This window comes from Perissodus microlepis, chromosome 4, assembly GCF_051167445.1.
Source record: "Perissodus microlepis isolate ML-2025 ecotype Zambia chromosome 4, ASM5116744v1, whole genome shotgun sequence".
NCBI classification, from domain to species: Eukaryota; Metazoa; Chordata; class Actinopteri; order Cichliformes; family Cichlidae; genus Perissodus; species Perissodus microlepis.
The window spans coordinates 20,610,571-20,898,928 of record NC_140464.1 but is presented as its reverse complement, the minus strand read 5'-3'; the positions used below and the strand labels follow the sequence as shown (position 1 = coordinate 20,898,928).

Below are 288,358 nucleotides of genomic sequence, written 5' to 3'. Positions count from 1 at the left end.
CTTAAGAAATAGGAAAATGTCCAGCAAAGACCTGGCACAGGACCTGAGACATGCATCTGGCCAAAACCATATTACAAATGGTCTCAGTGGAAGGTGGCTGTCAAGAAGCCATTAGTAAAGAAAGGAAACAGGAAGAAAGGATGAGATATGCCAGTTAACACAAGAAATGGATTGCAAATCCGTGGCACAGATTGGATATGCAGCGTTAAATTCAAATTTGAAATTTTTGATTCAAACTGTCGTCACTTGGTATGGAGGAGGTCTGGAGAGAGGTATAACAACGAATGTCTAACGTTGTCTATAGCATGGGGGATTCTCTGTTATGGTATTAGCTATTGATGCTGGGATCTTGTCACAATTGATGATGCAGAAAAGTTCCAGATTTCAGATTTTGGTCCATCGTCCAGTACCATCTGGAAAAGCGTCTGATTGCCAACAGCTTCATTTTTTAGTATGACAATGATCCCAAACACAATGTAGTAAAATATTACCTGAATTTAAAAATGCACACACACACACACACACACACGCACACACACAATGGAAGATCTTAATAGAGAGCAAAACAAAAGGCAGACAGAGCTTTGAATCTCCTTCAAGAAGAGTTCAGGCTGTGTTGAAGAATGAAGGTGGTCATACCAAATATCTGTATTTACTGTATTTCGTTACCCTGTATTTATACATGTGTAATGACAATTAAGTTGAATCCTAATCCTAATATCAACATTCAAGCTCAGTAGAATTGTACAAATTACGGGTGGTTCAAGACCTCTCCATAATAAAGTACCTAAACAAAATTGATCAAAATTCTAGTCACTCACAACAATGAAACAACAGAAAGGTGACATGAAAAACTTACAAAAAGGTAGTTTTTGATTACATTAAACATCAGGAGAATCACATCAGCATTGGAAAACTGAAATTAATTCAAATCTGACTTAATCTTTTGTTTGGAAAGCACACATCCATCTGTTTAAACACACAATCATGCATATTTTATCATACACACACATACATACACAAATGATACATTGGTGTATATGTTAATGGTGTTGCCAGGACTCGGACTACCTGGTTGTTTGTTGGTAGTCGCCGATATTTTTTGAGCTACAGCAACCGCTGTCACACACCATCTTATCTGCCTAACTTCTTTCATTTTAAAAATTAACTAAATACATTTCTCTTTTAAAAAGTTGGACTGACATTTTTGCTTCAGATGCCATCTTTTGATGTCAAACACACCAGTTTACCTGACCAAGTGTGGACAAAATTCAAAAAGCAAAGAAAGACAAAGCTTACAGTGGACACACATGCATAGTCAAATCCATTTGACCAACAATGTGAGGGTATGAGAGGAAGCAGCACAGTGGGGATGTTGTACAAAGCCAACATGACTAAGCCTCACCTCTTAGGTTGAGTCTCTCTTTCTCTGTTTTTGGTGACATTTACTTTGCTTCTGCTTTGAATCTCCCATTTTCTCTTTTTTCCTCTACCTATTCTACTGAAATTTTTATCTTTTCTCCTTTTTTCACTCTCTCTCATCCTTTCTTTAAAACATCTGTGTTATTTTCTTTTCTTTCTTTCCCTCAACTCCTTTTACAAGCATCTTGCTTTCCTTTTGTGTTTTCATCTCTGCATCTGTTCTTCCTTCTTATTTTCAGCTCTCATTTTGTTGTTCCTTTCTTCCTTTCTTTGTGTGTCTGCTGCTGCCAGTCTACTGCTGTCTGCCTCGGTCCCTGGGGGGGATACAGTACAAGTGTTTTTGATTTTGAGCCAGGATAAAGATGCATCAGACAGTGACTGGTGTGTTATACCAGCACAGACACACACACCTAGATGTGCAACATGCAAAGGCATGCACGCATGCATTCAGTAGACAGGTACAGTGAAAATGTTCACAGTGGGAGTGAATGGCATGCAGGAAATGAAACCAGAGAAAAGAGATCATTTTATCAGGGACAATTTAGAAGGGTAGTGAGTTACTTTACGCTCTGCTTAAATAAAGTGCAGAGATGGCTAGAAGTGGGTCTCGGAAGTAATATAGAAGTTGCTTTGTAAAAGGGAAAGGGAGTGTCCATCAACTGTGGTGTAATACTGTGCAACATCTTGCAAAGTGATGCTGAAAAACTAGTCCCTGCATTTATTCCTGCTAGGCTTGAAATCTATATTTATTTTTGTTTTAAATTGTTGTAATAGATCCCTCAAAAGCAGAAACACAATCAACAACTTTTTTCCTGATAATATCTCTCACCATTATGTGTGAAAGAAAAGTCAAATAAAGTTTTAAATACCCCTTTTTATGTGAGCATAAACAGAAGCATACGGTTTGTTAAGTGATCTCTCCGCTCCGTTAAATATTTCATATGTATCGGCATGATCCCCTGCTAGTCAGGGTGTGTGGATACTTTCACTTGCTTGGCCATGCCACACGACTTACCTATAAAGCAGATGTGGTGGTATTAATTTAATCAGAACATATCTCTAGGTGTTTTTAATCTTGAGACATCATTTTTCACTCAGAGAACCAAAGTTACCAAGTAACCATACGTTCGCTATTATGTCAGGAGGGGGTAACTCTTTAGCATACCCCAAGAGGAGACAGTACGCCCTAATATCCCAGTACACCACAGTGCAAACAAACAACCCAGACAGCTGCTTTTGCTGAAGTAGAAGCTCACACGGTTTTCCATTGAAGAGCTGGTGATCCTTGGGATTGGCTCACAGAAGAGAGGAGAAGCTAGCCCAACCCTGCTTGATTGTAAACTGCTGTAACTGTGTTGTCTGTCCTCTTTCTGAGAGTGAGGAGAACACTTCTCCTCTCCAGCACATTTATGTGCTGAGCTGTCCAGCGGGCAACCCAATAGCCACTGGGTTCTCCCTCATTTTGCGAGGTTTTTTACTGTATAACCTAAAGTGCCTTTTCCAAAACTGAATCGAAGTGAACTTTTATTGACTAGTAAAGACATCACATTGACAGAGATGTCATTTTACTGATACCCTGCTGAAAGGCAAATAAATACAGCTTCAAGGACTTTATAAAATAAAGTCCATTACATGTATCTGTCTCGGCTATCTCTTAGAACAGCTGCCTAGCAACATCTTTTCACCTGGTATGTGTCCTTTATTAGGATTCAGAGTTTATATTTCCTGCCCAAAGAAGATTTATTAGTTGTTTGAATGACTAGAATATTTTCTCTGTTAAATACACTAAAATATTGATCATGTTAATATTTATTAGTGGGATGTTCTGTTGGCCAGTGAAGTGTGCAGATATATGTAAGATCATGTAGAATTTGCATTTAATGTTAGAATGCAATATTTACAAGCTATTTTTTTTTTCATTGGGGGGAATCTTTATGTCTTAAGAATACTGATTAACACATCTTTTGAAAAGCTGTATTAAAACTAAAGCTGTAGGTTAAAAAAAAAAAGCAATCATGGCCTTGAGGTAGAGAAACACAGAGGATGTGATTCAGTAAAGCTTATTGAACACTCTGTTCTGAGAAGCCATTATGAGTTGCAAGGATTTAGGTGCCGTCATGCACACTGGTTGTTGAATCTCTACTGACAGATGATTTTTCTCTCTGACCCTGTTCAGCCCCTAGTCTTTATTCTAACATTAAAGTTGCAAATTGGTTTAAAGATTTTTTTGTTTTGTTTTTTTAATAAAGAGGAGTTGTTGGTCATTATGGATTTCCCTTAAACAACTAAAAAGGCAATCCTTCATGAGGATTTTGGACATTCAAAAGGCATCACATGGCTAATATACATAAAACTCAGTGTATCCCATGCTTATTGTCTCTAGTATCGGTAGCTTTACCACCAGAAACTATTTTTGTGACTATCTTGTTCCACCTAAACAGTGCATACTGGGGGATTATTCTTGAGGTTCAAGGAACTGAAAGTTTTCAAAGCACTTTATATACTCACTGAGCAACCAGTGTCAGCCAGGCGCAAGAGACACTGCTGCACAGAAGAGAAAAAACTAGTGAGGGGGAGGATTTGATGAAGAGTTAAATGCCCAGTGGGATCAGTGAGGGGACTGAAAAGATTAATGAATGGGAATCCAAATGCAGTTACAGACACTGTCAGTCAACAATGACAATCTGCAACATTTAAACAGAATTCTATTACACTATGTGGTTTGGATATCAGAACACTAAAAACTGAAAAAATAAATAAATAAATAAATTTTTTAAAAAACCTGGGGAATCGATTAAAAAAACAGAACTAGCAACGAGCACAAGCAAAATAAAATACAACTTACCTGCTTCCTAACTCTCCACCACCCCAGATCTCTGGATTTACCTTGGTTTCCTTCCTCACTTGCAAATTAAGGAAAGACTCAAAATAATAAGGAAATAATTCTTTAAATAAGAATAATTCCAGTATTTTCACCATCAGCACCACCGCTTTGCTTTAAACACCTTTTAAATCCAGGTTGGCTCGGGCAGGTGCGAACCTGCCTCAGGGTGGAGTCCTCCACTCTTTGTCCAGACGATCAGTTTCTCATTAGCCTCATCAGCTGCCTGTACTTTGCCAACCAGTGTCCACCAGATTGTCTGCAGTATTTGAACGATAATCAGGGGCTCTTATCGCTCTTCTACATTCCTTTAGAACTTTGATGTTAATGTCCTTGTCTCCCTGTTTACAGTGTTGTCCTATGTGGCAAAAGAGTGGATCCATTACCAGCCCTAACTACTGTCGAGCAGGTAGGTTTCTGTCTCGATATTCAACTTGCAACCACTTCTGCGTGTCAACCCTCCTTCAGTCTCAGCCAGTAAAGCAAATTAGTGACTCCTCTCAGAAAGTTCTACGCAGTGCTTTAAAATAACTAGCTAGCTCATATAAACCTGGTTCTGCTAGAGTTTTCTTTATGTTTAAAGGGAGTTTTTCCTCCCCACTGTTACCAAGCGCTTCCTCAAAGGGCAATGGGTGGTTGTTAGGGCATCTTTTGAATAGCGCAGGGTCTTTACCTTATGCTACGTAAGGCCCAAAATGGCCTCCGTACAAGAAAGTAGTAGCTCTAATATTGACCAGTAACGAACCACCACACGCACACTGTAATGGGTTACACAAGATTTATTTGTTCTTTCTCCGGGTAAAACTACTGGCTGAAGACACAACTCTGGCCAGGAATCCAAGGCCCAAAGCCACTGCGGTCAGGGTTGTTAGCCTTTTCAGGCCTTACTTCGTTCGAGGCTGGGTCTCCATATCACATCCTGGGAGCTGGAACTTCCCCAAAACTGGTCCAGTTTCCTTGTCAGGGGCACAGAGAGTCTCCAGTCCAGTGTTTGTTTTCCTGCCTCCCAGCACATCCACTCACATCCCAATAAAAATGAGTCCTCCCTCCAACATCCTCAGATTATTTTAAAAGCAAAACCAGGCCAGGTTAAAAACCTACTAAAAAAAACAACGACAACACCTACTTCCTGTTTCCTCTCCCCTTTATAGAGAAGGGCTCCAATCCTCCCCAATCAGCTGCTCCCTGTATTCAACTCCAAATAGCTGGCAGCTGGACTAGAGTAGAATCTCCACTCCCACATGGGTGTGGCCCACACCTCACATCAAACACAAAGAAACACCAAAGCATGCAATTAATACAAAACAAAATCTAAAGTAATGCCAACCCAAAAGCTTAGTGGGGGATTCTCTCCATCCTTTTCCACCATGCTATACTCTAACACCTTACAATATAAAGTGCCTTGAAATGACTATTTTTGTAAACTGGAATCACCAATTAACCTATCTCCACTAACTGCAAGTATTTGGACTGTGGGAGGAAGCCGGAGTAATAATGCTTCCTGTAATTCAAAATGCCAAAACTGGCAAAAGAAAGAATAGAGTGGAGGAAAAAGGATGAAGCAAAAGAAAAAAAGGAAAATGTGAATTAAGTAATAATAAGTAGAAAGAAGTAATAATATTAACACAGATTAACATACTTCGATTCAGAATTTAAGAGGTCTATTACCAGTTAATTTCACTAAACACATTTAAATTCAGACAGAATAGCAGAGTTGATAACTTAATTAAAGACTCCAGGGTGGGGGTGAAAAAAAAGAGGAAACCAATTGAGTCAATGAAAAGAGAAAGGAAGGAAAGTAAGCAAGAGGGGTATATTCTACTGACAGAGAAATCATGTTTTCAGTGCAGGTCTATGGAGCTTGTTCATTCAAACTTGCATGAAGTCTCTGATGTTCTTTAGAGACTTGAGGTTCTTTTCCTGTATTCACAAAGGCAGGAGTGAGCGATTTCAGTTTTCCTCATGCACAAATCTGTCTTTATGTGTCTGCTTGTGTTTGGTAATGTCCTGGCACCAAACCAGCATATTTGTGCCAAGATTTGAGGGAAGTTATATCTGAGTCGCTGTTTATTCTGAGTGGTTCTTAATTAAGTGTTTGGACTTAATCCTGCCCAGACCACCCTTTGTAAGGATTGCTCAAGAGGAACTTTATGAATTTTTTTAACCCTTGTATGGTGTTCGGGTCTGTGAGACCTGTTTTCAGTTTTTTACAAAAGAAAAATTAAACAATTAATTATTTTTTCAACCTGAAATTCATTGGCTTTGGCTTATTTTCTGTGAAGAACATAAATCCGAACTAATTTTCAATGACCTCATACTGTACCTCCCCCCACGCATTTACATTACATACAAGGTGTTCGGGTCCACTGGACCCAGGTCTAATAAAAGTGTTGAAAGTGTAGGTCCTGTGTTCCCATACTCTGTCTTCCTCCTTTCTGGTGCTGCTGATAGTGTTTTCTTCCCCTCCTGCTCCTGCACAAAGTTGCAACATTGTTGAAAATTCAACTATTAACACCGTCTGCTCTTACATTCCCACACATTTTACCCTCTTTCTTGAGGGATCCAAATTTTATTTTCTCATACCCTGTCCCACCTGCAAATTAGGGGCATAATACTATAAATAAGACTTTGCCAGTGTGGTTCTTTATCACAACTGATCAAGATGGCAAAAGATTATCTGCTGCGAGGGCCTTCCAATTGATTTTGGAAGAGAGAGGGGCTTCGGATGATGTTGACAAAGAGGTTTCAGAATATTTCACATTTCTGAAAATTCAGAGTCTGACAGTGACTTTGAAGAAGAGGGTGAGGTTGAGCACCATTTAGTAACAAAACGAAGACGAGTACCCCATCTGCAGCCAGCTCCAGGACCAGAAAAAGCCCACCAGACAGCAAGTGAAGAAATATGGATGTCAATAACTGGTGAAATTGAATGGTCTTCTTGCCCAAGAAATGAGCCACCCTGCAGAGCTGTTACTGTGATAAGCCAGGGCCAACACGGCTGACAGGTACTCATGTGCAGGACATCAAGTCTTCATTTGAGCTTTTCATCCCAGATTCCATCCAGAAAATTATTCTGGATTGCAGTAATCTAGAAGGAAGGTGTGTTTTTGGAGAGAGGTGTAAGGAGATGGACCAAATTCATCTAAGAACTCCAAAGGCCTACTTTGGGGTTCTTATCCTTGCAGGAGTTTTCAGGTCCAAAGGGGAATCCACAGAATCCCTGTGGGATGCAGAAACCGGCAGGAACCTTTCCGTGCATCAATGTCTCTGGAAAACTTCTACAAAATTTCCAGGATTATCCGTTTTGATAACCGAGACGACAGACCAGCTCGACGGCAGAGAGACAAGCAAGCTGCCATCAGGACAGTGTGGGATAAGTGTGTGCACCACCTCCCCCTGTTTTACAACCCTGGGCCTAATGTCACCATTGATGAGCAGCTGATCCCATTTAGTTGTGAAACATATTGCTTCACGTGTAAATGTGTTGTGTCTTTCCACTCACTCCACTTGATTATAACTGATTTATTTTTTTTATAACATTTTATAAAAAATAAAATAAAAAAAACGAGAAGCACATTAATTCATAAATGTGATCTAACAAAGGTAAAGGGAAAAAATTAACCATGTTTGCTGTTCATATGGCTTGTAATTGGGATGAAGTAAACATCTGTTGAGTAATTTAACATAAAATTGTTTGATAGTGTTAATTTGGAAAGCCAAAACTCTAGCGGGTCCACCAGACCCATGAACACTGGCTGAGTAACAAAAATATGAACACCACACAAGGGTTAAATCAGCTGACATGGCAACAAGACATGTTGGAAACTAACAAGAAACAATGCTCTGTTTTTTTCTTAATTCTACACTAGAAAGCTATTTCCATCCATCCATTTTCTTCTGCTCAACTTGCTTTCGCTTGAATAGAAAGCAATCTCAAATCACAAAATAATAAAATCATTTGGGTGTCTTAACTGTCATCAAGATTATGCCTGAGGTCAGGCATCTTTCTAACAGATCTTTCTAATATTTATTCTAAATACAAAAAGGCCCAAATTAGACTTTAAATACAGTGTTATATTTTGATGGATCATATCTGAAACTTTCATCAGCTCAGGCTCCTGATTTTAACATTTTATTACTTATCTCATCCAGCAGCACCGTAGTCCAGTGTACCAAACAGCACTGTGGTGTCCAAGAATACCTGAAGTCTACATGTGCTTGTCGAGCTTATGGAGGCTTGAGAAGAAAGCAAGTTGCGGGAGTGATGGTTTAAAAGACAAAACGATAGAACAGCAATGAGCTTCAAAGAATGTGAAACATACACTGATTGGTTCAGATAAAGCAGGCAAGAAGATTCTTGGATCACAATGATGACAAAACTGAGTTTGACGGGGTGGAAAAGCAGATATGACAAACAGGATAAAAGTGGAGGACTCGGCCAAATTTCATAAATGAAAGCAGATGTGAGAGGACAGATTTTCCTTACATAAAGACTTAAACAACTGAAAGATTAAAGTATACAAATGCAGGGCAGGAACCTCTAAAATCTATAGCCAGGATTGACACATTTGCATGAATACTGCATTTGTTTTCACCTTTTCTTTACTGCTTGTGCAAGTCAGTTCTTTAAAAATGAAATTACTGTGATGGAGGACCTTAGTTGGTGCTGATGTAGCTGCACAAGATGTAACAATGTGAACGGTCTGGACTGCAGACAGACCATTTCCCCACCTGGACTCTTCTACTATGAGGCTATGTTGTTGTAATAGCTGTAATATGCAGTTTAGGATTACAAGGCCGTCCTTGAAAATTATATCTGGATGGGAACATATGTTGCTCTACAAAGTGTACATTCTGTTCAGCACTGGTGGTGGTTTTCCAGATGTGCAGCGCCAATTCTATACGCACTAATGAACCCCACACTATCAGAGATGTAGCCTTTTAAACTTAGCTCTGATAGAAAGCCAGATAGTCCTTATTTTTAGCACAAGGAATGCGGTGTCCATGTTTTCCAAAAATAACTTAAAATTTAAATTTTTTAACTTTACCGCTGCCCATTTTAACCCTTTCACGCATAGTGGTCACTACAGTGGACAGCTATTCAAAGGCTGTTTTCTTGTATTTGTGTCAGTGTTGATGGTATACTTGCACATAAACCACTACATTGGACACTGATGTGTCACCCCATACACTGCCACCCAGTCAAAACATTTTCCACCTAAGTGGACATGTAAAAAAACTCTTTGAAAAGTACATGTTTAAAAAAATGAAGTTCAATTTTTTTTTTCATGCCAAAAGATGTTAAGAAAAAAATCCAGATTGAGGTTGTCATAATTCATGCATGAAAGGGTTAAATGCTTAGGATCAGAGGTAACAGCAGAGTTTCTTCTTCTTCTTGGCACGATAGAACATTAATCTGTATTTGTGTATGAGGTATCCCATATTGATTTTCAACCTTGTCACTTGCGCACAGAGATTTCTCCAGATGTTCTGAATCTTCTGATGGTATCATGTCCTGTAGATGATGATACATTCACAAATGTACATTGAGGAACATTAATCTGAAATTGTTCCACAATTTGTTGACAGTTTTTTCCAGATTGGTGAACCTTTTGAGAAAATCTGCCTTTCTAAGATGTTTTTTTTTGTATCATGCTAGTGAACTGTTGCCAAATGTTCCTCTCGCTGTTTCATTTTAGTACCACTTACTTCTCCTGTTGTTGCCACCGTCAACATTCAAAATAAGCAAACATTTTTCAAGAAAGACTAAAATGTCTCAGTTTAAACATTTAATATGTTTACTTTATTCTATTCTGAATACAATTGGTGTTTATAAATCTATATAAATTCGTGTTTATGCTAATCATTTCATTCTGTTTTTAGTTTACATTTTACACAGCTTCACATCTTGTTTGGAGTTGGGGTTGCACTAACATGGGTAATTCATTTCTCTCACTCTCTATTATGTTTTTTTTTTCCTCCGTTGAAGAGATTAGGAAGTATTCTAAATGTCAAAAGAAAAATCTACCAGACATGTCGGTGTGCACAAGAAAGACACGTACACACCTTAACAATTCAGAAATTGCTTGAAAAACAATAAAGAACAGTGAGCACTTGCCACCAAATTGCTACACTAAATGTAGAAGAAGCACATTAAATGGTGCAGATCTCTTATAAATTGCCTTTTTACTTGACTGAGATACAGGAGACCAATGCCCTAATATGAATGAGAAGATCCTTTTACTGCTGAAATGACTGTGATGTGTTACCTGCATTTTCCTCTAGTTATGCATGGGTAGGAAAGAAAATGTGTGTCACCATGTGCCTATTGCTAGCTAGCTGTGAAATTTGTTATACCAGAACTAAAGAGAACTCCACTGCCTTTCCTTTTTTTATTTTAACCATACACATTCATGCACATTCTTATTCTTTCTCTAAGGTTCTGTATATAGCAAGCTCCACATTGTTTTTTTTTTATATATCTCCCTGATTTTCTCCTTCTAGTTGCTGATTCCCGATTTTTGCTCCTTTTTTGTGGAGGCATGCTTTCAAGTTGCTATTTAGGGTACACTTCATAGACAGAAACTGAGAGCTGAGAGAGAGAGGGGGGGGATAGTTCATTGCCTCTGATTTAGGACAGTGAGGAGAATGAATTGCTACTATCTATCCTTCAAAGATGCAGTCTGACTGGGCATTATGCCGACCCGTACTGCCCATGTAGACACACACACACACACACACACACACACACACACACACTAGCTAGATAGATTTAGAGGGTAGTAAAATGACCAGTGCTACTCTGCAATCTGGTAAATGACCTGGCTGTTAAAGTTTCCCTCGTTCACCACCACTGAGCTCAGGGAGGGAGCAGATGAAGACAAAACTATAACTTTAAAATCCTGCCATCATGGATTTAAGATAGAGTTTTATAAACTAGAAATGTGTTATGTGCGCACTCTTCAATTCTATGTTCAAACTGTAAATACTGGAAACAAAGTTCTGTTTCAGTGCCTTCAACATATGTATGTAACTGGAGCTGGTGCTGAAATGGATCTCCAGATGTATAAAATTATGTTAAAAATAAAATGAAAGTCACAAATTGTGATGTAACAAAATCGTGTTCATACCGTTGAAAATGGCTTTATTTTGTATATAATGTATATAATACAATACAAGAGCCATAACAGAACCATATTTTGACAGACAGCAAATTATCCATCCAAACTACACTCACTGGCCACTTCATTAGATCCACATGATCTCATATAGTACCAGGCTGGACCTCCTTTTGCCTTCAGAACTGATTTAGTTCTTTATGGCAGGTGCTGGAAACATTCAGCAGCTATTTTGGTCCATATTGTCATGTTCAATAAAGACACTTTAGCACATCTGCACATTTGCACATCCAGAATGTGATTATCTTGAAATCTGTGACTGTGTAGACCTTTTAAATACAGGGAGCTCATTGTCATGCCAAGATGTTCAGGTTTGGGACACGGTGCATTTTCCTGCCGTCAGAAAATGGTTACACTGTTGTTATAATGGGATTCTTACTTAAATAAGAAGTAGTAAGAAGTACCTCTGCACTGAGAGTCTTGTGATTACACTGCATATCCCAACAAACTGTAAAACTGCTGCTTAGTTCAAAATGTTGGACCAGCATATGTGACAAAACTCACTCATGCCAGAAAGCATTAATATGATCGTGTTTTACTGTTGTATGAGAATATTTAAGCGTGTGCATGTCTCCACAGTTGCAGTAGAGCGCAGCATGTGAGAGTGTTCTGCACTGTCTGTGCCTTTAGACGCATCAATAAAACATTCAAATTCTCTTCATATAAAACACAGGTCAATGCACTGCCAAAATAAAGCACTTTAAAAAATTATTTTCTCAGTTCATACAAGGGCTGCACAGTGGTTGCCTCTCAGCAAGAAGACACTCGGTTGAAATCCACCAGTCGGCCAGGGTCTTCCTGTTCCTTTCTGTGGAGGTTGCATGTTCTCTCTGTGCCTGTATAAGTTCTCTCTGGGTACTCCTGTTTACTCCCACAGTCCAAAAACATGTATGTTAGGTCAACCTGTGATTCTAAACTGGCTGCCGGTGTGAATGTGAGTGAAAATGCTTGCCTGTCGCTCTGTACAGTTGAAGGAGGACCTCGAAGCGGCTCATCCCTCTTAAAAGACATGTTTAGGAGTGATGACCTTTATTTCATTTGAGATCTTGAGTTGTTCCCTTAATTCATAAAAAAAATAACCGAGTCATGCAAAATTAACTGTATGTGTGTATCCGTGCGATTTTTTGATTTATGCTTTAAATGTGCGTGAACATCTATACCCTTCTCTGTTTTTATTATATGTAGAGTGTGTGATGTAATTGCCAGTGACACATTAGGCTGTGGGGAACTGGCAGAGTCATGATGTGCAACCTCATTTAATATGGAGGTGATGTGACAGATCTCAGTGCATAAACACCATGCCACACGCACACACACACAAAAGACACACACATATAGATGCCCACACTACAATGTGTCAGAGGATTGTCATAATATCCTGCTTAGATGTGCATCTCCAGCACTGCTTCGCCATTGAGTGAATCTCTATATTTAGATCCTGTTGATTGTTTTCCACAAAGTCTTTAGACTGTGGAGAATGTGAGAGGTGACGTCTGCAGGTAGACTCAGTTAGGTAATTCTACAAAAATTTATAAATTCCTTTGTTTTGCATATAATTAAATGCTGTATGTAAATAATGTTAAAAAAAATAATAATAATCTCAGTTCAACCAAGAGCATCTTGTATGTGCTTGCATGTGTTACCCAACTATCAAGGTTACATTCTGCATCATTATTGCTTTCAAGTCCTTTCGTCTTTCCTCCATGAACGCTTATACTAACACTTTAAACTTGCTTGTCCGTGAGCTGGACTCCAATCAGTCTGCTGGATGCCGTTACAGTCTTTTTAATCTGTGCAAGTGAAGAAGAAAGATAATTGGAAACAATTGAGAAGAAAGTAAAAGGCACTGAGGCGAATACAGTTAGGCGATGTCGGTGTAGGAAAATGTTGGCTTTTTATCGCTGGGAGACAAAAGAGTGATATCAAACATAATGATGTGCACAACTGCTGTCACACACCCTCGCAAGCACATACACACAAAAACACACACCAATACCGGTGATGATTATGCAGCCTATCAGTTTGCTGGGTTTTTTTGTTTTGTTTTTTCAGAGAAGGCAATAACAAAGCCCAAACAATAATTAAGCCATTAGAAATCAAACTGTCAGGTTCTGGCACATTCACTTTATCCCACCTTCTTTTTTTTCTATCCCTCACACTTTATCAATTATACACACCCTTGTTTTCTTTGTTAGCAGCTTCTGTGATGTAATGCAATTCACCTTCACCGACTTATCTAAATGTCAAACCCAGTTAAATTTAAGTTTTAACTCTTAAACAACCTTTCAAATAGTCTGCATCAGGGAATTCCCCAGGATTGTTTAATTGTTCAGAAATGTCCTTATGGCTGTGACTCAGGAGGTAGACTGCCAAATTTGAGCATTGGAGGGGTTTGATCCCTGCAAGTGACTCTGGGCAATAAACTGAGCTGCGTATCACACAGAACAGGATGAGCCTAGAGTGCATAGAATAAGGTCAGTAACATTAGAAAAATGCATTGCATTATTCATCTGCAAAACTAACACCAGAATATCTCCTGTTGTCTTATCATTGATTGTTCTGTTCTCAGTTCACTTGCTAATGTATGCAATGCCATGTTTTTAGTGACATTTTTGGGTCTTTTGTTGTGTTTTTGTGCTGCATTTCTAATAGATCACTTGTCAATAAGCTTTTTAAAAATGGCAAACCAAAAGCTGGCATAGCAGGGGCAATAGAACAATCCATTTCCAGAGTGGGAGAGCACATGATATAATAAATGTTTTGGGTATTAGAAGTCATTTAGCTGAGCCTAGGAAAAAAATATGAATTTCAGTGATCATGTTATTGATTAAAAGTATTGTGTGTTAAAATTACTTTGTCATTCTGCTTATGTGATAGTAAAACTCCTCTCACTGCTTGTTTGAGCAAGATAACCTTGTGCATACCTGCCTGTCTTCTCCTTCAAAAGAAACCTGTTGGAAGGCTTCACTCATACGATCCTGCATCTGCCTTGTGAAATCCCAGCTTGAATTACTTACCTGTGAACATTGTTTGACATTCATCCTGACTTGAGCCATTTCACCCAATGAAATCTTGTTACTCACAACCTATTTTAATTAACTTTTTCTAATTTTGTGGAGACAAAATCTGGATAACACATATGTGCACTAAATGCATCGTTTTTTTCAACAGCATGAGTGAATGTTGATCCTAATACCTACCATTTACCTCTGAAATGATAATAACTCTAAAAGCCTTCAGTTTATCCCGACTGCTGCTGTGAAAGTGCTCACAGGGACTAGAAAGAGAGAATACATTTGGCTTCTCTTCATTGGCTCTGTTTAAATCCAGAATCGAATTTAAATTCCTTGTCATCACACACACAGTCTTGAATAATTGGGTCCCATCTTACCTTAAAGACCTCATAGTACCCTATCACCAATAAGGCACTTCACTCCCAGTCTGCAGGCTTACTTTTGGTTCTTATGTATGTGAAGTACAGCCTTCAGTTTTCAGGCCCCTCTTCTGTGGAACCAGCTCCCAGTTTGGATTCAGGAGACAGACACCCTCTCTACTTTCAATATTAGGCTTAAAACTTTCCTTTTTGATAAAGCACAGAGTTAGGGTTGCATTAGGTGATCCTAAATCCTCTCTTAGTTACACTCCACCAACTGCTGGGCCTTCTCACAACACACTGAGTATCACCTCTTTGCACTTACTGTGTTTATATACCACTCTGCATTTTATCATTGCTTATTATTCATGTCTGGCTTTCTTCCACACTGTGTTTTTGGACCCGTATCCCTCTCTTCACGCCCTTGAACTGTTAGGATGCCTGGGTCGTTGACCCAGGGTTTTTGAGTTTATTATATTATTTATAATTTCTAGTCTTTGGGTTTTTGTTAGAGTCATGTCTTATGGTTTGTCTCTGTGTAATCCTTAGTTGCTGTCTCCCCTGTCCGCTATATCCCCGTGTCCAGTCAGTGTCTGTGTCTGCCCTGGTCCCACGTCTCTGTTCCCTCTATTGTAGTGCCTGCATGTGAGTCTGTGTCTTTGTTCAGTCTGTGTTATGTGTTTCCTGTTTTACTTTGAAGGTCTGTCTTATCTCAGTGTGTTCAATTTACGCTTCCTTGTCTCGTCAGTTCTGATTTGCCCCAGCTGTGTTTCCCTCCTGTTGTCCATTCCCTGATTGCTCCCTCTATGTATTTAAGCCCTGTGTTTCAGTTTGTCATTGTCGTGATCTACCCTTATCTAGCTGTGTGTTTTGTCTGCCCGTGTAAGTTATTTGGATTCTTACTTTTGTTCTGTTTGAGTTCAGCATTAAAGCTGTTTGAGTTTACGTTTGTCTCTGGAGTCTGCACTTTGGGTCCTTTTCCTGCCTGCACACAGCCGTCACATAACATGAACCTGGTTCTGCCGGTGGTTCCTCCTGTTAAATGGGAGTTTTTCTTTCCCACTTTTCTCAGGTGCTTGCTCATAGGGAGTGATCTAATTATCAGTCTTTTTCCTCTATTATGTCTCCACCTCACATTAAAAAATACCTTCAGGTGACTGTTGTTGTGATTTGGCATTATATAAATAAAACTGAAGTGAATAAAAAAAAAAAAAAAAAAAAAAAAATACAGTTAACAAAACATTAATTCTTACACCAGCTGGTAGCAAATCTAAATTACGAATCCTTGAGGCCAAGTCCATAACATGCAACTGTTTCGATTAGATTGTCATTTTAACTGATTTTATTTATTTATTTTTTAATTTTATTGAATTTTATTTTATTTGTATTCTGTTACGTCCCCACATAAAAGCTAGGCGATGAGGGTGGGGGGGCAGTAACAAATGGATCCGGGTGAAATGAAAAGAATGCCAGGCAGAGGTATTTAGCACAAAATAAATCTTTATTATAATCAAATACCTCAATAATCATATAAATAGTAACAACAAAAAGAGACAGCACCGCTGCTTTAATGATAAATCAGACAGGTCAACCCAAAGAGATAGTGACCACTTCAACAAAGAAAACAACTATAAGGCTTCAACAGAAAAAGACAGCAACGCTGCTAGTAACAATACCCAGGCAGGCCAAACAAACTAATGGAGGCCGCCGTCACTTAAGGGAAACCACCGCTCAGTTAAGCACTACTCACAAAGAGCCACGCACGGTGGGGCTGGTCACACACAGCAGGCCGTTTCCATACCTAAACCAGTATCACACACTGACCAGCACAGAGGAAATCCACCAGAAGCCTCTCCCACATCCACCCTGCTCTTCTCCAGCTTATATCACCTCTGAGGGTAATTGGTGGTAAACGAGGGCAGATGAGCAGCAGGTGTGTCCTAAAGGAGAAGGCAGGGGCAGAGAGAGACAAGGGGAGGGGCAGGAAAGAAGGAGGAGGAGAGGGAGAAGACAACACCACGCCCACACACTCCCACAGCCTCACAGGATGTAACATTCCCCCCACCCTATATTCACACTATACAAAACACAGAATAAACTCATCACTATGCACTGCGTGAGAGTGCATCAGCCACCAGATTGTCAGTCCCTTTCTTGTGCTGGATAACCAGATCATAATCCTGCACCAGCAATGCCCACATACACAGTGAAGTGCTGCAAGGCCATCAGCATTGCTAGAGCTTCTTTCTCTATGGTGGAATAGTTTAGCTGATGGCGCTTGAACTTTACAGAGTAGTAGCAGACTGGGTGACACACACCCTCTGCATCGTCCTGCAACAGCACCGCACCAGCTCCGGTGGCACTGGCGTCGACTTCCAGTTTGCAAGGCTGAGAGAAGTTGGGGGCGGCCAGAACTGGGGCGCTGCAAAGGAGGGATTTTGCAGACTCGAATGCATGCTGGCATTCCCCTGACCAACCAAAAGGGATTTTGGGGCTACATAGCTTTGTCAAAGGGGCCACGACTACTGCAAAGTTCTTGCAAAAACAGCAATAGTAACAAGTCATGCCCAGGAACCGCTTTAACTCCCGCCTAGTGGCTGGGGCCGGGTAGCTGAGGATAGCCTCGACTTTTGCCTCTACCGGGCGAACCTGCCCGAAACCCACCTGTTTTCCCAGGTACGTGACTGTCGCTTTGGCAAACTCGCACTTAGTGAGATTTAGAGTTAACGAGGCGTCAGCCAATCGCTGAAACACTGATTGTAGGATGGCCACATGCTCTTCCCATGTGGCCGTGTATATCACTACATCATCCAAGTACACATTACACCGAGGCACATCCCCCAACACCAGCTGCATTAAACGCTGAAATGTGGCCGGAGCGTTTTTCATGCCAAACGCCATCACGGTGTACTGCATGAAATGGTCGGGTGTGACAAATGCAGAAATGTCAGAGGCTCTGGGGGTCAAAGGCACCTGCCAATACCCTTTAAGAAGGTCCAGTTTGGAAATGAATGTGGCAGGACCTATATTATCAATGCAATCCTCCATACGAGGAAGTGGAAAAGAATCGGAGACAGTCACTGCATTTACCTTTCGGTAGTCGGTGCAGAAACGTGGGGTGCCATCAGACTTGGGCGTAAGCAAACATGGGGAGCTCCAAGGGCTGTGGCTCGGTTTTGCCAAACCATTCTCTACTGAATAACTGACTTCCTTCTTCATCACCTCGCGCTTTCCCATGGGGCAGCGGTACGCGTGCTGTTTGATTGGGGTTGCGTCACCAACATTGATATCATGTTCACAAACACTAGTATGCGAGGGCACATCACCAAAGAGAGAAGGGTAAGAGTGCAGTAGGCTAAGCAAATCTTCGCATTGTGAAGGGGACAGATGAGACAAGTGGGCCGTTACCTCGGCTAAGTAAGCTGAATTCGCCAACCGCTCACACTGTTGTCCCTCAGAAAGCATATGCAGATCGTCGTCAGCACTGGCCTCTACACTCAGCACGGTGGCAGAGACAGAGCTGGAGGTTGCTGTGCTGGCAACAGTCTCATGGGTTTCCCTATCATGGTAGGGTTTTAACATGTTAATGTGGCAGAGGCGTGTTTTCCTCCTGCGTTCTGGGGTACTGAGGACATAATCTGTCTCAGACACCTTCCTCACTATAACATACGGTCCCGCAAAACGGGCCGAAAGAGTAGAACCAGGCACCGGTAGCAACACTAAAACTTTGTTTCCAGCCTGAAAATGTCTTTTTACAGCCTTTCTGTCGTACCACTTCTTCATGCATGCCTGGGAAGTACACAGGGCCTCCTTTCCTAATGAGGTAGCACGTTGCCAGCGATCCCTACACGTCTTCACAAAATCTGCCACGTTAGTTTTTGGAACACCCCCACTAAGGAACCTCTCTTTCAACATCTTTAGCGGGCCCCGCACCTCGCGGCCAAACACAAGGGTAGCTGGGCTGAACCCTAAGGACTCCTGCTTAACATTGCGTATCGCAAACAGTACAAAGGGGACACCCTCATCCCAACTTCTGCCCGTGTCATGGCAGTACTTTTTTAGCATGGCCTTAAGTGTTTGGTGCCAACGCTCAAGTGCACCCTGCGACTCCGGGTGATAAGCACTGGACACAGAATGAGAAATGCCAAGGGAGATTAAAGTCTGTTTAAATGCTCGGGATAAGAAGTTAGTTCCCTGGTCTGTTTGCACTGTTTTTGGGAGACCAAAGGTGGTAAAAAATTTGATTAGCGCCTTAGTAATGTTTGCAGTGGTGATCCTCCGCAGAGGAATTGCTTCGGGGAACCGCGTGGACAAGCACATTATGGTCAATAAAAACTGATTACCTGCCCGTGTTCTTGGCAACGGACCAACACAATCGACCAAAACATGCTCAAATGGCTCACCAACAGCAGGTATTGGACATAGTGGGGCGGGGGGCACAGTTTGGTTTGGTTTGCCCACCAGTTGACACGTATGACAAGTATTACAATACTTCGCAACATCTGCCTTCATTGCCGGCCAGAAGAAGTGCTGCAGAATACGGTCATATGTTTTAGTTATCCCCAAATGTCCTGACCATGAATGGTCATGGGCTAATTGTAGCACGTGCTGACGTAAACAAGCCGGGACCACTATCTGTTGGACTACACTCCAGTCCTCCCCTGGCTTTGAGGTCCACCTGCGCATTAACAATCCATCACAAACAACAAATGTCTGCTTCCTGTCTCCTGTCAGACAATCACTCTCATCTACGCCGGCAAAACATTTGGCTAACGACGGGGCCTCTTTCTGAGCGATAATAAGGGCCTCCCGTGTAAGGAGAGGGGGGGGTTGCGGGTTCAGGAGCAGGCTCAGCTACTTCTTGAGCCAGTTCCTTGGCGTCAGGACCCACCTCCTACTCGGAGGGCATCACATCCTTTTCCAAAATAGAGCCGACCACTGACTCTGACAAGTCAACCACTTCTCCCTGCCGATGGGCGTGTGACCGGGTGAGAACACCTACAGGAAGTACATCCGGGTGCTGCCGGCTTAAAACATCTGACAAAGGACTTGGGTCAGGAGTCTTTGTGACCTCTGGGGTAGGATAAACCTTCCCGCCTGCAATGTCATTGCCCATTATGAAATCCACACCATCAATTGGGAAGCAAGGACACACAGCTACAGGAAAAATACCACTTACTAGGTCACTCTGCACCCAAATTCGATGGAGGAGGGCGGGCACATAAGTCATTCCAATGCCTCTAACAATAACATCAGTGCCGCTGGCAGTCTTTTCATCAAAGGCAAGTGCACTGGCCAGTATGAGGGACTGTGAGCCACCTGTGTCACGTAAGATGGTCACAGTACGCTCATCTTCAGGCTCACCAGAGAGTGACACCGCTCCTTTGAAAATGAAGGGTTTAAAACATTCATCAGGAGTTTCCGTACTAAGGGGTCTGTTAACAGGAGAAGCGATTTTAATCAGCCCTATCCATTTTGGCTTACGTGGTGTTGAAGCTGGCTGTCTTCGCCTGTAGGCCTCGCAGTCCGCTATTAAATGGCCAGATTTAGAACAGTAGAAACATTTCCGGTCTGACCTGGGACGAGGCACAGGTACCTCTCCCCTTGTGTCTTGCTCACCACTAGCACCGCCAGCCTTCGCTAGCGTGTCGCGTCGTTCATGCTTAACGACACTGGCTTTATGGACGAGTGTGAACTCGTCAGCCAGTGTCGCGGCCTGCTGCAACGAGGAGACCTTCTGTTCGTTCAGACATACTGCCATCCGCTCGGAGATGCAGTTTTTAAATTCCTCAATGAGAATTAACTCCCGTACCGAAACTAGGTCTGCATCTTTACAGGCCATACACCATCGATCAAAGAGGACACTCTTTTCCCTCGCGAAATCCAGGAAGGATTGACCCAGCACCTTTTTCAACCCCCGAAATCGCTGCCTGTAGGCTTCGGGGACTAGTTCGTAGGCTAACAGGATTGCACTTTTCAGTTTGTCGTAGTCCAAGCTGCATTCAGCGGACAACGAGGAACAAACTTCCTGTGCCTTGCCCACCAGCTTGCACTGCAGCAGGATGGCCCACGCATCCCACGGCCAACGCAAGGCTGTCGCTATCCGCTCAAATGATTCAAAATAAATCTCCACCTCAGTGTCACGAAATACAGGGACCAGATGACTATTCCTTCCTACATCAAACTGTATGTCTGTCTGTGACAGCGAAGCCGCCACAGGAGGGGAGGAGGCCTGCTGGAGTTCCAGCTGTTGCAGCTTGACCTTAGTCTCCGCCTCCACCTTCATCAGCTCAACCTCCCTAGCCCTAGCCAGTTCCGCGTCCAAACGCCTAAGCTCTATCTCCCTTTTCAGCTGGAACTCTCTCTCACGTTGCTCCTTTTCCAGCTGGAGACGAGCCAGACGGACTTTGAGCCTAGCATCCTGCTTAGAACCCTCTGATGACTGGGTGGAGAGTGGATCAAAACGGGGCAGCGTCATTGGCCCTCCCTTGGGCAGCCCCTGGCCCACAGGTGTAGACACTGATGGTTCTACGACCTGGCCTGGAACATGAGGCGCTGCACTTGGTCCGCCGGACCGGGTGTGCTCGGGGGTTCTTGCATTACAACCACCCTCTTCTCCAACAACCCGGACACCAGAGTGGCCTTCAGCTCGGCTTTGCGTAGACCAGTGGAGACACTGATCCCGTAATGTGTTGCCACCTCATGCAGATCCCTCTTCCTACAAACATCCAGCAGGGCAAGCGACGGCTGTGCCGTAAACCCAGAAATATCAAAAGTGGCCATAAAAACTCAAAACGGCCTGCAAAACACAAGGTAACCACTAAAGGGCCACACAATACCTTCACTACAGAACCAAAAACAGGCGAAATAAAATGTGTTGTGTCAAGTCAACCATTAACTAAAATTCTGCCCACACTCCCCCCAGTCCTGCCTACTCAGAATCTAGCCTGATCTAGCTTCTGGAGCGTACCAGGCTCGAGGCCACTTTAAAGGCAAATCATCAAGTGCCAAAGGCACCGAAAAGCCTACCCCCAACAGAGAATTAATCCCCACCCGGGTTTGCTCCGAAAATAACAAAGACAAAACAAAAAACGAGTGTCCGAAGGAAGAGCAAATGCTCAGCTAGACCCTCCCCTGTGCTAGCCGGGGAGAGCAGCAGCTAGTCAAATGACCCTCACACAACACACAAACACCTGTTCACACTCGTAATCAACTCAATTCCTTTCATTCCAATCCCGGATGAGCCCCCACTTTGTTACGTCCCCACATAAAAGCTAGGCGATGAGGGTGGGGGGGGCAGTAACAGTTGGATCCGGGTGAAATGAAAAGAACGCCAGGCAGAGGTATTTAGCACAAAATAAATCTTTACTATAATCAAATACCTCAATAATCATATAAATAGTAACAACAAAAAGAGACAGCACCGCTGCTTTAATGATAAATCAGACAGGTCAACCCAAAGAGATAGTGACCACTTCAACAAAGAAAACAACTATAAGGCTTCAACAGAAAAAGACAGCAACGCTGCTAGTAACAATACCCAGGCAGGCCAAACAAACTAATGGAGGCCGCCATCACTTAAGGGAAACCACCGCTCAGTTAAGCACTACTCACAAAGAGCCACGCACGGTGGGGCTGGTCACACACAGCAGGCCGTTTCCATACCTAAACCAGTATCATACACTGACCAGCACAGAGGAAAACCACCAGAAGCCTCTCCCACATCCACACTGCTCTTCTCCAGCTTATATCACCTCTGAGGGTAATTGGTGGTAAATGAGGGCAGATGAGCAGCAGGTGTGTCCTAAAGGAGAAGGCAGGGGCAGAGAGAGACAAGGGGAGGGGCAGGAAAGAAGGAGGAGGAGAGGGAGAAGACAACACCACGCCCACACACTCCCACAGCCTCACAGGATGTAACATATTCTTTCACTTATTGTTGCATGTGTGTTGTTGCTGCCTGTGTTTGAGTAATTTCTGTAACTGTGAGACACCTGCTGCTGCCTATCTTGGCCAGGTCTCCCTTGAAAAAGAGGTTTTTAATCTCAATGGGATTTTCCTGGTTAAATAAAGGTTAATAAATAAATAAATCTTATTCAGACTGATATAAATGGTTTATTTGTTTTAAATTATTTTCCTCTGCTGATTAATGCTCTTTCTGCACACTGGTGAGCTTCTACAGCAGAGGCACAGTGTGTGTGGAATTGACTTAGAATAAACAAAAGGACCCATGCTCATTGTAATTAAGGAACATGTCTCCCACTGCAACACTGCAGCACACTAATGTTTTTTTAGACAGCAATTGAACACCATCAGAAAATATCCGTTGTTTTCATTCTTGGTTTTAACTTTGGCAGCTTTTACAGTTAAAATAAAATAAAATAAACACAGCATCATTAGCTTCATTGTTTAAACCTTACAGGATTTTGTGGAGTTCAAAATCCCAGTGAAAGAATAAAAAATACATCATTAGTCACATTTCAAATTTCAAATAGGCAAAACCTTTAGGGCATGGCTGACCTCTTGTCAATGCTCTCTGTCACTTTCTCAATTTCTCCACTTCCTTTGCTCTCTTACTTCCCTCCTTTCGCCCACCTCTCATCTCCACTCTATATATCCCTTGTGTAGTCCAGTAATTGCACTGATTATTGCTGCTGTTACAAGTAAAGGATCTTAGTGTCTGTGGATTAAAAAGCGAGGGCTCTGCTCTGTTCCTCTGCCTTCCCACAGAGGATTTACTATATATGTGTGTTTGCAGATTTATTCATGAACACACCACAAAGGCATCTCATGCAAAAGGGCATGTTGTTGTTTGTTTGTTTGTTTTAAACATCTGACTTTTGCCCTGTCTGTAACTTACATTAATTTGTTTTCACAGGATAAAACATGGACAAAATGTTTGATCTTGTGGCAGCAGAGGATTACTCAGGCTATGCATGAGCGTCCTTGCCAAGGTCTCAGCGGACTTGGTATTGAAAGGGAGCTAAGCACAGCTTGAAAGGAAACAAGAGACAATAAGTAAGTGATAGAAAAGAAAAGAGATGTAGAAGGAGAGGACTGTGAAAGAGTCTGAAAGCTGTTTGATGCATTTGCAAAGGTCACTCAGGTCTAACCAATTATTATTCAGTATGGTTTGCCTGCAGAAGAGATGTAAATGATGTCAAAAGCATAGGGGAAGAAGGGAATGTACATCCATCCATCTGTCCATGCATCTATTTTCTTCCAATTATCCAGGTCATGGGGCAGCAGCCTAAACAGTGAAACCTCCTCCAACTTGTCCGGGGAACACCAATGCGTTCCCAGGCCAGCCGAGAGATATAATCTTCTCCAGCATGTCTTGGGTCTGCCCCGGGGCCTCCTCCCAGTGTGACATGCCCAGAACACCTCACCAAGAAGTTGCCCAGGAGGCATCCATTTTTAGATGCCCAAACCACCTCAGTAGGCTCCTTTTGGTTCAAGGTTCAAGGTTCTTTATTTGTCACATGCATAGTTATACAAGTATAACACACAGTGAAATGTAGCCTGACACGCTCCTCGACATGTGCAAAAATGGGGGGGGGGTAGAGGAAGAACATATATATATATATATATATATATATATATATATATATATATATATATATACAGTGGGGCAAAAAAGTATTTAGTCAGCCACCGATTGTGCAAGTTCCCCCACTTAAAATGATGACAGAGGTCAGTAATTTGCACCAGAGGTACACTTCAACTGTGAGAGACAGAATGTGAAAAAAAAATCCATGAATCCGCATGGTAGGATTTGTAAAGAATTTATTCGTAAATCAGGGTGGAAAATAAGTATTTGGTCAATAACAAAAATACAACTCAATACTTTGTAACATAACCTTTGTTGGCAATAACAGAGGTCAAACGTTTACTATAGGTCTTTACCAGGTTTGCACACACAGTAGCTGGTATTTTGGCCCATTCCTCCATGCAGATCTTCTCGAGAGCAGTGATGTTTTGGGGCTGTCGCCGAGCAACATGGACTTTCAACTCCCGCCACAGATTTTCTATGGGGTTGAGGTCTGGAGACTGGCTAGGCCACTCCAGGACTTTCAAATGCTTCTTACGGAGCCACTCCTTTGTTGCCCGGGCGGTGTGTTTTGGATCATTGTCATGTTGGAAGACCCAGCCTCGTTTCATCTTCACAGTTCTCACTGATGGAAGGAGGTTTTGGCTCAAAATCTCACGATACATGGCCCCATTCATTCTGTCCTTAACACGGATCAGTCGTCCTGTCCCCTTGGCAGAAAAACAGCCCCATAGCATGATGTTTCCACCCCCATGCTTCACAATAGGTATGGTGTTCTTGGGATGCAACTCAGTATTCTTCTTCCTCCAAACACGACGAGTTGAGTTTATACCAAAAAGTTCTACTTTGGTTTCATCTCACCACATGACATTCTCCCAATCCTCTGCTGTATCATCCATGTGCTCTCTGGCAAACTTCAGACGGGCCTGGACATGCACTGGCTTCAGCAGCGGAACACGTCTGGCACTGCGGGATTTGATTCCCTGCCGTTGTAGTGTGTTACTGATGGTGGCCTTTGTTACTGTGGTCCCAGCTCTCTGCAGGTCATTCACCAGGTCCCCCCGTGTGGTTCTGGGATCTTTGCTCACCGTTCTCATGATCATTTTGACCCCACGGGATGAGATCTTGCGTGGGGCCCCAGATCGAGGGAGATTATCAGTGGTCTTGTATGTCTTCCATTTTCTGATGATTGCTCCCACAGTTGATTTTTTCACACCAAGCTGCTTGCCTATTGTAGATTCACTCTTCCCAGTCTGGTGCAGGTCTACAATACTTTTCCTGGTGTCCTTCGAAAGCTCTTTGGTCTTGGCCATGGCGGAGTTTGGAGTCTGACTGTTTGAGGCTGTGGACAGGTGTCTTTTATACAGATGATGAGTTCAAACAGGTGCCATTCATACAGGTAACGAGTGGGGGACAGAAAAGCTTCTTACAGAAGACGTTACAGGTCTGTGAGAGCCAGAGATTTTCCTTGTTTGAGGTGACCAAATACTTATTTTCCACCCTGATTTACGAATAAATTCTTTACAAATCCTACCATGTGGATTCATGGATTTTTTTTTCACATTCTGTCTCTCACAGTTAGAGTGTACCTCTGGTGCAAATTACTGACCTCTGTCATCATTTTAAGTGGGGGAACTTGCACAATCGGTGGCTGACTAAATACTTTTTTGCCCCACTGTATATAGTATATACATTGGGTGAATGTGCAGTAGTAGCAGCAAGCAGGTGAATTCTGTACATTAATATGAATAGACATCTGACTATTTTACAGAATAGACAATATAAACATATTTAAAATTAAAGGAATTTGGAATGTACATTGTGCCTGGGTTTAGAGTGTCTGGAAGAGAGTCCTGTCTCAGTCAATTATAGATGATGTGAGAGGGCGGGTGTGTGTGTGTTTAGGGCCCGGATGGCTTGGGGATAGAAGCTCCTCTTGAGTCTCTCTGTCCTTGCCCGGATGATGCGGAACCTTCTACCAGATTGCAGAAGTTGGAACAGTTTGTTGCCAGGATGGGACGAGTCCTTCAGTATCTGCGCTGCTCTAGTCCGGCATCTCCTGGTGTAGGTGTCCTGAAGCGGGGGAGAGCAATCCTGCAGCAGCGTTCTGCTGTACGGATCACTCTCTGAAGAGCTTTTTGGTCCTTCACACAGCTGTTCCCAAACCACGATGTCATGTTCTGTATGAGGATGCTCTCCACAGCGCCTGTATAGAAAATCCTGAGGATCTTTGGAGAGACCCTGAACTTCCTCAGTTGTCGTAGGTGATACAGGCGCTGCCTAGCCTTTTTGGTCTGGACCTGAATGTGGGCAGCCCATGTCAGGTCTGAGGAGATGTGGACTCCAAGATACTTGAAGGACTGCACCCTCTCCACTGGAGCTCCATTGATGATAATGGGCTCGTAGTCTCTGTGCTGACCCCTTCTGAAGTCCACCACCAGCTCCTTGGTCTTGTCGACGTTCAGCTGGAGGTGGTTGTCCTGGCACCATGATGCCAGATTCTTCACCTCATCCATGTAGGCCGCCTCATCGTTGTTGGAGATGGCACCCAACACCACTGTGTCGTCAGCAAACTTCACAATGGTGTTGGAGCCATGGGTGGCCACACAGTCTGAAGTGTAGAGGGAGTAGAGCAGTGGCGAGAGGACACATCCCTGAGGTGCTCCTGTGTTGATGGTGATGCTGTTAGAGACGCATCTACCCACCCTCACCACCTGAGTTCTGCCAGTGAGGAAGTCCAACACCCATGCACATAGACGGCTGGATCCCTGAGCTTTGTGAACAGTCTGCAGGGCACTATTGTGTTAAACGCTGAACTGTAATCAACAAACAGCATTCGCACATAGTTACCCTGTTTCTTGTCCACGTGGCTGAGGGTGGTGTGCAGGACGTGGGCGATGGCATCCTCTGTGGATCTGTTGGATCGGTAGGCAAACTGCAGCGGATCTGTGGTGTCTGGGATGGAGGAGGAGATGATGTTCTTCAGCAGCCTCTCAAACACCTTCGTTACTACCAAGGTCAGTGCAACTGGCCGGTAATCGTTCAGGGATGAGGGTTTGCTGTTCTTGGGCACAGGGATGATGGTGGATCTTTTGAAGCATGTGGGGACCACAGACTTCGCCAGGGACTCGTTGAAGATGTAAGTGAACACACCTGCTAGCTGGTCAGCACAGCAGCGCAGCAGACGGCCGGTGATGCCGTCTGGCCCCGCCACTTTCCTTGTGTTCACTCTCCTCAATGCCGCTCGGACGTCATGCTCCGCAATGCTGGTCACCGGTCTCTCGCTGATGACGTCACTGTCCTCGGTATTCAGGCGGTAGATAGCATTATCCGCCTGGCTAACCTCGAAACGGGCGTAGAACTGATTCAGCTCGTTGGTGAATGCAGAGTCGGCATTGATCGGCGCAGTGTCCCTGGTGCGTAGTCCGTGCCACATACTCCGTGTGTCGCCCTGGTGGAAGCGGGACTCCACACACTCCCGGTACCGGCGTTTGGCATCTCTCACCGTGCGCCGCACGCCGTATGAGGCCGCTTTGTAGGCGCTCATATCGCCAGTGGCGAGACCCGCGTTGTAGGAGGCGGTCCTGGCGTTTACTGCAGTGCGGATCGATCTGTCCATCCACGGTTTCTGGTTTGGGAATGTGGTGACTCTCGCAGTGGGGATAATCTCCTCCACTAGCATATTGACGAAGCATACTGCTACTTCCGTAAACTCGTTGATGTCGACTGCGCATGCTCTGAACATGTCCCAGTCGACGTCGTTGAGTGCGTCCTGTAGCGTAGCTTCTGATTGGGCAGTCCACCGTTTTACCTCCCTCGTGGTTACGTCTTCCCTCCGTATGTTTTGTTTATACTGGGGAATGAGGAAGATGGCGTTGTGGTCAGACTTCCCAAAAGCCGGGTGTGAGACAGCTTTGTAGCCCTGCTTGTATGGCGTGTAGCAGTGATCCAAAATTCGATCCCCTCTCGTTGGACACGAGACATGCTGGTAAAAGTTTGGCATGACTTGTCTGAGGTTCGCTTTATTAAAGTCTCCTGCTACAATGAGGGCTGCGCCCGGGTCCTTGTTTTGAAGCGAGCTCAGCACATCATGTAATTCGGACAAAGCCATACCTGTGTCCGCTTGGGGTGGGATGTAGACCACCGTGGCGATGACCGAGGTGAACTCACGGGGCAGATAGAAAGGGCGGCACTTAATGCTCAGGAACTCCAGATGTGGCGAGCAGCCGCTGGAGAGAGTAGAAATGCTCCTGGCATCACACCAATTTCTGTTTACCATGAAACACACTCCTCCACCTTTGGTTTTGTTCGACTCTGCCGTTCTGTCCGTGCGGAGCACAAAGAATGAATCTGACGGAGTTACGGCACGGTCCGGCACGGTGGGGGTCAGCCATGTCTCCGTGAAGCACAGAATGTTGCAGTCCCTCATGTCACGTTGGAAGGTGACCCTTGCTCTTAGGTCATCGAGCTTGTTCTCCATGGATTGTACGTTGGCCAGTAGGATACTGGGCAGTGGTGCGCGATGCGCCTGCTGTCTCAGTCTGTTCCTAATGCCAGCGCGGTTCCCCCGGCGCTTCTTTGTTCTGCGCCTCGGATGAGTGGCCCGTCCTTTGTTGTTCTCCGCGCCGCGTAGAATCTCTGGCGGCCAGGAAGGGTCGGGTTTAAAAGTGTCCAAGATTAGATGTGCAACCTTGTCACCGATGTTTACAAGTGATCCGCTGTCGTATACTATAAGACTAGAGGATTTTGGGATGTAAACCAGAGCAAAAAATAAGTAAAAAACAAGAAAAGTGGATAGTCGGAGCGGAGCGGTCAGGAAGGCGTCTGGACGTGGCCGCGCCATCTTGTATATATATTTTGATGTGGAGGAGTAGCCCCTTCCAGATTGCCCAACTCCTCACCCTATCTCTGCGAGGCCAGCCACCCTTTAGAGAAAGCTCATTTTCAGCGCTTGTATCTGCAATCTTTCTTTCAGTCACTACCCACAGCTAATGACCATAGGTGAGGGTAGGGACGTAGACTGACCAGTAAATCGAGAGCTTCGCTTTTATGCTCAGATCTATCTTCACCATAACAGGCCTGTACAGCATCTGCATCACTGCAACCCCCTGCAGTGATCAACCTGCAGCCTAAGCTGTCCTCGTGCCATGTGCACTTATGGACATAGTGTTTGTTATGGACAATCTGTGGTTTGCACACAAGTAACAGAACACTGCTCGGGTTCAGATCTGGCAGGCCATCCTCCCAATCACACCCCTCCAGGGATTACTGTCGCTGCCTACATGAGCGTTGAAGTCTCTCAGTAAGATGACAGAGTCCCCAGGTGGAGCACCCTCATGCACCCCACCCAGGGACTCCAAGAAGGCTGGACACTCGAAACTGATATCATAGCGTGGCTCAAGCATGCTCATCATAGTTTAAACCCCTTGTTTTGCACAACGGAATACGGCCTCCCGTCTGCAGCTAAACACCCCAATAGCTTTTTTAATAGCTTTAGGCCGGTCGGACTGGGCAGCAAAGGGCTGCTTAAATACCACAAACTCCTCTGCTCCTCCACTTGGACCGCTAGCCATAACTATCGCATGACAGACCCACCATGCGCACCATACACATACTTTTTTTTCTTCTTTTTCGAATCTTCGGATCACGTGCGTGCCAAACCGTGGAGTGGGATCGGTTTGGATTACTGATCAACCGTGATCCGTTGCACCACTACTTGTGAGCCCAAAATTTAAAACATGGGTCAAAATAGACAAAAAAGTGTTCAAACATAAAAAGTGCAGGGTAACAAACTAGGACATAGTTGCAAATGTTGACTGCAGAATGGATTATTGGTTACAAGTGAGGCGGAGAAATGTGAGAGAAACACAATAAAAGTGATCTACAATAAAACTAAATTATTGTAAGCAGTCAGATAAATCAAACTTTATTCAACTCATACTTCTTGCTTCTTCCACTTCTGTACCATTGATTCATTAATGCTGTATTCTATCACAGCTGCTCTATTCCCTTGTTGTTGCAGTATATTATTGACTAACCTCGTGTCTCAGTTGTTCTCCTGACTGAAGTTTGGTCCGTTTACAGCATCCTGCCATGCGATTGCATTTGTCTCTAACCATCAGGAATCCTCACGTTAACTTTTATCGAGTGGAAAAGTGTTAGCGTTGATTCCTCCAGATTCACTGTTTATGTTATGCTAACATAGCTGTGTCGCTAGCGATCATGTAGCACATCATTATAAACCAGCTAGCCCAACTTCAGTAACCTTACAAATGTCAATGCTGTTTAGTTTCCTGTCTTCATTTATGTTGGAAGTGATAGCAGAGCTGTACGTTTGAATTTTTTCAGAAATCTCTCAGTCAGAACATGCTATATCATGCTTAGGTAACTAGCGAAACTAGCGAGCTAACTTCTGCTAACTTCCTGCTAGCTTCTAACTCCGTTAAGTGTAATAAATTCTGTTTTCATGGGTGCCTGGATGTTAAACTTCATAGTTACACCTGGTAAAGCAGCAATGCTGATCGTTTTATTAAAGATGAAAGAATTTAGACAGTTTTCTAACTCTCACTGATGCTGCAGTGTTTGTTTGACTTTGGGACCTGAAGAAGATGGAGTTTAGGACCCAGATTACTCCCAGATTTACGAGCGCCTTAATCCGACAAATACGGCAATAACAACGGCCCGCTTGCATGTTCTACAAAAAAATGTGCTTTGTTCTGTATCTGACGGACAAACACCAAACCAGTTCCACATCACTGAAGTGGCACCATTTTTACAAACTAATTCTGGTTCATCTGCTTCACTCAACGATCCGCTTTCTCCCTTCTCATTCTCCATTGCCGCCATGCTTTTTGGCTATGTGCGTATGAAAACAAAGGCACTGCGCATGCGCGTTTTACCCATATTCTATCGCGATATTTCATTTTCTTATCGTTGCCTAACATTGTACCGCTATTACCGTGAACGGTATAATATGGCCCAGCCCTAGTATGGATTAATCCTACCAGTTTTTTCAGCGAAAGAGCTCAACATCCAGCAGGGGGCGTTTTTCCCCTTTTCCTGCTCTGTACAGTTCAATGGGTCCGTGGGTGGCTCGCCTTCTTGTTTCTCGCTCAGCGAATCAAACTCCGATTGTAGCTCGGCATTTCCCAATCCAAACCTTAATGGCCTACCATAACAACAAAATGATGTGCATAAACATTTGAAAATAACACATGGGTACCCCTTAAATAACAGTAAAAGTCTGTTTTTTTCAGCTTATTTAGTCCTAAATGAGGTGACGCCAATATGGCGCGCTGAAAACACTGTCAAAGGCCTTTGAACTACAGCCTGTGTGCCGGTTAAGCACCAATCCAACGTTTTTAACATAAAACAACATAAATCTGCTACCTAGACTTTCCATTTGCATGAAATTAACAATATAATACAACAAAACATTTCTTGCATGAAATAAAATACAATTTCTGAACTCACCAAGTCCCGTTCAGTTATGTTCACAACGTCACCAAGGCAAGGACAGGTCGGAAAAAGAAAAATATATTCTCCAGAGTACAAAAATGGCTTTATGTAGACTTCTGGCTTGTTCTTTAATATTTTTTTTTTCACTTGTTTAGGCAGCAGCTCTGCAAGGACTGTATGCATTTCTCCCTCTCCAGCATCAAAAAGAAGGAACAATCCGATTAGGTGTGGCTGGTCACAGGAGTCACGCTGCAGTGTGCCCTTTCACAATAAGAGTCTGAACACATATATTAGCCATTTTACCTGAATTAATATAAAAACACCATGAAGCAAGTTTTTTAACCTTTTAATATTGTAACGTTCGCAAGAACCAGACGGTTGGATCTCAGTTTATTCGGTAACACAGGCAAACGGGCCGTTAACTCCGGGGAGAGTGCCCTTGTACAACACCTCACTTCAGCCCCGCACAGTCACACAACAACATGGACCCCCCTCCCTTTCCTGCACACATTAACTCCCTTTTTTCTGCAGCACAACCAAACATGTATCTTAAAGAAATAACAACAGTGTGCAGAGATAACCAACATGTCACTGTAAAATAACATTTAACCATCGTTACACTGCCCCCCCAGCAATAAGTTCCTCGTCCCCGAGGGAACAACACAGTCTCTGAGGCGGGGTGGTAGCCTACGTTCCCTCCTTGACCTCCTGAGCCCCTGTGGTGTACACGGAGCTTCGGGGCTTTGAGGTGAAGAGTCCGAGGGAGGGGAACGCAGCTCCGGCCGGGGGTCCCTCTGTGAAGGGTCATGGGAGCTCTGTACACGTCCCTCAGGGAAGGAGGGGAGGGACTGCCCTCTGTAGGGGGCCATCCGGTCTCTGTGCAGCGCCACTTTCCTCCCTCTTGGAGGCAACTGCACCCTGTAAACAACTTCCCCCACTCGCTCCAGGACGCTGCAGGGCCCCACCCAGCTGCTATCCAGTTTAGGACACCGTCCTTTCTTTCTCTTTGGGCTGTAGACCCACACCAGCTCCCCAGCACGGAAGTGCCTCCCCTTAGTGGTGATGTCATAATTCCTCTTTTGGCGCAGGCCTGCCTTCGCCAGCTGCTCCCGGGCATAGGAATGTGCAGAATCCAGCCGGTCCTGCAGCTTCCTTGCGTAGTCCCGGCCTGGTGGTGCCTCTGGCGCGTCCGGGGGCTTCCCAAAAGCCAACTCTGCAGGAGTTCTCAGCTCTCTCCCTAATGTGAGCAGGGCAGGCGTACATTGGGTGGAGTCTTGCACTGCCGACCTGTAGGCCATGAGGATAAGGGGAAGATGGTAGTCCCAGTCCCGTTGGTGTTCTGAGGTAAGGATGGCTAACTGCTGGGCCAGCGTCCTGTTAAACCTTTCCACCAGTCCATCGCTTTGGGGGTGAAGTGGGGTGGTGCAGGTCTTCTTAATCCCAAGGCGTTCACACATGGCAGCAAATACCTTGGACTCAAAGTTACGCCCCTGGTCACTGTGGAGGGTCTCTGCTGCTCCAAAGCGGCTGAACATCCCCTCCACTAATACATCAGCGACAGTCTCAGCCTCCTGATCTGGGATGGCATATGCTTCCGGCCACTTGGTAAAATAGTCCATGGCCACAAGGACATAGCGGTTTCCTCTGTCTGTACGAGGAAATGGGCCCATGACGTCCACAGCTACTCGCTCCATTGGAGCCCCTGCTGGTTGTTGCTGAAGCTGAGCCCGGGACTGGTCCTGTGGCCCTTTGTGCGAGGAACATGCATCACAGCTGCGGCAAAAGTCCTCCATATCCCTCCGCTGCTGACCCCAGTAGTAGCCCTGGCGGAGGCGGCAGAGGGTCTTGGAGACCCCAAAGTGGCTGGAACCAGTGCTCCCATGGCAGGCTTCCAGCACAGCTGACCTCAGCGACCTTGGCACCACAACCTGCCACCTCTCCTCCCCTGTGGCAGGATCCTTCCAGGCACGCTCCAACACCCCCTCCTTCAGCCTGAGAACTGCAAACTTGGCCCACAGCCCCCTGGTACAGATGGAAAACCCAGTGACCTCATCCCAAAGGGGTTGCTCCTCCCTCTCCAGCCACTGCAGGACTGGCAGCAGGTCAGTGTCTTGTTCCTGCCGTGCCCTCCACTCCGCTGCATCCACCACCAGAAGAGCCCTGCAGGCGAGCTGTGTTGCTCTGTCTATTGTTGTGAGTTCCCGCTCTATCTCCTCTCGCTTCTCACAGTAACGGCAGCCAGCTGCAGCACATGGGCGGCGAGAGAGGGCGTCTGTATTAGAATGGTGCGTCCCTGCTCTGTGCTCCACAGTGAAATTGAAGGCTTGGAGCTCCTCCAGCCAGCGAGCCACCTGTCCCTCTGGCTCCCTGAAAGACATCAGCCACTGGAGGGTGGCATGATCAGTTCTGATAACAAATGATGTGCCACACAGGTAGTACTTAAAGCGTCTCACCCCTGCCACCACGGCCAGTGGCTCTCGTCGTGTGACACAGTAGCGCCGCTCACTCCTGTTCAGGACCCGGCTGAAGTACGCCACCACCTTCTCACCTTCTGGCCCAACCTGCGACAACACAGCTCCCAGCCCCACATTACTTGCATCAGTGTCCAGGACAAAAGGCAGGGTGGGGTCAGGGGGGGCGAGGACTGGGGACTCTGTCAGCGATCTGCGGAGGGTGTTGAATGCCTGCTGACAGTCCTGGGTCCAGATGAAGTAACGGTCCTTCTGCAGCAGGCGGAAGAGTGGTGCAGCTATAGAGGAAAAGCCCTTCACAAACCTCCTGTAATAAGACGCCAGTCCTAGGAAGCTTTTGAGCTGTTTCTGGTCCGCTGGTGTGGGCCACTCAGTAATGGTGTGAATTTTTTCCTCCAAAGTGCTGATGCCGTCATGACCCAGCTTGTGGCCCAGAAACTCTACCTCCCTCCTCATGAAGTGGCACTTGTCGGGGTGCAGCTTCAGGCCTGCAGCCGCCACCCTCCCCAACACTTGTCTCAGGGCATCCAGGGCAGCATCAAAGGAGCTCCCGTGTACTAGAAGATCATCCAGGTAGACCAGACACCGTTGCCATGGGACGCCAGCCAGCACACTGTCCATAAGCCTCTCGAGGTAGCAGGAGCGTTGCAAAGACCAAAGCTCGGGACTTTGAACTGCCATAGTCCCCTGTTAGTGCAGAAGGCTGTCTTCGGTCTGGATTCAGGGGACAGTGGCACCTGCCAGTAGCCACTCCGTGTTAGGAAAACTTACACGGATGGATTTAGTGGCAGAAACACACACGGGCACAAGATAGTTGTGATGCAAGTTTATATACAATGATAGGGAATATTTACAAGGGAGGGGGCTATATACAGTGACAGGTAAAAATGTGCAAGGAGAGCAGAGCCGAAGAGATGAGACGGAGCCGAGGTATGCGGGTGGGCAGATGACGCACCGGAGCTACCTGAAAACGAGGGACAAACAGAGTTTACGGAGTAACGTCGATAGCCGAGAGTTAAACTAAAGTGGACAGGGAGAGTTGGAGAGCTTACTTGAAACACAGAACTACAGCTGTAGCAGTGATCACAGACTGGTATGACGTAACTCCCCGTCACGGATCCACAGTAGCCAACACAAAGAAAACTAGGCAGGCGAGCAGGCAGCGGGACAGGCTTAAAACAAAGGAGAAGCAGGCAGAAGATGGATCCTAAAAACATGCAGCTCAATAGCGTGGAATCAACAGATTCAGCTTGCACTAACACGTTACCACTTGTGACAGCGACAATACTCCGACACCAGACGTCCGTGACTCAGCTCCATAAAAGCGCTCACTGATGACGTCCGATGCGCCGCAGGTGTGCCGGAATGCCATCAAGCCCCGCCTCGCCTACCTATGCCAAAAAGGAAAACAAAACCCAAACAACAACAATACACCTACCCACCACCTCCTAACACTCCGGAGGTCCAGGGTGGAGAACCAGGAGGATCCGGCTACTAAATCGAGAGACTCATCAATCCTGGGAAGGGGGTAAGAGTCCTTTTTCGTCACTTTGTTGAGTGGTCTGTAGTCCACACAGAAACGCATCCTTGGGCTTTTTTTCTTAGGCACCATTACCACAGCGGAGGCCCACGGGCTATCAGATGGCTCTATGATGCCCGCCTTCATCATTTCACACAACTCTCTGTCAGCAGCCTCCTGATGAGCCAGGGGCAGGCGACGGGGGCGCACTTTAATAGGCTGGGCATCCCCGGTCTCAATGACGTGCTCTACCAAGTGTGTCAAGCCAACATCACTTTCTTTCAGGGCAAAAATGTCACTAAACTCTCTTAGTACCTGCCATAGACTCTCTTGCTGCTGTGGAGTCAGCCCCTCACAGTTCTTTGACCAGATACTCCTCACTGCTGAGAGCCTCTCCTCCTCCCCCGCTTGCTGTTCTGCTGGCGGGTCTGCGGGGGTCTCCGAGGTGGAGGTGGATGCCGCGGCAGATGCTGGGCAGACCGGGGGAGGAATAAGCTGCACCTTCTTCCCATCAGGGAGCATGAGGAAGCCTTTGCCTAAGTCCAGTACACCACCAATGGCTCGCAAAAAATCCAGCCCAAGGATGCAGGCGTCCTGCACGTCAGCCACCCAGGCAGCATAAGGCACATCGAGGTCCCCCACCTTAAACTGGAACACTCCCCTCCCTTTTATTGGGGCCAGATCACTGGTCACAGTCTTAAGTCGCACATTAGTTGGTTGCACAGCAGCTCCGGTTGGGACAACATCAGGTCGGACCAGCGTTGCATTGGACCCCGTGTCCAGAAGGGCCGTACAGGACACCCCCGCAATCATCACTGGAACATGGCAAAAGTCGCCAATCTGGGTCCAGCCCACAGCGATGACCGCACCGGGTGGAAATGGCGGTGGTGTGGGGATGTCGTTCTCCCTGGCCCATGTACTCCCACCTACACGGGCCCGTGGGCGTTTCCCTGAACCGCTGCAAGCTTGGGGCACTGTCTGATGAGGTGTCCGACTTGTCCACATCCCCAGCAGCTCTGTGGTCGGCGGTGTGGGCCAGCCCGAGGGGAAGGCGACTGCAGAGAAGCTGTCTGAACCAAACGGCACAGGCCCGCTGGCATCTCCATCTGCTCCACAGGTGCTGACATAGCCCTCACCACATTTGTGTCATCAGTCAAGTCAAGTCAAGTCAAGTTGGCTTTATTGTCACTTCAACCATATACAGTTTAACAGTTTAACAAGAGCAGCAAAGTGACAGAATGATAGAAAAACACAACATAACATAATAATAAGGTTTTGTGATGATGAGTTGAGGTAGTGGAGGAACAGTAAACATTCCTTAGTGTAGCAGCAAAAATTAGGAAGTGCAGAAGTCCAGTAATAATATTGTTCAAAAGAGCATTTACAGGTTGGTGTGTACGATGGTTTGGTGGTGTAGGTCAGTGTGTTTGCGCTTGTGTTGATTAGTCAGTCCAGTCTCAATGTTTTGAGGTAGTTGAGTTAAGCTGAGTGATAATGTTTGTGTGTGTGTGTGTGTGTGCGTGTGCGTGTTTATCAGTCAGTCCCTTTTTGCTGAGGAGACGGATGGCTTGTGGAAAAAAGCTGTTGCACAGTCTGGATGTGTGTGCCCGAATGCTTCGGTACCTTTTTCCAGATGGCAGGAGTGTGAAGAGTGTGTGAGAGGGGTGTGTCCGATCAGCCACAATGCCGGTGGCTTTGCGAATGCATTGTGTGGTGTAGATGTCCTCAATAGAGGGGAGAGAGACCCCGATGATCTTCTCTGCTGTTCCCACTATCCGCTGTAGGGTCTTGCGGTCCGATATGGCACAGTTCCCAAACCAGACAGTGATGCAGCCGCTCAGGATGCTCTCGATAGTTCCTCTGTAGAAGGTGGTCAGGATCGGTGGTGGAAGCCGGGCCTTTCTCAGTCTTCTCAGAAAGAAGAGACGCTGTTGGGCTTTCTTGTGCAGGGAGCTGGTGTTGAGGGACCAGCCGAGGTCCTTCTCCAGGTGGACGCCCAGGAATTTGGTGCTGTCGACGATCTCCACAGAGGAGCCGTTGATGCTCAGCGGTGAGTGGTCGCCTCGTGTCTTCCTAAAGTCAACAACCATCTCTTTTGTCTTGTCAACATTCAGAGACAGGTTGTTGTCTTTACACCAGTCCGTTAGTCTCTGCACTTCCTCTCTGTACGCTGACTCGTCGTTCTTGCTAATGAGACCCACCACGGTCGTGTCATCAGCGAACTTAATGATGTGATTTGAACTGTGTGTTGCTACACAGTCATGAGTCAGCAGTGTGAACAGCAGAGGACTGAGCACACAGCCTTGTGGGGCCCCAGTGCTCAGTGTGGTGGTGCTGGAGGTGCAGTTCCCGATCCGTACTGACTGAGGCCTTCCGGTCAGAAAGTCCAGGTTCCAGTTGCAGAGGGAGGTGTTCAGGCCCAACAGGCTCAGCTTTCCGATCAGTTGTTGGGGGATGATCGTGTTGAATGCTGAGCTGAAATCTATGTACAGCATTCGAACGTGTGAGTCCTTCTTGTCCAAGTGTGTCAGGGCAAGATGGAGTGCAGTGGAGATGGCGTCGTCCGTTGAGCGGTTATGGCGGTATGCAAATTGCAGTGGGTCCAGTGAGGGGGGGCAGCAGGGTCTTGATGTGTCTCATGACGAGCCGTTCGAAGCACTTCATGATGGTGGGTGTAAGTGCAACAGGACGGTAGTCGTTGAGACAGGACACAGAAGACTTCTTGGGCACGGGGACGATGGTGGTGGCCTTGTGGCACGTGGGAACGACGGCACTGCTCAGAGAGATGTTGAAGATGTCGGTGAGAACATCTGCCAGCTGATCAGCACATTCTCTGAGCACTCTGTCTGGGATGTTGTCTGGTCCAGCAGCTTTACGTGGGTTGACTCTGCGTAGAGTTTTCCTCACCTCAGCTGTAGTGAGACACAGGACCTGGTCGTTCGGAGGAGGGGTGGTCTTCCTCGCCGCCACGTCGTTCTGCCTGTCGAACCGAGCGTAGAAGTTGTTCAGCGCATCTGGGAGGGAGCCGTCACTGTCACAGGCAGGTGATGTCGTCCTGTAGTTAGTGATGGCTTGTAAGCCCTGCCACATGCGCCGTGTGTCGCCGCTGTCCTTGAAGTGGTTGTGGATTCTCTGGGCGTATGCGCGCTTCGCCTCTCTGATGGCCCGAGAAAGTTCGGCCCTAGCTCTTATAAGCGCCACCTTATCTCCCGCTTTGAAGGCAGAGTCTCGGGTCCTCAGAAGTGCACGCACTTCCGCAGTAATCCACGGTTTCTCAGCGCCCCCAGAGGATCCTGCAAGCATCTCCCTCTCCAACGCTAGCTCCAGGGCTGCACTGAGTGTGGCTGGTCGAGCAAGCTGAGTTTGCATACGGAGCTCTTTAGGGCTCAGGGCCTGCAGGAACTGGTCCCGAGCTAACTCCGCCTGCACTGATGGTGGCATGCTGTCATACGCCCTCCGGCAAAGACACTCAACTTCATGGGCCAAAATGCGAAGGGGCTCTCCTGGCAATCTGCGTCTGTTGTGGAACTCCGACCTCAGCAGCACTGGTTGGTTATACTGCCCAAAACGTCTCTGAAGTGCCCCAACCAGAGCATTATAATCTCCCCTTTGCTCCTCGGTCAGCAGCAGCAGGCATGCAGCTGCATCCTCACACAGGCACAAAGCCAATTGGAGAGCTTTATGTTCCTCAGACCAGCCAGCTGCAACAGCTAACAGCTCAAACTGTGCAATAAACACTTCCCATGGCATCTTGCCGCTGAACTTAGGCGTTTTTATATTCGCCGCAGCTTGCTGTGCGCCGCCATGTTTGTTTACATCACGTGACGGCGCGCCAAGCGAGGTCGACTCCCTCCCACCGGAATCGCAGCCACTGTGCCAAAAGTTCCCGAGCCTAGTCAAACCTGGAGAAAATCCAGCCTCAGCAGACAGCCGCAGCGCCGTTTCCCTCACTCTATGGGCAGGCGAGCGCGGGCGAACCTCCCTCTCCTCCGTCTCCTTCTTCATCTTGTCCGGCAACATCCTCATGTCTCGTGACGGTCAGCGTCGCCAGCAACAGGGTGTCGGGCGTTTTCGGTGTTTTTTGTTTTTTTTTCTTTCTTCACTTCTGACACCAGTGTAACGTTCGCAAGAACCAGACGGTTGGATCTCAGTTTGTCCGTTTATTTGGTAACACAGGCAAATGGGCCGTTAACTCCGGGGAGAGTGCCCTCGTACAACACCTCACTTCAGCCCCGCACAGTCACACAACAACAAGGACCCCCCTCCCCTTCCTGCACACATTAACTCCCTTTTTCCTGCAGGACAACCAAACATGTATCTTAAAGAAATAACAACAGTGTGCAGAGATAACCAACATGTCACTGTAAAATAACATTTAACCATCGTTACAATATGTTTTTAAACAAATGAAATCCTATACCATGAATTATATCATTGCTGATGTTTTTTTAATGAATGTTTTAACCATTATGTCAAAGGAGCTTGCAAAGAAAAGTGTCTGGACTTCTTTAAGTTACTTGAAGACGTTTCACCTCTCATCCGAGAAGCTTCTTCAGTTCTAAGGTCAAATGGTGGAGAGTCCCAGATATAAACCTAGTGGGAGTATCCCCCCACAGAGGGACAAAAGGACCCCCTGATGATCTTCTAATCGCCTGAGCCAAGGTGTGAAACTGGGTGTGGGTCCCAATCAGCCAGAGTTTCGGGTGTGTTCATTGTGAAACCTGGCCCCACCTTATCATGCGAATTCCTGAGGTCAGATGGCCCAGGATGTGAGTGGGCGTTAAGGCGTCTGGGAAGGGATCTCAAAACTGGATTATAGATGGCAGAGAGTTGATGTCGTAAACCCCCGCCTCTGTTCAAAGATGGTCGCTCACAGTGGACATAGATGGCTTCTTTCACTCCTCTTTCAAACCATCTGTCCTCTCTGTCCAAAATGTGAACATTGGCATCCTCGAAAGAGTGTCCTTTATCCTTAAGATGCAGATGGACTGCTGAGTCTTGTCCTGTGGAGGTGGCTCTTCTGTGTTGTGCCATGCGCTTGTGAAGTGGCTGTTTGGTCTCTCCAATGTAGAGGTCTGGGCATTCCTCGCTGCACTGTACAGCATACACCACATTGTTAAGTCTGTGTTTTGGCGTTTTGTCTTTCGGGTGAACCAGTTTTTGTCTGAGCGTGTTGCTGGGTCTGAAATGCACCGGGATGTCATGCTTGGAGAAAACTCTCCTAAGTTTTTCTGATACACAGGCTACATAGGGGATGACAATGTTGTTGTGTCTGTCCTTCTTATCCTCCCTCGCTGGTGTCTGGTCTTCTTTTCTGTGCCTCTTTGCTGACTTTAAGAACGCCCATTTAGGATAGCCGCACGTTTTGAGTGCTTCCTTTACATGTGTGTGTTCCTTCTTTTTTCCTTCAGGCTTAGAGGGAACATGTTCTGCCCGGTGGTGTAGGGTCCTAATTACTCCAAGTTTGTGTTCCAAAGGGTGATGGGAGTCAAAGAGGAGGTACTGGTCCGTGTGTGTGGGCTTCCGGTAAACTTCGATGTTGAGTTTGCCGTTCTCTTCAATGTGCACAGCGCAGTCCAGGAAAGGCAAACAGTTGTCCTTTGTGTCTTCCCTGGTGAACTTGATGTTTTTATCCACAGCGTTAATGTGCGCAGTGAAGGATTCCACTTCTTGTGTCTTGATTTTGACCCAGGTGTCGTCCACATATCTGTACCAGTGGCTGGGTACTCTTCCTTTGAAAGAGCCAAGAGCCTTCCTTTCCACTTCCTCCATGTAAAGGTTGGCTACAATAGGTGACACGGGGGAGCCCATGGCACAGCCATGTTTTTGTCTGTAAAAGCCTTCGTTGTATTTGAAATATGTAGTGGTGAGGCAGAGGTCTAACAGTGTGCAAATCTGATCGGGTGTGAAGTTGGTCCTGTCCTCCAAGGAGCTGTCTTCTTGTAGTCGTTTTCTGACAGTCTCCACGGCCTCCGTGGTGGGTATGCAAGTGAAGAGAGAGACTACATCAAAGGACACCATGGTTTCATCTGGATCCAGGGTAAGTTTCTGGACCTTGTCAGTGAAGTCGGTGGAGTTCTTGATGTGGTGTGGGGTGTTCCCCACAAGAGGAGCAAGGATGGTAGCAAGGTGTTTAGCAATGTTATAAGTGGCTGAGTTTATGCTACTGACTATGGGTCTGAGTGGGACAGCTTCCTTGTGGATTTTAGGAAGTCCGTAGATGCAGGGTATGGCATCCCCTGGGTAAAGGCGGTGATAAGTAAGGCGGTCAATAATTTTGTCCTTTTCAAAGTCTTGAAGGCAAGCTATAACTTTCTTTTTGTAGCTGCTTGTGGGGTCTCGCTTTAAGGCTTCGTAGGTATTGTTGTCACTGAGGAGAGTAGTGATCTTTGTATGGTAATCTGTAGTGTTTAGGACCACGGTGCATCTTCCCTTATCAGCTGGTAAAACAGTGATGTTGTGGTCTTTGCTCAGGGAAGCGACGGCCTTCTTTTCCTGTATTGTGAGGTTGGATGGAGGGACTTTGGCACTGGAGAGCGTGGCTGAGACTTTCATCCTGATTTGCTTTGCTTCTGTCTGTGATAATTTATTAATCCGTATGGCAGATTCTGTGGCTGTGATGAGGTCCACTATGGGCAACTGTTGTGGAGAAATGGCAAAATTGAGTCCTTTGGCTAATACTCTCTTTTCAGGTTCAGTGAGAATCCTGTCTGAAAAGTTCTTAACCCATTTCTCCTGACTGACTTCAGGTGTGTTTTCTTCTCTGGGTTGTGTAGGTTCAGGATGAGGAGTGTGTGTTTTTGAAAGCAAGGTGTGAAATTTCCTGCGTTGTCTTTCTTTGAGAACGGCAAACTCAACATCGAAGTTTACCGGAAGCCCACACACACGGACCAGTACCTCCTCTTTGACTCCCATCACCCTTTGGAACACAAACTTGGAGTAATTAGGACCCTACACCACCGGGCAGAACATGTTCCCTCTAAGCCTGAAGGAAAAAAGAAGGAACACACACATGTAAAGGAAGCACTCAAAACGTGCGGCTATCCTAAATGGGCGTTCTTAAAGTCAGCAAAGAGGCACAGAAAAGAAGACCAGACACCAGCGAGGGAGGATAAGAAGGACAGACGCAACAACATTGTCATCCCCTATGTAGCCTGTGTATCAGAAAAACTTAGGAGAGTTTTCTCCAAGCATGACATCCCGGTGCATTTCAGACCCAGCAACACGCTCAGACAAAAACTGGTTCACCCGAAAGACAAAACGCCAAAACACAGACTTAACAATGTGGTGTATGCTGTACAGTGCAGCGAGGAATGCCCAGACCTCTACATTGGAGAGACCAAACAGCCGCTTCACAAGCGCATGGCACAACACAGAAGAGCCACCTCCACAGGACAAGACTCAGCAGTCCATCTGCATCTTAAGGATAAAGGACACTCTTTCGAGGATGCCAATGTTCACATTTTGGACAGAGAGGACAGATGGTTTGAAAGAGGAGTGAAAGAAGCCATCTATGTCCACTGTGAGCGACCATCTTTGAACAGAGGCGGGGGTTTACGACACCAACTCTCTGCCATCTATAATCCAGTTTTGAGATCCCTTCCCAGACGCCTTAACGCCCACTCACATCCTGGGCCATCTGACCTCAGGAATTCGCATGATAAGGTGGGGCCAGGTTTCACAATGAACACACCCGAAACTCTGGCTGATTGGGACCCACACCCAGTTTCACACCTTGGCTCAGGCGATTAGAAGATCATCAGGGGGTCCTTTTGTCCCTCTGTGGGGGGATACTCCCACTAGGTTTATATCTGGGACTCTCCACCATTTGACCTTAGAACTGAAGAAGCTTCTCGGATGAGAGGTGAAACGTCTTCAAGTAACTTAAAGAAGTCCAGACGCTTTTCTTTGCAAGCTCCTTTGACTACGATGACCTGGATGACTGAGAACCTTCACAGACATTTAACCATTATGATCTATTTATTGACTATTTATCACCTGTAATATATTTCTTATGACTGTTTTTACTAACAGGCTTTTATTTATTGACAGCTATGTTAACCGGGGTTTCATAAGCAAATGCATTGATGGGGGTTAGTGAGTTTTTCTAATGAGCTGTCTTTTAAACTGGCTGTATTATATCACCCATAGCATTTGCTGGGGAATTAGAAAGAGCCAATCCCCAAGGAATCTTGCAAGAAGGGAACTGAAGGAAAGAAGGAAGAGAAATGGATGCTCTCGTGACAAATGCACCCATCAAGAGGAAAATGGAGAGGTGAAAGCCCTAGAAGTACCAGCAGTGCTTGGAGGAGAGCTACACCATGCTCAAGGTTCAGGTGAGGACCTGGTGTCAGTTATGACTTTCTTTTCCCTTCCACTCAGCATGTACCATAAGATGAGAATTACACTAACATTTCCATTTTCAGCTCTGTCTTCTTGCAAGAGCAAATCTGTCTCTCAGGAACATTTTTTTTCTCTCGTCGCCACTCTAGTGCAGATACAGGAAAAAACTCTATCATGAAAACATTAAACAACTGCCAGTGACATGTGCACATCTGTAGTTCCTAACTTTAATTAGCATAAAGAAAAATGACGACCACCAGTAAAAGCACGGTGATACAGGATATCATGAATACAAATAAATTCACAGTGACAACCTTATGGTGACAAAATAGTTTGACTGGTTTCGTTCCAGTCTGTTTTCTTATAATGTTTAAAATGTTTCAAAGCCAGAAGTTTATTTGCTGTTGGTTCTTCAAGGTGTTGTTTCACATGAGTGCTTTGGGAACACTTTAGGTGATGAGAGCTTATTGCTTTGTTATCACAGTCTGGTACTCACCAAACACACTGACTAGACGAAGCTCTGTGAGACAGAGATAGTTAAAAAGTTCGCTAGATAAAAAGTTGTGGCACAAAGCCTAATTTTACCAGTGGCGGTGGTCTCAGCATGCAGCATGCATATTAAACTACTTTAATACATTATAAGCACAAAAGAAATAGATGCTCCACATTGATTTTACTGTTTTTCAAAATCAGGTCAGTATTCCACAACATTGTTTAGATTCTGTGAAGTCGTATAGAGCACTGGCTGAGGGAAGATGCAAAATCATTAGTTCTAACACCAATACAACAGTGACTAATAGGACTGCAACTGTATTAGCAGGTAGAGTTAACTGGCCAGGTGATAAATAAAAGTAGTTAAAACATGAATGTCTGTGCTATTTTTTTTTTTTTATCTCGATCGATACTGTAGTCGGGAAGATATTCAATGTTTCGGCTCCTCATGCAGAGCAAGCATGATGAGCGTTTACCACACGATCTTACATTTAATGTAATCACTCCTTTAAATGTCCATCCACCCATTTTCTTGGCCACTACACAGGTAGTACTAAATGGGTTATTGTTGAATGACCTGATATCACCTGTTGTTCCTACATCATCATAATAATGTTGATCCAGGATTAACCTTGTAACTGGTAAATGGCGTTGTCTGAGCATTCATTTAGCATTAGCCAAGAAGTTAGCTAATGCTTTAAAAAACTATCACTAGAAAGCTAACATGAGCTACCAAAATTTAGCTAACAGCAAGCCTAGCTTGATCGTATATGTATTATATTGTACAAATTAATGAAGAAAACAGTTAAAATGCTTGCAGTTTGTTTCAGAAGAGGTTTTTCGATATTAAAAAGTTTTTTTTCTTTTTCTTCCCTATTGCAGGGACACAACAGCAAAGTGACAGGTCGGTTGCAATGTTGATTACTAAACATTACTGTGATGATACAGGAACAATACTGGGATACGGATATAATAGAAATTCTATTCATTTGATAAAGGTATGGGAAGTGGGTAAGGATGACTGAAGTTCAAGAGCACACATCTATAGTTTAAGCTGCAGTGGATTCAATTAAGGCTCTGCTCTTCATTTACCATTGCCCGTTGAGTTGACTGCATTATCTCTGAGTTTTCTCTTTCAGGGTTCATCCACTCATCGTTAAGTGGATGGAGTTTGTTAAAACTGGTTTCTGAAACAAACCCAAGAAGATCACGAACTAGTGCCTGCCATAGCAAGCATTAGAACCCATGTTGACCTCATAAATACTTTGGAGGGGGGATTTTGATGGTGCATCTCTAATGCGGGTTTGTTGTCGCTGCATAGCTTCAAAGCACAAGGGAGCATTTCGGAAACAGGGGGCTTACTTTGTACAAAGGCTTTGTGGTATAACAGCCATTGGGTTGAGTGAGCACAGTCACTTCCACCATCTATGTGGCATCCAAAACATAGCGGAGATTCGGCCATGAGAGCTGACAGGAATTTAGTGTGTGAGTCAGGTGACTGAAAGAAATGAACATAAGGCCAAATTCAGGGATTAAAAAACTGTGCAATGAGTTCATAAGATTTTAAAGGCTGTGACACTGTCAAATAGCCAAGGGCACGAGGACTCTCTCACCAACAATTGGAGGTCTTAAACATGCTTTCCCTACATTTGCATTTCATCAGAGTTTGACTAAGCTAAGTATAATAGTATTGTGACATTGTCAATGATTTACCCCAGAAGTACCCTTTAAGGCAGGGGTGGGCAACTCCAGGCCTCGAGGGCCGGTGTCCCTGCAGGTTTTAGATGTGTCCTTGATCCATCACAGCTGAATTAAATGGCTAAATTAGCTCCTCAACATGTCCTGAAGTTCTCCAGAGGCCTGTTAACGAACTAATCATGTGATTCAGGTGTGTTGACCCAAGGTGAGATCTAAAACCTGCAGGACACCGGCCCTCGGGGCCTGGAATTTCCCACCCCTGCTTTAAGGTATCTACCCATCCACTGCTTCCACTCTTTCTCTTATAAACACAACATTTGACAACATTCCCTCTACCCTTAATGATGAGTTTTGAGACCTCTGTATCAGTGAAGACAGTTTAGTTTCACAACCATTACAATAGCTTCTGGGTTTAAGCTAATCACCCACACTAACTTGTAATATAACATCAGTCGTTTTGTTCTGGAAACAGGCCTGAAATGTGACAGAAAGAGAAGCAAGGGTTAGCCTTTGTAGGAGTCTAAGTGTAAGAGGGAAAGAGTTAAGGCAAGTTTGGAAGATCTTCAGATGAGCCATTTGTCCTGAATTATTGAGAAAAGATTAGGATATAACAAATATAAAACAAAAAGGATTGAAATCAGCAAAAGTTTTTTAGAAAAAATCAATAAATAACAATGTTGTACTCTAAACACTCTAAGCATTACATCTCCAGGACAGCAAGTAAGACATAAGGACAATTATTCTGACTTGACCCAAAAACAGAAAGGAACACATTCAAATGCATGTGTACATGTATGCAAACATGGGGACAATTTACATCTATTTCTGCACACATGCTTACAATATACACACACACTAGCTGGCTTTTGTTCTCTGAAAGATGCCTTCCTTAATTTAAGCAGCCTTATCATGCCATCACTGACTTTGATATGGTAAGCAGGCCACCACTACAAAAGCCCAGCTTTGTCAGATGAAACGCACACCACCATTACAGGCAAAACACAGGAGAAAGCCAAGCAGGGAAGGGCAGGAAGTATGGTGAAGAGGAAAATAAAACTTGACAGGGTAAGAGAGAGTAGCAAAGAGAGCCGGGAAGTACAGAAGGCAGGGAGGCCTGGAGGTATGCAAGGAAGGAAGGTGATGACAGAGAGACATAAGAGTGAGGGCGGAAAAATGGAAAGCAAGAGAGGGGAGCAGAAGTATCACTTAAAATACCTGGTTAGGGTTAGAGAGGAAGAAGGCAAAAGAGAGAGTGTATGGTTCAAGGACTGAAGCCTGATTTGTATTCAATAAAATTATTGCATTAATTTAAAAAATAGCTAAGTTGCTAAATTGATTTGACATTATACATAATATTTAAAAGGTGATATAAAAAAGTACAGGAAACTCTTTCGAATAATCACTTTAAGTAATACTGAACCCCCGATTAAGCCTATTGTTTGCTTGTCTGTAAAATTGGTTGTTATATGAAGCATATTATCTATGTGTATATGTATTGTAATTAAAATATTGTTTTAAAGCTGTTTAACGTGATATTTAGAAAAATGTAAAACTTTGTTTCAGTTCACTTCATTTTTTAGTGGTTACATCTAAAAAAAAAGATGTCTGTGAGAAAAGGTCCCTTGTTTGTTATGGAAAAAAACGTTCACATGCTACTTTGTCTACGATTTTGAAAATTAACAAGGTGATGCTGCAAAATTTTCTGCAATGTTGTTTCAACCAGTTGGAGGGACCCTTGCACTGTTTCCAAAAGTGAGGTACACCATGATAATGCAATTTCCCAGGTGGGAAATATGGAAAGATAAAGAATAATGAAAAGAGGGAACAAGCAAGCGGAGCAGGCGGAAGTGGCAATATCTGTAGCCAAAGAGATTAACAGAGGAGCAGTATGGAGAGAGCAATGAAGGGATGAAAGAGAGAGGGTTCAGTAGGTATGTGACCATGAGATACAACATGGCCTGGCTATCTTCTAAACCACCTGGTAAAGAGGCATAAATATTGTAAAGCTGACAGCACGGAATATAAATTGGACTTTTTTGGACAAGTATGTGTGTGTGAGGGGGTGTGAGTCTCAGAAGATTTTTAAAAAGTTTGGAACCATTCGGATAATCTGTAAAATCACTATTGATTCAGTAGTTACATTAAATTGCCCCATTTCAGTTCTGTTTAAAGACAACCTGGCATTTACACAGTTGATGTGAGAATCTTATACGCTGCTCGTCTTTTGAGTCATATCCTCACAATTCACAGAAGCCATATGAAAAACAATTCTTTATTTACCTTTTTGGTACAGGTGTGTTTTGCAGAATCCCTTCTTAATTGGCCTCTCAAGAGCGCTATAAAGATAATTTAGACCATTTTTAAACTGCATACGTTATATAAGCATCAAGGTAATAAAAACAATTTAAAAAAAATTAAAAGGAAGGAAAATCCAGCATTGTTTGTGTGTATGTGTGTGTAACAATGATAATTTAATTTCAATAAACATAAACGCCCTTATATTTACAAATCAAAAATGGAAAATCTGCATTTTAGTCATCTCTCTGCCTAGCACACAAAAAATAAATAAATAAAAATCTTTTAGAAAAAAGGTAAATCTCTTAAGAAGGGTCATTATCCAAAACATAGTACTCTTTGAAAAATGTAATGTTCACTAGTTGTCAGCCACTGGGAAGACAGAACTTCATTGGAAAATAACTGCCGGAGTGAAGTGGACATCACAAATTTATGCTGCTAAAACATTAACTAGGTAGTTAGTTTTGCACTTCTGTGAAGTTAAGGGACCCGACAAGACACAGATTTACAAAAATAAATGACGGTGATGCAGAGCAAAACCATCCATCTGTCAAAGTTTAGTCCCATTTGACTACTTAATTGCATGAGTTCATAAAAAATACAGTCCTGTGACTCCTAAAATAAAACTTGCTAGCACCATTATTTCCTCATTGTGCGTCTTTGCCTTTCAAATGCATGACAATGATTTGTCTTTGTTTCTTTGTTTTTTAATCTCAATGACAAGATTAAGTTTTGAGCTGAGCTTGTGTCTGTTCTCCATAAGTTGATCAAAGATCAGCTCGTTGACTCAGGATCAGTTGGTCCCAATTACGCTCATGCGGTTTGGTTTATTCTTGATGAGGCAATCTAGATACAGTCATCCAAGATGACAAATGGCACATTCTCATAGAAATACACTCACCATCCAATTTATTATTTATAGTTTCCCAGCACTGTGTTGGACCCATGTTTGCCTGCAGAACTGCCTTAATTCTTCATGACTTAGATTAAACAAGGTGCAGGAGTTTGATCTGTTTTCACATGATAGTATCACGCAGTTGCTGCAGATTCATCAGCTGCACATTCATGATTTGAATCTCTTGTTCTACCACATCCCAAAGGTGCTCTATCTGGAGACCGTGGAGGCCATTTGAGTACAGTGTGTAGTAGAGTACTCACTGTCATGTTCAAGAAACCAGTTAGAGATGATTTGAGCTTTGTGAAACTGAGCATTATTCCAGATGGGCACACTGTGGTCATAAAGGGATGGACAGAGTCAGCAAATCTACTTAGGTAGGCTGTGGTATATAATAATAAGGGACCAGAAAGATGCCAAGAAAACATACCCCACATCACCACAACGCTTTGGAATGTAAGTGTTACAGCATAAATTGAAGATCTTCAAACAAGGGAACATGAACTGTGAATTGTAGCCTCAGTTTCCTGTTCTTAGCTGATAGTAGGAGTACCTGGTGCGGTCTTATGCTGCTCTATCCCATCTTTTTCAGACGGGATAGAGCAATATCTCTGACAGAGCAACATCTCTGTCAGAGATATTATATGTTCAAAGATGCTCTTCTGCATACTGTGGTTGTTATGATCGGTTATTTGAGTTATCGTTGGCTTCCTATCTGCTCAAAGCAATTTGGAAATGTTTCTCTGATATCTGCTTTTCAACAAGACATTTTTGTTCCCACTGCTCCTGAGTGGATATTTTTTCTTCTCATATGCTGTAAAGTTATGAAGTTTGAGTAGATCCACAGTTTGTAAAATACGCAGACAAGTGCCTCTGGCACCAACAACCAGGCCAAGTTCAAAGTCATTTACAGTAAGTTAGCTCAGTTTGAACTTTAGTAAGCTGTCTTAATCATGTCTCCATGCCTAAATGCTTTGGGCCGTGGCCATGTGATTGGCTCATTAGATATTTGTTTTAACAAGTGGTTGGACAGCTGCTCAACTTCTGTTGGGGCTTTGAGGGCTATAAGGTAAAAGATTAGGTAATTTGCATTAAAGTTAACAAGCAGCGGAACCAAGAAAGGAGAGGTGCCAAACAGTGGACACCAAGGACATGAGAACAAGAACAGAAAGCTGTTTTCAGTCCATTATGGAGGATTTACTTCAATCCTATTATAAACCAGACCTTAATGTTCTTTTTCTGTTCTTTTAAACCAAAGAGAAAAAGGGCAGAATACAAAACAGACAAAAGAAACACCCTGACACCCAAATCCATTGAAAATATTAATCGTGACATTTTAGAGAGTGATAAAGGGGGGATCTCCTGGGGGGAGGACAGGCAAGGTGCAACCATTGTGACTTCATTTTAGGTAAAGTAAATTCATTGGACATTCCAGTTGTGTGCGTTCTGTCACAGACCCTAATGTCACTCCATTATTTATGTGGGTATGTGTGAAGCAAATGCATTATGTGAATTAGGATTTTAGCTAAAGAGGTGCCTGTTTAAGTAATAGGCTATAGTAATTATTTCCATTTGAAAGGATCTTATCAATCAAACAGTTAAAACTCACACGACCTCAAGTCAAGAGCAGCTGAGGCTGGACTTATGTCCTGAAACTATGTTGTTAAAGTCAGTCATCTAACCTTGTTTGCATTACAAAAACATGCACACAAGTAAATTTAAGGATATGTTGCCAAGACAACCATGGCCATGAAGAAACAATAAATACGTGCACATTAATCCAAGTAAGGTGAATGTGTGACTGAACCAAAGAGGATGTAATAAAAACACAGGCTGCTTTAACTTCTAGGCCTTAGCAAGCACACCCTGAGCGACGCTGTCATCTTTGTTACATTATATGTAATTCTGATATTGTTTTCAGATATTATTGCCCTTTCATTCTGAACCCAAACAGTAGGTTAACACTGCAAAATGTGATTCAGCATTCTGTGTGATGAAGGGTGAAATATGTGAAACACTAAGTGCACAGAAATCCATAATGAATCATCAGAGAGCAAACCATCAGAAAGGAAAGAGGCTGCAAGAGAGAAGGCAGCGCAGGGCGAAGCGGAGAGGGAGGCGGCAGGGGGCACGTGCGAAGACGGGGCAGTGAGACAGAGTAAGAAACTAAAGAAGAGTGTGGGAGTGTAAATTAAAGAAGGGAAAAAGAAGACTGAAAGAGAACATTGGGTAGAAAGAAAGGGGGATATGCATAAAACAGGTGGTGCAGAGCAGGGCTGCAGCTAGCACAATCTCAGATACCAGTAGTCAGGTCATCTGTCTGTTCTTGTTCTTGTTACAGACACAAACAAACAGAACGTGTACTAGTCTTTTTTTTTTTAAAGAGAGACAGTTTAAAATGATGACATAAATCTGTAACACCTAATATATGCTAATTAACACCCATCCTTTCCTCAGGTTTATCTAGCTCTCTTGCTGAGCAGACAGATAGAGGCTGTGGTGGTTCAGTTGTTCCCAGGCAGACATGGCTAATTGAATTCAGAATCAACACTTCTCCGCACTGCTTACACGCTACACATGCTAAGTACCTCCATTAGAGAGAGCAAGCGAATTGAAGGCATAGACACAGCAAAAGGAGAGGGAAACAAAAACGGTCGTCACTGCATTTCACCGTGCACACTTTTGAGCACGTGCGCGAGTTCATTATTTCCTCCAAAAACAAGAAAAAAAAGAGAAGAAAAATAAAACATCAAACCTTTTAGGCTGTCACTTTTAGGGAACCTTTCTCAAATACTCAAATAATACTTAATCAGTTGGTTGTGACTCAGTACTCGCAGTGCTCGCAATATCATCGCACTAATTTAATCATTACGCACTGATGTACTGAGTGTTGACGTACATCATTTTTTATTACATTTTCTCTGTAGATTTGCACTTCCAGGCTACCTTAACAGCTTGCTGTTTCTGAATTTGATGCACAGCCTATGTTTTGCTTATAAAATGATACATGCTAAATAAAATGATTAAATTTGAGATACTTCGCAGCTACATACACTGAAGAGAAGGGGTTGGTCATCTCTTGGATTTATGTAAGGATCTTGTGTGTATTCAACACAATTGCCTCATGCTTTAAAGTTAAGTGTAACTATATAGTGTAGAACCTACATGATATGCAGAGAGGGTATATTAAATTGTTCATGTTCGAGTGAAGTAAGTCAATGATATAGCAATCTTAAATCTCGTGACACTGCATGTGATTTTATTTTGCGCGCTTTGGATCGCGGTTTGAGGAATGCTTCCATCTCAGTCAAGTCGAGCAGCCACCTCTACGTTTTTCGGTATACCGAAAAAGGACATTGGGTGGTTGTTACATTTACAAAAGTCTAACTTGTAATTTGAAAAAAATAATTGCATGTTTCTATGGTGAACTTAATTAAATCATGTAGGATCTGTAAGAAATTTAACAACTTAATTTGTTCTTGTTGAGATAACGTGATACAATCTAGTAAGAGTGGTTAGTTGCTGGACTCATGAAATTCAAAAGATCACATGAGATTTTAAACTGTAAGAAAATCACTGGAGTCAAGACGCAGACAACTACACACACACACCAAATGCATGCAATTGGTATTTATTGTGGTTTAACCTGTCAAGGACAAAAACGTACAGAAATCATAGCTTTCCTACTTTCATTCAGCCTGGATTGGTGGCGTGGTGGTTAGTGCTGTTGCCTCATAGCAAGAAGGTCCTAGATTCATATCCACAACCTGGCTAGTTTGCAGTGGGTTCTCGCTGGGTATTCTGGTTTCCTCCCACAGTTAAAAGTCATGCAATTAGAGTTGGGCTAATTGGTGATTCTGAATTACCCATGAATGTGTGTGCAAATGGTTGTTTGTCTCCATGTGATAGACTGGTGAGCTGTCCAGGGTGTACCCTGCCTCTTAACCTCATTTTGGGGTTATGCCCCAGCCCCCTGCAACCTGGATAAAGATAGGAGGATGGAAGTCGTAAATCCATTCAATTTTTATGTTAACCAGACTCTAGACTGTAATATGAAGACAACATGTAGTATTTAAGTTACCAAGTAGTATTGGGCTAAAAGTGATTGAATAGTCTTGGAATAAAATGACAAAATTGTGAAGGATTAAAATATTCCAAGAGCTCAACTTACTTGACATGTTTCAATCACGTTTTATCAACACAAAATGCACAGGTTTATTGAATATGAATAAGTTGTGTTGATTTAACTCAGTTGTTTAAGTTTCTGCCAAAGCAAAACAATTGTCTGCAACCAATGTCCACTATTGAATTAAGTAAATCCAACATGCTGTTTTTTTCAGTGTAGGTTGAGTTTCTTATCGTAAACCTCAAGATACTGTAATCGGTAAACAAGTACAGGCTGCAAAATTTTTACCTTCTCTAAGTTTGAGCTGTGATTTAAAAGAAATATCTCAAATTGAGTGCAGTCTAAGTGGGTTTCATTTGAAACGAGGGTGAGTAATCAGAAGCTAGAGTATGTGGCAACATGGGAACATACAGGGTGCATCAAAAGAAAACATCAAATTTCTAAAGGCTATATAAAAGAAATGGACAAGCCCGAAAATACACAGCTGAATACAAAGTTTTAAGTACAAAACTTAAAATCTTTGCAAATGCCCAAAGTGTCCCTCTCTGCCAAACTTGTCCAATACTTTTGCAACCATGTATGGAGTCACTGCAGCCACTGCTGATGTGGCTGCAGAGCGGACACGTGAAACTCACGAGTCCGCTCTTTCTAACACTACATGTTTTAAACATTACCTGTGAATGGCTGTGGAATTAAAGCACTTTGAAATCAGATGATTCCTTTTGTTACAGCCTGTATATCAAATGCTAAAAAAGCTGAGTATTTACTAGTGTTAAGTTCTGTGTGCCAGCTCGTAAGAAAAACAGCTTGGCCTATTTGGATGGCAAGATGCACAGTTCTCCTCTCCAGCCTCATTGTTCATTTTCCTTCTCTGCCACTCTGTACTGTGCAGGTAGTGTGTAGTCGAGTTCTGCTAGGCCTTTTTGAGCTGCTGTAATTTAAAATGAGCTGGCACTGTCATGGTTTGTTTGGCAAAACAATAAGCTAAAAACTTTATCGAGCTGTGGGGCATGGTGTTGATTTTCAGCGGGACTGTCAGTTCTCACATTTCTTTGTTTTGGTTTTTTTGGGTTTTTTTATATTTCACATTACCGTGAGTCTTTGATCCAGTAATTTATCGCCTTATTATAGAGTAGCAATTCAGGACGCATCATGCGTGGGATTGTGGACTCCTGAAATAGCAATAAAGTTAATGCCTTGCGATGCCATTTTTAAAAGAGTTAACAATGTTTAGGATCTCAAGAATGAACCATAGAGGCAGGATCTCTGCATATAGTGTTTATTGTAATTTAGTGAGTACTCTTTCAGGGACTTAAATGCAGAATTAAAAACACACGCTGAAGTGTGCATATTAGTTGCTGGATCTTCTGACTCTACTAGTGTATGCATGCTCATTTGTCCTTGAGCATGATGACACATTTATACAGGACGGGTCATGAATATGCACATTATGTATGTATCACGTAATCAATAACATGTTTATTGATCTCACGAACATAAATTAAGTCTCTTTTTTGGCCTCAATTTTCTTATTAAACGTACTATACAGTGTCTCCTGCAATTTCCATGGCTGTTTTTTTAATGTGGTTTCTTCTCCTTTATCTTTTCTGCAATTTTCTGATTTTAACCTATTCAGTTGTTGCTTTGTTCTCTCTGTCTTGCTACAATTTCAGCCCACTACTTTATTTTTCCTTTTCATCTTAGCGAATAATTTCAGCAATTTGAGGATATGCTATTAGAGGGCAACTTAAACAGCTTTCTTTCATATTTCTCTTAGAAACTCAATGTTTTCCAGCTCTTTTCTATGACTATTCAAAAAAAAGTGAAAATGTCATACATTTGCACAATGCTTTCGAATTGCTTCCATTTTGCAAACATCAACAAAAACAAAAAGACAGTTACTGCAGAACAGAAAGACTTTTCCAAAACTTATAAACACGAAAAATGCATTTAGGTGCTTATGTTGTTTTTTACTGTCAGTTACACCCTAAAATAATCCCTGAATTCATGTGCCCCAACTCATTGAATATTCACAATCCTCTGTGCGCATATAAAAACCATTTAGGATGTGTTCAATTATCATCACAGGAAGAAGAGAAAGTGAAATGCAGGTAATCCCTCTCCTTCCCTCTTGAAAACTGTTTTTTTTCCCCTGCCAAACAGAGCCATAGACCACCCCTGTAGGATTAGAGGAATGTAGGCAAGGGCAAAATGAGAAAATTATGTGTGAAAATCTGGCAGTCACACCATTTCAACCATCTTGTGAAGCTTGAATGTCATTGAGGAAAAAAAACCACAAGAAAATGTGAACGCTAACACACACGCATGAAGATGACTGCGTCCCTCTGTCGCCGCTGCTTTCCCATACAGACGGCACACAAGGAGGTGAACTGGTTCAAAGCACGCTCAAGCTACGGCAACTGGAGCATGCTGATAAGAGCGTGCAGCTCAATGAGAGAGAGGCTGAAGAAGGCATACTTCTACAAAGGTGAACCAAGTCAGTTCTGAGATGGGTCACTTGACTATGTCTGGGATCATCAATGACATGGGGTTACAAAGAGCTGTCGAGATGTCGGGAAGAAGAGAATAGCCCTTAAAGACATTACTTTTGCTTTTAATTTGTCTTTAACAACTTATCTGAGCTAACATGATTAAATAAAACAACAACATGAACATGAATAGAATAGAATTCAACTTTATTGTCATTGCACATGTCACAAGTACAAGGCAACGAAATGCAGTTTGTATCCATTCAGAAGTGCTTTAGCCATGATATAGATATATTACAATATATATTAGCAATAATATAGGTATATAGCTATATTACAGAAATGGGTTATAGGTATGAGGGTACAAAAATGGGTTTATTATGGGTATGTCAAAATGTACACGGTATGAAGGTATGTTATGAATATGCTATAACTATAAGTATGTACAGGCTGTAGTGGGTATACAAGCTATGTACAGGCTATGAACAGGATATAAATATAAAGCTATACAGAAATGTAAAAGTTATAAACAGTTGTATAATTATAATTATCATATTGTACAGAATGATTGTTTATACAGAATCATACAGTAGTGCAGTTAAGATAAGTGAAATATGTGGCTACTTTCTACAGAGGCTATATAAAGTGCTAGTGGTTGTGGGTGTGTGTATGTTCAGTCCATTATTTTAACGTGGGTCAGATGTCAGGAGGCAGAGTTCAGGAGTCTGACAGCTGTAGGGAAGAAGCTGTTCCGGTAGCTGGTGGTCTTAGTCCAGAGGCTCCCGTAGCGCCTCCCAGAGGGCAGGAGGGTGAAGAGTCCATGTGATGGATGACTGGGGTCTTTGATGATTTTCCCAGCCCTTTTCAGACACCGCTTCCTGTAGATGTCATTTATGGCAGGAAGTGTTGCTCCGGCGATGCGTTGGGCAGTTTTCACGACAACGCCTTCCGGTCCAAGGCAGAGCAGTTCCCGTACCAGACTGTTATACAGTTGGTCAGGATGCTCTCGATGGCGCAGCGATAGAAGTTCACCAGGATGTCTGAGGACAGGTGGTTCTTCCTCAGAGTCCTCAAGAAGAAGAGGCGCTGGTGAGCCTTCTTGACCAGCTTGGAGCAGTTGGTCGTCCAGATGAGATCCTTGGAGATGTGGACACCCAGGAACTTGAAGCTGCTCACACGCTCCACAGCCGTCCCCTTAATGTAGATGGGTGGATGTGGGTCAGCATTCCTCCTGTAGTCCACGATGAGCTCCTTGGTCTTCTCAGTGTTGAGCAGTAGGTTGTTTGTGTCGCACCACTCAGCCAGACGATCCACCTCCTCCCTGTAGGCGGCCTCATCATTGTCACTGATGAGGCCAATCACCGTGGTGTCATCTGCAAACTTAATGATGGTGTTAGAACCATCAGCAGGTCTGCAGTCGTGGGTGAAGAGGGAGTAGAGGAAAGGGCCCATCACACAGCCTCGTGGTACACCGGTGTTCATTGTGATTGTAGATGAGCAGCAGTTATCCAGCCGGACATGTTGGGGCCGGTTGGTCAGGAAGTCCAGTAACCATTTACACATGAGGGAACTGATGCCTATGTCTGTCAGTTTCCTGATGAGTTGTGAGGGGAGGATTGTATTGAACGCTGAACTGAAGTCTATAAACAGCATTCTGGTGTAGGTGTTGTTATTGTCCAGGTGTGAAAGGACAGAGTGCAGTGCGATGGAGACTGCATCCTCTGTGCTCCTGTTCTGACGGTATGCGAATTGGTGGGGGTCCAGGGTGGGGGGGAGACAGGATTTGAAGTGTGCTAGGACCAGCTGCTCTAAGTACTTTGTGATGATGGGGGTGAGGGCTACTGGGCGGTAGTCGCTGAGGCTTGATGGGTTGGAATTTTTGGGTATCGGGACGATGGAGGTGGATTTGAAGCAGGCCGGTACCACAGCGTGGGCCAAGGACAGGTTGAATATGTCTGTCAGCACTCCTGTCAGCACTCCTGCAATGAACACATGATCTGGATTATAACCCGAAGATGCATGTAGGTATATATACTTTGAAAGCTTTCATCCTGACAGCAGTGAAAGTAGAGTGATTCTCTACATGATACACACAGATGTCACTGAGCTGGGGCTCTGGGAGAGATGTCACCACATTCAGGGATTTAAATAAAGCTGCCGGAGCAGAATATGGATCACAAGCAACCAAAATTCATAGTTTCTCTGAGACAGGTGAAAAAACACACACAAAACCAACAACAGCTTTATACATGCTGCCCTTAAATAACCATACCAACTTTTATTTTTGCTTCTGCCTCTCTTACTGGCACTGCAACGTGAACACGAAACAGCCTGTGAAATAGAATTGCTGCAACTGGTTTTTAAAAAAAGCCCCTCTTCCAAATGATAATGCCCATCGTCCAGAGCATTTGGGCACTTTCTGTAAGCAAAAAAAAAAAAATGTAACAAGCGTAAGACAGCAGCTGAGTGCAGATGTGAGATTTGATGAGAGAGAGGCAATGACAATCAGCAATGTGCAGGCTACAAGAGTCTAGAGTGAAAACTGTGGAGAGAGGATGGAGAGCTTAAGGGGAAAAAACAAAGAAGAAAAAAGGGTGAAGGGTTAAGAAGCGGGAAGGATGAAGGTTAGAGAACAGAATGGGAAAACAGAGAGAAGAGGAAAAGGGAATCTGGGAGAACGGGATTACCAAACCCTGCTTGCAATTTACAAGCTCACGAGAGAGCTCAACTAAAGAAACATAAGCACACAAACAGAAAACATGCTGACATTCACTCTTACTAAACATACACTCACCCACAACAAATGGTACAAAAAATATTAAATATCCTCTCGAGACAATATACTTCATATTTATCTGCACCAAACCAAGTTGCTCTCAAATAACTATTCCCTAAAAAAAGACTTACTATAATGTAATTTTTTCTTCTCTTCTCTGAGAGTAATTAACATGCTATACTATAATATCTAATAAGGCAATCTAATAATGGCTGCAAATTAATGCAAATAATGATACTTGATGCACTGCACAGTATTCCTTAACCGTTTGCAAATGTTTGTAATTGTAATTCCAGTTTTACCATAACCATCCAGATTTTTACACATGGTTTACACCAATTATGTCACGGCTGGGGCAGCAGTCATGTGGTGTTTGGAGAGGAAGGACCCAAGTTGCAGACAATGGCGGTGATGCGAGTGATGTTTATTGATGACGGGTGACAGTGACACAAAGCGGCGATGAAAACTACAAAGTAAACTGCACTGGGAAAGCTAGTAAGCTGACCTGAAACATAACACAAAGGGAGGACACGAGGCGAGGAGCAGAGAGACACGGAAAAACACAAAATAACACAGACAAACCAACGAGGAACACAGGCAGGCACACACTATAGATACACACATGGTAACGAGGGAATGACACACCTGAGGGGAACACAGCTGAAACTAATGGGCATAATGACACACAGACCTTCAAAGTAAAACAGGAAATTCACAGACTGTTTTACAAACACAAACTCAGAGACACGAACAGAACACCGGGAGAGGACACAGGTAGGGTTAACAGAAACAGTAAACTCAAAACACAAACCTTAAGAACTAATACAAAAACAGAAGAAACTAGAAAATAATAACAATAAACTCAAAACACTTGGACAGCGACCCAGGGCCATGATAAATTATCACCAACTGGTTAACATATTATTATCATTTCATTGCTTGGCAACTGTACAAGAAATTCTCTCAACCAAAAAAAAAATGAATAGTCAAATAACCATTTATTATGAATGGCTGCTTTAGTGCCACAGTGTTACTGGGTGTCAGTAAATTGCTGATTGCATTCAATTGAGTTCTGTTTTCCTCCCAATTCAAGTGCATAATTCTAGTTACGGTGGCCACTTTGGGACAAAGAACTCTGGCCGCCAAACATCTCTAATGAATGTAGACTTCCACAAACATGCATATTTTTTGCAGATTACTTCTGTTTTTAGAATGTGTCTTTTTGTAGGAAGATGTAAGTACACACCAATTAATATTTATAATAATTATGAGTACAATATCACATTTTTTATAATAAATTACCTGAAAAAATTTAAATTACTGACAGAAAAACAAAATATGTTAGTTTTGCTACAAAAAAGGAAAAGAAAACTTACAATTTTACTACAACATTTATCCACCACATTTATAAAAAAGAAGCCTAACGTTTTTAAAAGGTTGGCAAAGGTACAGGTGACATCATATTAATAAAACGGGCACACGCCCAAAACCTGCTCATACACATGCACCTTCAGGCCTCACTCTGTGATGTTTTACATGCTCAATAAAAGGATTTGACTTGATTTGATTATTAAGTCAATAACGCGTGTGTTTATGAGAGCGAGTTTGTGAGCTGTCAGTGCCTAAAGCAGTCAGTCATCAGGCATGCTAAGCTTGATAAAAGATGTATGTGTGGTTGTGTCAGTGATTATTTACATCACTGAAAATGTAGTGGGTATGAGTCATGCTGTTTGTAGATGTACGTGTACCTGCACATGCTGTAATGATTTATTAATGACTTTGTTTGTCTTTTATGAGTGCATTAGGTTGTGGAGGTTGATAAGGCGGACTAATGGCCAGGCATTTTATTCTTATAGGTGCGCAACCACAGTCATTTTCCCAGAATGTTTAAAACCTTGTCATTTAAATTTTAGGATGCTTTGTAAAACAAGAGTAGAATGAAAATATTTACTTGTTACCGGTGGAGTTTTTGTGCTGATGTTAATGCCAGAGGAGAATTGGAATTGTGTAGTTACAGATTCAGCAGAGCGTTGGCGACTTTCACTCACTCAGTGACTCAATGAGCAAGCACTTTGGCCACAGTGGGAAGGAAAAACTCCCTTTTATTAACAGGAAAAAACCTCAGGTAGAATCAGGCTCAGGGAGGGGCGGCCATGTGGGCATACTTTTGTCCACTTAGTGTTTCACAAACTCATCTTATCAAATGTTGAAATGAAAAACAAATGCTCTATTTTTAAAAAGAAATCTATATAAAAAAAAAAATACAATTTAAGTCAGTAAAAAAAGACCTAAGACTTGTCGTTGTTAGGGGTTTTTTCAAAAGTTTTTTTCAGAATTCACGCCATCTTAACCTGCGCTAAAGAAGAGAGGGACCACCCGATTAATATTTTTAGATGAGAAGGGCACAGAAATCAAACCCCAGCATCATTGATGGTATTGAGCAGTTAGTCCACACGGGTTGGTGCCCACCTGTGCAGGGACAGTTAATACTATGAGGTGCCGTAAGGGACATTATTACTGAAACGCTCTCACACACACTACTGAAACGCTCTCACACACACTACTGAAATTTTAGCTCTCACACACACAACTGAAACGCTCTCACGCACACTACTGAAACGCTCTCACACACACTACTGAAATTTTAGCTCTCACACACACAACTGAAACGCTCTCACACACACTACTGAAACGCTCTCACACACACTACTGAAACGCTCTCACGCACACTACTGAAACGCTCTCACACACACTACTGAAACGCTCTCACACACACTACTGAAATTTTAGCTCTCACACACACAACTGAAACGCTCTCACGCACACTACTGAAACGCTCTCACACACACTACTGAAACGCTCTCACACACACTACTGAAATTTTAGCTCTCACACACACAACTGAAACGCTCTCACACACACTACTGAAACGCTCTCACACACACAACTGAAACGCTCTCACGCACACTACTGAAACGCTCTCACACACACAACTGAAACGCTCTCACACACACTACTGAAACGCTCTCACACACACAACTGAAACGCTCTCACACACACTACTGAAATTTTAGCTCTCACGCACACAACTGAAACGCTCTCACGCACACTACTGAAACGCTCTCACGCACACTACTGAAACGCTCTCACACACACTACTGAAATTTTAGCTCTCACACACACAACTGAAACGCTGTCACACACACTACTGAAATGCTCTCACACACACTACTGAAATGCTCTCACACACACTACTGAAATTTTAGCTCTCACACACACTACTGAAATGCTCTCACACACACTACTGAAACGCTCTCACACACACAACTGAAACGCTCTCACGCACACTACTGAAACGCTCTCACACACACTACTGAAAAACCAAGGCATTTCAGTTAAACAGGAAGGCGTTTCAGTTGAACAGGAAGGCATTTCAGTTGAACAGGAAGGCATTTCAGTTAAACAGGAAGGCGTTTCAGTTGAACAGGAAGGCGTTTCAGTTGAACAGGAAGGCGTTTCAGTTAAACAGGAAGGCATTTCAGTTGAACAGGAAGTTAATTCTTGACAAGGAAACTGAAGGAAAAAGTGGTAGATTTCAAACAAACCACTACACAGATGTCTACTCAGCAACCTGCTAGTTAGGGGTGGGTTTTTATAATCGATTAAAATCGATTCTAGCTTGGATAACGTGAAATCGATTCATTCAAATCCTGAATCGATTTTTTTAATATAAATTTATTTTGCCCGAAATGCCAGAATCTCAGGTGAAACCTCACAAAATTTCAACAACCACCAAACAGCTAAGACAGTAAATGAGAGCAGGTACACGGATTCTGCACAAAGACGTAAACACACAGCGCGGACCCGCGGATCAGAATCAGTGAGATGTCGCCTTTCTCCCCCGACGGCACGGAAACGGTCGGGGCTGAAAGCCGACAGCTAGCTGATTCTGATCTGTCGAGGGTCCGGCTTTGTTTTCACGCCGTTTTTGCGCAGATTCTAAAGCTGTTAGTTTTATCTCTCTCCAAACAATATTGACCGAACCAGCAGCAAAAGAAGATCCAAACTGAGCTTCACATAAACATCGTCATGAATTCCCTCTGACGTTTACTGTTTTGCTTCCACCACAATAAAATCACACTTCATGTACAGCTCTCTCTCTCTCTTTCTCTCTTTCTCCGTACTTCAAGAACAGTTTCCCGTCTAAAAATCTGTTTTCTGCATTATTCGCTTGCTTGTTACGCACAAGTCTACCGTTGTTTACAGCGCTGTCGGCCGATGTTTTTTTTTTTTTCATTTTACATACTTCCGAAAAGAAAACCTAATTTCTGCCGTTCAATACTGAACAAATTTAAACTTTTTAAAATTATGCAAAATGCAAAACGCTTAGCCGTGTCTCTAATAAAACCGCTGGAACGTCAGAGGTAACGTTCATATGTTGATTAATGGTTTTGTTTCGTTTTTGATGTACTGCAGAATATTTTTTATAAAATCCCAGGCCAGGAAAAATCACCTTCATGTTTTTCTGTGTTTTATCTTCAGCTACTTTTACACAAAGGCATCTGCTGTGACGCTTATACCTTTGATAAAGTCTTGCGTGTGTCAGCTTCCTTTTTTTAGATACAAAAATATGTAAATGTACTGATCTGAATTATAATATTTCTGACTGTCAAAATTTCCCAGAATCAAATCGAATTGAATTGAATCAAATCGAATTCAATCGAATCGTGGAACAAATCGATTCTGGACCTTAGTGAGACAGCTGCATTACTTAACAATATATTAGCCTCAGCATAAGTCAAAATTTAGAATAGCAGGAGACTGGCATTATCCTGGTTATTTTTTTGGCATATGTGCTTTTTGTCTTTTTTAGCAAAGAAAAAAATATCTTAAAATCATCAATAAAACCAGGGAGAGAAGGCTTAGCGTTCCTCCATTTAGCACAATGGTTATGATATTTACTCAAAAGTATGATGATGTTAATAATGTCTGGGACACCCAATGCTAGATGATCCATATAAAAAAAATTATGATGTAATTCAAATACTGGCACATCATTAATATTTAGGGAAATCCAATTTTTTAAGTTGCACCAAATACATTGTGTGATAGGGCATAGGAAAAAAAAGATGTTCTAGGGTTTCATTTTCATCAGTACAAAAAGAACACTGATCCACCTCAAAGCCAAATCTCTTTTTTTTTTAGAAATTCTGCCACAGGATTAATTTTGTTTAAAGTGTGTTTCTTTAACTTTAGGTAGAATAGGCTATTTCATAAATTTTTAGTATGCTTTATCCAGTGTATATGAAATAACTAAATTAGAACCATGCAATGTAACCATTCTGTTGTAACTATGAAATATTTTGTCTTTGAAGAAACTACTAACAAATTTCTTATTGCATTTTTATCAAAAAGCTGACATTGCCCTAGCAATAAATTTGGGAGCACTGATGAGAAATTATTGTATATCATAAAAATTTTAATCAAATGAAGCAGAGGCAGTGGGACCAGTTCACAAAAATTTGTTATATTCACTTTGAGAACAGTTTAGACAATATTTTTCTGAAAAGTCTGTGTAACTTAGAATGACACCATTATCATCCAACAAATCTGTTATGAATATAATCTTTTTGTTCAAACCAGTCACTCTCGAAAATTGATTTTTGATTAAGTGTTATTACCCTATTATTCCATAAGGTTGAATTATGGGGAGAGGTTGTGGGTAAATCTCATTTTCCCAAAAATGCAAAGTCTGTTTTGGAAAGTTTGATATCTTTATGGGGATTTTATTTACCGCAAAATCACATTTCAAAATAAAGTCTAATCCTGTATACTATTTTATTAAACAAGGATCAGCCGTCCCCAACCCCCAGGTCCTGGACCAGTACCGGTCTGTGAGTCGTTTGGTACCGGGTCGCAAGAGTTGAGGCTTGAGTTTGAAATTTATGGTTTTCATGGTATTTATCGTTTTTTTATTTTTATATCGTTTACGTGGCGCAAAAAAGGTTGGGGACTGCTATACTAGCAGGTTGCTGAGTAGACATCCTTGTAGTGTTTTGAAATATACCACTTTTTCCATCAGTTTCCTTGTCAGGAAACAACTTCCTGTTCAGCGGAAATGCCTCTGGTTTCAGTGGAGTGTGTGAGAGCGTTTCAGTTGTGTGTGTGAGAGCGTTTCAGTAGTGTGCGTGAGAGCGTTTCAGTAGTGTGCGTGAGAGCGTTTCAGTAGTGTGCGTGAGAGCGTTTCAGTAGTGTGCGTGAGAGCGTTTCAGTTGTGTGCGTGAGAGCTAAAATTTCAGTAGTGTGTGTGAGAGCGTTTCAGTTGTGTGTGAGAGCGTTTCAGTAGTGTGTGTGAGAGCGTTTCAGTTGTGTGTGTGAGAGCGTTTCAGTAGTGTGTGTGAGAGCGTTTCAGTAGTGTGCGTGAGAGCGTTTCAGTTGTGTGTGTGAGAGCTAAAATTTCAGTAGTGTGTGTGAGAGCGTTTCAGTTGTGTGTGTGAGAGCGTTTCAGTTGTGTGTGTGAGAGCGTTTCAGTAGTGTGCGTGAGAGCGTTTCAGTTGTGTGTGTGAGAGCTAAAATTTCAGTAGTGTGTGTGAGAGCGTTTCAGTAGTGTGCGTGAGAGCGTTTCAGTAGTGTGCGTGAGAGCGTTTCAGTTGTGTGTGTGAGAGCGTTTCAGTTGTGTGTGTGAGAGCTAAAATTTCAGTAGTGTGTGTGAGAGCGTTTCAGTAGTGTGTGTGAGAGCGTTTCAGTTGTGTGTATGTGAGAGCTAAAATTTCAGTAGTGTGTGTGAGAGCGTTTCAGTTGTGTGTGTGTGAGAGCTAAAATTTCAGTAGTGTGTGTGAGAGCGTTTCAGTAGTGTGTGTGAGAGCGTTTCAGTTGTGTGTGTGAGAGCTAAAATTTCAGTGGTGTGTGTGAGAGCATTTCAGTAGTGTACGTGAGAGCATTTCAGTAGTGTGCGTGAGAGTGTTTCAGTTGTGTGTGTGAGAGCTAAAATTTCAGTAGTGTATGTGAGAGCATTTCAGTAGCGTGCGTGAGAGCGTTTCAGTAATAATGTCCCTTACGGCACCTCATATAATACTGAGGGATGCATACAGGTTTTGGAGCAACATAAGCTGCCATTCAGACATCTATTTTCATGCCAACCCACAATCTGCACATATTACAGTAGTTCCAAACTGACCTACCTGCAGTCTGGACTGAAAGCATCTGGCACATTATGAAACTAAAAAATACAACTGCAGCCCTTAATTGTTTAAACACTCTATAAAGAAAGAACGGGGAAAATATTTAGGTTTCAAAATGAAAAATAATCTCAATTTTAAGGTTCTTCTTAAGAACTGTGTTCTCAAGTTTGCAAGTTTCTGCATAACTGATATCATTATTAGTACAGCAGTATTTCTTTAATGCTAGATGAATTTTATGCAAACATCTCTATGTGACTGATAAAGTCCAGATCTATTGATGACTGATAAGGATCAAGATGGACAACTCATTCATTGACAGTGCGATACTTACATGGTGTCCTATCAATTCAAAGCAGCCTGTGCACACACAAACGCACACACATAATATAATGCTCAGATGTGTATATGATGTGTATGTGACTACATACCCTTTAAATAGACGGGTGGGGATAGGTCCAGTAAATTAATTTTTCTGTAAAAGGTATTCATTTATTTTTACTCCAACTGTATGCGAGTGTGTGGCCAGCCATGGAGCCATAACTAATGCCAGTCATGGAGACTTATAATCCAGGCCCACATCCTATATGAGCCTTAACACACATCAGTTTCAGTCTTTAAATCTGACCCTTTGTCCCACAGCACAGCAAATAGCCCATGGAGAGAACCAATAAAAATAGAGGAGAAGCAGACTTGTTCTCGTCTCGCTGAAATCGCAGTGAAAGAAAGAAAAAATCAGGGTCAGTTAAAAAAGATAAACAACACAAAAGAAAAGAAAAAATAAACTGTGGCACTGTGTATGCATGAGAGTGTGTCTCCTGTAGGCACGGTTTATCCAATCACTTGTCATCATGGTTTCTGTCAGTCTGCCAAGAAGAGCTCTCAGTGGTGTAATTGTCTTTATAGCCATCCAAATACAGACAGACAGACAGGCAGACATACACACATAAAACTTCAGCCAATTTATGAAAACAAAGGACAGTTGCTGCAAATGCATGATCAAACACAGAGATGTTAACACACAATCACAGCTTATCTGACAATGTAGAGGTAGTTGTGATTGTGCATTTACACCCTGTGCTCAAGTGTCCTACATTTCAGGGACAGCGTCGGAGAAGTGTTTTCATACAAAACGTGTATAAAACAGAGCTGGAAGCAGCCATGAGGGTGCCAAACAGCACATAGTTGCCATGCCAACTTAATTTCATCTTTTTTTTTTAAACCTGGCTATAAGAAGTGATTGGACAAAGTATTTTTGTTTATTGTGTCCCCCAATTTCCAGCTTTTCTACCACCACAGAGGGCCGGGTGCTGCCGTCACTGATTTTGATTCCCAGTCTTGGACAAAAAGCTTTAAAAGACTAAAATGTTTCTGATAACTTTCAGGAGGATTGGCGTAAGCATCACCTGTGCCAGTTTTGGTGAGTGTAGAATGGCAGAAGTGTACATCACAGGGTAATCTTATCACAAGCTCTATTGATGAATGTAAGCTGTAGGTTTCTTTGTACTTGTCATGTGTAAAACATGCTCACGGAGGTAAGAATTTGGCTTCTTTTTCTCAATTTGCCAGTGCATGTCTCTCTCTCCTCACTGTAATAGTCCCCTAGAGGCATGTTGTTCTGTATGTGGGAAACATGTAGTGAATATTTTGTCTCAGTCCTGCTATTTGCATACTTAGAGGCTGAACATACTGAAACCATCTTGCCACATGCAGACAACAATGTATTACAAGAAACAACACAGAAATGGGGTAAATCACAGGACCAGATCCACATAAAGTCCACAAAATGTTACACCAGATGCCAGAAAAATAGAGCATTGTGCCAAGTGCTAGCTGGCACAGCTTATGTCAATCCAAACAAATTAGAAACTAGGAAGTAGGAGGGACTACTGCACCTCCAGACCTGTTAGTGACATTTAATTACAGCCCACACTTGTACAACAGCACCTGTATATTGACTTTATGAGCACAAATTCCCTCCTTTGTTTAATTAGCTGTCCATGTGCATTAGACAGGATAAACATTATAACACAGTAAAAAAAATTTCCTTACTCTCACTTTAGGGTAGTTTATTGTTAGACCTTCCTTTGAAGGTCTAACAATATCACTTCCTCTTTATAAAAGGAATTACACTTAACTCACCACAGCTAATCTAAAAACTGTATGAAATAGTTTAGCTCTTGGAATAACCTGGAGTTCTGTTGTGATTATTCATAAAATGTGGTCTTGTCTTTATTTAATGCAAGACATAGGGCCACCTAAATATTGCACATGTAGAAGCCATGCCATTAATCTCCCAGTGCAGTTTTTGTGCTGATGTTGAGGCAACAAGATGTTTGGATCTCTGCAGTTACTGAGCATGCACCAGCCTTTCTTTCTCTGTGACTTTCTGATGTCCATCGGATTGTGTCTCAGTTTTTGTTTTCCTAAATGCTTCCACTTTGCAATAATACAAAGATGTTTCACAGACTGGTTAGTTGCAACAGTGGCATGCTGTTACAGTACCACAGTTGAATTCAGTGAGCCCTTTCACAAACGTTTGTAAAGGGAGAATGCATGGCTAGGTGCTTGATTTTATACACTCGGGGCAATGGTACGGTAGCCCTGAGTGGTCAAACACAATGCATCTTACAAAAACACCTGCACATAGAAAAATGCTGCAAAAAGGATACAAAACAGTGGAATAAAACACAATGGAAAAAGGAAAAACAGCACAAACTCAGAACTTAAAAAAACTTCTGGGGAGATAATAATATCACAGGACAGCTGCCAAAGTCACAATTCAATTCAGATCAATTCAGTGAATTCAGTACGATTTATATACCACCAAATAATAGTTGTTTTAAATAGAGATGGACCGATCTGATATTACGTATCGGTATCGGTCCGATACTGACGTAAATTACTGGATCGGATATCAGAGGGAAATAAAAAATGTAATCCGATCCATTAAATATCAGAAAAGAACCTCACAAAACTTGCTACATGGTGTAACTCGGCTCATAACCGTAGCACGTTGCAGCAGTATGTGTCACATGATAGAGCGGCTGTGTGTATTTGTAGCCTTGCTAGCAATCCCGCATTTCATCTCCGAGGAAGTGATCCCAGAGAGAAGTAAAGCAAGTGTGTAAGTTCATCTCTGAATGTTTGTAAAGCATTCCCGCGTTAAGCTTAACAACCGATATATGGAGCGACTGCCTCTCTCTCTCTCTCCTGCTGCTACTTAAATCGTGAAACTGATCAATGATCAGCTGATCGGCTTTTCTGTCGCGAGTCCATCTCTCTTCTTTGTTTTTGGCCCACTTCATGCCAGAAAGAGGAAACCAGCGGCTGAACAACAGCAGCACGTTTAAGCTTGATAAGCTGTTGTTAGAATTTATTTAATATTACTTTCTACACCAGGATCTTTTTCTACGCAGCTGACGGCTGGTAACTGTGCAGGGGCGGATCTAGCAAAGTTTAGCCAGGGGGGCCGATAGGGCATTAACAGGGAAAAGGGGGCACAAAGACATACTTTTCTTTCTTATTCTCATTTAAAATGTCTAGCTTTTAATAAATAATTATCTGAATCTTACACCCAAAGTTTTAATCTGATGTAAAATGTATCGAAGTCCATTACTGTATATAGTAACTGTTAAGTCTAATATACCCTAGTAAGCTATACTACTTTTTCCTTTGGGAAGGGACGATCTGTGCAGTCTGCAGTTCTGTTGAAGAAAGATGTTGAATCTATTTAATTATTCTTCAAAATTAATTGATTTCTGTGCATTTTTTTCACACTGCATCAAATTAAAGTTGATTACGTCGATTAAGCATCATGAGGTGGAGGGTGGGGGGTGGTTCCCTATTTTTTGTTTTTTTTTTGCTGGGAGTTTTAGAGCCCTATTAGTTAGGTTGCTTACTCTTTAAAATACCAGCATAGGGAGGATGGTGCAGGTTTAAGTTTATTAGATTGATCAGTTTTGCTGAACTATGAAATATTTTGGGTGCAGTGTATTTTTTGCATACAGGTATAACAGAATAGCTTTAGTGTTTTGTTTTGTTTTTTAACTTGAGTATGAACTTATACAAAAAGCAGCAAGATATTAAAAAATAAGTTTTATTGATTAAAAACACACTATATCGGATTCATATCGGTATCGGCAGATATCCAAATTTATGATATCGGTATCGGTATCGGACATAAAAAAGTGGTATCGTGCCATCTCTAGTTTTAAAGCACTTTATATTGTAAGTTAAGACGATAATATACAATAATACAGATATGAATATAAATACATGAGTCAAAATACATATTAGCTTGCATCTTTTTTGACCTCTAATATCTTTCTCTTCTTTATGTGCAGTCCTTTGCATGTTTTGGTTTCTGGTGCTTCTGCAGCTCTTCCATCACATTAACGTCTCCCCACAAACACTTCCATGGACTCACTGTATTTTTTTGCTGCATCTGTTTCAGCACATCAAATGTTGAGAAATATTATACTTTTTCAATATAATTTTTAAAACAAAGCCAAAAATATTAACGATTGAGAGGTGTGGCTGAATACTTCTGTAGTGTAATGTATATATAAACACAACCTGACTAAAATGATGAAATTTGCTGAAGATGAATGAAGTTTCATGTCTTTATTATATACAGAAATTGTCACCGACAGTAAAGACTGAAAAAACAAAATGAGCTCTTCAATTTACTAACTTGTGGGACTTCTGTCTGCAGCAGTAACATCCTCCACAAGGAAGAATCTGGGATCATTCGTTGCTGTAAGAGTGTGTCAGTGAATCAGCATTTCAAGGGTGTCCCTCAGATCTTTCTTTAAAGTTAGGACACTCAGTCATTAGAGACTTTAAATTTCCATCTACCCTGTGCTTGATTTGGCTCTTGTCTTTGTGTGATGTCATGTCTGTTATTGTCTTTATCTTTTCAAGGTCTGGCTGCAGACAATTTGTCACCCAGATAAGTAATCTCTTTGACCCTGAATCAATACTTCAGTTTGTTCAGCCTCAGCTTAGATTTTTCTGCTTTTGTCACCCTCGGTCTTTCATCATGCTCTGTCTATCACTCAGACGAAGATCTTTTCATACTTTAGAACAGTTACTGTACTGTCCTATGAAAAAGTGAAGGCGTTGCAAAGGGCATATATAGAATGGCTCAGTTCTGAGCTTTTCTCATCCAGCTCAATTTGGTGAAGCCCTAAGTATGCATCCAGTTTGAAAAAAAAAAAGGATCTGGCTGCCATTGAGCTTGTAATGTCTGAGTTTGTTTGCAGTTTGAAGTTCTCTCTTTTGATCTGTTTGTTTGAATGTGTCAGATTGATGCGCAGTCTCAGCTCTCCGTTCTTTTTCTGCATTTATGACTCTGCTCCTGAATTCATAGACACTTATGCTTCATTTTTCCTTGTTATAGTCATCAAGTTTGCCTAGTACTACACGAAACATGTCATTTTCATCCTGCAAAAAAATTAAGATGCAGCCAGCCATAGTTAGAGGCTCAGCCATCTTCTGAAAATTATCTCTTTCATCTTGTCCCTCTAGCCGACTGCTCTTCACTTCTTGTAGACATCGGCTACTAACTTTGATGAATATTATTCAACATGAAATAGTTTTTCCTAGATATCCTTCTTGTAGTGTGTATTATCACCATTCTGTAGAGAGACATGTTTATTGCGTCACATCCACATACATTGCGGTGTGTTTAATAAAATTGATCATCTGTTTATACATTTTTAAATTTGGGTGAGGATCTGTGTTTGTTTAGCTTCCCTGTTATTTAGTCACAGGTGGGGAGAGGAGGTTAGCATCAGGTGTCTGATCAGCCTGTGGGCGGAGTTCCCCGGGCTGGTTCACCTTTTCCACACCTGTACAAGATCACCTCATAGTGTGGAGGGTATTTAAAGTCCTTGACGTTTCCTCAGTTCTAGATCAAGTTGTCCTGTTCACAGTGGTGATGTTAGGGGTAACCCTGATGCCTGTGATTAGGACTTCTGCTCACCAGCTCAAGAAATTAGCTAGACAACTGTTGCCATTGTTTAAGCGGTTTAAAATCACATGATTAATTAGTGCCTAATGAACTGAAGTTTTACTATAATGTTTACCATATGTACTGCATTTAACTCATTCTAAATATTTTGACTTTACACTGTAAATATTTGCAATAAATACTCCACAAAGTGTTTGATTTTAGCAGATATCAGCTATTTGTCAACTTTTTCTGTATCGGCATTTATAACAGCAGATAATTAAAATGTATTCAAATGTAAAAAGTAAACAAGAAGGAGGAGAAACACACTTCAACCATGTTGTTAATGCTGATATTGATAGTGTGACTGCCAGAGGACCCTGTGATATTTACCTGTTGGCAACACATGTTCAGAACACCACAAACGCAACGACCAGCTGATCTGAGCAGATCATAAACAAGTAAATAAATGACAACATACAACAAATACAAGAGAAATCTGTTTATTTTTCATGGGTGTGGAAGGAAAACAAATTGGCAAATATATTGCAGTATTGGATTTTCTAATGTTCCTGTATCAGAATGGGTGAACTGTACTCCAATGAATTTGGATGGACGACTTCTCAAACTACTGCAAAACTGTAGCAAGAGCTTGACTCCCATCCGTCGTGCCTGGTTGGCGCTGGTCTTCACCAGGCATGCCCTCTGCTACTAATTCTGTTCAGATTTATGAAGTATGGGTATCTCACACACACACACACACACATACATACATACACACATATATATATATATATATATATATATATATATATATATATATGCTTTATTTAGTGTTCTTGACATTTGACATTCATTTAGATTGTGCACACATTGCAAGTTCTTAGTTGATGCTGCTCTCATTCACTCCCTTTCTTCCTTTGTTTCCTTATTGTGATTTATCGGCTCCATTTTTCTTTCTTCTCTCTTTCTTCTTCCTTTATGAATTATTACTCTGATTCTCTTCTCCTTCTGTCTCTGCTGATGGATCATTATTTACTTTTTCAAATCTTTCTTCCCTTTCTCTCAGTCTTTATTAATCACTCAGTCACTTCCTCGTATGTACATTTCAGTGTCTCCTTCTCTTTTGTGATGTCTTAATCCCTCGTTTTGCCTTTTTGCAACACTTTTCACCTTAAATGTAATTTGTAAATGATGAAATACCAGTTGTGCAACCTACAATTTACCCCCCCCCCCCCCCCCCCCCCCGTTTTTCCTCCAGATACGGACATTTTATGATTAATTCACCTTTTTTATCTTACCCTTTCATGTGAAGTGTATTTTATCAGGAGCGTAGATTGATGGATCTGTGTCAAAGATTGTGATTTTGCAATGCTGGGTTTGTACGCAAACATTGTAGTGCAAGCATAACAAGTGAAAACAGATGAGAACATGATGAAAGAGGATAGATTAAAAAGAGGTGAAAAGAGAGGTTGGAGGGAAGAAAATAGAGGAAAAATAATAAGGAGGGGGAACAGATAAAGGAAATGGGAAGGATGTGTAAAGCATGGAAGAATGATTGAGAAGAGTAATAAAGAATAGGAAAATAGACAGATAGCATGATTGATGGAGGAGGAAGGAAGAAGCTAAGGAGAAACAAAAACAGTGACTGGCAACTTGTAACTATATTGTTGCCGACTATGGTGACTATTCTGCTGCTGCATTAATTGTAAGTCACTCTGGATTAGCTAAAAGGCTGTGAATGTAAATTATGAAGCGTGAAACAGGAAGACAGAGAAGCATGGCAGTGACTGCGAAGAAACTGCGAAGCATGGCAGTAAATGAAAATAGCCATGCGAGATGGGGAGAAAGCTGAAGGGAGACTTAATGCAGCACAAACCAGTTGAGAAACCAGTTGAGTGTTAATATGTATTAAAAAACACATTTTACATCATTTGAATGATCATTGTAAATCAAGTTTCTAACTACACTTCTATGCATCTGTCCCTGATGTACCTGATTTCTATTATTTTGCATGCTAAATGATCACCCTATGCCTTAAAACACAATCTGAGAGCAAGAGATTTAATCATTTACTTACTACTATTTGTCTTGTTTCTAAATGGGGGCGATCGTGGCTCAAGAGTTGGGAGTTCGCCTTGTAATCGGAAGGTTGCCGGTTCGAGCCCCGGCTTGGACAGTCTCGGTCGTTGTGTCCTTGGGCAAGACACTTCACCTGTTGCCTACTGGTGGTGGTCAGAGGGCCCGGTGGCGCCAGTGTCCGGCAGCCTCGCCTCTGTCAGTGCGCCCCAGGGTGGCTGTGGCTACAATGTAGCTTACCATCGCCAGTGTGTGAATGTGTGTGTGAATGGGTGGATGACTGGATATGTAAAGCGCTTTGGGGTCCTTAGGGACTAGTAAAGCGCTATATAAATACAGGCCATTTACCATTTAAATTCCAAACCTCCTCTGGCACTAACATCACCACAAAAGAAATGCACCAGGAGCTTCATGGCATGGGCTTCCATGACTGAGCTCCTGTAGGTGCAATGTCATTCTTCATTCTGAGCTGACTGCAGGTTCACCAACCTGATAAATAGTTCATTTTCATAATGACAGCTGGGATAGGCTCCAGCGCCCCCCGCGACCCTGAAAAGGATAAGCGGAAGCGAATGGATGGATGGATGGATGGATTTTCATAATGACTGAAACTAGCACCACTGACTAACAATGGGAAGTGAGCTCAGTTTCAAGATCAATATGCATTCGAGCAGGGGACTTAGGGGTACATCTTTCACCATCTCACAATGCTGTGATTGCAGCCATTCTCTAACTCTCTGTGGTTGGTACTCATGGCCAATGATCAATGGTCATGACAATAACTATATAATAAATAAGCTGTTAATATTCCATCTGCACTAAAGAACCTGCAGCATTATTTGATAACCACATTGTTGCAGATGAGCTCAGGAAAATAAGAAAAGAATTTGCCTGCATCACCCCGCAAACACAAACCATGTGTTTGATAGCCATGATGTCAAAGTAGAAAAAGAAGACCACCTAGCATGTACCTGTGTGTATTTGTGGGTTTATCTGCATGTAAAAATTGGAAAACATTGTTGATCTGAAGTTGCTCTTTAAAGTCAGCGCAGCTCTGAATAATGCCTAAGGATGCATCTAGACGTCCTTGGTGAGAAAACCCTGTTGGCTGTTTAAATGTGTGCAGTGCAGATTTCTTTCTTTGTATACGAGCAACAGAGTGGTGGCTGCTGGAAGCATGTGACTTATTGTCAGTCAACAGCATTGTACATTGTTGTGAAAGTGCAGGTTAACTACTTTTCACAGGAATTTGGAGGAAGCACAGTGAACCCTCACTTCATTGTGCCACACTATTTGTTTTAATGTTCACAACTGCAGGGAGTGAGGCAGATTATAGCAGAAGATGAAATGGTCTTGGTCATTGTGACTGATGTTTGATGATTGTGATGCCCCATCTTAGAGTGTGAGAAGTAGGTGCCAGGAGGCAACAAATTTGTTAGTTGTTTTTTAAAAGGGCTTGGTGCTAACCCTTTTCTCTCTTCTCTGAGCTGATATGTGCTTGAGTTTGGTTTAGTTTGCTTTTTGTTTGTTTCTTGCACAGACCACCAACTAACTGTATACCCACATTTACCACCCTACTGATATAAATGTTCCACTTTTGGGGAAATCTAATTAAATTAAATAACCTTTAGTGTGGTATCCCTGTTCTTGCAGAATCCAAAGGTGCATTTTTGTAATTTCTCATGTTTTTTGTTTGATTTAAAAAAAGAGAGAAAAGAAAAGCCTCATTGTTTTCTCTTTCTACTTTGACTATTTCTATTTAAAAAAATACAAATCTCCTCTAAGGAGTTTTGTTAAGTGGAACTATTTATTCAGTCAGTTTTTTTCATGGTTCCTGAATTATCGTATCACATTGTACTAAGTTGGGTAGGAACGCCAATGCTGTTGCTGCTTTAATCATCTGGATGGACAACTTCCCAAACTACATGTTATCAGAATGTTGGATATGTTGTCAGATGTACCTCAGACAGCTTAGGGCATTAGCATTTTTATGGAGTGAATTTGTGGGTGCAGGTTTAGCAGATATCTGGTTTGAAGGTCTCAGGGTCACCTCTCTGGTTTTTACACATGATGTAGTTTTTTCGGTTTTATTAGTGGTGACCTCCAGCTTGCACTAGGTTGGTTTTCAACTAAAATTAACACCTCCAATTACCACCTCAGCTGGAAAAGGGTCGAGTGCCCACTGTGGGTTGGGAATGAGTTGCAGCTTGTAATGGAAGAGTTTAAATTATGGGGGTTGATTTACGGTCGATCTACATTCCCATCCTCACCTATGGTCAAGAGCTGTAGGTAGTGACCACTGAAAGACTAAAAGGCTAAGACAGCAACCAGAAGAAATGAGACTCTCTAGAAGAGTGAGGAGTTCAGTCATTCGGGATGGTCTGAAAGTAGAGCCATTACTCCTTCACATAGAGAATGGCCAGTCGAGGTGATATGAACAGCTGACCAGGATGTCTCCTCGACACCTCATAGCTGAGGTGTGTATTGGGGTCAAAAGCCACTTTTCCATTAGTACCTACTCAGATTGACATGCCACAGTCAATCCTGGTACCAGGTACTAAAATAGTACCTGCTTGGGGTTCCAACGCGTTCTGAGCAGGTACTAAAATGTAACGTCATCAGGCTGTATGCCACCAATTGTCTGGTCATTCACGAAAATCAACACAACCCTTTTTGAAGCCCAGCAAGGAGGGAAATGGCTACAAAAACCTGGTGCTGGTCCTGGTGTCTTAAGAAAAGCCACAGACCGAGCAGCAGGTATATCGTCACCTCGTCACCTTTGTCGTAGCGTTCATGTTTCATACAAATTATGTCCCAGGATGTTCAGCCACATTGCTATAATGACAAGCATGCACATTAGGTGGTACTCAATTGTAAAGGAAAATCAGTCAATTTGAGTCAAGTCGTGGTGAGCCATGGCAAGTGGATCTGAAAAGGTACTAATGGGAAAGGGGCTAAAATGACCACTGGCAGTGTGTTTAGGATCACGTCATTCTTAAACAATAAAAAAAATTACCAATCAAATAGTATTTTATGTTGCTTGAGAGAGTCACGGGTCAGTACTAAGTAAAGAAAAAAAAAACATTCATCTGAAAATGATACAAGGACTGAAACGAAGCAAAACTCCAAAGAAAAACAGAAAGCCTGGAGAAATGTTGTTCAAGGCAACTGTAAAAATGACGAGAAACACAGTACCGTACTGTGTTTCTCGTCATTCTTACAGTATTCAAGTATCACAGTATCCAAGCCTGTTTTTCTTGGTGGTTTCTTCCAGTGTCTCCATTTCAACTGTATTAGCTATGCACACCTCTGCCAGACCACTGTTGTAGCAGTCACTGGAGATTTGTTTCCTACAAATTCTGTTAACTGCCAAAAAATCAGTGAGCTTTGGGGTCATTCGCTAAGCTAAAAATCCATGCCATTTATTCAGTCATGTGTGTGCAGACGCCTGTGTGCTTGTAAATGTATAACGCAGTCAATACTCACAGTCTTCTGGGGCTAATATCAGAGTGAAGTCTGACTCATGTGAGGACAAACATAATTGCTGATTTAGCAATGGGAGCCCAGAACAGAAGCTTTCACAATAGTGCAAAGATTAAATTATAAAATAAGTTTAAAATAAAGATTAGAATTTGCTGGGCCACTGAGCTTTGACTTAACACTGAAAGGATTAAAAAGCACCGATCATCTCATTCTGCCTTGAATTCAGGCAGATCCAACTTTAACACGTATCACTCACCTAAACATTGCTATATATGCTGTTTAGACTGTGCTGTTTCTGTATGTAAACTATACACATACTGTATTTATGGACACTTTAGCTAAGAAAAATAGCTGTCTTATATAAAATATATATCTTCCTGATTTTAGCATCTCCATCTTTATCTTGGTCACTCTCAACATTTCTTTTCTTAGTAACGGTGGAATCGTCTCCTGTGTCCCCCTACTTACCATCTGCTCCACCTCTTGAGTGCTTTCAATCGTTTCTTCCATTTTCCTCTTACACCTCTCCTTTCCTATCCTTTTTACCCTATGCTATTTTTTCCTCTCTTTCCTTTTACTGTCCTTCCCTCTTGCCTCCTACTCTCTCTCTTTCTCTCTCCGTCTCAATTTGACCTAATTTCTATAGCCGCAGCCAGTACAGACATCTGGGCTTTGGCTCACATGCCAGAGAAGGCATGACACCCCTTCTGGGGGGGAAATAAGATGGGAGCAATGCAGAGAAAATGAAAAGAGAGATGTAAATAAGGGGTAAAGCGAGATATGATTATAGGAGGGGGGAAAGTAGATACAGGAAACAAGATAGGAGGGATGGAAGAAAACATGTGGTGGGAAGATTTAAGGTGGCAAGAAGTGCTTTCTAGGGAGTGAAGACACATAAATTCAGACTTGCACAGTTTGAGGCAGGCAGGAAGCTACTGTGTATTAGCTATTAGAGTTAGCATGGCTTAGCAGGGTCACAGTGGCAAAGCAGGCTAAGTCGCTGTGTAATCTCTGTGTTAACCAGAGATCATGTCATGTGCATGCAGATCATCCGTCCGCACACTGCATCCTAGACAGTGAAGCACACCGCCGCACACACAGACACGCACACATACACGCCTCACACACTCATCTGTCCCTTTGTCCATTTGTTTTATAGTTGCTGCTGTCACTGAGACATAATCTGAACCAGTTTATGTAAAAGTGTTTCTCTTGCAGTAAGTTTGTGGGTTTTTTTCTTTAAATCTCATTTGTCAAACGTCTTGTGGGGACTTATCTGCGATGAGCCAGTGCTAGAAACTGCAAATGTAAACATGTACTGGCAGACTGTTTATTATTTGGTTGGAGATAGATTAGAGGTGGTGAAATGGAATCCTTTGACATAATTCATTTGACACGAAGACAAATTATCACTGCTGCTGGAAGACCTTGATTTAATGTTCAACATTGCTGCCTTGATTGGATTTCTTTCTCTTCATCTCTCTGCTTATCCTCCACTTGAGAATGACCCTTAAGTTTCTTCTATCCTTCTTTGCAGTTGGTCAGTCTCAAACAGGCAGGCTTGATGGAAAAAAAAAGCAAACATACAAGTGTATGTTCAAATATACACACAGCCACATGCAGGTTTCTCAGAAGTATTCTTTTATTTGGTTCAGGTTTGAGCTCTTGATGGGCCATTCCAGGACTTCGGGGAATCATATCTTATGTTTTAAGAACTGCTGGAGTGTTTTTTGCCTTTCTCTCCCCCCCCATCAGTAAATAGAAGACAATTCCCACTATACCAATGCTGTCTACAATCTATAGCAATCTCTGGTGTTACTCAGCCATGCCTGTGTGTTAATGAGTAGTTAATTGTAAGATGGTTTGATAATCAGCGCCTTCTGGTGACAGGGGCCTGTTGCTCCCGGAGCATAAATCTAGGCTCTGTTGCTCATTCTCTCTGGCTTTCTCCCTGCATGTACCTCCTTAGCCCCCGATCTCTCAGGCAATGTGTCTAGTGTTTCCTCGTGATGTCAATAATTTAAAAAATTTTAATTTAAAAAAGATATTAACCCTCTCAAGGCAGGCGTTGCCGATTTGCAACAGTTAAAAACTAACAACTTGATTACCCCACATACATATTTTATGATTTTTTTTTACTCAGAAGTACCACTGAAGGACTTGGTTGTGCATTAGCAACAAAAAGTTTAATTTGAGCCTGAGAGGGTTGAAATAATTTTGAAATGATAATTATTTTTATACAATATAAACGTAATTTCTAAGAGGGTAAAAGAAGGGGGGAGGAAAGGTGTTAGCTAAATATCGATTGAAATAAAAAATTAACTTGCTGGACCGATTCGAAAACCTTATTGTAATGGAAGTAATGAAGCACCCACATGACCCCAGGAACTGTGTGTTTGGGGCTATGCTGCCCTTGGTAGGGTTTCCCAAGGCATATTGGTCCTGAGTGAGGGGCCAGATTTATAGTAAATTAGAAAAAACATACCCTGTGATGATGGAGAAATCAAGGCACATGGTTACCTGGAGCACATAAACAGGAACCAGTCTACTGCCTTGAGAGGCTGGGCCTTAGCCCATGAGGCAAAGCACAACCCAAAAACATACATGTGGGCCACAGAGGAGAGTACGAGAGAGATTCCCTGTGCTTATGTGTCAAATGATAGCTCAGTGTACCCAACCTTCTTGGAGTCCTCAGCCAGCATGGTTGAAGGTGCCCATGTTAGAGAATCCACCGTTCCACTCATGTGGAAACACTGACCGAAAGGATTCAGAACCTCCCTGATCTGAGTGATTTTTTTGTCGTTGGACTTCTGTGATAACCACAGTTTGTCCAGAACAAACACCCTGTTCGAGGACAAGGGTGCACTTATGGACACTTATGGCGATTTGGATCATGTGGTGCTGAGGATGCTGAACATAAAAATATAAGAAATGAAATGGCTCAAGACCTTTGCGCAGTAGTGTATGTGCTTCTTACACTGAGGTCAGACAGCGGTACGGAAAATATGGACGGACACATGACGAGGGCTTGTTAATGCATTCATATCTGTGTTTGTTCGTGGTAGTCAGAGAGCATGAGGTAGAGCGTATAATTGGAAGAGAAAAATACAGGCGGGCAGATTCCCATCTGGTCCTGTTGAAATTGGTTAAAACTAAATGCAGATGGTTGTTTGTTAAAGGAGCGTAATCTGCTCATGGGAATTTGTATGTGGAATTTACGGACTCTGCTGATGCAAGTCAGTTCTTTAAGCTGTAATCAGGGCTGCTGTTTAAACCATTTTCCTTGAGAGGCCAAGTTGCTCAGTCACATTTAAAAGGTGTAATACTGAACATTCATAAGTACTGGATGCTGCACTGTAACATCAACCTCTCCAACCAAAACAAACAGGACTGTCAGCCAAATCTCCTCTCTTATCCACTCCTCATGTTCAGATTTGTTATATAACCAAAAACACTATCTCCTGAAGTGCCAAAAAAGAATAAATGCCACAACTATTCACCTGCACTTGTACAATATAAATTTATAGAGAATTATTGTTTGCGACATTGAAACCTCCTTGAAAATTAAGATTTCTCTGGATACAATACATTTCTCAGGCTGCTTTTCCTTTGCTCACTGTGAATCAGAGAGCAGGTAACATAACAGAGTGATGCTGAAGAACTATTCACCGTCTCTTTGTGGCTTTCTGCTGCAGTGATCACTTCTTCTCTGCTCCCCCTTGTTTTCCTTTTCCCATCAGCTACCCATATATGTTGCAGCAGGTGGCGGCCTCACCTGAGTCTAGCTCTACCTGAGGTTTCTTCCTGTTTCTTCCTACTGTGGGAATTTCTGACGGTCGGGCTTTCTCTCTAATATGTTTTTATGTTACAATATAAAGCACCAGGAGCTGACTGTTGTTGTGAATCAGTGCATATGAAAAAACTGAACTAAATTGATGCCGATAAATATAATTAGCTGAGATGTTTTACAAGGTGTTGTATTTATTTTTGTTATTATTGATTTTCAGATTACATCAGTCTGTTTTTTTTCTCACATTTTACACAGCATCATTTCTTTAAATGGAGTTTTATAAAATGTCTTTGCTACCTCTAAAACTTTTAACCCAGCCTTTTTTATTTCTGCTCTTGTTTCCACAGGACACTATTGTAAGAGTAAGAGAAGATGAAATGACACCACAGGTGGGCAAAGAAGAACAGCAGTCTCTACAATGAAGCCTGAAGCACTGCACCAAAACACACCAGTACCTAAATTTCAAACAAAATGTAATATGAATCACAATTGTGATGACAGGAAGATGGCAGAATATGAAGAGAATGCACTGCAGAGGCCAGACAAGTAAAAAGATTTGTAGAACAGACACAAGTTATGAGATTTATCCTTCACACGCAGGGGCCGACAAACATTGGTTTATAGCCTAAGGGTGTTTTCACTCCTGCGGTGTTCAGTCCATTGAAATAAAATTCTGGTTCGTTTTCCCACTTGGTGCGGTTCATTTGTACAGTTGTGAACAGAGTAATCACACTTGGGTCTGGACCGAAACAACCCCACCGAGACCCTTTGTAGGAGGTGGTCTCTAAACAAACTCCAGAACAGTTTGTTTATGGTGTGAACAGGATCTGACCTGATTCAAACCAACTACCAGGTGTATGTTACAAGTTTGAGCTAAAAAAAAAAAAAAAAGCCACACATGCTTTGTATTCTCAGTGGAAGAAGGTACTATACTATAGATGTGCAAAGGTCTGTACAGGTTAGCAACTAGCTGTGAAATAATAGTAAATTCTCCATGTCCTCCTATAGTCTAGATCACACCACCATCTTCATGTATTTACTTTTGTTGCTCCCGCCCCAAATATCTGGCCAATGAGTGAGCTGAATATTCTCACGTGGTTTTTAGTGATGCATTTTGGTTCACTTGGAGTTCACTTGGATTTGGATTTCTCTACATAAAAACAAACTAAACCAAAGAAAAAGCTACACGTTCACAAACTCATCAGCTGATTCTGACCAGAGTTAAAACAATTACAGGTGTAAAAATGCCCAAAATGTTATAATCCATGATCCTGGGATTTTGACTAAGCACTTTGGGTTTTGGAGTTTTTTTAGTTTGGAACTTTTTGATCTTTATTATTTAATCCTCCTTTTTGTTCTTACTTTATTTTTTCCTAACCTTTGTTTTTAGTCTGGGTTTTTGGTTTCAACAAATGGGTTTCAGTTAGCGTTTTGCTAAGGTATTCATTTGTTTATGGGTTTGTTATTTCTTTTCTTAGCCTCCCTTCTGTGTCGAGGTCTTATGTTAGTGACATTGTGTTTGTTACTTCCTGTTTTATTTCACTAGTCTCTTGTCTCGCGTGTGTTGTGTTTACTTTTGCTTCTCCTTGTCTCATTATTCAGATTCTGTTCACCTGTGTCTTGTTTCCCCTCGCTGTCCCCCCTCTCATTAATGACCTCAAGTGTTTCTTTAACCCCTCAGTTCCTTGTCATGTTGTACTGTTTGCTGTGTTTGTCTTCCTGTGTGTTTTGCCACATGTGGATCAGATTTTGCTGTTAGTTTTTTTGTTAAGTTTGCATGTGGGCCTGCAATTTGGGTCCACATTTTCCACTAACTATGACACAAAATTAGTTACAGTACATAGAAATTTAGTCACCTGCTTGACTGACAATTCCTGAGTCAACATCAGGTGTGTGTGTGCGTGTATGCACACACATTTTCATATTTTTCAGTTACACAAGGTGCCCTTGATAGAGTGATCATTTTTGTATCATCGTTGTGTGTGTGTGTGTGTGTGTGTGTGTGTGTGTGTGTGTGTGTGTGTGTGTGTGTGTGTGTGTACTTTTCCCCTGCTATTACCATCTGTCTCTACTGGCTGATGATTATCTATTCCCTATTAACTGCCAGTCATTCTGTTCCCTGTTGACATCTCACTATCTGAGCTGCAAAGCTACATCACTGCACCGTCTGGGTGAGTGTAGATGTGGGTGGTTAAAATATTGAATACCTGTAGCATGACTCACATATATAATGTCTGCATGTGTGTGTGTTTTATTATACAAAAGTATAATAAAATACACATTTCGCAAATGGCAAAAAATTAGAAGATTTCATGACTTGAGGAGCAGCATGGAAACCGATGTACGTGCAACAAGGAAACACGTCACACCTTGAGCATTTCAAATGACTGCAGAGGCATTTATAAGAGCGCCATGTCAGTCAGCAATAAAGCTCCCTTGCGGCATCTTTGCTTAAAAGCTGTTCTCTTACAGTTCACTCTGAACCCTGAAGAAAATCAGCTTTACGGGAAATACAAACAACACACTGATGTTTCCAAGAGATTGGCGGCACAGTTATTTTAGATTGTCACCTTTGAGTGCAATTTTGGACAAAACAATAACAGCCTACAGTTGTTCATAACTGTATTATTCATAACTTATTGTCCATCTTCACAGCTCCATAAATCTGTTAGATTTACAAGCTAAGCTATGTGGCAGCACATACAATTCTGCAATAACAACAAGATGTGATTGTGTTTAATTATCACTCAGTTTTACTCTCACGCTTTTATTTTGAATCCTCATATCCCTATTTTATTTGCTGCCTTGGTTTATTTCCCCACAGTTTTTTGTTTTTTTTTCTTCAGAAAAATTACATTTGGGTCTTCTGAAAAATGTATGTCTCTGTTATAACGCTACAACCATGAATCATACATCTGAAAGGAAAAAAAAAAACAACACTGGGAGAAAGAAATAAGGCAAACGGGAGTGTAAACAATGGAAAGGAAAGGAACGAAATGGATCTAAATACAACAATGCAATGTGGAGCAAGGGTATGTCAGGGGTTCAGGAGGAGGAGGTGGTGTACGCAGAAACCACAGAGTCTTTGTGAGGAGCCCGAGGTCCAAAGAGCAGAGTGAGAACAAGAGAAAAGAAAGTGGTAGAGGGATATGAAGATAAAAACAAAAGCAGATGAAGCAGGAGAAGTGAGGAAAATGTCATACAAAGCTTTGAGTGTACAGTTTAAGAGTAAAGGTTACTTTATCAAAAAGCCAATTTATCAAGAGGTGAAATTAGTGTATATTGTAACAATGCACTCAAACTTGTATTCTTTTGAACCACCACTGTTAAAAATCTCATTCATGTGACTCCCATCTGATTTCATGCTGCAACAGCACACTAAAGCTGATTATCCTGCTGCGAAGTGAGAGGTGTGCAGCCTGTCGCTCTTCATCTAACAGCTCACTGTGGCTGCTCCCTTGTGGTCTCTTTACACCCCACACACACCGCCATCTAAATGCCACGAAGCAGCAGCAGCAGGAAATTTTCTGTTCTCAACCTAAAATGTCCTGCAGCTCAGAAGTCCACTTCTGCTGCTGCATGACATGCTTCCCTCACTGTAACAAATATGAAGCATACCCTTTTAATCATGCCGGTGTACTTAAGCTGTCAGCTTTCCTCATTCTTTTGCAGCGTTACCCACTTACCCACTCGATGGTTATGATGCTGCTGGCTGCCACTGCCGCTGACAGAATTTCATGGGGTGAGGGGTTTTTCTTGGGCATTTCCTTGATTTTTCCACCATACTCCTCATTCCAGTTACCCTACCTCTAACTCTAACCCACCAGTGTGGAAGCGTAAACCCCACTTAACCTTAAGGTTAGGGTTCATTTTTATGTGAAAAAGTCTAATGTTAAGTGGTAGCTTCAAGTAAAACTACATACATACAGAATATATTTGGAGCACATAAAATCACGTTTCTTTCATGTGAATAAGCAGCTCATGTAGTCAAGTATGGTGTTAGCAATAGCTTTAAGCTCTGGGTGCTGGTTTAGCTTGCAAGCCACGAGGCTAATGCAGAGGCCCTGGGGTCGAATCTACCCTGAAGTCCCTGCTTTCCTGTCTTCTCCCCACTGTCCAACTAAAATGAAGGCTTAACAAATTTCAGAAAGGCATGGCAGTGCCCCATATCATCCTCTAAGTTCGGCTTTGACTTTGCTAAGTAAGAAGTGCTACTGTTGTTTTTAGCATACAATAATAAAGCAATCCCTTTAGCGCTGACATCATGAGATTTTCTTATACAGACACAGAATGTCAAGAATTAAAGATAATACACACTCATACTTGACAAGCATGCATGTGAGCACATATTGCTTTGGCTTATGTTAAGTGTATATCCAGCATGCCAAACATTAGCAGAAAGTGTGAGCCAGCATTTTCTGTTTCCAGAGAAAATTTGTTGCTGATAAAAAATTCAGCACAGGAGCAAAGTGTTGGCTAAGTGACAGGGAAACGAGATTCAGTTGGCGCAAGTATCCCTCAAGTGTTACAAAAGACCTTCGTAAGCTCTTCCGAGACAGAGAGAGGAGGGAGGAAGCGCAGGAGAGAAGAGAGAAGGCCAGGTAAAATAGGGTCAGTGCTCATCTTCCACTGAAACTTATGAGAGATGATTATCTGCAGCCCTCACCCACACACATGGGTCGTGCCTGCAGAGTCTTCCTCCGTGTATGTATGTATGTTTCCCTCTCTGTCTTCCCGTATGGTGTTATTAGTGCTGACATGCTGTAGCTCCTGGCTATGTGCTTACCCTGTCCTCTTTCCAACTCTTAAGGCAGATCACAGACACTACTAACAAACACACGTACACACACACATGCATAACCAATATTAAACATATCTGTCCCAAGAGCAAGGTTAACGGCAAAATATCTTTGAATAGAGATTGTTTCACATGCAAATGGTATTTACTGTGAATGCACTGGAGCAAGTCTGCTTCAGCTAAGCTTTTGGTTTCTGGGGCATGAGTATGTGCAGCTTGCTTGTTCTTTAGGGTAAATAGTTTGTAACAAAGTCTGTCTGCATCAACTTAGTATTTTGAGCTGTAAAATTAAAGAAGATTTATGAGGTTTACTTGTTTAGCATCTAACAAGTTAAAGGTGTTTTTCCCAGATTACATCTCAAACTTTCTTTTACAGCAATTTATTTAAAAACACTCAAATGAGAGTGCACATATTAAAAAAGTAGCTCTACATTTTAGAGAACGCCTTTCACTGAAGTAAGTCCTGCACACGGCTCCAGTCAAACCCAATGACTGTGCTTGATTAATGCATTTTCCTTCTTTCATCTTCTTTATTTTATTTTATTTTTTTACATCTCCTGCCTTTTTTACTGGACTCCATTTCTGAATACAATATGATCAACTGCATCTAATATATAAAATATTGCCAAGTGCATGGTAACAGTTTGAGTGCATTACAGTCTAATAAAAAAGTAATATCACTGAAGGTTTTATTGATGGTCTCCATGCTGCTTACGCTGCTCAAAACTTTTGTTACTCGGTTGCAATGACAGAAGTAAAAGTTGGCAGGACTGTCCCAGCAGAGAGCCCAATCCACTTCTAATTACCCTGTTTTTTCCTTCAACAAATTGCTCTCACGCGGAGGAGCAGAGGGGCCTTTTTTCTGTATGTCTGAAAGTCACTTATGAGAAGAGAGGGACAGAGAGAAGGATGTGCTAAAGTGGAACAGATTCCAGCTGAGAAAGCTAAGACTTCATGAAAGATAGTCCCATGTGGTTCCAGTTATTCAGTCAGTCGAAAAGTCTTTCAGCAGACCCTGAAAATCACACTTTTTTAGAACTAAAATGAGACAAACCATCCTTCCATTTTATATATTTTTACCAAGGACTATTTTGGGAGTTTTGAGGTGATTTCTTTTACTTTTTTCCCTATCAGATTTTAAATACTCACTTGAAAAGTATTTGTAAGTTTATCTGACCATACTTGACAGTAGTGAGATACACACTGTTCAACATTAGCAAGTGGTTAATTCATCATTTATATATTATTACTCCTCCTTAGCATTCCATTTATAAATACAGATACATTACTGTGACTATGATTATTATTATTAGTAGTAGTGATGTAGTAGCAGTAATAGCTGTACATGGTGTAACAGTAATAATTCAATTCAATTCAATTCAATTTTATTCATATAGCGCCAAATCACAACAAAAGTCGCCTCAAGGCGCTTCATAGGTACAGAGAAAAACCCAACAATCATATGACCCCCTATGAGCAAGCACTTTGGCGACAGTGGGAAGGAAAAACTCCCTTTTAACAGGAAGAAACCTCCGGCAGAACCAGGCTCAGGGAGGGGCGGGGCCATCTGCTGCGACCGGTTGGGGTGAGAGAAGGAAGACAGGATGAAAGACATGCTGTGGAAGAGAGACAGAGGTTAATAACAGACATGATTCAATGCAGAGAGGTCTATTAATACATAGTGAGTGAGAAAGGTGACTGGAAAGGAAAAACTCAATGCATCATGGGAATCCCCCGGCAGTCTACGTCTATTGCAGCATAACTAAGGGAGGATTCAGGGTCACCTGGTCCAGTCCTAACTATATGCTTTAGCAAAAAGGAAAGTTTTAAGCCTAATCTTGAAAGTAGAGATAGTGTCTGTCTCCCGTTTTTCAGCGTCACTCTGAGACAGGATATTTCTAACTTTAGAGATGTTGCGCAAATGGAAGAAAGCAGTCTTACATATTTGTTTAATATGTGCGTTGAAGGACGTATCCTGGTCAAAAATGACTCCAGGGTTCCTCACAGTATTACTGGAGGCCAAGGTAATGCCATCCAGAGTAAGAATCTGGTTAGATACCATATTTCTAAGATTTTCAGGACCAAGTACAATAATCTCAGTTTTATCTGAATTAAGAAGCAGAAAGTTAGCGGCCATCCAGGTCTTTATGTCTTTAAGACATTCCTGCAGTTTAACTAATTGGTGTGTGTTATCTGGCTTCATAGATAGATAGAGCTGGGTGTCATCTGCATAGCAGTGAAAATTTATGTTATGTCTTCTAATGATGCTGCCTAGGGGAAGCATGTATAATGTAAACAGGTCCTAGCACCGAACCCTGTGGAACACCATGATTGACCTTAGTGTGTGAAGAGGACTCTCCATTTACATGTACAAATTGGAGTCTATTAGATAGATATGATACAAACCACTGCACCGCAGTACCTGTAATACCTACAGCATGTTCTAATCGCTCTAATAGGATATTATGGTCAACAGTATCGAACGCTGCACTAAGGTCTAGCAGGACAAGCACAGAGATGAGTCCACTGTCAGAGGCCATAAGAAGATCATTTGTAACCTTCACTAAAGCTGTTTCTGAGCTGAAACCTGACTGAAACTGTTCAAATAAGCCATTCCTCTGAATTGATGAATTACTGTATTATCTGTATTAATAAATGACATACTAAGGAGCAGAGATGGGCAGTAATGCGTTACTTGTAACGCGTTACTGTAATCCGATTACTTTTTCAAGTAACGAGTAAAGTAAGGGATTACTATTGCAAAAACGGTAATTAGATTACTGTTACTTTCCCGTAGGAACACTGCATAACTGCTTTACTAAAACCGTGATTTTTTGCGAGAATGTCTCATGACAGTGACGTGTGACGTTTGTGACAACAGCTGTGTGCAGATCAACAATGGATAATATATCGAGTGCGGGAGAGAGTATGAGCGTGCAGCATTTAAAGCGTGGAAGTACTGACCTTACTTTGAGTTTGATTCCATAAAAAGTGACAAAAACATTAGCGTCCGTTGTGCGTGGGAAGAAAACTTCTTTTTACAGCGAAAAAACCCCCTAAACTTCCAAGCAAGCACCGAGTGCGCTATGATGTAATGGGAAATTCACAGAGAAACTCGCGGATTCTTCCACTGACCGCTGCGGCACACCTGCACCAGGGTAAACCTCCGCCTACCCTACTCCTGCTTTACAGGTGAAAATAGAGCAACAGGACCGCTAGTCTTTGACTTTATTTATTTTCTGCTGTGTTTTACTTGCATCTATTTGAAAGAGTGAGTGTAAACACACACAAAAAAAATTATTTTATGAGCTGGAATGTGCAGAAAATAGGTTTAAATATTAAACAAATTTCTTCCAGTCAGAGAATGTTGCATATAATTAAATTTTTGCTTGATGCATAAAGTTAAAAGATTAAAACTAATAAAACAAGTTTTAAAAAGAGACTTTTCCATTTGATTACATTTTGTATGATGGATTATGTAAAAAAGTAGAATTGGGCTGAAAGATCTATCGCTTTATCACCTATTCAGGTTGTAAATCGTGTTTTGAAAAAGTAACTAAGTAACTAAGTAATTAATTACTTTTGAAAATAAGTAATCAGTAAAGTAACGGGATTACTTTTTTGGGGAAGTAATCAGTAATTAGTTACTGATTACTTTTTTCAAGTAACTTGACCAACACTGCTAAGGAGCAATGATACAATGTCAGCAATGTCACACTATTAAGCATCAATAAAGTGGTATATTCACTGAATTCCTGAATAAAAAATATAAAATGTGCATAGTCTGTACAAGTTGCCAATTCTCTGCTGATTCAATGACTCCAAACCTCCTCTGTCATTAACATCAGAACAAAAGCTGTATGCAACTTCCGGGCATGGGTTTCCATGGTGGGTCTAAGAGGACAGCTCCTAGCCCCTTGGAACAATTTATTGCACTGAAACCAAGACTGTTCCCTCTCGTTTACATCGCTGAGACCAGACCTGGAGTCTGTGTGTTACCTCTTTTTTAGTGGAAGCATCTGCTACACTTGTTTCATGTATTCTTTAGATGGTTTATTGTTTTAAAAAAATGCGGATGAACACACATTTTGCTCAATTTACGTAATGTAATGAAGGAATAGTCTGTCAGTATGAATGACCCATGTGACATTTGGAAGGATATCAATGATAACTTTGATTCAAGGGTTTTATTATGTTTTGTTTATTATGATGCTGTTGCCTGGATTTTGCATGGAAGATTAGACGAAGTTAGAAACTTCGTCACAGCTTCATTACTATTTGATCCGCTGTTAGATTGTGTTTGCAGAGAAGTCACAGACTTCCATTTAAACTACAGGTGAGCGATGCAGTCTGCAAGCAACCAAACCAAAAGGATTTTCAGTGGAGCATGGTATACCTCTTTGTGACCTCTAGCAACCACCTGCCACACAGCTGGGGAAGACATATTGCATGAGTTCACTGACCAGTCTCTGGGCCTGACTAGGGCTGTAGCAATCGAATATAGTCATGGCAGTTTCTAGGAATCAATCACCAACTGGTTGGATACCAGGCATTCATCAACTGGTCAGACTAGGTCTGTGTGATGGGGGCCTAAAATTTGGCATCTCCTCAAACATTCCTACTGGCCAATGAATATGTCCCAATATATCCATCCATCCATCCATTCATCCAACCATCCAACCATCCAACCATCCATCCATTCATCCAACCATCCATCCATCCATCCACCCATCCATCCATCCAATTTAGAATTTAGAAATGTATTACTAATGACATTTTTAAAAACTGCTTTTTAAATCATTCCAGATGAGAGGCTGACAAACACTGTAAACAGAAACAGTGAAAAAAGGTTGGAAGATGTGTGATGATACATATGTAACATCAATCTGTGGAGACACAATGAGAGAAAATGATTATTAAGATCCACCACTCACACAATGACATAAACAACTTTACTGAGCACACAAAAGGCTTCTTGAAAAGCAAACACATGGAGAGCAAAATTAAGGGCGATGCCTTCCTTTGCACACAACATAATAGATGATTCGATTTCTCCCCACCAGAGTCCCGTTCTTTCCCTCGTGCTTCTGCATTGAAAAAAAAATAGAGGGGGAAGTATGGGACGGTCAAAAAATAGATATGTCATCCATGGTAAAAACACCGAAGGGAATCTGTAATGAAACTCATTTCACTGGCAGGATTTGCAGTGACTGCTCAAATCAGATTTTTCCACTTGCATGACACAGACCTTATCTCTTCGTTGCTATTTAAACAGTGAGAAATCAGATTGGGTTCCTTTTAAATCCCCCTGTACAGACGATGAGGCAACAAATTAGATTTTTAACAGGTAGTGAAGATTCATCCCTGCCTACCTTCGTAGTCATTACAGAGGATTCCCATTTATTCTGTATTAACTCCTTATATACTTATAACAGCTGCCGATGTCCCTCCATCACTCTTGTGGTGCTCTTTAATGATTTTCCAAAGCTCCACTGAGACGAAGAGACATAAAAGAAGACAAAGGTGGCTACATGAAACTCATTTCACTTTCACAACTTGTTTTGCTCTCTCATTCTCTCCCTCTGTGTCCCTTTCTTACTCTGTGTCAGATGGAATTCATGTACCTGATCTATTTATGAGAGTGGGCGACGGTGGAGACTAAGGCACTTAGACACATCCTGCAGGCGGGGACCCTGTTTAAAAAACAGATAGACCTACACACATGTAGCGTGCAAGCACACGCACATACTCACATTGTCATGCAAGTTCATGCTTTTGTGCATTTTTAAGAGTTTTGCAGATATTGTGTGTGGCATAACTGGTTCATCCTCCTCACTCAAATCCACTTTCTCTAAAAACAGGCTTTTAGGAATTAAGTGAGAAAATGTTTTTGTGTTGTGAAACATGCATATTTTACGCAGTGCAGTAGTTCTGAAAAGCATATGTACAACTTGGCAATTTGCTTGATGATGGGGACTCTCTGTTGACGCTCAGAGGGAATTTGTATGTTTACTTTCTCGTTCGACATGGAAGTGAGAGGTCAGCATTAGTTACAGAACACTGCCTCGAGCTGTAATAAAGAAGAGTATAAAGGGTCAAGGGATAAGGGTCACTTCAGCTGGATGGATGTTGTTTCCACTATAGCTTTCTTTAAGTAATATTCAATTTCACGAGATGCTTGGTCTTTGGATGTGTAGCCCAGCTTCACATAAAGTGTTTGCAAAATGGAAAATGTAGTTTTTGCTAACAGATATGTATATAGTGTATACAAGAAGGACAATAGCAAAACACACGAGAAACAAATGCAGCAAGAGTAGTCACACAAAAACTGGCTGTTGCACACAGGGAGCAAAGTTACACAGTTGGCAATATCACTGCGTGGACACACACAAACCTACAAACACACAGACACAGAGGCATGTTTGTACATACACAGACAAATCCACATCTAGGGGTGCCATCACTGTGAGGCAAGCCAGAGTTAGGGCAATGCACTGGTGTTATATAACAGGCTGACCAGGCACGGCTAAGCATTTTTCTATGTTGGCTAACAACAACTCTATTTGGAGTGCAATATGTGTATGTGTGTGTGGAAAAGAAGAAGAGAAAGGGGTGTTATGAAATTAGCTACATGGGGGGAAAAAACTGAAATTTTTGTTAAGCGAAACATGAGCACGAAGGAAGATGACACAGGCTGAGAGAAAACCAAAAACAGTGCACCAGAACATTTAGCGTGTGCATGTAAAATACTCTGCTGCTATAAGGGCTGGATGGCAAAGGTTCATGTCTGTCTGCACTCGAATCAATTGCGTTTTAAAATAGTTTGTTAGGCATGTATGTGGTATGTTGTTTTTAGTATAAAACAGTACTGAGTAAAACTTTTAACATAATGAGTAAATAAATTCACATCCATCTGAACTGGATTACACAGCAAAGTGATTCTGGGTTTGTTCAGCATGCAGGCAAATCAGATTTGCTGTTCAATTCAGATCATTAGGAGAGATCGCGTGCATTAGCATCTGCAAGTGATTAGATCAGATTTGTGTGTCTAGACATCCTCAATTTCCTCAACTGCAAAATTCTGTGAGCAGCAGGTTTTATGCGCTACATGTGGTTCCAATACAGGGTGCTCCTAAACTGAATTCTGACTTGAAAATTTATTTTAATTCATTTTGGAATAATGCTGTAACATAACAAAATGTGGAACAAGTGCACCGCTGTACATGACTTACTGCCTTTCCATGCTTTCAGCGTCTGTCCATGGAGTGTTGTCCTCCAAAGCAGTTTAGTTTTTGCAGCATGGGTTCCTCTGCAGGATGCAACACCTCTGTTTGTCTGGATTTGTAGTTGTTACTGTCTGTTACTTTGTGAGCAATGCAAAAGACACTTTGAAATCAAATTTCAATATGCTGAACTGTGACTGAATGAAAAGAAATGAAAGCAAAGGCTTAGATAAGGGATGAAATGCATCAACCTTCTCATTTCAAACTACAGCATACATATCCATCTTTCTTCTGAATGGGGCAGGGATGGCGCCTATCCCAGCTGTCTTAGGGCGAGAGGCGGGGTACACGCTGGACAGGTCACCAGTGTCTCGTAAGGCTAACAGCCTTTACATGTCAAACAAATTTGAATTTTAGCTCATTGGAAAATCTGTGACATTTGGGTATTTGACTGTCTCTTCTGTCAGAAAGCTGCAAAATGGTTGGAGCTGATTAATTATTTATACAGAAAACAGGCAGGAGAAATGTCTGGTAGTACCACTGGAGATTTGACTCTACCCAGATGGTCCTTGTTTATCATGTAACATTGCAGAGATATTGGAGAACAGTAAGAAAGACAGATGAGAAGATAAGAGGAGAAAGGATGGAGTAGAGATGATAAGAAAGAAGAGTTTTGAGGTGGAGTGGTCAATATGGAGCCCAACTCGCAGTACTGTGGGATGATGATACTGGCTGTATAATGTATAAATGTATAATTTATTGAGGGATATTATAAAAATCAAGTCTAGATATTGACAGTGTAGTTTTCCCGTGCTCCATAATACATAATTGATTTACAATAATTTTCACAGAGCCATAATGTTCAAAAGGAAGTCAAGCTTATGGCCTGTTGGTGATGCAATATCATTCATTCTGTCATGAAGGATAAGCCACGCTTTGTTGGAAAATTATACTGAAGACTGAAATGGTATGGGGATGTGGGGTCATTTCAGGGGCAGCATGTCACACCAGTGGATTTCACAGTACTAGTCATTTACATACACATAAAAATAAATCAATACGTCAAATATGTCAGGAACAGTTTCCTGATAGCAAAAAAACAGCCTTAAGCTACAGTTTACAAAAATCCAATACAGTTATGTTTGGTTCGTATGTTAACAGACATCAGAAATTGGCTGAAGTGCTCCAAATGGCTTTCAAAGGAATACTGCTTGTATCAAATCAAAATTGTACAGTACCATTTTGGACAGACTCCAAAGAGTTGACTGGTACTGTAAAATTCTGCAAGGGTTATACAAGCTGACATACTGTGTTATTGGACACTGGGTCTCTTTACTGTTTTTAGAGGTAGCAAGCTACAACATCACTTTATTGTGATAATGCTACTTTTTCAAATGTGTGTAGTCATGCTGTGTTTGAACGCTTAGCATAATTCAATGATTCTTCTAATTAAATGTACATATGTGTCCTCAAAATACTGAGCGGTTTTGGGGGCGCTGGTTTAGCTCAGTGCATTGAGTGGGCAACCACATGCCATACGGCTGAGAGTGGCCGGTTCGAGTCTGGCCCGCAGCCCTTTGCCGCATGTCGGCCCCTTCTCTCTCTGCCGCTGTTCTCCTGTCTTTTCGTCACTGTGCCAGTCAAATAAGGCTGAAAAAGCCCAAAAATAAAAAGAGTTTTCACTACCTACTAAACATTGGACATAGGATAGACGTGCATATCATGCCTATATTGGGTCAATGACCAATTCTGGAGATCTAAACAATGTCCAAACTCTGGGTAGCTCTTTGGGACATCATGTGGACATAACAAAGGTAATATTTTTTACTTTACACATATTAATATTGTTTTTATCAACATGATACATATGAATATGGACTATGTATAAACAAACATGATTTAGCACAAGAGCCCGCGTCATCTTAAAGATGTCCGCTGATCACACTGCATTCTTTTTTCTTTTTTGCACAGCTATGGCACCACTGGAAAGGGTGGACCCCACAACAGTACAAAAATAAATTGGGCCCCACAATAGTTAAAAAATTAGTATGTGCGTTTGTGTGCAAAGTTAGACATCTGAATTGCTGTCCCACATACCCAAATAAGTCCCATCACATAATTCTACATTACAATCGCTTTAGGGAGCAGGGATGAGGTGCACATACACGGGCCTGATCATCTCAGCTTCCTCATCTGCCACTTTCATATTGACACACACACACACGCTACCAAAGAAAGGTAACTATTTGAATCCATGCACACATTAGGAAGTTAAAGATCACAGTATTTAATAAGATTTCCAGATCATTTTTGTTTTATGTTTGTGCTACTTGTGTGTGCTGGCATCGCTTATGCTGTCAGGGTAAATTGAGTCACAACAGGCGTTCTTTTATTGTATTATTTAACTGCTGCAATTCTTGATGTACAAACATTTCAAACACACACACATTACACACGTAAACATGCACACATGTAGACAGCCAATTAACACCTCAGTCTCCCTCTGGTATTCTACAATCAAGCTTCATATTTTTAATCAAACACGAGTGCTCACATAGCTGCACACCTGTACCCATTTAGAACTGAAGGACGCACGCACGCACACACACACACACACACACAGAGAGAGAGAGCGAGAGAGAGTTTCGGGGTTCCTAAGTCATATGAGCTAGTTTAGCAACAAGTAATTAGCCTGTGTTAGTGATTAGCCTGATACACAATTAGCCTCCAGCAATAGCATGCTTGTTTATCACCATTTGAAAGGGCAGTGTGATGCGATAGGAGCACTAAGTTAGGTATAATTATGGGTGAATTTAGACAAGGACACCTGCTCTCTGTTAATTGCAATTTAGAGTCTAACTGAGTCGCTTAAAGATACAGATGAAACTTATGCTTGGCAGTCAAATGCACAGTAACAACTTGTGCATTTTGATGCCGACAGAGAGATAAAGTCTCCAGCTGTTCCATTATGGCTTCTGTAACTCACTGCAGCCTCTCATTTAGCATTTCATTCCCCAGGAAAAAAGTCAATTTGATTAGCTTACTTTCAGTATAGTCTAGGACTGCACTTGTACAGTGTAACTATGACTCCTGTGAAAACATGAGACTGCAGCGAGTGTCTCAGTTGGGAGATGTGTGTTTATTGCTTGATTGATCACTGATTTAGTTGGTTATTAATAACATTTTACCTTCATTTTCATTAATTACAAAGTAAGAAAATGAAACTATTACTAAAGAAAAGTTTGATTTTGATTTTAGTCCTGTACAAGAGTAACAACGTTAACCCTGCGCCCTGAAAATATTCCCAATTACCCAGAGAGGAATAGGAATTTTGCAGGAGAGAATGGAGAGCTTTTTCCTACTCTATATTTTATGTCCTGTGGGGATGATAACGTATCCCCTCCTCTGACATTACATTCCAACTTTTCTTCATGCCAATGTTACATAACTACTGTTTCAAAGTGAAAACTACTCCTTACTAAATAAAAGAGAAATAAAAAGGATTCAGAACTTCAGATTTTCCAGGAGGCTCACAAAAAGCAAATCATATGCATTTTCGTACTGAATGCCAACCATTTGTCTGATCATCTACATCAGAATCCCTACAAAAGTCAGCAAAGTTATGGAACTTCTTATTTTAACTTATGGAACTGAAGTTATGACGCAGAGCTGCTTTCTGCAACAACTTGCAGTTGCAAACTCTTGCTGCGAAGGCCATCTCTGAAGAAATGTTGCACACACGGTATTTTGGGTTTTCACCTGACAGAGCAGCAGCTGTAGCTTCACTCTTGTGTGGAAAAATCAACTCTTCTCTGATCAGCATTCACTACTTCATTCACAGATAGAATCTGTGGTCCATGATTCAGTAAAACACATTACAGAGCCAAGTTATTTTCATATGATCATTGACTCTCAAAATGCGATCGTCTGCTGTCGATCTTAGTAAAGAAACAGGGTTTCCCTCTTTCCTGTACAGAGATTTATTGATGTGGGGAAAAGAGGGTGTCACCCTGCATATGACACACAGCAGGAAAGCAGAAAAAGGCTCTCATCAAAGCAAACTGTTTCTTAGGAATACTGTCAATTGGTAGATTTTTTAACTCTTACTGCAGAGCATCTTGAACTGAAAGCATTTTGACATTTCATATCAAATATTGCAGTTATGTGGCACAGCTGGCCAAACAGGGCTAAGTGGAAGGAAAAGTTAATTCTGTCATCTTAAAGCACTATATTGTAATGAGAACGGGGTGCTCTTTATTACTGTGATTTCAGACAAGTTTGAACCTCATCCTGCTTTTTTTTATTTGTGATATTTGACCAGAATCCTTAAAGATGAATTATGAATGTAAGATTTTTTAACTGCTTTCAGGAACAAACTAATTAAAGAGATACCAGATAAAAGAGAAAAAAACAGCAATAGAATAGAAAGACAAAATAAAAACCAACGCAAGTTTTTACTCTCTCATCCCTGGCCACTCAGCTCAAGCCTGGCTGACAAACCACAGCAATTAATTACCTGCAGGCCTACTACAGACCCCTGATTTATGAAGTCTATCATGGTGATGCACAGCACTGATAAGTCACATTAGGAATATAAAGGAGGAACAGGGCGAAATCATGCATCAACACTAAAGACAGCTGACTTAAAAGAAATAAGGACATTTTTACTTAGCGTTAGACACAGCTGCAGTTCATCTCCCACAAAATCTGCATTAAAAGTACTCACACACACACAGATGCTAGCCTACATTGGGCTGTATTTGCATGTTTTGTTGCTTGTGCCCATGGGCTCTTTTCTCCCTCTGTTCTTTTCATCAGAGAGAGAGAGAGAGGAAAAAACTCATCTTCATTATTTTCATGTTGCACAGAATGTCACTTTATCTATTATGCCTGCGTGAGAGATTTCGTCTGTCAAACAGTGTAAGTGCAAAAAAAAAAAAAAAAAAGTTCAAATACATGTATTCATTTGGCTTGTACAAGAAAACTGGAGCAAGTACCGTTGCTTCTGTGTGCTGCTGAAGGACACATAGAGCGGGACACATGGCTGCTTGTGAAAACAGAGGATCCTGGAGTACAAGCTTTCTTCTGTCAGCCACTACATGCTTCCTTGGGCTGATATCATCCTGCCAGCCATGATATTAGGGAGTATTTCTCATGTAGTCCATATAAAATTTATTCACTTGAGAAAAAAATTGTGGTCCATATAACAACATTTCAGCTTTTAGGTTTTAGTTGATGTAAGTTTAATAAAAATAAAAAAGTAGAAATCGGAGCACAAGGCAAACTGTTCCAGGCTTATGTAACTAAGAGAATTATATAAGCTTACAATCTTGAAAATTAAGGATTTGTACCAATGTGTTCCATTTTTTTATCTAAGGAAAGTACTTGAATTACAGAAATTCAATATGATATAAATATACACTGTGTTTTTCCAGCTTTAAAAAGAAAATTGCACAAAATAAAACAAAATAAATCTTTTGGTTTCAGGTTTTTATAAGGCTAAACTGTTTCAATTATATATATACATATATATATCATTCCTAATTCTAAACTGCATAAATTTAAAGCTACTCTAACCCTTCTAAGGTTCCAAGGCAGTCATAACAAACAAATCTCATCATATCATGTTCTCAAATTGCACGAGACGTTGCTTTACAACATTTTTTTCTAGACACAAAGTTAACATCAAATTAACGTTACATAAAGTGGGGTTGTGTTGGTTTTTATCGCTTTTTTAATGATATATTGGTACAAAAGCTCAGAGATGAACAAAGTCAAATGTTGCAACAGTTTTAAAAATTCAACTTTTTGAAAAAAACTTTGACAAAACAATTTCTTTCTTTGATTTTGGTTTTGACTTCTTTTCGTCCTATACTAGCGCTGATGTGGAGGTTTTGTCTGAGTGGCGACACCTATTGTTCCGGAGAATACTGCAGCACCAACCTGCACCTTAATGGTAAGCATAAAGTGGCCATGTAATGACCTTACTGGAGGCACACGATGCAACCATTACAGCAGTTATGCTGAGGTAGTGCAACACACTTTGCAACTGATTTCACCCAGAAACATCCAGCGAATTGTGGCCTTTGCAATCAACACAAAGAAAATGGCATCATTTAGTGATAAATGTTTTTTAAGGAATACGCCTCTACTACCCACTACCCACCCTAAAAATCTGTCTCCATCATCCATATTATCAGCTAAGTTAGTCTAATATTTAAGAAAAGTTCAAAACTCTTAGATGTTGGTGCTTCATAAATCCAACATCTTGGCTAGAAAGATATGAAGATATCAAATTGATTGATTGAATTTGCACATAAACATTCACCGTCCCAATAAAGATAAATCACAAACTAAGCTTTTTCTTTCCTTCTCAATCAAGATTCCCCCTGAGATGAATACAAGTCTCAGCATTAACAAACCAGCCGACATCACACAAAAGTACAAGTCAAACTGTTATGTGCAGTGGAGACCAAAGGTCCAATTAACTTTATTACTAAATTTAAAGCCCGAGACAGCGTGAAGACATATTACACAACACACACAACACACACACACACGCACATTTTCAGAGGTCATTACAAATATGAAACATTAGCTCATACGTGCTCACACAAAAACATTTCTTCATCAGTTGCAGTACCCAAGCCGCGCATTAAGTACATGCTGATATTCATTTTATAATCAGACTTGCTTCTAATTGTCTGTGTTGCTCTTAATCAGATTCGGACTGACAAAGTCCAAGCAATCAGTGGTCATCATAACCACCCACCCTACTCAATGACCCCATACCATCTACGTACTACAGCAGTACCTCAAACTGTGGTAGTACCTTAAAAATGGCTTTATAGTTAGTGATACTCTGACACTTTAGAAAAGAGCTTTTTTGTATAATCATTTCAATAACATTTTTATGATATGTGCAAATATTTCCCAGGGCTGTCATGTTAGTTATTAAAAAGTATGCGAAGCTTTACATGCCAGAAATTATAATTGAAATTGGAGAAAATCCCCTCATGAAAACAGCATGTTGGGGCGTTTCTCTTTTTTTTTTGTCCAAACATATGTTCTAAAGCATTTTTCTGGAGTAAAGTGCATGTGAGAAAAATCACATTAAAAAAAACCTGATGATACAATATGCAGTACCAAATCATTCTTGTGGGTTTTACTTCAATGATATTTGCCATAAAAGGTTAAGATAACCCTAAAACTGAGCTATGAAAGAACTTAATCTTACTGCACAGACACCAGGTGCACCTAAAGGAGGGCAGCATTGGCTTAATAAGTATGTTACAACATTATTATATGCTTAACTGGAATTCTTTTGCCCCATTTTTTTTCCATTTCAACCACAGACAGCAGTTGCTACCAGCTGAGAAACACAGTTACACTCCAGTACGTACCAGATTTAATTTGCCTTTCTTTCCTTCTATCTTTGAAGCTATGAGAACCATGCACGTTATCGAGTAAAATATAGTGCTAGTAAAATGTAGCACTAGTAAAATGTAAAAGTAATACAACAGTAAAACAATAAATGATCGCATCTGACAGTTAAAATGTAAACATTAGCGAGATAACAATTTTATTTTTCCTGAAAAATGAAAAAGAGAACCATAAAAAAACAAACTGCACATAGTTTTGCTTCTTGTTAGAGGTACCTACTTCATTTTGGTAGCTGTTAACTATCCACATAGTGGATAATGATCTCTGCGTGTATGCAGAGATCATTATAGATAGATGTATAGAAGGCCTAAAAATATCTACAGCAAATGAAATGAATCTAAAAGTCATGTCCTTAAGAATAGGAGAAAATTCAGGAAAAACCTGACACAGGTCTCAGTGGAAGGGTGGCTGTCAGGCAGCCATGCTTAAGGAAGAGAAACACTGCGAAAAGGCTGAGGTATGCCAAATCATACAAGAGCTGGACTGAAAATCTGTCCATCATAAAGGAAAGGCATATCGTAACATTATCTCGACAGAGAGGCAAACAAAGTGCAGCCAGCATCTAAAGAAGAGATTTGAATATCCTTCATCAAGCCTGGAGAACTATTCCTGAAGCCTATTTAAAGAAATCACAAGACGGCTTGAATAAGAGAGCTCAGGCTGTGTGGGAGAACCAAATATTGACTTTTTGAGTTGTGGTCTGTTTTCCGTGTATGTTTGCACATATTTCAATAAAACGCTGCACCTATTTGACTATCCTCTGAGTACTGCAAAATTTAGCATCTTTCAAAGTATGCATTTCTCACATGCTGAAGCAATATGCCATTAAAAAAATCTAAAGAATCATTCATTCTTCAAAGGCTGCCCTTAACATGAATCCCTTTGTGTGAATGGCTGAGTGATGGGAAGGTATAGTTACTTAAACCATAGTACTCTGATCCCTTTTACCTCTGAGCTATTTCACCCTTTTGTTGCTGCGAGGGAACTTAAATGGGAGAGTATGTATATATTTGTAGAGGTAATAATACAGATTCCTACTGGATGTACAGTATATGGCACAGAGGAGCTTTGAAAAAAACAGTGGACACACACACGGTGAGGATGAGAGTTCCACGTGTTTGTCTCCCTAAATCAAAAGGGAAGTGATTTTCTGAGCACCAAGGGGGAGAATAGAAAATGACAAAATAAACGAGTGCACTTTTCTCTCTCTTCTCTTTCTTTCATCTGCCCTTCCGCCAAAGAAGAATGATGCGCCACGGTCTTTTTGTTGTGCCGGCTGACACAACCACTCACACACACATATACTCCCTCTCAGACATCCTCTGCAGCACTCTGTTTGGACCACACTGTGGCTGCCTCTGTGCGATCTGATGAATGACACCCCCATTTCAATTACTGCCCCTCCTCTGTGCTTCTGGCTGTCTTTGAGGCTGCCTCTCACATGTTCCTCATCTTCAAACCAGCCTCTTGAACCAAATCTAGTGAAGTGTCCATGCTTGTGACAGGCAGGCAACGTCGCTGCACTAAAACCTCAGTGAAAATGCCAAAGACTGAGCTCTACTTTTTAGTCTTACAAGAGAGAACGTATGGACGAGGTCAGATGAGGACTGCAAAGAGAAACGTGAGTTCTAGGTCTTCACTAATCACTTAATATAACACACTCTGTCACTCATTCTGAAAAATGCCTCAGAGCAGACGCAATGTTAGATTTCCTCTCGGGTCAATATCAGACTTGTGTAATTGAATGTTTAAGCAGCTGTCTTTAAAAAAAACAACTTTGGGATCATCTTTGACACAAATTCAAAAATCATCCAATTTTGAAAGGGCTATGCATGCTTTTAGAGCATCTGGTCTGGACTACTGTAGTACCATGTATACTGAATGACTGAGATCATTTTTATGATCTTGTGACTCACCATGCAATAGAGATTCTAGTATAGAGTGGCACCAGTTCCAATGACAGCCTGAAATTGTGGTAGACATGCTGTGTCCATACACTCCCTCAGATTATTAAGATCTGCTTCATAAGAAGTCCATCCAGCAGTTGAAGCCTATTTAGGAACTTTTAGGAATCCTTTTATTTTTTTTTATTTATCTTTTCTCTTAAGCACTGTGGTTCTAAATCTCCTATACAAATAAAATGTAAGTATTTTTGTTGAATTTTTTTAATAAGTCTTTGTATGTCTGCTCTTTTTAATGTAATCATTTTAAAACTTAATACAAAGTGAGCTGTTAAAGGGTTATACTCTAAGTATAAGTGTATTAGACACACACACACTCCAGTTCAACAAAAATGCTGTACGCTGTAAAGATGGTTCTCAGCATGAATTTCCCTAGTGGTAAGAACACAACTGAATTATCTTGCTTTGAGTTTCCAACTTTGGAGATTTGCTTCAAAATAAACTGATGTTATTTACTTTACATTTTTTATTTTAGGGCTACAGTATCTGCTGAAGCTCTTTGGGATATCTAAAAGCATTATGCAATTTGTATGTGATGCATGTTGCTAGCAGTCGAAATCAGGCAATGAAAATGTTACAACTGTATAAATTGTGGTGAATGCCTGCAACAGGTGCAGTGCCTATTAACAGATGATGAAATGTTTATTTTGAAACCAGTAGATCATTTCCTATGACTCAAAGCCAAAGCTCTTTAACATTACAAATGTTTAAATTAAGCTGTAATAGCTATATGTTGATTTAAAAAAAACAACTATTGGATACACAATGGAAGATGTGCACATTAAACTAATCAAATTTGAAACCTATTTCAGTCTTTAAGGCTTTAAACTAGTCACGGTGAAATAAAATGCAATTTGTGAATACACAAGGATTTATTAAGATGTGAGCAATGATTGTGTTCTGGACATAGATGATATGATCTGTGTAGTTTTGTGTATTATTTATCATCTGCATGTCAGTGATGGGAATAACGGCGTTACAAGTAACAGTGTTACTAACGGCGTTACTTTTTCAGTAACAAGTAATCTAACTAATTACTATTTCTATCGTTACAACACCGTTACCGTTACTAACGACAATTGCCTGTTCATTAAATTTACACAATAGACGAAATAGTAGAAATGTTTAAAGACTGCTAGTCTGGTTTAACTAGTAAAGCAGCAATTCAGATAAGATCATCTTTTTATGGAAAACAAATAACTAGTATAACTATTTTATTGAAATCAATCTGGGTGAGTCTGCAGACTTTCAGTGACTTTGTGGTTACAGTTTTAAGGTATTTACTCACACTTGTGAAAAAAAAACACACAAAAACTTTTTGGATGCAAACTTTTAGCGTAGCATATCAATTTCATCCTAAAAAAAATCAAGTCAACATCAAGCATTGATGAGCTTATCCTGATCTTTCTAAACAGGAAAAGGAAGAAACTGAGATTCTGGGTTCATCCAAAGAAGGCAGCAGCGGGGAGAGTTTCATGGTTTGATCCAGGAGCTGAAGCTGTATCACGTCTGCTTTCGTGCATATTTCAGGATGTCAGTGAGGCAGTTTGAGCTTTTATTGGCAGAGCTGGGGCATCATCTGAGGAGGCAGAGAAATCATTTCAGATTGACCCGAAGCAGCATCTAGCTACGTGTCTGAGGTAAATAGTATTATTATTTTCATATCATTGTGTATTTAATACCTGTGCAGCTTCTCAGCTATGAGCTCATCTGTTGCCAACAGACATCTAAATGGTCAGATCTATTTATTCCCGTAAAAATCTGAAAAGCTTGGTTTTGGGGAGTCCAAAGAATATTTTTTACGCACATAACATTTGCATTGATAGCTGGGCAAAAACTTCCTCTTCTGTCCACTGGTCATTGATAATGAATGCAGATATTATAAAACTATGCTGTTGTCAGACAGTAGCCAGTGCTTCTGACACTGGATTTTGGAAAATACAATGGTTTTATTCACCCTAAGAACAGTTTATATGTTTATATGGATGCAATGAATGTCTGCTTAACCATGACTGGTCAGTAGTAACTGGAAGCTGTACTAAACTCGTATCTCATGTTTGCACATTTGTTTGCAAACACCATCTTACAGAGATTGCATAGAAATTAGCATGCTGTCATTTGTATACTCAAATTTTAGGCATTTTAGTATTAGCGCAAATTGCTATTCTTTATTAACCGATAAGTGAAACTACTGCTAAAAATCGGAAATCAAGAATTACGAAATGAATACGAGACTTTCTAAAGATGTAAAAACACAGGTGGCAGGTGCACAGAAGAAGTAATTAATGATGGACATTGTAGGCAGCAACCCTTATTCCTGACATTCTTGATAAAAAAAAAAAAAAAATCATATATTTGTAACCCAGCATGCACCGCCTTTGTTTATCTAACAGAAGTAGAGGTAATACCATTAGCTGTGAAAGGAATGGCTTTAGTGTAGAATCAGCTGTTATCTTCAACTGACAAAAGAGGTTACTTCCATATAAGGTGAGGAAGATGCAAAGCCTGTTGTGCTTACCGGGAATTTTGACAGGACAACAAACCTTGTGAATGGTGAAATTTTATTCTAGTCGCTCTACAGAGAGAGAGAGAGAGAGAGAGAGAGAGAGAGAGAAAGAGAGAGATAAACAGTGCCACTGTACAGAAGAGCTCTTGTGAAATTCACACAAAAAATATTGTTTTTACTCTTTATCATTTATAATTCTCCATGATGATGTATTTCAGTATGAATTTACAAGCGATGTATACAGGTGTCATTTCTAAATATATTCAAAATAGTTCCCTAAAAGTCTTTGAGGAAGTATGTTTTTTTTTCTTTAAAAAAAATGAAAGAAAAGAAAGAAAAGCTATATTCTTACAGCAAACCATAAAGAAAGAGGTCTTGTATCTTTGGAGGGATAGCAGACTCAAAGTTGAGGGTTGCTTTTTTTTTCTTCTTCTTCTTCTATCTTCATTACAGTTGAAGTCCTGACTACACATGAAGGAGAGGGAAGAGAGAAGCAGAGCTGGTGATACAGTAATTCTCACCTGCCATTGGAGGAAGAGCACAGATGTCCCACCAAAATAAGCCAAGCCCTGACCCGTGACCAACCACTCTACTAGCCAAAAACATGGCCTGATAATGACCAGCCAGCCAATGAGAAAGTTGCACTGGGGTCAGGTCTTTAACCTCTCCCCCGAAACAGCAGCAGCATCTTCATTGTGTTAAACACAGATAATTTTTTTTCCTCTCAAATATGTATATACTCATCACACCTGGTTACAACGCATTAGTGATCATAACATCATAACAAAAATATCAAACGAATAAAAGAAACAAAACATTAAAGTTGTTACATCTGGGGTTGCATGCCATCACCTCATTAGTTATCATTAAATGTAATTAAAATACATTTTTGCCATTAAAAAATAGCAGGGTTGTCATCACAAGGGTGTGTCTGAGAGTGTGTGTGTGTGTGTGCGTGTGTTTCTTTGTGTATGTTTGAACAGAAAACATCATCAGTTTACATGACAGTTCTGTAAAAGTAGAACAAACAAACAAATTGCGATGAGTTCATAAAACGCAAGGGTGCCATTTGATATTTTTCTTTTTTTTTTACATGTGCATATTGTTCACTTGTCAGCTCACACAAGCAGCATGTGGAGATAAATATGATAGTAATAAATATGTAGATAAGATGCAAAAAAAAAAAAGAGAGAGAGAGAAAAGGACAAATCTTGCTCTTCAGTCAACACTGGGTAAGCTGATTGGGAAGCTAGGGGGAGATTCACTGCAGTATTCCAAGAGTACAAAAAGGGCGATATGACAGTGGTTAAAAATGGAGCTTCAATCGAAACACAGTGGCTAATGCAGTCAACTGCCATTCAAAGTCATGGAGAGGAGGAACTATAAGGGTAGCGTTTCAGATTTTGGATGTTTAAGAAACATCCTTCGTTCTGTGAAGGGTGCTCAGCTTAGTGTGAAGTGGAGCTGCATACAGCACATCCCACACACTGGGAAAACAATCTAAGCCCCCCTCTCACCCCACCCCTACCGCTGTCCCTTCACTCCCTCCTTCGTTTCCTCTTCTATCTTTGCTTGGGTTGCATGAGCTCAGGCAGAGAGCTGAACTGGAAGACCTTGGACTGGTAAACATCAAAAAGAGAAAAGTTTGATTCTGCCTTATGGCCGCTTCTTCTTCGTCTTTTTTTTCCCCTTCTTTTTTTTTTCCTACAAAAAAAACAAAACAAAAAGAAATTCTGCGGCACATCCTACAGCTCTTGCTACCGTTATTAACGCCCCCCTAAAACGTACAGAATCATCCTGAGGTATATTATTTGAAGCAATTTTGGCTTTTGTAAATCTAATCAATCAAGCAAATCAGTCAGTTAAGATCGTTACATGACTTTTTTCTTTAGACAGTACATTTTATAAAGCATGATGCTACCAAGGGAAAAAAAATCTATGTGTGTGCAAGTCTTTTTCAGTTTAGTGTTGTCAAAGGAAAAAAAAGGAATAAATGAAAAAAATACACAATCAGATTAGGAACCAAATGTTCTGGTTAAAAACTTCAAGCTTACCCAAGTTCTGCCATGTGCGCACACACGACTTATTCCATGCCAATGGATGGATACGTAATTGATGACCACATAACACCCATCCAATCCCGCATCCCTCCCAAACAACGCTTCGAAGGTAAACAAGGGATCCGTCCCAAGCAGTCTTCACATCCTCAAAAGCCCTGGTTTGTTGTAGATCAACAGTTCCACACAAAGTTAAATCATTGAAAATTCTGAACGTAATCCCAAGCTAAACTGTAGAGGCTGGACGAACCAACCAAAGTTCAATTTTTAGTACAGGAAATGATTCAGATTAGCTCTATAGACATCAAACACTCCAGCGATGTCATATTGATGGAGAAAGGGAAGAAGGAAAGATGAAAGAAGGAAGGAATCATTGGTGTTTTTCATAGCTAATACCCTGTTTCTCAGTGGCGTGGATAATAAAATAATAATTAATAAAAAAAACTCACACATTATTGCCCACCAAAAACAAGATGATGGTGGTGGAAACAGCTGCGCTTAACCTTTTTTATTTTGTTTATCTCCTCTTTGCTCTCTTCCCTTCCACCTTTACCTCAATCATGACAGATTTACTAAGTAAGAGGGTCGAGGATCACCACGTGATGGTGCACACAGCCATCCACCGCATCCGGCAAGACGCAGCTACTTTCAGAAAAATGTAAAATATGTCTTAGAGTGTATATGTGTATTTTCTCTTCTCCGACACAGAATGAAATCAACACATGCAAAATAATCTGCTACTCATGAAGGTATTTTTCAGTAAGCTTTGTTGTTTTTTCTTTTAGGTTTTTTCTTTTTTTCAAAAGCAAATGTGGGAGGTTTAAACTAATGGCTATTGTGCTACCAAATAAGCAAACACTAAAATCCTACATAGGGGGATCCGGATGCCAGAATCCCTAAGAAATCTTATAGTTCAAGAGAATAAAAGCAATACTTCGCAATTATTGTTTGTTTTTTTGTGCAGAGCCACAAATGAAATGCCCATCAAGTGCCTTAGGTTTCCCTGCTCGTCTGTCCTTTTCTATCAGTCATTTTGTCAGCATGCCTTTTATCTGTCAGTCTGTAAACAATATTCATTAAAAGCACCTGCATCGCTCTCAGCTTCTCATCACTGTCGCGTCCCTCAGCGTGGGCTGAACATACAAAGTCGTATTCTGAACAAGAACACGCTATCAAACAGCCACAAACTATTTGATGCTCCACTATGTGCCACTTAGCCAATCACTTCCTTACTCACTCTCTCTCTCCTCTTCCACTGCCAGGTGTCTTAGTGCCCATATTTGTCAGCATAACAAGCAGCAGACCGTTGGACTAGCTCTCTGTGACGCCCCTGCCCTCCTGGGATGCCTCCATGTCTGGCCTGCCCATCTGGTCTTTCTGTCAAGCCTTTTCTCTTCAGCTGGTGAGCTCTAAGGTTGTCAGTGAAGGTGGAAAGGAACACGGCGAGAAGGAAGGTGGACAGTGGCTAAAGAGCTTCCTCTCGCTTCCTTTAATTCCACTGTCATATAATTCCTCTCATCCTCCTCACCACCTCCTCGCAAATTTGAATGCCAAATCAACTGATTCCTTTCTGAAAGCTATTGCAGGGAGCCCTGTGTTACTCTAACGTATACGGTACCATATTGGTTCCACTTATGGGGCTATGTCGTTTTCTACTCCTAAAAACCTAGGGATTAATGATTACCCTCCTCTTTACACAAGGATACCTTATGGCAGAGTGCTGGCCCTATAGCTGTCTCACTGGTACATGGGAGAGAATGGATAGAAATGGTGATATCAAGAGAGTAGTAGTAATACCGTCATACCCAAGTGGGCACAAGTTCGTTTGGATTACAATGTTGAAGAGAAGAAATCGTAGTGTGGCTATGGCATCCCTTATTGGATAACATAGTTGATAAATTATAATACAAACCCAGAGAGGAGTAAGAAGGAGAGAACACATTATTTCTTATATCAACTAAACATCTGACTCCAGACTGGGAATTTTTTTATACACCCGTCTATTGCTGAACTGGGCTGAGTTTAGGACGCCACGTGGGGCTGGGTATGCACTAGTCTTATTGGCTGAGTAAGGCATCGCATGCTCTTTATTGTACATGTCATTAGCTATCCGCCCGTCCCGTGAGCAAAATGAAGTGGTGGATTTAACAGAAGAGCGGAGATTGTTCGCATCGTTGCGTGTATTGATGGGAGCCACTGAAAGCTGTTGGTAAATATCAGAGGAGCTACGCCCATGGACCAGTCTGCTGCTGGTGTCATCCCTCAGCGAATGACTTAGAAAAGGGTTTTCCGAGCCATGGGCCGGGTACAGGGACTTGCTCCTCTTGCTCTCCTCTAGGTTGTGGTTAAACAGCATGGACTTGGACCCAGTGCCAAAGAGTCTGCCAGAGTAGGGACGCATACCAAAGAGGTTCGCATAGTGCGAGTCAGACGTGGAGTCCAAGAAGCGATCCTTCTCCTTGAGGCTGACACTGCGTGCCGGTCGGCCCAGATCTACATCTTTGGGCTTTTCAAGCATGATGTTGTCAAAGGAGTGCTGACGACTCAGCCTCAAGCGATTTCTTTTTTGGACATGCGGCCCATCTGTCTGTGGCCAGTACAGACCAAACATTTCATCCGGTTGCTGCTGCTGTTGGTGATGCATGGTAGGGCTGACCAAAGGGTCTGCAAGGAGCTGGTCCTCACTAATGTCATACAGGTTGGCCGTGTGGAGGCACGCTTCACACCGATTATAAGGTGAACGTGTGCCCGAAGCTGAGGCAGAACCAGTAGAGGAGTACGGCCCTGCAGGTGGGTAGCTAGCAGTCACTTTGGATAAGCAGGAACGGCAGTGTGTCTGTTTGTAGCGATCAATGGATTCATGCGGGGACAGGTTTTTCTCTTTTAGGTTGTAGTGTTTTGAGTAGGTTGGATCTGGTAGAAGATCTGAGTCTGTATGATGCAAAGGCGAGGAGTTCAGATGAATAATGGGCTGCTCACACTTCCTATAGTTGTCACTGTGGTCGGAGTAGATTTCGGGGTATTCCAAATCGTCCGCAGCAAGACCGCGGCTCTCGCGGTAGTGAATGGGGTCTGAGTGGAGGCTCAGCTCCCGGTCTGAGTCGATAGTGTAGATTTTCTCTCCTCCTCCTCCTCTCCCAGTTTGGTTGGTTCCGCCGCTGACCTGCTTAGTCTTTAAGTAGGACAGCTCCACCTCACTGCAATCCCTTGGGTATTTTGGCGTCACCGATCTTTTTTTTAAGTTGTCCTTGGGCTTCAGGTGCTTGTTGTTTTCTGGGTCCTTGTAGGAGGCTGCTCTACTAGAACAGTCTGAAATGTCAGAATGGGCTGCATCTTCAGGGAGGTACCGCTGCGTCTTCATTGACATTCGTGGGTCTGGCATCAGCATGTCAGGCATCGGCGAGGGCCCGGGTGGTACTGAGCGAACCGTGTCCACCGACTTCTTCCACAGCGTGCGTTGCGGTTTTGCGTTAGTCTGGACTGCGTCAGCACTTACTGCTACCTCCACTGTGTTGGGATTGGCATCATTCAGGGTCAAAGGATGCTGACCTCCCTGGAAGATATAGTTGTTAAGATGATCTTTGTGGCGGTTAGCGAGATAGGACTGCAGGTCGCCAGCATCCCCGTAGATCATATCTTTGGGGGCATAGCTTCGGTTGTCAGCGTAGATGAAGTTCCCCTTCTCTGCCATCATGTCCATGATCATAGGACCAGCTGAGTGCATGAACTCTCGTTTGGGCGAGTTCATGCGGGAGCCACCCAGGTTAGACATGTTGGTCATCTGTTTGGCCGACTTAATGAGCTTCAGCATTTTGTCCTGGGGGCTAAAGTCCAGGTCTGTCTTTTTCTTCATGTCAATGTGAACTCCATGGATGCAACTCCAGATTCCCTGCATAGACATACATGGATGAAGAAGAAGGAAGGGAGAGGTGAAAAAGGAAGGAGAAATGAAAAGGGCGGGAGAGATTCAATGGAATGAGATGCACAGAATCCAATGCAAAATTAGTCACCCACTGTAACCATGTAATTGTAATGCAAGTACAGTTTGAAAGCATATTCAGTTTATCTTTCTTTCATTATAAAACACATTTGGGTTTTTTTTTTTCTAAACAAAATAAAAAATTAGAACTAAAACATTAAATATTACATTAAAAATTCTCTAATAGCATCTGTCAACAATAAGGGGACACACACATTCACAAATTCTTTAACTCTCAGCAGTCCAAATCAGTAAGATGCTGAAAATTCATTAATGAGGTTAGATGTCTAATATCTCCAAAATCTCTCTTAGAAGGATTCAGAATGTGACATAAGCCTCATGTAAGCAAAGCAGTAAACAACAAAAACTACCATCAGTTTGACTTTTGAACCTTAAGACAAACTATTGAATGAGCAAGTATTGAGTAAACAACAGTTAAATGTCTAAAACAGCCAAAGAGCTGTTTATAAAAGAACAAAAAATCCTTTCACCACTGTGACAACTTACTAGTTCACAAATTCATTCTCAGAAAACATTTATCATGTCCCGAAATCAAACAACCTTTTGGTTCAATACACACTTTGCAAAGCTTATCGTGACAAAACGGGCAATTAAGGTTGTATTTTGTTTTAAATTACTATTGAGAATGGCTTTGAAGTAACAAGTGCACGAACATCACTCTTAACTTTCACATACACAGCTTTAAAATGAGAGCAAAGAAACGTGCCGCTTTTAGAGATACACGTCTCCATTGTATGTTCATATACACAATAAGGGACAATGCTGACCTTTTAGCAAAATGAGAGAAAATAAATTGATTTGGCATGAGCTGCCATCATTTTACCCCCCAAAAAACATGTTGCAATTAGGATCTATTAGGATCTATCTTGTCGATATTCAGGTCCGCCTCGTGATCCCTCCCCCCCGCGCTCCTGCCTCTCATCCTCCTTTGTATTGTTGTCCCTCCTTTCCCTTGTTTAACTCAGTTTCTTAGCTTATCAGCAGCTTTCTTTCCCTGCCCGTATGTGTGCATGTTTGCTCTTTTCTTTTATTCCGCTGACAGAAAATAGAACTAAGAGAGAGCTGTCTAACCCCAATAATACATTATTAGCCCACGAGTCTAGCTGCAGTCTTCACTGCAGCTCATCGCCTTGGACACATCCGCTGTTAACCCTCTAAGCTGCTACTTTTTCACCAAAAGCACCTCTTTTGTCTGTTTGTTTTTCAAGCAACTTAAACTAAAGATCACATGAAACAGCAAAAGCTGTTTTTAACCCTATGGTGCGCAGCTATAGAACAAACCACCATGCTAGTAGATGGCTGTAATGCAGAAGTATGTAAAGTGAGAGATGGACGACACAGTAACAGTAGTGATCATGAAGTTCATTCAAGTTGTGCTTCGGCTGAAAGTGGATGGCTGTTTTGCAATTAGGGTTAGTGAATCAGCAGCAGTAATATATCAGAGTCGAAATCATCGCTTCAATAGAGCGACTTTTTGGGGGATAAAATGATTTAACCAAAAATTTACTTTCCAGCTGACTCCTGCAGCAGAAATGCAAAAAGCTCCTCAACGATTCATAGATAATTTCATTTTTATGCAACCTAGCTACTTACAAAAATGGGTGCTTACCCGACTGATGCTGAAAAGAAGACCCGGTTTGCCGGAGCAGACCCCAGTGAAGCAGTATCTAAGCCTCCAGTAGAAGAGATGCTCAGAGACAAAGGTAATGAGGGAAAGCCCCATGGCTGTGGCCAGCATGTAGAAGACCCCTGCCATGTTGTCAATATCCAGCTGACTGGACATCACCTCATTCTTCTCATTGTGGCAAATTCCTGTGAGCCACTGGGCTTCTAGTTCCTCCATTTCACCTGAAAGGAAAACAACAAATCCTTAACCAAATAGCTCAAAAACATAATGGCATACATGATTTCCATGTTTAGACAAGTCAGAAATTTACTGTTAACTTAAAAGCTGCTGCAAATTTATTTTAGGCCAATGGTGAGATCCTTGATATAGACAGAAACTGAGGATTGTACGGCGTGCAGTATTGCCATGCTCTGCAAACCGCTTTGCAACCCACTACTTCAACAACTGTACTTTCCTATTCTGTGTTGCACATAATCAATGTCATACTTGGTGTTCTGCGCTGGGACCTCACTGTAGCCCACCCTCCTAATTTGCCTACAACAGAGTCACAGAGTACAGCCAAATATAAATTCTTGCAGTTAAAAATAATCATTTTGTTTTGACTAGTGGTCCTGAATGAACTCTAATTGAGTATAAAGAATGTAGATACTGCATTTCTACCCTAGAAAGGCAATCTATAAATTCAATGGCTGGTAGCACCTTTATATTCTGTCACTTGTCACTGGGCTTACCGTCTCCTCTATGTTGGCCAACAGGGCAAAGATATGTTTCTTAAGTGTGGATAAAAAAAGGTACAAAGGAATAAAGACCTTATCTTTCCTCATTTCTTACTCTATGTTCCTTTCCCTCTGTTCCCCCTCTTTTTCCGGCTTCCTCTGTGACATTTGGCGCGTTGCTAATCCAATCGGTGTCATTCAGGACCGGATAACTAAGGCTGCTAGTGGGAAAGACAAATATCATGGTGGTGTTCAGCTAGATATCTTTGGGGTGCAGACTCAATAAGACATCATTAGCCTGTTGGTACAATTGAAGAACATTTATCTCATGTCAGACTTGCAAATACATGACTAGACGTAGCCATGCTACCTTTTAAATGAAATTATGGCATGCTGAGAACTGGCTTCAAAAGCAAATTAAGGTGAATGACATCTCTGGGTATCAACAGGTGACTTTGTCTCCTCTTTTTGTTTAATCTATTCAAGGGAAAGGCTGCTGCTCATGCCGTTGCTTTTTCTCCAGAGGGGAAACTATTGCTGAAATTCAGATTTTGTTCTCGTTTCAGTAGTCACACGGCTCAAGCTATAGTCTGGTGTTCAGTCGATTGGAACACAGGAACACAAGTCCCTACAAGTCGGGTTTAAAAAACATGTAGCATGGAGCAGCTCAGACTTTATGTGTCAGTCCAGTTCAGCAGATTCCTTCAAAATTTGTATCTATGTTTTACAATAAGCCTACCTCATAAATCAAGATTAAACCATTCCCGAACGTGACTTGATGATATGAAATGCAATGAAAAATGCATATGTTCAGCACTGTGCTTTATGTAGAATGGGAAAAAATGGTAAGAGCACAAGTGTGGAGAACTTGCATACCACTGCCAAACAGGTGCTGCTAAGACACCAGGACGTTACAGTTTTCTAATTATATGTATTTTTTGTGAACATTTGTTGTTGTTTTTAAAAACCACTACACGAAGTGTGGCACTGGTTTCCAGACCACCTCCTTTTTTGTCTCTTTTCCTTCTTCACCTCCCTTCCCTCTCTACTTTTCTCCAGATTAATCTTCTCTTTGTCTCTTCCTTGCCCATGAAATGCCATATGCTTTCCGCCCACATTCTGTCTATCTGATCATGTAGCATCTGCCGAGACAACAAGTCACTGTCATCTATCAAGTACCTGCCCTTCTGTCACTTCCCATCTCTACCAGACACACTTGCTTTCCTTGTCTTGCTCTTGTCCCATGCCCTGTGCCTCATCCTCTTTTCTTTTTTTACCTCTCTCTGACCTCCGTGCACGCTGCCTCTTTTCTGACGCTGTCATCACTATTTCATTCATTTCTCCTTCCTCTTGTTACATAAACTTTCTTTTTAGGTCTTTGTCTCGTGCCATTTCCTTTTATCCCTCTCACTTGCTCTGTTCACCTTTATCTTTATCTTTTTGGCATTTGTCTTTCTCTTTGTGTGTGTGTTTGTGGGTGGGTGGGGGTGCACAACAACTAGTTTAAACCAGAAGCTATTAACATGGTGCAAAGAAGTATGAACAAATTGGACTGCAAAGAAGTATTAATTATCAGGAGAAGATAAGGCAAAACAAAAACACAGAGCCTGATTTCTATCAAAATTATCCAGCTATGGAAACATGATGGAGTGTGGCCTGCATGCTCAGAAGCCCTGATAAGATTCAGTTAGAGGGGATTATTGTGACACCAATGTTCATTTAATCAACTTCAGTGCACTTACTGTGAGTGGCTGTGAACGCTCGCATCAGCAAAACGCTTTCGATGTAAAATGTAAATGAATCTTGTCACTAAGAGCTCTGGCTGTCTCGCGTTCGCGCTGTTTTGCAGTAAGAAATTTGTTTAAGTAAAAACTTTTGAGGCAACTGTAATAAAGGAATCTGGTAATTCAGATAGAGTACATACACGCACACACATCTGGTGCTGCAGAGAGGAATACATTAGAATAACTTACACACTCTGCCCTCTGTTTAGAGCAGCCTTTGTCTCCAGAATAACATCAAAGGACTATTTATACTTCACTGCCTTCCCTTTGTGTTGTCAGGCACAGACAAGGCAGCAGAGATGTTTGCATGTGAGTGTGTGGTGGCTGAATTACAGGACTGGCAGTGTAACCTTTTGCCTTTGTGGGTAGTGTCATGCACTTTGAATTTGTATGAGAGTGCTGTGTATGTGTTTCTCACCATCGCCGATAATTGCTAGGATAGCCAGGTCCACCTGTCGTTTCCAGTAGGAACCTTTTTGTAGAGCAATCCCATACCCGGTGGTAGCAAAGATGTACCTGAAATACACATGCACACATACACAAATATAGCGTATAGCGTAACTCTAATTACAAATGTCTTCAATAACATACAGTGCTGTGCAACCCCTCATTTTGCTAGTAAAATGGGAAATGGGTGCAGCAATTATTGAAACAGGGCAAAAAAGAATTTGTACAATTCTAATAATCTTCAAAGTCAACATTTGGTACGACCACCTTTATTCTTCAACACAGCCTGACCTCTCTTAGGCAACTTTCTTGCTATTTCTTTAAGTAGTCTTCAGGAATAGTTCTTCAGGCTTCTTGAAGGTCAAAGTTCCTCTTTGGATGTTGACTTCCTTTTCTTCTGTTCTCTGTCAGCATGATCCCACATTATGTTCCACTGTTTTCTCCTCCCCGTCTGCTTTACTGCATTGGTAGTGTCTTTGGGATCATTATCACGTTGCATAACATGGAAAGTGAGGTCATACTTTCCAACAAGATCAACAAAATTTTGCACTCCCCTCTAAAGACAATTATTTGTGTACATGTTTAATTGTGACATCACTCTATTAAGCTACAAAGAAAGTTTTCTAAATTAAGAGACAGAGGATAGAGTCAGCCACTACCGCTAATGTTTAGCTTAAGCTAATATGAGGCTTCAGTTTAGTAAGTAACATGCTTTTAATGAGTAATCATGATTACTCATTGAAGGATTACTCTACAAATAACTGAATTATAGCGATAGTTACCCGCTACCAATGGTCACCAGCTTACATCCCTCATCTCTACCGGCCATGTAGTTCAGCACTGCAGCATCATAGATGAAGGCATCCAGCTTGCTGTGGGGCGAGAGAGAGAAAACAAAACAAAACAAAAACAAAAAAACAGGCAAAAAACAGACAAATAAAGGGAAATGGTAAGACGTTTAGCCTTTTTTTAAAGCGAGTCAGTGAGAAGTGAAGAGATGAAAAAGAAAACAGAAGATGGGCTTTTTTGGGGTTTTTTTTAAGAACGTGTTGCTTGCAGATCAATTTTAAAGTGTTAAATCATCTCCAATAGGACTGCAACCCAAGCATAACCAAACACACAGAGGACACAGTGGGGAGTGGTGGCGGTTCAATACACCACGCTTCACTGATGATAGGACCTTGGAGGCGCCTGGACGACCTAAACAAACTTTAGACAGACTCAAACATTTACACTGTCTCGCTTTTCACACTCGCACACACAAGGACTCATAAATAAGTGGGCTGCAAAGTGGAAAGTTGAAGCTCCCGCACTTCAACTGACATTTTCAATGTAACGGATGCCGTTAGTATCCACTGCTCTGTTACCATCTCATTGCCTGTAAATGCTCTCACACACACACACACACACACACGCACACACACACACACACACACACACACATACACACACACATATAGAGCCCCGCTAATAGTGCAGTGACTGGTTGGCATTTACTGAATGTCACATGCAGTCCTCTAACGGAGACTCACAGCCGATAGTTTAGCTGTGTAATTAGCTTAACCCAGCACTGGCTCCATCCACAGGCAAGCTGTGTATCCAAACGTGGGGGAACCACACACTTGTGTCAGCAAGTGTGTGCGATTGAACAGATGAAAGTGTGCACTGGTGCATTTCTGTAAGCAGGGATTTGTTTGTGCATGTTTGCAGATGCTAGCCAGACACGCTGTAGCTCACGTGAATTGGACGGGAATTCAGCCACCACTTATCTGCCACACGTTCATGACGGTGAAACATTGTAAAACTTTAAAAACTGTAAAAAATTTTCTTGCCAGATTACATCTACACCTTTAAATGAACACTGAGTGTCACTCTGAGTTTTCTTTTACTATTGCAGGACATCTCTCTGCAGTGTAGCCTACATAACATAAGGTGTTTAAACTATCATAAAACAACAAAGACAAGTATCATTAGCTGAATCCACAACATAAATGCTAAGAATCTGGCAAACCGTGAAATGTTAATGATTAACAACATCACTGTGAAACCGAAGTGGTTGTGTTATTGTGGCCCAAAGGGGGGTTTTAACCTTTGAATAATCAGCTGTAACAATTTGCCAAAAAATTCCATTTGTCAAAAGTCTAAAGAGTATTTGAGTCACATAAAATATTGTTATTGGCATTCTCTCCTGGTTTTCATAGAGTTCTTTATATTATTTCTTGTTGTCTTCATTTGTTTTTGTCCACTATGGCAGTTTCCCAACCAGGTGTGCTGTGGAAGACTATCTGGTTCCACCTGATTAGTACTCTAAGCCAGCGGTCCCCAACCTTTTTTGCGCCACGGACCGGTTTATGCCCGACAATATTTTCACGGACCGGCCTTTAAGGTGTCGCGGTTAAATACAACAAAATAAAACTAGTACCGGTACCGGTACTAGTTTTATTTAGAAGATATATTCATAACACACGTGAAAAGACCCAGAAAACCGAGTTAGCGATAAAAACGATAACAAAATAACACTGAAAACCGATAAAAACCCTGAAAACCATACATTTCACACCTGAGCCTCAACTCTTGCGGCCCGGTACCAAACAACTCACGGACCTGTACCGGTCCGAGGCCCGGGGGTTGGGGACCACTGCTCTAAGCGATCGGCGTGAGTAACGGGCAGAACAATTACATTCTCTTCCACTAGAGGGCAGTACAACTAACTGCTCCAATTAAATGGGTTGTCAACTGCCAGTAAAACAGAAGAAAACGAATAGTCATGTAATTGAGATGATGCAGCGCGTAATAGCAATAGATAAATATTGTAAAGAAAAAGTAGTCAATCTGACCTGGGTCCTGGAGAAAATTCCAACCCAGATGAAGGCCCTAGCATGAGTACAGGTCAGAAGAAAGCAAAAAAGGTATACTGGGGACAAACCAAGCTAATTCCACTAGGCCTGCTGCGAGGGGAAAAATTATCAATATGCTGTTTGTGACAGTTTTACAGAAGAGGATTAGGGCCACTGAAAAAAAAAAGTGGGCACATCTTTTTTTTCGAATTCTGAGAAAAAAGTCAGAATTCTGAAAAAAAAAAAGGCAATTCTGACTTTTTTCTCAGAATTCGAAAAAAAAAAAGATGTTCCCACTTTTTTTTTCCCCCAGTGGCCCTAATCCTCTTCTGTATATTTTTGTTTGGTGGTGTGCCGTGTAATTTTTCTAATGTGAAATATGTGCCGTGGCTCCAAAAGGTTGGGAAACACTGCACTATGGAATGCTTTGCAATCAAAATATCTTTGCATTAATTTTTTAATATTTAAAAACTCCCAAAATAGTTGATTTTCATAATTCTATTATATTCAAATTATTTTAAAAATATATTCTCTAAAAACTTGTGTCTGAAAACCAATCAATATATAAATTGCTTGAATTGCTCCCACAACTATGTAAGCTACAAAAAAGGATGTCACATACAGTTACTGACAAAATCTTAAGCACATGGAGATATGTTTGCTGGGTTTTTTGCGTTTAATGCCAAACTTGTCACTATAATAGCATAATACCATGATGAAAACACCAATAATTATTGATCAGATAGGGATTTTAACCATGATTTGATTTGTACCATGTGCTTTTAGCATTTATTCTAGCAATTAATTGTCCACTCTGTTACTGTCAGACGTTGTTACCAATGTAGAGAAACTGTATGATTCATCATAATAGATGGGTGTTTTTTTCTGAAAAAAGTGGGGAAAAAGTTGCTAACTTGAATTTGGCAATCATCAACTTGTTAAGACTGAAGATGTTTTCAATACTGGAGAATCGAGTGTGTTACAGTGCGACGCTGATGCGGTGGTTCAAGCATTATAAACTTCCAAACTCCTCTGAAACACATATATTAACACAACATTTTAATACCCTTTAAATTAACCATAACCATTAAAACAGTTGAACTTTGCTTATTTTTAAAGAGTAACAATAAAATAAATCAAATCAATTTCGCTCCCCTGTGAATATTCTTGGTTCCTGTGGCTGTAACAGATTTTGTGTGTGTCTTTGTGTGTAAAGACTCTCAGCATTATGTGTGATCACAGCTAATCCAGCAATCGAGCCCCAAATAGCTGAATGGTGCAGTGCTGCTCAACTGCTTATGCCACAGAGCCAAAATATCAATGACTGCATTACTGACTGCAGACACCTTCAGCAGGTGGAGTCCACAGATACACAGATAAGCTTGTATTTTTGTGTACTTATAAGCTGTTGTGCACAAAGCATTAGTTTACTTCAACACATGTATATATGTTGCATGTGGATAAAACAACAGAAGCCAGAGTGCCTAACAGTACCATAGATGCTGTGTTTACATCCAGCTTTCTTATACTGTAACTTGTGGATGGAAGATAAGGAGCTGAGAGGATCTACTGTTTCTCTATTTAATTTCTCCCCAGGGGCAGCCTGTTGTCTGAGCTATAGAACCTCTAATTGGATCCCACCCCATTGCCAGTGACCAATTAAAAATATCCTCTTGTCATCTCAACGACCGATTGTCATTTAACGTTCACATTTTCCCTCCCGTCTCTCTTATCCTTGATGCTCCATACTTCCTTTCCTGTCCCTTTTCTCTGCCCTTCTTTATCCTCCCCTTCCCTCACTTTTCTTTTCCAGTGCACTCTCTATGTTCTTATTCTCCAGTCTCTTGGCCCATTTGTGCTTCATTTTCTGCAATTAAACATTTGGCACTTGGGTTTCAACTCTTACCCCCTTCCTCTTGACTCTGGTCCTCACTTTTCTTTCCCCCCATCTTTACCTTTATTTTTTCATCCACACACTATTTAGATCTCTCCTTGGTTAGACTGATAACCGCCCCACTCCCCACCCTCTTTACACACTATCAGTCCCACTATAGAGTCCAGTGCTAAAAATAACCCTTGCTGTTCCCAATGAGGAAGCCCATTCATCCACAGTCTCACAGGACCTGTCACCACAGACACACACACAAGCGTGGATACATTCAGGCATGAAAGAGGTACACTTCACAGGCCTAGGGTTTCACAAAAAACTACACACATATGAATGATGTAAAAGTGCACTTACCAACAAACTCACAAAAACCCATGCACACAAAGTGTCTCTTTACCCCGTTTTGAGGCTGACGAGTGCATCCTGGACTCCAGTTTGGTGATACTTCACCATATACTGGTGCATGGCGGGATAGTTCTTCCTGATGTTCCTTTCAGTGGAACCATTTGGAACAGTCCCGAAGCGGAACGGAGGTGAGTAAGCATATGGGTTCTGAAACTGTGATGAGAAGAACAATGGAGAAGGAAAAGGAAAAGCTGAGGTTACACATCTTCATTTGAATTTATAAAAAAAAACCCACAACACTTCAAGAGCAATCCTTACTGAAGGAACCACTGGTACCGTAGTTTCCCATCCACTCGCTGATTTTCTTTTCTTTTTAAATTCTCCCATCATTTCTCTCTGCCTCCTCCACAAACCCCCTCTCAGGTATAATCAGTGTATCAGAGTACAGGTCAAGAGTTTTGTCCAAGCGTGCTTGTAGCTGAGGTAAAAACCAACCCTCCAGCACTGTGGTAACAATCTGCCCTCGGTGCCAGAAGCAGACAAACCCTATCAATTACAAGTGTGTATTTATGAGCCTCACTCTAACCACATGCTGTGCTAATTTGTGCGCCGACGGTTTCAGTCCATATTATTAAAGCGGTTCTCAAAAACATAACACTGCATGTCATCTCAAACGCTTACAGGCTTACTTTACTTTGCTTTAACGTATTCATACAACACATGATTGACTCCACTTGTAGGCCGCTACTGGAGGATTTCATTAGCAGATTATTAGCATTCCTGTTGTTTTCTCTGTCTGTTCAACATACACAAAACTCATCTGCTTGATTGTTTGCAAAAACGATGTACTGTTTGCTTGCATCAAAAACTAATCTGCATAATATATTTGAGCATATTTCTAAGCGTTTATACATGCTGCATCTGACGGCACATATATGTGTCTCCGCTGTGTAATCAGGTCAGGGTGAGCGTGAGCGCGTGTCGACAAGTCAAACTGCGCTGTGCATACGAGTGCGCATTCATATGTTAGTGGAGATGTCACACAGTGTGTTTGTCAGCATGACAAGCAACAGCCCTTAGGAGACATTCTCTCCTCCCACAGTCCTTGCTATTGTTTACTTCTCCTTCTTCATCTTTTCTTCATTTGTGCCTTTCTTAAGGTTAAATAGAAGCTTTTAGGTCAGGAGAGGGTAAATGTCCCAGGAGGAGTGAGAGGGGGGTGACAGGGGCTGGTTGGGGTGTGGTGGAGTGGCGGGTTGGGATTCAGACTGGAAAAGCACTCTTCTCTTGCTTGATAATTACCAGTGAAGGGCTTTTAAGAACTGCACCAGCTGCTGCTAACGAAAGCTTAATGCAGAGCTGACGACAAAATGAAGGAGCGGAGGCAGGAGAGGATTTGAGGCTAAGATAGGTGTAGATAAAAGAACTCACCGTCCTGCAACATAGCCACAACCAGATCGTGGGGATTGTTGTCCGTCAAGGCTTTCTGGCAAGATTTCCGGACGATTTTCTGATGCAGGGTTTCCAAAGACTATTTTAAAAAAGCACGTATTCTCAACTTTCAAATACTGCCATGCTGTCAGAAACCTCCAGGTCTTACCAAATTATCCATAAGATGTACTTTAGCGTCTTTTCCTTGATACAGCAGTATACTTTTACTTGCAGGTTAGGTGCCAAAATCTGTTTGATTAGCTTTAGAAAGAGATCACAGTTTTGCTTCAAATATATGCAGGGTTGCGCAAACCCTGCACATTAAACTGCATTTCAATACAATGCCATGGGGAAAGGAGAGCATCAGTAAGAGGTGAGCTTTGAGTGAGGTGAGTCATCTGGCCTAAATCTGGTAATGTGTGTAATGACTGTAATAATCACTAATCTAATTAAAATATGAAGGTTTCTCACAGGACAAAATCCAGTTACCTGGGTAAAAGACTCAAAACCCAGAGGAGAAATTTCTCTCAGCAGCCTGAGTACACTTTTCTCCTTATGTACTGTAAGTGCATGTAGAGTGTATAGGTGCTAATAATAGGTATTAAAAAAAGAGTGATATGTAAAGATATCACACAAATTATTCTTATTAACTAAGCTCAATGTCAAACGCCAACATCAAAAGCCTTAAATAATCTGTAATAAAACTGTGAACATATACAGTCAGGTCCATAAATATTTGGACAGAGACAATTTTTTTCTAATATTTGTTTTCTGTTCCACAATGAATTTTAAAAGAAACAACTCTGGTGCAGTTGAAGTGCAAACTTTAAGCTTTAATTCAGTGGGTTGAACAAAAAGACTGTATAAAAATGTGAGGAAGTAAAGCATTTTTTTTAACACAATCTCTTCATTTCAGATGTTTTTTTTCTGTTTTCGCAGCCTAGGGATGGCTTGTTTCACCTGCATGGAGACCTCCTTTAACCACATAGTGTCTGTTCACAGCAAAATCTTCCTTTTATCTGTTGAATTGGTAATGACATAATGAAAGAATTGCCCACACCTGCCCATGAAACAGCCTTTGAGTCAATTGTCCAATTACTTTTGCTCATTTAAAAAAAAAGGATGGCACATGTTAAGGAGCTAAAACTCCTAAATCCTTCATCCAATTTGAATGTGGATACTCTCAACTGAAACTGAGAGTCTACACATTATGTCCATGTACGTTACATAACTATAATTGGAATATGTTTTATTAAATAGGTAAAAACTTTCACCTTAAACAAAGCACAGGTTACATGTTTACAGACACTGGATGGCGATGTGAGTATCAGTTGACTCCACAAACCACAGAAATGAGCAAACCTACAAACCTACACAAGCTAAATGGAATAAAAAAAATAAAAATAAAACACAATAAAATTATAGTAACTCTGTGCAACATATAAATATATTGCTTGCAAATGTCTGTGGTTATCATGAAACCTTGATTGATCTCATTGCTTTTGTCATGTTTATTAACTCACCCTACTCCTTCATTTTCTTCTATTTTGTCCTGCAGCTCTTCTTTGGTCTGTTCTGCTTCTGCTTTCCCCTCCATCTCCTAATCACTATAAACTGACTGGTTCTTGTATAACGGTTTGTTACTTTACCTGAGCACTCAAAGGAGTTTATGCAACATGCTTCCTTCACTCATTCACAATTTTCTGTGCTTGAGTGGTTCCTGCCGAACAGTCGGAGACATTCACACTCTGATGGATGTATTGGAGAGCAACTTGGGGTTAGTATCTTGCCCGAGGATATTTGGCAGGCAGACGGATACATGTCTTACTATGTTTTTTTTATTCTCTGTGTGTGTAAATATTATGCTATAAAACAGCGGAGATCACGGCATGAACAAAATTATTCAGACTATTTGCAATGAACTTGCAACCTCGCTGCCTTTAAAATGGTTGAAGAGCAGATCTGCGATCACACCAGTCTTCAAAGCGACTTTGGTGCATCAAAATGCCAATAAACGGAATGACTTCAATTAACTGAGATAAACTGGCAAAAATCACAAATCTGTTGCAGAAATTCATATTAAACAGAAATTTACATTAACAACTTACATTTGTTGTCTACTCAGAACCTCGTAGATTTGAAACAAAATGTTTGAATTATAGCAGGCACTGTGCAACCTTGCTTTTACGTAGCGCGAGGCACATTGCAGAAGAGTTGCACTCATTTATGAACTAGACTGCAATTATTTGCAAACTTTCACTAGTCTGTCTGAGAGTGATTGCAGTCAGACAGTCAATGTTTGGAGGAAGGCTGCCTCCCACCAGGTGACCTCTGTAATTGCCCTGTGCCGTCCTATTTTTAGTGACTGAGTCATTAGGGGTCTCCACGCTACATTTTCATGTCCCATCGCTTCCCAGCGTTTGTCTACATGTCTACATGTTTTGCTCGTATGTGACTGTTTTTTAACATTAGTGAGATGTTTTAAATCTCTTCTAAGTAGATGCATGTGGAAAGTGCCAGAACCTAGTTATTTCTTTCATCATAATGCCGCTGAAAGCTACTACAGCTCCAACAACAGCAGCAAGTTGTTTACATTTGAACTTTGAAGTCTGTAGGCTTCACAAAAAGCAATTTTATAATGCTGAGAAACCGAAACAAAACCGAAAAGCAGAGAAAGAGCAGCCAGATTTGCAAAGACAAATCCCCACGCACCATATAACACCAAAGACCTGTTAAGTGACTGCTCTCCACTTGTGCATGAAGCAGGCTGCTTAGAGGACAAGTTCAACAGCTCAGTAAACATCCATTGCTTTCTCTTCATCAATTATTAAAACAAATAAAAACAGCTCTTTCTGTCACCATTGACTGAAATGGACACAATGCCCAAATACTGCAGCTTTAAGAAAGTGATGTGTAAAATACACTTTTTTTTAAAACAAAAACAAAAGTTTTTTTGAAGGCTTCAGTTAGTAGGAATTTAAAATCAAAACAATGTGACACAGCGATCGACCAGTCGTGCAGTTAATGTGTAATTTTAGGAGAAACACTTCTTTACCAGTAATTTGTTCTATTGTACTTCCCCACAGGTGTCTCACAGACCATTCTAAGAATTCTGTTAGTAGGTCACTAATGTAATCAACTTAAATTTATACTTGCATACAATTCTTAAAGCTCTCTATTCCTAGATTTGGCACAAACATCCACCAAATGTAATCTACAATCTACAAAGTCTGTAAAATAATGCCTGTCTAACTTATTATGATCTTTGAGCAATGCTAACAGTGATGCTAAAACGATCACTAGTTAAACTAGCTTCTACACTAGGGGTGGGTTTTGATTATCGATTTATCGATTAAAATCGATTCTAGCTTGGATAACGTGATATCGACTCAATAAAATCCTGAATCGATTTTTAAATATGAATGTATTTTGCACGAAACGCCAGAATCTCAGGTTAAACCTCACAAACTTTCAACAACCACCAAACAGCTAAAACAGTAAATGAGAGCAGGTACACGGATTCTGCACAAAGACGTAAAAACAAAGCGTGGACCCGCCGACGGATCAGAATCAGTGAGATGTTGCTTTTCTCACCCGACGGCACGGACACGGTCGGGGCTGAAAGCCGACAGCTCGCTGATTCGGATGTTTCGGCGGGTCCGCGCTTTGTGTTTACGCCCTTTTTGCGCTGATTCTGAAGCTGCAGTTTTATTTCTCTCCAAACAATATTGACTGAACCAGCAGCAAAAGAAGATCCAAACTTCGCTTCACGTAAACATCGTCATGAATTCCCTCTGACCTTTCCTGTTTTGCTTCCACCACGATAAAATCACACTTCATGCAGAGCTCTCTCTCTCTCTCTCAGTGCACTTCAAGAACAGTTTCCAATCTAAAGATCTCTGTTTTCTGCATTATTCACTTGCTTTTTACGCACAAGTCTACCGTTGTTTACAGTGCTGTCGGCCGCTGTTTTTTTCCTTTTACTTACTTCCGAAAAGAAAGCCTCATTTCTGCTGTTCAATACTGAACAAATTGAAACTTTTCACTTTTTAAAATTATGCAGAAATTGCAAAACGTTTAGCTGTGTCTCTAATAAAACCTCTGTAACTTTGCTCTGCTTCACTTCAGCAGCATCAGGTAATGTTCATATGTTGATTAATGGTTTTCTTTCGTTTTTGATCTACTGCAGAATATTTTTAAGGTCATCTGCTATAAAATCCCAGGCCAGGAAAATCTTCTTTCTTTTTATAGATAGAAAAATCAAAACGATTCTAGAAATCAGTGACGATACCCAGCCTATTCTACACTGCTGCCACTTTTCATTAGAAAGTGCAAAATCTTGTCCACTGCACATAGTTTGTGAGCACCATAAGTATATGGTAGAGATGAGCCTGTACATATATCACTGCTATCAGTACTAACATTTCAGACTGAGTGGTAGTAAACTATTTGCTGCCTTTAAAGATCTGTCATCATCATTAGCTTAAATACATATTAGCTGTAACCACACCTACACGCACTGATATAACGAGACAGCGAAGGGGAGCTATCTGATTCACACCGCTGTCCATTACTAATATTCAACAGGAATGTATGCTATCACAGCTATAGCAAGCTAGCCAGAAAGCTAAAGGTAAAGCACCAAACTTAGGGATGGTAACTAACAACGGCAAAAGCCTGCTTTGGAAACTATGCCTATATTTCCCAAATGCATTGAGGGGAGTGATGCAATCTTAAACTTCATCTCGTTGAGCACTGTTGCAACAGAGTGTTGTGTGTATGTGTGTGCGCTTTTGTGAAGCATTTTGGTCCTGCAACTTTTGGAAGAAAAAAATGTCACTTTTAGAAAAAAAATGTGTTTGCCTCATCATATAAAATGATTATAATTGCATTTTAAAGGAAATGGTTGTGCCAAAGTATAAAAATTTACACTAGTGGTGTTACATCCTTCCCTCAGGTTGAAAGGTACAGTAGAGTGCATCTGTTTGTGCCTGCTAATGGTCTAAACCCACTTTAAGTAAACTACACAAAACATGGCCGCGCACGAGGAATGCTTTTCATCATTTTGTCGGTCGCATTTGGCTCGATGGCCAGCCTCTCTCAGCATAACTGTCTAAACGGCCATTTGCCCTTCTTGTCTGTTTCCTTTCGTTCCCGACCCTCCCTGTCTTTCCACATATTCTATTTTCTCCCTCCTAATGCCTTTCTTCCCTTACCTCAGCCTTCAACCTGGCCCATATCTGTCTGCCTGTTGTCTTGTACCATCTTGTGTGTCTTGGCCTTTTGCTAGTCCTCAGTCTCTCTCCTGCCAATTGATGTACCTCTTACACCATCCCTCCCTCCCTCTCTCCGTCTGTTTGTTGTCAAAACCCTCTATGTCAGCCTTCTCTTGATAGTATCGCCCCTAATACATCTGTATTTCTGTCCTTGGAAGCACTCTGCTCTTTTGTCTAGCCTTCTCCAACCCTCCAATCTGTTTCACTACATTTGGCTTGACCTTTTCTTTTAATATCCCAGTCTTTCTGTTTGTTGCTGCATTTTTCTATATGCATGTCATTTTGATTCTGAGTGTATAAAACAGAGCCCATGTTAATTCATTCTGGAGCAACAGAAACGGTAAAACTTGTACATTTGAATTCAGGTGACTGGAACTTTGTGAGAGGAACGGTAGTGCCACACGCAACAAAAACAGGTGCTATGCTTCATTTCCCCCTTCATCCTATGATGATTTTCTAATCCTGTTGTATGATATAAAACTGAAGGCCTGCAAAAAACATATCATAAAACTACCTCATTCGTTCTTCGTTACCTTGTTGTCTGAAAGCCCGGTGACTTGGTCGACAAACTCCTCCTGAATCATGAAGGCGGCCAAGTTGGCAGTGTAGGAGGCCAAGAAGATGACAGCGAAGAAGGCCCAAACTGACACTATGAACTTGCTGGTGGTTCCTTTTGGATTTTGCACCGGCACAGAGTTGTTGAAAACCAGACCCCACAGCAACCACACTGCCTTGCCCATGGTGAAGGAAGGGCCGTGAGGGTCTGAAAACGAGGAAAGAGAGTGTGTGTGGGAAAGAGAGATGGATGGTATAAAATTAGAAAGAAAGAAAACAAATATTTCAAAATCTATTTGTAGAACAAGTGACATGCAATTTAAACTACACAATATTAGAGCAGTGGACTTGTGCTTCTGTGTTAAATTTATGTCGTAGGTATATTGTAACCCTCCTGAAACCCTACGGCATAACTTGACGTGTACCTCCTTAGAAATGTGACTACACGCAGCAGCGCCACAGCAACACAGGCATAAATGTTGGCATAGGCTAGAATCAGTGCAGAAGTCTAAATTAAGCTTTAGTGTCCGTACTCACCTTTTCCCTGTGCCAAGTTTCTGTTGAAGCCAAGAGGACTGATGTATTCGAACATGAAGACAGCCATTGCAGTCACCAGCAGGAGCATCACAAACATCATCACCCACACTGATGCACTGAATGGCTCTGTGAAAGAAAGAGAGAAAGTCAAGAGAACAGAGGTCGTGCTCATGCTTAGCTAATACTGCACTTTTTATAGCTTATCCATCACTTTTTCTTATCATTTGCACACTCCTCGTCTTTCCACAAACTGAAGGAATAAACAGGTCAGAAATACCGTATGCACACACACACACATACTGAGGAAAGAACTCCATGTCCAAGCAGACCGTTCTAAGTTCAGAAGCCCTACAGATCTCACCCCACCCACCCACCCCAAACCACTTGCATATATACTGGCGTTCCTCCTATTTGGCTGTGGAATAAGGGGTACAGTATAGAAAGCCCTGGTGTCAGCACTCCTGTCCTCCCTCTGAGCCCTTAACATTACTGCAGAGATTAAACTCTGCTCTAATGTATGGGAGAGCACTGCTGGCATAGGGCCGCACACCGGGATGTGTGCATTTGAGTGTGCATGTGCAGAGTGGCAAGCAGCCATTATGAGGTTTTCCTGCTAAGCCCTTATAATTTCCATTTTCACACCACTAACTGCATGCTTCCATGCATGTCAGCATGTGTACTTGCGTGTGCGTCCTTGCTGTGTGTGTTAGAGTTTCTCTTTTTCGTGGAAATTCCTGCAGCCAATTTGCATGTAAGCTTGTGTGTGCATTGGGTCAGTGGCATCGCGAACTGTAGTGGATGTCAATGTTAAAGCACTCTGCATCAAATGAGCGTGACTGAGGAACCATAACGGGGATATCCGTGGTCTCTTAGGTTAAAATCCTGCGGTTAAGTGCCTCTCAGGTAAGTGAGAGTCGCTGTGGCAGGAAGCGGGCATTCAGCTAAATCCCTCAGATGAAAGAGCAAGTATTGACAGCTGTGTAACAGAAGTGAATTATGTTGTCAGTGCTGTATCTGAGGGAACACACACACACACACACACACACTCAAAACAAACACCGTTCTATACTAACACAAACCAGAGAAGCAAACAAGACAGGTTTTCTTCTTGTTCTCTCCTCAGTCTAACAAGAGAGGAGCAGCTATTTGGTGACAATTACCAAGGAAGGCTGATGGGGACACAGTTCCATTGCTACGGGACACCATGACACTGATCCCAGTTTCCACGAACGGGACGGAGAAATCGATGACCTCAGAACGCTCCTCATTGATCGTCAGAGATCCGACGGCCATGACGGCTTTCTTATAGACCACCTTTTCAGGGTAGGGGGAGGAGGAGGGAGGAGAGCAGGGACATAAGAGGAATGATTGGGGAGAAAGGAAGAGAAAGTTACAATCTACTCATCCATTCATCCATCTGGATCCATTTCCAGCTTTGTTGCCTAAAGTCCACCCCAGCTGTCACAGGGTCAAAAGGTGGAGTACACCCTCGATAGCTATCACAGAGTAGAACAAATGTCTTCATTAGGCTAACTACATGTTGTCTCTTCCACCCAAAGTAAATGTTGACAAATCTGTGCACAAGAATGTAAAGATTACTGATTGCACATAAATAAAGTTTTTAATCTCATACTGAAATATAATCAATGTAGCCAATATGCAAGCAGTAGTGCAAAATACGATTAAAACAAATACAAATAACATTCAACCCAGCAAATGAATGAATTAAGCATTAAAAAATGCAAAGTTTATAGTCTTAAAATTAACTCTGGAACTTGGGTCTTCAGGTCTGAGTTGCTATAGTAACAGTTGTTTTTTGTTTTTGTTTTTGTTTTTTACACTCTGTGAACATTTGCTCTGGCGATATTTAAATTTATTTTGAAACATAAAAAAATTGGAAAAAATAAATGATCATTCTAACAGTCTGCTTTTAAAAAAAGCACATTTAAAATTGTTGGTCACCTTTTTTAGTTAAATCTGCCTTTGATTACAGATTACTTAAGATCAAACTTTACAGTGGGCATCAGTTCTGAGGTTTGGTTGCTCACACATTTGTTGCCCTGCAATATTTACCTCCTGATCACATATAGGGGTCATTGTTGGCGAATCGCTAGTTCAGGGGCTTGCATGTTTAAATGTTGTGTTAGATTTAACGGGACTCAAACTCAAAAAAGTTCATCTGATCAGCAAGATATTTTTTGCAAATGTGAGATTCAAGAACTTTATTTACACCAGTTACACGCCAACGGATGCATCAGGGCAACTCATGGCTCAGTATCTTGCCCAAGAATACGTTGACACGCCAACTGGAGATCGATCCAATTACTTTTTCACACAGGGCCAGGTAGGTTTGGATAGCTGTGTTCACTTCATTTAAATCATCATTAATCATCAATCTGCCTTTTGGATTTACTCGGGTTATCTTTGTCTAATTGAAATTTGTTTGATGATCTGCAACATGCAACTTTGACAAATATGCAAAAAACTAAGAAATCTAGCAGAAGGCAGATACTTTTTCACAGCACTGTATACAGTTGTACGACTTCAGAGAACACAGGTTAGACTTTTATTTGTTTCCTTCGAATTTACTTGAACACTACCTTACCCTAAGCAAAACCAAAAACATATCAACATATTCACCCAGGTTTTTAACAGTAGAAGTACTGACTGGGGATCTTGGTAGCCTTAAAATTAAGTGTTTTATAAAACAATCATAACAGCAAAACATTAAGTTATTCCTCTAAAAACATTAAATATGACCTAAAATAGTCACACGATATGGTCAAAGAATCTGTCTCCTTTATCATCCTCAATACCCTGAACATAGGACAGATGGCAAACATGACATCAGTACATAGTTCCATATATTAAAGCTAGCTAATAGGTAAACTGTGTAATATGTTGGTAATTCTAAATAGCACTAATTAAAACAAGTAACTGAAAGGAAATTTGGAATAAAAGAATGAAACACCTGTATGATATCATAAAAGGTATACCTGTGGGGTCAGCAGGTACCCCACTTAGAAGAACGAGGATGAACTTTAACCTTAATACATGTCTTCATCTGAAATGTATCACTTTGTATTAGCAAGTGCTGCTCCATCAAAGCACATCTCCACAATGTGTGATGATGTTAGTTTCCAACAAGATGAGTAATACGGTAGTTGAATAACACAGGCACACTTGTACATACACACACAAAAAGGCTCTTTTTACCTCTCCCACCATCCCATTCCAGACATTGTTGATCTTCTTGCCATGCTTGCCATTGGTAACCAGGTACAGGTCATAGGTGAACTTCACATACTTGGCTATCTTTTTCAGAATGTCGATGCAGAAACCTTTGCAGCACTTCTTGATATACGTCCCACCAGCCTCGGTCGTGTTGCTGCAGAAGCACAAAACACAAAGACCATCAGCAGATGATTAGTCTTTCGCTCGGTGTCGGCGGTGGGAAAAAAACAAACGGCATCAACGCTATGATTGAACACTGAAGTAAACATTGACAGAACAAATACCAGCTCTTTGCATAGCCTGCAAATCCATTTTTACATCCACATTTAGGTAGGGAACCCTCATTCATTCATTCATTAAAAAAAAAAAAGGAACATTGTTTGCTTCATTTTTTCCATCGTGTTTGTTAAATTTGTGATTGCACCAGTGAACAAATATCACCCTGGGTCTTTTTCACCTTTAAGTTCAGGTCAATCTATTCAGGAATGACTGAAGATTAGAAAAATATGCTCCCTTTTCTCCCTACGCCTCTCTGGAGAAGGAAATTTTGACGGCGCTGCATCTGCAAGCCTTGTACCATCTGTGTATATGAATTTGAGAGCAGAAGAGTTCACACACAAGAGCACATCAACTTTGAGCCACCTGGGAGTCTCATTTAACTTTTAGATGTGTGCTAATTAGAAGACAATAACCTCGTCCTTTAGCGTAACAACAACCTGGGCAAAAACTTGACGGAAAGTAAGGAGGGGACCCCCGCGCATCAGGCTGTGACTCTGCAGTACCCTTCAGAGATGAAACTTTGTCACTTTTAAGTTATTCTGCAGCACCAGGAAAAAAGAGATAACATTTGCCAGTTTTTTGCAAACTCCCTCACTAGTCGCCATCGATCTGTCAAACAAATGTCTCCCCAAGTGGAATTCTTTCCTGTCTTTGAACTGGAAAGGCATTTACTTTCACAGTCTAACAGTTTCACACAAGAAAGGGAAAAAAAGAGCCAAGTGCCGATATGTCAGCAGTTATGAATGTCATTTGATGAAACCTGCAACTTTTGAACACCACACTGAAACACTAACCAACCTTTAATCCATCACAGAAGAAATAAAATAATGGGCTTGACTCCTTTTTAGTGTAAAATAATGTCTTTTCCTAATTGCATTTGCAGCTCTGTCGAATGCAATGTAACTTTTTTTTTTCCTTTCCTGATCCACACATTTCAACAGTAGCTCAACAGTTTGGACACCAGTGGCAATGGAATAAAATCACAGAGTGGATGGACGGAGAAAAAGGGATACTGGCTTGAGGTTCTGTGGGTAATGTGGTATGAGCTTAGAAGCGCTAATTAACTTAGTCTTCTCCACAGAAGAGGTCACACTAGGCAGCGGCTGCACTGTACTCTTTGATATGTAAATTTCTTGTCTTTATTCCAAGCATGGCCGCTTTAAGCACAATATGCAATATATTCTTGTGATGTTGAAGTAAGAATGAAATTGTGGTCAATGTAATGCAACTACAAGGAACAGGTTGATGTTAGCCGAAACAAGGACAAATAACCCAAGTTTCTGGCAGATTCAGCTGGTGGGGAATGGTGGGAGCTGACAGAGTAAGCATATAGGCCAGAACTTAGCTGCATTCACGAACACGGCGTTCCCATTTAGGCAGGCCACTGTACAGATCAGGCAGTAAGAGCATGTGATGTTATGGAGGCTGTTTGTGAACTTGGCAGGCCAACTTGATATAGAAACACTACAGGGCCTGAGGGGTCTCCAGGGAGGAAAGTGTGGGTCTGTGTATGACTATGAGAGCGTTAGTGTAAGTATGGCTTGCTCTTAAGCCAGGCCTGGATGAGTGAATTTCTGGTTCTGCATGCATGGGTACTCCTTCAACCCCAATCCAACCCCCCGTTCGCCACTCCTGGTCTGCCTCTCTCCTTCCCTCCATCTATCCCACTTTCTCCAAATGGGCGCTTCGGATGCTTGAGTGGGAATTGCGCTGTGGGAGGCTGAAAAGCAGCATTGGCCTGTGAGTGAGTGGACATGTGGCCACAGAGAGCGTACGAGCTCGTAAATGTGTGTTTGTGTTCCTCCTTGGAGACGCTTTGCTCTCCGCCCCACTTCACAGTGTTTTCTGGATGTAAATCACTGTCAGCCACTTCCCTAAAACTATCGCCGCTTAATCAACTCCGTTTGTGTGACGCAAAAAGAGCTGCAGACAGACGCGTTACGCATTGAACGAGTGACACAAAGTGTGTAGACCTTGTTTTTCACACATACATTAAAGCCCTGAACTGTTCTAGACTCTGCCCTGTGTGACATCGCAGATCTGTTTCCCTTTGCCCAAATCGATTTCCAGTATTTAGCAAAAAAGAACATTGCTGATTGCTACATGTGAGAAAGGACAACTCTGAAAAATGCCCAGACTTGATCGCCTAACATTTTCTGGTATTGCCATGTGGAAAAAATGAATATCTATAATAAATATCCATGAAAATGTACGTGATCCAGACGTCATTTATTATTACACTGATTCAGCACCACTCAAGTCACTCTGTGACATACAGCCACAGTGTGTGTTTGCGCTCCAGGAATATAATATAACAAGGGGCTAGAGGTATTTTGGCGTTAGTGGAAAAAAAAGAAGAAGGAAGAAATGGTATAGAAGGAAGTAAAATGCTGAGTTCAGCAGCCACCTCCATTTTCAGGAGGAAAGAAGCTGCTGCAAAGCCTGCACACTGCATCGCTTTCCGTGTTCGTGAGAGAAAGGGGAGAGCGAGACAGCATGCACTGACAGAGGAGCGCAGAGACGGCGCTGTGGAAAATGAAATACGGATGATGTAAATTTATTACCTTCTGATTATCCAATACAGTCTTATGAAACTTTCTTTTATGCGGTCCTTAGTTCTTCTTCTCATACAACAACATTACGTGTAAATCAGTTAGACTGTGAGTAGAGTGTATTTCAGACCATTTCACTGTGTTGTGCTTTTCCACAAGACAAGGTAAGGAGGAAGAGAGTGGGTGAGATGGCTTAAGTGCAGCTTATTGTGTTGCAAACACGTGTGCCATTACAGGACCGCGTTGTTAGATTAAGACAAGCTGTAACACACACTTACATTTTTGTGCCTTAGGTTTAGATGATTTTAATGGATGCATTTTCTTTTAACTTACTTATATACTTGAATATATATCATTGACATAGGCGGTAATACTGTATCTCGTTCTCATTTCCTTGTTTTGCTTATTACGGCTGAATTTACACTTGCATGATGGGTTCTGCATGCAAGTGTAAATTCAGCCGGTATCGAGGAGCAGGTATCGAGTTTTTTGAGGTGTGATATATACTGTAGGTATATACCTCAAAAACTAGATGTTCAGAGTGGCCACTTGTTGATGAGACCCAAATGTTTTGTGTTTTGTAAGTTTGGACCATAAATTTGAAGACAATGACTAATTTCTTTGGTGTCGTTTTGCTTCTGTGGACCAAAATAGTGGATTTTAAATCAAAAGATCAAGACGTGACTGAAGTGCAGACTTTCTGCTTTCATTCAAGGGATTTAAGGGATTTAATAAAAGCAGTACATTAACTGTTTGGGATATTTTTTATACATAATGCCCTATTTCCAGAGGCTCAAAAATAATTGGACAATTGACTGACAGGCAGTTCCATTGCCAAGTGAGGCCTGTTCCCTCATTATTCCATGACAGCTAAGGTAGATATTCCAAGTGTTTAACTTGCGTTTTGGTTAGCTGATTGTTGGAATGCTTAATATGAGTTCTTAAAATGAAACAACACCAATACTCCTGGGCGACTATGGAGGACAACTAAGGTGAATGACTGCAGAATGCTTTTCTTTAGTTAAAACATCACAACTTTAACAAATGGAAAAAAAAACACAATCAAACTAAGTCAATCAGACTAGACGACTGTCGTAGTCTAGTCTGATTGAAGTACAGTAGCAGACTGAATGCGAGAATGAATATTCTCTACTCAGATTTAGCTAAATGCTGGTCAAGTCAGTCACCTGATATCAAACCAGTATAGACTTTGAAAAAATCAAAGGCAGAGACAACCACAAACACTCGGCAAAAGGTGACTCCATTAAAGGCCTAGCAGAGTATCTCACGGGAGGAAACACAGCATTTGGTCCTGCCCATGGGTGATGTCCATAACGGCAAAAGATTGTTCACCAATTACATAAAATATATATGAAACTAGATATTACAAAACCCCTCATATTTAAAATCATGTTGACTATAATTCCTTATTAAACCTCTTGAAATCAAGCTGAGAGTGTGCACTTCAATCACATCTTAACTTTTCGATTTGAAATGCACGTGGTGGTGCACAGATCCAAAAAACTACACAGCTTTACTGCATTTGCTTACTTAGCTATCTAGCTAACACTGCAGCGTGATAGATGGACAGATATGCCACTTACTCTTTGATATGCTTCCTACACGGCACAGAGTTCCTCATGCAGGTACCAGTGAGTCTTTCCACGTCCTCCACAATGACAAAGGGTTTCTCCTCTAAGGTGACGATGGACAGGTGGTTGTCATCAAGCTCAGCGTCACCAAAGGAGTTGAAACGTGGCCACACGGGGTACTTCAGTGTCAGACTACGATTGTCCAGTTTCCCCATCTGGTGAGAGAAGAGGAAAGTAGGAAACAAGATATAATAACTGGTGGCTAAAAATAGAACACTTGGCACATTTCCAATGGGCTACAATGTATTGCTTTTCAATTACTGAGTAGGCTGGAAGTCAATAGACTGATTGTTGTTTGGGTCACACTCATGGCCTCACATTTACCTCCCGGGAGTCTAAACTATCACGCTGTTCTGTTGGAGATGGTTATAAGTACAAATGAAGTGAAAGCAGTGAAGAAATCACAGTTGCGATTTAGTGATCATCACACACTTAACTTTCCTAAAAACATACAGCAGAAATGAGAATAAAAAAAATAAAACAAAGCATTTTTTGGAAAAGCTGCAGCCAGCATATACTGTATGTTGCTCTTTGGCAACAGTAAATGCCTGTTTGAATGTAAGGTAAAGCACGGCATATTAAATGCATGGCCTGCAGGGTTGGATCACAAAATGCACACAGTGATATTGCTATGCATGCAAACCCATACAGAAACAGAGATTTAGTGTGACAGTATGACAGTTGGGACTCTGTTGATAATTCAAGAAGTTTTCAGAGCTGTGATGTCACAGTTTCCCCTATGGGTTATTTTTATCTTTACCTACTGACATCTATGTGTGTGTGTGTGTTCGTATATAAAGTATACATACATATATATATGCATGTTTATGTCAGGGAAGGCAGAGTGGAATATAATAAACAGCAACAGGCATCGGGGCAGAAAATGGCAAAACACTGCTCTAACTCTTTTCCTCCATCTAAGAAATCTTTCTGACGTCTCGTGTGTTTCCATCTCTCCTAGTACTGCACACATGCAGACAGAGGCATTGATATGTTTTCATTCATAGACGGTAGTGACAAGATTGCGAGCAGGGTTGCAAAAGGTTAAGCTAAACATAGTTTCTTTGTTTTAGGTGTGTGGGGAAAAAAAACCCTAATATCTTAACGCAGTTGCACCTGACACACATATCATAGCAATGCTAATATGTCAGCCACTTGACCTCGAAGTCATGAGACAGTGTTTGTTATCCGCACACAACCACACGCACACACACACACATGTTGTTGCTTCGCCTGCACGCCTGGCTAAGTCATTAACAGCCGAGCAGAGAGGAGGAAGTGAAATTAGCATTTTAATTGTTTTGCTTTGAGTGGTTTTCTATCCTCTGACAGGGATTAGAGTCTCTTCTCCACTCTTAGTCGGCACCGCTGTCAACAGCTCACTCTGCTGTCGGCAACATTCCTCAAACTGTGCGTGTGTGTGTGCATGTGTGTGTGTGTTTGTGTTTGCGTAGGCATATGTGTTGAGGAAAGCAAAGCCGGACGGTACGCTGAGGTGGCACCCATGCTTCTTGCGTGTAATCGTTAGTCTCGAGGGATCGGCCACATTTTCCTGTCTGTCTTAGCCCAGCTGTTTTGCATTTCTCAATTGAGTGAGTGCATGTGTATGTGCCCATCCACATATGTGCGTTTGTGTCTGTGTGAGTGTTTATGCATTAAAGGGGTGGAGATAATAGAACATTTTAATGGCAACGTAAAAATGTAATTTGTGTATCATAATTATGATCAGACAATAAAGATTGGTTGTGGACCTCAGTCATTCGGTTGGATTTTAGAGTAGAGCCACTGCTCCTCATCATCAAATGAGTCAGTTGAGGTAGTTTAAGCATTTGACCAGGATGCCTCCTGGACACCTCCTAGGTGGGGTGTTCTGTGCATGTCCCACCAAGACGTGGCCCTGGGGCCGACCAAGGACACCCTGGATGGATTAAATCTCTTGGTGGGTTTGGGAGCACCTTCATGTCCTGCCAGAAGAGTTGAAGTAGGTGGTCCTGATTTGAAAGAGGAGGTTTAGGCATTTCTGCTTCGACTACTGCCTACTGCTAACGTCATGAGGCAACTGTTGTTGTGATTTGGCACTACAAAAATAAAATTGAAATGCATTGAATTACTAGAACATGGGCCCAGATGGATAGATGGTTGGATGGATGGATGGATGGATGGAGATCCCTCCTACCGAGTTAATTTTCTTATCCTCTCTCCTGTTTGTACAACTAAATCCTGTTTGACCTGTACAGCCATTAATATCATCTTTGAAGAGTAGTCCTGATTTGGTTGGATGAGTCAATAAACTAAGAAGCGTGATAAATGCACTGCTCAGAAAATGAGAGGGAAAAGAAGAGGAGGAGGGAAAGAAGAAGCTGACTTCAGCAACTCCTCTGATTTCCTGTCCTGCTGTTCTCCTCTTCCCTCTTCCCTCTTCCTCCCAATCGCTCTTTCTTTCCAATTAAAGAAAGAGGGGCTATAAATTAATTCCCATAGAGGTAGGAAGATACTCTCTATCGACTGGTCAGAGAGCAAAATGCTGAATCTACCCACATCTAATACCAAATATTGTGCAGATGCTGTTCATGGAAAGCAGTGCACATGTTTGTGTATGTGTGTGTTACAATCTTAAAGCCTGTGGGATTACAGCATTATAACAATCCACGCCGGCAATCCTATCGCATCATCACTATGAAATAGATTTAGAGCCACTTGGTGGCGGGATGACACTCTGTCCCTGAAGTGTTGTGTATACTTCTTTGTATACTTTTTTCTTAAAGCCCTTGTTTCATCTACCAGTCCTTCTTTTGTCATTTCACACTTGTTCCGCTTTGTTGTTCTTTCTATTCCATCATCATCTTTCTTTATCTTTGTTTCTTTAAAGGTCTTGCTCTTTGTACCAACATGTCTTTTTCTTCATTTCATTCGTTTCATATTTGTCTCTTTGTGTTACACTTTTTCTGCCCACACAAACCTACACACACACACACACACACATATTCAAGGGCTATAATAAACCAGTACCTGGATGAATAACAGATAGAGTATGATAAAAGAATAAAGTAAAACCGGGGTCATGGCTTTTACACCAAGCACATTCTCTGTGCCAGTCTCATGGGGAGAGTTATCGTTGTGGCAAGTTGCATTATGGGAGAATGAGTTCCTAATAGCATGGAGAAACCCATTCAGTCATAAAATAGTATCTGTCACTCCTGTCAGACAAAATTATGTCAGGAAAATGGATTCTGCTCTCCCTCTCCTACACCCTACGCTTGCTCCGAATGTGTGCATGCGTGCGGGTGCACGAGCACGCCGCCGTTTGTGCGCGAAAAATGAGGGCATAGAGAAAGAGGATGAAAGAGTGGAAAATCGAAAAGAAATGGAATCCATTAATTTAGACATATTTCTTTAAAGTGAAGCTCTTTCACAAAGGCTCAGAGAATAGCGACGCCTGAATAAGACGCATGTGCGTGTTTGTGTGTCGACTTGCAAGTGTGGGTGCATGCACGTGGGCTTTTCTGTGCGTCTGCTCTCCATATTGTGATTCTCCAAGCACAAATCCCATGCTGTCTGTAATAATTATTTTGTGAACTGGCTGCTAACGCCACAGCAGTTCCTGAAGCAGTTTACGCACTCCATCGACTCAGCAGGAATAAAATATAACATCCTGGTTCTGATCGGTAAATACACTTTTCTCGTGCTGTTGATGAAGTCATGCTTTAATACAGCAAACAATTACAATGCTGTAGACTTTCATAAATAAGAAAAGGGCAATATACAAACAGAAAATGTAATATATTTTGATCAAATAAGAGGTGCATGGATCTAGATTTGGATAAGTAGTAAGTAAGGATTATGTTTTCCATTTGTTGCATCTGTTGAATGAACAGTAGTTTGAAGCAGTTAATATTTTTAGACTTTGAATGTTTCAAAATTAAACAATTAGGAAAAAATGTAACTAGTAAATGGTAACTTTAATTATTTAAATGTTCTATTTACTGTGATTTTAGCTAATTTGTGATGAATGCCTAGTTTTATTTGATCAAATCGCATCAGGCAGAACATGAAAAAGTTAAAGTCATTCACAAAGAACCTGCTTAGCAAGAGTAATAAGGTTATAAATTCAGATTCATATTTGTAGAATGAAATGTAAAATATCTCTTTATAGATGTTGTGTTTTAGACATTTTTTCAAATTCATATTAAGTGACATAAATATTTTAACACCCTGTGATGAATCGCGTTACTTATATGTAGGGATGGGTACCGGTATCTGGTGCCATAATGACACCGGTTCTGACATAAACGGTAGTAAGCAGACCGAAAAACAGCGCACATTTCGGTGCTTTATTTCGGTGCTTTTTTTTCCTGAGCTGTGATACACTTTGAATTCTAGCCAATCATTTTACGTTTCCGAGGATAGTAGGCGGGTCCAGGTACGTACGTTCTTTTAGAGCAGAGCTACAGATTAAAAATGCCCAAAGCGAAGTGGTCTAAAGTCTGGCTGTACTTCACAGCAAAATATGCAAAGTCAGCAGCCTGCAACAAGTGCTTTAAGGTGATACTGTGATACTGTCAAAGGAGGTAAAACCTCAAATCCGATGAAACACCCGGCGACGCATAGCGTTTTTTTTAAAAGCCGAGAAATGCGCCGTATTCGATAGATTGCTGCGAGACCTCACACCGAGCACATCTACTGCGGGTGTGGTGCCTGTTATCGGACCCGGAGTTAGCAACATCCCCCAAGAACCCAAAGAGGAGAGTCCTGGCCCCTAGCCCTGCCAGTGTAGCAGAAATGATGAGGATGATGATGGCAGCAGCAGCCGTTCTTCTCTGCGTGAGTAGCTTAATGTTGTTCATGTATAATTTACGTTGAGTAGGCTAAAAACGTTATTACATTAATGCATGTAAGGTGAACTAGCAAACACAGTCGTAGCTACATGCGGCTGTCTTCTTGTTTGATGGCAGATACTCCCTTCACCCTGGCTAAAAAGGCTAAAATGACCAAAGAAAAAGTGGAAAACAGTTAAACATGAGAGGTTTTTGGACAAAGTTGGTGTTTTTTCCATTGTTTAAGCACTGCTTCCAGCCAAGAGTGATACCATATATGCCCTATAGCTGCAGAAAAGGCTAACATTGTTATCTTTTTACAAAAAAAACAGCTGAACATGAGAGGTTTTAGGATCAATTTTGTGTTCTCCATTCTTTAAGCACCAGTTTGAGCACCGTTTAAGCACCGGCACCGTTTCAAAAGTACCAGTTTGGCACCGGTATCGGATAAAACCTAAACGATACCCATCCCTACTTATATGTGTTAAACTAGTTATGAAGCAATTATAAAGTTATACACTAGTATTCAAGAGGCCAGACATTTTTAAAGTGCTCTAGACCAACAGTTCTCAGTCCAGACTTTTTACTTGACCATTTTCAGAACAAAGTGCTTTTGTTTTTGCCCTATGAATTATTCAGGTAAAGGCACCTAACTCCAGGCATGAACCAATTTTGTGTCTACATAAATAATTTTACATTTTAGCTTTAAGCACTTTGTTACTTGTAGCCTGTCACAAAAGCAAATAATTTGTCATTTATTTAGTTGAGTCCATGAATGTCAAAGATAACACAGGTTGACAGGCATTAAGTAGTATTTTTACACCAACAAGGTGATTCTTAAAGAACAATTAGTGTACCTTGTTCTTAAAAATAAAAATTAAAAAATTCAATAAATAAATAAAATTGGAGGAAACTGGAGAAGTGGAGAACAACAGTGACAGGCACAAAACACTGAGTATCTACGGCCATCTATAAAGCATAGTGGAGGTCGTGTCATCATTTGGGGCTTCATTTCAGCCAGTGGTGTTCGGGATATGCAGAAGAATATGCAGAAAATACCTCCTCAGAGACCGGACATCAACATTATTGAAGCAGTGTGGGATCATCTAAAGAAGAGCTTTGAGTGTCCTTTAATAAGCCTGGAGGACCATTCCTGAAGGCTACTTAAAGAAATTACAAGACAGTTGCCTAAGAGTTCAAACTATGAGGAAGAATAAATGTGCTGATACCAAATAATGACATATAAGCTCTTTAGACACAGCTCTCATTCATCCCTTGAATTAGGTGGCTTTTCATGCTTGAATTATTCATAAATCAACAAAAACACAAACACACAACTCCTCTCAAATTGATCAGGTACAAGGACTGGACTGAAAATGAGAGAAGAAACAGCAAATATCCAAAGAATGTCCATGTACCCATTCAAATCTTTTTTTAGCCTCAGAGTGATTCTTTTCTGTCCCGTTCAAATATTTGTTGCCTGGCAAACTGTTCGCTGATGGGCTGTAGTTACATCGTAGGGTTTTAAAAACCTTAAAGAGCTTTGAATAGTCGTAATAAAAACCCAGAGAGGCCGACAGTGATCACTGACTATTTTTAGGGGCTCGTTTAGATTAAATAGAAAAAGATACAAAGCATTAAAACATGCCAAAACGACAACAGCATTAATTAACGCAGCGTAGTTTGGACCTGGAAGCAGGGTTAATACATCATCACTTAACAACCGGATTGCTCCAGATCACATGATCCGAGTCTGGCTCCTTGGAAGCAAAATGAGGGGTGACACAAGACAGTACTACACAAACTGTACTACTGTATATGAATATGGCAAGTCCTTTCTGGTTGGTTCCAAATTTGCTGATATCATTTCAGACTAAAAGAACCAGTTTAAGATTACTTAATATGCAGAAAACACTAGCTTTTAAGTTTTACTTGTAATTAATTTAGCCTAATATTGCTAGTGGGTAAACAGCATCGAGTACACTTTTTAAATTATTTTTTTTCCCCTTAGGACAAACTGATTAGTTGAAAAACTGGAACCATTTTAGTCAACCAAGACTTTGTTTTTTCTTTGTCTAAAGCTCTGACGCAAATCCCCCCAAAAAACTCCATATAAGCTCCATCCTCATTATCTAGGCAAATATACCCCCATGACTTCCTGCAAAATGTGCTTCATTTGAATTAAATAGTTATTCACAGATAGTTACATAACCCTTAGTAAATAAATAAACCCAAACACCACACGCACATCTAACCACACAGGTGCAATGACTTTAAAGGTAGCTCTTCTCGAAACTTAAAGAAAAAAAAAGGAAAAGACACATCATCTAACCAATGTGGGTGTGCGCTGCAGCGAGGAGCAGGTGTGCTCAAAAAAAGGGAACTCATACACATGCTGGTGGCTCATTTATACCTTTCCTCTCCTCCTTTTGCTTCTTTCCTTTACTCTTTCTCTCTCTTTTGGTCTCCATTTCTTGCGATCATTTGCTCTCAATATTCCCTCCCATCTGTCTCTGTCTCTTGTTCGTCTTGATACCGTTCCATACAGCACTCCTCTCCCTGTCTCTCCTGTGCCTCAGGGGGACACATTTTATATTTTTAGTGCATATCCATATTTTAGTGCAGTTACTGAATTTTTACCTCTTGATCATCGCAGGTCTCTCTCTGTGTGCCGCTGCTTTCTGGCGCATGGGTGGGACAGCAGCACCAGAGAGAGAAAATGTGTGTGTGTGTGTGAGAGAAAGAGAGGGAGACAGAAAGAGAAAGAAAGAGAGAAGCTCCCAATTATGTTTCCACTTTGGGTCTCGGTGTGTCTCTTGCTTTCTGTTGCTTTCTCTGAACCACAGTACCATGTGGTGCTGATCAATTTCCCAGGCTCTGTATTAAAAACACCACACTCTGCCTCTCCTCTGCACATCAACAAAAGGTCTTTTGCATGCATGCGTCTGTGTTTGTGTGTGTGTAGATATGAAATATGAAACAGCTAGTCTCAAAGATCGGGTGGAGACTCTGCAGATTGCGGCAAACTGAACTGCAAACTGTAAGTCACAGACACACACATATACGCATGGGTCTGACTTGAATGACAATTGCATTCGTTGCTGCACGAGTCTCCCGAAAAGTGTTTCTGTCAGTAGCCAGTGTTGACGAGTCAAAATACACACGTGCATGCACGTGAACCCGCGCCACCCTCCGGTATCAGAGGTCTCAGCTGTGTTTTGAGGCCCTATCAGAGGGGAGAAAAACAACACCAGAGTCTACAAATGATCTGAACTGGTGATGAAAGGAAAGGAGGGGAGGTGAGAGAAGATGGAAGAGGACAGATGAGGTAAAGAAGAAGGGAAAGAAGATCAAAGGTGGCAAACAGCCGTAAAGAGGAGAATGAAGAGTGTGAGGAGACACATGCACAGGGAGTGACAAAATCAAATCAATGCAAAGAAAAGAAAATGACCATAAAACACAAAATTATCCATCTTCCCTTTACAATTCCCTCCAATTCCTCTCTTGTTTCCCCGTCCTTCTCCCAAACTTGTCCTCTCAGTCTCACCCATTCTAACGTATGAGCTATGGGGGCATTAAATATGAGGTATTTAAGTAAGTACCAGGGAGTCAGATGTAGGTATAAAGATACATGACTGCCATTTAAAGTCCATTAAAATGGCACGAATGCTCACCCTTTCATAGTGGCCATTCTTTATAGAAGCCACCTAACATTAACCAGTTACAGTAATCCATAACCTCCTCAGTAAATGAGCTCATTGATCAACTGAGTGCTGTATGATGACACATAGGTGGCATTTTCAATACTGTGCTCGTGGCTGGTTTTGTTTTCGTGTTGCATGTCTCAGCGGCGACCTCTAAGTCAAAGATGGTGGCTGAATGTCATTTTCTTTCATTTTGATTTAAGTCCTACTGAGTGACTTTAGTCAAGCAATTAACACGTTTGCCAAAGATCCCGAGTTTGAGACCCAAAACAGGTACAAATTCCTAGAAGGACTCTGATATAAAAATCTGCCAACTCCAATATTTAGATCCATCCACTGTTGTGACCCTCCCACAAACAGGGGAGCAACAAAAACAAGCTTCTTCTTCTTTTAATAATGACCTTTTAAGCTTTTAGTCAAGGAAAAAATAAGGACAATTGGAAATGCCCTTATTTTATTTAAGATTTAAGAAATGCGTATTTATTGAACATGTGGAACAAATCATTATAAATCAAGACTACCTGTTTTCAGCAACCATGACAATCTGATGGCACACTGTGTTACCTAATGCAAGTTTATCATATTAAAATGCTCAGCAAAGCTGAAAACTATGGTGGTTATTAAATAAGGAATCGGGCTGGCTGTCTGGCTTCTGGAGCACCGCTAAAATGTCCCTAGAGACATTTTTTTCCCCCCAAACTCATATTCTTTTTCAAAGAAGTGAAAGCTTTTCAGTGCAGGATTCTTTAGATATAGATCCTACCTTCTCCCACTCTCTCTCCTTGTTAAGAACAATGACCACCAGCTTTGGGTTTTCCTGGTAGCCGTCTTCTGTGAAGGACAAGTCTCTGCCATCCCACGTCACATTCATCATGTATCTGAGAATGAAAGGAGCAGAGGATGAGATATAGTGGGGCAAAGGGTGGTCAAAGAGATGGGGGGGGTTATGGGAAAAACCAGTTATTAACAAAAGAAATGAAATGAGTGATTTTGTGAGAAAAAGAGAAAAGGAAATTGAATTACATTAGCATGTGAAATATTCCATTTGCAATCTACTATTATTATTATTACCTTTCTGCAATATTCAGGCTCTTGTAGTGAAAGTTATAAAGTCACATTTGATCATTATGGACTGGATTATGATTGTATTTTAGAACTAAAGAAACTGAACAGTCGAAGCATAAATGAAAACCATATGTCATACACACACACACACACACACACACACATATATATATATATATATATATATATATATATATATATATATATATGGCGGGACGGTATGTGTGCGTGTTCCTCAAACTTGGTGTCCCGGGAATTTGAGGGTTGTGTGCAGTATCTTAGCTTTTCCCAGGACTGCACTCTTTTAAATAGAGATCCCTGATGTTGTGCCTGGAATCTGCTGAAGCCACTCTCTGGTTTACAGCTCCTAAAGCTCCAATTTTGACCTCCACTTTTGCTCCAGTTGTTCCCTCAGCCCCTGGCCTTTCTCTATTTCCTTGTGCTCCTTCTTTGTGATGTTGCTGTCTGCCGGGGCTGCTACATCTTCTGCTCCTTTTCAACCACCACTATGTCTGGTTGGTTGGCCAGCAGCTGCTTGTCTTTCTGGAACTCAAAATCCCACGGGACCTTAGCCTTGTTGTTCTCAACTACCTTCAGTGGTGTCTCCCATCGGGAATTGGGGACTTCTAATCCATATGTGGCACAGATGTTCCTGTACGCTATCCCAGCCACTTGGTAGTGTCTCTCGGTTTATGTTGTTCCAGCTTCCATCTTCCATCTTGGTACTATATACTGGACTGTCTCCAAGGCATCTTTGCAAAGCCTCCAATAAAGTCTCTTTCTCCACATTGGGATGTTATTCCAGTTCATTTAACAGCCTGATGTCCTCACTGTAGAGCCTGGTGAGGTGCATCAATGAAGTCTCGCTCTCTCCCAGTATATACCTTAATATCATCCATGTAAGAGAGGGGGTTGTGTCTGGGAGATTGCTGTGGTCTGCTCTTAGGTACACCATCCACTTGGTGTTGGTGCTCTGTGCCATCTCATTGTCTAAGATTGTCTTCCAGGATAGCTCAGTGTCTGCCATCATAGTATGGTTCCTTTGTAGCTAAGAGTACACCCTAGAGAGCTCTTGTCTGTCTCTCACAAAACCTTCTGGACTTTTGTTAGTGCACAAACATCATTCCAGATCTCCCTGATTTCCGTTACAGCCTTCTTTTCCACACGGGGGGGGGGGGGCTTTCTCTATATGTATTTGTCATTTTTGGACCCAAGTATTTCTGTGGCAGTAGCATATAAGAGATCATTGCTTTTATTGATACTGGTAGTGGGGATGTTGAGTACAGGTGTGTTCACATTTGCAAGCATTTCCTGTGGTGAGAAAGGAGAAGTCGTGCCCTCGGTTGTGTGGCTGCCTTGAGTTTGGCCACAATTTTCTTCCTCAGCTAAGTAGATGCATCTATTAGTGCAGATGGCTGGGCATTATTTAGTTCAGCTACAAACAGTTTAGTTACTCTCTTCTACCAGGGTTGGCTCAGTTAATATATATATATGTATAAATAGAGATATATGAGTAGGGAGATAGCAAAGAAAAAGTGAGAAATTACAGCACCTAAAGCCTTAGTCGGTCCATTCTAACACACCACACACGTACGCATACACTGTAATGAGTGACCTATATGGCAGGTCACATTAGCTAAGATGGAGGGCAGTGGGAAGATATTCTTGGGTCCACACAGCCTCTACATTAATCATGGCTGTCCTTCCTCACTCTGTCTCCCTCACTCCTTCTGTCAGCGCTCTGGTACAACACGACAGAGATGGCTGCTCTTTTCTTTCACCTTTATTCCATTCTGGGGGGCCAGGCGGGTGAAAGAACTCCTAAATGGAGCACGGACCCACTTGATGTGTCGTTGAAAACTCACAGTGGATTGCTGCAGGTGAGCTCTTTCAAGCTGTGTAGGGCATTGTGCAGTGACGTGCTGAAGGGTAAAAATGGCCAGAAAACTATTAAAACAAGTATTTGTGTGAGTTGGACCAAAAAATAAATAAATGAAGAAATCTTTTTAACAACCTGCATGTGTAAAACTGTTTATTTTACAATCTTTTATTGGAAAGTGATTGTTTATTTATTTAGGTTCAACTGAATTGTTGGATTAGCTACAGATTTGCAATAGTATCGACACCAGCGGTGACGTATTTGCTCCGTCCGGTTAACACACAACTCCACACAACACCTTTGCAGATAGGGAGTGTAAAACACAGATGCAGCTTCTGGATCAGAAAAATGAAGCCAATCCAGAAGTGCCTAAAAACCTGCATTAAAACCTCTGAAGGCCCCAAGATGATATGAGGTGTCATTGCAAAAAGACTTCCTACGGGCTCGGTCACTAATTTTGGGTTGTAGTACCAACATTTGTAACAAATATTAAATTGTCTGAGGGGCACGTTAACATTAGCCACTGAAATATAGGCAGCATGGCGGCGCAATGGTTAGCATTGTTGTGTTGACTGTTGTCAATCTCAGATCTGTTCGGATAAATGGAAGATAGGTTAATGGATGGGTGTTAACAATTATCTGACAGCTAAATTACCTGTCTATTATGTTACCAATAATGTAGGAGGTATGTTAATAATAAAATAATTTAAGTTAATGTTGTTGCTAGGCAACAAACATGATCAGTCCTATTCATCTGTAACATTAGTAGACGGCTAGAATAGAATAGAATAGAATAGAATTCAACTTTATTGTCATTGCACATGTCACAGGTACAGGGCAACGAAATGCACAGTTTATCAAATTTTAATCTCATCCATCCAGTTCACTAAGACACACCTGAACCCACCAAAACAATCACCAAAGATTGTTTCCAGTACACACGGTGAGTAATCGAGGTTTCTGGAAAATGGTTAACTCACTAGACAAAAGATATATTATCGCTTTTATTCACATCTGTCACTAAGCTACAATGAGCAAAGTTAAAGACTTTATGTTTAGCTTCTAGGACACACCAAGTCCATCCACACCTCATTTAAACACCTTATTTAATTAAAGAAGTTTTAATTAACAGAAATGCATCGAAATGTAAAAGTGAAGCAGTGCCCTGCTGATTTAAAGTTTTCATTTTTTCAAAGAACTGCAATTAATTTAGTTAAACAACATGGATGGAGGTTAAAAGAGTTAATTTAACAGGATAACATAATTATTTGTGCCTGTATGTTTGCCTTAAAGTCCCAGGATGAAGTGGAAATCTATCTTACCAACTCCTGTAAAAATATAGGGTAAAGTATTGTCCTTTTTTTTGTCTTTATAAAAAATAAAAAAGAATAATACATTTCAATTTTTTCCATTAGCTCAAAAATGGCACTTATTTTCTGAGTTTAAAATTCTAGTATTAAACAATGTCTTTTTTTATTTACATAAAATCTTGTGCAATACCTATTTTATGTAAAAAAAACAACAACAAAAAAACAAAAAACAAACAAAAAAAGACACAAGAAAAAAGAAAAGCATTTATTACTTTATGGACTATTAGACATCAGCTATCAGGGGAGTGACAGAAAATATGGGGAAGAAGCAAGAAGACGGTTCAGCAAGCCAGTAATTGAACCAGGGACTTTCTGCTCAAGACATCTAAGCTCATGTAGTATCAGGAGGCCTCCACCATGCAGCTTTCATGCTGCAGATAACAGCAACCACCACATAATCTGCCAGATATGACTGTGACTGCCAATTTACAGCTTAGCTTTTAGTTAATTAAATAGATTTTTTATTATTTATGTACTCACTACTACACTAATCTATTTCAAAGGCTAGCAACTAAGAAAAAAAATCAATACGTCACAAGGATGACAAAAGTAATTGTGAAGAGGTAGTTTAATATCTGTGCTTTGGTGGTGACATTTCCTGATACCAACATGCCCCCTTAAATTGCTGCTGATGACACACACACATACACGCATGCACACATGCACACAAACACAACTCAATGCCCAGATGAAATCAGCCAGAGATAAGGGGATTGAGTGGGCTTTGTGATTAAAATTATCTGATTGGCCTGCAAGCAACCAGGTGAGTAGTATTAAGCCATTTGATTGGACACGCAGTGCTGCGCTCGACCCAATTATGCGCGACTACCAGGAGAGAATGAGGTGCTGGGAGCAGTACCAGAGCCCAGGCTGCTTTTTTTAGATACCAGTCCATTCTACACTTTGAAACCATCTGTGTGAAAAAAAGGAAGCACTCTCACGTGTTTAAAGAATGGCTCCTCTACCCCGGCTAAACTTTCTCTTAAGGGTGAAGCTAAAATGAAGCTCGTTTTTGTGATTCTCACAAAAGCTTTTTACTGGGAATATTGTAGGCTGTTTTCAACGTGATGTGTCAGCACTTCATCATAACTCTGAACCTCTAATGATAGCAATTAAAAAAAGCAAGACACAATAGCTGTGTGTGTGGATCTGCTGTAAGAGTCATATGTAAAATTAGCCAAGCTGTTATGTTATATATAGACAAATATGAACATGCTAAACAGGATGAAAAGAAGGAAGGACTGGATTGTGTGTGTATGTTTGCAAGTATATTTGGGCTGACGGCCATCGAACAGGTGGACCTGATAGTGCGTTGCTAGGATACGGACACAGACTGAAGTGTGTATGCTGCAAAATGACCCTCAACAACCCCCCCTCCCCCAGAGTAAACATCCCTGCAGACACTCAGGAACACAGGCAATTACCTGGCCAAAGGGGGCAGAATAGGGCGAGGAAGTAGAGAAACAGCAGGGATGATGCAATCCCCCCCAACTCCCACTCCTCAAAAAAAAAAAAAGACTTTAAATATGAGACTGAGGGAAATCATTATCAGAGAACTAAGAGAGAGGAAGAGGAGTAACCCTTGATAGACTCTCATGAAAAATGTATAGAGTTACTTTTAAGCTTCTTTTGGAATGGAGGGGTGTTGTCATGAGTGGAGGTGAGGGTGTTTTTTTCTGCTGTTACTGCAGCAGAGTTAACAAGACTACAAGTACTCTGCAAGAGAAAAATAAGAGCACACACTGCATTAAAGCTGCAAGTGTTTAATATTCTCAACACTCCTACTGCTGTTTTTCTTAACCGTTTGGTTAATCAGGGAGAAAAAGAACATTAACTGTGTCACCATTAACAACAACAACAACGACGTTCTAAGTAAAATGGTAACATTGTTCCAAGCCCACCGTCCAGGTCGTCTGGATTTTCTGATGACAGCACTGTGCCCTGAACTGCCAAAGTTCTCTTGACAAAGACTAAAACACTCAAAAACAAATGTATTTTGAGTGGTTCTGGATTGTCTCCCGTGTGGTAAGACATTAACTTTTATCTATTTTAGCTTTAATTAAGTAGACTATACTATACGATGAACTATAAAACACTGAACGTGTTCAAGATAGAGACAGGGACCAGTCAGAGCAAGGATGTATACTGTCAGGGTACTTGTGACCTGTGAAGTACACACACAAGAGATATGCCCTGTGAGAGACAGCGGAGGAAATCTGAAAAAAAGATAAGGGCTGATGATTGAGGGCCTTTAAAAGGACCCAAGGGTGGGTAGTCATTTGAAAACACACACTCAGCCTCAGGTGGCAGGTGTTAAGTCTGACAAGAAGAATAGCTACAGGAGGGGAAGTACATGCTATTTAGCATCCACTTCCTTGTGCCAAGATGGGTTTGTATGTGTGTGAATTTCGGCTGCATGAGTTTAGGTGGCATAAAATAATATTATAATGTAAACAATAATACCTGCATCATGAAATGGTTTCTTTTGCTCCACAAAACAAAATATACGTGTTCATATACTAGCAACATCCGGTGTAGCTGCTGCTACAGCCCAGCTGCTTCAAAGTTTCGTGTGCTGTGCATTTAGAGATGCTCTTCTGCATCCTTGGTTGTGACACGTGATTGTTTAAGTTACTTTTTTGTTATGTCAGTTGCTCTTTGTCAGCTCAAGGAAGTCTGGCTCCTCACCTCTGACCTCTGAATACAGTAACAAAGTATTTGTACTTGGTTTCTTCCCACCGCTGTCAACAACCAAGCCACATTCAGATCCTTAAATTACCTTTCTTCCCCATTCTGATGCTCGGGTTAAACTTCAGCAGGTCATCTTGACAATGTCTACGTGCTTAAATGCAACAAGCTGCCACGTGATTGGCTGAGAGTTGTGTGAATGAGCAACGGAAAAACGTGGGTAGTAAGTAAAACTGATTTTGTTCCTTGTGTCAAACAACTGTTCTGCTCTACAAAGAAGAAGCCAGATGTCCTGTTAAAATATGTGAAAACATCTAAAACATTTTAAAAATTCAGTGCCAAGGAAACATTTATATTTCTTAGAGCAACAAACGACAGGGCAGTCGTTTAGCTGAAGCTAAGTCGATTAGCCTTTCAGTTAAAAGTTAAACTTAAAACCTCTTTTATGTCCTCAGCTTTAAGTACTTCTTTAATGTTGAAAGTTGGGACGACTATACTGTTCGCTTTAATTCTCCAAAACAAAAACAGAAAAAGATGATAACTATCTGAGCTCCACGATCAGCCTGTTGGAAAACTGATTTTCTCACAGCTCGTTTAAAGTGCACACCCACTGCTGCCTAATGAACACTTCATTTGAAGTATCAGGCACTCGACCTACAATCAGTCTGTTGTTTTAGATTCGAAATGGAGAGACGCTTCATAGTCACCTCACACCATCAATGTTTAAGCCATAACCACTGTACTCACATACAGACACACATCTTCTACCTTTGTGTGAAGTTTTATTTGCCTATTTGAAAGCTGATAACAGTGGTGCGAGGCCTAAAACAGCCGTTTTTGTGAATGTGAAAATGCTTAATTATACCCATAAATCATCCACATGTAAATGTAGTAACAACAGCTTTTTTGAGGAACAAATTCAACTACATTCATTTTTTTTACATAGTGTGAATTCACTAGAATAGCTGACTAAATAAAAGATTTCTTTTTTTTAATGTTTTGCCTGCTTATACAGTAATAGTATAAGAGCAGTTTCATTATAGAATCAAATCCACTGTAGTGTTTTACTCATTGTTTAGGAATCTTACCCCTAAATACACGATTAGTTCTGAGATCACTTGGTGCATTTCACATCCCACAAGGGACCTGCAAACATTTACATTTACATTTATTAATACACAAACGCCCATAGGTGTCGTTAGCAAGTGATTATGCGGTAATGTATTATGTATGAGCCGTGGATTGACGGGCATGTTGAGACTCTGGGGCATGACGGTCTCCATTCTCTAAAAAGACAAAAAAACATGTTAGATCTCTAACGTTCTAAAATGATAAATACACTAAACGGTTTGGTACAGCACACATGAAGAAGAACTACAGGCAAAACCATTTTTTCTGTTGCCATTTTTTCCATGCACACTGACGTTATTTTAAAATAGTTCTCCTAGTGGACATTTATGCAAATTAGTGCAAATATGAAGCTAAATCCTAAAAAATCTAAATAAATAGATAAAATGTCCATGTTAGTCAGTCAGTGATGTTGCATTTTTTGCATGTAAAAAAAAAAAAAACCCAAGGATATCTGAAGGACATAAATTTATTTGTTTGTTCCTGAATTTAAATATCTGGAAAATGTTTTTTAAAAATGTTGTTTGGTTTTTTTTTGGGGGTTTTTTGGAATATGTATAGAATGATTAAGAAATCTTCAATATTCAAAACCTTTTAAACACTTTAAACTTTTAAACCAGTTTTTATCCAGTTCTCAGATTTATAATTATGAAAATGTACATATTTTAAGAAAAAATGCCTCATTTTATGTGTCTGTGTCGTACAGAAAAATGCCAGAAAGGACAGGTTACAAAAAATCGCATTGTGTAGCGCTGTTGAGCAAGCGTTTGTCTTTGCACCGCTGAAATGACAGCTGCCCCAGGACTAAGTTTGTGTGTGTAATGTGCATCTGCGAAAAAAAATGTGTTTTCTGAATTTTGACCCCCATATATCACGGCTAGAGCCCGAAATTACCTGTCAGAACAAACTACCGGCACCACGCCTTTTCCACACACACACACACTAACACACTGATAAATAAGTGCTAAAGTCTTTTAAGGCACACTGTTCTCCACAGGAAGGTGAGCAGCACACTGTAAATCTGTCATGACAGAACATTCTCTTAAGGGGGGATATTTCTCTTGTTTCTAACATGCGCTTGCACGCGCACGAGCACATGTGCACGCGCCGTATTTTATACGGAGTACAGGTTGTCACTCGGTCTGATTGCTGCGTTGGCCAGCGCTCTTAGTTGGTCATTTGTCTCCTGTTTTTATTTAATTTTATTTTTTATTACTTGGCACACCATATTCATCTTGGATATGTCACAGTGGATTTATCATCACGGCTGACACGAGCAAAGTGACTGAGGTAAAACTTCACTAAAGGCCCGAAGCTATAGTAGTATAGTATAGTAGCTATAGTAGTAGCCACTGAGTGAAGGATTTATTTATTTATTTATTTTTTGTAAATTCAGCAATAACTATTAATAATATTCCCATCAAAACAAGTTACTTTCAATTATGAAATGGTTTCTGGCACACTTAGGACTGGAAGGAGCATCTGCTTTAAATCTAATTGTTGTGACAAACCACAGTGGAGTCTGAGAGGTGCTCAAGCAAACAAACAATAAATCTCAAGATGAACACTAGCCAGATGCTCATAAGATAATAATACCATTATTGACATCTTGCTTACAAAAACACACCTCCTGAAAGACTGGGATAAATACTGTGCCTAAAGGAAAATACTGCAATATGTCCCACATACTGTATATTTGCACTTACATCCCATCTGCTCACCTCTCTGTGCGTGCATCTGTGTACTTGCATGTCTGTGAGCTGACCGTGTCTTCATGTCTTCCCTGACAGCTGATGATGGTCCAACAACCCACACTTGCCATCGCCCTGACCTACCTTTAACCAATCGTGTTTTCTCTTGTTCTGGCCTCAGAGCCCTATTGGCTGAGTTCTCTCACCCACTACAGTGCCATCTGTGGACACTGATCACCTGGGTAACAACCTTAGGCAGCAGAGCACGCTGGGAACAACGTCAGCTGGCTCTTGATGTTTGGTGATTCTGTTTGATGCGTCTGTGTTTCCAGACAAAATGAGACATAGATCAGGTTGTAAGTTAAGATGCAATCCGTCCTACTTTAATGACTCCTTCTGCAAATGACCGCTGTTTTGAGTGGAAGCTCGTTAATTGGTGCCAGTCAGCACCAGTAACTACCCTGATACCTCTGCGACTTTGGGGTTGTTATGGCTCCAGATGAAATTCGGGGTGGCATTTGGAAGGTGTGGGAAGATTCAGACAGAAACATCATCAATAATGATGAAAAACTGGTAGAGATGTAGGTGCGCAGAGAAGAAAGCTCTGCTGTGACCTAGCCACAAAGAGCCAATTAAAATGCATCATATGGCAGAGTGAACTGACCAAAGGGAATAAAAAAAATCTCAGACTTCAAACTCAAAGCACTAAACCAGTATTATCCCAGCAGAGAAAGAAAATTGGAACTTTAATTCTAAAAGCTGATGTTACACGAAGGGAAAAAACCCATCACCGTGTTACAGCTGAGCAGCTGCTGGGCTCTTTTCCTCATTCTGTTTTTGCACTAAGCCATGCAACCTTCTCTGAGATTCTGTCAAAGCCAAATATTCAAACTTTTGCTCCAATGCCATCATCAGCACATAAGGACATGATGGTTAAATCAGCTGTTTCTAAAAAATCTTATTCTTGTTGGGTTTTAAGAATTCATCCAAGATAAAGAGCAGCGGCGTGATTTCTGTGTCGACTCAAACGCTGGATCACTTACATCAGATGAAATATTATATTGATTTACTGTGTTTGGTAAAATGTTCTGCACACTGCTAAATATCAAACATCCATATGGCTTCATGTGTAGCTAAATTGTTTCTAAATCGCTCCCCAGACTAACCGTTTTAGTTGCAAGATAAGTAACAGTAGACACAGACAGGCGAGATTTTTCCTCCCTGGAAATACGTCGTAGAATCAAGTTTTACCCTTTAGACATGCAAATTTTAATTTCACACATCATTATCTTAAAAAAATAAATTACAATATTGGGATGTAAACACGGGTTGCGCGACTGTGTGTGTCCCTCCTTCCTCTGCCAGATGGAAAGCCAGACAGAGCTGGCAAGACCTGCACCATCTCCCACTGGCTGCTGCGGGGTTGAGCTCATGAGAAGGGGAGTAGAAGAGAGTGAATGAGAGATGGTGGAATAAATGAGAAAAGAACAGAAGGACTCATCAAGGAGCTCTTCAATTTTGGAGAGCACTCATTTGTAACGGCCTCCCGCTGTTCCCCCCAGTCTCGATTTCTTGCCTGCCCCTGTTTTTTCACTGCCTACATCACAAGCTCCCCTCTCGACTTCCATTCACCTCTTTTTCCTCTCTGTTTTTAACTCCTACACTTCCTCCGTGCTTCTTCCTCTATCTCTCCATCCCTTGCTCTCGTATCCAATAATTGCATCTTTTCTCGAATGGCAATCTTCAGCAGCAACTCGGTGAAAGCTTCTCTCTAATTAGCGAGGATAAGGGTGAAAACAGAAGTTGGAGGGAAAGAGTCATCCATAAAAAATCGCGCATGCTAACTCGGGGACTTTTCAGATGCTTTTAAATTACACAAATCAAAAAAACACCAATATTATTATGCTCCTCTTTCTGTTCTATTAGTGCTCCTCAGACTCACACGTACTTTATTTGTTAATAATCATTACAGACAAAAGAACAACAACAAAGAAATAAACTCTTTGCTTACTTATGAAGTGCACTGGGAGGCAGCTTGGTTGTCTTCTCCATCTGGCCGTAACAGGACGTCTTGGCTTCAGGGATGTCGCCGTACTCGTCCAACATGGCTGCCGCTGCTGACGTTATGATGCCTATACCATCGCGAACACGGGCCTCCAGCGGGTAGTCCCAGTCATCGTACGACACCGAGATCATTCCCGACGGGAACGCGTCTGGCGTTATTTCTGGGTTGCCGGTGGTGAGTGATGGCACAATCCAGATGTATCCGAATCCGGTGAGGCCCAGAGAGCGAGCCTCCTCCAGGATGTACACCGCCTCATCTTTGGAGCAGTACAGCAGGACCACTGGAGACTGGACCTTCTTCAGCATGATCTGAGAACGGCTGTCTTCCTCCACGGCATCCAGAGTGATGATATTCTGCAGGTCCCAACCCACAAAACTAAAGCAAGGATAACAAGAAGAGGAGTGAAATGTTAATATTTAACTAATAGACTATTAACTTTGCTCAGGTGCTGGCAAGGGCAGTTACAATTATCCATTATAATTAATATCACTGTTAAGTGCGACGTGAATTCTAATAGATGTAAAGTGCTCATTGTCAGAGGAAGAGCACATTAAGCACAATAAATTGAATGAAGCTGGTCCAGTAATGATTCTCAGCTGGTTCCAGCCTACACACAGTTAAAGGACAAGGTGAAAAAACACCGCCCTGATAATAAACATCCAAAGCAACGCCTGTGGCCATTGGGCTAATTGGTGACACTGGCGATAACATAACAGTGAAGTGATCAAGACATAATGCAGCTTCTGTCACCTTTTGCACAAAAAAGGGTAATACATATTGATTTGCCACAGCGCAATCATGAGGCTGATACTTTATAGAGTGTCGAAACTGCAGCAAAGGAAAGCAATCATGTAAAATTTCCAAAGATTTTTTTTCTTGTAATTCAGTAGCCAGTTAGCTAAAGTGGTCAGAGTGAGAAATAGCAAGTGCTCATTAAAAAAGATTATGAATTTATAGAGCATCTCTCTCATCCAGTGGGACTGGCTGCTCTTTTTCATAATGTCACGAGTAATAAGAATCAGAAGGTCCCAGTACATGCGGCTAAAAACCAGCAGAAACAGAGGGAAACGGCACTTATGATCGCAATTAAAGAACATAATGTGCGATAAACTGGCGATTTTCTGCGGTATCACAAGTTGACAGCAGTTACGAACAGGCAGAGTGAGGATTAGGGAGTGATGCTCGCATTCACACACACACACACACACACACACGCACAAAAACACACACATACACAAGAGAGAGTGAGGAATACAAAGTGTGACACACGATAGGGCAAAGATGGCAGTTAACCATTGTGTAGGACCCTTCGGTGGACAGGTGGTGTAACATGAGAGTGATTTGGGACTTCCTGGCCTCTTCTTGCTTTTCAAAGTGATGACAGGTTACTTGTCCCAGATGACAAAGCTAATAGAGAGAAAATGATCCACATGCAGACAAGTACACACATACACACCCAAGGAAAAAGACACAGTACATGCTGCTGAATGCTGTATTATAAGTAAACAGTAAATAGAAGTTGATAGTCACATCTAATTTTGGGGGGGTTTCATCAGGATGCTCTTTAGTTATGCATTGGTCTCCTTAATTGAAATAGATAACACCATATTCTGTGTTTGAGACGATGGAGAACACACCGGTCTCTATTGGTCCAGCTCATTTACATTCCCAACCAAAAACTCAATGCAAACTCCTTTAATCTGCAGATTACACAGAGAGACCACCTACCCACCTGCACTCAGCTGAGATGAGAAAATACACGCCCTGGTCCTCTAGAACTATATTTCACATAGGCTAATGCACACACTAAGATGTGTTCACACACAGGTCAGGCTTGTCCCACTGAATTGTTTGATTTCTTGCCTACAAATTATGGACGTTTGGTAGTATTGAGATTCTGACCTATAACTTAGTCACTTTAAAATAATAAACTGGTAGCATGTACCAGCAGGTAACTGGATTAACATTTCTTAGGTTAATATATCCGGGCATCCTTTTAAGTTAGACATGCCCATGTTATAGTATTGTTTGGTCTATCCATGCTGTTGGAAAACTGATTTGTTTAACACTTTGAAAAAAGTAAAAAGAGGCAAAAGAGGTTGTTTTAAAGATAAACATGGGGTTTGTTTAAATTAAAATGTGTTTATATCTTCTGTGTGTATGATTAAGGGACCACGTCTACCATCCATGGTCAAAATAACTGTGATACACCACTCATCAGCCAGGCACTGTTCACCTCCATTAAACATATAATGAAAAAATGGTATATACATGTTTTTAAAACTGAATATAGATCTACGTAGTAAAAGATCACCTAATAACTGAACTTCCATTCTGATTACACCTTCATATGTCTCATTGTTTAATCTACATGTCAATAAAATGGACCTGATAAAAGTGCATAAAATGAATTTTATAGCCTGGACTAAATCAAATGGCTTCAAAGCCCCTTGCCTTTAAGCATGCTTATCCAGTCATTTATCCAACATTAAACTGGTAATATAGACCCTAAATACATTAAACCTGATGTCATAAGTTAAGGTGTCAAATGATGTAATGTAATATTGATAGTATAAACATTTGGTGATCTCAGCAGTCAATATTTGCTAAATTAGATGTTGTTATCATGAAGTTAAAATGATACAATGCTCTTGTAATATGTTACGTGTCCTCATTTAACCTGTTGGTAGGTTGCTGCTAAGCAGCACGATGACATCATAATCTCTGTTGAAGATAAAAACCTTCTGAGCTCTGAAATGTACCTGTATGCCAAGTTAGCTTGCCTAACTCCTGATCATGTAGGAGGAATTTGGAGACAACCAAACAGACAGGTTTTGTGTAATATAGCTGTAGACATGGGATGGTGTCAAAAAAGGGCATTTGGCATAAAACTCTGCCAAATCAAACGTGTAGAGCTGCTTGCTGTGGTGACCCCTTGTGACAAGGGGGCAGCTAAAAGTAGCACTGAAGTCAAGATCACTTCTCAAAGGTACAAATACAGACACTGGGATTTTAAGTTTCCTTTCTCTCCATATGAATGTATTAAACATGTCTGTCACCTGCTGCCTGTAATTAAACTGCTTTAGTTATCATCAACAAAGCATAGAGTAGGAGAAGCTGTTGAATCCCTGCTGCGTCTGACATTAAGAGTAACTGCTGATGAGAAAGACCTCAGGTGAGCTTTAATATATCACAGGTACAGGCACCAGTCCTTGCCTACATCTCCACAGTGCTGAACATGTATCATTAATATGACCATTTTTGCCCAAAATTATGGCGTGCTGTACTTTCCTCTTTCTCTCCGCTGAAACAAGCACCATCAGTCAGAATGACCTAAAGGTGTGGCAAACAGCCAACCTGCACGAGCAGTAAACCTACTTGTCATCCCCATTCACTGAAAGGATGCTTACGAAATTCTTTTAGGCTGGACATTTTTGAAGAGCACAATGGATGTACTTCAATTCATCTAGTCTTCTACTGGTGTAATGTAATTTTGATGTTGTTAATTTTAATACATTGAACGTGTTTCTAGTTGAAAGACTGAGTTGGCAGGGTTGGTTAATGCTTTGATAATCCTGTAACATGCCGTGTGAGGATTGGGGACACTTAAATGATTAGCAGTGGAAACCCACCTGCTCACTCTTTTAGAGAGAAACGTTGAAAAAACGGTCAGATATTTTTTTTTTTATGCCCTGCATTCTGGTAGCACTGCAGTGTGTTGTGTTCTGAGGGAATGCACACTGAGTGGTTGGTTAAAGTCTAGGCTACTTTATTGCAAATGAGGGGCTTCTGGGTCAACTCAACACCTCCAGAAACTCCCCCGAAAAACATTTAATCTAGTTACTGATCTAAAATGCAATCAAAATCAGAAACTGCATCACTTCTTTTAACAAATGTTTTTAGAAAAACATTGTGTATGCATGAGAGAAAGTTTTCATCCACTATTATCATAAAATTAGAAATCATAATTATCGCTATGATTATCATCATGAGTTCCACTTCTGAAACTTTAATTTAATTAATACCTGCAAACCTTAATGTGTTATGTAACACACTTAACAGTGTTACAAAAAATAAATGGTTGGATAATTGCCACATAGCAAAACAAACAGCATAACTGATTTAATGAGCCATTTGATGTTTCAGTGCACTGCCTGCATTCTTTAATCTTTGAGACAAGCAAATTGTCCTGTTATGATAAACCAGGTAGCCCAATAGGCAGCTGACTAGCCAGAAAATACCCAGGTCGGATGTGTGCACTGTGGGCTACTAATCCTGTGAGCCTTCAATAACCATAAATACAGAGTGGCAGTGGCAGACTGGTCCCACAGCCAGTTGTAGGGGGATGACTAACCCTGAGGGTGGGAGGCATTTCCTGTACTATACCCAGCAGCAGGAGTGGAGTTAACAGCCCCAGTTCATGGTGAAAGGATTAAAAACATATAGGGAAAAACAATGCAAGCACGAAGAACAGGCCACTCATCTATGGAACCAGCTTCCAGTTGTGATTTAGGAGATTGACACGCTCTCTACTTTTAAGATCAGGCTTAAAACTTTCATTTTTGCTAGAGCATATAGGGCTGGATCACGTGACCCTGAATCCTCCCTTAGTTACACTGCAATAGGTGTAGGCTACTCCAACCTGAGCCTGGTTTGCTGGAGGTTTCTTTCTGTTAAAAGAGAGTTTTTCCTTCCTACTATCGCCAAAGCGCTTGCTCATAGGGGGTACAACATGCCCAGGACCCACTACAGTTCGCCTACAAGGCGGGTGTCGGAGTGGAGGATGCCATCCTGTACCTCCTGCATAGAGCCCACTCACACCTGGATGGGGGAAAAGGCACGGTCAGGATCCTGTTTCTTGACTTTTCCAGTGCCTTTAATACCATCCGGCCCTGTCTGCTTCAGGAAAAACTGAACAGGATGGAGGTGGACCCCTGCCTGGTCGCTTGGATCTCCGACTACCTCACCGACAGGCCACAGTACGTCAGGCTGAAGGACATCACGTCTGACACTGTGGTCAGCAGCACAGGAGCACCACAGGGAACTGTGCTGTCCCCACTTCTCTTCACCCTGTACACCTCTGACTTCTGCTACAACTCTGAATTATGCCACATTCAGAAGTTTGCAGACGACACAGCCATCATGGGGTGTATCTGGGATGATCAGGAAGAGGAGTACAGAAGTCTGGTGAGGAACTTTGTCGCATGGAGTCACACAAACCACCTGCAACTCAACACCTCAAAGACTAAGGAACTGGTTGTGGACTTTGGGAGGTCCAGAGCAGGTCCACTGCCGGTTCAGATAGAGGGGGAGGAGGTGGAGGTGGTCAACAAGTACAAGTACCTCGGGCTGTGGGTGGACAACAAACTGGACTGGTCATGCAACACAGAGCACCTGTATAAAAAAGCCCAAAGCCGACTGTACTTCCTCAGGAGGCTGAAGTCTTTTAACATCTGCAGGAAGCTCCTGAGGATGTTTTACCAGTCGGTGGTTGCTGGAGTACTTTTCTATGCTGTGGTGTGCTGGGGGAGCAGCACAGCAAAGAAGGACTCATCCAGGCTGGAAAAACTGATCAGGAAGGCTGGCTCTGTGGTCGGCATGAAGCTGGACACTCTGGTGACAGTGGCAGAGAAAAGGACACTAAAGAAACTGCTGGACATTATGGACAATGCTGGGCATCCTCTGCACACGGCCATAAACAACCAGAAGAGCCTGTTCAGTGACAGGTTGCTTCTCCCCAAGACAAGAACCAACAGACTTAAAAACTCCTTTGTCCCACACGCCATCAGACTGTTTAACTCCTCTCTGGAGGGGAGAGGGAGGGGAAACAGGAGGACAAAGGAGGGGGGAACAACTAAGCTGTAGTGCCTCTTCACCTCACTGTGCAATTACCTTTGTGCAATACTTTTTGTTAATAGTCAACGGTGCAATAGACTCCATACTTGAAATGTGCAATCCACTTGTATTTTTATTTTTATTTTATTCCTATTTATTCTATTTATCCCCTTTGTATATTTTTATCTATATATGTCTTTGTATTTATATATGTGTGTGTATATATATATATATAATATTCTGTAACTCTATAACTTCTGTCGGTGCTGTGCTTATTTGGAACCGAATTTCCCAGAGGAACCCACCCGAGGGATTAATAAAGTTTTATCTTATCTTATCTTATCTTATATGATTGCTGATGTTTTCTCTGTTGATTAATTGTAGGGTCTACCTTACAATATGTGATTTGGCACTGTATAAATAAAATTGAATCGAATTGAACTGAGAACACACCACAGTATTGTTCTAACCTGTTGTCCACAGTAGTTTTCAAGATGTTGATGAATTCCTGGTAGCCTGGGAACTTTGATGTGACAATGGAAAAGATGTGCCAGTCATACTCCTCCATGATGTTCAGCATGAGCAGAGCCTCCTGTTGGATGGAGGCACCAAACTGGAAGAACGTTGACTTCACATCCTAGGAACAAAGAGAAACACAGAGACACAAGATTAGCTGAATATTCATTAGACTATCTGTACTGGGGTTTTTTGTTTTGTTATTTTTGGGGGGCGGTTGCACTTTTCAGATTAGTCCACCACCTATTCGAACTTGGAATAGGTGATGCATCTCGGAAACATCAATCAGCAACAAGGCATTTAAATCTTGGCACAATATGAGTAGACAGACTCTCTCAGTTGCTCACCCACACACATACACACTCAAACATGCATACAGAGATTGAAAGTAATAAGTTTCTTGCAGAGGAAATATATGGATGAGGGCCTCAGAACAATTCAATTAAGACCAGATTGGATTGGTGCGGTACAGACCAAGCTGCAGAACTCTGTGGGCATGGTTCTGAGGAACAAGGGTTGCATTCACTCCAAGTCGCTCATATTCACTCCATTAAACCTGACTGAGAATCATTTGCCATTTAATTCAGCCAAACTCAGACATTAGCTTGGACAGCGCAGACAAGCACAATTATAGATGGACAAATTACCTCTATTCATTTATGCTGTATTTAAAATGACTCATTATAGTGGACTATTAAATGATGTGAAATTAGAGAAAGCAGCGAAGAATTAAAAAGAGTGTAGCATTGCAAAAAGTGTGGACGAGCAAATGTGTTACCTTGTCTTTGGCTGAGTATTGCACGATCTTCGAGCTTTTCTGTTACCTTGAAATGTCAGAGAGTTCACACATACCTTATCTTGACACCACTTGTTCTGTGTCACTTGGTTCTCTTATTATGATTGAGGCAGGGTTGTGTGGAGGTCTCCTCTGTGTGTGTGTGTGTGTGTGTGTGTGTGTGTGTGTGTGTGTGTGTGTGTAAAGCTGCAACCTGACAGCTTGGGGAAAAAAAACAACCCAAAAACCATAAAGGCTAAGAAACAGAACAAAACACTGGGCTCACACCTCAAAATTAATAAATGCGCTGCACACGGTTACACAAACTGACACATAAAGGCACACTTTGCTAGTACACACTGCCTGTGGCCTGCTTCTACCGTAATTTATCCACAGTGTGGCTAAAGTTGAAAAAAAAAAGTGAAACAGCAACCATAATGCTCTGAGTCACTGCATATTGTAATAGGGCCGAACATTAGCCTCAATCCCATATGCTGCAACAGTCAAGTCTAATCAGTTTTGAAGAGACCTTTAGAGAGACCTATAAAAGGTCAAAAATCATTCCAAACCCTGCACCCATAAAAAACTATATAAAAATACGGATGGGCAATTTGCTGTGCCCAAAGAGGTGACTATCATTACAACATGTAATTATCATTTTAACTAAACAAACTGCCATTATTGTTATTATTACTGGGTTTATGGTGGCCTTCGGTAGTGATGATGGCTTCTCAATTGGGTTCTACCATACTCAAGCAGAAGCTGTTGAGTAACTTCTTCAGACCCTGTACTGTTATTCCATTTCATTACTCCCAAATGCATTGTGAATGGAAAACTTACGGTGGCCCTGAGAAGTCAAACTGAACCGCAACATAAGAAAACACCAGCAAAAGAAAAATGCTGCAAAAGCACATGAAAAAAAAAGTTAATTAAAACACAAAGGAAGTGGAAAAAAAATCTGAAAAAACGTGTTTTCGGGGGAGACAATATTGTGACGGACAAGATGTGGAAGTGACAGAAAACCAAACTATTAATATAAGTACTGCACTGAGACAGGCTTAATAGAAGCAGAGGATTCATCTGTGTTGTTAGGGAGAAAAAAATGCAGGTAATGTGTGTTTTAATTGCATAATTCACATAACACTGTAAACATATGTTTGCTATTAGCCACTTGCTGTTAGCTTGTCACTTTAGCAACTCTTCCAACATGTTGTTGTCCCCCAAAAATACTTCTGTTGCGTTTTGTACGTTTTGGGGTTTTTTTTTTACCTTAATTTGGAGTGAGTTTGACCCCTCAGGGCCACCGTAAAACTCACTTAGATGGTTATGCTACTCACTAGCTTACCATAAAATTTCTCTATATTCTCAGGTTGGGACACTGATTACTGTGGCACTGCACCACTTATGTTACTGTGTATTTCAGCCATGACATGTATGAAAGGGTAATGTAAAGGTCCAAATTTCATTTTGTGCTGTTACTAGAAATCCATCACAGTCAGATCTACACTTTGTTCAACCTGATCTCGACTCACTTTGTGTTTTGCTACAATGAGTGAAAATACACAGCTGTTTAAAGTACTCACACACTACTGTACACTTTTCTGGCTCAGATATACACTACACAGCCATATTCATATTGATATATTCACCATTTTAATATTTATTTTAACAAATAGCATCCACCTGTAGGCTCTGATCACACTTTCCCAAGAATAAGTATACTACATTTGGCTTCATTTAATAATATTTAAAAGGGTCAACTAGTCAGACACTTTAACTACAATGACTGATAAGCTGCGGCAGGTTTAGATGTAATTAGTACTCACGTTTTTTTCCCCCTTACAGGAACACGGATTTATTATGTGAGATTTTAATAACTAAATGTATGGAACTAGTCAGCTGCATCAATTAAACATATCAAGTACTTTCTATTCCTTTAAGCCTCTCTTCTATTAGGTTACAGGGTATTGGCGTATCACCCGTTTCCTGCAGGTAAAGTTGCATTTCTCTACAGGGTAGGTTTTGTACAATATATTGAAAACGCATTGTGGGAATAAAAAGAGACACCAGCAGAAAGCACTGGATGGCTTTTGTAACCATATCGAGCACTGCATGTAATTTCATCGCCTCTGCACAATCTATCGTTTTCTTTTCTACTGTCTTGATAGCCTCCGAATAATGCGGGAATTCACTGTTTGCATTATTTGGGTCAGTGTTGGAGAATGAGAAAACGAGTGAGACTCTTCTCCCTATATCGAGACGCTTGAGTGCTTTTTAATGGTATTGTATCTGTATGTGAGGCTGGCTCACTATACTCAGATTTGAGTGTTCGTCAGAGGCTCTCTGTGCAGCTCTGCGCTCTATTGTATGTTCTAATGGGGTAGAAACTGAAGCGATGCTTGAGCATGGTGGGACACGAGGGAGATCATGCTATAAGACTTGTCACTCCCTGTCTTCATCACGGCAGCAGCCGATGCTCCCACGCTTTCCTGCAATATACAAAAGGATGTAAACATACAAAGGCCTGGTACTGGTAGTTATGTGTTGGTGAAAATGGATAAATTAGATATGGAACAGTGTTTTTGCTTTTTTGACTTGTTTTGGCTTAGACATACAACTAGTGGAAACCATCTGTCAACATATTTGCCGGCAGTGTGTTTTTGAGCTACTGTGCCATACACTGCTAATGGTAATCATGCTGCTCTCATACTTTTTGTTCCACAGTAACTTTTGTTGAGGACAATGCATTTTTCCGCATAATAGATTTCCAGGAACTTTCTCACCCATAAAGGAGCAATTTACCTCCTTGGAAAAACACCAAATTTTAAAATGCATTTTTTTTCTAGACAGGAAAAGTATAATGATGCCAAAGGCGAAATTTATGCAAAATTAATTTGGCAAAAGCTAACACTGGTTATGAATAATCTCCGAACACCTCTGATCCACTGATATGTTGTGTATACATGCGTGTCTGCACTTTAAGAGTGTGCTTTTTTTTTTTTGCTTGTTTCTGCCCATCTGAAGGAATTCAAGCTTTAAGGCTTCCCAGGAGAGGAAAGTACCAAAAAATCTCCCTTTTCCCTAAAATAATTACTCCTTGCTGGTGTCAGGTGAGGCTTGTGCCTGTAGTCATTCATGTAAGCCAAATCGTGTCTCTTTAATTTCCCTGAATCTCATAATAGCAGATTCAGGGAAATGATATTTTACAATCCCAGCAGAAGCCAACTGCACATAGGAACTGACTGGGTTTAGGCTGGGCTTAATATCATTTTACGAGCATAAACAGAAACAAGTGCAATGAGAACATTGCGAACCAGACTTTGGTAGTCTTAAAAATTGGTATTTTAATAAAAGAGATCTTAAAGAAAAAGAAAGTTTATGTTTAAAGCACCACTGGAGACTGCAGGCAGAAAAACTCCCACATACATGAAATCAGTCAGACACAAACAGAAAGGAAAGCTAGAGGGCAGAGAGAAGAATACACTACAGAGGGAATGGACAGAGCAGTGGAGAGGAGGCTGTTGAAGTGAATAAGCAGTGTATGACTGTTTCTAATTAGGACAGCTCACAATCCGTGACATCAGAAAACAGCCAATCATTTCCTCTCATTTCACCCTTGTCAAGTGTGACATGTCTTTGCTTTCCACTCAAACCTTGAGCTAGTGGTGTCCGCACACACAAAAACACCCGTGCGTGCACGCAAATTAACGCACAGGCTGTCACTCACAGCTCGTTCCCTTTCGCCCCTGTCTGCCACATTCCCGGTCTCCATCCACTCTTAAATTTCGCACTCTGTTGCATGCACTCAAACACGACAACAACGATGCACACAACAAACATGCACCTACCCCACGGGGCAGGACAGTGTGTCTATTGAGACTGAGAGGGGAGTTATAAATAGTAGTCCTCATATCCTCTACTGCTGATAGCATCTTGCACTGTCTAGTCTTATGACATACACACATACACACATACAGATACATATAACGCTCAGAAATGCACACAGAGATAAGTGTGTATTGTGAGTTGAGATTGTGAGGCAAACGCTCACCTAGACAAAAGGCCTGATAACGTAGAAAACAAGCACACCAAAATCTGCATTTATCATAAAGGGGGTGTCATACCTATCTTTATATCAATATTAACCATAGATAGCCAGCTATCTGCTGGGTTCATGGGAGGAGAAGCACACTGATATGACAAAAATTCCTCAGTGGCCACTTGCTAAATATAAACAGGCACAAAAATAGCTGTCGAAAAACAAAGGAGGAAAAACTGAGCAGGCAGCGCTGACCACTGACCGCTTGAACATTCACAAACAGTATATACCATCACTTTATTAAGAACAGAGTATATCTGATTATTGCATAAATGTAAGTCTTTTACCAGCCTGTCTGTAAACAACAGCAATAACACCACAGAGCTATAGTAATGTCTAACTGTATGCTTTAAAAGTAAAAAGGAGTCCAATGTTATGGAATTTAAGCCATTTAGGAGACTGTAGTACCTGCTTAATACATCTCACCCAATTACAGATGCTTTTCCCCAACAAGATCATCAATGTTTGTCTGTCCACCTGCTAATGGTTTTTAAATTGTCTTCTTTGTCGACTCCCTACCCCAATTATCTGGTATCACTATTTACTTTTTTTTAAACTTTATAAAAAAATGAATTTATTTTTTCAGCAATATAAAATCAAATATTTCTTTTCAAGTTGCTAAGGTAACTTTTCTTTATATCCCACGCCCAACGTCTTTGAGTCACTGGCAAAATGAGCATACCAGACAAAAAAACCACCGAGCTCTTCATTTTCTGCTGCATTGCTTCAAAAACTATAGTTTTACTGGCTTATGTAAACTGTTTTTGTCTTCTAATAGGAAAAAAAATTAGCATAACAAACACTGTATTGTTTTTTCAGTAAAGAATAGAGAGCTAACCATTTGAATGGTTGCTACTGTTGTGCCTTTGATGAACTGTGAACAATGTTGCCATTGCTAATATATATATAGGAGAAGATGTGAGAGGAAGGCAGCGAGGTTAAACATGGCTTAATCCTAACAAATGTGGGCAAAATGTTATGCTGCCTTTCCATATAGATATTGGTTACATTTGTAACAGTCAAATATTCACAGACTGGTGCATTATACAAGCTGACACTTCATTCCTTTGTGACGAAACCTCATAAATGGATAATTATGTTTTAGCTCCAACTAAAGCCTCTGTGTGGTTTAAAAAAGCCTCCTGTATTATGTAGATTATGATGCCCTTTAACAACATGTGGATAGCATGATCAAGCCAAAACAATGTCACATAGACATATGGGAACCATATCATAATCATATGCCCATTTGTGTCAGCTAAAGCTAACGATAAAGCTAACGATATTAAGGCATTGCCAAAGGTTAAACTTACACCCACTAGTCACTTTGTTAGTTACACCTGTTCAACTGCTTGTTAATTCAAATCTAATCAGAGAATGACAGCAACTCAAAGCATGTAGGTAGACACTGATAAGACAAAGTAATAAAGTTCAAATTGAGCATCTAAATGGGGATGAAAGGGGATTTAAGTGACCGTGAACCTCGTGTGGTTGTTGGTGCCAGATGGCCTGCTTTGATCTGCTGGGATTTTTACACACATCCATCTCTAGGGTTTACAGAGAACGGTCTGAAAAAGAGAAAATATCCATTGAGCAGCAAGTCTCTGGGTGAAAATGCTTTGTTGATGTCAGAGACGAATGTCTAGACTGCTTCAAGTTTGTTAGAAAGCAACAGTAAATCAAATAACCACTTATTGCAACCAAGGCATGGAGAAAAATGTCGCTGAATGCACAACAAGTCGAACCTTGAAACAGACCAGGTGCAACTCCTGTCAGTTGAAACAGAAAACCGAGGGTTTAATGCACATGAGTTCACAAAAATTGGACAATAAATAAATTGGAAAAACATTGCCCGGTCTGATGAGCCTCAATTTCTGCTGCAAGATTTAGATGGTAGGTTCCCAGTTTGGTAAAAACAACATGAAAGCATGGATCCATCCCACCTTGTATCAGCAGTTCAGACTGGTGGTGGTATAATGTTGCTTTCTTGGCACACTTTGGGCCCTTAGTACCAGCTGAGAACAATTTAAATGCCACTGCCTCCCTGAGTAGTGTTGTTGACCATGAGCATCCCTTTACCTCCACACTGTACCCACTAGTGATTACTGGTTTCAGCTGGGTAATCCTCCCTGTCAGAAAGCTCAGCTCGCTTCGAACTGATTTCTTGAACAGTTTGAAGTCCTCTCAAATGTCCTCTCCAGTCACCAGATCTCTCCAACGGATCACTCTTGGGATCTGGTTATGTCATGTCAATATAAACCAAACTCTCTGAGAAATATTTCCACCACTTTGTTGAATCTGTGCCAAAAAGAATTAAATAAGTTCTGAAGGCAAAAGGGGTTCAACCTGTTACTAGCAATGTGTAACTAACAAAGTGGCTGCTGAATGTACGTCCATTACAGATGATATTTTAAAAAAGTTCTTTAGTAGTCACAAGACTGAATCAAAGCTGCACATAAACCTATATGAGATTCTACAAAGTAAGGCTCTTCAGGGTTTCCTTATAGTCTCAAATTGAACATTGAACTTTAGAAATGTCTTTCTACTCACGGCACATTGTTCTACCGAAACTGGCTAACAAATATGCAAACGTTTCTTTGGGATTTACACGATGACAGTGTTTTAAAACAATAAGCAGATCTCTGAGAGGCACTCTGAATAAGAAAGTGCGCTTTTAAAGGCTGTTGATGTGCTGTGGTGTGAACAAGTGGGGGGAGGCATACATCCTTTGTTTGTGTTAGATAATAATTGTAGGGAAACAGTAGCCTTCAACTGCAATAGCGGCTACACACACAGACAGAGAGCGAGGCTGTATTTGACGTCACAGAGGAATATTTTTGGCGTGAATGCAGTCCGGTTTAGCAGATAACACACACACACACACACACACATGCACACAGAGGGGGAACAGAGACCTAGTGGAAGTTTAGCACACAGGAACACTGCCCGTGTGCACGCGTGTATGTTTGTGTACGTGTGTATTATTGCTGTGGTTCCTCTGTCAGGACTTTTTAACAAGCAATCGAGTCCCCACGGGGAAACACTGACAAAATAACATCATCCCTCCCTCCCTCCCATCCTCTCTCTCCCTTCCTCTTTCTCTTTCCATTTGTCTCCCTGTGCTTGCCCTCTTCTCCCACTCACTCTCTTCTCTAATAAGTCCAATATCTTCCTCTCTATGTCTTCCTTTCTTTTTCGTTAGCGCTCCATCCAGAGGCCCTGTCTGTTCTCACCTCCCTCTATCCATCTTGCCCTCTCCCACTCACTCCCTATCTCTTCTAATAAAGCCAATATGCTGCTACCCTCCTCTGGGAACCAAATCTTACACCTAAGCAGAAACAGCCATCCTCAATTCTTGGAGGGTAATTTAACATTTTACCTTAAAAATCCTCTTATTAAAAATGAACAGCCACATAAGATGTCACTGAAAAAGAAAAGCCTTGTTATTTCTGTAAACTTTTTTTGGACCTTGCTGAGTGTCCTTAAAATAAGGAATAAAAGAAAAAGTCTGATGTGACAGATGTTTGCAAGTGGGGAGAGGAATCGCGCAAAAATGTAGTAATCTGATTACAGTGGCATCTTCCCCCACCACAGCCCGGCTTGTTATTTATCTCAGCACTATTATCTCTGCTCTCACTCTGCTTTGACATACTGTGCATTTTCACACCTGCCACACAGACAGAAAATGTGGAGATCATTATGAAAATTATCATCACTATCGAAAATTGCCAAAATCAGCAGCCATAACCATCATAATTAGTCCCGGTATTTTTGCTGTGTACCTAGTTGCCTAATTTCCGTCTTTCCCTCCACCTCCCCCCATTATTTTCTTACTATTTTAGGTTTTCGTTTTCTTCTTCTCCTTCCTAGTTTTGTACCCTTCAGTTATCTTTTTCTTTTTTTAAATAAATCTTTAGTTTCTTGGCTTACGTCTTACCTCGTTCTTTTAAATGAAAACAAACATAACACCAAAAAATTCCCACCACATGAGCTGTGGTGCTAATCACAATAAAATAGGAATTTTGAATTAGGAAGTCGCTGCACGCCCTTATTGAATACATAAGTAATATTTTCACAAGAAACCTCTTTGTAAGGATTACTTGTTGAAACATGTTTTCTTTCCAAGTACTGAATAAAGTAATCCTGTGTGGAAGCACTTAGTGTGCAGTCGCCTTAAAGAGTTTTAAAGAACGGGAAGCGTTTAACACGAGAGTTTGGTACAATGCAAAGAAAATAAAAAAGAGGGAGATATAAAACTGTAAAGTTTAAGAGCTGTTTATTAGGAAATTATAATGCACAAGAAAGCTGCACGCAAACACATAACTCACAAATGGCACACATTGTGTGGTCGCATTACGATGTTTGTGCACACAAGCATGCGCGTCTTGCACACCGTCTACTCAAGGTAAGGAGATAAGTCTTGTTTGTGTGTGTGTGTGTATCTGTGTCAGAGGGCTGTGTATCATGCTGAGTTTATTCCAAAGACACAAACAACATAATATAAACCTCAGCTCAAACAGAATGGAAGAACACCCACTACCCAGGAAAAACAAGGAAATCAAAGGCCTCAAAGGCCAGATTTACACGGGAACAAAACACCCTAGACCTACATTTATGGAGTCGTAAAACAGCCCAGAAGAAAGGCTGAGATGACTTGGGGGAGCATGAATACGTAACTGGTGTGAAATCACTTTTAGTTTAATGGCATGTTTTCAGGAACAGCATTAGGATACCTCAGATTTACCTTTAGGTACATAACAGAAAGTTTGATCTTTCAGCTGGACTTGAAGAAATGCAAGCTCGGATAAATAGGGACAAATCAGATTAGATTAGAACGGTCCAAAAAGTAATATTTATGACAACATAATTTTAGGTTCTCTAATGTAGTGCAAAAAAGCTAAAAACCAAAAAAGCCAATAATATTTTTATGCTGGCTGGGGTCATTCTGTGCTTCTCCATCTGATTTTCATTGTTAATCAGATGGAATTGTTTTTTCAGTCTGCCACTGTTTCTGTTTAGTTAATGCTAGCATTTTCTCTGCTTAAATCTGGGATTTTAAGAGAATCATAACACATTTTAGACACAAATATTTGCGTTATTCTGTTAAAGTGATAATGTAGTGACAATATTTGCCGCCTAGCAACATTAACGTTATCGTTTCATCATTAGCCTTAGCCACTAGCCACTATCCAAATAACTTAAAAGATGGCTAATGAGTCTATTGGGTACTTGCTAATAATTAAATGACTATTTATATGGGATTGTTACTTGTGTTGTTAGAAAAAAACACACACACACACACATTCTGAAAGCATCTGCTGTAATCTGATGTGCATCTTGCTAGATATTGTGACTACGCACTAGAGACACAGTGTGTAGTTACAACAGCGACACAGGTATAAATGGTGCTTAAAAGAAAAGTAATGTGTGAAAAATTGATCTACACAAAATCACCATCATCACCATCATCATTTATAAAAGATTTTCTCACACTTTAATCACAAAACCTATATGCTAAAACATAACATAGTGAAAAAGAGCATGCCTCATTCCCCATCACATAACCTCCTCCTACTCTGACATACAACTATATGGAGGCAAATCAATACCGCATAATGTGCTGATAGTTTCCCCCACAGAGATGCATCAGTCAGCTGCCATGGTCACTGCTAACTATGCTGGCAGTATCAGTGATTCATCACCGCTGCCACCGACAGCTACTGACACCAAGAGACCTACTTTGAAGAGGATGACACAGAGCAGGGAGGGCAGGAGGAATGGATGGAGTGAGTGGCAGAAAGACAGATGAGGGGAAGGCAGCAACAATGGCAGAGAGCAAGAGGGGGAAAAAGAGAAAACAAGCAGAAAAATTAAAAGGTGATGATGAAGTAAGAAAGATAATGGGATGAAGCAGGGAGACATATATATAGACATAGTTCTATATACAGTGTTGAAGGTGGTACAGTGACAGTTAAGCATTGAATGTTTTTTTCTGTTATTTCTTCCGAGTGAGATGAAATATCTACATCAGTCACTTGTATGTGTTCTAATGACACAGCGGTGTTTGATCTAATGAAAGGAAGCAGCAGGAACAGCTACTATCAGATCTAAAATATAGTAATCAACAAGTTTTCTAGACCATATACCAAAAGAAATAGAGATGATAATTTGTTATGACAGCCATTAAAGTTATATTGCTCCCCTCATCCCAATACAAAAAAAAGAGCTTTTTCAGAAATGTTGATCATCGTCCTTAATCACATCCTGACATTGACCAGCAAGGAAAAACATGGTTTGCAATGAAGGAAATGTTTCTCTGTGCATCTTTCACAGGAGCACTGTTCAACTCCTCTTCCACCCACACATTTGTCTTTAAAGTAAAAATATGTTTTTTCTTATTTTCTCTCACATATACATATGGATCCATATCGTGTATGTGACCGAAGTTTTGAATAATGAGCTCGTGGCTATGTTTGATGTCACAGAGAGAAGAGCACCTTAATATGGTTTCCATCAATATGATCTCAGGTAGGGCCCAACGCTACTCTGAGCAGCACAAGACACAGTAAATGCAGCTTCCTGTCCCACAAATAACACCAAATGGATTTTAACTAGTTTTGGTGAAGAAAACGGGCAACGTAGCTAAGATGTTCTTTATCATTCTATCTACTTTGGCAAGCCATTTTACAAACAGGGGAAACAGTCCAGAAAACTTGGCAGTCGTAAAATCTTCAACATTATTTTTTTTTAACATGGCCAACATGGGAGTGTATGGAAGCCCATTTCCGCCACAAAATATCTATAACTTGAAATTTCGAGTTATCTTTCACAATATTTTGAGTTATGTTCTTAACACACATGCACACATGCACACATGCACACACACACACAGTTATTCTTATTAACTCAAAATTTTGACAAAAACAACTCGGAATTTTGACTTATTAACTCAAAATTTTGAGAAAAGTAACTCTTAGCATTGCCAGTCTGTAATCTACGTGAATAACTTGATTTTCTTGTTACCCGGAAGGATTTGGCACAGAGGAATGCACACTCAAAACCGTATCATAAGCTACCAATGTATAGCAACAAATTGGCCCTTTCGAAAGTGCGTTTGCTGATAGTAACGCCATGATTCAGCTAATAACACAAGGATTTCATCATTTGTGAAGCCACGCTGAAAATACTCAGCAATTTGTGCATTCACAACTGTAGCTTAGCTGTAGCATTTGTAGCTGAGGACTTCAGCTTCCTGGTAACAAGGAAATGATGTCATTCACGTAGATTACTGATTGGCAGTGCTAACTCAAAATTTTAAGTTACTTTTCTCAAAATTTTGAGTTAATACATCAAAATTTCAAGAAATATAACTCGAAATTTCGAGTTATGGATATCGTTTTTTGTGGTGGAAATGGGCTTCCATAGAAGTGCCTTAAATGTGCACTTTTTAATGTATTTTTTATGCGACATAGCTGGCTGCAAAAAGACTTCTACTTATATTAAACACTGTCAGACACTGGCCCGTTTTGAATAAAGACAGATCTAAGTAAAAGCCTTCCTGATAAATTTATGGGCTCATTCACACTTTTTAGGCCACATTAACTAAGACATGCAGTCTATTTTGTAAATGATGGCAGTTATTGTAGTCACAAAGGACAACTGTCCTGAGTATGTTCCAATTGTGATTGACAAGACCTGCTGTAAGTCAATAAGCATGTGGTGTCCTCAAGTTACATAGCTCTACCTCATGCTCTTCATACCTGGTTTCAGAACACCAAAAGCCTTTCCTTCACTTCCTGTAGCTTTGTTAACAAGGCGTGTTTCACACAGCTTGTATTAGTAAGGCTAAATCCCTGATTACATGTACGTCCCACAATAAGCAGGCAGTTTACCAAATAAACCTTGTGCTCCAGCATGTGTGGTGTTTGTTCTTATACTGTGTGGACTGGATTTCAGAAGATGCCATTTCCAATTAAGAATGAGAAATGATAGGTTTATGGTTTGTTTTTAGAAGCTCCACAATGACAAGTGAAGGAGGCAGTGCTTCTGTTTGGGAGAAAATAGACGGATCTTGGAAGGTCTTAAAGCAACAGTGTCACGGTACTGGGTCGTGTGACCCAGTGTTTGAGTTTTATGTATTTTTATATTCATTTTCAATCTAGTTAATTTCTAGGTTGCTGTTTAGTCCTTATTTCTTAGTTGTTTCTGTCATCTCCCCCTGTACTCAGTCTCCCTGGTTCCTGCGTCTACGTTTCATGTCTATGTTAAGTTCATGTCATGTTTTATCTCCATGTCTATGTCTCCGTGTTTCCTGTTTTATTTTGGAAGAGTCTGCTGTTCTTTGTTCATTGTAGTTAGTGTTACTCTCCCCTGTATTGTCATTATGTTTCATTCTAGTCAGCTGTGTTCTCATGTGTCTCCACTTCCCCTGATCACCTCATGTGTGTATTTAAGTCCTCAGTCTTCCTTTGTTCGTCGTCGTGTTGTCTGTGTACCTCCCCTCTGGTCAAGTTAAGTGTTTTTCAGGATTCTGTGCAGTTCATGTTTGCCATTTGGTTTATGTTGTTTTTCATGCAGCCGCACGATGAGGTTCCATGCAGTTCATGTCTGTTTCGTCACGCCATTTGGTTCACAGCTTCCATGCATCTGCACAGCATTCTGTTCACAGTGATCATAGTTATTCCTTTCAGTCAGGTTAGTGTTTTTCCAGTTTAGGTTTTTGGTTAGTTGCAGTCTCTGTCCCTGTTATGTTTTGTCCACTCCCCTCTGCATCAGCCCAAATAAAGGCTCGCTTTCAGTTTAAGTTCACTCCCGTCTCCTCGCCTGTGTTCGTGCCTGGGTCCACCACACACACTCTCCACACGGTCTGCCCCCACTGGCCGTGACAAACAGTAGCCAAAACCCTGTTTCAGACAGGGGAAAACTGATAAGCTTTAAATCCAACAATAATAACATGGAGCCATATATGAGTACAATGCGTCCACCATCAAAGAAGCAGGAAAGAGAATAGTGAGAGACTGTAGGGTATGTTATCTCAAATAAATACATGCATTTTCATTCAGACACTTCCTTTTATGTTAGCAAAGTACTATATAAGCGCTATGCCCCGAACCCTATTGTCATCACTAAGCTGTCCTATTTCTGTTTGATTGGCTGCCAGCGAGGCCTGCAGCGTAATTGGCTTCATTTCATTGGCCAAGCAGACGGACAGCACTCCTGGGAGGACTCCATCAGGCGATATCTGTTAACAACATGCACAGAGTTTCACACAAACACACACACAGACATACACATGAACAGGGCTAGAGGGGAACTCCCTAATGCCTAATGTACCTTTTATCATCACAGATGGGTCACTTACATTTCTGGGCACAAGAGAAATGAGACTGGACAAAAAAAAGTGGAGTGTGAAAGATTGGAGTAGAGAGGTCAGCTGAAAAGGCACAGAGTATATCAATTTTGTGATTTTCTTTTAACTTCAGTTTTTTGCAACAAGCAGAAGAGAAAAATATTACAGCGTTAAACAGTTTTCACTTTTGTACAAAGTTAAACTTACAATGGTGTGAAAATGTCTGGCTAATTACGTTTGTCTTTCTGATAATCGTTAGTTTTGCAACAATTAGTCAGTTAGTCATTTATACATCTTTAATCAACATGAAAACATCAACAAAAGTTCAGATTGGAATTTTGGGCAAAAAACACCAAATATTTGCTTTAATGTTCTCAAAATTGAGGATCCACTGCCTCAAAAGTGTCTCATATAAAAGCAAATCAAATATTTGGAGGTTGCGAAGCATCTAAGGAGCTAAGGTTGCATTGTGATGATCTTTTTTTTTCTTGGTCAACCCAATCTAGGGGTGTCAAACATAAAGCCTGGGGGCCAGAATAGGAATTGGACTTTTAACAGTAGTTTTTTATACAGTTTTACAGCTTTTCATAATGATCAGACCTTACCCAAACCCATTTATACTACACCAAAGAAGTTGAAGATACGGAGAAGTCTGGGCAGTGAGCTACCAGAACTTTTTCTGTAATTTTACACATTTATCATGTAGAAAAACTGAGCTGCGCTGTTGAAATTGCACTTCTTTGTCTTTTACTGTGAACCCTCGGGGATTAAATGTGGGGTTAAACATCTTTACACTGACAGAAAGAGAAGTTTCTCTCATAAGGCCCATTTAAAATCAAAGTGGGCTGCATGTGGCTCTCAATGAAAAATTAATTTGACATCTCTGGTCTCATCTTTCAGAGGCTTTTGTTAGGTTTTAGTTTGTGCATATGGTTTCATACCTCTAACTTTACATACTTTCAGTACATATAGCTGTTGCAAAATTTGTGTGAGCAATTTAAACCACGTTGATTGACACATTGATGTGGTATCAAACTAACATAAAGAAGATGTTATAGATCTGTTTCCACATAGTTTTCTCCAGATCAAGAAATAATGAAACGAAAACATATGAAGCATTCACTTATTTGTAGAGAACATACGGGAAGTGCCAAAGACTGTGTGCGCTAGTTAAAAGCCGCGTGTGATAGAAAACAAAAATGAGTCATCTGTGATGCTGTTTAGGGGCTGAACATCTTGAAGAACATCAGGGTCGTCCTCACGCGGCCTCGCTGTTGATCTCTCGTATGAGGACTGAGGACAGTAATGCTATCCGACTCGAGTCGTGAGTGGAGGGGAGCATCTGTGGATCAGTGCTCGCACAACAGAGGGGGAAAGACTCAACTGGGTCACAAACACGTTTGTACAGCAAGGTTTGAGCAACACGCGTTTTCAAAGGCAGCAGACATCGAAGTCTTCCCGTAACCACTCCCCAAACACACACACACCCCAAAAAACACAAGGACTCGGTATTTCTCTCGATTTTTCTTTTCTTCTGGTTGGTGTGGTGTTTAAAACAGGACTCTGACCGACGCAGATGCTCCTGAATTTACCCCTGAAAGTCATGTTCGTTTTATGTGAAGTTGCAGTGGGAGAGAAGAGTGGAAGGTAGAGGAGACGAGGGGGGAGGGGAGGAGAAGAGAGGAGAGGAGAGGAGAGGAGAGGAGAGGAGAGGGGGAGGAGATTAGATGAGAGGAGAGGAGAGGAGACAAAGTTGCTGACCCACTTTGTAGCTCTCAAAGTTTCAAATCCTCTTTAAAGAGAGACTGAGTTGTGGCCAAGAATTTGGCAAGACACACACACATGCACGCATCATACATCATGCATTAATTCACACACACAAACGTGAAAAGACACAAACATAATTGTCAGGCCCTTGACCTTAGACACCATGAATAATGAAGGAAGTGCTGCTTTTATTTGACAGCGCATTAGCTCTTTACATCACCTAATAATGGCAGCACTGAACCACACTAACACACACTTGCACACAGTTCTGGTAGTGCTCGATACGGTTTGTTAGTTTTCTCATTTGACTTGGTCTATTTTAGTCTTGCAAAACCCTCTTTCTCGTTCCTCCTCTCTCTGATCCTCCTTCCATTGTCTCTCTCTTTTATCTTCGCTTTGCTTTTTCTTCTTCTTCGGTGCTTTTTCGTGTCCCTCCTCTCCCTCTCCTCACGCCTCTGTTGGTACATCTCCTCCGTTCACCTCTCTCTCTCTCTCTCTCTCAGAGCATTTTGTTGATGTCACTGATAAGATCTGCATGTGATTGGCTGGGCCAGATAACAGATAAGAGTGTGATTTGTTTAGGGAGCTTTTTCCTCTTCCCATCACACCCCTGCCGACTGCAGTCAAATTAATGAACATTCACACATCTACATGCACACAGGCGCACACTTTACATGTGGGAATACAGTGGGAGAGATTGAGGAATAGAGATCTAGAGTAAGAGAGATCAGAGAAAGAAACAGAAAGCTAAGAAAAAAAAGAGGGAGATAGATGGGGTACAGTGGTAGGGGGGAAAAACAGTTGCCCTAATTTGCAAATCATTATGAGTCACATATTTATAGCCAAATCAGCCAAAGGGGGAAATATTTCTCTCCTCTTCCTCCTCCTTTTTTTGCTTCACTTTCATTCCCCCCTTTTCACGCCTGACTTGCTTGTTTGTAAAAGATTCTTCTAAAGATGAAGAAGTGTTATCTCTTGCTAAGCTCACCAATTATTTTCATCCCATCTTTCAATGCTCACTGATGCATCTACTATAGCAGTTTTTATTCAAAAAATAAACAAAAAACTCCGTCTTTATTCTGAGAGTCCATCTATTTAAAATTTAGAGAGGAATTGAGAAAAGAAACAAAAAAAACTTCAATGGTTTGGAAAATTTGAAATCAGTAAAAGGAAAGCAAATTTAAACCTTAACTTCTGACATATCAGGTTTCCTTTCTTTTGATTGCCATATTAATTTCAAAGAAGACCAGCATGATCTGGAACCCGACCAGTTTTGAAGACTGATATCGGTACCGGTATATGTGATTTAAAAACTGATATATTGATATGTCTATTTGTTTATGATTGCTTACTAAGACGAGCTAAAAAACTGTATTGATTTAATGTCAAAGTCACAGATTACTCTTTGCGCTCTGCCAGACTCTGCTCGGATCAGCTGGTTGTCCAAACACACCACAAGCACAACAACTAATAGGGAAGTTGCAGAGTGCCAACACTCATAACATGGTTGACAGATGTTTCTCCTGCCTCTTCTTTAGTTTTAAAATGTTCACTTATTGACTGTTATCAAATAGCTAATAATGGTTTGCCTAATTTTAGCTAATAGTGTCCCCGACAATATATCTCTGACCTGTACTATTAAAAGCCAAAAAGTGTGTGTGTGTGTGTGTGTGTGTGTGTGTGTGTGTGTGTGTGTGTGTGTGTGCGTGTGTGTGTTCACACGCATACATCACCGAGGATTTTCCTTTATTTTGGAGGCAAAGATCAAGTCTCCATGAGGTAAATCATACATTTGTTAGGAAAAACATATATAATCGTGCAGTATTAGTTATGTTCAGTGTATAAATGCTTGTATGTTAATGTTAGACCATCTGAGGTGTTTGCATGTGGGTGCGTGTGATCTCTCACATGTAAAAAAGAAAAAGAAAAAAAAGGCAGAGGGAAAAGACAGGTGAAATGGAAACAACAGACCCTTTGCATCCTCCCTAAGGCCATCACCCAGATACACATACAGTGCATTCATCCCATTGTGCCTATTCTAGCCAATTACACAAGGCTTCAATTTTAGCATTACTGCATCCAGATCTCTGTTTGTATGGATGCACAGCATCCACTCAGCCTCTTGTCTGGAGGCTGCGCATGCAATCGTAATGAGGAATGAGGCTCACATGCTAGAGAAAGACTATTTACAGGATAAATGACACTGTGTAAACAATAGTGTATTTCTTGTTTTGTAAAATCTTCCAATTCAAATGTGGAAGTGTTGAAGCTTTGCAAAGAAAGGAAGTACTTTTTGCGCACAGTGAGTTATCATCTGTGGGCAAACGGAGCCAAAGAAAAAGCGTGCTGTTTCAGCTCTATCCACACTATCTACTGTGGAGAGTTCAGACTATAATGGCGTCCTAGAGTCAGCCAGTAATTCTGAAAAACCGACGCTTGGAAGGGACATTTGAGCTCTTGAGAGGCTGATATTTCAGAACCCTGCAAGTGACTGACAGTTGCAGGAACTTCTAAAGTGCCCCAGAGGAAGAGCGGTTAACCTCGGCGTACACAATATCTAGCTGCTCAGATGGACGAGCACTGGAAGTTGAAAACCTAATCTGGTGGAGCTTGCGCTGAATTGCTATAAGGATTGGCAGGTAACACAGAGAAACTGTCCAATCTGCAGCGAGAAAATTCAGATGTGTGCCAAAACTGAGGTTTGTGTACAGCGTGTTGTGCTGTGGAATCCAGCGCATCGAACAAAAGTGTCACTCAACATCCCGCCACAAATATTTGGGGACAATCTGGTTTTCGCTCATGTCACAGTACCGAAACTGCTCTACTTAAAGTCACTAACGATCTTCTAATCGGAGCTGACTCTGGTCTTCTCACCATTCTCGTCCTTTTAGATCTGAGCTCAGCCTTTGACACCATTTCTCACTCTGTCCTTCTAAGCAGACTTTCCTCTCTCGGCATCTCTGACACACCCCTCGCCTGGTTTCAATCATATCTCCTCGACCGTTCCCAGTTTATTCAACTAAGATCATTCCGCTCTCGTCTACTCCCCGTCACCTCTGGTGTACCCCAAGGCTCAGTTTTAGGCCCTCTTCTCTTTATAATATACATCCTCCCTCTAGGTACCATCTTCCGCAAATTTGATCTTCAGTTTCACTGTTTTGCTGATGACACCCAGTTATATCTCTCTTGCAAACCTGATTCCTCCCTCCCACCTTCTTCCCTTACAGAATGTCTATCCGAGTTAAAATCCTGGTTTGCCTCTAATTTTCTAAAGCTCAATGAGGATAAAACTGAGATCCTCCTTATTGGCACCAAATCCAACCTTTTGAAGGCAAACCATTTCTCACTCACCATCGATAACTCCACAGTTTTCCCTTCTCCTCAGGTTAAGAGCCTTGGTGTCATCCTAGACAGTTCACTTTCCTATAAATCTCACATCAATAATCTCACCCGTTCTGCCTACTTCCATCTACGTAACATTAACAGATTACTTCCTTCTCTCTCCACCCAGTCTCCGTCCATTCTTGTACATAGTCTTGTTACCTCCCGTATTGACTACTGCAATTCTCTTCTGCATGGTCTCCCCCAAAAATCCCTCCATAAGCTTCAACTGGTTCAGAACTCTGCTGCTCGCATTATCACCAGAACCCCCTCCTACCAGCACATCACCCCTGTTCTTCAGGAACTTCACTGGCTCCCTGTGAAATTCCGGATAATTTTCAAACTTCTTCTGCTCACCTTCAAGGCCATTTATAACCTCGCTCCCTCTTACCTTTCTGACCTGTTAACCACCACTTGTTCTGCCCGTTCACTTCGTTCTTCTTCTTCTATCCAGCTTACTGTACCTTCCTTCCGCCTCACCACCATGGGAAGCAGAGCTTTCAGCTGCTCTGCTCCCAGGCTGTGGAACTCTCTGCCCCCTGAAATAAGAAATATTGGTTCTCTCCCCCAGTTTAAATCCCAACTCAAAACTCATCTGTTCAAATCTGCATATTCACTGTGAATCCACTGTTTGTTCATTTTATCTTGTGCTTTTATTTTATTGTTCTTATTCTGCCATTGTTTTACTAAGTGTTTTATCCTATTGTAAAGTGTCCTTGGGTGACTTGAAAGGCGCTCATAAATAAAATTTATTATTATTATTATTATTATAGTGTTACACACTCACCGAGCAGTGCTTCATTTTTCTCCATTTAAAAAAAAAAATACTGCACTCTCCACTGCACACACTGACTCTCTACCTTGACAATCCAGTGAAATCTTACAGCATCTTCTCTACAGGGAAAACTCAGAGCATCCTCAAGTTACAAACTACCGAGGTGGCAAATTCACTGATCATTGAAGTGTTAAAATCTGGTTACACAACCAATAATTGAATCTTGACTGATTTTGTTTATACTGTCTCATTCTCCCTTTTCCTCTTTTTTTAAATTTCTCTTTCTCCCTCCCCTTCGGTGTTCCTACAGTGGCCCCTCCTCTCGTCCTCCCTCTGCAGTACAGTCTTTATCCTATTACAGCCTCCTGCTTCTGTGTAGCAGTTTCACTTGTAGACACAATGAAAACTGGCAGGATACATTACTTAGCACCATACTCCTCCCACCCTTTGTGGTTCTCTCTTCCTACCCATCACCACCACCCCCAGCACCCCTCACCTCCTTTTCATCACTCTAGCTTTCAACAATGAATACATTTTTTCATCATGCTGTTATTTTCCCCCCTCCTTTGGATTTCTCTCATTTTATCTTGCTCCAATTTTTTTTAGTTTTCTGTGTGCAGCTTCACTTCCTTTTTGCACTACAGCGTGCACCTCCCTGCTAATGAATGAGCTGTTGCTGTCATGCTTTTCTCTCGCTACCAAAACCGAAGATTACAAACCATTTTTGACATTATTCTGTCTTCGACACGTAGAAAAATGCTTTTGCAGAGGAAAACACAGTCGGATTGTGACTGATGAGCTCAAGTTAAGAAAAATGGAAACAAAGAAGAGGCACTGTAAAGGTGGGATTGCTGGAGATAAGATTTTCAAGCACAGCAAAACTCCATCTGAATGAGTAAAAGTGGCTCTTTAGCCTCTCTTAACATCTGAGAGAGATGAAAGGGTCACAGGTGGATGCACTGTGCTTACAGTAATATAAGCTTATAGTCAACAACTGCAAAAGCTGAGTATTGAAGTTGCTCTAATAGCAGGTAGGTATGCTCATGGGCGGCCTGAAACAATAATTCATCCAGTCTGATGTCACCCCAGGCCGCTGTAGTCACATAAATCAGCAGACCACTCATTTTGTAGGCTAACTCTGTGTGTTGATGTAACTGACAGCCTGATCATTATACACTTGAACCTTTATGTATTATATATACATTTATAACTCTGCAAAAAGCATGTTTCTTTTTTTTTAATTTCATCATTTACGAACAACAATTTATATCACATAATGTTCAACTGTGTGGTTTTTTACTTTTTCCAGTGAAACAAACAAAAGTTTCCTGACTGTCAGCAAAACATATCAGTTTCTTTCAAATAAACTAACAGTGGTTTTGGCAATTAGAATTTCCAGACTTATAAAACAAATATTTGATGTCTTTTTTTTACTGATCACGCCTTCTTTTATGCTTCAGATGATAAACTAAAATGGAGCTGATAGATGTATCCTGCTTCTACATTTATATCATCAATGCATTCCAACCCGCTAGCTTGGCAGGATGGGATCCCTGCTGATGGGAAGGGCTTTGAATGAAGCAGCGGTTTTATTTGACAAGCCCTGCATGGAGACCTGATGGCCGACTGGAATGCTCCCAGGGAGACGGAGCTGATCTCTTTATCTGTCCGTCCTGTATCCTATTAGAGTATCACCTCCCATCACACCCTCTATTCAAAGGATGAGAACAGCTTTTACTAAGCTGCACACTCCGTCTAGCCCTCTCTTTACCTTACTAACTGTCTCTGTCCCCTCTTCACCCCCCGTTGCTGCCCCCCTCCCCACATTGCCACACATTTTCACTCACCATGTCCACTTGTCAGTGTCTCTCACACAACTGATTTTCCTTATGTGAACAACAAAATGAGGCGTGGGTGATTTTTTTTCCAAAATGACTCATGTGACAATTTTGTAGCATGGTCACGTATGACTGTTAAAATAGGTTTTACAAAACTGATGCCAAGCTACTTGGATTAGATTGCGTAATTGTTGCTTACATGACTAAAAGATGCCAGCACCGACTTGCACCCTTTGTACATCAAACTGACGCCTATTACCTCCTCTAACAGAAACTTTTGCAGTGCTTTGGCAGCAGCACTTTCCCACTTTTGCTTCTGGAAGACAACTGTATAATTCAGAAGGTCACAAAAAAACCAATTTCTCTGGTACAAGGAAACAAATTGTATTTCATTTAAGATATCTGATACTGTAATTTTGCCAGAAAGTGCAGTTTTGTTTTTGCTTTCTCTCTCAGCTCTATTCTTCTGTCATTCCCATTTAATCCCTTTCGTTCTGTCTTTCTTTTCTCTTTTTTTTTTGTCCACTTGTTTTCAAAGCACCAACTGCTGGCCAAAAAACTGCTGAGGCAGCACCGGGTTCAATTTCTGAAGCACCACACAGACCCCATCAAACAAGCGATACACAAAACACAGTGGCAGCAGAGCGAGCAAGCGAGCGAGGCAGAGAGAGAGAAACGAGGCGGGTGGGGGCGAGGGCAGTTGCTGTTGCCTGGGACTGCCTGCCAAGAATCGATGAGGGATAGACCGATGACTGTTGAACAACCCCGCTGGTACAACCAACTGCAAACCGCATACACACAACACGAGCCACCCCAGAGACAGTCCTGACTTGCTAAAGAAAAAGCAATAGATTTTTGTTTTTCTGTTATATATATATAGTAAAAACATAAATTTCTTTGATGTGTGCTATGCTATAGTCTCTCCACCCCAACTGATAAGCAATCATAAGACACATTTTGTTGCCAAATTGTTCTTTGATTCAACCTATTTATGTATAACAGAGTTAAACGGCATATCTATCAGTGTTCCTTTATATGTGCGTGTGCAGTAGCCAGATTGACACCATTATGTCTTTTCTCCCTCCCTCCACTCTATAAGCCAATTCGCCCTCGTCACTATGCTATTAAGCAGCTTTGCAGGAGTACGGCTACAGCTACGGCTGTAACTGTGGGAATTTGTGTTCCGATGGTTTTGTGTGTGCATTCGTATGTGGAAAAGACAGCGGGATGACTGCAGAATAACCCCCAAAGAGTGCTTCGCCACCAAACGCGTCCTCTCCTCTCTCCAATATCTCCAGTACATTACCCTTGTTTCACCCTATTGCACTTCCTCACACACTCCCTCTGCTTTTGTCACAGTAATCTGTTCCGGCGACCCAGCCTTGAACTTTTAATAATGTTAAAACAATAAAGTAAAGCAACAGAAGTGTGAATCCCATTCTAGACAATTGTTCAGTAAGGTTTTTTTGTTTTTTGTACTTTAAATGAATTTCTAAATGTTATTTATTCACTGGTGGGGCAGTAGGTTTGATATTCCAATTATTCCAATTACAATACAGTTATAGTGTTGCTTCTCTCTTAGCTGATTCTTTTCAGTACAAGATAGCCACGAGAACAGTTGTTACAAGTTTTTTCCTGTAATTCGAAATACATTAAATTGATGAGAAATGATTACTGTCTTCTTTGCATCAAAGTTTTTAATAAACCTCTCATTGATCATTATTATAAACCTCCTTTACTAATTTCTACATTGTCCTCCTTTCTTTTTTATTTTCTTGCCCCCTTCGTTATATCTATTCCAAAGTCCTTCCCACCCACTGCAGTGATGTCTGCACACAGGACTGTGTGTGTGTGTGTGTGCATTTTGTGTGTGTGTGCATGGGCTGTCAGGTTCACTAGACGCTCAGTGGCAATCAATAAGTATTTGGGCAACAGCTCAACATCATTATAGAGGGATACTGAGAAATCACCCTGGGTGGACAATGTGTGAGTGTGTGTGGATAACAGCTACCTGAAAATGGCCAGTCTGTAGTAACTAGAACACAAAACTGTTCTCCTTATGGATAACTTGTCCTGCTTGTGGCAAGTTTAGTCTGTAACTTAAACTATTCTGACACAATTTGTTACACAACGTGCAAACACACTTTCCTCCTTATTCACCTGATTGTTTTAGTGTGATTTTATTTAACTGGCGCACTGTCTTTAAGACACTGTGAGTGTTTTGTTTCCAATGTAAATGTATTTTTAGAGAATAACGGTTGTAGGAGTATTTTTTCAGCTACTCGTTCTTAACAGATATAAGATGCTAAAAATGATAACACCTTCAAATACCTGCTGTATTAACTTAACAAAGGTACAGTGCAGCATTATGGACAAAAAACGATACTACTGAGAAGTCTGAGGAGACTTTGACCAATGAGAAGCACTGGTAACTGATGGGCTAGGAAGCCGGAGCTGACAAACTATTGACTTCACTCATCATTAGCATGAAGAGGCTAAATTGAATTAGCTAAAAAGTGACTGTTTCTGTTCTTTGTTTGCATTCCACTGGCACATTAAAGCCAAAGACAGCATATTACTGCCGGCAGCTATCACTTGTGTTTCCAGAACAAATAAATATCTCTGAATTTTTAATTGTACCCTCACAATCTTAGCAGATAAGCCAAAGAGTCAGGGAAGGAAAGAAATTATGCTAGCTGAAACAGAGAAGAAAGAGAGAAACAGAAGAATTATGTTTTTAAGTTAAACTCTCTGTTATGGGGTCCTTACATTACAATATAAAGCACCTTGAGGTGACTGTTGTTGGGATGTTGTAAACTGAATTGACCTTTTTTAGGTAGTGTAATTAGCCTTTTCATGCTATTGACAAGCCAAGAATAGCCAGCTCTGTAGACAGTATAAAGATGGACACAGCTACCATGACATCCGCTATTGGGTTGTTTTGAAGTCTCACGTTGAGCATTTCACCATCTCGGTTGCAAAAAAACAAAACAAAACAGATTTGCTGAGGAGAAGAGGCTCTGATTGTGAAACCACACAGTCAATGGCTAACGACGTATGACTTTTTTCTACTGGGAAACTACCTCCATATTTTACACAGTGTGGAGCCAAGTTGCTAGCTTATGCATACAAATCACTAGCTTCGACATGCTAACGTCCATCTACCTCAATCCAGCTGTCTCCTCATTTCCCACCACCAGTCTGCCAGTAGCTGGCTTCAACAAAGATACAGTCACCTCTCACTTCTCAGTAGGGCTGCCACGATTAGTCGACTAGTCACGATTACGTCGACTATCAAAATCGTCGACGACTAATTTAATAGTCGACGCATCGTTTGAAGCTTTGTAAGATCACAAAAGACGCAGGAATAAGTAGTAGGATTTAAGAGTGTAATAACGGACTGAAACAGAAGATGGCAGCACTGCATGTACAAGGATGCCAGCTGCCGTTAAACCCCGAAGAAGAAGAAGTAGCTCTGTCCCAGAATTCATAGCGCAGCCCAGCTCAGTTTCCAACAATGGCGGCAGCTAGTTAGTTTTAATGTTACTCTTATTATTCTTTCTGGGTCACAAAATAAACGTTTAACATATTTTCAGGCGAGAATGTATCTGTGTAAACCTCAAATATCTGCTCAGTTTATCAAGACACCACATATTTTCAAAAGCACTCCTACGTTTTCAGAGACGTCTGTTACCCACTAGCTCGATAGCTAGCCGGGGCAAGGCTCACTAGAGCCGTGAGAACACCGGACTCCCGGCTTCAAACCCACCTCCGTCTTTCGCTACTCAGGTTAAACATATATAAGTCACTTAGATAACTTAAAAATGTTATTGTTTGGCTTTTTTTTAGTATTTTATTTGTTCCTGAGTAAATCGGTTTGGCTGAGATCAAAGTTATAGTTTTTACACAGCTGAATACACGTCAGGCAGACAGCTGATTATCAGAAGTGTGAGATGCTCCAGAATTTACTCCGGTGTCCTGTTATATTTTAGATAGCAAGGAGTTTATTAAACTTCACCGAAACAATCTGCAAATTTCATTAAAATTTAATAAACTATCATCTTGTCTTTATTTTTAGTTAGCACCTTAAACACTTAAAGCTGTAAGCTAATGATAGTTATATAAGAGCAGATGCTGCTGGTGCAATAAGCTGTAGTTGTACGTCCAATGGATGATGATCTGATTAGTCGACTAATCGCAAAATTAATCGGTGACTAGTCGACTATCAAAATAATCGTTTGTGGCAGCCCTACTTCTCAGTAGTATACTTTTATTTCCACAATGCTAAGCCATAGAAGCAATTTTGACCAAATGTAGACCTATTTTCCAAGCTTTTCTCTCAAAGGTCATTCAGAATACACTATATACACAGCAATATTGGGTTATACTTGGGCTATATCTCTGAATTCAGATCGTTTCAGCCGCATTCAGTCACAGGTGATAAAATCCAGGATGCCACTATCTTGAGTTAGTCAATAAATTTCTTCCCTCCTAGATATTCCACTGTATGTGGTGTCATTACAAACTGGAAATGTTTAGGAGCCACAGCAACTCAGCCAGTAAGTTTCAGACCACGTAATATTACAAAGCCGAGTCGAGAGCCATGGCGCACAGTGCGTAAAAGTCACCAACGCTCTGCTGACTCAATAACTGCAGAGTTCAAAACCTCCTCTGGCATGAGTTACTATGGCCTAGCAGTTCATGTAGGACTAAGGAATGATTGGAAAAAAGCTGAGGAATGAAATAAAAATAGAAAAAAGTCAAAGACATTAAGAATTACAGGCCAAGTAAGCTGAAGTGGGTTATTGGGCTACTGATAAAGCTTACAGGTAATGAAATATCTAGAAACAGTATAAGTGATAATCATTCTTATTATTACTAACCTGCCCTTTCACTGCTATGATGAATATCAATTTTGGGTGTCAAAATTATGGTAATGTGTAGCCTATCACACAATAAAAAGGAATATGTGTAGAGGAGTAATTACTGCATGAAAGCCCCGCATAAATGCAACAAACACACAGCAGCAGCATGTGGCACGCATGTTAGGAAGTGGGATTTTGATGACAGTTACATCTGTGTTTGACAAGGCCCTCAGGCACAGAGTAGCAGTGATATGACTGCAGTACATCACAGGCATGATGATGTTTTCTGAGGACGTAGGAGTGTTTTAGATGGAGCATTAAAGTCAAGTGGCTGGCTTAAGGCAGATGCGTAAGAAGGGGGTTTTATGAAAGAAAACTGGTAGCGCGCGCTCTCTGTGAATTCGCATTAGGTGACTAGTGAGATAAGTGAGAGGGACAAATACACTCATATGTAGAATGTGGCCAATCTAACCACACACAAACAAAACCGGACACGCACATTCACACAGTCAAACTGCCCTGTAACGTACTTACATTGAAAGACTGCTGACTGATTCCCATAGTACAGGGAAGGCCTGCAGATCTGAGTCTCGATGCACAGAACGCATATGCACGCTCGCAGACAGACGCACACACTTGTTCAACTGCAAAAGACATTCTGAAGCTGCTTCCATCCTGATTGTCCATCCTTGTGTTTGCTTGTGTATGTGAGAATCTATGTGCATGTGTTAAAGAGACAAAAAAAGGGAAGCTGAGAAAATCAGATCATTCTGCTGCAAAGTCCCATGGGATAACAATCACAGGGTATTTCAGGAAGTCTTTTACAAGCGTACTCACCGGGGACCCAGGTGTGTGTGTGTGTTGATATGCATGTGTATGACAGAGAGATGGAAAAAGAACAAAAAGGTGTGCAGGCTCAGGAAATCTTTGAACTCCAACACATTCCCAGTTTTATTTGCACCCAGAGTATGACATTCAAAACTTTACTAGAAAGTCAAGAGGCCGGGAAGATAAGAAAATGGCTAACTATTCACTGATAAATAAGAGTCCTTCTACCAATATAAAGCAGCTTTTGTAGCTTAATAAAACATTTAGTGTTGTTTGGTTGGCAACTAAGGCATTGCTTCAAAGACGATATAACAGCCCCAAGTAATAAAAGTCACAATTTAACAGCTGTAGAAACAGGGACAAGAGCTTATGTCTACAGTAATGACAAAAGAACACAAAGAGCATACATCAAGTGGCATGTGTCCCATGATGCAGCAGCGTGCAAAACTCTTGAGCCAACAGTCATGTCTTTTATGTTGTTTCCAGGGAGCCAGACTTTCCTGTAATTCTTTTCACTATTGATCTTGAGCAATAGTTCTCTTTCAGAGTGTTTCTTTGTTCATTGGTTGCTTTTTCACTCATTTTTGTCAGTCCAGTCCTTGAACCTGAACATTTTCAGAGGAATACTTTTTGTTTGCTTACTGACTTATGAATCATATCGCATAAAAATGTACAAAAGTCAAGGGATGACCAGTGTTGTGTGTGCAGGCGACTGTTAAATTGTGTAAGTAGCGGCCTCTCAAAAGTATTAAAATATCGCTTATTGATTAATATTTTATTGGTGGCTCCAGACTTCAAAGTGACTTCTGCCCAATGTTACAATTCCTACTCATAAAAGGGATGCCTCTAAAGTCAAACTCTGGATTTCCATTAACTCTAGAAGTTAAGCACCATATAGTGATTAAGAGTACATTATTTTAAACCTGCACTGAGCAGAATTTTCATCTTTGTATATCTTAGATTCTAAATATAAACCGGGATTAAGGCTTGGATGATACCCCCAACCCTCCCTGTGAAGAATGTTAAAAGTGACACTTCCCTCCCAAATCCTTCCCCCTCTCCCCTCCTTTTTCTCTCTTTCTCTTGCTCTCTCTCCCACTTTAAATCCTTTCTTATCTCATCCTGTCCTTCCCTCCAGCTTCTTCTCATCATTCCACTTAAACTCTTTCACTAATGAGTTCCTCCTCTTCCTCCTCACCGTCTTCACCCCTCCCTTCCCGGCACCCACTTCCTTTGCCTTTTGTTTCAGTATTATATTCTTCTGGGGGGTAAAAAGTCACAGACACAGACTGCAGCAGATATGTATGTTACTAATTCTATCTGTGTCGTGAACAATTATTTCCTGCTCATGACTAAATGTTTGACTTTTGGTGGGAGGTGAGCAGAAGGGCTGAACTGAATAATCAGTCTAGACTTGCAGACACTAATGAGGTGGGTTCTTTCAAAGGGGGACATCATGGTCAGCATCTAAAAATGAAATGTGTCTTTCCCAGAAAAAAAAAAACATATATAAGAACACAAACACCAAATAAGAACAAGTCTAATGCCTGTGTGCACGAGATGATGTCAAACACACTCATTATTCAAAAAAAAAGAAGGAAAATAAAATAAAAATATGTTACATATACTACTATTTTTTGAATGATACAGTATGCTAGTTTTAAACTCCATGGAGAAATTTACACTACTACTTTTGCAATAATGTAGCATAGACTTAAATCTATTGTTTGTGTCTATGTCACAAAACTACCAATAGTAAAACTTGAGTTGCAGGCTGCACACAAATGCCTATCCTAATGAGGACACACACAAGGTCTTTCTGTTAGTGTTTAAGTTTGAACACAAAGTCAAACAGATTAAATCCAACCCAAAGAGTCTTCAAGGCGATCTCCATTGCAATTCTACTGTTTTTAAGAGGTGCAAGTAGAAACTAAAGCTACACTGTTACAAGCCTGACTGCTCATCATTGCCTAAACAGCTGCTGCAGATCAGGCTCTGGCTGCTGAGCTGGGGTCAGCATACACTCCACATCAGTATCAGAGCAAAGCGTATAACAGACCACCGGTCCACTGTGTCCATTTCAAGGTTTGGAGAGCTAAAGTGTGAAATGGACACACATGCATAAGCTGCGGTACCAACAGAGGGAGAGATTTTATTTGAAGCCATGAAAATAATCATAGGAAAGCTGTTGAACAGACTTTCACATTAAATACATATTAGCCACCTAGCTTAATCGTTTTTGGCATCGAAAGACCTTCGAATGTACTTCATACCTTCCTTGCTCACTAGCGACTTCTTGGCTTTAAATATGTGATCTCACCCTGCTGGTACTGCAACTTCTGCATGTGTATCCATTTTACGCTTTGCCTCTCCAAAGTGTGAAATGGACACAGTGGACCGGCATGTCTATTACACGCTTTGTCTTGAGATTGGGTTGCACACTGAGCTGCATCATCACTCTGGGATCTTGGCTAGCTTTGTGTTAGCATGCTGTATGTGCAGATGCTTTCAAAGAGGTGATGTCGTGTTAGCAGTACAATGCAGTTTTTGATTCCGTGATGCAGTTTGCACGCTGTTTGCACCTTCATGCTCTTGACTTTCCATACAATGAAAATAAAAGTAATTTTTTATATCCCCTCAAAATTTGTAGACCGCTGTACTGTTTCTTTCTTCTCACACTTGACTCTTATTCAGACGTGTTTGTGTTGTTTAATTTGTTTCAGATGTGCTCATTCTTCAAAACCTTTGGTGACTGTTCCTTGTCTATATAAATAAACTTTACTCACTTACCTACTTTTCCTGAACTGAAGAGGAAACTGCAGAAATGCTGTCTGCCCTGATTTATGATGACAGAGTTATAGTGGCCTCAAGAGGAGAGAGCCACTTTCTTTTCAAAATTCACCATAAGCTGAATGCAATTTTGAAGTCCAATATCTTTATATGGTCATGTCACTTTTTGGTGTCTTGTATATTTGATCCTCTGGCTACATTTTTCTTTTTTCGCAAAATCAAGTTACAGATGCCTTTAAATAGTTTTAGAAATTCAAAGGAAAATTTACAGTGACTTAGCAAAAGAAGAATTTGTTATGCTGAACTTCAGTTGCTGTGTGATAAAATCATCAGGGGAGACGAGTTTCACATCCACTCGCACGGAGCTGAGCCAGAAAGGACCAGATTCATGTTTGAGTCATATTGAATGCAGTGGAGCACATCCTGTCCTTCCATTCCTTCTTCACTCGCCTTTTCTGCATCCTTATCTCTAGTTCCCATCTCATCGCTTTGCCATTCCAGCCAAGAGAAGGCCAATGACCCTGCAGTCCCTCCATGTGTGTGTCTCTATGTTAAGTGTAATAGTTGCACAACAACCTTCCTTACTGACACCAATAACACTCACGCAACACGCAACTACAAGAAGTACAGAGCAGTACCTTGTTTTATACATCTTCTTATAGAAGTCTTGGTATATTTTATATTTATACTTTCATTAAAATTACATTTCTGTGAAATAGTATTTGCTCCCTTCCCGATTTCCTAGTTTTTTGCATTTTTGTCACACTTGAATCTTTGGAATAGTCAAACAGGTTATGCTGGAAGACCATACAATATGCTTTTGTGAAGTGATGACTTCTTTTATTAAGGCGGGAAAAAAAATCCCACTAACATGAATTAACTGTGATTAACCACATTTTTTGGAAATCTGAGTGCAATTTCATCTCGTGCACTCAGGCTTGATTACTGCCAGAACTGTTGGATCAAGAAATCACTTAAATAGAAACGTCTGACTAAGTGAAGTAGGCGTAAAGACGTCAAAATGCAACACATTATGATACAATCTAAAGTAATAGCTGAGAAAAAAACTGATTATCAGTCTGAAAAGGCTTACAAAGCCATTTTTAATGCTTTGAGAATCCAGTGAACCATGGTGAGAGCCACTATCCACAAATGGAGAAAACAGGGGTGAACTTTCCCAGGAGTGGCCGGCCTACCAAAATTCCTCTAAGAGCACATCAACGACTCAACCAGGAAGTCACAAAAGAACCCAGAACAGCATTTAAAGAACTGCAGGTCTCAATTGTCTCAGTTTTTTATGATTCAATAAAAAGAGACTGGGCAAAAATGGCATCCGTGGAAGAGCTTCAAGGAGGAAGCCACCGTTGACCAAAAAAACCCCAAAGGGTCATCTCACAACCGCCAAAAAACATCCCGATGATCCCCAAGGATTCTGGGAAAATATTCTTTGGACTGACAAGACCAAAGCTGAACTTTCTGGAAGGTATGAGTCCAGTTACATCTGGCATAAAACTAAGACAGCATTTCATTTTATTCATGTACAACTTGCTGTAATTTCAAAGGCTTTGCAAAAACAACTCCAAAAGTTATCATGGTCTTATCAAAGGATGAAATTAAATCAGATTGAGATGCTTTGGAATAACCTTAAACAGGTTGTTCATGCTCAAATACCCTCCACCATGTCTGAATAACAACAATCCTACAAAGAAGCCTCAAGACATCACTTGCAATAAGAAATGACTTGCACAACAACACAACTAATTAAAGCCAAATCACCAACTTATCTCACCTTCACATTTAAAAGAGGAGTAGTACATTAATTTCAGGTTAGTATCTTAAATTAGATTTAAAGTTGTAAGAATTAAAAGGTTTTTTTATTATTTACATCAACTGTGGCTAAATGCAATGCTTACTTTTTACTTTTAATATTCATATGAAGTGCTCTCCATACTTGTCACAGCAGTCCGCTGAACCCATTCAGCAGCCTGTCTATCCATCTCTTCCTCAGTGTTAAAGCTTTGTGTATCTATATCCCCTGTTTTTTGAGGCAAAGGCACAACTGGGACTGATCGGATGAATGGCCAAATCTTATTTCATGCTTGTTACACACATATACACATACACACACACAAACACTATCATCCGTTCATTAGCTGCAACAGGCTAATTGGGCTCGGGGAGCCTGGAGCACGAGGACGAGAATAGGAAGAGAGTAAGGATGCGAGGAGGAAGAGGAGGCCATCAATATGCACATGGCGGACGTAAAGGTTAGTGTTACCGAATCTTGATGCCCCGCTTCGTCCCTCCCTGAGTGATGTAAAAGATGAAGATGGTATATGGAGGGAAAGAATGAGGCGTTGGAGAAAAAGGGGGAAAAAAAGATGAGCGTCAGACCCAGAAACCACTTAACGGAGAGGGAGAGATGTGATACTGCAGATTTCTGTATGTGTGTGAAATTTGTGCATATGTGTGTGCCATAGGTTAAATCTTTGTGTGTGCCTCATCACCGAGGTCAGGGTGCCCATAGGCAGTTCATTCTAGTTGGCACTGCTGAACACAGCTGCAGAAAAATCCTCCTTTTTCTCTGCTTTGCTATCATGCCGCACTCCCCTATTACCTTTTTTCTTTGCTTCTCCTAATGTTCTTTTTCTCCCTTTGTTTCATTCCCCTTTTCTCCATTTACAGATTTCAATCTAATTTTCCGTTGTTAGAGTCCCTTCCCTTCTCTTTGTCCCATCACACTTTCTTTTCTTTTTCTCACTGCAGGCACTCAAAAGGGGCTCTATGAAGACAGTAATCTCCCAATACCAACAATCTGCTTTGATTCATTCCTTTCTTTCCTATCTCGCCAAGCACTTTTGTACTTAAGGTTTCTTATTCTGTCTCCACCTGCTTCTCTATCAGCCTCAGTCATCTATCTCTCAAGTGCATCCACAGCCAAGCCAAAGAGATGCCCATAATTTCCTCATGCTTTCATGTTTAAGCAAACATATATACATGGCGGTTACAATTCACACCGGCTCACCAAAAAATATAGAAGAATGCAAATTTCTGTGGTGATATTGGGTCAGAATTTGATGTCAGATCTCTGAGAAATGTTTCCTAAAAAATACCTTTCTGAAGCCGATGTAAGCATGATTCGATTAAACATCTTTTTCAAATGAAATAAAATATGTGTGCACATGAGAGCAGTATTTTGAATTTTTTGTCCTGTTCTTCAACCCTTCAGTTTGCAAAGGGGCTAAAAACTATTTGGTTCAGTCAGTGAATAAATTGAAAGGCTACACTCAGTGTAAGATGAAAAATGACAAGTCTGAATTGCAAAACACATACATTTACTTTAGTAGAAGAACTAAAATATGGAGCTGGAAATAGGTCATAGGTATACTGTATTTATCCCAAGTGATCCAAACAGTGATACTACAAAACAAAAAAAACTGTTGTGTTAACTCCAGAGAATCTAAATGTTTCATTAATGACATTAACGAGGACTTTGTTCAATCAAATTTACTAATTCATTTTGTAATTTTTCGAGACAGACTGCTTTAAAATATCCCCATAAAAAAAAAGTCAACAGGCTGTAAAACTATGAGTAAAACTGTCCTCACGGGAGAATTTAATTAAATCATGTCTCATTTTGACACCTTAATAGGTGCAGAACTTTCACATCAGCCCATTACTTTTACCTCAAAGGTCTCCATTTTCCCAGAAGATAGTGCGTCATTGTTAGGTATGTTAGGTGGGATACAGCGGGCATGTAAAGCAGCTAAGCTTACGCTTGACATGAAAATGCAAAAATTTGAGAGAAAAAAAGGAAAGAGAGGTGAGAGAGATATCAGTGTGTATATTTAGTATTGATTTTTTTCTCGCTCCTCAAGATCAATAGTTCACAAAAAGATGCAGGTATTGTAATATCAATATTTACATTAGCGCGCACCCATCATTAGCGCGCGAATATCAGTCAGAGTGAAAAGTGCGCTGCCAAACAACACACGTAAACACAAGCACACACACACACACATAGCCTCTGCTGTGTGTGAGAAACAAAAGAGGCAGGCTTTATTGTCTGAATAATTACTTTACACGCCACGCTCACTCTGAAAGTAACCACAAGACACACAGCAAAATACAACACACTCTGGAACCGTCTAAACAAACACCCGTAGAGTGGATTACACATCCTTCTCTGGTCGATACCGAACACCGTCATGCTGCTTTTGCCACCAGGATAAAAACCTGCCTCTGTGTGTGTGTGCGTGTGCAAAGGTTCTTTTCTTTTTACGGCTTCAACTGAGGTGTTCCTCCATTCACCCCATGTTCAAGTACGACTTTGGCACACATGCAGCACATGTACGCTCGCAGGCGGCTCTAACACACAGACTGTGATCCTGCCTTGCGGGATGCAGGCGACTGTCACTGGCGGTGTGTTGCTATGACGCTGTCTCATCTGCTGGACAATTTCCTTTTGTTTTGTGATAAGCATCTCGTGTACACAAATGCAGAAACACACACACATATACTGCTTAATATGCAAAAGAGAAAAAAAGCCTGCTTGAGTAAGTCCCATAGGTGTAAACTGATTTAATTAATAATCCAATAAAGACTCAGAGGGCTCCTTCTTTTTTCCCGCAAGTGACACAGTTGATGCATCCCACACGCACAGAAGCCCATCAGACACATATGAACTAAAAGGAACGGTTGGGAAAATTATTGTCTGGATCACATGCCGCCTTCCCCGCCGAGGTCCCTCAGGTGGATGACGAGGTGATGTGAAGAAAAGGTAATTCTACTGCGGCGAAGGTGGTGAATCTCTGTGTGAGCACCATGAAATAGAGTAGGGGCAGAATCTGATCGAGACACTTCCCTGTGAAGGTATTACAGGCACATACAACTGGAAGGAGACCCCGGGGCAGACCCGGAATTCACTGAGGGGATTATGTGTCCCTTGTAATCTGGAAGCACCTTCAGGTGAGCTAAGAGGAGCTGGAAAACAGGGTTTAGGGGATAGGAGAAGGGTGATGAGGCTACGAGCCCTGAGTATTTACTAGAAAACAAATTAATAAATGAGTGCATCGTTACTTGTTATTCTTTATAATTTGTCTGATACACATTCTAGATGTGTTTGTCCTTAAAGTAAGAAAACAAGCAGGCAGAGGCTTGATAGAGGGTCATTGATCTTATCTTCCTGGGGAGTCCGTAGAAGGCTGCTAACCCGACCCATCTATCACTTTACCAGGTATATGCTGAATACTGAAGAGCTCCCGGTGCTGTCTCTGCCATCTGAGCAGTCCTAAACACAGTGAATCCCAAGTGTTGCACGGCTCCAGCACAGTATACTTATTATGAAATGGAAATGCATTGGAGTGCGTCTTAAAGAAGTTCTTATTTAATCAAATTCACTGAGCAGTGAAATAAGTAGTATTAGAATCACTACTTTGGGTTTTGGTTTTCCACACAGATGCCACAAATTTTAGTTCATCCACCTGTTTGACAAAAAAAAAAGAAAAATAGATCAAATGGAACTCTCTTTGGTTCAGGATTGTGCTGATCTATGGAAATCCTCTTGAAAAGCTGAATTCTAGCAACCTTGTGTGAAATACCTACTAAAGTAGTCTCTGATCTTGATCTTCGGTGCGTGCATGTTATGCATGGTTCTCCATGTTACAGTCTTATTCATCTCTGATCCTTTTATACCCTCACCAGTCAAAATGTCATATTCCTGACAATTCCGCCCAGAACACCTTATCTTCTGTTCAATCAGGGCTCATTATCCCATCTAATAAAATCATCACCACATACCCATGGCTCCGTGTGACCACAGCCAGATGTTCACTGACAATACTTCAGCACAGCTATCATAGGGCAAAAATCTTCATTAGTGCGTTATTTTCGGTGTTTACATCACCAAATAATGTGGTCAGATTTCATTATCAGGGACCCGGCTCTGCTCAGCAGAGGGACAGATGCTGCCAACACAGAGACAGCTTTGCAGCGCTAGACTTCGCTTTCTGGCATGGACATATGTGGGTTGCCGGGGGCTGCGGCTGTCACAGGCTGTAGCTCTTCTCCGAGCTAGCTGATGCGAGTGGATGGGGTCGATGTGATTGGCTGATAAGAACAGAGCGATTTTGTATGTATGTGTGTGTGTGTGTGTGTGTGTGTGTGTGTGAGAGAGAGAGAGACAGACAGACAGACAGACAGACAGAGATGATGGGTTGGGTGGCTGGTTGCAGGCCGGCGTGCCTTTATTGCTGAATTATAAACATCTGTAAACAGACAGTGGAAACCAATATATTTGAGGTGAACTCTCAACTCACGCAGGCACTGGCAGCACAGACTGTGAAAAAGCTTTCAAAAACAGTGACAAGGCAGACAACAGGCGAAAAAAAGGTGATTTCATCACACGGCCACAGAGAATGGACAGCAGAATAAAGGCAAAAGAGAGGTGTGAAGGAAAAATTTAAGAAGAGATGAAAAGACTTAAAAGAAAAAAAAATAACGGGATAACGGGGCAAACAAGAAAGGAACGCAGGAACGGAGGCATGAGAAGAAGAAGAGGAAGAAGAAGAAGGAAGGGAAAGAGGGAGGGAGGGAGGGAGGGAAGAGAGGTTAGCTGGATAAGTGGGACAGTGCTGCAGCGTGACACATCAGCATTCTGAGCACAGCGGCAGAGAGCAGCGCAACAAACGCAGTCGCACCCAGTCCTTCTCTCTCTCTCTCTCACACACACACACACACACACTGCAGACATGTATAAAACACACCCGCACAAGCATCAAACATGTACAGCACTGAAAGGCAGAGCGTGCATCAAACACACGCACAGACGTGCACTGAAACAAGCTTCTGAATGCTCCGATAAAAGCGCAAACTGCCAGGTCGCATAATTTCCTCTTAAAACACATACAGTAAGTCGAACGCAACTATAAACATGCGCGCTACAACAGATGACAGCTGATTTGAGACTGCCTTAGCCACTGCAGAGCTACAGATCCTGGGTGTTCCCTGAAGTGGCAGACTACACCGAGAGGATGATGCTGTGACTAAAGCATGCTCAGTGTTGAATCCACTCACTCCACTCTACAAAACGAGCTGTTCAGGATTCATTAAGTGGATGCTTGATTAATATTGAATGCAGGAGTGACTGAAGTTTGCCTGATTGATTGAAAACAAATTGTAAAGAGCGTTTTTCTTTCATTTTTTTAAAGTATAAGTAGGTCCTGATTGAAACTGGTGGAAATAACTGCTGTCTGGTAAAGTATGTATAATTAAAATAAAAAAATTAATAAAGGTTTAAAAAGCACAGAAAATTAGAAGTGGCAGGAATGGATGCACATTACGGGCACAGAAATGTATAACAGCACACCCCTCTCCTCGCCCAGATCTAACCCAGAGGCACAGAGATAAACATGGCAAAAGCAACAGACGAGCCTGGAAGGTCATACAATTCTACAAGTCCATTCTTCTTCACCCGGGCAGCAAATATCTATACCTTAAAAAAAGAAAACATTTTTTAAAAAGAGGCTTTCACGTCTGAGCTTGTGTACGGAAAATGTGACAACATCCGTGACCCAGGGGTTTAATGGTTCTGCAAGGCAAAAATGAAACTTGTAATTCAGGTGAGTGGATTCAGGTCAGCGCTGGTAGTATTCACATCTTGAGAGCAAGACAGGTGGGGTAAAGGTCGCCCCACATTCACTTGAGATCTCTGTTCACTGACAAAATTTCAAACGCGCAATGAAAGAGCCAAGTTTCAAAGACATGGATTAAGTTAAACCCGAGGAATCAAAGAGGGGCTGCGTATGATTTGACTCCAGAGACTGAAGGATCACTGAGAGCTACTGTGCGTGCTGCATTCGAGTACTTAGGGAAAAAGTTTGGCAGACAACAGAGATCTTCCTTTAATTCCATTTCAGTCTCTTAAGGGAGGTAATATAAACCTCAAATGTGAACTTTTTGCAGGAGAGAGGCTTTTTTTCTATATAGCCATTACAATAATTGGGAACTTCAATCATTAGTGAATGAATGCCATTGATTTCTATCGGAGTCTGATTTAACTCAACGTGACTTCTTTCTGGCCTTGCAACACAGAAAAACTCACGATAAGGTCGAAACCACAGTGAAGTTAGGACTTTTACTCCATCACTATAAGTGTCAATGTTGGATTTTATACTTTAACAAAAACTCATGTCACAGTAATCTATAGAAAATATATTTAAAAAACATGTATGTATGAGGTGTGAGGAATTATATTGGAAAAACTGTTTTAATCTCTGAAAAAAAAGATTACTTGTGAAGTTTTTTCTTAAAGATGGATGAAAAGATCAGTGTTTTTTTCATCTCCTACCTCATCATATGTCTGCACACCTTTTATATCCAGTTATAAAGTAAATTTGTGTACAGTTCAGCTGAACTTCTGCATCATGAGTCAATGTGAAGCTAAACATTGAGAAGCTCAGAGGAGCTTCCTATACTGAGTTACTCTTCAGCAGTGTGCAACACACGCCAGAGTGAAATGGCCCCAACAGTGGTTTATATGTGAGTAATAGGGAGCCTCTAGTGGTCAAAAGTGGTGCCTACACCCATTATTGTACACCTGTATCTATAATAACTTTCTTATAAACAAAATAGTACTTTTAAAGTTTAATGTGATGGGTTATCACAGCTGTATCCTTCCATACAAAGCATACTTTCACCATTCACTGTTTTGCTTTCAGCAAAAATGTGCACACACTGATGTGTATGCATGTGTAAACACACTCGCAAACACACACATGCATGCATGGAATCATTCCATCCATAATGTATGCATCATCTTATTATTGTCCAGGAAAAATTCAGACCGCACGCTGGTAAGTGTATGTTTGTGTGGAAAGTCTAGCATCTGTCCTGCTGAAGTGTCCTGCTGTGAATCTCCACCACCTGCAGGCTGCTCCATTGTACCTGACCTTATGATGCAAGGCAGAGGTGAAGTCAACTCTCTTTTCAGGATGAGTGGGAGTGTTACTTTAGCACTTTAACCAAACAATCCCAAACTGTAAAGAGAGAAGAAATAGGGCGGTGCCACAGCAGCAGACATCTGTGCCACCTTACATCTTACTCTATTATAATCTCATGTAGTTCACAGCTGTAGTTCATCATAGTACCTGTACAATGATGGACTACTTAGATGCCTGATTACCACTTCACACTCACCACTTTGTTAAGTACACCTGTTCAGCTGCTCGTTAATGCAAATGTCTAATTGTTCAATCGCGTGGCAGCAACTTAATGTCATTTATGCATTTAGTTAGGGTGAAGATGACCTGCTGAAGTTCAAGCCCAGCATCAGAATGTTGAAGAAATGTGATTTAGGTGACTCTGAACTTCTTATGGTTGTGGGTGCTAAATGGTCTGGTCTGACTTTTTCAGAAGCTGTTGATCTAATGGGATTTTCCCACACAACCACCTCTTGGTCTGAAAAAGAGAAAATATCCAGTAAACTGCAGTTTTGTGTTATTAAAGGAGAATATCCAGACTGCTTCAGGAAGACAACAGCAACTCAAATAACCACTTGTTAAAACTGAGGTATGCAAAAGAGCATCTTTGAATGCACACGATGGCAAACCTTGAAGCAGTGGGGCTACCATGGCAGAAGACCATCCTGCCTGGTGTCAATGGTTCAGGGTGTTGGTGATGGTGTAATGATGTGGGGATGTATTCTTGGTACATTCTGAGCCAATTGAGCACCGTCACAGCCTACCTGAGTATTGGTTCTGAACATGTCCACCCCGTTATGATCATGGTATGTACATCTTCTGATGGATGCTTTCAGCAGGATAACACACTGTCAAAAAGCTCAAATCATCCTCAACTGGCCTCCACAGTCCCGAATAAATCCAACAGAACACCAATAGACAACCTTTGGGATGTGGTCAAACTAGAGATTCCTATAATGGATGCGCTGCCAGCAAATGTGCAGGAACTATGTGATGCTATTGTGTTAACGTGGACCGATATTTCAAAAAGAATATAGGAAGTATTTAAGGAAAAGAGGAATCAAACTATGTACTAAAAAGATGTAGTTAATCTTACAGCCAACCCTTTACATAAGACCAGAGAAAACCTGGCCTTGTCTACAGTAATGCCCTCTACCAATGGGCTGGTTTGTTTTGATTTGGGATACTTGTGCTTGTATTTAAATTTTTTAACATTCAGTGGTTCTGAATTTTAATTATTGGACCTTTAAAATACCAATACATAATAATTTTATGTCATAGCTTATTAAAATTCCTTGTGGCAGCATCAAATTCTCAGATAAACACATTCAGCAGAGCCAAATATCAGCTTAATAAATAAAGTTCCTGGTATGACTGCATATGTTATACTGTTCCAGACATTCGAAGGGGTTGGTACTCTAAGAAATTATTTTAAGATTATGACAAGTTTGTAAGAACATTATGGCCTTGTTCACTGAGTAGCCTTCACGATGCACAAGAGCTTGGACATTTATTCATGTACAATGACACAACCTTTTCAATCTATTTCTATCTGGCACACAAAACAGTCATATCTTCAAAACTCAACTATAACATTTAACCTCCTAGGACCTGGCGTCTACATATGTGGACATCACATTTTGGGTTATTTAGACCAAAATACTCAATTTTGCTCTACAAGGGCCTGATATCCACTTATGAGGACATTATACTGCTACTGTTCTATCAAAATTTTAAACAAATATCCTCATATGTGGCTCTGATTTTTCATAAAAACAAAAATAAGGTAAAAAAAAAAAATCTGGTAATTCTTTGTTTTTACATTCATATGCCCCAATCAGCCCAAATATCAAAGAGAAATTAAAAATGCATGCCGTGGAAGAGTTCGGGTCTTAGGAGGTTACAGGACAGCTCTTGGTTATGCATGAGTGACTATTTTCCTCCACTTGCCAAACAGTTTCACACGTTCGCATATGGCAGATCTTTCAGCAGAAACTCAACAGTCATCACAGAGGCAAGGGGACAGTGACAGACGCTAACATTCCTTGTGCAGATTTTCCCAGTCAGTCCATGGTGTCCAACTGGCGACCTTCCCAGCACAAGACCATTTTGCCTACTTTTTTGTCACTGCCACTCATGAAAAGGGGGGGTTTTCAATAACAATGTTCTAGAGGAGATGAGGCTTCACTATAGTTGATCCTTCATCTGCAAAACTGAGAAGAGGAGCGCCCAAAGAAGGATGTGGGAGGAGAAGGCTGAGGCAGTCTAAATCTACTTTATCCGACAGTATTAAAGGTACTTTGTGTGTATTTGTGGAAGGAGAAAGATGATGACCTACTTAGTTGTGTTCTCATCTTTAGAACCGCACCCACTATAGCTCTTTTTAGACTTAATTAGCAATAACACAGATGCACACATAATGTATACACTGCCATATGTAAGCAGATAATTGCCTAACAAAAAACATTAGGAATATGGAAAGCATGAAGCCTGAGTCTCTCCGTATGTGTACAAATGCCAAATCGAGCATAAATACTTGGCTGTGCATACTCATAATTCATAATAAACACCTGAATCTTGAAGGGGAATTATAGTAGAAAAATGTCTCTACCTCCGTGAAAGTTCTGCAGAACCAGAAGTGAACAAATATGGAATTTTAGCTAATCGAGTATGTTAAAGAAAAAAGTAATCTAACATGTAGCTTCTGTACATTTATGTATATCTTGGTTTTCTGTGTAAGTAGTTAGTTTTATTTTCAACCAGAAGAACCATTGCCCTTATAAGAGCTTTATAAGGGACAGTGGGAGACCACAAGATTTCAAATTTTCATTTTATTTCTCTTCCTACGTGTGATAAAAATGGATAACGTTTGCCACAGGGGACCATGTCAAATGATATGTCATATAGTGTGAGTGGAACTCTAAGTAAAATTCAAAATATACCACTTTTGCATTGACATTAACATGTTTCAGGAAGAAAAAAAAAAACAAACCATCAGCACAATTATTCTGGTTCACTCCCCTGGCATGTTGTATGATAGGCGCATAATAATGAAGACATGTGCTGAGACCTACATTTTCCCTTCTTTTATGGCAATTCTCACTAGTACCGACCTCCTTCTCCTTGGTTACTTCTTCTCATTTCCCTGCTGTCATCCCTCCCACTCTCCCCCAATTTGTAGCCCCCCAAGAGGGCGAGACAGATGGCCATCAGGTAAATAAGGTGAAGAGAAGTGGAAGAAAGACATGTGGTGGGGGGTGTAAGGAAAGAGGTTATGACATGCTAGGGGAAGCTGCTTGATGGAAAAGAGGTGAGACAGCTTTTGAGTGCAGAGATGATCCAATGATGTGGGGAAGATGCTAGAAAGGAGGGGAAAGGAAGAGCAGGGAGTGGGGAGGGAAATTCATTGCAAGTGTGGGACTATGCACGGAGCTATGTACTAATAAGTGTACCATAGATCCACTGTGTTGTATCTTCGATTATATGCCCTGTGTAAGCATAAAGGTGCTAACAATCTCAAAGCAGACATTTTAGCAGTTGCACATCTTTGCTGTGAGTATGACTTCTTTGCAAATATTTTCTGTATATAACAATGCACACACTAACACAAACACACTTTGACACAACGTGCTGTAAAGGTATAGGCTGGACCTACTGATGCATGTGAAATAGGTTGTCAGCCTACTTACTCATTCACGGGTATGTAAATGTCATGCCTTCCCGTGCAAATGCCCACACTTAAACCATCGGACTCTAACATAATAATATGAAGCATGAACCCCCCCCCCCTAGATGCACGTGTGAAATGAATGGCAGATTTATCACAAGTTGCTCTCTGCTTTTTGTCTTTCTTTGTATAACACATGACATGTAAAAAACAGATTTAATAATATCTTTTTGCACTTGTTGTTTTTTAACATGCTTTGGTGAAGGTGAAGGCATTTTTCCAAATACTGATGCATTAGAAAGATAAGGTTTCTACATATCTTTTGGAAGGGTCTCAAAAAGATTTACAGCCACCAATAAAATCCACTCATGATGTTGCAGAGTTGAGTCCCTAGAAGTCTTTTGGGATCTTTACAATTAAAACAGACAAGCCTCCTGTAAAATGCCTTTAAGGCACAAAGAACAACTGCTGTTTTTAATTGTTGTGAACTATATTATTGACCTGATTAGATAGCATTCGATTCCAGATGATTACACCAAAGTTGGAACAATATTAAACTGAGAGAAATTGTGGAAGAACATGGTACTTTTCATAAAATATCCTGCTTATCTTTCATTATACATTCTTTCTCTTACTTTCTACTACTACTCCACTTCTTATATCTCTTCCCAAGTACCGTACTCCCGACATGCGATAACAGCCTCGCCTTACTGTATACTAGTATGCGTCAGAGGATCAGGCCGGGACTGACAGCGTTGCTGGTTTGTCAATGCAAACACCTATCGATTACACTCTCACTGATTTCTGCTTCACTGGGAATGGCTCAGTCAGGTTGCTCAGTGATGGGCCTGACAATACAACAACACTTGTACATCTGTCATTCGCTGATCTTTTACTCATTGTGTCCCGCGTGACGTGCCACAATTACCCACCAGCAAAATCATCAGAGGCTCTAAATATTAGGACAAGATAATCATACTACAATTTAATGATCGTAGCATATATATCTATGTCTGTTCTCTAAATTCTCCTGGACACATTAAACAATTTGGACTTCATAAGCTGTCAAGGATTATCAACATCTTTGTAGGTTTTGACAATTACTTTTAATACACTCAAATCCTTACAAAGGACACATATTACGTGTAGAAGCTAAGCTCAAAAGAAAGGCAACACTGCATCTGCAATATGCTTATGTTACGTTTAAATTGCTCACTTTACACTTACATATACATTATACTTTGTGAATAAGTATAGCTAAACAACAATGGCACTTTGTGGTCACTGAGATGTGTTTTATGCATTTCTTTAAATAAGGGTTCATTAAACAGTGTTGCTAGTAGCATCTGTAAGGGATTACTTTCTATTAAATGAAGAATATCAGTAAGTGTGTGTTCGTATGCGTATGTGTGTTATAGGTTTATGAAGGCACTGAACATGATTTTTGCTATAAGAGAACAGCGCTAGTAAATAGTAAAAGTCTGTTCAGACAAATGTATGTGTTAGCATACATATAAATGCAGATGTCTCACACACACGAGGATACGAGGTTGGAGACCAAATGGATAAACACACCCTTCGAAACCACCCTGCTCAGCATATAAACTGTACTTAATCCTCAAAACCTTATTTCACCCTGATATGAACATTGCACCATCCATAATCCACTCAACTATCACACCATGAGTGACACTCTGACCCCTAGAGGCAGCTTCAGTGTAGGCCTGTATCACCACTAAGAAACTGCTATTAGATTGGTTCTCCCCTCTGGGGTTGTGAAGACTCTGGTGTTAATTATGCTAAAATAATTAAATTCATTTCAACTTTAATAACTGCAGTTTTTAACAGACAGTCAAAGTGGAAGTATTTGAGCCAGAATTACTCCAAAAATACATGAATGAAACACCCGGGTGGTACTTGGACTTTTCCGCTTTACTGTAGTGTACCATTGCTGTCCCTTTACAGTATTACACTGAGTAATGCCGTGGCCAGGCAGGAGTTAAAAGCTCATTTGGTGAAAGAGACAAAAAGTCAAGCGAGCCAGCGCAAAAATCGATGGAGCTAATGTGATTTAATAAGAAGCGCTCTTTACTCCTGTGATGCTGGTGAGCCTTGATAGATATCTTATGCTGCTGCTTTGGCAATTTCATTTGGATCTTGTTCAGGTTCTTGCAGTGGTTTTAACAACCATTAAGGTGGGAGGGTGTGAGGAAGAGCGTGAGGAACTCAGAGAAATTCAGTGAGTCAGAAAAGTTACTAAAAAGAAGGTTTAAGTTACAATACCAGTTCTTTCAAAGGGGATTTTATTGCTTCACATTGAATGCATACACGTGCCCTAATTAGATGCACATGTTCAACTGCAAATATGTGGTCAGCCAATCATATGGCAGAAACTCGATGCATTCAAGAAGAGCATCAGAATTGGGAAGAAAGGTGATTTAAGTAACTTTGAATATGGCATCATCCCAGACAGACTGTCCTGAGTATTTCAGAAACTGTTAATCTGCTGAGATTATCCCACACAAACATGTAGGGTTTACAGAGAATGGTGCAAAAGAGAGAAGCATATCATTTGCAATTCTACCTTAAAGATTGCAGTACACGATGCACGATGTTTGTCAGTATTACATATGGTTATTGACATAGCACAAAGGATTTTAGTATCACTTGTAAACTATACACCAATAAGTATTTAGCTCCTCACAAAGTTACTGGGCCTGATGAAATTCTCCATAACACCATCAGCTATTACTATTTAAGTTTAAATTTTGCCTTCTTTTTGTGAATTAAAGAAACAAGACACAGTATAAAATGTTAATCAGTGAGCTTCAGACGTGCTGATTGGCTGGTTTCTTTTTGTTTTGTTTTGGTTTGGTTTTCAACATGACTTGCTGATTTCGCTATTTTTTTATGCTAAGTTACGCTAACAAAACTCTGGATGCATATGATAATTAGTGTGGAGATATGATGAATACTAATGCAAAAAAAAAACAAGTCAAAATTGGAGTATGCATGGAAACGAAACAATCTACAAATTGTGTCTCTGAACTGAATTTCACATACACGAGAGTTTCATGCATAGAAATGACTCCATGGGGTAATTAACTCGCAATGAAGATAAACAAGGAATGAAGGAGGCGGGGTGGGGATGGGACGATTGATGTACTGAGAAACTAGTAAACTGTCATGCATTGTATGCCGGGTAATGAAAACTCCCCATTGTCCCATTTTCCAAAGGGAAATGGAAAGGAGGGTAGCTCAGCGTTCATGTGTGCATGTATTTAAGCACATGTATCGTCCCCCTGTTTTTGCTGTGGGAGTGTGCATGTCTGTTTGTGTCAGACAGTAAGGCTATGTGTGGGCATGTGGAACACATGCAAGTGAATGATAATGCACTGTGCGTGTGTGTGTGTGTGTGTGTGTGTGTGTGTGTGTGTGTGTGTGTGTGTGTGTGTGTGTGTGTGTGTGAGAGAGAGAGAGAGAGAGAGAAAGAGAGAGAGAGTGATCAGATCACGATGTCTGTGGTGAATTATTCAACAGTAGAGATATGGTAATAATGGCAGAGTCAGCAGAAAACTACAGAGCCTCTGTCTGCCAGCTTTGTGTGTGCATGTGTGTATAAGTGTGTACGACAGATAATGTGGAGATTGCTGAAGGAAGAATTGATAGTGTAAAAAAGAAGGTTAGAGTTATACAAAAAATGAGAACATGTAGAATGAAAACAACTTTGATTTTGCACATTCATTAACAAAAACTGCTTTTTTCTATATCTTAACTACGCAATTTGTTCATATTTATTAGAGTAGTGTTATTATTTTAACTCATATTATAGGCCAATAAGAAGAGAACAGAGAGGGTTCCCTCAGTTCCCTGAGCCTGGTTACGCTGGAGGTTTCTTCCTGTTAAAAGGGATTCTGTCCTTCTCACAATCAAAAAAGCGTTTGCTCCGAGGGGGTCGCCTGATTGTTGGGGATTTCTCTGTATTTTTGAAGGGTCTTTACCTTACACCATAAAGTGCCTTGAAGTGACAGTTGTTGTGATTGTAGCCTCTTAAACTCTCACTCCAACAGGTAGATTTTCAAGGTTAACAGAAAATATCCTGGAGAATGTGCAACAGTGATCCTGCTACATTTAGACTCTCACGTGTTTCTGTCCCTCAATGTATTCCCAGTCCTGCCAGTTCTACTGAAGAATACAAGACTAGTGAGAGATCAAACAATAAGCCTGTTAAAAAGTCTTTACACAAATCTTCTAGGATTTGCATTGATTTTAAAAGTATTTTATTAGTCTGATGCCTGTGGTTTTACACTACACTAACTATTTGAAATGCTTTGAATTTATGAACCACAGAGTCTTGTGCTCTGATTATTTTAGTTTAGGACTTCATGTTTTTATTGCTTAGTTCTGTTTATACTGTGATCTGCCAATTTGTGCAATGTCTTATGTATTTTTTTATTTGTTAAATGTCTTTTCCTTTAATTTTGTTTAGCCATTTTCTGTCAATTTTCTTATTTATATTGCGCTATTTTCAAATTAACTTTTCTTAACTGGTTCTTTATTTTAAAATGTACAAGTCAGCTTATCAGACTGGATGCAATGACTCATAACATCTGTTGCATAATCACCCTGCTGGTGTTACTTAATGGATGGGAATCTAAAGAGATGAAGTAAAGTGCAAAATATTTTCACAATGCTCCATCAGTATGTACTGTATACTATATAAAAATACAAGAAAAGTACTCCTCTTTCAGAATCTGTAATTCTGTTTATACAAGAAAAAACTAAAAATCTCAAAACCTTCTTCAACTGAAATTTGAAGCATTTAAAAAACAAAGAAATCACCAACCACCTTCCACTAACACTGGCAAAAAGAGGAAAGAACAAAACACTGTGAACACTACTGATTAGATATATTGCTACATAAAATGTGAAGTAAAGTAACAATATGTACCAGCAATATCTTAGTCATTCAAACAGGATCCTGGGCATATTTTTTTCCTTTCCAGATTCTAAACAGAGCTGCAGAAACACTGCTTCAAGCAGGTAGGGCAATAAGGAAATTCTGCAATGGCTGCATTTAGATGGAAGTGCAGAGAGAAACTGAGAAATTAGGCCAGAGAATGAGAGAGAGGGTGGGGGCTTATAAAATGGGAAGCAGGGGAAAAACGTAAACAGAGACACAAACCTACTGACAAAGAGGAGGAGAACAAGACTGATAATGCAAGTGAAACAGAAAAAAAAATAGATGCAGAGACAGCTGGAGAATGATAGTGAGAGCCAAATGAAGCTGAAAATATGTAACAAGCTGTTCCAGCACCAGGCAGAAGGGACATTAACAATTAAAACCAAGAGATGCATAACAGGTACTGTGTAAATTGGTAATCAGTTAAAAATTAGTATTGAACATCCATTATTATCAACTGTTTGTTGTGCTTCCGTCTTTCATGCCAATGAAGCAATTTCAGGTTTCGATGCGAAGACGACAGCGCGAAAAGCAGACAAGCAGAGGTGTGTCTCCAGCTGTGGTTTTAATGGTGTGTGTGAGCGCAGCAGATGGAGTCGTTAGCTCCCTGGGCATTAGCCCAGTCACTTTCTCAACCATACACTGACAAACCCCCAAACTTACCTTAGCATTTACCTCTACCTTTCTTAACAGTACATTCAAAACACTGTTAAATCATAACTCAGTGTTTCTTAACCTCCACCAATTACATCTTCTAGGAATTGTTGTGAACCTTTAGTCAATATGCTTTTCCTAGTATTATATTAATGATAATGAAAATCATCCTTATTATAACAATGCAGCATTATGCGTTTTTAAACAAAATTATGAGTTTGTCCAGTAAATTAATCCGATCTCACTTCTACACCTCGTGTGTCGATATTCACGTTACATGTTACACTGTAGGCATTCAAAATTCCTCATTATCTTGTGGTATTATTAAATTAATAATTGTAAATCCATTGCAGATTGGACTACTAAAGCTATCTGTGGAAGGGAAATACCTCAGGCCGAGGGACTAGTCGGTGATGCCCAGCCGACCTTCAGTCAAAACAAAAAAATGTGTAATGCCCAACCAGTTGGAGAATGATTGCAGGAGGCTGCTGGCCATTGCAAATGAAAATCAGTTACACCAAAGAATCTTAAACCAAAAACTTTCTTGTGATATCTTCTTGATAGCACATTGCCGTGGTCACCTGTAGTTGCCTGGAAAACACGGACTTGTCTGCAAACACTTGTCAACTACTTGCCAAGCGGTAATGAAATTGGAAAAAGGTGAGACTCAAATGTGACGTGACGTTTTGACGTGTTTGTTGCAGCAGTTTGCCACTACTGGGTGAACGATTTCTGTTGGTGCTATGAGTCACTTTGTTTTGCCACTAGTAAGATGCGTCCACTCCCCACCACCATCAGAAATGTACTATAAGCATTTTTAACATGCAAGAATAATATTGTGAGGTGTGAAAGCAAAAGTTGAAAGGGTGTGAAAAGTGACTAACACAAAGCTTCAAAACATGACTCAATCCGATGTCTCCTGGATGACATAATGAGTCTTCCACAGCCACCCCTCCAATCTGCCAGTATGGACTTTTGAATCACCTTTTTTAAACATTATCTCTTGGCATCCAATGTGTCCTTTGGCATCAGTGCTGACACGAAACGCCAGCAGCATCTGACAGAGCTGCAGTATTTGATTCCCTGTGATAGGATCATGTTGTACGTTCACACTCAAAGCAACATTTGGCGACAGCTGGTTGAGCTGGAACTAGTTTCATAAAATATTTTGGCCACACTTAAAATAGTTTATGTTTAATAACAACGCATGGAAAATCAGACTCTACCAAGTGTAGCTGGCAGATAAATAAATGTGGGGTAATAAGAAGTAGAAGATTTTGATTATATATAAATAGCGTAATAGATACATAAAGTGAAACTATGCCAAAATTGGTAACACTACAAGCTGAGATATACTTATCAGATTTTATTTACCAAAAGTAGTTTAGCCTAAACTACTTTTGGTAAATTTAGGTTTCTCAAAATCTATCTTCGATTCCTGGCTGTCTTTCAAGAGGCCTTTTTGGGAGCAAAGTTCATAAAAAGTTCATAAAAAGGGCAATACCCACAATACTCAGATTGGCTGGTGGTTATAACAATGAAAAATATTTATACTACTTCTGTATTCTAAATTCTGTCTGTCAAAGTATGAGTGCGAATGGTAAGGGACAAACACGTTTCTCCTCAGGATGTTTCCAAATGGATGATACTTACATTTCCCAACAACTCCAAAACTGGATTTCAGCTAATCTTAACATAAAATTGCAATCTTAAGGACTGCTATTTTGATTACTTTTCAGCATCTAAAAAAATAGCTTTAGCTCATTTTCCAATATTCTGATTTCAAACTACAATAAAAATCCTGTCTACACGCGCCGCTACCCACCCAGTGCAGCACTGGGAGCGTATCTGCACGTGCAGGGGCGTAATTTCCAGGGGGGTTAGGGGGCTTATGAACCCCACCCCCAATAAAATTATGAATTATCTTGCATAAATAGGCTGTTGATTTTCTTTACTCATTTCAGGTATTACCAACAAAATAGTTGCATGTTTAATCATCTGGGAATTTACCCAGATTTATTTATTTATTTAGACAGAGATCTTGACCCTTCCAATGCTCAGCACAAATTTACACTAATGTGCACGTGCTAAAGTTTCCGAAGCGCTCCCAGAGTTTCAAACAGCTCGGTAGGGCAGAGGACAAAGAATTTAGTTTTATGAGTTTGGTTCAGGAGGGACCCCACTATCATCAGATAATTGATTTTCTGTCTTTTAGATCAAAAGTTAGTTCAGGCAGCTTCCATTTGCCTCACTGGTTGGAATGTTTCCACCCACCAGGAAGTAGGTCAGTGATGTCGCAAGTATTTTCACACTGTACTCATCGTATGGCCAAATTCTATAGGGGTTACCACAAGTTGCATCATAGCCTGAGAAGGATTTCTGGCACTGGCCGACGGCAATGGTAGTCACCAAATGCACCACGACAGCAGTACAGTAGCACTGCTTTGTTCACAGGTGCCACGTGAAATAAATAAATACATTTTTTTAAAAAAGGGAAATCAAATGAGCTTATTGGCAAGGCCATTCAGAGCAGTCTAATGGTTCCAAAGACACTGATGGAGGACCCATTTAGCTATAGAGCAAAACAGCCAGGGAGGCAGAGAAGAGATGGAGAGTAAAAGAATAGAAAATGACAGAAATGTAGCCAGGGAAAAGAAGGAAGACGAGGGGGGGGGGGAAGACAAGGGAGGATGGAGGATGGAGGAGAAAGCAAGCAGGGGAGAGAGGTAAGTAAAACTCCTTTGTTTCCCTCAGAAACCCAAGAGGGAGGCATTTGAAAAAGAGAGAGGGAGACAGAAAAAGAGAGAGAGAGAGCCTGCGCTTTACACTGCACTGCGCCATGCTCTTTCCCACATTAGGAGTCTTTCTCCAACCTCTTTCAAGTCTCCTTTTCGCCAGCATACACACCCAAACGCTCGCAAGCACAGACTTATACACAGGCGCGTGCTCAGTAGTGAGTCAAAGAGATAGATAGCCCCCTAACCATCTCTACAGTGGGACTGGCAGAATCAATTATGGATAGATTTCAAAGGGAAGAGTGCATATGTCTATGAATTATAGACTCATAGCCACACACTGCACACATCACACCAGAGCGGCAGAGCAAAGCACTGCACATGTAAGAGAAGGCCAGCAACATACTGCAAGTCTGCACAGCAAGCATGTTGCTCATATGTAAAACGGTACACTTATAAAGCTATAGTCACTCTATATGCAAGCTGCCTGTTCCATGGCAATGCTTCCCCAAGTAATAATTAGACTATTGCATATTTGTTGTTAGCTCCCAGCCTCGTTCATTGTAATGGGAGGTTTCTGAAACCGTTCCAACTGTATCGGTATCATAATGAGTAAATGGTGCAGTTTAAATAGACAGACTCCTATCAAAGTGCCTGTTATCCGCTGTTGTTGTCTTTGCATCTCCTTGTGTTAATAGGTCTACACCAACAACAGTTCCTGCACAGTGCCTTCCTCCCGCACAGCTTCTCCAGTGCAAACCACGATCTTCGTTCACAGCTAAAGATGGCATTTTATTGCTGGCAGGCAAACTCTCTCACACTGACAAAATGGATGCAGCCAACTTATCCTGCTCAACATTAAAGCTGAATAAATAAAAAGGAGGGCTCATTCCCCCCCTCCTTTCCTTCAAATTGGCTGCAGTTGTAATGTAACACACCATCTCATCCCAACTCAGCCTCAGCCAAGTAAACCAGACACCGGCACAGCTGTACAAGAGTAAAAGATATCATAGTAAATTATAAATTGGGTAGGCAATCCAAGTGGTCAAAGAAGCAATCCAAGTTTGCTGACAACTCCCAAAACACTAGCTGCATTTCACTAGTTGCTATGACAACTTCTAAGTGCCGCTAGTTAGTGACCTTTTTCTCTGAAATGTCTCTTGATTGTCAGCTTTCTATACACTGATTGCTTTGCAACAAAGAGAGCACAAGCTTTAGCAACCACAGCACAAACCCTTATGTTCTTTTCTTAATACTCGTTACAATCATCATGCCTCTGTGAACTGCTTTCTTTATTATTTCAGCACAGTGCTTTGCCTGGTTTGACACCTCACATTAAACCTATATAAGCTGCTTCTCAGAGGTTTTTGCATTGCAGCTGTAAATGGCCCCAACAGGAGCACAGTTCAACTCATAAAGTCTACTATATATATAAAAGATGGTCATAGCCACCATGAAGTGAATCACTGGGTTGTGTAGTCGTTTGAAAGCCTCAACTTGAGTGTTTGGCCATTGACAACTTGTTTTATTGAAACCGCACATGGCAAGAAAAGGCTGGTTCTGACTATGAAACTGAGGCGACGCTGTGAGCCCACATGGTAGTGACTTATCATTCAGAAGGCAGGGCTGCCCTAAGGCATGCTATTTTATCTAAAAGACAATCATTTATAAAATAACTGAGACCATAAATTCACCTGGAAATAGTTTACTGAGGTCACAGAGAACATGGAAAGCAATGTTGTTTTACCATAAACTTCTACACAGTCTGCGCTGTAAAATCAGAGCCATTTGAAAGAATGTAACTTCAATGCGCCTAAGAAAGGGAAAAATAGTTTTTCGGAAAGCAACTCATACTAAAAATTACCATCAGTTTAGATACAGCAAAGAGTATTAATACCAACATTACCGTCTTTGCCTCCTACCGCTGACACAGAACTTCAAACAGCATCACTGCAGACAGGTAGGCACATAGCCCCTCCCCTCACTAGCAGCTCACCACATGAACAGTAGAGCATCTTAAAGACCATCACCCCAGTCTTTATCAAGACTTTCCTGAGGTCAGTAAAGCTCCTGTTTCAACACCATTGAAGAACAGTTATCATGAATTAAACTTTAGCCCTTTAGTTATTAGCAATTAACCATACTAACCATCTGTTAGGTTATCATTAAGAACACAGCTAGCGGCTATGGCTAATTATAAAGTGATAACGTCAATGTGGGAAATAGGCAGCAAATGCAATCAGTCCTGTGCGTCTGTAACATTAATAGACAGTGTTAATTTCACACAATAATACAGTTATTTGTATATAAAAAGTGTTATGGTTCTGTTAAAGTCCAAGATTGAAGCTGAGGAAAGTCCATCAGCGAACAGACAGAACCATTTTTTCTGATACCATATTTTCATTTGATCAGCAATGGAAATATGGTATGAGATAAACAGATAATTAGAGGGGCTGTAGCTTAATACATTGCACTGACCAGTATTGTTGTTATCTTTACAACAATACTGGTCTAAAGAAAAAGTTCCAGCTGAAAGAGTGTCTGCTAATTTACCAAAATCAACATTGAATACTAAAGCTTTAACTTGGTGGTTTATCTAATTGATAGCCGTGAGCGTGGACATGTCGACGCCATAAACTTGAAGAATGGAGAGGGGAGACGGAGGAGGAAGAAGAGAAGGGTGACTGAGGGGTGAGGGGGTTGACCTTTGTTTGATAAATCACTCCAAACTCACTCTCACATTTTGATTCAATTTGTAGATATTATTTTGGAAAATTGGAAAAATCCCCATCCGCTCCCACAGCTGCTGACCTCATACAATCATTCGGTGTATTCCGAGAAATGCTATTAAACTGACAAATTTAACCTCAAACCTCTGTGATTTTTCGGCGAAACACCAGTCTGTATGTCGTATCCACATAAAGCACATATTTTGGTAAAAGTAGGCCCATTTTTTTCCGTCATGCTTGTGTATGGTGTAAGGCCAAATTCATTGCAACTGTAAGAGCTATTCTGTTACACTGCCTTCTGTAGTTTTCTGTATCATTTTATTCAGAACTCATATAAGCGCCTTCATGGGAATTGTCGATCAGGCTGATTACATTTGGGAAAGCCCGTGTAACTGCACCCAGTGAGTCATAGCTTTCACTACAGCACTATACCCTGTTTATGTTTTCCAGCTCAGCGTGCCAGCCCAATGTGATCGAAACCCAGTAACAAGAAATACTCCAGTCAGGCAAATTTTGTTAGGGAAAGCAAATTGGAAGAACATCTAATTTCAAGTTAATCTGATCGTTCTGTGTGAAATAGAAAACAAATTAATACACTGACTATAAAAGCTATTAGTGTTACAAAAGTGTTGCATTAATAGCTCTCAGTGAATTACCAGAGTATTGTACTGTAATGCGTGATGTCAACATATTGTATCACCAGCTGGTCATGTGTCACGAGCATATGCATCGGGGACAGTACATTCACTTTAAGTTCAGTTTATTTTTATAGATGTGATCTAAGTAATAATATATCTCACTTATTTATTCAGTGTGGCATCAAAGTCATTAAATATATACAGTTTTCCAGCTAATTTATTAAGCACATATCTGCACACAGATTACATCAAAATGACAAACGGGTTGCAGGCAAGTAATGTTGCACAAAAATATCTTAGAGTTGAAAATGCTGTGAATGTCGTTTATGGTGGTTCGGAAAGGGTTTAACTGCGTTGCTGTGTTTGTTCGAAGCAGTCTGCATGCCTAGGTGCTTGATTTTACACACCTGTGTCCACAGAAGCGATTGGAGCACCTGAATTCAATGATTTAAATGGCAATATAGTGTGTGCATGTGCTATGTTGTCACTGTCTGTTTCTTTTTCGTGGTTTGAGCTCGAGCAGTGGGTTATATTTCACCCGGCCAGCCCATGAAGGGATTTAAATTGGTTAGTGTGCTAAATCAGCAATGTGCCAAAGTGTTTAAAGTCAAGCCAATCATATATTATGACTGTTCTTGTCAAGTCCAGTGAAGTCAAGTCTGTTTTAATGTAGAATTTCATGCACCTCATATCTGATGTGATCTAATTTCGGTCCCGGCTGCGATGTTCCCTCGTTGACTCCTTCCTCTCATTGCAAATTAACATCACATCTCCTCGTCCTCCCCACTTAAGGGTGCTGTTGAACAGGTTAAGCAGCAGAAAATTCGCTGTTCCCGTTTATAATTTGCTCATAATTCTTAGCCTTCATTTTGCTGGCTCTTTACGACATTGTTTTGTCTCCTTTTAATAATCCTCTCTTATCCCATTCCTCCATCGCTGCCATCGCCTCTCTCTTCTGCTCTCATTTCATTCTGTCTGACACCATTATTTTCGATTTAATCACCCTGCATCTCTGCCTACCTCTCTCTCTCTCTCTCTCTGACAGAGACGGCTGCATCTCCCGTTCTCTTGCCTCTTATCCATTTCTTTCCCCCCTCTCCCTCATTTCTTGTCTCGATCACACCCCCCACCCTCTCCTTTTAATTGTGCCCTTGTCTCTTTCTCACTCCCGCTGATCTAAATTGACGAAAGTGTTCACATTGTTATTCCCCAGCCTCAACGGCATTCATACCCTAACACGCAGGCACACACAAACACACACATCATCCTACCGTTGCCTTCACACCCCTGCTGACATCATGGCCAGCAGTGTTTTTCTCAGTGAATCCATTAGCACCAACAGCAGCACTGCCATCACACACACACACATGCACGAACAGACATTTACAGTGAACACAGAACAAAACCAGACGCTTAAACACATCCAACAACAACAAACATAGAAGCCCAGACAGCACCCACATTTCACAGTGTCCAAATACTCCCCTACAGCTATGGTGAACCTTTGAGAATCACACATATAGGAGCAAGGTAAAACTAACACGCAACATGGTACTGCTGAAAAAAAGTGACAGAGACCCGAGCTAAACACAGGCAGAAACACTGGTGTTTTTAATTTTTTTTCCATTAATGTACATCATTTTTTGTTTTAAGCCTGGATTTGTTTGTTGACTGTTTTCTGTCCTTACACACTGAATTCCAATCATGTGTAGAGATTACATATCTATATTTCTCCCTCATAGATCATTGTGCTATGGAGAAAACTCCAAAACATATTTTGACCTTTAAAAGATGCAAAATAATAGTTTCTTAAATTACGCCATAAGAGATAATAAGTGTTCAGTGTTCATTAAACTGCTCTGTGATTTTGATACAATGCAAACTGTCTCTGGTTGGTTTCTTTCCTCCAGATGTCAATCACAATTACAAACTACATTTTAACTTTGATGTGGAAAATGTGATTTAGTTGGTTCATAACTATTACAGGCAACTTCAACTGTGGGCCTCTTCTTTTTCTTTTAGCTCTTATCTTACATCACCTTGCGATGGCAGTAACTCAGTGCATTTATGCATGTAGACATGATCAAGATCAATTTTTGAAGTTCAAACCGAGAGTCAGAATGAGTACGTAAAGTGATTTAAGTGACTTTGAACATGGAGTGGTTGTTGGTGTAAGACACGCTGCTGATCAACTGGGATTTTCCCACAGAACCATCTACTGTAGAAAAATAGAAACTATCCACTGAGCAGCAGTTCTCTCGCTGATAAATGAGGTCAGAGGAGAATAGCCAAACTGTTTCAGGCTGATAGGAATGGATGCAACAGAAAACCAACGAAGCACTAAATGCAACCAGCGTATGCAGAGGAGCATTTATGAATGCAATAAGTTGAAACCGTGCCTTCTGGTCTCATGATTCTTGATTTTTGCTGTGACATTTGAATAGCAGGATCAGATACAAACAACATGAAGGCATGGATCCTGCTTTGTGTCAACAGTTTCGGTTGGTGCTAGTGTTATGGTGTGGCACACCTTGGGCCCCTTAGTACCAGCTGAACATTATTCAAACACCACAGCCTACCTGCGTATTTTTGCTGATCATACCCATCCCTTTATGACCCCAGTGTACCCACCTTCTGACGGCCAGGATAACACACCATGCCACAAAGATCAAACATCTTGAACATGACAATGAGCTTGCTGTATTTAAATGGCCTCCTCAGTCAACAGATCTCAATGCAACAGAGCACTGGGATGTGGTGGAACTGGAGATTCAGACCATGGATGTCCAACTGACAAATATGCAGCAACTGTGTGATGCTATCATGTCATGTTTCCAACACCTTGTTGAATCTATTTCAAGAAGAATGAATGCACTACTGAAGGCAAAAAGCATCCAACCCACTGCTAGAAGGATCTGGTCAAATATATTTTTAGACCACCTGTATCAGACCAGTAGACTAATAATACCACATTCATGACAAGTGTTTCTACATAGACAGTTAGATGGCATGCTAACTTTTAACAAGACTCACAGCCTAGCTCTTTAACTGCAAGGCCAAGCTAATTTTAGGTATGAAGAATGAAGGTACACTGCATATCGTTGCCTGTTTCTTAGGCAGAACGGCCTGTCCTTGTTGCCTGAAAAGATTCCCCAAGCTCCAGAGCCTTTAGAACCGATTGCTGAGTTTGGTCCCCAGACAGTCTTTGGCCATCATTGTTCCAGCCTATAATGATTAGCCATTAGGCCCCTGTGCCATGACATGCCGTTGAGGCCCTGTTTCCACTGCACTAATTTTAACAGGGGATAAAAACGAAGAAAAAGATGAGAAGAAGAGCATGAACAAAGAGGGATTAGCAAGGAGAGGAAGCACTTTCCCTCCCTGTCTCTCTCAGGTCCCCAACCAACACTTGTTCAAACATAAAGAGTTTTATTCTCTACTGTGCCCTTCCTTAATATCTCACACTTCAAAATGTTCAAGTCCTCTGTGTGTGTGTGTGTGTGTGTGTGTGTGTGTGTGTGTGTATATACATACCCCATGCCAGTTTCTCTTACTTTCTCTCTTTCTTCCCTCCCTCTATCTCTACGGGGTTAGAAGACTTAGCTGGCTCTCAGAGAGCTGTTGATTTAGCATTAAGTGTTTTAATGCAGGAGGCCAGGAGGGGAGCGGTGCTGACTCCAATACACTTTCAATCCGCCATATGCCAATAGATAGGATGGCACCTGGACCTCTAGCTGGGACAATCTGATGAATAAATTAAGTGGCTCTCATCTCTATATCGATCTAAACAAACCTGCAGCATGTTTGTGCGATAATGTGTGTAGTGAAGAGCGATGGACAAGGTGGACTGTAAGTGTGGGAAGCTGGAAAGACTTGTCCTGGAGAAAGGTGAGGGATTTAGGCTAGTGTTTAGTGTGAGTTTAAGTGTGTGTGTGTGTCCTCTCCGTCCAGGCCAATTTTTCCATCCATTGATCGTCAGTTCAATACTGGTATGGAAGCTGTGATAGCATCTTTAAGGCTATTAGCCTTTCACGCAGAAGGTCATACAGTATACATACACCTACACACAGGGCAATTTTTTTGTCCAACTAACTTTAGATTAGTGGGGCTTTCAGACACAATGCAGCATGCACTGCGTGTCCCGGGCGCTGCATAGAGAAGTGTTGAAGGATAAAGGAAATTACGCAGTTTTTAAAGCTTCCCGCAGGACTGCATCATTATGTCAGTAAAACATATAGGATGGCTCTTTATACCTTTTGTTGAATGGAAAACAAATAAGCCTGTAGAGCTTTTAACAGAAAACACATCACAAGCTTAAGCTGTGTTTAAAAATGACTGGGAAAAAAATCTGAAACCCGTACTTGGATGTAAACCTGTTTTTGGGAATCGCCTTAGTACTGAGGTGAAAGTGAAGGCCAAATGATGATAAGGTAAACTTCAACTACTGCACAAGTTCTGTAATCACTCATCTGCTTGCCTTCCTGGGTGTTCGGCTACTTTCTGTTCTTTACATGACTACTGCTTTCGCATGCTGTCAGTGTGAATGCTGACATCATTACTCTCGTCCAATCATCTTCTTGCCCGCTTTCTTTGAGTTCCGCACGGTTTAAATCTGCGATCTCGGTCATTCTCCCTTTCAGACTCTCTTTTGTGTAACCCACCTCCTCCCCATCTCCACCTCAGACACCTCAGTCAGAGATCTCTTCAAGCCTCAGTCTTCATCTTCACCTCCACCAGCGTCTAGACTCCAAGGGGTCCTGTACTAAATCCTGTCACCTGTGATTCCATTCTGCCGTGATGGGTCATCGGCATCTAATTGCCAAATACATCAATTTTTCTATCTCAATAAATCATGTTCATTTGTTCCAAGCAATCGTTTATCATTACAATGTTTAATTTGCCAACAAAGCATTCTCCAAAATGACTTAAGGCCATTACACAGCGAATGCTTTTACAAAAAAAGCATTGAAAACATGAAATCCAGAAAATTTCAGATTTGAGCTTGCTGTATAACATATACACACTGAACGTGTTGTGTTTGCAGAAAAAAATTCACTGCAAAAAAATTAGGTCTACATCAAACTATACTGAGTTTGTCCTCATGTTAACAAATAGATGTCACAAATTTGTCCAGCAAAATCACTCGGAGCAGCAGCAGAACAGCTGCTATGTTCATGAGGGCAGCTCATAAACACAAAACAATAATTTTGAGTGAAATTCAGCTGAATTATATAAAATAAATTTTTTATGTATTAAAATAATTATTAGTTAATGAAAATATTTTTGGCATAAACCGTATGCCTACCAATCACCCAAATTTAACATTCTATATGTCCTTATGTAACAAAATCACATTACTTAAATTTAGCATTATGGGCATACAATTTTTTTTCAGTGTACACGACCGGCTTTTCAAAATGGTCAAACCAGCCAACGGTCCTAAAACTCATACAAAAGAACCTCCCTAAGTATCTAATGCTGCACTGCTGTATAATTGGGGAACTTGCAAGAGACAGACTTCAAAAGCAGAAAAAAAAATCATAATTAAATCAAAAGAATCCAAAAAGCTAAAATCAATACAGCAAATGCTGCACTTTCCTCACTTTCTGTCTCTAGTAATGGATGAGGTAAGCCCCAAAAATGCTGCATCCCACATTTCCCATAATGTAACTTAGCAGCATTTTGTACACCCTCCCTCTCTTGTAAATGTTCACATTTATCAAACTCCGCTGCTCCAGTTTGCAATGCTGGCTTTCCATTATGATAAATGGACACATAAGGGAATTGAGCCCCCCCCCCTAATAATTAAATGGTTAAGTAATGGTTAGACATGCTATGCACTTGCTAGAAGTTTCTGCTGGCGTAAAGCACTGCAGAGAGGATGGACAGAGCAGCTTCTGAGTAGACACAAAACAAACTGTTTCTGTCATTCCCATGCGCAAAACGCTCTGCATCCCACAGGATCAGGGTATTTAATATGATCATATGTATATCATCAAGATTAAAATACATACATAAGAAGGAACTGTTCCATATCTGTTATCTGCGCTGTTCATGCTACAGCCACCGTGAGATTCAGCTTCTGATACTCTCATGGAGTAGAAGCTAGCCAGAGGTGCAAATAAGTCTGTTAATGAAATCAAAACATTGAATTGTTAAAGTTCTGTTAAAAAATGTGATAATTGATTCAAAAGTGAACAAAGCTGCAGTTCTTCTTTCAGATTGGATTGTGCTCGCCTTAACTCTTGAACTCTTGCAGCCCTTTTCTGAGCAGTTTCTGCCATATTTCAGACAAATGGTCTCTGCCTATGCAGCTACCCCTGGAAAAACCCAAAAACTATTCTAATGGTTGTCAAATCACATATTAAGGATATATACTAAAGTGTCAAAACTCACTGTTAAGGTGAGGTTGTCAAATGGCATCTTTATGGGGGAAAGAGTTAATTATGTAGTAGATGTGAATTTGTCACCCAGCAATTGGCTGTTTCTTGCCAAAGATATTGCAGCTGTCATATTTAAATATACATTAAACTAATTGTTCCCAGACCCTTCCCACCTTGTTTGGAATATAGAAACAGAAGGACAAGATTTTACTTTACTGACCACATACATGAAGAAAAAAACACACACATATACGAAAAAAGAGTGTACTGTACTTGTACACAATCCATTTTAAAAATGCTCGCGAATTGTTGCAGAACTGCCTGGCAGATGTTAAAGCCGTGACCTCTGAACTGAACGTGAAAGGAAAGCTTTGGAAGCTAACACATTTGAAAATATCATCTGTCACCTCTGCTCCCCTGGGGCTTTCTGACAGAGCAGTGGTTTGTTGGTCTGAAAAAAAAAAAAAGCAGTGGTCCAACACTTCAGATGGACAGCTCCACTTTTTCGTGCAGTCGTTGCAATTTGCGCGACAGAGATCGGACTCATGTGAATCATCCTATTCAGTGCATTTAGCTCACTTTTCATCTCAGCACAATGAGCCTTAATACAGCCCTAAAAATAGAAACCGCCTCCAAAATGGCACAGAAACTGTCTGAGCTTCACAATCACTGTCTCAATGCAAGAGGGGGAAAAAAAGAAGAAGAACGAAAAAAGAAAACAAGCAGACACATAAAAGAGAGAAAGCAAGAGTGGTGTAACACGCAATTCATCATCCTCTGTCAATGTCCCGCAAGATCTCTTTACCTCTCTGCTGTATTTTCTCATTGGATCTCTCTGGTTTTCCTCAACCTTCCCTCATTTTTCCTCAGCTAGTCAGGCTCTGACTCCATGCTGTTCTGTTTGCATGAATTACACATCAGTGTGCACAAACACGCACACACACACAGAGATGCGTACCGTGCGCGTGCGCGTGCGCTTGTCTGGGGAAAACGAACCATGTGATTTGCTTCTGTGACGGTGAAAACAACCCAATAATCACGCAGTAACTATTGATGCATTGTGTATGATGTTAATAAAAGAGAAGATTAAAACTGCTTGTGTGTACGTGTAGGTGTGAGTGTGACAATAAACCCAATTCCTCGTCTTCCCCTTGATTGGATTTGTTGTTGTAAAACTCACCCATTCTCTGGAAAGTCCTGTGTGTCTCTGTGTGTGTTTTGGTGTTTGTGTGTGTGTGTGTCTGATGACGTAATACAGCCTACATTTTCCTTCCTTTCCCTGCGACTGCATTTGTGCGTATGTGTGTTTTACAGCCTCCGAGAGCTTATGCAGTGTGTCATCGGGATGACTCAAGCGGATGTACAGTAGTTGTGTGTGTAGGTACGTGTGTGTATTTTCTCTCTGGAAGTGAGGAAAAACAACACTGTGGTAAATGTGCGCATTTTGCTCTTGTGTTTCGAAGTAGGCGCTTGTGTGTCTTTGTGTGTGTTTCCTGAGGTAAGGCCACAGGCTGGCGATGACCTGCTTTGCTAGCTGACTGCATGTTACACACGCGCTTGCTCGCGTTCTTTATGTTAAACTGGAATTTACATAAGTTCTCTTTGTGCATATTTCACTGTTCTTTTATTACTATGTTAACAGATAAGAATCACAGCCCGTATCTGCAGCTCTAAGCAGCTTTCTGCTAATTGTTTTGGTTTGCTGGTGTGCACCGGTTGAGTGATACACAAGCTTATTAAACGCACCCTGTCAGGATTTGGTCTCGCCAGGAATCGCTGAGAATTAGACAAGAATACACGGAGTTGTTATCAAAGTGCTGTTATGCTTACATAAAGTCTGAGGATTATTAAAACAAGAGCGGTTCAAGTCAAAGCAGCAGAGGCTGAGATATTCCACATTTTTGTTGTTGTTTTTTTTCTACTTTTCGTCCCCAGAATGTCTCCATTTTCAGTTTGGGGGCCTAATCTTAGATAACAATTTAGTTCAAGCTGTCTTCACAGTAAGGGTGATTGATTTAGTCTTATATGTTATATATGATACTTTGAGAACATTTGCGATAATGATACTTGTGTCTCTTTGTCCTTTCTCTCTCTCCTGACCCCCAACGACAGATGGCCGCCCTTCCCTGAGCCTAGCTTTACCTGGTTTCTTCCTGTTAAAAGGGAGTTTTTCCTTCCCACTGTCACCAAGTCCTTCCTCACAGGGTTTATTTTCCTAATTAGTAGGGTCTTATCTTACTATTACAAAGCACCTTGAGGTGACTGTTGTTGTGATTTAGCGCTATATAAATAGAGCTGAATTGAATTTAACTTTATTCACTAATGACAAAACAAAACACTGAACATGTTATCAATGATTGCAGATTACAGACAGCAGCATTTTTAAGTGTGAGGAAAATTTTCCATCCTTCTTTTACAATAAGCTACTGTCATTGATGACACACTTCCTAATTTGAAGTGTCAATCTATTGCTGCAACGTACCAGCCGCATCACAGTGCCACAACACAAGTCAGATATCAGCAAAACAACCTAGCCTAGTTTGTGTTTTCTTTGGAAACTTTAAGGGTATAACGTGACTGTTTAACAATAAATAAAGTGTTAACCCTTAACTCTCCAGGAGCTCCACAGTTCTGTCTTAAAACAAAACTGAGTAATATTCTCACTACCTGGGACGTTCTATCTTGGGTACAGCTTTTTTAACCAGTTAAAACCATGCTTTTCAACCATGTGACCACATCAGTAATTTCCACCCACCGTTTACTCTTCCTGTCATTTGGACTGCAGCTGGCGAGCACTGCAGCGATGCTCAGTTGAGTCATTTCTTTACTTTCGGACTGCACATCGCAAGCCGCTGGTATCTCTTCCTTGCAGGTCTCCATAGTCTGGTTGTTCTCGATGGTGTGTTTTTACCTAATTAGTGAAGCAAGTTTGTTGCCTCCACTTTTAGCAGTTTTCTTGTGCTTTGTTAGAGGTTGGTGAAGTAGCTTCTTTTTCAGGTATGTAATTGTCTTCGGAGGCTGACTGTGCTCTTGCTCTCTGACGTGCGTGGGTTTGTCTCGGTGTCATGCACCCTATGGATCGAGAACTCATGGATTTGCAACATGACACTTTTGTATTACGCAAAAATTTACACTGCAGGTATTATAACGGACAGTATTTAAAGGTATAGATATAAAGGGAGTTAAGGTGTATTGCACATGTTGCCTCAGTGTGATATATCAGCTAGTTGTCACACTTTTTCTACTGGAGCTTCAAAGCTATCACCACGCTGCAGTGAGCATTTCGTTAATAATAATCTGAAAAATGTATTTAAGAGACGTCCTGCTGATAAACTCTGACTGCTTTACTCTTCAAACCTATGCCTGATTTTTGCTTTCATGTCTGCTTCCTTTTGTGTGTGTTACTTGTTTTACCAACTTCCTCTTTTTGTTTTATTTTTTTTTACTTCTCTGAGCAGACTCATCGCTGTCCCTCTCTCTCCCTTAGCGACAAAATGAGCCCGAGTCACCAGTTGAAATGCAGTGTGACATAACACTCCTGGTCACACAGGCTTAGTCAGAGAAAGCAGCCACCTAAATCCTGTCTCACAAACAACCAAACACATTCAAATAGGTACACACTGACACACACACACGAAGTGGAGAGGAGTGAGAGAGATTAGGAATCCCAAGTATTTATGAGATTTTTTTTATTCATTTACCTATCCACACACACACACACACACACACACACACACAGACTAACATTTTGCACCCCTTTAAGCAACTGTATTTACAATGACGAGTCAGCAGTTAGTAATAAGCTGGCATGCAGGGTTATGTACAGGCTGACGCACACATGCATACACACTTACAGGCCAGCACTGCGGCTTCTTTTGTCATCTTATTCACTTTCTCTGACTAACTCGTGCCTCAGACAGAGGTGTGGTCATCCCCCAGTTCTTTAGTTTGGGCTTGAGGAAAGAGCTCATTGTATGAAAACATTGTAGTGAGAGAAGGTGACCCAGTTCTACTTAAGAAATGTATTCATTTCTGAGGTGTGAAGCCCTTATAGCTAATTCATTCATAGACAATGTATTTACAATGGGAGAAATAATTATGTGATCCCCTGCTGAGATTATAAGTTTGCTCACATCCAAAGAAATGAATGGTGGTTTCATTTTAAACTAAATATTTACCCAAGATCCAGAAAAATACACTACATAAAAATGATTTGCATGTCAGTGAGTGAATAATATTTGATTCCAAGGCAAATCATGACCTAGGGGGAAACCCTTGTTGGCAAGCAGCAGTTGGTCAGCGGGTTTGTGTAAATCTCAGGAGGGATTTGGGAACACTCCTCTTTACAGAAACTCTCTAAATTATTTTGGTTGTTTGGCTGCTGCTTGACAACTTGAAGCTTCAGGAAGAAAGTTGTATTGGTGAACAGAATCATAAAACATAATGTTTCAACCTCCGTGCTTGACTGTGGGGTGCTGTTCTTTGGCTCATTTCTCTTCCTCCAAACACAGCAGCTCAAGTTGGTGGTGCTACCTTTCAGTGCCTGGGCTGATCCACCACCTTTCTTGTGCTTATCATCACCCATGAAGAAAGATCTTCTATGGAGCTCCAGATTGAGGGTGAGTGCACCAACAATGTCACCTTCTTACAAAGCTTCTTGCTGATGGTCTTGTAGCCCATTCCAGTCTTATGCAAGTCCATAGTCTTGTCCCTGATGTCCTCTTACAGCTGTTTGATCTTGCTCATGGTGGTGGAGAGGTTGGAATGGAAGAAACTTAATCTGTGTACAGATGTGCTTTATACACATAATGAGCTGAGTTCAAGAGTGTCTCTAATAGACTGATATATAGTGACCTTATGGGAGCCAGAGTTCTGGCTGGGTTCTAGGGGATCAAACACTTATTTCACTCAGTTACATGCAATCCATTTTCTGGATTTCTGGTTGACATTTTGTCTCTTCATTAAAAATTAAACTATCATTTAAAAAAGTGTCCATTTCTTTGTAAATGATCAGAATTACAAATTAAACATGAGATCAAATAATTATTTCCTACACTGAAAGTGCTCAGTTCAGTTTTCTTTTTTTTTATCCTGTAAATCAAACTATTCCTGCATAAGGATGACACATAGCAAACAATTACACCAAAATCACATTGCAATTAAAACTAATATGTTGCCCCATTAAACAACTTTCTATCCCCAGCTGTGTGGAGGTACGCCCTAGTCGGCTAGGTTGCAATGATTGATTGCTTTTTTTAGTGTGTATAGCATGTCAGTGAAGCACAGATGCTTGGAAAGTTAAAGGCTCTTCTTTTCTATGGTAGAAAATCAAGGAGAGTACAGAAGGTAAAGAGGCTTTTCATTTAAGTGAAAATTCCAGAAAGAAAAAAAGATGGTATTCGCATTAAATAAAGGAGCAAAACTACATCAAGTGGCATGATCATAAGGATTTGAGAAATTTTTCAATTGATGGAAGTATCCTACAATATTACCCTGACATAGATCACCTCAGATAAGACAACACTATTTTTATTGTGTATTTGCATCAAAAAATGAGTAAGCTACAGGAATCAACCCCAGATTTCTGTAGTACCGTTTAACACACTTGCATCTTTATCAACTATGTTTATGTACAAATACATTTTCATGTAGGATTATTCAGTTTTGCACCTTTGCAAACATGACAAATGTTTAGATCACTGCTGATTGCTTATGTAGTCAAAAATTTCAAGAAATAACTGAAGTACTGTAATTTTGTAGAGCTGGCAGTTTGTCTATTTGAAGCAGTATAACTGGATTAATTAGCCAACCAGAATCCAATAATGTCCTCAGTTTTGTTCAGTAAGTTCTCATAATGGCCCACTTTTATCCTGCCACACAATGTGCTGTGACACAAATTTAAAAATGAGCATTTAAAGGACAATTACGACAAACTGCAAAAAAAATAAGATGAAATCCACAGCATTTGAAATAGTTAAAGATATGAATTAATCACCACTTGAAATGGCCGAGTCCCCAAACAATCCTTTCAAAATCGAGACAGGCTTGTGATTTATTAAGATGAATGCCGGCCACAAATGAATAAGCACGCATCGAAATCACATACACACAAGAGATTAAGGGTGGGAGAGGTAACGAGAAGAGGGTAAGAGGGTTAATGACTGTCTTCAAAACAAGACGGGCAGGATCGCACTTGTTAGTGCGTGTGCAAACACACGAGCGTGCGCGCGCTCACACAAACGCGTTTACGGGTCAGCCTGATGAAAACGCACGCGATAGATTGATGGGCCCGCTGACAATACACCTCTTGTCTTTTCGCTTTCTATTTATGTCATACATGCCTGCATGTCACAAAGTGAGAAAAGTGGAGAGCAGAAGGAAAAGGAATATAAAACAAAGGACGTGTGAGATTGAGGTGAGGAGAACATGACAAGGGGGGAGAGAGCGAGAGAGAGAGCGAAAAAAGAGAGTGATAGTGTTTGAGCCAAGAGGGTAGCTCTTTGTCTTCCTAATGGAGCCATTACCTCAAGGTGTGTGACCCTAAGGGGTCAGTTTCACACACAGACATACACACACTCTAAGAGGAAAATATAGATTGTGGTATGAGTAGAACTGCCAAGAGCTGAAGGACAAGCTGAAACGCTGTGTAATTTGTATTTTATCATCAGATGTTGCTGCCTCGCTCCCAAATTCTGCCTGATAGCACTCCTCCTTTTTTAAAGTGGTCTTAAGCAACAGTTCTCCAGACACTGGCTGCTTTTTCACTATTTTGCAGTGCATAAGAACTGGACTCAAAATCAGTGAAACAGGTGATGAAGGAGCAATGTAAAATCTTTGGTTCAAGTTGTCATCAGTATGATTGGAGGAGGTCAGGACAGGAGCACAACAATGAGTCATCTGTAAAACAGCGGTGGAGGCTCTGTCATAGTTTGGGGCTACACTTCAGCCAGTGGTGTTGGGGATCTTGTCCAAACTGATGGACTTATGAATAGGGATGGGTACCGGTATCCGGTGCCATTATGGCTTATGTAGTAACCAGACCGAAAAGCAGCGCACATTTCGGTGCTTTATTTCTGTGCTTTTTTTTCCCTGAGATGTCACACACTTTGAATTCTAGCCAATCATTTTACCTTTCCAAGGATAGTAGGCGGGCCCAGGTACGTACGTTCTTTTAGAGCAGAGCTACAGATTAAAAATGCCCAAAGCGAAGCGGTAAAAGTCTGGCTGTACTTCACAGCAAAAGATGCAAAGTCAGCAGCCTGCAACAAGTGCTTTAAGGTGATACCGTGCAAAGGAGGTAACTCCTCGAATCTGATGAAACACCTGGCGACACATAGCGGGGGTTTTTTTAAAGCCGAGAAATGCGAGCACATCTACTGCGGGTGTGGTGCCTGTTATCGGACCCGGAGTTAGCAACATCCCCCAAAAACCCGAAGATTAGAGTCCTGGCCCCTAGCCCTGCCAGTGTAGCAGAAATGATGAGGATGATGATGGCAGCAGCAGCCGTTCTTCTCTGCGTGAGTAGCTTAATGTTGTTCGTGTGTAATTCACGTTGAGTAGGCTAACCACGTTATTACATTAATGCATGTAAGGTGAACTAGCAAACATCATCATAGCTACATGCGGCTGTCTTCTTGTTTGATGGCAGATACTAACTTCACCCTGGCCAAAAAGGTTAAAATGACCAAAGAAAAAGAGGGAAACAGTTAAACATGAGAGGTTTTTGGATAAAGTTTGATTTTTTTCCATTGATTAAGCACTGCTTCCAGCCAAGAGTGATACCATAAATCCCCTATAGCTGCAGAAAAGGCTAACATTGTTATCTTTATACAAAAAAACAGCTAAACATAAGAGGTTTTTGGACAAAGTGTGTGTTCTTCATTCTTTAAGCACCGGTTCGAGCACCGTTTAAGCACCAGCACCGTTTCAAAAGTACCGGTTTGGTACTGGTATCGGATAAAACCTAAACGATACCCATCCCTACATATGAATGCCTTAAAGCAGCGGTCCCCAAACCCCGGGCCTCGGACCGGTACCGGTCCGTGAGTCGTTTGGTACCGGGCCGCGAGAGTTGAGGCTCAGGTGTGAAATGTATGGTTTTCAATCGGTTTTCAGCGTTATTTTGTTATCGTTTTTATTGTTTACTCGGTTTTCCTTGGTCTTTTCACGTGTGTTATGAATAAATTTTCTTTTTTTCGGTACCGGTACTAGTTTTATTTTGTTGTTTTTATCCGCGACACCTTAAAGGCCGGTCCGTGAAAATATTGTCGGGCATAAACCGGTCCGTGGCGCAAAAAAGGTTGGGGACCGCTGCCTTAAAGTACCAACAGATTTTGATTCACCGTGCAGTTCCATCATCTGACCGGCAACAGCTTCATTTTCCAGTGTGATAATAATCCCAGAGACACTGCCAATGCAGTGAAAGCATACCCTAGTAAGACACACAACAGTCATGGATGGGCCTCCCCAGAGCCCACACCTCAATATAATTAAAGTAGTGTGGTATCATGTTGAGAAAGTACAGAGCAAAAGTTAGAAACAGCCAAAGAAGACAACTATTCCTGAAGACTACTTAAAGAAATGAAAAGAAACTCTGGCTAAGAAGACGGAGGTAAGATGGTCAGAATTGTACAAACTCTGGATGTTTGCAGATGTCTGAATAAATCGCTGCACCTATTTCCAATTTTTCTAGCAAACTAAAAGTAAACTAAAATTCTATTTATATAGCACCTTTCAAGATAAAATCACAAAGTGCTTCACAGCAGCAGAAATGGACATACAACCTCAAACAAACAAAATGAAAAAAACAAAATGAGGGGCAGCTCAAGACTTTTGCACAGCATTGAATTGTTTCTTTTTCGTATATCTATGTTTAGGCCCCTCCAAAGGTACTGATCTCTCTCCCCACCCACATTACCTCTTCTGTCACTCACTACTTTTCCTCCACTCTTGCCTGTGTCCCGCATTAGTCTTTCCCTTCATTGCCATCCATTCCCTGCTCACTGCACTTAACTCTACCTAATTTAAAGTGAAAGTCACCTTTTTGTGCAAAGAGTTGCTGTCACACACCAACAGTATGCATGCACACATACGCACATGTCCAAGGTACTGATATCCCATGTGCATGTTTATCTACAACAGGACATAAAATGCAATTACATTTGTCCTTGGGAACATTTCAGTCGCTCTCTGTCCGCTTGAGGCAAATTACCTATTCAGCAGTATCACACATGAACTGCAAAATATGAGTGCGGGTATGTGTTTCTGCTCTGTGCTGCAATGACATTCTTATGGGAACATCACACAGTAACATACATTAAGCTGTAGGACATACAAATTACTAATGTGAAAATCACATTCATGACGTACACTGTGTGACTTGAAGGTGGTGCTAAACATGGAGAAAAGACAAAAAAAATACCACCAACATATTTAAAAGAACATTTTTTTAGAGTTATACAGCATCCTTTTATACATCAGATATAAAGTAAGAACAAAGTAACCAGATCTGATGAAGATCTGCTACTCTCGCACAGGCAACCAGTTAAAATGCCCCCCACCCCCATCCATGTATCTCTCTCTTATTGTCAGCCCTCTGACAGAGTGTAATTGAAGAAAATAAAAACCCCAGAGAAGAGGATCAATTACTCGGTGTACAAGACCGGAGCGATGTTTTCATATTAGAATGATAAAGTGTTGCCCAGAGTTCTGCGCTTTGAGAGGAGAGAGCGAGAGAGGGGAGGCAAAACAGAAGGAGAAAAAGATGAATGGGGAGAAAAGAAGAAGAGACACAGATGGGAGAGACAGATGTAGTTTTAATAGCGATTACTAATGCGACGGTATTGTATGTGTTAGAAAAGTCTATTACTTTGTTTCCAATGTGTGTGCGTGTACATCACAGGAGATTTTGAGTGTCTGACAGTGAACTGATTTGTATTAAGTTGTAAATTGGAAGGGTGTGATTGCGCCTGCTGCTGTGAGACTCGGTTATCTTTCAGCCTCATCACTGCCAGCGGTCTCTGTGCTCGCTCGGAGATAACACAGGAAACAATGGCAGGCCTAATTCAACTGTGTCCATATACCTTCAATAAGAGCGAGAAGGTAAGAGGAGGGGGAGCAGGGGGACACAAGTGGCCAAGGGACACAGGGCAGGAGATGGTGAAAAGGAGTGAAGGGATGAAAGTTTTTTAATGAAGACTGGAGGAGTGCAAGTGGGAGCCTCGCAGCTCTGAGTGACTTCAATAGCCTTTCCTCCCTTCCTCAGCCCATTGATGCCACTCAATTAAATTCTAATCAATGGAAAAGCCTCATTATCCCCGCTGCCTACAATGCTGCGGAATTGATCTCAGTCCCCGAGGTCCATCCATACAATGCAAAATTACAAAGTTTTGGTCTGCAGGGCTGGTGTTAGTGGCTGCAGGACATCTACATTCTGATAAGACAGCATATACACACGGCCTTTGCAGAGAATTCAAATCAATTACCCAAGTCTCTACTTAACGGAAATCCATGAGTTTGACTTGAAACTGCACATTGGCTCCTCACTGAACAAACCTACAATCTCAGGTGGGGTTGCTGTGCTGAAAATTTCAATTTCAATTCTGAAGATGCCACAAATCACCGCGTAAGCGCACATGCAGATGCATACACAATTGAAAGTTAAGGGAGAAAGATGTGGGTACTTTCAGCCAGAGACGAGGACAAAGGGTGTGCGGGGGGGAGATCTGTTTGGAAAGCACCTGCCGATGACCCCAGGGAAGCCGACAGATGATTCGCCACAGAGTCAGAGACAGCCTGACAGCTCTCAAACACATATACCACACACACACACAAACACACCACAACCCAAAGACTATATGAGTACAAGCTGAGTAGGTGACTTGAAAGCAATTTACCCCATCTACGCATTACCCACACACAAACTTTTTCCCTTTGTTTTTGTCTCAAAGACACGTGCACACACTGAGAAACGCAGCAGTAAGCAGAAATAGGGAAATAGAAAGGGGCAGGGGGAGCGGGTGTCATCCTATCATAAATGCTCTGGGCCATCTTTTGCATTTTTTTGTGATTCATACATGTTGTGCATCTGCTAGATACAAAAAAAAGAAAAGCAGTCCGAGAGCCTGACCCTCCCATACCATCATTTCATGTCTTTAAATCTTTGAATTTCAGCCCAGAAACACATATCCAGTATTGTGGGAGGGGAACTATTACACTAACTGCTCAATCATTAAATTCTCATTTGCAATCTTTCCTCGTTTATGAGATAAAGAGGTAACCGAGAACACAATTTCTGTTGTTGTTATCGCACCTGGATTATTTGTCAGTTTATGACGGGTACAGAGTTGCTAATTAAATGCTGGGGAAGTCTCCAGCTGGAATGAGTGTTTCTGTAAAGCCATGTGCAGAATTATTCTGCTTATGAATGACCAATTTCCTCATTGCCGTGACTTTTTGTCCAGACCTCAGGCATCTCTATTGTAATAATTTCCTGGGTAGAACGTGCTATTTAAATGGCTCCGGTGAAAAGAAATGACAGTCATGCACTCTAAATCCACTAAAAGAGATGGAAGAGAATAAAACACCATAAAAAATTATATCAATGTAATTTTCAGATTATGCTTCCATGCTGATGTTGCAATCCCATACATAATACCCGAGCACGTGGCACTGCCGCTTTCCACTGTCACATAACAAAGACCTGCTGGAGTCGTGACAAGAAATCTATAGGGAAATTTCAGAACACCAAGGATGGCAGGTGTATGATATATCTCACTCCTACCCCCAAAAAGCCAATCTTCTTCCTAACAGCCGAACCATGAAACACATCCAACCGACTGTGGTGTTGTTCTGATGCAAACGCCTGAGGAGAAATACAAACAGCTGCCTAAAATACACGCCTGAGGGTGTTACCAAGGCAGCATCAAAGTGAAAGGTTTGCAAGGAAGCACCAAGCACAGGGACAGACAATCTGATGCTTCCTACTAACACATTTTAATCACATCATAGTTAACCAGTCGAACATCATAAGGATTTAGATTTTGTAACTTAGACAACCATTAATGTAACCTTTGAAGAATATTTGTGCATGTCAGCTAAACAACGTGACAACTTAAAACATATAATCACAGTAATGTTGGTTTTTTGGGGGGGGTTTTGTTTGTTTGTTTTTACCAAATTTCCCCTTGTGGGACAATTAAATAGTTATTCTATTGTTTTTTGGTTTATTTATGACATGCAACATGCAAAATCCCCACCACAGAGCAATATTTAGCCAGCTGTGGCATTTAATATTAATATTTAATGAAATGGGATCAAATTTCAGCAGCACAAATTAAATAAAAACATAAATAATGCACACAGTGCTCAACAAATGTATTTGACCAGCTGTCATAAAAACAAGAAAACACCAACTTTTTGTAAATCTCTATAAAATTAGTTGAAAACTAGAAATTGTGTTGTTATACAACAGATATACCAAACTGAAGTCACATTTGTATACCCAAACTCCACTCGGCACACTGGACTCCTCAAAGAAGTCAGAAATTAATTAAACATGACGTTCAACCAAAAACCAAAAAAATGAATTTATCTTTCCATAGTATATTTAACCCTTTCACACATTGTGGTCACTACAGTGCACAGCTGTTCAAAGGCTGTTTTCTTGTATTTGTGTCAGTGTTGATGGTATACTTGCACATAAACCACTACATTAGACACTGATGTGTCACTCCATACCAAATTCATAAGTCAAAGTTAGGTGTTGTCCACCTAAGTAGACATGTAAAAAACTCAGTGAAAAGTACATGTTTAAAAAAATGAAGTTCAGAAATCTTTTTTTCATGCCTAAATATGAATAAAAAAACTTAAGAAAAAAATCCTGATTGAGGTTTTCATAATCCATGCATGAAAGGGTTAAATAGTTGTAATTTGGCATCTTTATAAGGAAATAAAAATATTATTATACTTTTTTCACCTTTTTTATAAAACAGCAAATTTGAAAATTCATGGATAACAACATTGTTTATATTCAAGATTAAAAATATCATTTTGATTAAAGAGCTTCTGCAAACTGGTGGATTACAGAAACGTAAGAACGCTGCATGGTCTCCTTAAATATTCCACTACAGTAGATTCCTACATAGTGCACTTAGAAAAACAGTCTGTGTTGATGACTCTTTTACCAACATCCAGTTCATTCCCGTTTCATTTAGTAAAACAGCAGTTTTTCACCCTGAAACTTGAACTGTATCTGAATCTGTTGTTACAGGCTCATGAGCACTGAAGGTACAATTCAGTTTTAATGTTTGACGGCTCTGAAGGTTAGCAGAGGTGGAGAAACCCATCCTATCCACCCTAACAATATATATTCTAAAAATACAGAAACACACTTAAGTATTCATAATTTTAGATGATGGAATTAAAACTTAAATTAATGTTCCCAGCTGCTTTTACTTCTTCATCTACATCAGTTTTCTAAACCACTGAATACATATTGATTTTTGGAGGCAAATCTCGCCTTTGGTGATATATACTGAGAGAGAGTAAACAAACACAAGAGAACACTGTAAGCAGCGCTTCTGGGCTGTTGGAGAAGAATGCTAAACAAAACAGCTTTAGCTGGCCTTGCTGTGAAGTGACAGCACTGCAAAGCCATCACTTATGGCTGCGTGCTTGTGTCTGGAAACGGCAATAAATTACAGATAATATACTGCAAGGATACACAGTTAAATGAGGGCTCACTTAGTTTTTATCTGTAGCTAGATGTGTAAAATCGTGTGTATGAGGCTATCGTTGTGGATGCATTTCAACGATGAAGACCCGTGATCAAATGTAACAGGCAGATATATAAACACATGCAGCTAATATGACTTAAGAGGAAACTGGCTCGCATTGATTGAAATTCATCAATTCTTCCTATAACCTAATTCTGCATAACTCTGAACCTTAACCTTAACCTAAGCCTTACATTACCGTGACCGTGAAATATGATTTCTTAAATTTACTTAAATTCCCTTGCAGAATAATTATCTAAATAGAAGTAAAATATCTTTTGAAACTAGCTTCAATTACTGTTTGTGTTAACAGGCATATTTCAGTTCTGTGTAACTGTGTGTGTGTGTGGGGGTGCACCGTTCTTTTTCTCTTCTCTGTCACGGCACATTTCTCAGTGGGTGTGCACTAACAATGCCCTCTCCTCCTTGTCAAGGTTGAACTAAGCTAACATCTCAAACACACACACACAAAAGCTTGCTCACATTGCAACTAACATGCTCAAAAAAAAAAAAGCTGCACACGCAAACATGCGCAAAAACTCACCTCATCCTGACTTCTTATCAAACCTCTGAAATGAGCTATTGAAAAGTCAGTGATTTCAATTCAGTTCAGCCCATTAATAACAAACCTCAGTCTCCATTCATTCGGGATCTTCAGTATTCAGGCACAAAAAAAAACAGGGTCAGGCAGGCAGCGCGTGGGTTTACTGCAGTGAAGGGAATAAAGGACCACTTCTTTCAAGGACAGCTTACCTGAGCTATCACAGAGTGGTGGTTTACCTGGAGATAGTGTTAAGAAGAAGTTTATTGTATAAAGACCTACAGAGAAACAGCACCTCAATTTTTAAAAAAGAAAAAAAACTGCCTTTCCTGGTACACCCAGCCTTGGTTTTGAGCTACATGTGGTCCATTAAAGGTAATGGAAAAATAGTGGTGGTTAGGCAAATTACACTATAAAACCACTGTGTTGATTTTACACCGCCACTAGCTTCTGTATATGTGAATGCAACCCCCTGCCCCGTAACTTTAAATAACAGTGAGGCTAATACCCCATTCTCAGCACAAATACAATGGCCTCACTCTCCCTGTCTTTATATCTCTTTCACTCTCTTTCATTCCCTCCCTTTCTCTCTCAGGTGTTTCAGCAGGTAAAAACCCCATTTCCCTGTTCCCCTTAGGGAGCGCTGACCTAACTGCCGGTACTCCCGGGAGCCCCAGCTAACTCTGCAGACCCATTTGTCAACGTTGACCCTGAAACACTCCCTCTTTCCATACCCTCTATATCTGTCTTCCCTCCCTACCCATTTTCTCCTCTTCTGGTTCTTCGGCTATTTTTAAGTCTTCCCCACATGTCTCGCTGTACGCTTGTCCTCCCAAAAAGGCTATAGAAACATCAAAGGCTGGATAAGAAAGACAGAAAAGGAGAGCATGAGAGGAAAGGACAGAAAAAGGCAGAAATATTACTGAAGTGAGAAGGAAAAGCTTTTAGGCACTGATGCTAAAATACTGTACATCAAAACTGTGAGCTCATCTTTAACAGTGACTCAGATGTGTAATGTGAAAGGTGTCGCTCATAGCAAGAACCCACAAAGACTCATCGTCTGACTCTGCAGTTAACCTCAGCTTTATGGAGCATTTTAGTGTCTTGCAGCTCATTATTTCACTTTCAAAGCCGAAAGACTTCATTGTTTTGCTTTAGTCTCATGACTCCCATCAACCTAATTTCCGGCTTCACCAGGCAAATGCACTCGGCTGAAAAGTTCTAATAAACCCACTGTACACTTACAGCACCAAGAGCAGACAGCATTATCAGCTCCAGGACGGTGCAAAAGTCTTGATCTACCACACATTTCAATATATTTTGCTTAGAAGAAGCCAGGCTTTACTGTAATTTTTTAAAGTGGTTTTGAGCAATGGCTCTCCAGGCTTTCTGAAGATCTTTCAAACATTTTCTTAGGCACTTTTTTACCAGCAGCCTGTTGCAAAAACACATAATTTATACTATTTTCTTTGATCTACGAAAGATAACACAGTTTGATGGCAATAAAATAGTATTTTACCACCAACAAGGTCATTCACAAAAAGGTACTGGCGAAAAACTCATATATATATATATATATACTCATACTGCATATCTCACCGTGCAGTGTCATTAGAAAATGTAATGAAACTAGACAAGTCAGAAACAAAAAAAGAATGGTCAGATGGAAAGTACCTGAGGCTTTAAGGAAAAAATCCAGCAAATACTTGACACAGGACCTAAGAGATGGACTGCTACTGTTCACTGAAGCCTTGTTATTGTCTCTTGTTATTGCTGTCAGAAAGCCATTCTTAAGGAAGCAACACAGAGAGAAGTATATTGAATTACACAAGAACTGGACTGAAAATCAGCAGCAACTAGTTTTTGTGAATGTTGAATCCAAATTTGAAATCTTTGGTTCAAATCATCAACAATTGCTACAAAGGAGGTCGAGAGAGAGGTACAACAGCAACCCATCTGTACAACATGAAAACCATGACAGGGTTTGGGGCTACATTTCAGCCAGTGGTGTTGGGGACCTTGATCCAAACTGATGGATGAACGATGAACGCACTAAAGTACCATCAGATTTTGATCCACCATGCAATGCCATCATCTGATTGGCAACATTCATTTCCCAGTTTGGTAATAATCCCAAACATACTGCAGTAAAAGCATACCATAGAAAAACACACAACAGTCATGGATTGGCCTCCCCAGAGCCCAAACCTCAACATTATTGAAGCAGTGTGGGATCATCTTATGAGAGAACAGAATAAAAAGGCAGCCAACATCCAAATAAGAGCTTTTACTGTCTTAAAGAAATGACAAGAAAGCTGCATAAGAGAGTTCAGGCTGTGTTAAAGAGTAAACGTGGTCATATCATATACTTGTTAGATTTCTACAAGCTGTATTTGCCTTATACGTGTAAACTTTCCATGTATGTTTGCATATGTGTCAATACATTTCTGCACCTATTTCCCATTTTCCTAATAAAATGTAATCCATGAATGTGTACATCACAAAAAAACAGACTACTAACAGGTTAATAAAAAACAGATTCGTTTTGAGTACCCGAGGCATGAACTTAACAGGTCACACAGAGCTAATATTCACAGAGGTCATGTACAGTAATTACAATATGCAAGGGGGAAGTTAATAGGACGCACACTGACTTCCTCAGCAAAATCCTTATCTCTAATAACCACACTATCAACTTAATTAAAGACTTCTTTTTTAAAAAAGACCCTCAGCCTTGCTCAGGTTTTTCTCTGTGCTTCTTATTCTATCTTTAACGCTCTCATTTGTGCCCATTTTGTCTTTTTCTGGCTGCTGCTTTGTCAACGTGAAAGCTGTTGAGTCACTCTTTCCTCGTCTCCATTGTCTTCCCCCTATCTTTGAAGTCACCCGAATTCCGCAACACCGCGGTCTCGAAGCGCAGAGCCCACTGCACCGTGTCAATTACATGATGCGACGCGACACTTTAAGGACTACATATTAAGGACTCTCCAGTTAAAAGAACCAAGAGCGCTGAGACAAGTTGCAAGTGACCTGAAAACTATAAATAGTTCCTCCCAAAAAACTCGTCTTTCACTGCAGCATTTAAAATTAGCAAGACAAAAATGCAGTCGCTGAAACCTACATCAGAAGCCCCCTGCAACTCATGTAGCTATCGTTCTATCTTATAGCAAACCGTTCTGCACGACATAGATAACATGCTTCACGTCTGATCAGATAAAATGTCAATCTGGACTCCCATGCCTAACACTATTGAGTGTATTGTTCTGTTACTTCAGTTCCAGAGGGTCAAAAATTAGTGATGATGTGAAGCCTGTGTAGCTTTCAGTAGACTGTCAGACACAAGGACACTCGGGTTCCTTTTTAGCCTCTACAAGACCTCTTAAGTTGTCTTTCATGTTAATGGATGCAATGCAGCATCCTTTTTCTTTCTTTTCTTTTTTTCTTAGAGCTGAAGTTTTAAGAGCAAAGTGCTGGCTCTACATTACGCAGAACACGAGAGCAAGGAAGAGAGGCAGGCAAAGACAAATAAACTGAGCATGCCAATAAAACATGAATAATTCCATTTTCCTGAGAGCCCCCCACGGTGCTCACAGCTTGTTCAGCGCCTGTCATACAGGGACGTTCTTACAAGTCGTGGTTCTTTTTCCCTCTCCCATCCATCCATCCGTCCTTCCTGACGGTCTTGCCTGTAACTTCAGAACAATTAAGGTTGACTTCATGCTCCAAGGGGCTTTTGGTCATAATGGAGAGAGGAATGAAACAAGGGAGAGGCTCGTCGAAGGGATATTTAATTCATGTCACTCTTACTGCCTGCATCTCTACGTTCCCTGTCTTTTAGCACAGCTCACTGCCCCCAACATGGTGCAGTGCTGGGCAAGGATACACTATGCTAACACGAAGGCAGAGGCTATGGCCCATTTTGTGTTGCCATGCTGGAGGAGCTAAGAATGATGCGGGCAGGGGAGAGAAACAAGCCAGCCTTATTCACTCCAGATTAATGCAGCGACGGCAACTTTGCATGACAGTGCATGTGTTGCATGTATACTTGGGTACATATGTGCTCTTTTAAGTCAGAAACAGGTGAAGCAAAAATGGGAAAGAAGTGTGTGTGTGGGGGGGGGGGGGGGGGGGAGACAGAAAAAGCAATTCCATTAAAGAAGAGGGAGCTGTGTCAAACTCTCAAAAGCATGGGACACACTTAGCTACGATAAGTGCTGTGTGTTCATTGTGTGTGTGTGTGTGTGTGTGTGCATGAGCACAATATCGAGGGCAGGCAGAGTGGGGTGAAGTTGTTGCCAACTTCTTTCGGCATGGCTTCGACACAAGGAGAAATCTCTCTGTATAATCTTCAAACACTTAACAACTGATATGATGGGGAAAGAAGGAGAGAGGGAAGGACAGACAGACTTTCAAGATTAGATGAGAAATGCAGATGAAAGGAAGAGATGAGGATGCGGGAGGAAGGAGACTACAGTGGACTGATAGAAGAAAACACAAGCCCAACAAATATTCTGGTCTCAAAAGATTTAACAGGACGGCCAGCGCTACATTATAAGCCCATAACTTTTTTTGTTTGGAAAATGATGAAATTCCTGTTCATAGCTTGATCTTTAGCGTGTTACAAGTGGATTTTCCTTTTGTTTAACAAATAGAAAGAAAAAAAACAACAAAATGTCTTCCATACCATTCATTAAATGCCCTTTTCCCAATTTTCTTCCATCTTTCTCCAGGATGAGGTCTGAGGAGTGGGAGGTCTGTTTTTCCACAGCCCTTCTAATTAGATCAAACTTAAAGTAAGTGACTGTTGTCTGACCTCCCAGCACAGTGGAGTTTAACTCAAATCCCAAAGCAGCTAGAAGGGAAGATAACAGTGTGTGGCATAAAAAACTGCACAAACAAGCCTAGAGAACAGACTATACCAAAATCCATGGAGAAAAAAAGGGAATATACTGTATGAGCGAAAGAGCTACAGAAAGTCACCGTGGATTTGAGATAAAGATGTGCACAACTTGTTAACCTAACAAGTTGTGAAGAAAGCTATGTAATTTAACACTTTAGTAAAAGGCTCATAAGTTCACATCCTTGATTTTTACAACTAAATAAAGTGTTTTAAATAATACATACATCCATCCTCGTAACCACTTGAGGGTCCTAAGGTACATCTTAGACCTCTAAAGGTTCTTGTCTACATCGGATATTATGACATCAAATTTTTGCCTAGCAACCACCTACTAACAGGCCGAAAAGACCCATATATAGCATGTATGCACCTAAAACACTACACTACACTCAATTTCACAATTAGATAGATAGATAGATAGATAGATAGATAGGAACCCATGATAGCGCCATTTAAATGTCATAGGCAGTTTAATGCACATTAATATTAAGTCAGTAAATTTTTCATGTGTTTCTTCCACATGATGCCTTTAAGATACTCACAAGTCACCACCTGCACGTTCGACATATCTTTATTTTCCTTCTTCTCGTCTCATCCCTTTCATGCAGATGTCAATAAAAATGTGAATGTGATACTTCAGCATCTAGCTAGCCCTGCAGCAGAGGAGCGAGGATAAATGAGCAGAGTGTTTTTGCAGCAGCAGGTAATTTCAGGTTCACTGTTTGAAACAGGTTAAAACAATTATGATAAAACTTGCTGTTTCTGTGCAGTTTGGCACACAATTTGGTGCAGTAGCTACAGACACAATGTCTTTATTTCCCTTTATCTTTAATTAAACACTCTGAACATGTAAGAAAGAGGCTCAAGAGCTGGAGATCAAACATGTTTTTCAAAGTAAGGACTGCTCAGCAAGAGGCGGCCGATAAAGAGGAAATTTAAAGTGTGCATTATCCTAATTATCTGTACATGCTGCGTTACTGATTGTTTTTTTATTTCTATGAAATATCTGAAAAAATTAAATATTTGTGAGTTAGTTTGAAATGAGTCCATTGCATCGCTGCATCAGGTTCTCCCACCTGCTCAGCCCCACTTCACCACTTGGACCCCAGTGTGTCTCAGCATCAATTCTAAGTTCATTGCTCTTCATCGCTGCTGATATTGCAGTTTCTGTGCTTACTTAACAATTTTGAAACATGCGTTGGAGTCATTATCCTGCTGAAAGGATAAAGTCCACTTTAAGTCCAACTTTAGCTTTGACGTAGCCTTAATCATCTTCAAGTGCTCAGTGATAAAAATGCAAAACTCAAAGTTACATCAGTGACTGCGAGCTGGCAGTGATACAGCCACAAACTCTAACATTTTAATTATCATGCTTCCTAGCTTGTCTGAGTTTTCTGGAAGAGCCCAATATTAAATATCAGCTGTATAGCAGCTGATGAAAATTAAAATAACAAATAATAGAAACACCCTTCAAACCATGCTAAACACAAACAACCAGGTGATCTAAGCAGAGTGTAAACAAATAAATAAATAACTATTACACATAAAAAATGTTTGAGAAATCAGTTTTTGTTTCATACGTTGTATATCAGCTAATGTCGGAGTATCGGATTTTATACAGTATCAGTCTTAAAAATCCGATATTGATCAAGCTCAATTCTCTTGTCTGCCCACACTCATTTAAGGATACTGTGACTAAACAACTCTATCTTTAAAATGCACCAAAAACCAGTGCTGATTAATCATATGAATAGGGCTATTGGCTTGTCATCCACAGCACATGACTGGGATATTTATGACTCTATAAATGCAGTCATAAATATCAAGGAGGCTGTAGCTGTAGACTTATAAGGGCGGTAACTTTGTAACTCCTACTGCTACCTGAAAAACTTTGTCAACTCCTTAACAAGCTGTCAATCTGGATCCCCATGCCATTGTCAGCGTGGATGAAATCAATAGAGTGATGTGTTTACCGTTACAAAGCACATATTCGCATCATCATAAATTTGCTGCCATGTCAGCATCCCTGAGGGCAAAGATATTTGATATTTACTCATCCGTATGTATCTGAGGAGGTGTGAGCGACAGCGCATGGTAATAATGCACTCTGAAAAATCAACCCTTCGCTCAAGTCTCTCTCTCTCTCCAAACTGTATTTATGATTGACACGTTCTCCTGAAAGATGCTTCGGCTTGATAAGTAGCTCCCGCTCGTAATGAACCGGTTTGTAGTGTGTCGAGAGAATGAGGATCTAGGTTTTAGGTGTATTAAAACACCCGAGTAGACAATTTCATCTGACAATTTCAACACTCATAAAATATTTTTCTTTGAGGCTTCGGCGACTGAAGGTTTTTGGGGGTGGTTTAAAAGTTTTTACTCGTGCTGATGCGACTGCCTCGTGGCACAAAGATGAGGAATAAAAAGACTTCCAGAGCCAGCAACTGCATGCATGCGTTATCTGTATATTAGTCAGGATTAAGCTGAGATGACAAAAATTCTTTCCTTCAGAGCCGTGATGGCTGTGTTATTCTCCGCATGCCTCTTCAGTCTCTCAGTTGCTGAGCCTATGTTATATTTATTGTGGGGTTTTTGTGTCAGCTTATGACGGCTGACAAGAGGCAGATCAGAAATTCAATTTACTGCTGAGACATTTGGGTTAATCAACAAGAAAGAAAAAAACTTTCACACATATTATTCAGTCATTTACACACATGCACTTAAAAAAACAGCCAAAAATGCAAAGACAAAGAGACAAGGGGATTAGTTTGATGTTAGCCGGGCTGTTGTTAGTTTAACCGTGTACACAGACACACACACACACCGAGGGGGAAAAAGGAAGCAGTTAGTAATAATGGCACTAGCTCCAAATAAATTGTTTGAGGAGGTGTCAATGTAGCAGCATTACACACTGCAAGCGAATACACATGACAGGGCATGATCAATTCCTGCACATCATCATCCGTCAAAATCATGCTGAGCGCAGGCCGACGTTATTAGAGCATCTCTCTCTGCGGGAGCGAGCTCGACAAAGATTTTGATTTGTTCAGCGGATGGAGGCAGCGGTGGAAACGAGGAGTAAGTAGCGGCAGGCGGATAAAATGGAGAAGATGAGGCACGTAAGGGGATTAAAGACTAAAGTAAATGTCTACACGAGAATAACATCAAAATCAATTTATATTCCCATTTAGGCGTCACATTACACAGCATTGGGCCTTCTATTCTGTGCCAATGTCAATTAAGTTAAAGGAGGAAGAGTGTGGGCTATAAGTTTTTCTCTCTCCCCACCCCAGGAATCCGATCCAGTTCGTCTACCTGGCTACAGCTGATGATGTTAAAATGCTTTGATAATGTGCCCGTGAGTATGTGTGTCTGCTGCAATCTCTGCATAAACCTCCGCTGTTCCCGAGGCTAAAGCTGAGGCTTTGCCGAGAGACAGAGGGAAGGAGACATGAACGTTTACTGAGAGACAAGAACTGAGGAGACAGGAGGAGAAAGAGAGAGGGTGGGTGAAAGGAGAGATGCTCCACGAGGGAGACGGCGGAAAACGGGGATAGCGCGAGAGGCGAGTCAGAAGAAAACTTGATATGCACGGCGAGCCGAAAACTGTGCGGCACAAACAAAAACTTCCACTACTTTGGAACAGATGTCATTGGGGAGAGCCTGCAAGAAGAGCGAGATGAGAGAGAGAGGCAAAAAAAGAAAGAGAAATATAGTCATAGAATAAGTGAACAGCTCTTTTTCCCCCAGTCCCGCATATTCATCCAAATCGATCCCCTCTGAGCAGTGAGAAGCCATTTCTCATCTGGACGACAGCTGAATCTGGCTATTAGAATAAAACACACCTACACACACACACACACACACACATATATATATATATATATATATATATATATATATATACATATATATATATATATATATATATCCACTTCAGTGTTTTTATATTAACAATCAAAGTCAGACACAAGCACAACACTAAGAGCGCTAACAAGCAAGCTGTTATTACAGGAAACTCAATGAGGACGGTCTTAGTGTGGCAATAAGAAAAGTTCCTATTGATGCCATTACTAAACACACACACAGGCGCATAACCAATTACAGAGACACAAAAGCAAATCAATTTGTGTGCATGATATTGATAAAGTACAAGCGTATAAAGACACACACACACACACTATCTGTGCAGAGGTGTGCTACTGTGCAGCAGAGCCTGCCTGTGGTTCAGCAGGCTGAAGATGCTCTAGTTAAATGGCAGTGTGATTTAAGGCACACAAAAACAAATGGCTCCACGCAGTAATTGGACAAACTCATAAATGATATAAAATGTTATTTTTATTCACTTGTTTTCCCTCTCCTTTCCTTCCCTCCCACTTCTATTTGCTATTTGACACAAGCAGACAGCAACAAACATCAGACAGCCCGTGTGCGTGTGTTTGCGCGCGCCCCGGGCGTGCGCACGTATGTGTGCAATTATACCGCCTGAGGGGAGACAACAACAGGGATGGATGAATAATGTCCTTTGATCACAGCAACACCACACACACACACACAAATCTACTACAACAATGCTGGCATTTACATCAGGTGTGTGCGTGTGGCCAGTTGGTTGGAAAAAATGCATAAATAAACTAAAACAAACAAAACAAAATTTAAAAAAGGAAGAAAAAAAGACACATTTCCAGCAGTACACTTGTGTACATCTGTAGTAGAGGAGAATAATTTAGTAAATTAATGATTAGAAAATACTGTTCAGGTCCTCGGGTCCATCGACAAAATTTCATCATTATGGATCAATAAATTACAAAAATACACTCGCAGCATATACTGCAGTGGATACTGTATGTGCGTCACTGCCTAATTAGTTGAATGGAAATGTTGGGTAACAGTTGCTGATGGTTTTTCTTTTTAACATCTACGCTGCACAGTCAGAGCCAACTATGTGAACTGGGAGGGGCAGGGCATTCTTTCAGCCACATATGATTGGACTTAAAGATGATCGATGACGAAAAAAAGACCGAGATAATGGGCAAGATTAACAACAGAAATGTCGTCTTCTCTAAGCTAGCTAAACTAAATACGACTACAATTACCTCACAGCTGTTACAGCTTTGTGGGCATTTATTTATGCACAGCTCTCTTAAGGTCCCATTTGAGTCAGGTTGAAGTCTGGACACTTTGATTCTTTTCTTTCTCAGTCGTTTTGTTGTAGATTTGCTGCTGCTCTGGGGATCACTGTCTTGTTCTGTGACCGAGTTTTAGCCACGTTTTAGCTGTCGGACAGATGTCCTCATATTTGACTCTAGATTACTTTGATAACCAGAGAAGATCATGGTCAACTGAGTGACTGCAAAGTGCCCCAACCATCACCCCTTACACATCCACAAAGTTACCACAACATCATGGACACATGATCTCCACCTTAGCTTTGTCCTTCTGAAAGAGATTGTTCCAGAAGTCTTGTGGTTTATCCAGCTTAGCTGCGCTGCCATGCTCTTTTTACAGAAGGGGCTTACACCAGGCAGGATGTCCAAACGAGTTATACTGGTTCAGTCTTTTTTTTGTTTTGGTCTTTTTCTTGGCTTTGTGTTGTCATAGACATAAATGCTCCAAACCAGCAAACTGACAAAACTTGCTTTTCATAGAGGTGTTCATACTTCCTTATGATCAATTATTCAGATACATTTGAGTAGAAGCGGCTGTCTGCTACTTCCCTTATTAATTTCTATAGAAGCTGTAAGGATGTGCTTAGTATTTCACAAATTGCCTCTGTATATTGGCTTCGTCTTGTTTGAATAAACGATAGTGTAATATGTTATGTGTTGCTGTTGCATTTAACTTATTTTGAAACCTTTTAAAATTAGGACCAGATTTTTTCTTTTCAAACCTAAAGCCTCAACTAACTATTCAATTTGCAATTTAAAACTACACTTATTCAGAAAGTAACACAGCCTTTGTAGAGAAACAAGAATATTAATAATATTAACAGGTGGACACTAAGGTTTACCTTCAGCATTTGAATATATAGCAAAACATTTATGGACATAATCTGTTTATTTGTTTGTCACATATATTTTCAGATATTTTAACTTAACTTTAAAGCACCTTTTTAAACGGCATTGTTATTTTAGGTAACACTGTTTTTATTTTGATGTATTTTAACTTTCACAATTTAATCGTGCTCCTTTCTTTTGTGTAATTTTCTTCCCATTGAATGATTTTTCTCTCGTCATTTTATATTTTACTCGCCTGGGCTATGCCACTTTATTCACGCTCTTTTTGTGTAAGTTGTGTTTTCAGTGAAAAATGCAGACCTGATTTTAACTCAGTATCCCAAAGAGAATCAGTTAAACTTGTTTTTGTTTTAATAATGTGGCAATAATGAATTGGAAGCCGACTAAGAACCTCTAACAGCTTTGTTGTGCAGCTAAAATTGTAAATGACTTCCATTCAAAGCTCTTTACAGCAACCAGTCAGTTGTTTCTGGGGTTTTTTGGATGCTTCTGTTTCTGTACTTCAGTGTCATATGGACAAGAGAAGCCAGGAATCGATCCAAAAACACTGCAATTATGTGTCTGTCTCCAGAGCCACCGCTACCACAGTGATGTCAGAAGCCGGATACGTAACTTGCCACTGATTGGCTCGAGAAAAACAAGAGAAAACAACTCTCAGCCCAGTTTCGCTAACCTTAAGACACCATGCCAGATTTAATTTCATTGGATTACCAGGCCTCTTGTTCACACAGGTGGTCATAGGTACAGTCAGTCTAGAGCCAACAGCTGCCTCTTTTCAGTCTGAATGGGGGCTTTCAAACCAGCTTTTTATTTAACAGGGTGATTGAAGGCTAATCTGAGAGTCTCAACCTTATTCCTGAACGCATGTAGAATAGGAAATACGTGCTTCACTGCGCAGCAGGCACAATGTTCATTCATTTGTTTAAATTGCTTAATTATTAATTAATCAACCCGTGTAAATGAAGTGACAGCTGTGTGTGTGTGTGTGTGTGTGTGTGTGTGTGTGTGTGTGTGTGTGTGTGTATAAAGTCAATGTCCAGAGGAAGGCCATGACTTATGAGGAAGGCCATGACTTATGAGGAACAATATAGACTACACACACACACACACACACACACACACACACAAACAAATTTTCTGACTCTTTGAACACTGTCTGTTTAATTAAGAAGTAAAGTGTCTTTTCTTCAAGAAGCAAAACAGGGAAGGACATCTCCCATCACTGCTAACTCATCTGGTGCATACAGACCATGGTTTAATTCGTGTGGCATGCTCTACAAATGAAAAATAGGAAAGAAAAAAGCAAAGAAAGCAGCTGAAGCAACAGAAGACATCAGACGGCTCAGACTCGATGCGACAGCTTAGAGTCAGGACAGACAAGACTCAGGAATACACAGTTAAGGCTTCGTGACCAACACGATCCAGCTGCTATTATTGAGTCCAGTCAACGAGTTAGGTCAGACATCTAGTCAAACCCTTAAAACTGGTAAAGGAACGACAAAGTATGTGACACTAAAACACCGCAAATTTCATAAAAAAAAACTTGGGCTCTGACATTTTTATCTAAGTTTGGTAGGGTGCTACAGTCAAGCTTAGTTGCTTAGATTGCAGCAGGGGAAGACATTTCTTTCCTTAATCAATAATGTATTCATTTCAATACAGGCAAGTCTGCATTATTCAACAAAGGCTGAGGAATGTATGGGAGGGAGTACCACAAGGAGTGGAGATACTGCAACATTCATCTAATTAACAAGCAAGAAAGACAGACAGCAGGATGGAGCGATGGGCTAAAGGATCGAGGGACAACACGTGGAGAAAGCAGAAAATGGAAACAATGAATACAAGGAAAGTGAGAGCGCAATGAAACGTATACATGTTTGTTTTGGGTCTTTCGTGCCCCGAAACAAACATGTATACGAAGATGTTTGTTTTGATTTAAGTTAAGAAAATGATTTAAACTTAAGCTTTGTACAGTTTAGTATGGAATAGGGCTGCCACGATTAGTCGACTAAGTCGTTTAAAGCTTTGTAAGATCACAAAAGACGCAGGAATAAGTAGTAGGATTTAAGAGTGTAATAACGGACTGAAACAGAAGATGGCAGCACTGCATGTACAAGGATGCCAGCTGCCGTTAAACCCCGAAAAAGAAGAAGTAGCACTGTCCCAGAATTCATAGCGCACCCCTGCTCAGTTTCCAACAATGGCGGCAGCTAGTTAGTTTTAATATTACTCTTATTATTCTTTCTGGGTCACAAAATAGACGTTTAACATATTTTCAGGCGAGAATGTAACTGTATAAACCTCAAATATCTGCTCAGTTTATCAAGACACCACATATTTTCAAAAGCGCTCCGACGTTTTCGGAGACGTCTGTTACCCACCAGCTCGATAGCTAGCCGGGGGCAAGGCTCACTAGAGCCCGTGAGAACACCGGACTCCCGTCAAATCATTTTCAAACCCACCGCCGTCTTTCGCTACTCAGGTTAAAGAGAATATACTCCGGTGTCCCGTTATATTTTAGATAGCAAGGAGTTTATTAAACTTCACCAAAGCAATCTGCAAATTTCATTAAAAATTTCAAATTTCATCTTGTCTTTATTTTTAGTTAGCACATACCTTAAACACTTAAAGCTGTAAGCTAATGATAGTTATATAAGAGCAGATGCATGCTGGTGCAATAAGCTGTATGTTTTACGTCCAATGGATGCATGATCTGATTAGTCGACTAATCGCAAAAATAATCGGTGACTAGTCGACTATCAAAATAATCGTTTGTGGCAGCCCTAGTATGGAAGCCCATTTCCTCCACTAAAAAAAAAAAGGCTCCATAACTCAAAATTTCGACTTATTTTCTCATAATTTCGACTTATTTTCTCAAAATTTCAACTTATTAACTCAAAATTTTGAGAAAAGTTAGCGCTGCCAATCAGTAATCGTGAATGATGTCATTTCCTTGTTACCCGGAAGCTGAACCCCTCACGTACAAATGCTACAGCTAAGCTACCAGTATTACATCCAGTCATGAATGCAGAGATTGCTGAGTGTTTACAGCGTGGCTTCAAAAATGATGAAATCCTTGTGTTATTAGCTGAATCACATGGCGTTACTATCAGCAAATGTACTCGCGAAAGCGCCAATTTGTTGCGATCCGCTTTTGAGTGCACGTTACTCTGCGTTATATGCTTCCGGGTAACAAAAAAGTGACCTCATTCACGTAGATTACTGATTGGCAGAGCTAACTCAAAATTTCGAGTTATTAACTCGAAATTTGGAGTTACTTTTCTCAAAATTTCGAGTTAATAACTCCAAATTTCGAGTTACGTTTCTTGAAATTTTGAGTTAATAAGTCGAAATTTCAAGAAAATAACTCGAAATTTCAAGTTATGGATACTTGTTTTTTGTTTTTGTTTTTTTAGTGGCAGAAACGAGCTTCCATAGTTTAGTTATTTAACTGTCTCTGAGTTTATCCGTTTCTGGGTCAGGGTGTCTTGTTTGTTGTTGTTAGGTTCCTTTTGTGTCTTTGTTTCTCTCTCTGTCTCTCTATTTGTTTATGTGTGGGTCTATGTGGTAACAGCACAGTGACTGTTCAGAGGCGGGGATGTCTTGGTCCCCGCCCTCCAGCTTGGCACACCTGCCTCTGAACAGCACAGTGACTGTTCAGAGGCGGGGATGTCTTGGTCCCCGCCCTCCAGCTTGGCACACCTGCGACAATCAACTCACCTGCTTCTCGTCTGATGATTAGTCGGCTCCCTTCAGATACGGAGGACATTCCTTATTCAGCACTTGAGCCACAAATCAGTCTCAGTAGATACTCATCTCGGTTCTGTAAGTCTGATCACATGCCCGCCTCTCACCATTCTCTCTTCTGTCCAGGAGTCTGTCCTGTTTTCCTCGATGATGATTTGTGAGTGTGAGTTGGAGAGAGAAGTCTGTTTCGCTATTAAGCCTAAGGACAGAGTGGAACCCATTGGACCATTGGCTTGGATACTTTGCATAGAGACTGTAAATGATCCCTTTTTTTGCATCACTGTAAATAAACTCAGCAAACTACAATCTGAGTCTGCGTTTTGAGTCCTGCCTGCTCTCAGAGTATTACAGGGGGAAACTCTTAGATGGTATTCTCCAGAGGCTAACGTGGAAATGTCTTTGACTGGGAGTCAACAGCACCAAGAGATTTAGCCTCAAGACGCACGAGGTAAAGTGCACGCAAAGGCATTAAAGCATGTAACGTATACGCAGGGAATTTTCACACACATCATACAAGCGCGGAGGCGTAATCGTGAACAGACAAACATACTGAGGGTCTTACGAGGTATAATCATTGGAGGCGAGCTTCACCTCATATTTCACATGAGGATTAGTGGAAATCTGCTTGGAAGAAGGCGGCACGGAGGCTCGGCTACTCACTAAGGTAGCCGAATAAACCTTTAACTACAGAGGGTGAGACATTATATAACCTTTGCAATGAAATGAGAGGAAACCACAGAGGCAAAGTCTGTATGGGTCTTCATCGTATATTAAATTATGCCCCTTAACATGTGTTAAAGTGCACAGAAAACCATTTCTGGTCAAACTTCAAGCCTGAATTTCCTATTAAACACAATGAGAAAATGTTTTTAAACCAGTCCAACCACTTCTATAACAATTTATAGCTCTGCACACCAAAAATATACATAAAAAAGTATTGAGAGTAACAAAGAATTTTATGCACTGAAAACTATTTTTTTTTTTTGGAATGTAGTGACTGAGTTGAAAACCTATTAAGTATTATATTATGTAAGTCACAAGGTTTTCACTCAAAAGGAACATACAGTCCATCATATCTAATGTATAAGGACTATTTACATCTTGAATGAGCACTATGTAGGTTTAAAGCCACACAAAAGGTGCAAGGCAAAGCAAAGAGAAGACAAAGTGCTGTGATGAGCACTTTAAAGTGGAATATTTTCTCCTAATATGATGTGCTGACAGGAGAAATATAGTGTATACTAGAGACCACTTTTACGTGGTCTTGGTTTTGACTTGGTCTCGGCGGACTTCGGTCTTGGTCTTGTCTTGGTCTCGTTGTCTTGGTCTTGCTGTCTCAGATTGACAGTATCCATGACACACAACGTAACGTTCGATAATGTGTCATGCGCAAAAGCATCAGCTCTAAGAGCCGTGCTTACAGAGTGCTTTGTAGTGAATCAGAAGAATCGACTCCCATTGAGCGAGAGCCGGCTCCTCACTTAATTTCCTTTCGCTGCTCAGCTCTTACACAGTGGCTCAGCTATGCTCCAATCCCTCCATATTGTGGCCAATCACATGCGAGGATATAGGATAATATCATTATGTGAAAACCAGAGAGGGTGAGAGACATGACAGTCAAGTGGAGCGTGCGTCTGTCCTCTCAGTAAGTGAGTGAGACAGTAGACAGCAGTGAGGAGGGCTGTGCGAAAGCAAAAACACATTAATATGCCTGACACCTGTAAACGAAGCAACATCTGGCTGCAGTTTAAAGACTTTTTTGTCTCGGACTCGGTCTCGTCTCGACTTTGTCTTGGTCTTGACTCGGTCTGTCTTGGTCTTGGTCTTGTCTTGGTCTCGATACCCTCTGGCCTTGGTATTGTCTTGGTCTTGGTTTAGGCGATCTTGACTACAAGTCTAGTGTATACTTCTATTAGCAGTGTTGTGGAGACACAAATCTATTTACACAATCAAAATGTAGAGAACTGTCCCCGTAGCAAAAATAATTGCAGTTTGGTGTTAAGAGTTGGTTTAAGTCTAGCCTAAGGTTAAGTCTAGTTTAAGCTGGAGTTACTAGCAGGCCTAGATACCACTTGGTATATGCCTTGCTAACACTGATTACCAGGAAAAATTTGTGTTCCCCAACCGGTCGAAGGGTTTGCTGTAGGTTGGTGACAGTCACTGTGAAATCATTTGCTAAAGTTCCCATCGTACAGGCCTAAAGACTGATCAGTGGGTGTGTGGAAAATTTGTGTATTCACAAACTGTTTGCCAAACGGTTTGTGAAGGTTGCTAAAAATTGCTAAAAAAAACAGTGGCAAAGAGGTTTGCAGTGCTGCACCAAAAACCTTGTGATTTCATCAGTCACTTGCACATTGCTGCTTGTCACTCATAGTTTGTATGGAAATATTAATGTTGGCCTAGCAACTGGTGGTTGCCAACCTGTCTCTAGACCTGTGTGACTGAGGCCTTAAGCAGGGAGTAGTTACAGTTTGGGTTTGAGTAAAAATACAGAAAATAAATGTAAGTCAATGTAATGTCCTGTGACCCTGAAGGAAGCACATCTAAGTGTGTGTGTGTGTGTGTGTGTGTGTGTGTGTGTGTTACTGAAATAGGTGGAGTGTGGCAGGTGCCAATCAGGACATTCAGTAATTCCCTTCCACTCAACATCACCTCTGGTCAAAAAGAGGGATTATCTCTTACCCCTTCATTTCTCCGCATCCCCTCTCCACCTACTCTATTCCAGCTCACACCTCCTCCCTCCTCCTCAGCCCTCTCCTGCAGCACTTATCTGCTTCTCTCCATCCCTCCTATCTCTTAGAACTGTGTCACATCTAACATTACAGGATCAATAAACCATTACCGCAGTACCTTTAAGACATTTGTATATTTACTGTAAATAAACAAGATAATCTCTGAGAGGTTCTACAGTCTTAACCAAACTGCATGTTTTATTATGGACCACAGGGTCAGATTTGGTGGAAAATCTGTTGAACTACTTTAGAGGAAGATAGCTTAATGGCATAAAACACGAAGATTGACGCTTTTCCTTTAAGGGCAAATGGACCAAAAGATTTAAGATTTTCTTGAACAAGAGGATCTTGAAAAGAGAGAAATGTTTAGAGAAAAGTGGTAGAAAAGACTTAAGACACACTACAGCCATTAGGATGGGGAAGGAAATGAAAGAATTCAGAGGAAGTGTAGCTGTAATCTTGAGTAACATTAGCACTAACGAAACAAGCACAACAGTTTCATTGGTTCACAGCAATTATACCAAGGCACTGCATCACAGATTAGCTAACAGTGGCATGCGGATGTTCAAAAATATATCTAACACCATAAAGCTGGTCAGGCTTTCATCAAAGTCACTGACAGCAAATGTGAGAATGTACCTAAAGATATTGAGTATGAGAGGTCAAACACACTCAGACTTAAGGAAACACCAGCAAACAGAAAAAGTCAAAAGCATACAAAACACAACAAACACAGTGGAAGTTATATATTTAAAAAAAATGGAAGTTGAAACCTCAGAAAACACAATATAAGTATCTTTGGGGAGACAATAATGTGATCTAACAACTGCTAAAGTGACAGAAGCTAAAATATGTGAAAGATTGCACTGAGACACACTTAAAATAAGCAGTGGATTCATCAGTGTTGTCAGGTAGAAAAAGATGCAGGTCATGTGTGTTTTAAATGCATGATTCATATAATACTGTAGGTACTTGTTTGGTATTGGACACTTACTGGAAGCTTGTCATGTCCGCAGCTGTTCCGTCATGTTATTGTCTCCCCAAAACACGTCTGGCATGTTTTGTAAAAGTTTTTTTTGTGAGTTATGATGGCATTTTTTCTGTTTCCATTGTGTTTTATGTCACTTTCATTGTGTTTGTGTGCTTTTTGCAGCTTTTTTTTCTAGTTCCTGTCTCCTTGAGTAACAGTATGCTTCACCTCTCAGAGCCACCGCTCCAGATATGTCCTGAGACAGATCACTCTCTGCCTTCCTCAGCCAACATCTGTGCATGACCAAATGTACATATTTAGACATGTTTTCTCTGGATATGTTGTGTTTGTTCGGTGATCAAGAAGGAGTGAGGACTGCTGTAATACCCAGTGAGATCAGTGCATGGACAACCAGTGCATTAAAACACAGAATGGCATCATTATTGTAACACACTGAACAGAGGAGCAGTTTTCCTCCATTATCTGCAGTGGTGAACCTTAAATTCTATGATTGTGGCAGGTTATTGTATCAATGTTGCTCGACATCACTACGTACGTTTTATTTATTACTACGCACATGTGCATTTCTGTCCTCTTTTCTGGTTCTGATTCTTCTAAACTAATGAAGGTGGTAATATATATTTATAAATGACGTTCAGTTGTACGCAACAAGCTCCCAATTGCTGACCTACAGTACAGGGAAGAATTTGTTTTGGACAAAACCGTTGTTGCTCACCTGGATGATGCAATATAGGTTTTCACTTGTATCATAAAGCATTGCTTTCTTAAAGGTGTCCTTTAACAGTTTAATATGATGAAATTATTATCTCCACATAACAATTCTCATCTTGCCCCGCTCCCTCTGTTACAATCTGGCAAATATGACAAATTCCAGGAGCTAAGCACTGACACATGAAACCACACAATCATGCGCTGTTCATCTGCTCCTATTCAGGGTTCGATGAGACTGGCTTTGCTTATTCAAATGAGGGGACCAATCAAGACTCCAGCACCATGTCTGAGGGAATCCTGCACAATGAATGGAGATTTCCCAGATTAGAGCACACTGCACCACGCATCAGTGTTAGCCAGGCTACGGCAACACCCACTCCTTTCACATTTCCTTCTCTTGCTCTCTCTCTCCTCGCCTTTCTCTTGTTTAGTCACTACATCCCTCATTCTGTCCTTTCTCCTGTTCTTTTTAAATACTTTCTCCTTCCAAACCAGTCCTCCAACACTTTTCTGCAGATACTTACCTCATCCTCCTACCTTGTTTTCGCTCCTCCACACGTCTTTCTACCATCTACACCCTGGCTCTGCAGCTTATTTTTCGAGATACCAACTGATGATATTATGTGAGGTGCAGCTATTTGGTGAGAACTCCCTTCACTCGGCAAGAGTTTGATTTCACTAGTTGTTGACGGCTATAACAGTAAAATACCCGAACGCCGCAACTTTTGGCAAATCACATAAAGCCAAGCAATTTAACCATCAGTCTTTTCTCATATACTTTACTCACTATTGCGTCCATCCATCAACAACATCTTTCCGTTCACTCTACATCCTGGCTTTCATTCATCAGTTTACTTCTCCATACCTTGTCAGCCATGATCATGGACGACCCTCCATGAATGCCCAAGATTGGTATGAGCGTCTGCGAGGAAATAAAATCCAAAATCTGGGCGATGGCCTCTTGGTCAGTGCCGTCCCCAAACACCACGCCGTGGATCTTGGTTCCTGACATCAGGTCGCACATGTGGGTGATGATGCTTTTTGGATCAGTCTCATTGACCAGCAGTGTGACCACGTTGACATCGATGGGGTCTTCTTTGCTCCACAGTGCTCGGATGTCCCGGTCTGAGATGTAGCGCGTGCGTCCCAGGATCACTGCAATGTTCAGGACCGGCACTTTTTCTGAGCCACCAGTTCGCTGTTTTTGAGCCACCACGGGATCGGCTATCATGGTCAACGCCACCAGGAGAGCCAGGGAGAGCAGCGTGCTATTACTTCCGCCGTTACAGCTGCGATTGCTGCCCCTTCTGCTCCTCCTCTTACTTCTTTTGCTGCTGAGGGACATACTGCCAAACCACTTCATCCCCTACATGAAAGGAAGTTGAGGGGTGAAAGAGACGGATGAAGACAGATCAAAGCGTGAATGAGATTGGAGAGAGAAAGAGGTGTGGAACGATGAGGGAGAGAAAAAGCACAGATAAGTTGTTAATGCACAGCTCTTAAAACCCACACATTCAGGTAGGAATTTTCTTTTTCGTCTTCATTTCTCCTTAGTAACTTTGTTAAACACAAACCCTGCGAGGTGGGAGATGGCCTTGTGAGGAAGTTGTGGAGGGGTGAAAGAAAAAGAAGATGACTAACAAGTATAAACTTTATGGTCACGACAGCAAGAATCAGATGATTCAGGAGCAAGCTGTTCAGTATTCAGAAAAGGCAACAAGACATTTTTATAGTGTAATAACCCAACATTTGCCAATCGGCAAAGAATGCTACTCAGCTTACAGTACAAAAGGATTTCTATGACAATAATAGACAAACTGTCAGATAGATACTTTCAGTTATGCCATTATTTGCAGTGTTTTGCAGAGCAGACAAATAAAAATGTGTGCATGTACGTGTGCGTAAGAGGCTGACGTAGCAGTGGGCAGGCTGAGGATCATTCAGTTCAACTTTATCTACCATAAAATATGAGAAATGGCAGCCAAAAGTGCTCTTTGTCACATAAACATCATGGCTCGAGAACAAATGATAACAGTCTTCCATTTGGAAATTTTTACCAACATAGTCAGTATAACTTTTAGTTCAGTGCTACTTAGATGGGAAACATTATAATTGCTAAACAAAAGTATCAGTGTTTAGTCTTAGAGTTGACCGTTCTGGTCAATTGTTTTGTCAAGAGCTGACCAAATTTTTACTACGTGGACAATTTCTTGTGTAGAAAAGCACTACATCAATAGCCTTTTAGGATAAATTCAATACTTTTGGCAGCTAGAGGAAAAGACTATCACTCAGCAACCAGGTGTTGCCAAAACACTGGACCCACCTATGCTTATATTAGCTTAACTTGTGGTATAGCGGTTAACACATTTGCCTTATTCAGTAAAGATCTCTGGTTCATATCTGGGAGGACACTAATCCACCTAGTGTGACCCTAACTCCAGTCCCAAGCGTGGATTAATGGGAGGGTCGTGTCAAGATAGGCATTCGATGTAAAGTTTGTGCCAAATCAAGTGCTGGAAAATAAGACAGCAGCTGAAAGTACCTTCTGCTTACTTAGCTTTTTCTCACAGTGGGTTCCAGATTTACTGACATCATTACAAAGAAGCCAACAATGTTTCTGCAATTTGTTTTTACTGCAAATCATCCATCCATTTTCTTCTGCTTATCAAATCCAGCTATTATTTGGTGAGACACTAGGTCCACCCTAGACGCCACCTTGGCCAACACTACGTGATGCTGAAAAACTAGTTTGTGATTTTTTTTACGTGGACTGCCGTAATCCATTATAATCAGGTTGTTCTTAAATTACCATAAGAAGCCTTCACTGGATCCAAAATTCTACAGCGAAAGCAATAACTGGAACTAGAAAAAGTGAGCACGTCTCCCATATTAGCTTCTCTTCACTGACTCCCTGTTTAATCCAAAATTGACTTTTCTAAATTTGAATCTCCTGTAAAACCAGCTCCCAGTTTGGATTTGAGACGCAGTCACTCTCTCTACTTTTAAGATTAGACTTCAAACGTTCCTCAGTTTGGCCTGGATCAGGTTACCCTGAACCATCTCTTAGTTATGCTGCAATGCGGTCGTTAAGTGATGACGTGACGAATCCTACTTCCGGGCCTAAAGTAGTCTGCGTTTAATATGGCTTTTGTGTTGTTAGCATGTTTAATGTTATGTATTTTCTTCTATTTAATCTCAAAAAGCTCCTAAAACAGTCAGTGATCACTGTTGACCTCCCTCGGCTTATATTACCGCTAATCATTTATTTAAGCTCAGTTTTTAAAACCTTAGGATGTAACTACAGCCCAGCCCCTGCAGCAGTATATGAATGACTAACCTCGTATTGTGGATGGATTATCTCAGTTGTTCTCCTGGCTGAAATTTGGTCCTTTTACAGCATCCTGCCATGCGATTACATTTGTTCCTGACCACCGAGAACACTCACGTTAACTTTTATCGAGTGGAAAAAAAGTTAGCTTGTTTATATTATGCTAACATAGCTGTGTCGCTAGCGGTCACGTAGCACATCATTATTAAATACCAGCTAGCCAAACTTCAGTAACCCTACAAACGTCACTGCTGTTTAGCTTTCTGTCTTCATTTATGTTGGAAGTGATAACAGAGCTGTACGTTTTAATTTGTTTCCATCCAAAACCCCGCAGTCAGGACATGCTATGTTGTATTTAGATAGAAGCTAGCGAGCTAACTTCCTGCTAACTTCTAACTCCGTTAAATATCATAAATTCCGTTTTCATGGATGCCTGGATGTTAAACTCAATTGTTACACCTGGTAGAGCAGAACACTGATCATTTTGTTAAAGATGAAAGACTTTAGACAGTTTTTCAACTCTCAGTAATGCCATAGTGATCGTTTGATATATGGACCTGCAGTGGAGTTTAGGTCCAGACACGGCTAGTGACGTCAGACTTTACGACCGGATAGGCCTCGGCTCCAAAGAGGACATGATGCTCCATCCCTGCCCACATTGTTTTTTATCATTCCATTAATCCAACTGCTAATTGCTCTTTTGAAATCTTATAGATAAATAAGCATTGAAACCTTACATCAAGTCAACTTTTTTGCATTACAAGTTTGATTAATTTTATGGTAAATATTAAAATATCTTATTTTAATAAACATACACAAACTTTTTGATGCATGCTCAGTCATCCAGGTAGGTAAATCCCAAAAGCTTTTTGGGCATTTTCTTTCTTTCTACTTCTTTCTAGAAGACATTGGAAAAAAATCTATAAAAGTTAAACAGTGTATGAAACCATTGGGTGCAAAGGTCACACTCAGGTTTTCATTAAATGCCTCACCGAACCGACGCGCTTTTCCAAAATACTCAAGTTGTATGGAAAGAAATCAGATATACAAATCTTTTCTAACCCATCAAAAAACCTAATGTTGCTAACACAGATACACTCACGAAGAGATTAGTTTGTACCCCATAGGTAAATATGAAGCAAACTAAATAAAGGCTAAGAAAAAAAAAGCAGACCAATACAAAAGGGCGAGTCTTGCAAATAGTATGGGACACTAGACAGCGCATGCCTCTGACGGAGGGGCAGAAGTACGGCGATCGAGGGCACCTCGCTGAAAACAAATGTTTGTGTTTGCCAACGTGACTAACAGGTTAGACGGTGATCACAGCTACTCTGCACAAATCGAACAGAAAAGCGAAGCGACATCATCGCTTCTACGCAACCCCTCCCCCGTGGAGAGAGCACTCACGGCCTCCTTGAAAAGCCAGTGCTCAGCGAACATAAAACATCATCAGGCATTCTAAGACTTATGAGCAGGTGTGCTGAACAGTAGAGCGTGAGCGAGCTCAGAAAGGCATGAAACATATGGTCACATAATGCGTCCATGTGTATTGTTGACGATTTATGGATTCACTGACAGGCCCTTACGTTTTTGCATGGGTGCGGAGACCGCTGGTGCATAACTGATTCACAGGAGCTGTTGTTCAGCGTGCTGTTGTCAGAGGCAGCACAGCTTCGTGAGGTCACACTCTTACCATTAACATTAAAGACAAAATAGCATAGAAAGCAATCAACAGGGTGGCAAAAGTTTTCATGGACAGACAGCAGAACAGAGTGACTCATGTTTCTCTGTCACTTTTCTTACTTAACAAGTTGTTTCAGAAAATATTAAAAGATTTTAATCAAAGAAGCTGAAAGGCCTGGGCCACAGGCCAAGGAAGAAGCAATCTGCTTTTTGTTCAGACTGTAAAGAGTTTGGGAACCTCAAACATCCGATCCTCCCCATCAACTAGTGCACATACTTGCATCGCATGCTTGAATCCCTCTGAAGGCTGCAGGGGCGAGCACAGCTCTCTATTCACCAGCCGTGTGGCGTGCAGTTTCTTTGTCAAGTGCCTTCAGTGGCCCTTTCTGTTGTTTTTGTCATAAACATTTTGGCCTAATCATCGTGCCTTTCAGCCTAAGAAGTGCAATGAAATGCTTTTTATTTTCTGACTTTTTTTTTGTTGTTGTTTATGACCGCTCAACACAAACTGCTTGAAACACAGAGAAAGATTGTTCTCCACTGTCTATTTCAAAGTATAATGATAGTTTCAGATTACTTTCTGTAGGCTAGAATTTGTCATACCTTGTGATTTTGTAATGAAATTGAGACGCCAAAGGACGGGTTCTAATGTGAGCTGAATAATGCATGCGGGCTCAACTGTGTCATCCTGTGTTTTTAAAACAAGCAGAGGAATGCTTGCCCCCCCACCCATCTCTTGCCCAACTAAGCAGAAACACTGAGAGAAGAGACCGGAGAATGAATCATCCAAAATCTCAGTCCATTCACTGCAGAGAGCGCGCTGATGCCTAATGGATTCCTAGTGTCTCTGTCAAGAAGTCGTCATATTCCTTTGTCAAAAAGCCTCAGGATTACATGCAGGCTTGCCCTGGCAGCTTGTGAAGTAATTGAATTCTATGGGAGTGGCTTTTGTTTGAATTCAGGCTTTAAATGCATCATACATTACTTGGAGCAATTATCTCCATCCTCCTTCACTAGCCGAGAGACAACATAATCACAAAGTCCTTTTTAATATTTGCCACTTCCAAACACACATTCCACTCAATAGTCACATCCATCCATCCATTCGCTTCTGCTTATCCTTTTCAGGGTCACAGGGGGTGCTGGAGCCTATCCCAACTGTCATAGGGCGAGAGGCAGGGTACACCCTGGACACTCTGTCACAGGCTTAAGACACAGACACAGACCACAATTCGCACCCACATTCACTCCTTTGGGCAATTTGGATTAATCAATTAACCTATCCCCACAAGCTACATGTCTTTGCATGGTGGGGGGGAACCCATGCAAACACGGGGAGAACATGCAAACTCCACACAGAAAGATCCCGGCCTGATGGTGGAATTGAACTCAGGACCTTCTTGCTGTGCAGCAACAGTGGTAACCACCGTGCCACCGTGTTGCTCGATAGTCACAGTTTGATCCAATTAGCAAAAGCTTCTATTCCATCATTTAATTGTTTGTTATTATTATTCATTTTTGCTCTCTTTTCTCCTTCCTCCCCTCACCTGGTTCTGCCAGAGGTTTCTTCCTGTTAAAAGGGAGTTTTTCCTTCCCACTGTCAACAAGTGCTTGCTCATAGAACTCATCTGATTATTGGATTTTTTCTGTTTTCTCTGTACTATTGTAGGGTCTTTATAATATAAAACACCATGAGGCAAGTGTTTTTGTGATTATTAAAAGTATTTCTTTCAATTCAGTATTGAATTGAACTGAACTGAATTTTGTTTGTGTAACATTACCTGTGGAGCAGATTACATTTACAGTTTTTCAGAAGAGAACTTGAGCAGAATCTGTTAAAGAACAGCATTCCAGTCTTATGTTTCACCATTTAGAGGCCTTATGAAGCCCACACAGTCTGGAAAGTCTCCACAGAGGAGCTTTGGTGGACATGCTCTTAACTAAAACAACACTGTTCTATAAATGTGCACTGTGCATGCATGAATATTAGTATTTGTTTGTTAGTATTTGTTTCTCGTGTTCTCTTGAGATGATGCACACACACACAAAACAAAACAGATAGCAAGCTGTTAGACAATTTCATGAGATGCAGCATCCGTCGTGGAAAATGATTTAGGGAAAGTGCGCACACACAGCCTTTGCTCTGAGTAGCCACAGCGACGGGACTCAGTACAAATCAGTTTCATAAAAAAGGGTCAAAATGGCACCAATTTGGTGTAATATGGTATTTATAGAAACAGGCGAGTCGGGGATGACAAGATTACGTTTCAGTTCCAATTGGTGCCGTGGAAATCTGACAAACAAAAGAGTGTTGTGGTTTTTTTGTTTTTCTCTTTTCCTTGTCACAACTCTGCAGCAGTACAGGGATATTTTGGGGCGATGAGAAAAGCAGTAGAGGATAAAAAAAATAGAGGAAGTAAAGCAAGGCAGGTAGAAAAAAAGTGGTATAATAAAAGAGGGCGAGAAATACAGAAGGAAAGGGAGAGAGAGAGAGAGCACCCCCAGCCAAATCGTATTGGGCAGTTTGTCGTCACACAAAGGCTACCGTTTCTTGGCACCACAACCGTAAATGATGTTTGGCAGGCGCATCCATACTACTGGCTAGTGTTCACACATGCACACATACACACACACAGACTGCTATTTCCTCACAAGTATGAGGCAGAAAACAGATCCTCCCTGTGCGTGCGCGTATTCATTTCAATTCTTCACTCTTGGTGATCCGTCAATAAGAAAGTGAGGCGCTTTTATAGGTATCATTTCATTTCCTGTTCTACATATTCAATCACAGGACGCTCTCCACGCAGACACTTCGGCAATAAAAAATCTCTCTCACTAAGCCACGGCCGCAATTCCCTCGTGCTTCACGGTCACAAACCCCACATTTCCGATCCGCACGCAACTAGGTTTCACATGCATCAATAATTCAAGCTGCATTATCTTTATGTAACGGTTAATATAATTGCATGTGCCGCCGTGGCCACATTTGTTCTTTCTGCTATCTTCTACGTGGTATAAAAATTAGATTAACATAGTTTACACACTCTATGATTTATTTACACGGTCAGAATGGTTGATACTGAGGGTGATAAGTGTGATTCTTGCCACAACCCAGGGCATGGATGTGTGGGTATGTATGCATTACTTTCTGGTTTTTAAAAGAGTGTCCCAAATACTGCATGCTTTTCATTCCATCCCTCACTAGCTCATCTGTGACTTCGTTCATCACCACGTCATACCTTCACTTATCCATCTGTCCTCACTTTCATCTTTCATACTGCATCTTTATGCCATCTCGACCATTTGCTACCAAACTGAGCTAACTTGAGGCACTGTGTGTATTCTCAAAACCATTATTCATTTGTCATTTTTCTTTAGAGCCTGAGCCATATATGGGGGGTGAATATATGAGCCGATATTAGCAGTTTGTTGAAATATGGTATCTGCATTTCTAAGGCAAAAATGTTTGAGTTTGTCCACCAGAGGGAACTATGAGATTCTTCTTGGCACATGTTGTTGGAACACCACAACCGCAACAAGCGGTTAAAAATCAAGAAAGAGCATAAACAAACAATCCACGACTCTACTGTCATATTACCCTCTTATGGCCTCACAAATAAATGCACTTAAATGTTAGAGAAATCAGTTTGGGTGTCTCAAAGAAAAAAATATTGTCCCGCGTAGATTTGATTAGCAAATATTGGTATCAGTATCTGTCTTTTAGTGGTCAGGTTTTGTTTTTCCTTTTCCTTTTTCTTTCCCAGCACATATTCTCCACTTTCCTCTGTCAAGATCTGAAACTAAACAATTTATTCATGTTTTGGTGCAACTTATTTTATAGTCATAGTCGACCCTATGGTACAGTCGCTGGAACAGGCTCCAGCCCCCCAAAGACACTGAATTGGATAAGCAGAAGCAAATGGACGGATGCATATTTTACAGGTATTGCTCCATAGAGGTTTCACAGTGAAAGTCTGGGTGCTAAGATGGCCTACCCTGCTGGAATCAAACAAAGAGGAACTTTCATTTGTTGCAGTATAAGACACTTATAACACATATTTGCTGTCAAAGCAGTTTTTAATGAGGGGAAAGATGTTTCTTTGCACCGTAATCTAACCATTTTACAATGCTACAGCTTATTTATTGGCTTTTTAAACTCAGCAAATATCATGGTTGCATTTGGATGCCCCCCCTTCTGTATTGTTTCTCTTCCTGCCCCCACTCCATACTTGTAACACTGTGCCCAATTACACAAAGAATAATTCAACAATAGCTAAATACTAAAATAATTCTGCTTCGTTTTCCCTTACTTTCCCTGTGCACACTTATTCTCCTATTATTTTGCAACTAATTTCATTCATTCCCCAGGTTCTCTATCCCTCTGTCCTTTTCTATTTCAAGAGTTTCATTCTAAAATGAGATTCTTCCATTTGAAAAAAACAGACACTAGGAGAAGGAAACTGTATGAATACCAATGTGCTGCTGAACTTATAGGTCTACTTTCCTTTGCATACGAACTAAGGATGTGAAGGAAGATTGGATACTATTTTTTCCAAAAATAAAACTGTAGTAAAGCTATTTTTCTTTCACCGGCTAATGGATTTCACCTTCTGTCATCTATCACCCGTATCAAAAAGAAGCCTCTGCTAAACACACAAAGAGTTTTAAATTCTCATGTTTAGAAGAACTAATAATTAGCATGAGTGTGTAAGGAGAGGAGTCACAAATGTGCTACCTTAAGAGACCAAGGGCCAACCTTCCAATTTGGAAACTGAAGCCAACAAAGAAATCCCCAAACTGTATTTACTCTAGTGACCGCTTCAAGTTGGCTTCAGAAGTGAATTGTTCTCCACAGATGCACAGATGTTAAAATGCCAAACTTTATAGCATTAAAAAGCATGTTTACAGCCTGGTACAATTAACCATTTTGGTCCCCATTGTCAGTGTATCAAGGCAGTGATGTAGTGGTTAGCACTGCCGCCTTATAGTAAAGTGCTTTTAAAAATCGAGCCTGGGTCCTTTCTGCATGACAGACTGGATGTACCTTATGACATCTGGGAAAGGCCCCAGCCTCACAACCCAAATTAGTCATAACAACTCCGTGGGGGGGGGTCATTTATTGTTATTATTTGCAGGAGTAAGGGGCATGACCGCTTTGATCAACAGGTGTCTCAACACAGGCATCTGAAGCCTGACTTTGAATAATCAGAGTCACTGAACAGGACCTCTCCGCTGTGTCTCTGCTGTTGATTCCCTTTTCAGTGTTTTTCGTGGAAATATCTGTGCTACATTAGCATTAGCATTATCTGATAGCTTAGCACCCCACCCTCTTATCTACACTTCAGGCTCCAACAAAACAAGCGGATCCTTTAAATTGCAGAAGCTGAAAAAGTCACGGTGGTTACATATAAGGTCTACATTGTTTTTTAAAAATGCTCATTAAAATGCTGCTAAACCCAGTTCAACAAAACCTGTGGAAGTATAGTGTTTGCAAATTAGCTGACAAGATTTCAGGTTACACTGCCAAATCAGTTCTCTCTCGATGGAGACTAACAGTTGTATAATATCTTTAATGATTCTGGGGGCTGCTCCAATACCTGCCAAATAACCATAACAATGTAATCAGGGCCAATTTTTTGTTTGAGCTGGAGCGACAAATTTCTGACAAACTTGCTGACATAATATATTCCCCTCATATTCCTCTCCTTTGTCACCTCATTCCTCTGTCCATTTATTTTCCAGTCATTCTTTCATCCAGTCTCTCTCAGGCCCCAGCCATCTGCTCTGTGTGCCCTGACATGTGCATGAGCGCCCGTGAGAAGCCCAGTGGAAGTAATCGTCTGTTACCACTCAGGCTTCACCGTGTTGTGTGCCCACTGCGCATACCTCTTTAGCTCCCTGCAAACCCACTGAGTGTATGGGCACAAGAGAGGTAGAGAGAGAGACAAAGGAAGATATGAGATTGCTTGTGTTCTCTCTTATAATGGATGTGAACACAATTGTGCGCTCTCTCTGCTTCTTTGTTCTCCATCCATGCACCTGATGCCCCAATATGCACCTAGCCGCCCCCCTGTCCCCCTCACTATACCGGAATTCACATTATAGTTTGACACCTCACTCATTTACTTTCGGCTCTTCTAGTGCTAATTGCATCAGTCACTTTCTGCTTCCTGCTCTGGAGCCTGTAGTAATCCCATGTTACAGCAGCATCTCTCTTTCTCACTTGCAATTTCAACGTGCTGTGATCGGTACGATGGGTAAAACATCTGCAGAAGAACGCTATTTAGATCCATGAGTAGGTTCACGTGCTACTTGATCTTGCCTTGTGGCATCACAAAGAGATCCAGATCTCGTGGTGTTTCTGGTTTCGCCCAATAAGTAAGCAATCTTTTCTCCTAAACCATCCCCGAAGGCCAGAGTCAGAGGTGATTTCAGGTGTTATTCACCCGTGAAAAGCACTGATGAATCCGAAGCACACGGACACTGCTGTGCAGGAGAAATCTGCTCTGTGCTCACCTTTAAAGTTGTCAGAGGGTATCCTCTAACTGAATCACTCTCTTGCTGTCTTCTGCTAATTCTGTCTTCATCTATATGTAAATAAAGGGCCATTAAAAATCAATCACAGCTATCTCCCCCTCTCTCTCCCTCAAACACATGGAAAAGATCTCGCTCTCCCGCTCTTTTATCTTCTCACACTCCCCATTTTCTCTTGACTTCCTTCTCCCCTGTGTCTGCTGTTGCTCCTGTTTGGCATGCAACAATACTTTGAAGCTGTTTAGGCGCACGCATGCAAGAAAACGTTCACGTTTTTCACTCCTGCACGAGAGGGGAAAACCCTTCAACCGTGCACTGTAAGGCCTGACTCTACCTGGATGGAAGTAGTGGGTTTTAATACATTTGATCCTTTTGATGTCATGAAAAAAAAACTGGCTTGCCCTTCCATGGGCAGCAGCCTCTGGATGCAGGGAGAGAGAGGGAAAGAGAGAGAGAGCTTTTCCGTGATAGAACTGCGCTTTAACAACGTGACTGAGGGAGCAGGAGGAAGAGAGAGAATGTGTGTGTGCGTTGGGGCTGGGAAGGGGTAGATGTAAATTCATTTGGATCTCCCCGTTTGGTTCAGTGAAGCCAATACAATACAAGTGCGACCCCTACTGGTGAAAGCGAAAGTGGGCCTGAATCCCCCACTTGGCTGAGACGCTCCTCGCACAGTGAAAGAGCTTTCTTTTCTCTCTTTTTTGAGCTCGTTCTCACTTCGTGTCACAGTTTAAGGGTGGAACAGGCACGATGTGCATCTCCCTTCTTTAAATTACAACTTTAAAAAGAAATTAACTACAGGCCTCCTTGATGTATGATGATTGTTCATCCTGATGCGGGATGAGAGGAACTGGAAGTTGTGCCAACCATTGGGATGACTAAAAGAAAAGAAAACGTGGTGTCCAACCTCTGAATAAAAGAATACTCATCGCTCAATCATCCATCTTTGTTTTTATCGGCTAAAACACGCTCGGTTTCTTGTGTCGGTGGTTATACTTTGAGAAACTGGAGAAGAGGAGTGCACGAGCCCCCAAAGATCAGCCGAAGAAGCTGTTTTTTTCTCTCTTTTTTTCCTCATAGCCGAGCTGACAGATTATAGCTCTAGGTGTGCCAATGAATTTAAGTTAAGGGAATAAACTGGTATGTGTGTGTTTCTGTGTGTGCTGTACGCGCTGTGAAACCGCCTGCGCTCCGCTCACTGCGCCAGTGTAAATTAATAGGAAATTATAGCGCTTGACGCGAGAGGCTGGACTGCAGAGTTTGCTTTTTTGTTTGCGTACCGACTCCCTTTAATCGTCTTCATCCACGTTGTTCTTGTTTTATTATTATTCTAATTATTATTTAGAGCGCCGAGTCCCTGCGGTGTGGTGCCGCACTTTTTGGATGAGGGACGCTTGTGGGTAAAACAAAAAGGCGCCAGTGGCACGCGCCGATCAAGGGAGATGGGGTGGGTGGGGGGTTATGATCATCAAAACCCATTTTCGGAGAGCAATAAGAGATACGGCAAAGTACTTACAGCATCTCCCTTCCACAGAGCTCCAAAACAGTGGTGTGAGATGGCATTGCAACAGTCCCCTATATCCTCCGAGAAACCATGCAGCCACTGATGGTCTCACAAACACTGCACAACAGGAGAGAGAGGGGGGGGTGAACAAAAAATCAACGACTCTCTCGCAATGAATTATTCCAGCGTGTCCAACAAAAAAGAAAAGAAAAGAAAAGAAAAAGAAAGAAAAATAAATGAATGAATGAAATCCCCCGTTTTAGCACTTCACAAGCGCGCCGCTCCGAATAAAAAACATTGTAATCCAATCTTCATTGTGTGTGCGCCTGTGCTGCTGATTCTCCACTGCAATCTCCGCTGGCCCCGCGCATTGTGGGGGGGGTGGGGGGTGGGGGGGTTCAACCTGCCTCTGTGCGATTGGAGCTCCCCGTATCCCGTTATTCCTGTCCCGGGAGGAGAGGAGCGCATAGGGGGAAGATGCAGACGCCGGACGCGCACATAGACGCACACGCACATTGACCAGTACAGCAGAGGCTCCGGCAGCCTGCGAGCAGTGCATGGGACCCTCTCCCAACGTTTCTTGTCGTTCACGCGTACGCGCGCGCGAGCATGTGTGTGTGTGAGAGAGAGAGAGGGAGAGAGAGAGCGTGCTGGCGTTTAGTCAGCGTGTGTGCCTGCGCGCTTCTGCAGAGGCAGGGGCAGCTGGATAGATGGACGGACTGGCGGTCCGTCGGTCTGTCGCTCTCCCTCTCTCTCCCCTGCTCTCTGCGCTAAAGCTCCATCAGGCAGCGGCTCAGTCCAAAAAAAAAAAAAAAAACCCACACACAGTTGGGCTATATCACAAATGAGCGAGAGAGCACATTTTACCCTCCACTCCCGAAACGTTACACCATTTCAATTCTTATTTTTGTCAAGACTAATCTTCTTTTTGACAGCAGCGGCCCCCTCCATTCATTTTTTTCCCCCAACACAATCAATCCTTCCGGAAAACTACAGTAGAGCACACCATAGGTCCTACAGTGCAAAAGAAAAATATAATGTTAATATAATGTTATTATTGTACAATAAACTACATGGAGTGGATTTTTTTCGCTTTGCTTGCTTTTTAATGCAGACAAAAACAAAAGGCTTGGCCTGAAATCTTCGCTGGTGATCTTTTACTGAACATGAATTATTTTTGCACTAATTAACCTACCTAGGTTTGATGCCTTGGTTCTTGCTGATGTTCTCATTGGCTCATTGCTCAGATTAGAGCCCACCTGCTGGTTTCTTGTAGTGCTGTGCCATACTACAAATTTTAGCATCCACCCAATACCAACTAAATAGAGTCCCAGTGTTATAGATATACCAGTATTGATACTTTTAACCTATAAAGGCAACTTACTAGGGAAGAGCAGTGTGTTATGATTTATGAGCTAAATCATCACCGTTTGAAAATTCTGAACACATTTTAATGACCACTAAATCACTGTGATTTTTAGTTTCCATAATACTTAGTTAATACAATAAAATACACCTTTCAGCTTTTCATATATTTTGAAACTGGGTGTTTTGGAGACATGCAATGTAAATGTGCCTGTCTTGAAAGCTCTGTGGGTCAGCTTCTGTTGTTTAAATGCACTATAAATAAATTAATAAATAAAATAAATGTGACAGTCAACACAAACGGGTTATCCTCTAAGATCTACATATTGAACTTAGAAACAAAGATAGAAACAAGATATCGACCCTATCACGCTACTATCGATCCAATACCAATACCAGCGTTCGTAGTGATACTATCAATATTTGGACTGATCTGCGTTTAACAAAGTCACTGATGTTGTGTAGTAGCTTAACTAGGACTGTTTCTGACTTGGAAACAAGGGTCACAAACCTTTGGTGTAAGTCTTCATCAGTTCTCTCATTTCAAACCTTAAACCAAACTGAGCATTGTTAAAATACCACAGTCTAGCTGCGTATTGTTGTTGACCATGTCAGTCCTTTGGTGACCACAGTGCACCTATCTTCTGATAGTTACTTGCAGCAGAATAAAACACCATGTCACAGAGCTCAAACCCTTTCAAACTGGTTTACAGTCACCAGATTTCAATCCAGTAGAGCACCTTTTTGGATGTGGCGGAACAGAAGATTTTCCCCATGGATGAGCAGCCGACAAATCTGCAGCAACTGTGTGATGCTGTCATGCCAAATATCGACCAAATTCACTGAGAAATGTTTCCAGCACCTTGTTGAATATTTGCCATGAAGAATTAATGCAGTTCTGAAGGCAAAGGGTGGTCCAATGTGGTACTTGCAAGGTGTGCTTAATAAAGTCTTTGAAGAGTGTAGTGAGATTATCAGCACTTAATTATAGCTATAATTATATTACAACTAGGTTTATAGTACCAGTAAGATACCAATAAATGAAAGCAATTGGGAGTACTTAGGGGCAACAGATAAAAATATGCAGGAACAACCAGTGATGACCGCTTATTAAAATATACAAAGTCAATGATATCAGCAACAAACACAAGTCATCGAGCATAATTTGGATTTCCTCAGTCTTTCAAACGGACCTTGTGATTATACTTTTGTAAAAAAAATAAATAAAATAAAAATCTTCTAAGCTCAAAATACTGAAGCAATGATGTATCTCACATTGGTAAAAAGAGAAGCAAGTGGGAGGCACGCAAAGTCTAAAGCAAACAACTTCACAGTGAGTGGAAAACATGCTCAAAGCTCGGATAAAAACACAGGTTGGTTCAGGATAAAACCCCTGTTGAGCATACATTATTAAAGCAGTTTTCTTCCCTCCAGTTGAGTCCCAGAGACTTGGAGAATCAGTGCTAAGGTACATTTAAGCTGTTGGCAGCACGTTACAGTTTTTCCACCCATCTGTACATTCCCTCGCCGCAGGAATAAAAATAACACCAATTTTTGTAGCATGACCTCCTGTTTAGTATCAACGATACCACATCTTTGAAGTGTACTAGTTTATACACTCGTGACTGCCTCATCAGATAATCAACTTTATCCTCTTTCAGAATTGATTTGACACATAAATGGAGATCCAATAGCCTACATCTGACAAGTGACCTGTTCGTAATTTACAGTTATTTGCTGAGGGCGATACACAATGTAGACTTTGTCAGTCCAATGGACAGTAGAATATATAAGAACACATGGATAACCAGGGTTTCTGTTTAGTTTAATGAAATTTTAAATTTAATTCACTTTCAATATTTTCTTTTTTTAACACAGTAAGGGATGTTCAACATTGCATTTCTAAAAAAAAAAAAAAAAATACTAGTTATCTTTAGAAAGTAATTATTTGAAGGAATTATTTTGACCGGGGTCAATATTATTACCCCCCTGAAAAATTGACCTTTATATTGAGCCATAGCACAAACCACTGCTGTGAAATGATGGGCTTTGCCTTTGTAATGCTCAGTGCTTGTAAAATCAAGTTGAAACTGTGGGTTATGTTTCAATTTACACACAGTATAAAAACTTCAGCAAGGGTTTGAGCTGTCGCTCGAGAAAGCATCGTGCCAAAAACAAAAGAACCAGTTTAGACCTGTTGATGCTCACAGAGCAGTAGATGGATATACAAAGCTATCACAGTGCCGAAAACTAGAGTGAGAAGTATTATCAAGAAATTCAAAGAGAGCCATGCAACACGAAACATGCTTGGCAGAGGTAAGAAGCAAAAAATTTCAAAGACTCTGCAAAGAACAACTGCTGAGACATTAATGAATGACTTAGCCAAGTCAGGAATTTTGGTCTTAAAGAAGTCAGTAGAACCATTCACAGGAATGGACTGTAGGGTTGTGGACCAAGAAAAACTCTACTTCTGCAAAAGAGACGCCTTAAAGCCAAACTGAAGTATTCTAAGAACATACTGGAGAAAGATTATGCATGCTGGAAGCACATGTTTTGGTCAGACGAGACAAAACTAGAACTTTTTGTCCACAGAGATGCTGCTTATGTTTGGAGAAAGAAGGGAGAGACGTACAACTCAAAAAACACTGTCCCCACAATGAAACACGGTGGCTGGCATATTATGCTGTGGGGATGCTTCAGTGCATCTGGAACTGGGAATTTCGTCAGGAATCATGATTAACACGATGATGACCCAAAACACACTTCTACTTCCAGAAGCTGTTGTTGACTGCCATGATGGAATCCTATTAAAATCTGTGGGGTGAACTGAAGGTCTGTGCCAGACGAGCATCAAATCTGGAGGCGCTTGAGAGAATCAGCAAAGAAGAAGGAGCTGGGATCATTCACGAGATGTGTCTGCAGGCTATTATCCAGTAAAAAAACAAACAAAAAAAACCCACAACTGACTATTCACATAAAATAACAATTTTGATTCTGGGGGTTATGAAATAATCTTATTTACGTGTGCAAAGTAAAATAATGTAATTGTCTAAAATAAAACCAGGATGTTTGGCTAAGCTGTGTTAAAAGAAACAAAAAACTGCTGCTTCCTCTGGTTAGCAGAAGTTGGGGGGAAAAAAGTTTTCAATCGGATCTTCAGAAAAAGATTAGCTTCAAAATAAAGTTATAAAATCACAAGTTAGATTTTGATCTACAAATAAAAGAGCAGGAACATTACAAAAAAACTGAAGTGTACGGCTATAACAAAAGAAGCCCTGAAAACTCAGTTAAGCCCTTCATAGGTGGAACCGGACATGCTGATGTTTTATGCCTTATGTGAAGCTGCTTTACCAGTTTGACTGTGTAACACTCTGCTGCAAGCTCCTCTTGTGCCAGTCAGTAACCATGGTCCACTGAAGCCAGAAGCACAATGTCAGATGGCACCCCGATGCCTTCACGTTGGATCACATCCAGACAGTCTGGCTGCACCTTCTTGTACTTGAATATAACAGTCAGGAATCAGAGGCAGGAACATCCTGATTGGAGTCCAAAAGTAAGGTTAGCTAAATGCCAAAAATGCTAATTTAGCTTTCATAATTTCCGCAGCAGAGCCCTCAGGACTGCACGCGCAATATTGTAACAAGCTTTTGGAGAAAATTCACAAAACACAAGACTGACAAATCTCCATGCATCCATTATTTATCAAAATGACGCTCTATCTTAGGATAGCTCAAAAGATTGTTTTTTTGTAAAGGTCCCTGTACCTTTGGTGGCAGAAAGTGTTGCATATACACATATTCTGTTGCGAGCGCTTAGTGGCTGTTTAAAAAGCTTCTCCGGGGCTCTTTATCCTCACACCTTTCTGATGTCGGACTGGGAATTTTAGAAGCTGTTTAATAATTTCTGTGACATGCAGAAAGCAGCAGTCTGGCATTGACCACCACATTCATGCCTGGATGCTACATGCTATTAACATAATGTTTGATTTTTAAACTATCCTTTACTTTTTAGTGCTAATGATCAAAAATCATCAGCTGAGAAGGTTTAGCGTCTACTTTTAGAGGCAAATGAAGAATGTTGGATGATCTGGAAGTGTACTGTGTGTGGGACTGAAGGTGTCTGACTGTGACTGTGTTTGAGTGTCTATGTGTGCGATGGCTCGGGGATACCAGTGGTGGCAGACATGCTGCGCTGCCGTGTGTGTGGGAGGGTGTCTGTGTGTGTGTGTGTGGGAGGGTGTCTGTGTGACATGCTGAGGGAGGGAGGGAGAGGAGGGGTGTTACCAGGTCACCAAACAGCTGTCTGGGAGACAGAATGGCCTCAAGGGGTGTACAACACACATGTGCATGCGCGCACACACACAGACGGTAACGCAACCACAAATATGAGGCAGACATACTGGGAAACAGACGTTACAGGATCTCGCTCTCACCACACACACAAACACACACACACACACACACACACACACACGCCACTGCAACATAACATACTGTATGGAGATCAATTAGTTTCCCTTATGGTTCTTGATCTTTTTATTGAGAATATAATTCAGTGTTTCCACTGGTTTTCTAGATGCAGCGGCCCGATAATAAAAATCAATTTCTCATTTCTCTGTATCTCCCGTTTTCTCTCTCGCTCTCTCTCGCTCTCACACAGACACACACACACACACACACATCTATACAATTATAGCAGACATATATTACACAAATGCACAGACACACAAATGTGAACACCCAAGGTGCACATGCGTTTGTCCTAAATGAAATGATTGTCACTGCTGTACTTTCCTCACCTGTCGTGTTTTTGTTTACTCGATCGACTTTACCTGTTCCTTCCACTAGCGCTGCAATACTGCAACTTTTGGTATCGATCTGATACCAAGTAAATACAGAGCCAGTATTGCAGATACCCAGGTCATAATCAGAACCAGTCCAATACCAGTGCTTTCAACTAATAAAGGCACTTGGATGGGTCACGAGTTAAGAGATTAAACATCATCAATTTGCCAAATCCCGGCTGTAGTAGGTCTTGACCTCCCGTTAGCTTCGAGATGGTGGGTGTCAGATCTCCAAAAATGTCAGAGCACTTTTGCAAATATGTGATGTCTTGTAAACCGAGCAGATATCTGACATTTACACAACTACATTCACGACTCAAAATATCTTAAAAGTGTATTTTGTGACCCAGAAAGAGTAATATTACAACTAAGTAGCTGCCGCCATTGTTGGAATTCAACTTTTGCGAGATCCCGAGTTTGTTTTGCGAGATCTCGCAAAACTTTTGCGAGTTCCCGAGTTAGTTTTGCAAGATCTCGCAAAAGTCCATCTTAATTTTTTTTTCTCCCATGTCCCCTGCGGGGCTCCGTACTAAAGCACTTTGGGTCAAATTCTGCTGTTTTAATGGGCTGTATTAAGACTTGACAGTCCACACAAAAAGGTTAGTGTGTTACATTTAGACATTTTTTCATAATTTATGTTTGAGGTATGTGTTGTTTCATTTCCAAAAATAGAAAAAAAGATCACTCATCCACTGAATATATGATTTAAATGTCTGAATATAGTTTATCCGTTATCAGTAACAGCTGTAATGACCAATAACACTTGAGTGTAATGCTGAAGAACCAACACAATGACGGAAACATTCATTTCACCACTTTATGAGCTACCAGGATATCCTTTGCTTCTTTGAATGGTCTGTGACAGTGGGCATCAGGGGCTGTCCGAGGGATTTGCTCCTTCATTTGGCTGCTCCTACCGAGACAAAGCGCTCTTTTTCATCGTCATTGTAAAGTAGCTATGTATGCCATAGTTATGTTACAACATAGCTATGGCATATATTTCCTCCTAAAGCATAAATCCATACATCCCAGAAGTTAAATATGCAATACAGTTTCAAAGTAACACAGGTGCTGAAGACAAATCCATGTGTGTGTGAGAGAGAGAGAGAGAGAGAGAGAGAGAGAGCAACAGAGGAAAAGCACTGTACACTAGTTTAGTATTTGGGAAGAGACCAAAAACACTTGGGGATACTGGGGTACATTATGACGATATGATATCTTTACCACAGTGTTTATGAAGTCTTTATACTTTATGCAATTTGTTAAGAAAATCCCCTATAATGTCAATCTGCTCTTAAATCCTGTTAAACTCAGAAAGTGGCACTGCTAAATGTAGCTCATATACAACTTGTCAGTGTTGCGAGAAATATTGTTCCTACCTTGGACAAATCCATCCATTCGTCCATCCATCCAGTTTCTTAACCACTTATCCAGCAGGGTCACAAGGGGGCGGGTGCCCATCCTGGCTGTTACTATGCAAGAGGCGGGGTACGTGCCGGACAGGTTGCCAGTCAGTCACAGGACCAACATGAAATGACAGACAACCACGGGCACTCTCATCTCTGCGGCCAATGCCAATTTAGAATGACCAATTAAACTGTGGGAGGAAACGGCACAGAAAACACAGAGGAAAAAAGGAGCATGCACACCAGAGAATAATAGTGAGCAACACAAATGACCAGAATTCATAAGAAGACAGGGAAATTATAGAATAAAGGGGGGAAAAAAACTTTTGTGAAACAGTTATTACAATGTAAGAAAGACAGAAACAGAAAACTTTACCTTTTGATTGAAGAAAAGAGTTTTTTCTCTTCTTTTTTTTAATCTAACAACAGATGCATGTTCATTATTCTCCCATTCCATTCATTTGATTCTCTTTGGAAAAACCTATTCCACTCATAAAGAAACAAAAACTCGTCTTATAAATAAATGATGGCACGACATTAAAATAAAAGAAATCAAAACAATGCAGATGGTCGACACGACTTTCACATTTTGAAACGTTAAATTAACCTAATGTCCTCCTGGAATGATATCCAGACTTTAGAAATGAACTTCTAAAAATTGAGTTTGAAAACTATAATTTGCAGCCACTTGGAGTTCATTTGAAATCTCATTGTCACGCACTTACTGGAGTGAAACTTTTGTTATTCTTATTTTGTGTGGCATTCGGTAATATCAGGTATTCAGCGGCATCAGCCTACACCATTTCCTCAGCATTTCCTGACAAAGTATCTTTAAGCCTCATTAGCTACCAATGGGATAAGGTGATGAGATCAGAAATTATTCCACTTTCCTGAGCAGCATGACTTCATCCTTAATTGTTACCTTTCCACTGGTTGCATTGTGAAATACCACACATCTTGCCTCTTTTCTTTCGCCCCAGTATTCTCTGATCTCTGAACATGTGGAGCTCATAGAGCCTCTCTTTGGCACCAAGGCCAAAGTTTTGTTGTATTTTTACTTCATTGCAATGGAATTTCTTGCCATTGGATCATTAAAGCATTACGCTACTATAATATGAACTACAGTAGGTTTAGTTTATATGTGTAACTCTCAGCATTATTAAGAAAAGATTCTAATATTAACAGCCTTTATGGAAATGCAGGAGAGGCCAGGTTTTCCTCATGCAAAAATAATATTTATGCAGTATATGCAGATGAAAATTTAAAAACAGATACATTTACATAATAATAAAAAAAGAGAGAGATAAGCACAATGATTACAGCATGGAGAGCCATGCATTTCAGATGGGGTACGTATCCTATATAACTGTTATAACATTTGATGTTCCTTTCAGATAAAGGGTCTTTTACTCTCACCAACCTCTAGATGTCTTACAGACAAAATGATATCATCAGGCCAAAGCTGTCTTATCACTTTATACAGGAGGGGCTCTATGTATAATCAAATTTAGAAATCCGCACTCTTAAAGTCTTACCAAACTAATCATACTAATCAACCATCAACTAATCATCAAGATTTCAAATAAACATGAGATACTAATCTGATCATCTGGAAGAGTGGGGCCAGTTTCATTTCAGCTCAGTATGAGAGGTAAAAAGAAAGTTAATCTGCTGCTGTGCTCTGCTCTCTGTTTCACCATGTTTGCTTCAGTAGACAGACGCTTCACAAGTGTTGATGCCCAATTGCTTTATTTGTAATGACAGTTTTAGTTTTCAAGTTTTTCACTGCTATGCTCTAGGCACTAAGGACTTTTTGTTATATGTAATGATGAACAAGCGACAACGGCCTTTTTGTGTTTCGGAGCAGTCCTGGGAGTAAAGAGAGGTCTTCCTCTCCTTAAGAAAACACAAACTTGGAGTTGTTGTCTCCCTCTGTGAAGCAAGACAACCAAGTGAGTGGGACTCACAGATACAGAGGGAGAGTCAGGCGAGGCAGGGATTTGCATATTCATAGAGCTGCATAAACTAAATGAGGCAAAGTTGTAGAAGTACATGTAAGCACTTTTAGGGCTTAACAGTGACCTATGAATCATTGAAGCATAAAAAAGCACCTAACTCAAGGGATGAACTAGTGTTGCATCTACATATAACAGACATCTTAGCAAAGAAGCTATTTTAAATTGCATCTCTAGGCACTTTGTTACTAGCAGCCTCTCACAAGAACACCTTATTTCTTTGAATTTCTTTAGTTCAATCTATAAATTAAAACAGTTTGACAGACATAAAATAGGATTTTTTTCATTGACAGGGGAATTCCCAAAGAGCTGTTAGCTGAAAATGTGACAAATCTTAGCATGATGTGCAGTGTGTGCTTAATAAATTTGAGGATACTGGACACATGGGGGACAAAAGAAGAAGTGGCAGTCATAAAAAAGCATCTGTGGCTGTCAAGAATGTCATGGTACTGGGTCTGTGACCCAGTGTTTTGTAATGGTTTAGTTATATTCTTCGATTATTGTTATTCATGGGTTTTGGTTCCGCTTGTTATATATTTAGTCCTAAGATTTTGGTTTCTCTTATTTTTGCCTTTCTCATGTTCTTTGTCGTGTCATGTCTCGTCTCCTTGTTTCCTCTGTCTCCCCAGTCAGTCAGGTCTCTATGTTCAGTGTCTAGTCTGTCTCTGTGCCTGTTGTGTGCTTCCTGTTTTATTTTGGTAATCCCACTCCTGTGTGCAGTGTATCTGGTTTTGCTTCCCCTTGTCTTGTTAGCTCTGATTTCTCCCAGCTGTGTTTCTCTCCTGTCTCCCATTCCCTGATTGCTCCAGTGTGTATTTAAGCCCTGTGTTTTCCTTGCTCTGTGTTGCGTCGTACCTCCTTATGTGTATAAGTCTCTTTGCGTTCCATGTTTCTAGTTTCACAGTGTTCTTTTCCTGTTTTTCACGTTGAGGATTTTAGTTTGTTTTTGTGCTTATGTTTCAGTTATTTTTCCCAGCAATAAAGCTGCCGCCTTGAGTTCACCTTTTGTGTCTGAGTCCTGCATTTGGGTCCACCTCCTGCCTGACACAGCCCCACATGACCTAGAAGCTTTTTTAAGGGAAGGGAAATAAGGAGCAGAGTTTGAATTATGCCAGATTTTTCAACAACAGCACTGTAAATCTGTAGCAACAGGTCTGATGAGGAGACGAATCCAAAGTTGAAAATTTTAGTTTAAATCTTTTTAATTATGCAAGGCGGACATCAGAAGAGAGGTACAACAGCAAGCGTCTGCAGCCATCTGTAAAACACGGTGGGGCTCTGTCACGGTTTGGGTCTGCATTTCAGTCAGTGGTGCTGTCCAATTTAAAATTATGCACACAGAAAAGTAGGTTCAGGTTTTGTTTTTAATTATTCCTGAAGACTATTTAAAGAAAGCTCACCTAATACAGTTCAGGCTGTGCTGAAGAAAAAAAAAAGTTGTCATATCAAACATTAATGTTTGAGCTTATTAGAACTGTACAAACTCTGTTTTGCCTCATGTACGGCCTTACTGTATATTATGCCTTATTTCCATCTATGTTTGCACATGTTTCAATATGCACTTCTTCCCATTTTCCTAGTACAATGAGGTGTAGCTCAAGACTTATATATTCAGTATACTGATAATAATGAATGAAATACATAAATGCTGACCGTGTAATGATGAACAAGAACCAGACCACAGAGAATGAAGAAAATATTACTCACCTCTAGGCAAACTGTGAGTGTAATCAACGAGGTGTTTTAACATTTATAAAATACTGGACCCACGCAGATGGAAAAAAAGGACATAATCATTCAATCATGATCATGATGAAACAATTGCAGTGACCATAACCATGATTTCCCAGAGGAGCATTAAGCCAAGTGTTCTTCTGGTAAGTGGCTTCTTGCTTCTCTGTCTTTTAATGTTTAATGTTACTCTGAAATTGATCATGTGGGTCTGAGGGAATTCACTATATCTGAATCTTGGCAGCGAGCTGGGATTAAATATAGACAGGTCCATATATTCTTGGATGCAACTTTCATTTTAAGTTTTGTACCAAAGTGTATTCAAGTCACAGTTGTTTTATATGGGATTAGAGGGAAGACTTTCACTTTTTCATTTAAGGCACTGAACAAAATATATTACATTAGCCCTTGAAGAATTGCAACTATTTTTGTACACAGTCATGTATTTTAAAATAATGTGATAAATAATGAAAAGCCCAGGACGGAGCCTGTAAAACCCAGTGCATTGGTGTGATGCTTGATGCATGGTGCTGAGTCACCAGTGTTTCGGAGAATGGGACAAAAGACAAAAACAGCCACATGAACTCTGAAAAAATTTTACTTTTTGCTCAGATTCTGAAAAGTTCTCTGGATGGCACAGCACAGAAGGACAATGACCCAAATTGGACTGAAAGCAGGTTTATTATTTTTACCTGGGTGAGCAACTCACCAGATCTCAAACCCAATGGGGCTGAAGACCGGAACACATCTTCAGGAAAAGCCCTGGAAAAGAGTAGCCAGGTGGGAAGCACAGTCTTTTGGGATAGGATGTTAAGTCAGGACTCAGGATGGCCACTGCCTGCAAAGTATTCTTGACAAATTGATATCTTATTCATGTTTATATATCCAGTTTCCTTCAAATACTGAGGCTGGAAATTTCCCTGCTGTTTCTCTTCACATCAAAGCTGAGAGGCTAGACCTTCAATAATATTCATCATTCAACTATAAATTAAATATATTTTGATAAATGGACAAATGAACTTATATTTTCAGTTCGTAACAATAGAGAGGTCTAAAATGTCTGATTTGAAGTATTGTTGTGCTCAATTCAGTTTTATCTATATAGCGCCAATTTACAACAATAGTCATCTCAAGGCACTTTACATTTTAGGGTAAAGAAATACCCTCCAATAATAGAAAGAAGCTCCGGCAATCAGAACGAAGAGACACGGGACAAAGGACACGCAATAGAGCTGGAGTCTAACTGATTTAATTGCTAATGATTAAATACAACAGTGGTGGGTAATGAGGGAAAAGGAGAAGGAAGAGGGAGGTCCTTTTTGATCAGGTGGAGAGCAGCTAAAAACAAATAAATAAATAAAATAAATAGCGGTCATGGCCAAGGAGTACAAAACTCAAGAGTAGCAGATAACATTTATTTACAATAAAAAAAACTAAAACCAAAACCAAGCTAAAAGTCCCACACGTATATAAAATGTATGACACGTGCAACAGTCTTGAAATAGATGTTCTAGCACCAACTATCACAGAAATCCCTCATTTTCATTGGTTGTATCTCACTGAGAAAGGCCTTCCATACAACTCCTCCACCATATCCAACACCAGTTCTGCAGACACTTCCAGGGCCAATCTCCTTAGTATCTGTCTGGCTTCTCCAGCCTGCTGCTCTGCTGAAGCTCTGCGGTCTTCATGCTTGTGCCACTTATGTGCATGCTCTGCGACTCCTCTGCTGACCGCCTGGGCTCTGTGACTCCTCCTCCACACTCATCCATGTCTTTATGGAACTTGCTTTGTGCACTGGTGTTTACATAAAGTTTCACTGGAACTAAGGAGCCAAGCCTTGACAGACAGCCCCACACCATAATCCCCACTCCACCAAACTTTACACTTGGCACAATGCAGTTACACAAGTGCCATTCCCCTGGCAATAGCCAAATCCAGACTTGTCCATCAGATTGCCAGACAATGAAGCATGATTTGTAGCTCCAGAGAACACGTCTCTAGAGTCCAGTGGTGGCGTGCTTTACAAAACTGCATCCGATGCTTTGAATTGTGCTTGATGATGTAAAGCTTGGATGCAGCTGCTCGGCCATAGAAACCCATTCCATGAAGCTCTCTACACACTGGTCTTCAGCTAATCTGAAGGCCACATGAAGTTTGTCAGTATGTAACACTTGACTCAGAAAGTCGCTGGCCTCTGTGCGTTCTGTGCTTCAGTGTATGCTGACCTTGCTTTGTAATTTTACGTGACCTACCACTTTGTGGCTGAGTTACTGTCATCTCCAATCGCTTCCACTTTGTTGTAATACCACTAATAGCTGACCATGGAATATTTAGTAGTGAAGAAATTTAATGACTGGACCTGTGACAGTACCACGCTGAGCTGAAGCTCATCGATCTCCTGACAGCAACCCATCTTTAATAAATGTTTGTAGAAGCAGTCTGCACACATAGGTGCTTGACTTTATACATCTGGGGCCACAGAAGTGATTGGAACACCTGAATTCAATGATTTGGATGGGTGAGTGAATACTTTTGGCAATATATTGTATTACTGAAGGAGTTGTTATTGCTTCGTTACACCACAGAAGGGTATAAAAGGGTCCCCTAAAACGAGCAGGTCTAGTAGGGGTAAACAGGCCAGCCCACTCACTGTAATGCAGTCCACCTAGCAAAAGTCTAGAGACTGTGTAGAAACGTGTATATATAAAAAAAATTACCCTAGCATATAGTGTATTTATTTGCCATGGAGCTAAGTGTCAGCAGCTAAAGCTAACATGTAGAGACCTCATGGTACTTTGCACGTGTACCTCACTGTAATCACAGTATCTCTGAGTGTGTGTGTGTGTGTGTGTGTGTGTGTGTGTGTGTACATATATATTACCCTCATTCAACCCACCAGCAACATCAGCAAGTTTCTTACTGCAACTGGATTTAAATCCAGCTGATCTAACTGCTTCCCTGGATGCCACATTTCTTTTGTGCATATATTACTCATGTCTCAACAGACAGAAGTTGTCATCTCACCACCTGACAAATCTGCTTCACACTGAAAATAAGTAGGTGCTGAAGGAGGGAACTTTTTGAAGAGTGGTACAACCAAGCCTCTTTTGCTGAACAACCAAATGTAGATATCCAATTAAAAGCAGATAGCGGATGTTTCATGGCGCTGTGAAGATAGAAACCTGCCTGGCTGACAGCAGACTAGTGCCAGGTGACTGACTTGTTTGAAGAGCAGGTAAGTGCAGGGACATATGGAGACAGATGCAAGAGTATCTGCAAGGCTGCCTTTTAAAACGTGCTTCAAAGAGACCATAAGCCAGAAGGAGAGATGCGTCTTTAAATGGTCGCAGGCAAAGGGAGTCTTTGAATGCAGCTTAAACTGGCTAATTTCAATCGTGGAGATGCAGAGCTGCATCCAAACCCAGAATCTGTCTGTTAACACATCAAAAGGCAGAGCTGGCTGAAACGAACAAAAAAAAAAAGCCCAGAGCTGATTTTATTAGAAACAGGCAATAAATCAAAATTGAGTCTTTCGGAGCTACATAAAGGTTTACATAAATAATCAAAATAAATATAACTGGCACTCTAAAAGACAAGCTGTTAGCAGGCGCTCCTGTTTGCGTCTTGGAAGGCGGGGCGGGAGGCTTTTGATTTTCTTTTTTTCTGTGAATCTGTCATCCTGACCTTTACTTCTTACAAAAACATATTACACACAAACGCAACTACACACGTAAAGACACATACACACACTGTAATATGTGCACACACTCTTGCAGCTTTAGAGGTTATCCTCACATTTTCCCACTGACAGCTCATGTTCAGCAGCACCATCTAGTGGTGTCTTGAAGGTTTACAAAGGGAAAATGTTGCAGTAAAACTATGTGAGAGGAATGGTTAACTATATCAGGCTGCCAAATCTCTTCAGAATCAGAGCATTTGAACTCAAAGACATCAAAATGTTGACAGATTGGATACATTTTCCAGCAGTTTTTGGTCTCGGTAATGCTCTCTTAGTCAAGAAACACTCCTTTAATATTTTTATCAAAAGCAAAGGGGGGCAAATAGTGTCCAAAATAATCAACATCAGTTCAACAATTTAAGTTGAACATTTAATCTGCAAGTATTTTATCGTCTCCTTGTCATTTCCGTCGGCTCTCTTCAAGCACTTCCAAAAACTTCCAGAAAGCTTGATGTCAGATGAATGTGGGAGAAAGCGCATTAAGGTCAGCACTCCTTGGTCATATTTAAATGAGATCTTGCAAAGTTTGGAGGTGAGATTGGGCTCATTAGTCTGCAGCATTATGCACAAAGATCAGCATGTCTTGGAAGAATGGATTGCTGTTTCCCTTTTGATCAGATTGCAGTGTTTCGGGTGCAGATGTCCAACTCCACAGACGGAGAAGCACACTTTACTATTCCGACCATGTCTCATTGTAGTCCTGATAGATTGTCTGCACACTATCATTTGTTCTTCTGTTTGTCTCCTAATAAGGACAGCTGCAAACCCTCTGCTAGTGCCATGCATCATAAACTAGGATTCACTGGTACTTATGGACTTGTTAAGTCAGAAGAAGACCGATCCCTGAAGGCCCCATCTTGTAACTCACAGGATTCAAATAATCCGATGCCAGGGTCCCGAGACACCCCCACAGGTCTTGTGGCCGTGCTCCGAAGGATGAGAGCTGCACTGCCAACAAATTATTAGGGAGGCAGTTTTAATGTTTTGGTTCATCCTTGTATGAAGAGCCTCCGATTCCTCATTTTACAACCAAACAGTGCCATCTAGTGGTTGTGATACTTTGTTACAGAGCATCATGGACGGTAGAACTTTTAATCACAGTCTGTGAAACAGTAATAGATTGTACTTTCTGCACAGCAACCACACTGTGGTGTGTAACAACAGGATCAATATGTGTTTATTAAAAGATTTGCCTCTGCTGGCTGCCAGTGCTCAAGTAGAGGTCAAGTTTCTTCCTGCAGAGGGAAAAATAATAGAGTAAAGGAGTGTGTCCATAAAAGAATTATTGAGTATTAAAATAACCTTAAAAAGAGCAACAACGGGAAAAAAGCATGTATTGTCTTGAAACACTGTTTCATTGGTGTTAGCCTGGCAGCGTAATTTGTAAATTTGCACATTTGTATAGGATTTGTTAAAACAATAATAAGATGGAATAGCTTGTTTTTACACCAGTAGTTACTGGTTTAAAACTTTTGACCAAATAAGTGCACTGCTTTGGTTTTTCACCTTTATAATTATGTTCTGAAGCTGCTCTTTACATAAAAAAAGAATGTAAGTTGTCGGAAATCACAGAAAAGAAGGTTTTGCTGTGTGGAGCGAGTGGCTCAGCAGATCCAAGGAACAACAGGTGTTGTGTTTTGCCACTGGTGGATTTTGTCTTGCTGAACATCACTAAGTCACAGTCTTCACAAATGTGACCTTAATACTTAATATTTCCCTTCAAGATTCTTTAATTCTATATCTAACACAACAGTTACCCTTTACAGCAGTGTGCAAAAGTCTTGAGCCATCCATATTTTTTAAAATATTTTGCTAGGAAAATGGAAAATAGGTAGGGCAATTTATTGAAAAATGTGCAAACACATCAAAATCAATATTTGGTATGACCACCTATATTCATCAGCACAGTCTGAACTGTTTTAGGCAGCTTTCTTGTCATTTCTTTAAGTAGTCATCAGGAATAGTTCTCCAGGCTTCTTGAAGGGCATTCAAAGCTCTTCTTTGGGTGTTGGCTGCATTTTGTTCTGTCCTTTGGCTCTGGGGAGGCCAACCCATGACTGATGGCGTTCATTGCGTGTGTTTTCTCTTCAGCTTACCTTTTATTGTGGGTGTGTGGGGGGGGTGTTTATCTGTCATGGTAAAATAATTAAGCTGTTGCCAATCAGATGCTTTCAAGAGCCCCCACAGTGTTTTATAGATGGCTGTACACTCTTGCTGTTGTACCTCTCTC

At 41.0% G+C, this 288,358-nt stretch overlaps 1 protein-coding gene across 2 annotated transcripts; it reads right to left on the bottom strand.

Moving 5' to 3' along the window:
• Window positions 1-105,416: 105,416 nt before the first annotated feature.
• grin2aa (glutamate receptor, ionotropic, N-methyl D-aspartate 2A, a) lies at window positions 105,417-271,782 on the bottom strand. 2 transcript variants are annotated; one of them, XM_084926415.1, is made up of 15 exons: window positions 271,039-271,782; window positions 258,843-259,343; window positions 163,307-163,473; window positions 156,948-157,376; window positions 145,879-145,993; window positions 136,550-136,752; window positions 132,097-132,268; window positions 130,041-130,194; window positions 128,881-129,006; window positions 128,322-128,551; window positions 121,134-121,294; window positions 116,794-116,883; window positions 115,983-116,080; window positions 113,047-113,285; window positions 105,417-111,326 (listed from the first exon to the last, which is right to left on the bottom strand). In XM_084926415.1, exons 2-15 carry the CDS (start codon window positions 259,338-259,340, stop codon window positions 109,395-109,397), a joined length of 4,614 nt encoding a protein of 1,537 aa, XP_084782541.1. In that variant the 5' UTR covers window positions 259,341-259,343; window positions 271,039-271,782; the 3' UTR covers window positions 105,417-109,394. The 2 variants fall into 2 exon arrangements, with proteins under 2 accessions (XP_084782541.1, XP_084782539.1); XM_084926413.1 differs by lacking the exon at window positions 271,039-271,782 and having other exon boundaries at window positions 258,843-259,349.
• Window positions 271,783-288,358: the final 16,576 nt, after the last annotated feature.

What these genes read in the sequence shown, in the direction of transcription:
- grin2aa (XM_084926415.1), bottom strand. Translation starts at nt 259,340, where the DNA reads ATGAAGTGGTTTGGCAGTATGTCCCTCAGCAGCAAAAGAAGTAAGAGG. An exon ending in AGGAGAGAGAGTGGGAGAAG is followed by an intron (nt 136,753 to 145,878) that starts GTAGGATCTATA and finishes TTCTCTCACCAG; the next exon opens with ATGGGGAAACTGGACAATCG. An exon ending in CCGGGCTTTCAGACAACAAG is followed by an intron (nt 121,295 to 128,321) that starts GTAACGAAGAAC and finishes TTCTCATCACAG; the next exon opens with TTTCAGAACCCATATGCTTA.